The sequence below is a fragment of the Mauremys reevesii genome, linkage group 8 (genome assembly GCF_016161935.1).
Source record: "Mauremys reevesii isolate NIE-2019 linkage group 8, ASM1616193v1, whole genome shotgun sequence".
In the NCBI taxonomy this organism is placed as follows: Eukaryota; Metazoa; Chordata; order Testudines; family Geoemydidae; genus Mauremys; species Mauremys reevesii.
In genome coordinates this window covers 68,542,889-68,806,832 of record NC_052630.1, presented here as the reverse complement: position 1 = coordinate 68,806,832, position 263,944 = coordinate 68,542,889, and the positions used below count along the sequence as shown (strand labels likewise).

General features: G+C 40.7%; 2 long non-coding RNA genes across 2 annotated transcripts; both read right to left on the bottom strand.

The window, feature by feature from the left end:
• Positions 1-27,791: 27,791 nt before the first annotated feature.
• Positions 27,792-144,853, bottom strand: LOC120370856. Its single transcript, XR_005583995.1, has 3 exons — positions 144,784-144,853; positions 29,905-30,044; positions 27,792-27,990 (listed from the first exon to the last, which is right to left on the bottom strand). It is a non-coding gene; the product is annotated as an uncharacterized LOC120370856 (long non-coding RNA).
• A 6,872-nt stretch (positions 144,854-151,725) lies between these two features.
• LOC120370855 lies at positions 151,726-186,208 on the bottom strand. Its single transcript, XR_005583994.1, has 3 exons — positions 185,999-186,208; positions 184,153-184,234; positions 151,726-151,853 (listed from the first exon to the last, which is right to left on the bottom strand). It is a non-coding gene; the product is annotated as an uncharacterized LOC120370855 (long non-coding RNA).
• Positions 186,209-263,944: the final 77,736 nt, after the last annotated feature.

Here is a 263,944-nt window from a genome sequence, read left to right as displayed (position 1 = left end):
CTCCCCCTGAAGTGGGGCAAGGAGGAAGAGTGTTGCAGTCATGGTGGAGGCAGGGCAGTATGCAGCATTACCTGTGCTACACCAATTCATAAGTGGCATATAGAATCATAGAATTCAAGATCAGAAGGGACCATTATGATCATCTAGTCTGACCTCCTGCAAGATGCAGGCCACATAAGCCGATCCACCCACTCCTGAACTAATTCTCTCCCTTGACTCTGCTGTTGAATGCTCCAAATCATTATTTAAAGACTTCAAGTAGCAGATAATCCACCAGCAAGCGACCCCTGCCCCATGCTTCGGAGGAAGGCGAAAAACCTCCAGGGCCACTGCCAATCTACCCTGGAGGAAAATTCCTTCCCGACCCCAAATATGGCGATCAGCTGAACCCCGAGCATGCGGGCAAGACTCTCCAGCCAGACCCTCTGGAAAAGGCTAACAGTATCCCAACATTGACCCTTTATACTAATTACCAGTGTGGCACGTTATTGACCTATTGACTAAACCCGTTATCCTATCATACCATCCCCTCCATAAACTTATCCAGCTTAATCTTAAAGTCATGGAGGTCCTTCGCCCCCACTGTTTCCCTCGGTAGGCTGTTCCAGAATTGCACTCCTCTGATGGTTAGAAACCGTCGTCTAATTTCAAGCCTAAATTTCCTAACTGACAATTTATATCCGTTTGTCCTCGTGTTCACATTAGCACTGAGCTGAAATAATTCCTCTCCTTCCCTGGTATTTATCCCTCTGATATATTTAAAGAGTGCAATCATATCTCCTCTTATCCTTCTTTTGGTTAAGGAAAACAAACCGAGCTCCTCAAGTCTCCTTTCATACGACAGGCCTTCCATTCCTCGGATCATTCTAGTGGCCCTTCTTTGTACTCGTTCCAGTTTGAATTTCCTAACTGACAATTTATATCCGTTTGTCCTCGTGTTCACATTAGCACTGAGCTGAAATAATTCCTCTCCTTCCCTGGTATTTATCCCTCTGATATATTTAAAGAGTGCAATCATATCTCCTCTTATCCTTCTTTTGGTTAAGGAAAACAAACCGAGCTCCTCAAGTCTCCTTTCATACGACAGGCCTTCCATTCCTCGGATCATTCTAGTGGCCCTTCTTTGTACTCGTTCCAGTTTGAATTCATCCTTCTTAAACATGGGAGACCAAAACTGCACACAATACTCCAAATGAGGTCTCACCAATGCCTTATATAACAGGACTAGCACCTCCTTATCTCTACTAGAAATACCTCGCCTAATGCATCCCAAGACCGCATTAGCTTTTTTAACGACCACATCACATTGCCTACTCATAGTCATCCTACGATCAACCAGGACTCCTAGGTCCTTCTCCTCCTCCGTTACTTCCAACTGGTGCGCCCCAGCTTATAACTAAAATTCTTGTTAGTCATCCCTAAATGCATAACCTTACACTTCTCATTATTGAATTTCATCCTGTTACTAATACTCCAGTTTACAAGGTCATCCAAATCTCCCTGGAGGATATCCCGATCCTTTTCCGAATTGGCAATACCTCCCAACTTGGTGTCATCCGCAAACTTTATCAGCCCACTCCTACTTTTGGTTCCGAGGTCAGCGATAAATAGATTAAATAAAATCGGACCCAAAACTGAATCTTGAGGAACTCCACATAATCCCATAGAGACCAAAGCTAAATAGTGTAAATCAGAGAAGCCCCATAGTTATTGTAATTTACACCAGTGGGCCAAGGTAAATGTACCATGAGAATCAAGGAGCTTTTGCTCCCTCACAGCATCCCATCTCTCCTACATGAAGAACATGTTGGGAAAGGAGAGAATATAGCTCAAAATGTTTGGTGGGAGGGCTCTGGTTGGCAACTATACTCAATTAAAGTAAATTTCACAAAAAATCATCTAGTGTTTCAAGGGATAACATTTTTTCCCCTCTGTGACATTTCTTTAACCCCCCTGAAGTAATAATTTCAGCCTATGAAGTATGGGTGTAACAAAGATCAGAATTTGGCTCTATTATTAAAGAGGAAACAATGCATTGTTCTTCCAGAGATCAAAGTAGAAATTACTCAAAAAATGTTAAAAGTTAGGATTCAATAGCTCCTGGAATAAGTGTCATGTATACTGGTTAGCTATGCCACACATTAAAAAATGCCACCCAAATAGGGACAGCCGTGCCTTGGGTAATACGTTATATTGTAAAATCTAAAGGATTCAAGAAAGGAACTTTGATTTCAGACCTATGTATACCTTTGTCTGTCTAGCTAAGATTTCAAATATGTATGTTATGCAGCAGAAATTAGAAATCTTATTAGCATTCAGAATCCATAACATATATACTTGAGTGTATTCCCTGTGAAATATATAAGGAAAGTTTATCTTCATAGCAAAGAAACAATTGAAGTTCAGTTTTATTGAGAGAAATTAAATTTATTTTGTTATCCATTGGGAATGTTATAATTCTATAACTGATAGAGGAATACTTTAAACTATACTTTTCATAAAAAAAAAAAGGCACTGGGACTCAGATTGCTAGCATACTTTTTATTTTTTTTGCAAGAACTCACAATAACTCTGCAGCTTTTCTTTTAGAATTGTTAATTCTATAAAAAAATTAACCTCTAAATCAACTTCAGGTCTCAAATTTTGTTAAGCAGGAAATGTTACAGATTGCATTAGTTCTATTTGGGCAGGTCTCCTAGAGTTTTGTGGTGTATTTGAACCATGTATAGTAAATAAGATTTGTAACTGAATGAATCAGTCAGTGAGTCCCAACACCATTATAGGGGTGCACTCAAAAAGGACTTAATGGGGTCTAAAGCACAGCTAATTCTGTAACCATAACTTACTATTTTACTGTCATTATTATTTGCATTTCTATGGTGTCTGTCATCACTGTCATATTAAGTGCCATTCCATACATAAGTACACCTATGAGCCCTCTGGAGATAGAATCAGTTCTCCTCTTCTCCACATAGTTGGAGCAAGGTGGTTTATTCCAGGAGTATCATACTGGATACATTGCCACAGCATGGCTGTTAAAAATATCTGCCTAAAGATCTGAGCCAAGGCACACTTAAGTTTTCTTTCTTGTGCATATTCATGAGAATACAGTTCTTAATTACACAAGCACGTGGTTTTTTTTTTCAATAGGATCTTCCTTTTCAGTGCACTGTATGGATGATGATCAAAACTGAAGCAGATAGTCAATATTTCTTTTTACCCTCATCATCTAGTATGTGGTCCCATACCTTATTTAGTACACATCATCCAAACCTGGAATTTGGATTCCAGTGCGAGTTCTAGAAATACCATAAAGACTAAATAGCAAAGAGGAAGACATCCAATAGGCCAACACTGTGCTTTTGAAAACCCCACCCCAGAGAACCAGTGTGTATATCCATGAGCAGAAATTTGCCTGATGTGTTTGAGTCAGTTCAGATAAGTACTTTGTACAAAGAGAAGTAAAACTGATTATTCACAGATAAAAATTAGCAGATATATTTCACAGTTCTGTCTGGTGAAATGATGCTCTTATAACTAACAAAGCATTAAAGAGTTGAAGTAGGTATTCCGTAGATAGAGAATATGATTTTTGTTCATGAAAACTCTGCCTAATGAGTTACACTGTAAAAGTTACTCTGTAAAAGTTTCTTTTGTTAAGAAAACCCTGAAACTGAATATTTTGTTGAAGTGACTGGACTAAGCCTGCTGAGAATTTCATAGCCCATATTATTAAGATACAGATTCCCAGCATCACATTTAATTCTGAACTTTAAGGTACATGCAATTAAAACAGAAACCATATAGAAAAGTTTGAGGCATGAAATAACCAAAAAAGTAGACAACTTCATTACAGCAAGGACAAAGTCATCAGCCACAGGAAATAATGTAGGAAGTCAAGTCAAATTGAGCCAATGGTATGTAATGTGTTTAGTAAACACAGCTAAAGAAAAAAGCTTTTGTAATCAGCAGAGTCACTAAAGTGCAGCAATAGTGGTAGAGAACAGAGATACAATGCAGTCTGAAATTCAGGAAAAGAGAGGAAATTGGAAAGCAAACATTGAGAGTTGATGAAACAAGAGATCATGTTGAATAGGAAATGGCATCAGACAGACATTTGAAAAAAAAAATGATGGCTAAAATATAGACCTGCAAAAGGACAACTGATAACTTCTTATCACCGAGCTAATTTGTTTTAAAGAAATGGTCAGCAGAGGTAATAACCAACTCAAGTGCATTCTCTTAAATTGCAATGGCCTCAATTGGTGTCACCGGAGACGAGCTGGCACTTTAAACTGGGGGGCGGGGTTTGAAAGCAGAGGCAGGGAAGAGAGACAATGAGGACCTAGAGGAATGATATTTATTAGTTCTGTAATTAGTGGTGAAAAACAACAGGGAGTAGCAGTTTCATTCTCCTCGAGAATTTTTTTTTCAATTATAGCAAGTCAGTCTTCACAAAAGAAGATGGGCAGTACAAAATCAAAAAAGGATGGTGTATCTTTAGCTTTGATTTAGACAGTGTTATTGACTCACTAGATATAGCCTGAGATGTAGAGTTACACAAGCAAGAGAAAAAGGCAAAGCATCTGTAACATGAAACAACAATGTGTCCTCGGATTTCAAAGACCCACAATGCACTCAGTGTAACTAGAAATAAATGTATAACAAGATTTATTGCACATACTCAGAGCTGAAACACTGTGTGGGCAATACTGATTTTTTTTAAATACTCTAGTATCCATTTGCCAGGTCTCTTTCCTCCTTCCCACACCCCAACAACTTAATAATTTCAAGTTGAACAATGCAGGAATATTTAAGAACGAACCCCACAAAAGTAACTGTGGACTACATCTTCCAAAAGGAATGTGTCCTCTTAACTGATACGAAATAGAGTGTGTTTGTGTGTGTGTTCGTTAATGTACTATGTTAAAGCACACTAGGGGACTTCTAGTGAGCACTAGCAAGGGCTATATGGGCCTGTACATGACACATTGGTGCACATTAGAAATCACATTCCCATAGCGAACATTGCCAATTCATGTAGACAAGTTCTAAGATGGTACACATTCAATGTGAGAAAGGGTGGCAAATCTGTCACATCATAATTTACACTCTGGAGGATCTCAAAGCATTTTGCAAACTGTATTCATAAACCACAGTACCCATCAATGAAATACAGATTCTGAGGTGGAGCATGGCAGCTCTTTAACATTTTACAGAAACATTACATAACAGTCAAATAAAGGGAATGATGAAGAATAATAGGTCCCAGTTCTGTAATACCTTAGTCATGTGGAGCATTATCTTCATAGTATGGACATTTTTTGTTTATTCATTTGTTTGTTCTGGGAGGGAGGGAGGAAGGAAGGAAGGAACTTCCACTACAGACGTGTTCAGTTTTGAAATCTGTAACTTTTATTTCAGTCATGTTAAAAATTAAAGATGACAATGAATGATTTTAATGTTATGCCACTGTGTAGGTTTTACTTTTATAAAACTTTTTAGCCACTGAAACTTTTCCTAGACTTATTTGAACTACTCTTCACAATGGGCAGAACTCTCACTTGAGGCTCTTCCCGTCATAGGTGGTTCTCCTCCTCATTTTTGAATAGATTACAAAAATATCTAAATTTTACTGGTATCTGCTGTATAAATGACTTTATCACAAATTAAATGTGTCCATGATCATGATTTTTTGTGTGCTCATGAAAGACATCAGATTTAAGTCTCCAGTACTGTCAGTCTTCATACTTTATGCCTCTAGAAGTGTTGCATAAGAATTTTTAAAGGAACAAAATGTACCTTGGTAGAATTCAGACCCTGAGTATGACACCAAGAACTTTTGAAATGCATAACCAAAAGAACTGAAATATGATGTTCAACAGGAACATAGTCTTAGAGTGATTCATTGAAAAGATTTCTTCTATCATGGAAGTATTCATGGAACTAATTTCTGCTGATGATTGTGACAACTGCAGAGGAGACCATATTACATATCATTAAAATAAGAGGACATGCAAGTAATAAATACAAGGAATATAAATTCAGGATCTTGCTAGACAATTAGGGCCCCAAATTCTGATCACAATTACATGAGTTCAATCACACAGACTTCAGTAGGGTTGCATGAGTGCAACTGAGGGCAGAAATGTACCCATTGGTAATAACAATGAACAAAAGAGGGAGATGATTTATTTCTCTACCTACAGAAGCCACTACTAATTTCCAAGCAGACTGTGTTCTGGTCTGAGAAATGTGAACAGGCAGTTATAATAGAACTGCTTGTCTCCTGAAAAGACAGAGACAAAGAAGAAAATGAGCTGGAGGCAGAAATGTAAAAGCTTTTGTAACAGAAACACGCTGATGTAGGATGCAAAATATTGTGCCTGCAAGCAGAACTACATTAAGAAATTACCACCATTTTACCAGCCCCATTTTTGACAATCAGTGCACTAAATTGTATGCATGAAAACAATGTAAATTTATGCACACGCACACACATTTGTGGATGTGCAAACCAGAGACTGCACACTTGCAATACATTTTGCATGTGCACCAGTTAAACATGAAAAAAATCTGTGTGCAATTTAGCATGTATGCTTTTGTAAATTTCTTTCTTGGTATCTAGAGTCAGTTAAAAGAATGGTAGTTCCTATGATGACTATAACAGTTAATTAACCTTTTGCTTAGCGGGATAAAGCAGACATAACATAGGAGCATATATTTTCCCCTTCCTGATATCATAGAGGCCTTTATCAAAAATGAAACCTAAAAATCATGTGTGTGAAATGTCTCTCACCTCACTGTCATGTGTGCGCCACGGCATAAAATACTGCTGCCCTGTTGCCTGATACTTCACACTTATATATAGTTTTTTTTTTTTTTTATTATATATATATTTGTTTGTTGGATTTTTTTTTAAAAAAAAAACTAATGGGGCACTAGACTGGTGTTGAGGGGAAAGATGTGTATACCATTTACAGCCCCAGATATGAAATATGTGAAATGTTCTAAACATTTTAAATGCAAGACAATTTTATGTATTTGGTCACAATACTGCAAGACTTAAAGAAACAACCATCATTTTCTCCCTAAATGTAGTATGTTTATCATGCCCAGCCACTCCCTCAAGTCAGCTCACTAAAAAGTGAAAAATATGAAAATGCAAAGAAGTAGGAGGTGTAGTATAATAGAATATTAAGGAAAACACTTGCCTTTTTCTTTAAGTTCAGAAGATATCATTTCATGTGACATTGCAGACTTAAACTCTCTCATTACTGTGTTAAAGCAGACAGAAACTAAAGTTGTGTTTAAAAGTTTTTTTTCTGTCCAAAACCTCTTGGAAGCGTTTGACTCTTGGAAACTTTTAAACGAGAGTCCTATCTCCCATTTTCTGGCCCTTTGTTTTGCTTTTTGCAGAATCTGTTTCCTTCATCCATCTCCTCCCAGCACATCATCATCTTCCTGTTGCTCACTCACTCTTTCCAGAAACAACTTCATCTTACTGTAAGTCAGGATGGTAACTTTTAACCTTTGTCAATTGTGCCCAGCATTTTTATATTAGATACAAGTACCTTATTTATATATTTGCTTGTGAATCTAGTGCTTGTGATAAATCAACCCCCGAGCCCTCTCCCATCGATTCCTGTACTCCAGTGCCGCGAGAGGCACAGGCAGAGTTGAAGGCGGAGTGGCAGCAGTCGACTCACCGCGGTGAAGACACCACGGTAAATGGATTTAAGTACCTCGACGTCAGCTACGTTATTCACTTAGATCAATCCTCACCCACCCACCCACCCCAGGTGTAGACCAGGGCTATCTTTTGTAGTGAATAAATTTGTTTTACTGTTTATTTTTATCAGTCAGTTTGCCTGAAGTGTGTGGTAAACCTGCTCAGGTATCTCCACTTTCCACTGAAGTGGTGAACCAATTAATAAATTTGCATTGCTCTTCTTGAGCAGTGCAAGACAGTATATTCCTGAGGTACAAAGCTGGGAGCTGCGGGGATTTGCCTGGTGCCTTTCTGTGTGTGACTCATGAGTGGCTCTGGGACCATTCATGCAATCTAGCTGGGTGTCGGGCTCCACATGTGGGTGTGCTGAATGATCACAGTGCCTGTAGGGGTTTGCTGCTTGTCACTAGCAAAGCACTGTGAGAGAGAGCTCAGGCTGGAGCAGGGCTGGTGCAAGAATGTTTCGTGCCCTAGGCGAAACTTCTACCTTGTGCCCTCCCTCCTCCCCGAGCCCTGTGGCAGCTCCCCCCCACCCTGAGGGACCTCCCCCATGGCAGCTCCCCTCTCTGGCCCGGGGAGCCATATGGCAGCTCCCCGCCCCAGCTCATCGCTGCTCTGCCTCCACCCCGAGCTGATTGGCGCCGCAAGCCTGGGAGATGGGAGAAGTGAAGCAGCAAAAGCATGCTTGGGGCAGAGGCGGAGCAGGGGTGAGCTGGGGCAGGGAGTTCCTCTGCATGCCCCCACCCCTTACTTGCTGCAGGCGGCCCTCCCTGCGCTCCCCTGCCCCAGGTCCCTCCACCTAAATGCCGGCGGCGACCGGGGCGGCTGAAGATCCGCCTAGGTCGCCTAATAGCTTGCACTGGCCCTGGGCTGGAGATATAAAGGGGGACAGCAGTCCCGCAGTCCCAGGCTGCACCCTGGAGATCTCATCACAGTGGTGTATTTGGCAGGATGAAATACACAGCTTGTTGTACTGAGCAAGATTTGCACTTCATATTGTTTATATCTGGGGCTGTAAATGGTATACACATCTTTCCCCTCAACACCAGTCTAGTGCCCCATTAGTGTTTTCAACATTTAAAATGTTTCCAAACATTGAAATATATATGACACAAATAAAAAATACCTAACTATAATGTAGTGAAGTATCAGGCAACAGGGCAGCAGTATTTTATGCCGTGGCGCACACATGACAGTGAGGTGAGAGACATTTCACACACATGATTTTCAGATGTGGTAAATCACTTGGCTGTGGCACAACCTCTGTATCATACCAGTTAAAATATCTAATCTATCTATCTATATCTACATGACATGATTCTCACTTCAGGGAAAAGCATATCACCAAATGCAGCAACCTTTGGCAACATTTTGGAGAAGCAATTTCCATTCCAGTATATTTGCTCACTCAAATGAAAGCCAGTCTCGAGCAGAGAACCAGCATAAGGCCCACACACAAAGTGGACTTGTGCTGGCCCTCTGCACAGGGGACAAGTTTCAGCCACACACTGTGGTTTTATAAAATATTTAAAAGGAAATTGTTTACCATTTTGTTTACCAGAAGTATGAGATGATGTTTTACAAGATCTTGTTGAATTTTTTCCTGATTGAAATTTCAAAAGATTAGATGCGCCAGCCCCAGTGTGGATCTAAGGAAAATGTGTAGTTTTCCTTTATACATAAGACCAGGTTTTTAAATGAGCTCTGGCCCAGATTTTCAAGTGCAGAGCACCCACAGTTGGAGGTGTGGATACAAATGAGCTCAGCTCCTATTTAGGCACCTGAACAAGGGCAACATTTTTTAAGCAGTTCCAGATCCAACATGCTGAGCTCTTGTGAAAATCTACCCCACAAGGGGCTCAATAGCCAATGGGAATCCTCATAATTCCAAAGGACTGCAGTCGAACCTGGATTTGGCCAAGAGGATGTCAAACAGATTTGTAGAACACCATAGTTAGAACTGGTTGAGAAATGGAATATCACTTTTTCAGGAAATGTCAAATCACTTTCATTCAGAACCAAATGTAGACATTTTCTACAAAAAATGTCATCCAATCATTAAAAGGGAAATGCTCATTGTTTTTATTCGAAACAAATCAAATGTCAATATTTCAAATATATTAAAAATTTCAACCCAGAGGAGGAAATGTAAGAGTAGCTGTTTTGAATTTACTTATCAGTGGGCAGGAGAAGGGAAAGGTAAGTTGTCCATAGGCTCCAAGCACATGTGCACATGCCCCTTCCCAAACACCATCAACATAATCCCCATGGACAGTGAAGGGTTGAAGACTGGTGGGAGGAGGTGGGGAGAAGATGATGAGGATGAGGGAAGAGGAGGAGGTAGGGTGGTAGAGCCTACCAGCACTACAAGGAACCCCACTAGCAAGTGGTCAGATTCACTACATGTGAAGGCTGCCCAGAATCCTAATTTAATGAAAATGCAGCCAACAGAGTGCAAATTGCAATAGTCAGTGAGACAATCACTGACCCAAATCCATTCCCTCTCCCCAAAGATTTGTGTAGAGAAAGTACAGTTCAACAGCCTTTTAGGAAACCCCACAAGCAGATAGTCAGTCAATCAGTGTATCCCAGCCCAGTCCCATGACCTGTCAAAGACAGAGCAGCAGTTCACCCCTTTTGGGTCAATTGAGCCAATTATACTCCAGTATTCAACTATAAGATACCATATGATAAAATGCAGTAACCAATCACTAGTTACAGAATGGCAAATCAATCTTTTTGAAATTTTGGAGTAGAAAAATTGAAATACATTTTGTAAAATTAAATCAGCTTTTTTCAGTTCAGAATTTCTTTGAAAAATTAATTTTAGAACCAAACACTGTTTCTCAACCTTTTTTTTCTTTGAAAATTTTTGACCAGCACGAACCACATTATTTTCTCTATAGTTGTGTTTGAAGTACTCCCTATCCTCATGATGCATTTTACCAGAAATACTGCAGCAATTTCAACTTTACAGTAGTTAATGGTGGCCATTGTAGGCTGAATATCTTAATAAAAGGGTCCCTGCTAGTTGCTATTGTTTGCTTCTGAAGTCTGAGATAAGTTTGTATCTACACAAATTATACACAATCAACATGGCCCATATTAAATGGATTAAAAACTGGCTAACTGATAGGTCTCAAAATGTAATTGTAAATGGGGAATCATTATCGAGCAAATGTATTTTTAGTGAAGTCCTGCAGGGATCAGATGTTGGCCCTACACTATTTAACATTTTTATCTATGATATGGACAAAACCATAAAATCATTATTGATAAAGTTTGCAGATGAAACAAAGATTGGAGGAGTGGTAAACAATGACAAGTACAAGTCTCTGATAAAGAGCAATCTGGATCATTTGGTAAACTGGGCTCTGGCAAACAATATGCATTTAAATATGACCAAATGTAAGGTCATACATATAGGAACAAAGAATGTAGGCCTTACAGCATAGCATGGTGGTGGTCTCCAACCTGGGAAGCAGTGACTCTGAAAAAACTTGGTGGTCATGGCAGATAACCAGCTCAACATGACCTCCCAATGTAACACTGTGGTCAAAAAGACTAGTCTCATCCTTGTATAAAGAGCAGACTGTCAAGTAAGAATAAGGAGGATATATCACCTGTGTATTTAACACTTTGTGTCACCACTATTGAAATACTGTGTCTATCCTGGTGTTCACAATTCAAGAAGGATATTGAAAAATTGGAGAGGTTCTGAGAAGACCCACAAGAATAAATAAAGGATTTGAAAACATGCCTTATAGTGATTGATCTCCTTAAGTCTATCTATTTAGCTTATCAAAGAGAAGCTTACAGAGTGACTGTAAGGGGAACACAGGGAACCGTAATGTGATACTAGAGGCAGTGATTAATTTGTGCCAGGGCTGAGCCCTGGCACCTCTAGGCTTGGCAATTCATAGACCCAGCACCTTTGCACTTGCTTCATCAGTTATGAATGTAAAAAAAATTACTAGAGCCCCGGCACCGCTTTCATTACTAATTAAGCACTGATTAGAAGGCTCTTCAGTCTAAAAGTCAAACGCATAACAAGATCCAATGGCTGGAATTGGAAGCAAGACAAATTCAGACCCAAAATAAGACATACATTTTTAAGCCTGAAGGTAACTAGCCATTTGAACAAGTTACCAAGAATTATGGTGGATTCTCCATTATTGCAAATCGTCAGATCAAGACTGGATGTTTTTGTGTTCCCATTGCCACAGGAACTGAAACATCCAAGCCCCTAAAAGTTTGCCTCAATAAGTAGCATCTAGGAACTGCAGGACTTGCAGCATGGTGTAGGATGGAAAGCTCCTATTCTTACCTAGTGACAACAACATAGTCTAGTTTGAGGAAAAGGAGAAGGAATCACCCACCCCTTCCAAATTTTCAAGGCTCCTACCACTTTTCTGAATGGTCTGTATACCCTATAACAGGGATTCTAAACCTTTTTCTTTGAGTCCCTCCCCCCTCCCCCAAACATGCTATAAAAAATCCACAGCCCATCTGTGCCACAAAAACTGGTTTTCTGAATATAAAAGCCAGGGCCAGCATTAGGGGGTAGCAAGGACAACTGTCTGGGGCTCCATGCCACAGGGTCCCCCATGAAGCTACATTGCTCAGGCTTCGGCTTCAGCTCTAGGAGGTGGGGCATCGGCTTTCTGCCCTGAGCTGCAGCAAGTCTAATGCTTGCCCTGTTTGGTGCCCCCTGCCCTCCAAAACCTACTCGTGGCCCCTGAGGGGACCCCAGACCCCTGGTTGAGAACCACTGCCCTATAACAACCACCCAGGCTTCTCTGACCTATCTAAAATGACAAATTGCTAATTCCTGATTCCCTAACATATGCGCGCGTGCACACACACACAGTTGCCTGTCACTAACACCAGCCTTGCAGCAATATCTTGGGGAGGGGGGGATTCAAAATGAGTAAGGAAAGAATTTGAATAACTACCCATTTCCCCACATTAAACTTTCCAAACCTGACCAAACAGGCAGGGGAGAAGGATAAGTCACCTGTGGTTCTGAGGGCTCTTTTCCACCCATCACCTTTCTGTTACTCCAGCTGCCACTCTAAGGGAGAAGTATGACTAGCACAGGAAGGAATCCTGGAGCTCAGGCAGTGGAAGGCTAAAGGCCTGTAAGGCCTCTGTACATCTGCTCCCATGGCTATTGCTGGCCTAAGAGAGGTCAAGTAAGGAGGCTTGGAATCCAAGGAAATGGGAAACTGAAGTTTTAAAGGGCTCTTTACTCACTGCCTCTTTGTTGTTGCTCCTGCATTTGGCCTAGGGGAGCTGCCTGAGAGAACCTAACAAAAAGAGAACCAGGCCTTTAGATGTGTCTCTGTTCCCTTTATCCAACCTCCTTTGCAATTCTGTGATAGGTGGCATAATAAAGGGATGACACACAGGAGTGCCAGTAAAAGACTGAACTTTATTGCCTAGCCCCAGTCACATGACATAGATCAGGGTAACAGAGGGGTTAATATGCCCATTACATGGCAAACATCAGTAGTAAACACTAACTGCAGTGGCATTATTAGGCGGCATTAGTAAGCTTATGTATGTTAAAGTCACCATCACTAATACATACCCCACATAACACATACACCCTTTATTAGATGTTTGTTTAATACAGAAGGACTAAAAATATTGTGTTAATAGCACAAAACATTTTGTTTCAATTCATTCTGAGGTCAGAAACAACAGTGAACATATAGGCTTGTTAACACTTAACATTCCTTACTGACTGATGAGGCTAGATCCTCAGCTGTTGTGAATCAGCATAGCTCCATTGTGAAGCCACACTGATTCACAGCAGCTGAGAATCTGGCTCCTGGTGTTTACTGTGAGAATCTTCTGAAAAAATTGAATCCCCCTGAGTGATGGGATCCTGAAGAGAAGACATTTTACTGTATCTTTCTTAAAACGTACACTACCATGGTAAGAAAACTTTTGCATCTAGTTAAATAAGCTAAGCAAAGGTGAATTTATTGACAGCATGTCAAAGTTATAAAAAAAATCATTTTTGAATGTCAAATGGTCTTTCATTTCTCCACCTTGAGATTCCTGTCTCTATTCTTTCTCTATATTTCATGTCTACTTGTTCTTTCAACCCCCTTGGAGTGCAGCCAGGCTCTACAGCCTACAGTATGAATATGCCTGCTATAGTCCTGTTTGATCTTCTTCACTTGATGTGTCAGTTTCTTTGTGGCCTGCCTACTTGTCAAACCATTTTTATTCTTCAAAACTTTTTATGAATTTTTAAATAAGCGGTGCAGATCTCAGGACATTTGATGAATTTTTGAAGAGCTAATCATACTAAGATATCACAAACACTGCTGTTTATGTATTTAATATACTAGGGATAAACATTTATTTACAAATTTCTTCAGTTAAACCAGCCAGCCTGCAACAAAATATATTATAGGTAAGAAGGAGATTGTATGCCTCTTTTTTGCATTAATAGGATAAGTTTGCTGTTAAAGACGTAGAAAACAGCAAGAAGCAATTAAAAAAGAGTCAACAAATGTAGCATACACAACTAGAATAGGGGAATACAGAATGTTAGGAATGTATAAGTAATACAAAAAGGAAAACAGATAGCAACACTTATCTTCATAAAAACAAAAAAGGAATGCATCTTTTAAACATAATGGATTAAATTATAAAATGTTTTTACTATTATGTACAACATTGGAGGGTTCTGATTGGCCCTCATTGATATCGTATCCTTCTCTAAGGTAATGGGACCAGTCACTAATGGATGGATCAATGGACAAATGGACGGATAATATCCATTTGCTAATAGCAATAAAATATGCTTGTCAATGCATTTTAGAAGATTATTACACTTCTCAGGTCATTAAAGTCAGTTGTCCTTCAACTTTGTCCTTTATACTACCAGAGGCATGAACTAATCATCAAGAAATGCAATGCTTCTTGTGTCCTATGGCTTAAATAATTCACTTTATGAATTTTAGGACGTTACAACGAAAATATACTAATCTCTAGGAAGGAACACATTCAAAACTGTGTGCTCAGCAGATTATAAATTATGTTGTTGCACTTGAAAAGCTATAGACAAGGCCATCCCAAGACAAAAACATATCAGCTATAAAGTTAGACAAAAATAATTCATCTTTCCCAAGCCCAATGAAGGTCAGATAAAAGAGTACTTGACTGAAGTGTACAAAAGGCATAGCTAAGGTCAACTGAAGTTAATGTTGTCAGTTCTATGACAGTACTAGACAACAGGGCGTAAGTGAACATGTATGAAAAACACATACATAACAAATACCAGAAAGCTGTTGATCATACAGAGAATTACACCATTCCATTCAAGGTCATTAAGGCACAAACTTTGGTTAATCAGAAAGTAATTAGAAGGTATCATGAAGGAAAGAAGTATTGCCATATGCAAGAAATGAGCTTAACCATGCCAAATGACTTTTATTTTTTGCTTTCCCCTTGTCCTCAAATAAACTTAGTTCACTTGTGATTTATACAACTTGGATTCTAAATTACTGTAGCGTGACATTTACTAATTGTGTATAGTTCTCTAAAACTGATATTCAACAAGGAAACTCTCAATTTAAGAATCTATCGGCGGAGTTTTCATGTAAACAGTCTATTTATTTTTGCAGTCTGGTCTCGACAATACTTCCAGACCCGTTTGCAGAAGACACAGTGTGAAAAATTACTTTATTTTTCAAAGAACTTTACTTTTCAATAAGACATTACTCAGTGCATTTTATTCAATCTGCATTTTCTATTTGCAACATAAAAACCTTGTCCCTGGTACATCTGTATGACAACATCTCTGTTTCTGAGTTCTCATAAGACAGCTACTGCAAGTTAGGGTATTATTCTGAAAATAGGTTTTACTTTTGCCTCAACAAATGAGTTCCTGGAATTGAATTAATAGTGTGGTCACTTGAAGACAAGTGCTTACGACAGGAACTTATTTCTACAAACTCAATATGGGCTGAGATAGAAATATACAAATTGGTAGGTACACTATTTCGAACACAATAATGGATCTTTCCTGGCACCTGTATGCCTTTCCTTGATGTAAAGCCTAGATACATAGAAATTCCCATACCAAATCAGATCGATGAGCCATCTAGTCTAGTATCATGTCACAGAAAGTGTTCTCAACCAGCTGTTTCAGAACAAGGTGCAAATGGAGATGAGGTAGTTATTTACATAAATATTAATAACAGTAAGTTCAATTGTCATAAATCACAACTTGAGCAGACAACTCAAAGCACAAGACATGCAATTCATATCATAGAAGAAACATGAGTAAACAACCCAGAGGTTTAGATTATTCATTAAAGTATTATTTATTTATTAAGTGTCGACAGTGCACTTGGCACTGTATTAGACAAAGTTAAAGACAAAGTCAGGTCCCAGACAAGAGTTTATGGAAGAAAAAGAAGAAGAAAAGCTCTCTGAGTTGTTGATGGACTACTATCTTAGGCCTCTGAAGTACCATCCTTTGGTTACTATAGAAGTTTGACTTTCCAGGTTACTTCCCTGAAAGGAGTTAGCTATAACACCCCCTGGAGCAGTCTTCAGTCTTAACTAGTTTTATTTTACCACACAACTTAGCCATGCTTGTTGTTCATGTATTTTTGTCTATATTCCATGACAATAGGGTCAACAGTAAGATTACCTTATCTATCTCTCTGCCTCTCATTCACCCATATCACCGTAGTATCTAGGTGCCATATACACAGTTAAGGGTCACAGTACCTTTAAGGCAGCTCAAATGAATATTCCTGTTCGAAAAGCCAACATATTGCTGTCGCAACCTGATACGCAGTTATGGCTCTGTATGGCCAATTGTCGGTCCACGGCCATCTTGTCCTGTTAAAAGGACAAGGCAGCCTCCATCTTGGACCAGGTTCTTGTTGCATAGGAAAGGGGCAGAGACCTAATCCTGCCCAGCAACACTAAAGTGCTGTGTGTACTTTCCTGCTTTTTTTTTCTGTTGGGCCGTCTAAAGGTCAGGCTAGTGCAGTGTGCAAAGACCTGATTCTGCCCAGCAACTCCGTAGTATGCATTTTCCCGCTCTTTTTGGGCCCGGTCATCTGTAGGTCAGGCTAGTTCTGCCCAGCAACTCCAGAGTACTGTATACAGAGACCTAATTCTGCCCAGATACCCCAGTGTGCCGTGTGCAAATCCTGCCGGCGTGGGGGGCAACAGCTCGAAGCCTGGAGGGAGGGGGAACCAGGGACCAATCAGATGTTGACACGAGTGAGTGAGACCCTTTCTATAAAACTAGATTTCCCCCCAAAATCTGTGTGGAATGTCTGTGTGTCAGCTGAAGGGCCTGATCAACCTTTCGGCCAGGGTCTCCTCCTGGTATAGCTAGCTCGTAGTGTGGAGTATCTGCGTGTCAGCTGAAGGACCTGATCAACCTTTCGGCCAGGGTCTCCTCCCGGTATAGCTAGCTTGTGTTCGTGTCATCTTCATTGTCACCTTGGACCTGTTCCTGGCACCTCATCGTGCTTCTGGTGTCTGCTCTGCTGGTCAGCTGCGCCTGGAGTGCGGTATTTGTTTTCTAATTTCTGGCAGTTTGCTTATCTAGCCTCCTATTTTTCCCCTCCCTAACCCAGTACTAAGTGTGTACACAGTGTTAAGGACTAAAGTATTGAGCTCATAATTGCACAACATCCCAGCCTAGGTGTATAGTTGTTCTAAGGTTTTAATAAATTGTTTATTGTAAACTGTTTTAAGTGTGTGAGTCACTGCTCTGTCTTTGTCCGGAGTGTTTGTGTCTGGGAGCTGTCTCCACCTGGGGATTAGCTGACCAACGGGTTCCTGTCCCCGCGGTCTGAGTGAGTGGAATCTGCCCAACTGCAGCCGCACCACACTCTGGGTTTACCCTTAGTGTGAAAGCAAGGGCGGTTGAGGCAGTGGCCTGTGGGTCTCTTTCCTGTGTTGCACCGGGCACCGCCCTGACGAACCTGATTCCCATCTTGTGTGATTGGTGTGTCTGCCTATCCAGTGTGGTGCAGTGAGCAGTATAGAATTGTACTGTTAATGATTTTGGGTTGTTCATATTGCCTAACAACATCCCAGCTAAAAATTGCCTCTCTCCCTTGGCCCAAGTTGTAACTTTCCCCCAAATAAATGCAGCCACTTGGCTTTGCACCTTATTCTGGTCCTGCCTGATTTTCCTCTCCCAATATAAAGCTGATCGAACCGCAATCTATTTTGGACAATTTCAATGGAGAATTCTTTTCCCTATACAGTGGCTACTGTGACAAAGCAACTCTTTTAAGCAACCTTCTATATTAAGCCACCTTCTCAGCTAAGATATTGGTAGTTGTCTTAGATGAGTATGGTGATAAGTCATTATGCTATTTTATTATGGGGGCAAGACCTAATTAAAGGGATGAGCCTGGCACTGGGTTTTAAAAGTGTCAAGGCTTAGACTCAAGCTCAGGCTCGAGCTCTGGTAGAAGGATCCTTTAAAAAAGAGTATGATTTGCCCCCTGCACCTTTGTGAGATATACACCTTTTTGTACAAATATATTTATGCATCTTCCACAATAGGTTACTTTCATGGTGGAAAGGGATAGGGTTCTGTTGACTGAACTAAACTAAGGCCCCCATGATCCTTTGCAGCCAGGTCAAAGATGAAATGGAAAAACACTAAGTTTTAGTTACATACATTGCTAAATGCTGTAGGGTAGTTATCATATAAATAATGGACTTTATCAAGGTTTGTGAGAGCTGACTCTTGTAAACAGATATATTGGGAAAACAGCTCTCCCAAACAGAATTAGTAATAAGGAATATCAATTGATTTATTACTAAACTACCAGAAAATAGATACATTTATCTCTCACAAGCAAAATATTAATCAAAGCATGGAAGATGTAATAGCTATAAATGTGACTAGAAATGAGATGTTATATAACCAAACTAAGAAAACAGCTAATAGTGAATAAGTATAACACATTATATTTAGAATGATTTTTACTTTTGTCAAGCTGTTTAACCAAGGGGTGATGTGAAGTGTTGTAATTTCAGTGCTAGATAAGAGACATTCTTGAGGGACAGGACAAGACAAACATTTTATTAATAGCGAGCTAATGCGCTCAGTACTAAGCTATAGCTGGTACAGGATGTTTCTAAACTTATACTAACTTTAAGGTGAAACTGAGACACGAATCTGGTTACAATCTCTGTTTTGCTTACTGCGGGGCTGTGATAACCTAGCAAAAGAATCTTTGAAAAATATGTTTAAGAAGATTGCTAAGAATTATGTTAGGTTTGAAGTAATAGAAATAAACAGTGAAAATCTATCTGTTGTAAACAACCCTAGTATATATAGAAGTAGAGAGAATCTCAGATTTAGACATTGTTGACCAGCTGCACTGCTGCCTCCCAGACTAGTTGGTAACATATTGGCCTTCCTTTCTGCATTATGCCATATTAATCTTTGACTAATAATCCTTGGTGAATAAAACTGATTAAGTTTAGCTATTTGATATCTCTTGTTATTAAATTAAATCAGACCCGTAAGTTATTTCCCTGATATGATTCTATTGACATGGATTATTTATTTCTACAGTAGAAAATAACTGTAGTATTGATCAAAGGGGAATTAATCAACAGATTTTCATTATGTATCTGTAACTTATAATCAACAGTAAAGCAGCTGTCAAGCAGCTTTCAAGCAGCTGATGACAGCACAATACAGCTGTGTATCACTATTACTCAAATAGCTGGATTGAAAAATCCGGAACCAGGTGAATTATATTTTCCCGCATCATGTTCTTCTAATAGATTTGTTTTTCTTTCACAAACTGGCATGCCACAATATATTATTTTATTAATATTTATTATTTACATTACCACAGCAGCTAGGAGCCCCAATTATAAACCAGGACCCTGTTGTGCTAGGAGCTGTACAAATATGTATCCCCTAATTCCCAGCAATTATGGAAAATTTTATTCTAAAAGAAAACTTCCCTCCCCTGCTGAACTGCTGGAGAAAGACACAGGAGATTGTCCTTTTTCCTCTCCCCTTGTTAGAGAGTAAACCAAAGGAAGAGCCACATTTGACTGACACCTAATCCAGTCAAAGAGAAACTGTATAAGGGAAGCTGGGAGATAAAAAAACCTGAATTGGGTCCATCTACAAAGAAAAAGAAAGTCTGGATAAGGATGATCATGGAGAGAGAACGGTTGGGTTAGTGATTGGAGGTTCTGAATGTAACTGGACTGTTAATGTCTTTGTGACTTGAGTGATGATGTAAAATGATTAGAGGTGTGGGGAACCATTTAAATTTGGCAGGATAAGAAGAAAAGAGAACAGAGGTTAAAATTGTTGAGTGGATTAGTAAATGAGATTGGGGGGAGATAAAGAAGGATGAAAAATTAAACAGTGAGGCAGGAGATCCATGAGGATGAGGGAAGGAGGAAAAAAAAGTTTTCCAGTGAGTGATATAGAGACCATTACAGCAGTCTACACAGTTTCCAGATGCTCACAGCGGTCTCTCTAGATTAATACATTGGTTACTATATTATATCATGTTCTGTATTCCCCCAAGCTCTTCCAGTCAATAGAAATATAGTAAGTCCTATGGTCTCCAGTCCATCCACTGCTCCATTATGTGATAATTAAGCATTTAGGGCCAGATTGTGATGTACTATTCAAGATAAGTAAGTGTATCATACTAGTTTAACCCTTAATTATTAAAGTAACACATTGTGTACAGCATATCTCTAATGTACGTTATCAGACTAAGCAATAGACCTGTCCTGTAATGGTTAAAGGATGTCCCTGTATACTATCGTTCTGTTGTTAAAGTTAGTTTAAAACTGCCTCTGGGTGTGCGTGCCTTAGATTTTCTTGAGGTGGTCAGTGTAAGACACTACATCTAATGTAAGGAATCATAGGGGCCAACTTTCCCCTGGTGCTGCCCCGCCCCCTGGCCCCGCCACGACTCCACCCTTTCCCTGCCCCACCCTCATTCCGACCCCTTCCCCAAAGTCCTTGCCCCAACTCCGCCCCCTCCCTGCCCCATTGGACCCCTTCCCAAAATCCCCGCCCTGGCCCCGCCTCCTCCCCTGAGCGTGCCACATTCCCCCTCCTCTCCCCTCCCTCCCAGCGCTTGCTGGGCAAAACAGCTGTTTCGTGGCGCAAGCACTGGGAGCTAGGGGGGGAAAGCGAGCATGCGATGCGCTCAGGGGGGGAGGCAGTGGCGAGCTGGGGTGGGGGGGTGGAGGGCAGCCACGGAGTCGGTGCCTATGGAAGGAATGATTATTGGGAATGAGAAGAAAAGAATGAAAGAACTTAAGGGGAAAGTGAAAGAACCCAACCCAAGAAATAAAAAGGAAAGGGAAATAAGGGAAGAGTGAAAAACTGAGAAAAGATAAAAGGATAGGTTGTCAAGGATGCAAAACAGAAGGAAAGAATAAAGTATAGCGAAGGGTGAAAAGTGGGATGAAAAAAGAAGAATACAAGCAAGGGAGACATAGTAAATTAATTTTAAAATATACATTTAAAAGAAAATTGATTGCTTTAGGCATTTGTTATAAAATTTCTGCATTTATATCATTTTTTCATATATGTACACACATGCACATGTGCGCACACACACAAAGTTACCCCTTTCAGCCAGAGCAGGTAGTTAAAATTAAGGGTGTTGAGAGTTGTTCCAGTTAGGAGGAGACACTGGTGACAGAGTCAAGTATTTTCTCTGATACATTCTTGTTTATTTACAAAGAATTAATGAAGTCCTCTTTCCTTAAATGCAGGAGGAACAAAACATGAGATAGTTTCTTTACTTACAGCCTCAACCCTTTTTAGCCAGCACCAGACCTAGAAGACTCCTCTCTATGCTTCTCTCAGGGTCACCTAACATGCTTATCCTGGCTATATGTGCACCTGTCTCTGTCTCCTTTTGGTCTCCAGCTTCTCTTTACACACACACAGACACACACACACACACAAAATTCCCAGGCCACCCACCCACACTCTCTGCCTTCCGCAGGTTAAACAAGTTTCTGGAGACATCATGTACCCGGTGTTTGGAGACTGCTATTATTTCAGTCACTTCTTCACATTCATCCTGAGTTAAGGGAGGCAGTTGTGTCCTAACCCCTGACAAGACGTTTAACCCAACCCACAACAAGATAAATGGGAGGGGAGCAGGGGACAGCCCAATGGGAGTGCAAAGAGGTTGATATTTGAATTTGTTTTCAGATTGTATGTGCAAATGCAGGTGAGAATCAGAATACAAATCCAGCATATGCATATTGTTTCTTCTACACCTCCAATCTTCTTTTTGTTTTCTTTTTTCCAGCCATTCACAGTGGAAAGCAAAACTATATATATATATATAAGCATATATATGTATATGTATGTGGGTGTGTATATGTATGTGTATACACACACCATGCACATAAGTTAAACCTTAGTATTGTGGCATATCAAAACAACTCTCTATCAATAAACTGCACAACATATTTTAAAATTACTACAACATTACGGCCTTTCAGAGCTGACTACTGACCATCTTTCTAAAAATAAAAATGTAACTATTGTATGCTATCTGTGTGTAAGAAACATTTTCATGTGTCTCCACAACTTTTTTTAAAACATTGTTACATTATCCTTAAAGTCAATTTGCAATCTGTTAGCCACAAATACCATATTTGGATCTGGTCAGGGATGTAATGAGTCTTCAATCTGTATAGAGTTGCCCAAGAGTGCTACCATTTCTCTCATCTTTGTGTGTGTGTGTGTGTGTGTGTGTGTGTGTGTGTGTGTGCGTGTGTGTGTGTGAGCGTGTGAGAGAGAGAGAGAGAGAGAGAGAGGAATAAGAAAATCATATTGTGATGTTATTTTTTTCCCCCACAATTCATTTTACGAGTCCAAAATACATACAAAAATCAATTCCTGAATCTTTTCAAATTAACAAAACCTTATTACAAGCATATTCAAAAATCACAATATCTCTACTCCAATTTACCACAAGTAATGTACATAAACATTAATAAAAGAATCTCCCCAGAGTACATACAACTTCTTCAGTCTGTGCATTTCAGTTGAGTTTCAGATTAAATAAATTGCCCTAAATTCTGTATGTTCCAGCTGAGAGTATATTCTGTACTAATCATCAAGATGATCCTTGGGATGTTGATTTTGTTCAAAATGCATTTTTCATCCTCATGCATACAAATACAAAGGCCAAGATCCTGAGGACAGAGTATATAAAACTCCTATGTTATTTAACAGTCATTAAAATATATTGAAATCTTATCTCAGATGTATTAAACACATAAAAGGGGGATCCACGGAGTATGATTCAGAAACTCCTCATGGTCCTTCTTCAGGACTGGGATTTTTGTTTATTGGAAAGTAAAGAGAGGCTGTTGAATCAACAGTTGGCAACAGATATTTTGAAACTGGCCACATTTTATAGTCTCTCATCTCCACGTGAGATCTTTTTTGCCCCTGAACATGTGGATGGGGAATAAACTAAAAATTTAAACAGCAAGTAGTGGCAGTAAAGAAATGGTGACTGAAGTATCCCTCTTTCCTCTGCTGCGTATTTAACAGTCCCTCCTCTGTGCTGCTGCTCCACCAATTCCCTCTAGATCTCTTATTAGAGAACAAAGGAGGAACCGGGGGGCTTGGGAGGATGCTGACTGGCTGGAAGGTGCAGAGAATATTTCTGCCACCAGCCATGTGCATTTTGCCATCTGTCTAAGAAAGCTAGAGGCTCATACACTGGCGGATGCTGGGGAACAGACTAATAGAAAGCTCCCTCGCTCTCTGCTTCGCCACAGTTTCTGCACAGAGCCTTCCCCAATTGCCCTTCCTGCAGTACACATCTCATTGCATTTAACAAACTAGCAATTATATTCCAGTAGTCAGCTCAGAAATACTAAGTGCATTTTTTTAAAAAGTGTACATTTAAAATACATTTCAGCATGTGTTCTTGGTGGAGTGTGGCTCTTACTTTCCTAACTTTTCAACTATTAATATAAGGTGAGGTGCAAATGTCATTATTCAGTGATTTTTTCCTAATGTTTTAGTTTATTTCCATATTTCCCACTTACTTGAAAGATGCTGCACTATTTTGGGTTAATATATAGCAAATGTATTTGTTTATTATAAATACATTCTTGTAACTTATTTCATATTCTTAGACTACACTGCATGCAGACCCAGGTTAGAAGAGACTATAGACAGAATTTCACCATAAGCCTCTGCATGTGAATATATTTCCCCATGGTCACAATGCTAGGACAGGACTTTACAGAGGTACATCATGTCATGGAGACCTTCCAGGCATGTGTTCAATGTAGCTACAAAGTGTTTTGGAGAGAAAGAGAGAGAGAGATCTTGGGGCCAATTGGTGCTCTAAACTACACATGTGTAAATCCAGAGGAATCTCTTTATTTCAAATAATCAGCTTGTACTAAGAAGAGGTGCTCCAAATCTGAGTAATCTAACTAGCTTTCATCTGAAGTTTGATAGAGGCTATCTTCATTTTTTTTTTGACAAGCACGTCTAAGCAAAATAACCCCCCCCAAATCAAGAATTTAAAGCATCTCAGCACAAATAAAATATTAAAACTAGTAACTAAATGAAACAATTCTTTATGCCATCTACCTGCACAACACCCCAATAGAAATCTTTGTGGATAGGAAAGGCGTGCATATGTTACCTGACTCATATTGCCCCATTTGAAGTTTGACTGTTTGTTTTTCCAGAATACTGTCCGTGAACTGGTCATGGGGGGTTTTTTTAGATTTTTTTTTTTTGCTACATGTATTTGCAACTGTCCAACAAAAAGTGCATGCAAACAAACTTTTTCCTATGTCTCTTCTGTTCTGGTCACGTTAGTATTTGTATCACATTACTAAATCACATAGATAATCCAATGTAAGAATAGAAACAGCACTAAGGTTTATAAACAGGTATGCTTTTTTTCTTGTTTGCAAATGTTCTATGAACATTCATATTTATTTGAGAAATCTCTTGTCTGAATGAGGAAGGGTTTTCAAGATGGTAGGGCACATGCATGTCCTTACCAAACCTTGCTTATATTCACCACACACTTTTGCTTTCAGCTAAATTTATGGTTGATAAAAAGTCATTCATGCAAGTTTTCCAGAAAGAAAACAAAAAGCCATAGTGACCAACAACAGCAAAGTTATTCAGCAGGATTTATTTTAAACACTGTCCATAACTATATTTTAACCATGTTCATTCAGGCCTGCTGCACGCAGGAGTGATCATGGTACCAACTTTCCAACGATTTGCCAAAAAATGTGGAGCTCAATCTTCTAATTCACCATCAGCAGTCATATATACTTTAGCTATAGTTTAACATTTAACTTGCAACCAACAAATTCTTATTTACTATAGGATATACTATTTCACATTATTTAAAGAACTAGTATTTGTTTACAAAATATGAATCAACATTCTGTTTAACTTACTGTGATTGGCTTTGGGGTAAAAACCAACCAACCAGCCAACCAACCTTTCCCACAATAAGTAAAGTAAGGAATTAGATCATATTTTTTTTTGATACAATCACAGTATCACTGTTGCATGGGATGGCCTCAAGCTGTAGCATTCTATAACTAATCTCCAAACCTGCTGACAAAAGCTGTTCAATATGCTTTACTACTTACTGTATGGTTTCATAATGAAGAAAACTGTAGAATTCAATGAAGTGAGCAATCTTTCTGGAAGGAAGATACTGTGTATTTAACAAATCTATTTAAGACCTTTAAGAATTCATATTTTGAAATGCTAAGGCTATTACATATTTAACCTTTCATACACATGCATAAATGAGAATGTATGTGTGAATGTACCGTATTTTGAAATGACCATGAAAAATACATCTCTCTTCAGTTAGTCTGCAACACTGCACTAAAGACTTGAAGTGAAGTGTGGCCAGCATATAGCTCTTATGGTTGATGAGATCTAGATGCTTGAGCTCTTTGTCATGAGGTGTAGATCTTGACCGATGCTGCTTGTTCCCTTTGTTATCTATATTATCCATCAGGGATTTAAGGGTGGGATTAGAAAAATGGTATCGAGAGCCCAGGGTTAGAACACAGAATTGTTAAATCAGCCCTCTGACATACAGTTGCAGTGTAAGCAGGAGTCTGCCAAGTGTGACAAACTGGTGATAGGAGGGCATCATTGATGGGCAGTGCTAGTTTGCTCTGATGCGTGTTGTGGACGATGTCCACTAGAGAACGTTGGGCTCCTGTATCACCTCCAGGGGAATCTAAGGTCTTGGATATTCTCTTCAGCCAATCCTGAAAAAACTTTAAATCAATCTGTGTCAGATGGTGGACAAGTTCTGACAGCTTCAACCAGAGACAACAAAGATTTTTTGGAAAAAGAAATGATTTCCCATCAGCTCTTAGAAGTCCCCTTGAGAATGTGTGGGGAAGAGGGGTACTTCCTGGGGAAGTGCTTACCTTGATAGGGCCATTTACAAAAAAAGGCATGATATAAACCACTAATAGGGAAAATATCTTGAAGAAAAACTATGCAAGTTAGGTATGCATAGATTCCCTCCTCTTCAAGTGGTCTTACTCCTCTGTACTAAAAAACACAAGACAGCAGCTTGTCACAAACTTTAATTATAAGAGCCTTTAATTTGTCTAAAATACCAGGCACAATTATTTTTCTATTAAAATCAGTGGCAAGTCTCCCCTTGACAGACATGGGAGAATGATCAGATCCATACTCAAACTATTCAAGTAAGGAAGAAACATGCTTGTATGACTCCTGAAGTATAATTCACAATTAATAATTATTCTTAAATTATTATTTATCATATCCTACTTATTTATTTTTTCTGTGCTGTTATATAAAAACCTTAGGCAATTTATGAAAATTCCTCTCAACTGCATCCCATGGAATTACTTTTGTTTTCTTCTCTTTCTGAATGTGTTTGTATTATCATAATAATGTAATTTTAATTCAAGCTATGTAAAAATCCTGGCAAATACATCAGCATCTGAAAGAAGCAAATAAACTAGGCCAAGCTCATAAAAATGGACCTGAAAATTTTCCCAAAATTCAAACAAACTTAAATTGAACCTTTTTTGAAATTGAAAAAGTTGCAATCATTCAAAAATTCAAATAAGACAAACTTGTCCCATATTTTTGATACTTTAGAAATGTGTCCATTGTGCTAATTGTAATTGCCTATAGGTTTTGGAATGGGTCATTTTGCTTGGCAGAACCAGCCCAGTAATAGATAATCTTGATCTGGATAATGTTTTGGGGTGAGCTGAAATGTTCTAGTTATTTTCTCCCACTAGGCAGACTCTTTCCAAGGCATAAAGGACAAAAGCTTCCACATCTCTATTATGTTGTATAAAATTAGTTAGATGTCAGCCTCTTCAAGCAGACTTGTAGGCCCTGATGCTCAGTCTGGCCAACCTGCTTGCACTGTGGGATTCAAGGAGAGAGGAGCAAGAATGGTTGGGGGTTGCAAGTGGGGTTGGCAAAGTGCTGGCTGCAACGGCTCTGTGTTACTTAGGGATTCCTGGATGCAGGGAAATTAAGACAATAACGGCTTTACCACCTCCTTGCACTGCTGGAGCAACATAAAGGAGCAGTATCAAGCCTTAATTGCACAAAACCAAGCACCCTTGCCCCACCCCTTCCCCAAGGCACCACCCTGCTCACTCCATCCCCCCTTCTGTCTCTTGCTCTCCCCGACCCTCACTCACTCATTTGCACCGAGCTGGGGATGGCCCTTTTCGACCGGGCGTTCCAGTTGAAAACCGGACACCTAGCAACCCTATGAGGAACTGGACCTGTAAGGCAGAAGCTATCCCAGAGTAAGAGAAATAGATAAAAGCTCAAGATTTCCAGGGTCTTGTATCTGGTTACTGAGACCTAAAATTCTGAAATCTCAATTACAATGATTTAGCACATGCCTTGAAAAGTCCATTCACAACAGTAGGGAGCTTTTCCAACTGAGAGTCACCCATTTCTTCAGCATCTACGTTTTCATTTAGAGAAAAAACTTCAAGGTGAAATCTTGCCTTCAGTAAAGTCAGAGGCAAAATTCCATTGACTTCATAGAGGCAATATTTTATTCTATTTTTACCCCTTATGGTTACAAAGATAACCCACTCAATGTAAAGAGAATGCAAACCAATGAAGTGCTTTCTTCCCAGGCCTGCAGACAGACAATTCCAGTTTCTCTAGTGTTGGCCAGAGTTTCTTCAAGCTGCAACAAAGTCAAAGTCAAATGTGATCAGTCTGATTTGGTCAGTTTTAACACTGCTGTTCAGAACTCCTGGGGAAGCAATGAAACTAACAGACAATTCCTCTTCTCCCAGCAGGTGCTCATGCTGCTCCACTTACTGGTGGGAAGGATGGAGACCCTCAAACTCCCAGTCAGACACCAGCCCCTCCTTTTGCTCCTGCTTCAGATTCTCCCCCATAACTAGTCCCTATTTATCAGCAGAGGAAGGAGGAGGAGTTCTGGGGGGAACTCCAAGTCCAGGAGAAGGAGAGGAAAGAAACTATCTTTCTGCTCTGTAAGAGATGACAGGGAGCTATGCTCCCATACACTTCTCCTTTATTTAGACTCTGCTCAGGGCCTCTAGCTTGCTAGGTTGATAATAAGGCTCAGGCCTCTGCAAGCTCACTGGTTCAGCACCGCTAGCTTACTAAGGGTATGTCTACACATCAACTAGACATTCACAGATGGCCTGTGCCAGCTGACTCAGGCTCTTGGGCTGCAGCCCTGTTTCACTGCTGCATAGACTTCTGGTCTTAGGCTAGAATATGGGCTCTTGAACCTTCCCACCTTGCAGGGTCCTAGAGCCCAGGCTCCAGCCAAGTCCAGAAGTCTACACAGCAATAAAAAAAGCCCCACAGCCCAAACCCCGCAAGCCTGAGTTTGCTGTCACCGGCCAGCCACAGATTTTTTTTTGCTGTGAAGACAATAACTTAGGGTATGTAAAAAAAAAAAAAAAAAGATTACAAAGCCATATCTCTAGCTTGCTGGTCTGATACCCACAGAGGCCTGCACCTTGACAACTACCTTATCATCGCTAGTATCCTGGGATGATGACAAAGCAAAGAGTCATTGGCTGAAGTGTTAGTTTGATGGGTCTGTTATCCAGGGTTTTCAGAACCCAAAGTTGTTTCTCTCTGTGTGCTGTCACATATAAATCAATGGGGACACAGCTCTTCTGTCTGATAAATTATTGATATAAACCAGAGTGCTTTTACCCAAAACTACTATATGCTATAGCAGTATGTTCAGAGCACCTAAACATTTATAGTTACCGAAAGTCTGAGATGATTTTGAGTGATCAGCAGCCAGGCTTCTGGGGACCCTCCTTCCGTCCAGCTGCTGGGGAGTTTAGGCGTCAATCCCTTACCCAAGGAAAAGTTCCCTCGCACTGCTCCAAAGTACACTTTCTAACTATCTCTTTATAGATTTTCTCTGGACAAAGCACTTAACTCGTAATAGCTCCTAATAGGCTAACAATTTTCCTAGCAACAGCCAACAATAATTCATTATTCTCCTTATCTGCAAAGCAGCTTCATCAAAGAAACGTATGAACACAAACAACCAGAATCAAGGTCAATTTTCTACAGTCTCTCCTGCTCCTTTCATTCTCATGAAGCGGTCTTTTCACTTTTTCTATCCCAGTTAGTAAAACTGAAGCTTGCAATTGTTTTAGTCTGCCTAAGCATGGCCAGATATGTCTCCTGACTCTGTGGTGTCCTCGCTTCCAGTTTATTGGGGGTGGGGTAGGGGGGTTAAGTGCACAAGATGGCTGCAGATTAGGTCAAATCCAGTTCTCTCACAATAGGTCTATGCCAAGGCTCTGGCCTCTGTGAGAGCTGCTGGTTCAGTTGCTATAGCTTAATAGGATGATATTGGATACCTCTGTGAGGTATTCATTAACTGTAGTATGTGGGACCTATGTCAAGGCAAAGGCTTCTGTGAGAGCTATTGGCTCTACAACATTAGCTAGCTGGGGTGATTTCTGAGTAGAGGGTTCTGTGACATCCCTTGAATTTGCTGAACTGAGTCCGAAGTATAGGTCTCGGTGAACAACTCTAGCTTCTGACCTTTTGTCAAGGTACAGCCTGTATGAGGTCATTAGCTCAGCATCTGTACCTTTCTGGGCTGATGTCCTGGTCAGAGGCCTCTGATGTCATTAGCTCAGTAACTTTAGCATGTTGGGCTCATGTTGTGGTTGCTGGATCAGTAGGTCTCGATTTATGGGCCCCGGAAGAGAGGATGGGAACTGGGAGTTGCTGCAGGGAAAGAAATGTAGAGGGATCAAGTAAAAAGAGAAAGAATAGTGAGAGAGCCAAAGAAAGGAAGTTAAGAAAGGAAGAGAAATAAAGGATTGCAGTTCTAAAAGTGAGTCTGTTTTATCTCTGATTGATACTGAATGTGAGAATAACGTAATGAACAAGTAAACTAATAATGCCAAGATTAGTCACTATGTAAAGGCCACATTCCACTGTTGATATTTGTTCTAACTTCCAATTGATCCCCGTGGGGGTTCTTCTGGGGATGATGATTAGTATGTAGTCCTAAATGTATACCTCATCTCACAGAACCAAAATGGAAAGAATTTTACAAACCACCACCAATATCTCAAAGCAAAAGTGACTAAATAGTTTAAACCGAGTTTGTAGCAGAATCGGAGCATTGTACAAATGTTTACATAAGTAGTACTGCATCTATGACGTGTGTCAGTGTCTGACCTCCAATCAAACAGTAGGATAAAAAACAGTGGGAATGTATATCCAAATAATCCACATTATTTTATTAGCCATGGCTAATAAAATAACAGTGGTAGAAGAACAGATTATCCTATGAAAGATCATGTTTATTCAGTGTGCGGTGTATAAAATTGTGTGGAAGTGACACCATGTTGTACTTGTCAGAAATGATTCACAGAGCACAGATAAAGCATTATGGTTAGACATCATACCTGGAATTGAAAGAAATATTCCTCACTAAAGATCAGGTGGGAAATAAAGTTAAATACCCTGTAAAATGGCCCTTACTTATTTATTCTGGGCTATATTATAACTTTACAACCTGCCTTAAGTAAGGGGGCATGCACAGATGCACCATGCGTGGAACTGACCAGAGAATGAATTGTTAACCAGTCACAATTTCTCCCCTATTCCTGCCTCCGTTGAGGGGGAAGAATAAGCTACTTCAATTCCTTTTCAATGCAGCAGCTTAATCTGTGACTACACCTAGCAAGCTACTCTTTTTGGTGAGTCCCAAAATTCCACCCTTCTCTGCCCACTTGCTTATATTGGGAATATTGAGCGAGTAACCTCTGCTTGACTGACTGTGTCTGGAGTTACAATTTGAGCATGGCTGAGCATGGAAGTAAGCAGGCTGTGGGGGGGGGAGAGTGGGGTTTTGGTGAGTTTGGACACTGTTTAAATTAAACAAAATGATCCCACCCTCCATTAAAATAAGCCATTTCCCAACTACCGCCAATGTTCAAACTCAGCATCCCTCCTCTGACCTGCCACTCAGCAGTGTATCAGACCACTCAGCAGTGCTCTTTGACATTAGTTCTTTTTTCCATAGGGAAGTATTTTAGCCCAAAGGATTAGAGTTAATTCTGATATTACTAGAGGATTTTTGTGAAGTACTTTAGTATACAGACAGATTTTTTTCTGAAAATATTCTATTTGATTTGACTAAAGCCTGTTGTTCTTTGTCTATGTAACATAGAAAAGGAATCCAGCTCACAGGGTCCATTTCTCTCCTTTTGTTTCTTTCTTTTCTCCATGGGCCATATAGGCCTCTTTTTTCTTTCTGTTCCAGAACTCAGGTCCTTCACTCTTCTTCCATTTATCATGGGTAAATTTCAAACCAGCAAAGTTTGAGTTGGCTTAAAATTTATTCAAACATTCTCCTATCCCTAAGGGAAATAGCATTCAGAAAGAATACTACTGTACTAAGAAGAAAAGTTCAGTCATTTTCATGCAGAAGGCAAACTGCATGGTACAGCAAAAACCAGAACAACAAAACACCCTTTTTTTAAATGTTCTCATCTAATCACATCAGTAGTCTAAGCAGATATGGACATCTAAATGCAATAGGAATTAAAACTATGTTCTATCATTGACTTGTTCCCCAACTAAATGGAGACCATAATAAAGGAATGGATGATTCAAGATACAGTCAGCATAATCTTATAACATACAGTAACACACATGATGAGAAGGATGAAAATTATATTTCCCCCCATCACATTTAGTACATGTAATCAAAAAGATTTTAAATTACACTATATCATTAATGTTTATGATTATTATAACTTCTAAACTCATGTAGCTCTTTGGGGATAAAGACGGAGTTCCAGTGAGGGAATGCACTAAACTTTTCAACTCTAGAGAATATGGATACAAAGCCCAGGTAATATGATCATGTGTTTGATTAAGCTCCAGTTCTGCAATAACTTACGTATGTGCTTAACATAAGTAATGTGAGCAGTCCCATTAATTTTAATGTGAGTTGTTGGTTACAGCACTTTTGAAAATCAGCCCTTTTATATAGGTGCTTAAGTATGGACTTAGGTGCCTAAAGTTAGGATCCTATTTTTAATATCTTGGCTTTACTACATAATGATTAGAATCATTCTCAGACATATGTTATTTTTATAGTGTAAATTTTCTTTATCTATGCCATAAAACCGCCACAAAACTGCCATAATTGCAGAATTTTCTGAAGAAGGGCACAGATTGTCTGTATCATGCCTAGCTCAGTCACTTTATAAGCACTAACATTTAATCAGAGATTAGAGGGAGGAAGTATGCAGCACAAAGACAATAAGCTTTCCTCTTTTTCTATAGAGATCATCAGTAACAAAGAGATGGAATATATTAAAGTAACAGCTGAAACATTTCTAAGCTTTGTTATGAAAAACTCCATGTTGTGGGTAAATGTTGTCTACCTTTGCGCTCTGCCTTGCTGCAATATACTTCAAGGGCCATATTCTTATCTCAGTTACACTGATACCACTGGGATAGCTCTAATGATGTTAGCAGAATTAGGTTTCAAATCAGTATAAGTGAGGGCAGAATCTGGAATATAACATATATGATACAGGATATATAAAATGCATGTAAACATGCTAAAAGACCATTATTGTAAAGTGAAGAGACACACTAAAGAGTAAGAAATTCAATTATTAAGATTGCCTGTGCAATGCCATGTGCATATGCATTATGATGCAGTCTTAAATTAAATTAGCTCAGGGCCTCCACTAAGAAGTCTGCTATGCATGCCACTTTTTGATGGGTTTATGATGTGGATTTTGATGAAATTAACCAATTCAATAACCTACTTTGATTTTTTTTAAATGTACTAGAATATTCTAAAATAATGCCTGCAACTGGTGAGAAAATGCTATTGTTATATGGTACCACCAAAGTCTGCCCCATGGCGAAAGCAGATGCAATTTTATTGAATTCAATACAGTTGTTCCAGGTCTGTATTTGGCTTTCAATTTTATGGAAAATTATAGCATAAGGGTTTTGGATACTTATCTGAACAAAAGTATGTACTCCACCACTTTGATACATAGTTTACCATTGTTGAACTTACAACAAGGCACGATTTGCAGTGTTGAGTCTGGTTTACTGTGTGCTTTTTCTTATGCATTTTTCCAATGGTAAAACTGCTTTCTTCTTAGTATTGGGGCTCACATTCCTCTCTGCCCCCCAATGTATTTTGAGGTAGAAAAATTATGTAAGGGCAGTGAATCAGATGATTAGGTCACTTTGCAAGTCACAACTGCTCAGGGAAAATTTGTAAAGAGTAAAATTCTCTGTAGTATAGACAAAGGAATCCAAAACAAAGTAAATGCAAATATTAGACCTGGGCAAAAATTTACTTTTCACTAGAAAACTAATGCATATGCCAAGATTCTGCCAAAATAAACACTCAAATGGTTGCCCCCATTTTTTATATAATGAAATAATTGTACTTGTCTTCTCCTTTAAAGCTAGACGCAATCTTCACGGTAATCTTACAGTGGTCCATTTTTTTCCTTTTAGTTCCCATTACTTTAGTTTTTTTATACTATATATATGGTCTCTCACTGAAATTTGCTTTATTTTCTGAAATATCTGTGGTTCCCTGGTGTGGAGAAAGCCAGTCTACCTACTGAATCTGCTTCATTTGCTGTCTAATATTATTTATTCAACTTTCATTTGTTCATCTTAAATCTAACTAAGCAGCTTGTCAACTTCTTAAAGGGAAGGGGGGTGTCATAGGTCTCACCCCCACTTGGAGCTGTTGGGTTCCAATGTGGGGACCTGCCTTGGTTTCCCTCTAAACTAAAATCCTAGTTTAGATCTAGTAAAAGCTGCCACCACCCAATCAGGAACGTGGATTGGAACACAGTCCTTCCCCAAAATCCTTGGGGATCCCAAGAGCCCCAAATCCATGGAGTTCTTACACCCAGGAGAAATAAACCATTCCCCCCTGTTTCCTCCCCCTCCCTTTTCCTAGGAGAGACACCGGGATCTAACTACAGAGGGATACCTCCCTCCTCCTATTTCCCTGAGAATCCACCCAAGGAAAGACCAACCAAGTCCTTAATAGAAAATAATTTATTAAAGAATAAAAAAGAAAGTCACTGTCTCTGTCCCCAAGATGGAACAATATACAGGGTCTAAACTTATCAATCTCTGGAGAGAATTCCCCCTCCTTTCTTTCTCAGTAAAAGCAATACAGTACAGACTTAAAGAAATTCTATAGCAAAACACAGAATTGCAAATACAGAAATAAAAGTATAAGAATACTAGTTCCTTGCTAATACTCACTAGCTTGAATAGAAGAATTTATTGCAGAAAACTGGGAGGACTTGATTAAGATGTCTGGACTCTCTTAATTCCCAAGAGAGACTCTCCAAAAAACAAAGAACAGGAAAAAAAACTTCCCTCCACACGGATTTGAAAATAATCTTGTCCCTCATTGGTCCTCTGGTCAGGTGTCCACAGGTACTGCTTGTTAACCCTTTACAGGTAGACAAAAACCTTAACCCTTAACTAACTGTTTATGACACGCCCCCCAAATCGCCAACAGTGGAAACCACTGGCGGTGATTTCCTCCTAGAACTGGAAAAGAAACAGATTACTAAAACACATGCAGTATTACATATACTACTAAGCATGTAAACATGTGAAGAACACTTTTTAACCACTTGATTCTGGGAAACTTTCACGAGAGAGTGCATCAGCAACTTTGTTGGAAGCTCCTGAAATGTGTTGAATTTCAAAATCAAAGTCTTGGAGAGCTAAGCTCCAGTGGAGAAGTTTCTTGTTGTTTCCCTTGTTAGTGTGAAGCCACTGTAGCGCAGCATGGTCAGTTTGTAGCTGGAACCACCGTCCCCAAACGTATGGGCGTAGCTTTTCCAGGGCATACACAATGGCGTAACATTCTTTCTCACTGATGGACCAGTGGCTTTCCCTCTCAGACAGTTTCTTGCTGAGAAACACGACAGGATGGAAGTTGTGATCCGGTCCTTCCTGCATTAGAACTGCTCCTACCCCACATTCAGATGCATCGGTGGTTACTAGGAAGGGTTTGTCAAAGTCCGGGGCCCTTAACACAGGGCCAGACATGAGCGTCGCCTTAAGCTGGGTAAAGGCTTTCTGACACTCATCAGTCCACTTAACAGCATTTGGCTCCATTTTTCTGGTTAGATCAGTTAGTGGGGCTGCGATTTGGCTGTAGTGTGGTACAAATCGCCTGTAATATCCGGCCAAGCCTAAGAAGGATTGGACCTGTTTCTTTGACCGTGGGACAGGCCAGTTTTGGATAGCCTCCACCTTGGCCTGTAGGGGGTTAATGGTTCCTTGACCCACCTGGTGCCCTAGGCAGGGGCGGCTCTACCTTTTTGGCCGCCCCAAGCAGTCATGCGTGGGAGGCGCCCCGGAGCCGCGGGCATGACTGCGGAGGGTCCGCTGGTCGCGCGGCTCGGCTGGACCTCCTGCAGCTGTGGACTGTTCACAGGTCCGGCGGCTCCGCTTGAGCTGCCGCAGTCATGCCTGCGGGAGGTCCTGCCGAGCCGCGGGACCAGCGAACCGTCCGCAGTCATGCCTGAGGCCGGTCCGGTCATCCCGGGGCTCCGGTGGACCTCCCGCGGGCATGACTGCAGCAGGTCCGCCGGCCCAGCCTGCCACCCCCCCGGGAAAGGGCCACCCCACGCGCGTGCTTGCCGCGCTGGGGTCTGGAGCCGGCCCTGGCCCTAGGTAAGTCACTCTGTTTTGGCCTATTTGACACTTTTTGGCCTTAACAATTAGTCCTGCCTGCCTGATGCGCTTAAAGACCGTTTCCAGGTGTTCTAGGTGTTCGGGCCTTGAGTCAGAAAAAATGGCCACATCATCGAGGTAGGCAACTGCACATTCTCCCAATCCTGCTAGTAGACCATCTACCAGCCTTTGGAAGGTGGCGGGTGCATTCCGCAGTCCGAACGGAAGCACATTAAATTCATACACGCCTGCATGGGTGATGAACGCAGATTTTTCTTTGGCGGGTTCATCTAGTGGTACTTGGCAGTACCCCTTGGTTAAATCTATTGTGGAGATGAACTGGGCACGTCCCAATTTCTCCAAGAGCTCATTGGTGCGCGGCATTGGGTAGTTGTCTGGGCGAGTAACAGCATTAAGCTTTCGGTAGTCCACGCAAAAGCGTATTTCCCCATCTGGTTTGGGAACTAGAACCACTGGAGATGCCCATGCACTGGTAGAAGGGCGGATGATACCCATCTCCAGCATGTTTTCAATCTCCCGTTTTATAGCAACTTGGGCATGAGGTGACACCCGGTAGGGTGGGGTTCTAATCGGGTGAGCATTACCTGTGTCAATGTTGTGGTACGTTTGCTCAGTCCGTCCTGGGTTGGCTGAGAACAAAGGGCCGAGGTGAGTGCACAGCTCCTTGATCTGTTGCCGCTGTAGACATTCTAGGGTTGTGGAGAGGGTCACCTCTTCCACACCACCATTTCTTTTTCCTTCATAGTAGACACCTTCAGGCCACTCAGCGTCATCTCCTCTCTGGGCTGTAAACTGACAGACCTGGAATTTTCTGGGGTAAAAGGGCTTTAAAGAGTTAACATGGTACACTTTAGGTTTTAAGGAGGAATTAGGAAATGCAATGAGGTAGTTAACAGCTCCCAGGCGCTCCTGGACCGTGAATGGTCCTTCCCATGACGCTTCCATCTTATGGGCCTGTAGCGCCTTCAAGACCATGACCTGGTCTCCTACCTTGAAGGAACGCTCTCTGGTATGTCTATCATACCAGACCTTTTGCTCTGCTTGAGCATCCTTTAGGTTTTCTTTAGCAAGGGCCAAAGAGCGTCGGAGGGTGTTTTGTAGGTTACTTACAAAGTCCAGAATGTTAGTTCCTGGAGAAGGCGTAAACCCCTCCCATTGTTGCTTCACCAACTGTAATGGCCCCTTAACCTCATGGCCATACACAAGCTCGAATGGTGAGAATCCTAAACTGGGATGTGGTACAGCCCTGTAGGCAAACAGCAACTGCTGCAACACTAGATCCCAATTATTGGAATGTTCATTTACGAATTTACGGATCATGGCCCCCAAAGTCCCATTAAACCTCTCCACCAGGCCATTGGTTTGGCAACCAAGTGATGCACCCCATGAGCTTCCCACAGGTCTTTCATGGTCCCTGACAGGAAATTTGTTCCCGAATCTGTAAGAATGTCGGAGGGCCAACCTACCCTGGCAAAAATGTCAGTTAAGGCCTGGCACACAGTTTTAGCCCTGGTGTTGCCTAGAGCTACTGCTTCCGGCCATCTGGTAGCAAAGTCCACAAAAGTCAGTATGTACTGCTTTCCTCTGGGGGTCTTCTTTGGGAAAGGACCCATAATATCCACAGCTACTCGCTGAAATGGGACCTCAATTATGGGAAGTGGCTGGAGAGGGGCCTTGACCTGGTCTTGAGGCTTTCCTACCTTTTGGCATACCTCACAAGACCGGACATACTTGGCAACGTCCTTGCCCATCCCCTCCCAGTCGAAGGACCTTCCCAACCTGTCTTTGCTTCGGTTCACCCCAGAATGGCCACTGGGATGATCATGGGCTAAGCTTAAGAGCTTTTCCCGGTACTTAGTTGGAACCACCAACCGTTTTTGAGGATGCCAGCCTTCCTGGTGTCCACCAGAAAGAAGCTCTTTTATATAAAAGTCCTTGTTCTACAACAAACCGGGATCGGTTAGAAGAGCTGAGAAGCGGAGGGTTGCTCCGTGCCGCCGCCCAAGCTTTCTTAAGGCTGTCATCGGCTTCCTGCTCAGTCTGGAACTGTTCCCTTGAGGCTGGAGACACCAGTTCCTCCATAGACTGTGGACTTGGGTTTGATCCCTCTGGAAGCGATGTAGGTGAAGAGGTTGTTTCTGTTGACTGTGGACCGCTCTCCGCTGGTGCACAAGGTGATATTTCAGGCTCTGGCTGAGCCTCTTGGGTAGGGTTGTCTGCTGCTTCTGCCAGTTTAGGCCCGTTGGTGCCCCCTGGCGGTGGAGTTGCAAGCGCTGGCGTCAGTGCTGGCGCTGGTTTTGCCACTGGTTGCTCCTCCAGTTCCGGTCCTGGGACTGGATGTACTATGGCTGCCGTAGTTGTTGGCATGGGATTCGGTTCTACCACCTTGGTCTGGGTCTCTGGTAACACAGACGGGGTCCTGGTGGATGGCTCAGGAACAGGGATGGGAGTGCCTGCTTGTTTGGCCTGGCTGCGGGTGACCACTCCCCCGCTCTTGGCCAGCTGCACATGGTTGGCCAAGTCTTCCCTCAGTAGCATGGGATGGAATAATTGTCATAGACAGCAAAAGTCCACTTTCCTGACCAGTCCTTGTACTGGTCTTCAGAGATGCTGTACCCATGGCAGGTCCTTTTAAAATTTTTTAAGAAGGCCTCAGTGTCCTCACCTGCCATGTATGTGGGAAATTTCTTGGGATGGGGAACAGTGCCTGGAGAAGGATTGTTAGGGTTGGCTCTTGCTAATTCCAGGGCCTGCTGGTGGGCCTCCCTCTGGAGCTCCAACGCCCTCCTGTGGTCAGCTTGTTGCTTTTTCATCTCTCTTTTGTGGTTAGCCTTTTTGGCTTGTTGCTTCTTTATGTCTTTGCTTTCTGGTGCTGGCCACACCCCTCTGCAGTCAGTGAACTGTTTACCCCAATTCCTACCCCTTTCTATTCCCGGAGAGACTGAATAGAAAAGAAACAAAAACTTTGTATTTGCATTTGGTGTTATGCTGATGTAGCTGGTTCACAGCTACCAACTGTGCTTTAGACTGAGAAAGAGAAAAAAAAAGTTTTCCCCCTCCTCCCAAGAGCAAGAGAAACCGGTTTAACCAGTGTCTCTCGCCCTTGCTAAGTAGCTCTCAGTATGGGGGTCTCCTGAAACAAAGGCTTGTCAGAAAACCTTACCCCTCCTTTTCCTCCAAGGTGCTTTTTGAAGCAACCAGAAAGAAAAACTGCTTCCAACAAAACCTGCTGGAAAACTTAATTCCCTCCAGCCAACCTTGCTGAAGATTCCTTCTAACAATACCAGTTAGAAACTGAATACTTGTAACCCCCCCTCTTCTCTCAGGTTGCTTTCCTGCTCTAGAAGAAGAGAATAGCTCCCTTCAGCTTAGCCCAGCTGAAAAAAAAACTCCTTCTAACAAAGCCAGTTAGAAAACCTTGTCTGTTTGCCTTCGGGGTATCTCTCCCTCCTAACCTGCAGTCCTGCTTTAGGAGATGAGAATAGCAATGGCTGTCTGGTTCAGAAAAATCCCTCACCGCTGCCTACCATATCATAGGTCTCACCTCCACTTGGAGCTGTTGGGTTCCAATGTGGGGACCTGCCTTGGTTTCCCTCTAAACTAAAATCCTAGTTTAGATCTAGTAAAAGCTGCCACCACCCAATCAGGAACGTGGATTGGGACACAGTCCTTCCCCAAAATCCTTGGGGATCCCAAGAGCCCCAAATCCATGGAGTTCTTACACCCAGGAGAAATAAACCATTCCCCCGTTTCCTCCCCCCTCCCTTTTCCTAGGAGAGACACCGGGATCTAACTACAGAGGGATACCTCCCTCCTCCTCTTTCCCTGAGAATCCACCCAAGGAAAGACCAACCAAGTCCTTAATAGAAAATAATTTATTAAAGAATAAAAAAGAAAGTCACTGTCTCTGTCCCCAAGATGGAACAATATACAGGGTCTAAACTTATCAATCTCTGGAGAGAATTCCCCCTCCTTTCTTTCTCAGTAAAAGCAATACAGTACAGACTTAAAGAAATTCTATAGCAAAACACAGAATTGCAAATACAGAAATAAAAGTATAAGAATACTAGTTCCTTGCTAATACTCACTAGCTTGAATAGAAGAATTTATTGCAGAAACCTGGGAGGACTTGATTAAGATGTCTGGACTCTCTTAATTCCCAAGAGAGACTCTCCAAAAAAACAAAGAATAGGAAAAAAAAATCCCTCCACACGGATTTGAAAATAATCTTGTCCCTCATTGGTCCTTTGGTCAGGTGTCCACAGGTACTGCTTGTTAACCCTTTACAGGCAGACAAAAACCTTAACCCTTAACTAACTGTTTATGACAGAGGGGAATCATTGTCTGAAATCAGTAGAAAACTGGCTTTTAGGAGATGTGACATCACACACAAAAAATGACCAAAAAAACCCCCAAAACACATTTTGAGCAAGTTTTTCAGGTGGCATAAATCAATGTAGCTCCACTGACTTCCATTGAAGCTGATGTACCCCAGCTAAGAATCTGGATCCCTGTATGAAATTTCACCAGAAAAAAATGCTTCACTTTCACACCGCTCTAAAACACCCTCATTTCTTTCTTTATTGTGTTAAAAAATTCTAACACAAACTGTAGCCTATAACAAACAGTGAAATGATGTTTCCTCCTATGATGGCTGTAATAGACTAGTTTCTGAGAAGTCAACTGCTAGTTGTCTGTTTATTCACTTTACATGAAGGAAAAAACATATGCAATATTGCCAAGGAAATTCATATGCCCATCAATTTATTTTTTTTAAAGTAAGATCACAACATTAAGGATTAAGGGAGATTGTTTTGGAGGTTCAAGTTGTTGGGTTTAAAAAAAATACCTTTAGATTTTTGTTTTTTGTATTGTGTATTTTTTCCTTTGGATCCTGTGGGGGTAGGGTGCAGTTAGGGTGACCAGACAGCAAATGTGAAAAATCGGAACAGGGAGTGGGGAGTAATAGAAGCCTATATAAGAATAAGACCCACAAATCGGGACTGTCCCTATAAAACCCAGCTTCTGGGCTGTCTTTGTCTCCCACCTCCCGCAGCCATCCAAGGTGGCTCGTGGAGCAAACAAAAGAAAAGTCCTCTCCCCTCTTCCTTCCCTTATGGGAGAGGGGAGTCCATCGGAAAATAAAGAGAAGTAAGAGTGACCTGGAATTCAGGCAGTCTTCCTGTGTCAGACCTTTGGGCTTAGTCTCAATGAGGCATATTGCTTTGAGGCTGGATCTTGCAGCTTTGGGGGTGGTGAGACTTTGCTACAGTCTCCCTATCCAGGGGCAGCAAGTTATATGGGCCTGTGGTACCCATGCACCAGGAATATTCAGGGCCCAAGGTCCTGGCTCCACCAATGTTCAGGACCGGGTCTCTCCCCCAGCCCCGCATGCTGCCCCCTTGCGCCTCCCCTGAAGTGTCTCCTGGCCCTGTCTGCTGCCTATGGGAAATTTAAAAGGGGCCTGGGGGCTCCCGGCTGCCCCCACCAGCAGCACACTAGGGCCAAAGCAGCTTCCTGCCCGGCCTCACTCCATGCCACTCCTGGGAAGCATCCGGAACAGCCCCACGTCCCCAACTTGCCCCCGCCCTGAGCGCCAACTCTGCAGCTCTCAATGGCCGGGAACTGTGGCCAATGGGAGCTGTGGGGGTGGTGCCTGTGGGTAGTGGCACGTGGAGACCCCTTCTCCCCCCGCACCCCACAACTAGGAGCCTCTCCTGGAGGGATGTGCAGGTCGCTTTCAGGAGCCGCTCAAGGTAAGCACCGCACCCCTCACCCCAAACCCCTACCCCAGCCCAAAGCCTGAATCCAAACTCCCTCCTGCACCCCAACCCCCTGCCCCAGCCCAGAGCCCATACCCAGCAGCCAAACTCCCTCCCAGACCCTGCACACATCCCGCACCCAAACTCCATCCCTGAGCCCAAATCCCTTCCTGCATCCAAGCTGCCTCCCAGAGCCTGTACCCCTCACCCCCTAATGCACCCCAAACCCCTACCCCAACCTAGGGCCTGCACCCCAAACTCCCTCCCACACCCAAACTCCCTCCCAGAGCCTTAGTCATGTGCTGTGGGTGGGTGGGTGTGTGACTTGGACCCGTTCCAGGAACCACCAAAAATTATACAAAACTGCCACCCCATGCCTCTCAGCAAGCCTGTCTCAGCTGTCTGAGACACAGAAGTTCTTTGTGTTCACTGCCCCTTCCTGTGGGTGATATGCAGCAAACAAGCTCCACGCTTAGCACACAATTATGTAAGGTACAATTGGTGGTTTCCCTGCTAAGTCCCAAAGCTAGTGCAGGTAGGTGCCTGCACTTAGGTGTGTGGGTACCTCTGGGCAGGCATGTAGCAAGGGTATAGGTGCAGTCATGCATGGATGGGGGTTGCAGACAGGGAATGAATCCTGGGGAAAGGAGTGACTGTTAGAAGATATCATGGGGAAGGAGGGAGAGAAGTAGTGAGGTGGGGATAGTGTGACACTCCAGATTCTTCTTGGGGACCATCCAAAAATAATTATACCTCTGATGTCTGCGGTTATTGTTCCACATTTGTTTATTTTAGCATAGGAACATTATTTTATAATCCTCTCTCTCTAAAATAAACAGTTCACAAATATGTTTATGTTACCTAAAGTCTTACCATCCCTGACTTCTTTAGACACCCCCAGAGGTATCCCTGTGTCTCAGTGTGGTTCCTCCAAACACCTACCACCTCTCTCTTGAGACAGGGCCCTTTTTTAACTCTGTAATTGTTCTTTTGTTCATGTGTATTCTCAGGTTATGCCTTTTTTAGCCTTCACTGGTGCTGCACAAGTTTAATATGGTTGGACAAATATAAAAAATTGACAGCAAAAGCTTTGTTACAGTTTGGATCTACAGTAGAACCTCAAAGTTATGAACACCAGAGTTACAAACTGACCAGTCAACCACATACCTCATTTGGAACCAGAAGTACACAATCAGGCAATAGCAGAGACCAAAAAGCAAATAAAATACTGTATTAAACAAACTACTAAAAACTAAAGGTAAAGCAGCATTTTTCTTTTGAACAGTAAAGTTTCAAAGCTGTATTAAGTCAATGTTCAGTTGTAAACTTTTGAGAGAACAGCCATAATATTTTGTTCAGAGTTACAAACATTTCAGAGTTACCAACAGCCTCCATTCTTGAGGTGTTCGTAACTCTGAGGTTCTACTGTATCACTAATTTTAAACAAGACACTTAAGAGTAGCAACATTAAGAATACATTTGATCTCTTGTGGAAATGCATGTGTCCCAATATAGCAGAAGTAGTGATGACCAAACCGGTAGAGAAATATTCTTGTTTAAAAAAACCAACCAACCCCCCTGCTCCTGTTCCCAAATATCTCTTAATTTGGTTTTCAGTGAATGGATTGGTATGAGCATATAATTAATTGTATTTGAACATTCAGAAACTTGGTGGCAATACCTTTTTAGATCTCTTGTAAAAAATAATGACTTGCATGGCACATCTAAGTACCGGGGTAAATAAAAAAATCCCCAAAAGTTTTTTGGGGATCTGGAAAATGTGTTAGTTTGGACAATCTTGCACAACCAACCTTCCCCAGGCCTCCAGCATTATAACAGAATTCATGCTAACTGAATTTCAAGCAGAATGCAGCAAGAAGGACGTTAAAAATAGAGTCCTAAATAGGAGAGGAAATTGTTGATATTGCACTACACTAGATGAACGGTTATAATGTTTAAATAAATCTTATTCTAGAAAGCAATGAGAGGGCTTTAGAAGGGATCTGACAGCAAAACAGAGGATGCAGAAAAAGAGGGTCTGGTGATCTTAAAAAAAAGCATTTGTGAAAGATATCAATATATTAAGCAGCTAGAGATGTTGGTGAATTGTGCCTTAAGAAGTTTTTTTTTTTTAAAGCACTATTAAGTAGGTTAGAATGGCATGCAAGACAAGGTGTTTTAGAAGGGCAGGGGGAAAATGATGCTTAGAGTAAGGTTATGATCAGAAAAATTATGTAAAATAGCATTTTCTTACTCAACAGATCTATTCCTCTACATATCCAGTCATGCCGGTATATACTTATTTCATTGACTAACACATATACAGTATTTATGATGTCTCACTCCTGGTAGCTCCAGGAGAGTGATCTGGATTTGATTCTGACTCACAGATCATCCAAATAATTAATCAGCTAAGGGTAGGTCTACACTTACCGTGACGAGTAGAGAATAGAAACCCACATTCAAAGAGTGGGTAGTAGCAATGTAAAGGACAGGCAGAGTGTTTACAATTGGACTTGTGAAATGCATCCAAAGTATTTAGTATTTAGATTGCTCACAGTTCCAAAAATTGTAGAAGTGACTAAAGATGAGTAGAGGTGACTGGAACAAAATGTGAGGAGGCTTCATGCTTGGGAATTCTGCTCTTCCAATATAATTCAAAAGCCAACAAGAATGGGACTGTGATATGAAAGAGCAGTAGAAACTCTCTTGAATAATCAACGTAATTATAATGGGTCATTGAAGTGAAGGGAGGGCTCGGAACTCTGAGTTCAGATTATCTCCTGATGACAGTAGAGAACCAAGAGGTACTATTTCTGTGACAATCTACCTAACTGGATAGTCAGAAACCACACTACTAGATAAACTAAGATGTCAGACTAATCCTTGTACATGAAGTGAAATCTATAAATACTAACTTTTGGTTTTAGAAAGACAAGGTAGAGAAGGTAATATCTTTTATTAGACCAACTTCTATTGGTGAGAGAGATAAGCTTTTGAGCCACACACAGAGCAAAGTGGAATAGATTGTTTAGCATAAGCATTTAGCTGTGATGCTTGGAATACCTTTCCCAGACCTGAAGAGCTCTCTCTGGCTGTGTGGCTATTTCATTGCTGTTTAGACTTGTGGTCTCTAGGACCCTTCAAGCCCAGGCTCTAGAACCCTGTGAGCCTGGAAGTCTACCCAGCAATGGAACAGGCCACAGTCCATGAGCCAGAGTTCCTTCTCACCAACAGAAGATATTATCTCCCCCAACCTTATCTGTCTAATATTCTGGAACCGACACAGCTGCAGCTACACTGCATATAACTTTTGATTTTGACATTTCCAAAGGTGTTTATTGTTATTGTTATTTATTGGCATTAAAGTAGCCCCTAGTGACCCCAAACAAGACTGAGGCCTATTGCTGTAGTCACTGTATACACACACACACACACACACACACAGTAAAAAAAATGTTCCCTCCCCTGAAGAATTTACAGCCCAAACGACAAGAAAGCAAAGGGTGGAGGAAAAAGAGGCAGAGGGGTTTTTTAAAATCTCTAATTTTTGTAGGAAGAAATGAGGCACGAAGAGATTTAAGTGATCGATCCAGTGTCATACAGGAAATCTGTAGCAAAATCAGGGATTGAATGCAGATTCCCAATTCCAGTCCAGGGTCTCCATCACAAACTCATCCTTCCTTTCTAAAATCAGATATTTTCTTGTACTTTCACCAACATCATCTCATCCACAGATTATTTTCATAAATGTGGTGGGAATCAAGAACAGAATTCAGATACGATGGTCTGCAATTTTCTTAGTCCTTCATTGATTTAGTATTTTCCTAGTTGTTGATGGTGGATGTTGTCATTTTTTGACTTGGTTTTTTTCTGCTAAACAAAAACAACCCCCCCCCCCACCTTATCTAGAAGAACTTTACTTATGGTTTGTTTACTTTGAATTCTGTAACCTATAGTTTCTGTAGACAGCAGAATTTCTCTGGACAATAAAGATCTAGATACCTAAAGTACTAAACATTTCTGTTCCAATGTTTTTAGCAACTTCTCATAACTGCTATTCTGAAATGTAACTCCCTATTTCAATGTGTACCAGTTTATTACTTCTCCCCACACCCTGTATGAAGAATACATCCTCTCTTCAAAATCTAAAATATTGTAATACCAACAGCCTAATCCTCCAATAGAGCTTTGCACAGATACGCGAGTCTGCCCATGTGAAGTCCATCCCAGGACAGGAGGGCTTTAGTTCGAAAGTTTTCTTTTTAGAATTCAGTCTTGTTTTAAGTTTTTTTTTTGTTTCCAGGCTTTTGCATTAACTTTTGCTGTTTTTTGCTTATAAACTATTCTCATTTTATATTCCGGAACAGTCTCTGTTAAATTCAGCCAAATTAAATACATGCCTACAAGCTATATAGGGCAATGTCAGAGTGTTTATAAATGTGTGTACATAATTATTATTATTAAGAAGGGAGAAAATGTCCCTTTGCTTTCTTCTAATTTTCAACATTTTTAAAAGTTACAAACTTAATTACAAAACATTTTCAGACATGCCAAAAGTTTCTTCCGTTATCTAGACATAGAAGCCAGTGATTGGGTCCACGTCAGTTTCTCTATTACTAATCTGTTTCCTCTTCTCTTTCAGTGAAATATTCTGGTAGTGTAATTTAAAAAAACCTGCATTTGCAACATTGTCTCTTTGTGCTTCAGTAAAGTTTAGAGCTCAGTTTCTCTTAGATGCTCTCCCCCGCCCCCATTCTAAACTCTGTCTCGCTCTCATGGAGCTTGAGATGACTAGCGGTTTTAGCTCTTGCCCCTCTGTAGTCCCTGGGAGCAGGAGAAGGAATCAAAGTTAACACAGAAACAGTCATCAATCACTTTCCTGAAGTACTGTTCTAACCTGATCTTCCTTTCCAATCCCATTACACACCCAGGAATGAGAAAGTCACTGTCACTGCCACCATTAGTTACCATGGATTGCTGTGCAGGCTACAAGGCAACACAGGCTCTCTTTGCTTTGCTTTCTTTGGTTATGCCACCTACATTGCTCAGGTGACCTGCAGATGCTCAGGAGCATGTCTTCTAGTGAACCTAAAGTGATCCACAGGGTCATCTATTTGTCCCAAGAACATTCACTGAACCCTAATATTTACAATGTAAAGTGTAAGGTTGTAGTCACACAGTTGCTACTGGAGGCACTGGGAATTACTGTCAAAGCAACTGAAATTTCATAGACTAAAGAAGTTTGCAAGCAATGATATCAAGCAGATATGATTGTACATGTGAACACAACATTATTCAAGAGTCATACTTCTCCAGATAGTCCACTGGTCATCAAGAGCTCACCTTACTTTTCCTGAGGCAAACACACACTACAACAACAAAGATGAGCCTGATTAATCGTGCATGATTCAGTTCATCCAGTATTTCGGCAACTGAGTGGAAAGCTTGGGCCCTGAGCAGCTACTAGATGACAGAATCAATACAAAAATGGCGTAACAGTTCTGGTAAAGCAAAGGGGTACTTTGTGATTCACTGCCTACCCTTCTTATGGGATTAGGCCAAATCCCTAAAAATCTGACAGAATGTTTGGGTGCATTTTAAATCACCAGAAATGAAATTATGTTTTGTAGCAATACCCAGTTTAGTTTTTACCCATCAGTGGTCCCTGTGCCCTAGCTATACCCAGGCCGGTTCAACCATTTAGGTGACCTAGGCGGTCGCTTAGGGTGCTAGGATTTGGATTTCTTCGGCAGCAACCACGGCGGCCGGATCTTCGGCCGCCCTGATTGCCGCCAGCATTTAGGAGGAGGGAGCTGGGGCAGGGGAGCGCGGGGAGGGCCGCCTGCAGCAAGTAAGGGGCGGGGGTGGCACACAGGGGAACTCCTCACCCCTGCCCCTCCTCCTCCCCAAGCACGCTGTGGCTGCTTCACTTCTCCCGCCTCCCAGGCTTGCGGTGCCAATCAGCTTAGGCACCGCAAGCCTGGGAGGCGGGAGAAGTGAAGCAGCGACGACGTGCTCGGGGTGGAAGAGGAGCAGGGGTGAGCTGGGATGGGGGGGTGCCTCAGTGCGGAAGGTGGGGGGTGGGAAGCTACTGCAGGGGGGGCGCCTCAGGGCGGAGGAGGGGAGCTGCCACGGGGGGGCGGGGGGCGCGCCTCAGAGCAGGGGCTCAGGGACGAGGGAGGGCGCAAGGTGGAAGTTTCGCCTAGGGCACAAAACATCCTTGCACCGGCCCTGGCTATACCAGACCACTGAAACAGCTTTACTGGTGGAAAAAATAATTTTAGAGTGCTGTCAATGAACATATTCGTTAATTAGCTAACTAATTAATTGCACTGTACTTAAAGACTAGTATTGGGAACAAGCTTATGAAAGATTATAAAAATGATCACTGAAATTCCCCAAAGCATGAATTTCCAGAGTTTCTGCAGATTTGACTGGTATTCTTTTTTCTTTAAGTGCCAATAAATTAGAGGAAAATTTTATTTCATATTAATTTGTATGACAAAGCAGCACATACAAAGCCCATCAATTACACTGATAGAAGTAATTAGGCTTTTGGTTTCCATGAATTAACAATGCATCATATTCTCGATAATAAGTGGCATGCATGATTATCACTGATTGTATCCATCTGCTACATTTTTAATGAATGTCACAGTATGTATGCAAATCTTAATTGACAATAAAAACATGTAAATTTATTAGTTGTTTTCAAGTTTATTAGTTAAACTTGTTATGCTATGTTAATACTCCTAAAGCATGCTAATGCAGATTTCTTAACATATTGAATACAGTCACCATAATATTCTCAGGTAGGAGAACCTGGGGATGCCGAATAAGATACTGGTACTTTATAATTCAGGAACTGCGAAATATGGACTTTAATAGCTGCTTGCTATCTGTGTATTTGTGACTGAGAGCATATCTGTATTCACACTCTACATGCTATTGCAATAATCTTTATGCAAAATATGCCATGTGAGGTATCATTTAAAAATTAACACTGCACTGATCAATAGTCTTGTGTAATGTATGAACAAAATGCATATCAAGAGCTATGAACATAACTTCAGTTTATGACTACGTGTTTACCAGAAAACTAACTGGGGAGTGGATAAACCAGTTTCTCAAAGACAAAGGACAAGCCGATGCCTCAAGCCAGGTGTCAAAGTTGATTGGCAATCACTTGCCAAAGAAGAACCACTTGACATCACAGGTGAACAGGAACAGAGCAATCTGCATTTCAGCAAACAATTTGATACCTCTTTCACCGAGAGACCCCATCCTCACAGCTGGAATGAACTTGAACCTAAAGGTAGATAAGGAACTGGTTAAAGAGGAGACTACAATGATTCATACTGAAACTGTCAAGCTGGAGGGAGGTTACTTGTGGAGTTTCTTCGGGATTTGTCTTGAGACCCATCTTAAACATTTTTATTACTGACCTTGGCACAAAAAGTGAGAGTGTGCTAATAAAAACTGCAGATGATGCAAAATTGGGAGGTATTGCCAATATCGGGGAAGACCAGAATATCATATAAGAAGATCTGGATGATCTTGAAAACTGAAGTAATAGAACTGGGATGAAATTTAATAGTGAAAAGTGCAAGGTCATTTAGGAACTAACAACGAGAATTTTTATTAGCTGGGAATATATAATTTGGAGCAACAGAGGAAGAGAAACACCTGGGTATATTGGTTGATCAAAGGACAACTATGAGCTGCAAATGTGATGTGGCCCTGAAAAAGGCTAATGCAGTCCTAGGATGCATCAGGCAAGGTATTGCCAGTAAAGAAAAGGAAGTGGTAGTACTATTAGATAAGGCACTGGTAAGACCTCATCTGTAATACTGTGTGCAATTCTGGTCTCCAATGTTAAGGAAGATGAATTCAAACTTGAGAAGGTGCAGAGAAGGGCTACTAGGATGATCTGAGGAATAGAAAACCTACCTTGTGAAAGGAAATTCGAAGAGCTCGGCTTGTTTAGCCTAACCAAAAGAAGGCTGAGGAGAAATGTGATTGCTCTCCGTAAATACATCAGAGGGATAAATACTTGTGAGGGTGAGGAGTTAAGTGCCAATGTGGACACATGAACAAATGGATATAAACAGGACATCAAGTAGTTTAGGCTTGAAATTAGATGAAGGTTTCCAACCATCAGTGGAATGAAGTTCTGGAATAGCCTCCCAAGGCAAGTAGTGGGGGCAAAAATACTAATTGGTTTCAAAGACTGAGCTTGATAATTTTATGGAGGGAATGGTATGATGATATAGTCACAAATGGTCCACATGCCATTGTAGGCAGCTAATAGCAAATATCTCCAATGGCCAGAGATGGGACACTAGATAGTGAGGGCTCTGAGTTACTACAGTGAGCTCTTTCCTGGGTGTTTGGTTGTTGGGTCTTAAACCTTGAGCATATGGCTAACAGATCACCATATTTGGGGTTGGAAAGCTTTCCCCCAAGTCAGATAGGCAGAGAACCTGGGAGGTTTTTGCTTTCCTCTGCAGCATGGGGCACAGATCACTTGCAGATTTAAACTAGTGTAAATTCTGGCTTCTCTGTAACTTGAAGTCTTTAAATCATTATTTGAGGACTTCAGTAACTCAGCCAGAGGTTGTGGGTCTATTACAGGAGTGGGTGGGTGAGGTTCTGTGGCTGGCAATGTGCAGGAGGTCAGACTACATGATCATGATGGTCCTTTCGGCCTTAAAGTCTATGAGCCTAACTTTATCTAGGGGTAGCCCCCATTAAAAATGCATTTTGAAGGGTGACTGGACTATAAGAGTGAGGGGCAAAAACAGCTTAAGCTCTCTCTTTGTTTATCTTTTAGCCATTTTGACTTTAATGCCTTATACTTGCACTCACTTAAAATCTCCGTAGTTAAATAAACTTGTCTAATTTTTAAGCTAATCCAGTGTTGTGTTTAAACTGAATTCCTTGGTAACTTCATTTAAAGTAGCAGGCTTTGAATATTGACCCCTTACAGGGGCAATGCACCCCTAATATTTCAGCTTCCCAGGAGAAGGCTGGATAGTGCAGAACATGTTTTGGGGAAGATTCAAGATTGAGCGAGAGGTGTTGGGGCCACCCTGCAAGTAGTGACCAAGTCTGGTGACAGCCACAGTGTGACTGGACTGTTGCTGACAGGCTGCTGGGCCAAAGCTGTAGCTATATAGACAGACATTCATGTTGTGACCTTCATGCTTTTAGGATATTTGTGAGTGGCCCAGGTTGGGAGCCAGAACAACAAAGTATTGACAACCTCTCACTGGTCTGGACTGCATCCCAGAATATGACAGTATTATAGTAAATTACCACCCATATTAAAAGACTTTCCTTATTGTAGGTAGGAGGTTTCACATTATATTTGGGGCTATGGAAGCAGTCATGTCTTCTCAGAGAAGTTGCTAGACCACTGTCCTATTAAGTAGTCCAGGCTCAACCAGCTGTAGGTTACTTCATTTTCTCTTCTGCGTACAACCATGGAATAGAGGTTGGGCACTACAGTTTTGTAGCAGCGGATTTTAGCATTGACAACAAGCTATTGGATACGAGTTGAGGGTACACAGAACTTTGCTGAAGAACTGTGTCCATGACTATTAATGCAACCTTTTGTACATTTAATGGTCTATGCCAGTTTAGTGTAGTGTAAAATAATTTTGGGTTCATTTTGTCTATTGCTTCCCTGACCCTTTCCTTCATTAATGTTTGTATTAAAAGTAGGTGATCTTCCTAGATTTTAAGAAATGTATCATTATCAGAGTCTGACCTCCTGCATAACACAGGGTATCAGATTATACCCAGTGATTCCTGCATTTATCCCAGTAATGTGACTGGATCAGAAAATAACTTTTAGAAAGAGATCCACTGTTAAAAGTGGAGGTTCTCTCTAGGAGACCACTGTCACTCTTATTAGGCTGACTATTGATAAGACTTCTGCATTGATCTTCAGAGTGCACAGTATGTACTATGTGAAATCATCCTGGCTTTTGTATGTTGTTTTGAGAATGATGTGTTTTAGGGTATCACAGTAATGAGTCCACCCATAGTAACAGGAAAGTCCAAAAATCAATCATTTTTGGACTTATCTCCAGTGAATCAGGAAGTGTCGGGAACATTTCATATGGAAGAGGGGGAAATAATATCTGAAAGACTTGTTAAGACTTATTCTTGTGTTGTATGAATTTAGTTAGGTCTGTTGTCACAACCAGCATACAAAATTAACTCAATATTCATGTTAGCTTTGCAGTTCACCTATATAGGAATGACAAAAAATATGAGGGTCTCTCCAAGTTAAAAAATATTCTAGTACCAATAAGCATAGCATTTAATTATTTCACATATTTACAAATGCTCAAACCAGGGATGTGTGTAAGACTACTGTAGCACATTATATTTTTAATATAGCACAACACATCTGAAAAAACAAGGATTTTTTTATTGGTTATTTAAAAAGTTTGGTATCCATTATGTCTATGAAAGCTTACATTTACCATTTCAGCAATTTAGGGTATTGAATATACTAGGAAATACTAGACTAAAGATCAAGTGTTCTCCAAATCATTAAAAGTTAATGCACAGAAACAAACTGTTATTACCTAGAAAATGCTGAGGTAATCATTTAATCAATACAATAAATCAATACAGTACTTTTGAGCAAGAACTGTAGAATCAGTACAATGGCATCGAAAATGTGAGAGTGATTCACTTGCTATTGCAGAAATGGCATTAGTGAAGTGTCATTCATAATATCGGTTTAGTTTTTAAGCTTAAAAACATTTATATTTAAAAATAAATGAGAAGGGACATATAAGTAAAAATCTGTTGCTTGGGGAAGTAAAAAACTAACATTAAAAATCTTATTCTTTGCCCTGTGCACATACACATGGGCTGACATCCCTTTAATAATTTTACATTCTCTCTGATGTTTTCATAGCCATCCTTCACTCTCTTGCCTTTTGGCACTTAAAACACCTTGGGCAATAAACAACTTTCCAACATTTGTCATCTAGAAAAACGCATTGCACTCAAACACCAGAGGACCAGAGGCCACAACCACATGAAAGTCACACTCCATTTAACATCTATTACACTACTCTTACCTCTCTTTTTTTCCCTTTACTACCTTTTCCCCCCCTGAAGCAGACATGACAGCCTCCACTGAAGGTTCACCCACCCTTAAGGAAAGTATATGTAGACTCCTTTTCTGTATCACTCTGGAAATAAATATGGGAAACAGCAAGCCTTTAAAATGCGGGAATTTAATTAATACCAAATCCTTTCCCCTATTTCAATGGACTTAGAACATTCATCCTGTATTACAGGTCATAGTTCTTCTTTTCCACTGATAGCAGTGATTAAACAAAGACAGTTTCCTTGGTTTCCCCCGCCCTCCACTTCTTCCATGTCAAAGAAATGAGTTGATAAATAGGCTACAGTGCTTAGAACAGACCTGCCTATTATTGGATATATTTTTCCGCAGTATGTCCTGGAAAAAACAACAACAAAGGAACTAGCGGTGTCTTCAGATTTTCTATATCACCCATCACAGTTGTATTTAAATGTTTTATATTGTGTGGTTCCTGATAGGACTTCATGGAATTATATCCCTCGATTGAAATATTTCCTTGGGATGCACATCTACGGGGGGGAAGTAGTCCCTTTCTTCTCCCCTTGCCCTCCATCTCCCTCAGCATGGTGGGAATAGCTAATAAAAAACAGAGTATTGTTTCCCCTTTTTGACCTGAATGGCTAGTCACAGTTTGGGGTCCTGGGGATGTTCCAGTTGGAAGAAGAAATTGGTGGAGTCTGATATTCTCTTTGATGCAATCTTGTTAGAACAAAAGGAACAGTTCCTTAGCTTATAACTCCAAGGCTCTTCAGTCAACAGGCCCAAGAGCTCTCTCTAGCTTTTCCCAGGGTCGTAGCCTACTCAGCTTTCTTGCTTTTTGCCTCTGCTTCTGTGTGGTTCTGTTCTTAGTTTGTGTGTTCTGCCTTCACCCTCCCCCACCTCCCACCCAATGCTCAGCTAAGGACCTCCACACACTCAGTCCAAACTCCTGGGAATATTCACAACCCATTGTCATAGAAGGGAGGCTTCTGATTAACTCATCCTGACAGCTCTGTTAACTGAAGGATTTGTTCACACGCAGTCTTAAAGACATTGGTGACTGATGCAGTACCTCACCACAATGGTATTTTAAAATCTCTCTCTAGATAAACTGCAGCCCAGTTATCTCATCTGGAAATTTGTTCCACAGCTAAACCCCCTCCCTTGACTACAAATATCTTGGCTCTCACACTTTGTGTCCTGGGCTTTTTAAGCTGCACCATCATAGTTACACAACTGTCTTGGCACATCCTGGATGTAGACACAGTTTCTGATCTAGGTGGGCTCTCAAAGGTCAGGATGAAGCTGCTGAAGCATGCAATTGCTTACCGAGTATGATCCATCTCCAGACCTAGACAGATACAGGCCCCAATTTGGCAAACAAATGCATTCGTGCTAAAGGCATGGATTGCACACTATCTGATATTGATAGGAGAGAGTGTCCTAACCCCAGCAAGTTAAGATGTTTATAATAGAACTGTTTGCTGCTACAGCAGCAAACCATTAAGTGTAGCCTGGGCTTTGCATAAAGTTACATCTGGCCTACTCCCACTGCACATAGCCATGTAGGGCAGTGGTTCTCAAACTTTTGTACTGATGACCCCTTTCATATATAAAGCCTCTGAGTGTGACCCCCCCCCTTATAAATGAAAAACACTTTTTAATATATGTAACACCATTATAAATCCTGGAGGCAAAGTGGGATTTGGGGTGGATGCTGACAGCTTGCGACCCTCCATGTAACAACCCCGACCCCCAGTTTGAGAACCCCTGATGTAGAGCATATCTAACCTTGTATTAAATACACACTTTAAAAAAGTTAACTTTTTATAGCTTAAAATTTTGTAAATAAAGCTTCGTTTTAACTATTTCTGAAAAGCCACACTATCTCACTTTCCTGATTGGGACGTGTTTTGACAGTTAAGAATTGATTGTACAGTCCTGGGCGTATAGTTTTACGACAAAATGAAATGTAATCCAGAACTGGTTACATAGCCACTGATTATTTTGAAACACACCTGAAATATGTACTCTACCCTCTAAAGTAAAGGTAAATGAAAATGTGCACAAGGCTACTAGTGTTTCTTTCAATAAACAAAAATATTACTATTATTAAAAAACTAAGGTTTCAGTCAATTTCCTGTGGCATAACCTATAAAGTAGAGAATAGCAAAATGAATGCAGGACATAAATAAATATTATCTCGACCAATCTCACTGTTTTCAGCTTATTGAAAGTGTATATCTCTAGCATTAGGCACCTTTACAATCATTAAAAAAGATTCCACTAAAAAACACCTACATGATAACTGCCCAGAATTATCAAAAAATCATAGTAACACTTGCCCACATCACCACAAATCATTTTCAGAAAAATCTGTGCTCCAAAGGAAATTTCTCTCCACTTTCTTTACGAGGTTAAAAATTCTGAAAAAAAAATCAAAATATAAAACAGCATAAATAACTAGAAGTAACAGTTAAATTATCAAAGAAAATAACTTTTTCCTGGATAGATGATAGGTTCATTTTTGGGTAAAGAATAATGGAAATACTTTTATGTAAAACACATGTTCTTTAAGTAAACACAAATCATGAGGTAGGAGGCCAATGAAAGATTTATCCATATTTAATCAGAGATTAGAAGAAAACTTTAGAATTTCCCAGAAAAGATTTTAGCAGAGATATAAACAAATCTCAAATTAATCTCTTCTTTGTTCCTAATCTCTTTCCTCGTTATAGATTATGAAAGCTTGATCTCCTATCAGATATTAAATTTCATCTATATGTAACAGCTTGTTGGAGGGGGGCTGTTTAACCAGCAAAGAAAAGAACACAATAGAGGAAAAATTTTAGTGTACTCTGAGTTTGAGATTTGCTCTCTTAGTCCATTACCAAATAGCCACTGGAGTTCTGACAAAAGAGGAATTGACACAAAAATATCACAGTTGGAGAACGGTACCACAATGAATAGTCCTAGCTCTCAGTGTGATCCACTGAAGCCTCATCATTCTCCTAGGTTACTTCAAGAGCTGCACTCAAAATATACCAGGTTCATTAACCTGGTGATTGAAAGAATTGTTTTCCACTCACAGGCCTGATTTAAGACAGGCAGCAGCTGTATGTACAGAGTCTACATAATTAACCCCTCTTAGTTATAATTCATCAGATTGGGGTAGGCCTGGTTTGCAATTCCAAGATGAATGTGCTGCAATTTAGGGATAAACAAAGTGAGAAGAGGGATAATTCCACCAGACCATGTGCCCTGTGGACTCCAGAAATGCCTGCTTTAAATGTGTCTTCCCTAGCATCAGCTTCCACAAACTGTTTTACATTTAGATCTTTGCTTTTTCTCCCACCACCTTTAACTCTGTAATTTTTGCTCCTCTTGTTTAGTGAATTCCTGTTCATTAAGGGGGAAAAAACAATCTTCTCCCTCTCTACGCTACAGTGAATCTGAGTAGCCATCTTGGAGTCCTGGTGCAAAAAGCTTCTGCCAGGTACCAGAAGAAGGAATCCTCCCCTCACTAGCTGCAAAGAACTAAAGAGAGCTGCTCTGTGACTCCTCCTTATTCCTGAGGCTATATCAGGGGTGGGCAAACTACAGCCCGCAGGCCAGATCTGGCTCCTCAGAGCTTTGGATCTGGCCCGTGGGATTGCCCCCCATGGGTAAGCAGCACTGGGCTGGAACCTGAACCCTGCCTGCACCGTGCCCCCCAACTCCCTGCCTGCACCTCGCATGCCTCCTGCACCCCAACTCCCTGCCCTGAGCCCCCTCATACATCCCGCACCCCTCCTGCACCCCAACTCCCTTCCCTGAGCCCTCTCATACACCCCGCACCCCTCCTCTGCCCCAATCCCTTGTCCTGAGCCCCTTCCTGCACACTACACCCCCTCCCCCACCTCGCAGTCCCTCCTGCACCCCAACCCCCTGCCCCAGCCCTGCATACAATTTCCCCACCCAGATGTGGCCCTAGGCGCAAAAAGTTTGCCCATCCCTGGGCTACATAGATAGGAAAAATGGGCAGCGTATCCTTGTTGTGGTGACTGTACCAATTTCCTTAACTCCTCTCTAGGCTTGCCCTGTTCTGTCTATCAGCCACTAGCATATAGGGAGCCCACAAAAATCTCTCCCCCACCACCATACAGTGGAACCATGCTAGTGCTGAAATCAAGGCTTCCTATATCTGCAGAAATTGTGAGCACACATTAACACATATATCCCTAGCATAAAGTAAGCTGCTTCCAGTTAAAAAGATCTTTCAAATTAGTTGTCTGTGTTTAGCTGTACAGATAAATACTGGAAATTAAGAAGACAGCCTGACCAAATAAGTAAAATGGAAAGGGGAAAAGCCATTTTAGCCATTCATCTACATTGCCTCTGGAAAGCCTCCACATACATTTACATTTTCTGATATAATGTTCTCTCTTTATCAACATGCACAATACCCATTCCACATACCAACTCTGCTATGGTGTTACTCTTTTCTTTGTACTTTAAAAAGACCTTGCTATGAATGGTCTGGAGGGCATGAGGGGAATCTCAATACATGGTGAACTCCACTGGCCATCACCTACAGTCCTCAGCTTAAACCTCTCCAACGCATCATCAGTGATCTACAACCCATCCTGGACAATGTTCCCTCGCTTTCATAGACCCTGGGAGGCAGGCCAGTCCTCGCCCACAGACAACCCACCAACCTTAAGCATATTCTCACCAGCAACCACACACAACACCATAACAACTCTAACTCAGGAACCAATCCATGCAACAAACCTCGATGCCAACTCTGCCCACATATCTACACCAGCAACACCATCACAAGAACTAACCAGATCAGCGACCACATCACCGGTTCATTCACCTGCACATTCACCAATGTTATATATGCCATCATGTGCCAGCAATGCCCCTCTGCTATGTACATTGTCCAAACTGGACAGTCACTACATAAAAAGATCAATGGACACAAGTCAGATATCAGGAATGGCAATCTACAAAAACCTGTAGGAGAACACTTCAACCTCCCTGGCCACACAATAGCAGATGTAAAGGTAGCCACCTTACAGCAAAAAAACTTCAGGACCAGACTTCAAAGAGAAACTGCTGAGCTTCAGTTCATTTCCAAATTTGACACCACTAGCTCAGGATTAAACAAAGACTGTGAATGGCTAGCCAACTACAAAAGCAGTTTCTCCTCCCTTGGTGTTCACACTTCAGCTGCTAGCAGAGGACCTCACCCTCCCTAATTGAACTAACCTTGTTATCTCCAGACTGATTCTTGCCTGCATATTTATACCTGCCTCTGGAAATTTCCATTACTTGCATCTGACGAAGTGGGGATTTACCCATGAAAGCTTATGCTCCAATACATCTGTTAGTCTTAAAGGTGCCACAGGACTCTCTGTTGCTTGGTACTATGAAGGTAGTTTCAGGTGTCACTGTCAGAGATCCTTGATATTTTGCATAGTTAAGAATCACCAGGTCCTAGGCATGAAGAGACAATTGGAAAGAAAGTATCAATTGACATTTATAGATGTTCTCTCCATTTTACAGGGACGGGGAAATGGAGGTAAAGTGATTACAACTGCCTAGAGGGAGTCAATTCAGACCCAGGATTAGAACATAGAGCTGCTTTGCTTTTAGTCATTAAGTCATTCTACTACACCATCTCTCTCCTCAGCTGCCTCTTTTAGTTTTGCAGAGGTTGTTGAATGATTGCATTGCTGCATTGTTTCTTCACACTGCAGAAGAACACATCATGCATAGACATGGAGGAGCTGTGCAGTCTTTATCATTGCAATGGTCTCCTAAGCAGCTTAGACAACTCCTCCTCCTCCTCCCACCCCCATTTGTGGACACCTTTGTTATAACACCACAAAAATAAATTCAAAGGATTTGTTTTGTGTTCTGGGATTTGTCTCTTTAACATAAAGATTGTGTGACTGCTGCTTTATGATTCAGCGTTTATTTGAAAACAATGTTATTAAAATTTAACACAATGAAATAGCGTGAGCAATTCATACAAATGAGATGAATTCATACAACATCAAGGATGTAAGGGATGGAGATAAGGTATGGTTACAAAAGCCACAGCTGGTGTTAGAAATCAGAGCAACACCAGTTTATACTAGCTGATAATTTGGCTCATGATTTTGTTTCTCCTCTCTCACAAAAGGGTATTAAGGAACTAAACAGCTGAGATCAGCCTTAGATGAGTGTGTCATAAAACTGCTTGACACCTCCCCCATCGGTGTTGCAGCTTCCAGATTCGAAACTGTACTTGTGGCAAATGGAATTTTAGATGACATTTAGGATTCAGTTTTGGGTCAGACACTGGCTAAGAAACAGAAAACAAAGAATATGATAGACTGAGTTGAAACTGCCAAATGGAAGGTAGTGACCATGGGAAGGAATAATTTGAACTAGTTATATGTGTTGCGGGTTCCAAATTAACTTCAATGACTCAGAGAAGAGGCTTGAATGTTACTATGGACAGTTTATTGAAAACATGCTCAGCTTGCAGTGGTAATAAAAACATACAACCAAAATATGCCACTTTGTTTTCTCTCTTTATCATCATCTGATCATTTGTAGCCTCTTTCATAATAGAGTGACAAGAACTTAAAGGCAAGATATTCAATACAAAGAAAAGGAAATAATTTTACCTACCACATAATTAACCTGCAGAACTCATTGCTTCAAAGTATTACAGAAGCCAAGGGCTTAGTAAGATTCAAAGCAATATCAGATAAGAACATTCTTATTTGCATAAGACAGTATAAGGGATATAAACCCACATGCTTCAGGGTACGAGACAACCATTAACTTCATGGAAACAGTTTCCTGCGTGGGCACACTCCTCCATAATATGCCTTCCAGGCATTTTTGACTCTTTCTGAAGTACCTGGTATTAGCCACTAATGGAATAAGGATGCTAATTTAGAGGGACCACTGGTTGATCCAGTATGACAATTCCTATGATCTTGATTTCTCACTTATTTTGCATGTTCCTTGACATCTCAGAGGTGATTTTGGTACTTCAGGAATCCTGTCTTCAAGTGGGTAAAGTTTCTCAGTGCCAATGAGAGGTGGAAGGAGCAAAAGTTATTTAGGATATTGCTCCTCAGCAAAAGGGATTTTCTTTAGGTCTACTATAGAGTGCTAAGCACAATATCAATGTTAAACATAGAATACAAACATTACAGCTGTGAAATATATTTTCACAATGGGCCTCTGAAGGCAAAAAATGTCACAAAGAAGAAACTGTATAACATTTACAATTGTCTACTGACCATATTTATTATCTGGGTTCATAGTTAATGTCTCCATCCTCTTTGTAGCAATGAATGCTCTGGTTGTCTAAAACTAATGGGTCAGATCCTCAGTTGTTATAAACTGGGATGGCTCCATTGAGCAGGTTTACATAAACAGATAATCTAACCCAGTAGATTTACAACTTCTAATGAGATGTGCTATAGCACCACAAGAACTCCACATGGACTCCTCCTGAGGGTCAAAACGACAGTCTGGACCTATACATAGAATGCTTCTGCCGACATGCACAGGCAGAAATTGTGGAAAAACAACATCACTTGCCTCATAATCTAAGTCGTGCAGAACGCAATGCCATCCACAGCCTCAGAAACCACCCTGACATTATAATCAAAGAGGCTGATAAAGGAGGTGCTGTTGTCATCATGAACAGGTCTGACTACCAAAAGGAGGCCACCAGACAACTCTCCAATACCAAATTCTACAGGCCACTTCCCTCAGATCCCACTGAGGAATACACTAAGAAACTGCACCATCTACTCAGGACACTCCCTAAACTAACACCGGAACAAATCAACATACCCTAAGAGCCCCGACCAGGGTTATTCTATCTACCACCCAAGATCCACAAACCCGGAAATCCTGGATGCCCAATCATCTCGGGCACTGGCACCCTCACTGAAGGACTATCTGGATATGTGGACTCTCTGCTCAGACCCTATGCCACCAGCACTCCCGGCTATCTCCATGACACCACTGATTTCATGAGAAAACTACAATGCATTGGTGACCTTCCAGAAAACATCATCCTAGCCACCATGGATGTAGAGACTCTCTACACAAACATCCCACACACAGATGGAATACAAGCTGTCAGGAACAGTATCCCTGATGATGCCACAGCATAACTGGTTGCTGAGCTCTGTGCCTTTATCCTCACACACAACTATTTCAAATTTGATGACAATATATACCTCCAGATCAGTGGCACCACTATGGGCACCCGCATGGCCCCACAATATGCCAACATTTTTATGGCTGACCTGGAACAACACTTCCTAAGCTCTCGTCCACTCACACCCCTTCTCTATCTACACTACATTGATGACATCTTCATCATCTGGACCCATGGGAAGGAGACTCTGGAAAAATCACCAAGATTTCAACAGCTTCCACCCCACCATCAAGCTCAGCCTGAACCAATCTACACGAGAGGTCCACTTCCTAGACACCATGGTGCAAATAAGTGATGGTCATGTTAACACCACCCTATACCAAAAACCTACCAACCACTATGCCTACCTTCATACCTCCAGCTTCTATCCCGGGCACACCACACGATCCATTGTCTACAGCCAAGCACTGAGGTACAACCGCATCTGCTCCAACCCTTCAGACAGAGACCAACACCTACAAAATCTTCACCAAGCACTCTCAAAACTACAATACCCGCATGAGGAAATAAGGAAACAGATCAACAGAGCCAGACGTGTACCCAGAAACCTCCAACGGCAAGACAAACCCAAGAAAGAAACCAGCAGAACTCCACTGGCCATCACATACAGTCCGCAGCTAAAACGTCTCGAACGCATCATCAGGGATCTACAACCCATCCTGGACAATGATCCCTCACTTTCACAGGCCTTGGGTGGCAGGCCAGTCCTCGCTCACAGACAACCTGCCAACCTGAAACATATTCTCACCAGTAACTGCACATTGCACCATAGTAACTCTAATTCAGGAACCAATCCATGCAACAAACCTCGATGCCAACTCTGCCCACATATCTACACTAGCGACACCATCACAGGACCTAACCAGATCAGCCACAACATCACTGGTTCATTCACCTTCACGTCCACCAGTGTAATATATGCCATCGTATGCCAGCAATGCCCCTCTGCTATGTACATTGGCCAAACTGGACAGTCTCTACGGAAAAGGATAAATTGACACAAATCAGATATTAGGAATGGCAATCTACAAAAACCTGTAGGAGAACACTTCAACCTCCCTAGACAGACAATAACAGATTTAAAGGTAGCCATCCTGCAGCAAAAAAACTTCAGGACCAGACTTCAAAGAGAAACTGCTGAGCATCAGTTCATCTGCAAATTTGACACCATCAGCTCAGGATTAAACAAAGACTGTGAATGGCTAGCCAACTACAAAAGCAGTTTCTCCTCTCTTGGTTTTCACACCTGAACTGCTAGAAGAGGGCCTCATCCTCCCTGATTGAACTAACCTCGTTATCTCTAGCCTGCTTCTTGCCTGCATATATATACCTGCCCCTGGAAATTTCCACTACATGCATCTGACAAAGTGTGTATTCACCCACGAAAGCTCATGCTCCTATACATCTGTTAATCTATAAGGTGCCACAGGACTCTTTGCTGCTTTTATAGCACCAGAGTAGATGTTTTTCATTTATTTACTACAGTCCTAGGTAACCTTGTTATTCTTTATCAGACCTGGTTTAATATAATTTAAGTAACTTATTGAATTCCAAATACAAAAAAAAAAAGATTTGTCAAAAGTAGTTTTATAATTTTCCTACCTCTATAACATGGGTGAATAATTTGACTATTCCCAATTACAGTATCAACACCATGAAATACGTTGAACCATCTGGAGGTTTTTCATTATTTTTGTCCAGCAGAGGCCTTTCCAGTCCCCTCTGACATTGTTGAATGGATTTTGCTATCTCCTGATCCAAAAATACCAGATTTGCAGTATTATTAGAACTGGAATCCCCTATAACTTCTAATTATTGGCTCCACTCTACTTAGCTATTGTGCTCCATGGGGTGAGGGAGAAGGCCTTGCTCTCTTTAGACCATCTTTCAATTATATTTTTCCCAAGGTCAAAGTCAGGTCACTCAAAACCATTGATGTATTTTCTGTTCACAGAATGCAACCTGGGTCTTTCCATCACACAGAATGTTCATGCTGGAAAAAATGAGCACTTCTTAAAGTCCCAGTTTGTTCAGTGGGCATCAATCAATCCCTCAGAAGGATTTCTTCCATGGAATATTTATGTCCCATTGACTTCAATGGAGCAGGACTCTGTCCCAAACACTCTATTTGACTTCAACATAAAGAAGCCAAAGGGAACCAATATTTCATCTTTCTATTAATCTTTTCTTTAGTAAGGTATGCTCTGATATTTCTATTCTCTATTACACCTAAACTTCCTGCTACTGACCTCTCAAGCCCTTCAATCTGCCTCACTATTGAAAGGGAACTAAATTGGGTAGCATTTTACTCTCATGCCTTTAGATATTTTAATTCCATCTAAACTTAGAGACCCCATCTTGATTTTATATAAACATACATACACAGAAATAGTAAGGGACTGATGTGCCCTAAACACTATATGGTGGTTGTGTACCAGTATTCCGAGTATGGGAAATCCTAGTGCAAAAGAGTCCATGAGACTGCTCACCAAGATGGAAGGTCAGGCAAATGCTTCCTCTTACTCTTCCAAGCAACCCTACATGCTTCCTGATCAAATCACTAACTCCTTCTCCCAGCCTGAATATGGTAACTTCATGTATTATAAGTTGAGCTGGAGGAAGGTTGCTGAGAAAACTATGTCCTCCTTCCTTTTAGCACCCTTTGGTCAGTGTGGAGATTGAATTTCTTGGTGCCTATGCAATCTGTTTTCAGATGACACATCGTTTTAGGAACTGTCAGGTGGGCTATCCCCACCAGGGGTGGCTCCAGGCCCCAGCACGCCAAGCACGTGCTTGGGGCGGCATGCCACGGGGGGCGCTCTGCCAGTTGCCAGGAGGGCGGCAGGCAGCTCTGGTGGACCTCCCGCAGGCGTGCCTGCAGAGGGTCCATTAGTCCCACGGCTCTGGTGGACCTCCCACAGCCGTGCCTGCGGAGGGTCCGCTGGTCCCGCTGCCGGTGGGACTCACAGCCGCCTCCGCAGGGTCCACTGGTCCCGCGGCCGTGGAGCCGCGGGACCAGCGGACCCTCCACAGGCACAGCTGCGGGAGGTCCACCGGAGCCACGGGACCGGCGACCGGCAGAACGCCCTCCGTGGCATGCCGCCGTGGTTGGGGCAGCGAAATGGCTAGAGCTGCCCCTGATCCCCACCATGAAGTATTAGGAATAAATCCAACAACAAAGGCTGAGGAGCAGCAATTCTGGAACTGGGGTCATTTCAGCTCAAGACTTCCTCTGTGTTGAGTAAACATCTATTGTATGTGTACTACACCGTGTGGCCAGTACTCCATGTGAATTCATAAAAATGTTTTGAACATGGTAGCTCATTCTTTCAGTCCAGTATTTGAATCAAGCCACCACCGAGACATCAGCACTCATGCTTTGTAGAGATCTTGAAGACTACATAAGATTCATTAAGGAAATTTAAAATATACAGTTCATGTCTGATTGCCTGTTCCATGCTAGTAAAAGGCAACAAATCAAAAAATTCTTTATTCTTTGTAAATATAACTTCAGAGCCTCTCTAACCCTTGTAAGAAAGTAGCAAATAAGTATTCTCACATCTGGAATTTGAGCAAAGGACAAAAAAGTTAATTGGCTGAAATAGAGTTTACCTTAGAAATTAACACCATTTTAACTTGTCAAACTAATCCGCTTTATTGAAAATAAATTTTACTGAGAAAGTTTTCATTCAAATTTAAATTTGAGAAACCAGTTTCCAAAGATTGGAGTTTTTGTTGCAAAGTTCAAAGACATTCTAAATCAATTGCCTTATAATCTCAGATCACCTGGAAGCCAACATTCCAAATTTCCACATTAAAATTCTCAACATACTGCCTTTTATATATAAAAGAACAGGCTTACATACAAGAATGTACTGTACTCAGCCTAAGAAACTATTAAGAACCACACTTGATTCTAACATAGTGTTTAGAAATTCTAAAAATGCAGTTTTTATAAGCGCCCCACTTTGAGTTTGTCTCACCTGTCCTGACAAAATTCTCTCTGAAATTTTGGCCTACATTTTCCCCACTTACTACACAGGGTTCATATTACATGAAGGTATTTTAAAAATGAAAGCAATTTATTTTTAATAAATTCTAGTCTTATTACATCCACCAATTATTTTGCAATTCTTGTGAATCAGCATTCAGACTGCTTTATTACTCGTGTAATTCTCACAAGGACCATTTTTGAAGGCAATAAATCCAGAAGAGTATGTAACAGTACTAAATTGCTGGGACTGCCAAAATAATGATAGAGAGTTCTCCCCGTATATTTAATATCAATCTTAACTGACCACCAAATAAGAATGTACTTTCATGGAACCAGATGATTTTCTTAATAATAAGAATAAACAAACAACAGCAGCAGCAATAAAAACAACAGTAATATTGTCATCTGCAGATAATATAACAGCTCCAAATTATTAAGTGTTCTGGGACAGATTCATATTGTTTGAACTGCTGCATCTGTTGCCATATTCTCAACTTTCTATATATCCTTTTTTTTTTTTTTTAAGAATTTGCCCAGATGATAACAGAAGTCTCCTTTTTCTTCAATGTGTACAATTGAACTGACTACTAATATAAACGGAAAGAAGAAGCTAAATAGACCTCTACTACTTTCCTTTAATGAATATATCCTAATTGTTGTGATCCATTTGCACTGTGGGTGGGTGGAATGATGGAGCAGTCATTGCTCCCCTCATTCTTTGTTCTGCAGAGATTAGAACACACTACGTGGGACCAGAAGCAAGTGTGGCACAGGAACCAGCAATTCCAACTTCGTGCCAGCTCAGAGCTACCCTTACCAGGGAATTTTCAGCCAGCTAGATACATCTATCTAGTAATCACCCATTGATGGATTGCGAGAGAGAATCTGGCCTTGAATGTTTTGAGAAGACTCACCTTAATAAGACAAAAATGTTATGTTTCTAAATTACTAGAGATATTTCTAGAATTTAGGCTTGGACCTAGACACTGTAAAGTTTGTACTGGGGAGTGTGGTGGGTTATTTGACTCACCACTAGGATGGTGCCTCCTCCTGGTCACTCTGGGGAGTAGCTCATGAGATCAATGCCTCTTCCTGTGGTTGCACATCACCTCTCTCTCTGGATCTGCAAGCCCCTTTCTTGCTTCATGGGCTGCTGCCGCCTCTTCATGACTCAGGCCTCTGGCTAGGTCACTATTGTGGTTTCCCCTTTCAGGTAGTTGCCAATATCCTGTCTTTATAAATCCCAGCTCAGGTAGTCTTCCTATGCATTGCATCACCAGTGCCATTTGACCCATGCTGGTTGGGGAACTCCGACCCATCCTCTATTCCAGGTTCCAGCCCAGACACCCTACAACATGCAGCCAAGATCTGATCAGTCTCCAACCTTGCTGCTTACTCCCTGGGCTGCTTCCTACTCCAGTACTCCCGCAACCCCTCTGGGGCTTGCCAGCCTCTCTACTCCCTCCTCCCAGGGAGCAACCAGGGGCTACTTATTTCTATAGGCCCCAAACACACTTCTCTTCTCCCAGAGTGGCTGCAGACTCCCTCCCTGCAGCCCTTCAGTTGCCAATATCCTGTCTTTATAAATCCCAGCCCAACTCATTCCTCCTCAGCTGGGCTCCCTCAGTCAGTCCAGGAATTACTTAGCCACCTGATTCTTCTTAGCTGTGGCCTGTTGGGTTAATTAGCTCCATTCTTAGTTTTCATTAACCTTTTCAGGGCAAGTGCGGGGGTGAACACCCCATCACTTGGACAAAGATTGCTACTCAATCTGGATCCAATCTAACTCCATTATTATTTATTTTACCACAACACATTCTCTACAAATGGGTCAAACAAAACACCATATATAAATCTGCACTGAAACCACTTTTAGCTCTGAGTAACTCAAAAGAGAATTTTATGGCTCACGATCATTTGTAGAAAATGTATTTTCTTCCAAATGTCTCATTTCTTATTTCCTGTAGACAACTGAAGAGCTATATATCTTCCATAATAAGTCGTTATCTCATTCTTCCACAGTCAAGGAGAACACTACACGCATTGCAATACTGAAATTGTGAGGGGTCATATCAAATTTATTTTGGTTTAGTTTCCAAATGATATAAAGTTACTTGTAGGTTACCTGGACTTCAAGTAATCCAGTGAAACTAGATACGTGACCCTAGATACCATAAAGGGCTATTAGTAGTACTAAACCTCTACAAAGTGATATTGAATAATTGGAGACAGTTAACCAAATCAAACATCACATTCCAAAGTATAGAAAAAGGAATTGGAGTAGGTTTATATGTGTATCTGTGAAAGATATAAGACTAGCAGCCCTGGAGAATGAAGTGCTCTAATATTCCACAATATACAACTTGTGTAACAGTAGTGCAAGCTGCCTGTTACTGTCTCATTTCCTTGGCCTGTCTAATGAGATATATCTCAAGGGTGCTAGGTAGGTGCCAACAACGATGGCTGTTTTAGAAGTAAGAACACGTCTGATGTCAAGTTGTTAACTAAGACCTGCAGAGACCACCAACTCACTGTATTTCACATAGATCACCAAAGAATTATCAGCTTTCAATAACAGCACTACTAACACAGCAGCAAGCTACATGTGAAAAACTACTCATCCAACTGCCATTTTCTTCTACAACCCAGTCACTTGTCATGCACTTCTCTTATTCCAAAGGTATTTTTTTTATATGCAACAAGAAACATTCAACAAGTATCCTGTGTCTAGCAAATATTTCCTGTTGTACTGCAGTTCAACAACCAAGCATCAATCATGAGAAATATAGACATAATTTAGTAATACTCAAAGATATAGGCATTGTACCTCCATCTTCATTACAGGAAACTGTACTACAATAAACTAGTCAAAGATGTTTTTCATATTATTTCTAATGTAGATACATGTTTTCTTTCCAAGTTTGTAGAAACAACAAGACAGAATAGATTTCCAAGGCCACAGGGCAAAATCATGGCTTCATTGAAGTCAATGGCAAAAAATCATTAACTTGTAAGGAGCAAGGATTTCCCTTCATAGTTTCAAGAGGTTGCATAATTGTGTGGCAGGGTTGACCTCTGCAGCATCCCCTTGTGGCCCACCATGGCAGTATTCATGATTCTCAGTTCCCCTCAACCCACGGAAACTCTCCTAGGCAATAGTCACCCATGTCACTACCCAGCAACACGCTGATAAACTTAGCTCTTGTCTACACAGTGTGGCAATGCACACTATAGGGGTGTGATTTCTAAAGCAAGCTTACGTGTTGCGCATTAATTGGTCTGTGTAGGACCTGCTGGTATGCACTAAAGGTTCCCTACTGTACTTTATTGTAGTGTTTCATTAAGGTGCACTTGGGAACCTTCTGTATAGACCCTGCTGGTGCACACTGACCAATTAGTGTGCATTACTCCACTGTTTAGACAATTACTTGGACAACACTCCCAAGTGCAACAAACAAAAGAGCCTTCTCCCTCTCCTGGGCTCAGCTCTCGCTTATTTCCTGTGCTTTTACGGGCAATGACTCTCAGGGCTTTCCCCTCTGGGAGTTTTTTCCCCCAAGTTGGTTCTCAACAGGCTGGATCCTTATTTGGAGTCTACCTCCAGGCCATCCACCTGGAGTCTGGCTCTCTCCGGGGCCTGTCACAGGAGCCTCCATCTCTCTTTTCACACTTTCCCTTTTGGGCCAGTTACAGGGGCTGATCAACTGGAATCTGATCTGCAACCTTCCTCTATCCCCTTCCCAGCCATCTGCCTGGGAATTACCCTTCTGCAGGACCTACCAGTGGAGCTAACGATCCTTCCACAGTTCCCTTTCCCAGATGAGCTTTCGCAGTTCTGGGTAGGTATCTCATTACCCTCTCAATGGGGTCTAATAATTAGAATGTCCATCTAATTCCTAGCCAGTCAGGACAAATGGGGTGGAAGGGGAAGTAACTGATCTGTCACAGGCCATGCTGTGTCCAATTCTTCTTAAAGGTCCAGCCAACCTCTGACAACTTTTTAAACACATAAGTGTTGTTATGAGTGGACACAGTCATTAGGTTTTTGCTGGAAGAAGTCCACTGGCCAAAACCATGCATGTCTCCAGAGCAAGAGCCAGGAGCTGTAGTGATAGTGGTGTATTTCTGGAAATGATGGCTTATACATCATAATCAGGTAATCAGATGTTTTGTCAACAGATCTACTGCATACTGCTGGCAACATTAGCAGAATAATCAAAACCCATATGTTCAAGGTACCCATATTTTTGCAGGTAGCAGGACAGTGTTTATCATTAAAATAGGAGGAAAAATCTTTAAAAAAAATAAAGAGCATCTAATAGCTTTTATATAAGAGACTTAGATAAAAAAAATTTATACTGAACAATACTTCAGTTTAGCTACTTTTGAGACTTGAATTGACAGCTTGATTTAACCAAAGCCATAATAAAACTCTAGCTACTGTGTTCCAGGCTGGCACTCAATCTGTACCTGTATCTGAAAATGGGATTTAAACATGAGTTTTATAATCCATAATCAAATGTCCCCATTATTCAATCAGGCTGTCACATAAAACAAAAAACATACAACAAAAAGATCAGTGTAATGATGGCCATTAAAGGCAATACAATTATGGCAGCTTTATTGATAGAAAATACAATTTCAAAGGGATGAACTATCTTTCCATTTGTGTGTGCTTCCATTTGGGGCACTATTTTTAAAGATAAATATTGATTCAAACGCAAAATAAAAGATTAAACTTAATTGTGCTAAAAAGTTTCTATTAGTATCAGTTCCTTGCCTGGTATAAATTAATTCATAAAGTCAATGAAGCTCTAGTGATCCATACCAGTTCAGAATCTAGTCCAAAATCCTTAGAAGTACAACTTTCACATTCTTTTGCTTGAACAGTAAATCTATAGCTTTTTATATTGTCTAACATATTCCCTTACCAGCATCAACTGTTTTATCACCATAAGCTGGAAAAGCCTTATTTAACCTCCACTGAAGAATAAATGGCAACAAATCCTCAAACCCTAATCCCATCAGCATTAGTGTCATCTTGATGTTAGAATTGGGTCTCTAAAACACAGCAAAATAATAATAAACTACTATATCTTATTTAATACATCTGTGTTTAAAGTCAGAGGCAACACACTTCTCTCTCATGCCTAGAATATTAGTGTTTAACAAATATGTATGTTTAACCCATTATTTGATGTGTTAAGCTTGCAGAGTAATACTTTTCTTGATGATGGAAGACAGAAGCAGAAATGCCTCCTTTGGGTTTTGTTTAAGATGTTTGTTTGGAGATTACATGACTGAATCAATCAATACACAGAATAATTTATATCAGTAATCTTTAGTAGAATATTGCAGTTGTTTATGCTTTCTCTGCATGTTAAAATGGAAATTATAACACTTTTCACATAAAACCTACATAGAAACTGAAACTTTCATATCAAGAGTGTGATCTAAGAAAAACATTTATGAAATGCATTGAGAAGACAACTTGTCGCTTCAAAAACAATAGACTAAAGTAAACCACTTCACTGGCCTGATTCTAAACAGGTTTAAATTGAGTTCAGTGGAGTTATACTATTTTACACCAGTCAAGAATCTGGCCCCAAAACTTTTAGGCATTAGTGCTAGTCTATTAAGGCTTTGAACCTATATATCTGCAAATTTGAAATGGGAAGATTCTTCTACACTAGTCCTATATAAGGAAAAAATGTAAAATGTTTTTGATAAGACTAACTGTACTTTATTCAGACATCAGTTTGATATAATTTTAATCTATGTATTTAGGGTTTTACTTTGCCACCCGTCACCTTACTATGTATCTAAGCATTTTCCACATAAAATTAAAGCAATAGCATAGTGGCTAGTGGACTACATGGAGTCTCTGGTACTTCTCATTTTGTGGGATCAAGACTCTGCTCAGGATAGGGGTTGTGTTTGTTTGTTTGCCTGGTTTTTCATGAGCAGTGGTAGGGGATTGGGATTTGAAGGGCAGATATCTGTGTGGTGAGTTACTTTACTGAAACTTTTCTAAAAAGAGAGGTTCACATACTGTTGTGCCAATGTTTTGGGTCTGCACACAGATAGACTCTTTTTGATTACAACTCTGTATCTGTGGAATGCAAACTTGTGCAAGTGTGGAGGAAAAACTAAAAAAATACCAGGCAATTGTGTGTGTAAGGTTGGCAGAAATTACTGTCTCCAATGTATTAGTTCACTTGGAAAGAAAGTTAGCACATTTGAACTGCTTTGTCTACTGGAATTGGAAAACTGGAGGGAGGCAGGCAACTGGAGATAGTAGCGCCCAGAGCTTAAAAAAAATCCCACCAGTGGGAGTTAGTAACTAAATACCTTTGGAGATCTGGATCTAGATCTGAATCTGTACTGCACCTTCTGCAGGCACAACACAGAAGATACAGGTGAGAAGAAGGGGACAAGGGTGATTTTACACCACCTTTATGCTTTCTGGATTCTCTCCTACTCTGGGACTCAAAATGATTCCTGGCTGCTATAAGTTATGCTCATGTCAAGCTGCCTATGGGCTGCAGCCCAGTCCAGAAGCTTGATAGTGCCATGTACTTCTGGTCCACCCCTTCTTACCCCCAGGCCAACCCCCTCAGTCAAGCCTTCCAATTATGTCTGCCTAATGCTGTCTCTGCAGCAAAGTAATACTTCCCTGGACAGCTGTGGTCATTACATGTCTGGAGTGATGTACAGGATCTGCAGCTGGGAACAGAATCTGTCCCACAAGTTGGAAGTCTAAGAATAGAATGATGGAAAAAGATTGGATTAAAAGACAGGAGGAAAAATACAAAGGAAAATCATAGCAAAAGCAGGGGAAGGGAAGAAAACAAATAGAGTGGATTACATTATAAATCATGTGAGACATACAAAGTGGGTGATGTGATATCTTTTACAAAAACAACTTCTGTTGGTGAAAGACAAGCTTTTAAGCTCAACAGAGCTCTTCTCCATTTCTAAAGAAGAGTTCTGTGGAGCTTGAAAGCATGCCTCTTTTTCACAGAAGATGGGCCAGTAACAGATATGACCTCATCACCTAGTCTCTCTCATATCCTGGGACCAACACAGCTACAACAACACTGTAAATAATGTCATTTTTCTATTTGTGAACAGACTGGCTTTCATTAATCTTATTTGCTATCCATAATTTAGTAAACAGTTCACATGAACTTCAAACTACAGGTTGTTCACAAACTTGTCATGTCGATTAGTTGCTGTTCATGGGGTGTGATTTGTATCACGAATCATATGGTATTGGTTTAACTCCCTGACAGGATCACAGAAAAGTTTTAAAGAGGGGAATAAGAAATATAGCTAAGACATCCTTGCTATCAAACAATTATCTTGTTCACATGTGAGAATTCAATTGTCTATATAAAAAAAAGGTCATCCCCCAAGTATTTGTACAAACAAATACCCACTCGTATGAATACTTGAGCACAGGGAGTAACAACAGGCATAACCAAATCAAACAGCTGTTCAGAATTCAAATACATCATTTACAAACACAGGCTTCCAGTTTTCAACCAGCAGAAGGAGAACCTCATTCTAGCCTCTTCCATCTCCCTGGGTTTCCTTCTGTTTAAAAAATCATAAAACCAAAAGGTTGCTGCTGTAGTACCCATAGGAGCAACTGAAGTTGAAAGATGGACAAATATGTACTAAGTGCGTCTGTGGGTATTTTACAGGTTTGAGGCAAGGAATTTCAAGCTGCCATTATAGATTAATTGAGGCTTATCCCACTATGGGAGAAGCTACAGGGATAACAAGGTTGGATGTTATCCAACAGCCCAATTCCTCCTCCTCTCCCCTCCCCACCGGTGTGCTAAAGGATTTCTGTTTCTAAGACATGACAGTGCCGACACAAGTTAAAGCAGACTTGGGACTTCTTTATCTTGTACTTGGGGCAAACATGGCCTCCAGATGCCCCTGGGATCATGGGAGCACTTAGGTGGTGAGCAATCACTTTTGCACTTCTACCCTTGGGTCCTGTGCACAACACAACTTGGACAGACCTGAGGATCAGGGCCTTTTTATTTTCTCCTTTTCTCTCACTGACATGCAAAGCTAGCAGGGATAGTAGCACGTCTGCCTATTTTCTAAATAATATTCACATTCCAGCATTCCACTTTGAGCAATATCTGTGCTGCTTCTTTCACTACTTCTATACAGATGTGGTGCAAAAAGCACATCAATCACCCACTAAGGTCCTTCATAACTTCTGCTTACTTAGGAGACCTATCATCAATCAGAATTCATGAGTCAGAATGAGGGGCTCCGTGCCTGCTGACTTATACTAGTCTTTTTAGTGCCACAGACTAGGTAAGCCTGGATATTGAAAGCCAAGAGACAATGCTAAAATGAGCAGTAGTGCAATGAAGAATGGAAAGACAATGAAGCAAGTATTAAGTAACTTGAGTGATGCCAAGTCACTGATGTCTCCAGGAGGGCTATTGTTTATTTCATAAAAGCCTGTTTTTTATTTTAGACACGAGTTGTACAGAAGCCCTAGGTAGAAGAAAAGGAATGACTTTGGACACTGAACATTTGTGAGGTTTTGAGTTTAAAAAAGATTTGAAGCTATTTGATTTGATTCCAATTGTTCATACAAAGTCACAGAATTATCAACATTAGGGTTGCAAAACTGGTTTGCATTTATTGCAAACGAAAATGAAACCAAATCCAAAATTCAAACCAAACCCAATCTTCTGAGTTTCAAAAAAATAGGGTTTTTTTCCTTTTGGTTATCTTTAGCATTTTGGTGCGTCTCTGCATTTCCAGGTTCTGACTAGGAAAGAAGGAAATACTATAATAAAAGTAATCAAACTATTTGCAACTCATCTCAAACTAGACTTGGAGATTAAATGCTCAGTACTTACTTACATCATGAGATCTTAAACTTCTATTTCCAGACTGTAGTGACTTGACTATGTTAAGATATAAAGCCTCTTGAGACTTTACAGGTTCTCTTATCATGAATCATAAAATGAATATAAAGTTACTCATGTTATTTGTCATTAGTATTTAGGGTCAAATATTAAAAAGTGATTTGCAAATGTTTTAATAAACAGTTTAGTGTGCTATTATTTATTATTCACAAGAATTTGGACAACTGCTGGTTATTTGTAAAAGTGATAATGAATTCCAGAAATTTCATGACACATAGTATAAATTAATATTTGTTAAGACAATAATTCCAGAAGTGTATTGTTTACTATTCATCATTTGCTATTTCTATCCAGGCGGGGAACAAAGGCACTGGTATAGGACTGTGACAGAGTGCTAGGTATGAAACCCTGAGTCAGCACCCTGTTCACAGCATCTCCAATCAGGCATAACAGATTGGAGCTGAGGAGGCAGACCTGTGCCTAATTTGAGGGTGGGGCAGGGCAGAAAGGCTAATTAAGCCATTAGCCAGAGCTCACAAATAGGCACAGGAAGGAAGTGAAAAGTAGGGAGTGTGAGTGCTCTCCCCCTACTTGTAAAGGTGCTAGGTATGCTGTGAAGGTGATGGGACTCAATTATAAATAAACTGCACGGGGTGATGAACCAGCACAAGGATCTCTGCGTGGTTTGCAGACCGATACAGAAGCAGGACCGAGGAGGCCCTGTTACAAGGACAGAAATGGCTAGTCATGCATTAAGATTAGTAGAAGTGAACAGTTTCCAGACAACACATTTCAGCCAAAGTATTCAGAAAATATCTTAGTGGGTTAAAAAAATGGGTAGGGATGCAAGTGTGTGTGGGAATTCACCAAAAAAAAAAAAAAGTAATTGAAATTTGTTTTCATAGAAGTCTTCCAAACAGCTATAACATCAAATACTTTCACAGAAATGAAGATGGGTTCATAAATAGAACTGACCATGAAATGGTTTTTGTTCCTGACAAAATAATTTCAGTGGAAAAAATAATTTGTCAATGTATCCTTAAAAAATTGAGGATTTTTGTTGAAAACCACAAATGTTTATCACCCCAAAGTTTTCAGTTTCAGTGAAAACTTAAGAATATTTTCCTGCAAAGAAGTTCTTTTTTGACGAAATAGCCAGTTTTCATAAAACACCATACTTTTAAAACAAAATTTGACCAGATCTACTCATGAAACCATGTATCAGAGGGGTAGCCATGTTAGTCTGGATCTGTAAAAAGTGGCAAAGAGTCCTGTATTGGAGCATAAGCTTTTGTGGGTGAATACCCACTTCATCAGACGCATGTGGCGGAAATTTCCAGAGGCAGGTATAAATATGCAGGCAAGAATCAGTCTAGACTGCATATTTATACCTGCCTCTGGAAATGTCCACCACATGCATCTGACGAAGCGGGTATTCACTCACCAAAGCTTATGCTCCAATACTTCTGCTAGTCTGTAAGGTGCCACAGGACTCTTTGCCACTTTTCATGAAACCATGTGGCCAAAAAAGGGATATAGACAGATAATCTGAGTAGTTCTGCTAGAATTGGAGATTACATATAATCTATATCACCTGAATTTCAATCAGAAATACAAGTGGGCAGAGAAGGGTAGTATGGGGAAAATGAATAGAGGACAGAAGATTTCCATTTGCAAAAACTGGTACTTCTGGATAACCAGTTCACTAAAAGCCTGATCCAAGCCCACTATAATTAATAAAAAGATTCCCTTTGACTTAAATGGGTTTTGGATCAGAGCCTAAGATACCTGAAGTCAAATTGTTTGTTGCCACTTTTTATCATTTGTACCTTAAAGAACAGAATGGGCCTAGAATTTGTTTTAATTAAAACAAATCTGAGTTTTTCTCTGGACTGCAGAAGGAGCAGGATCAACCCAAGCTGTGGAATTCTGGCAATAATTTAAGCAGGATTTGTTTTTCAGGGATTCATAAAAGTAAGTTTCAATAACCTTTTAATAATTAGAAATGGTACAGTCCCTGCAGATGCAGTATCTTGTACAGGAATAAATAAGCAGGCTCAGGCTGGCCTTCAGAGAAATAGCAGAAGGGCAGTGCATGTGGGCTGTGGGTGCTGCACCCACCAAAGGAACACAATAGGAAGTGATGGCAGAGATGCCTCTTATTTGAAGGAGAAAAGATCTTCCCCATTTGCCAGAGCTCTAGAGATTACAGTGGTGAGACAAAAGCATGAATCACCATTGGGTATGCTGTCTTACATCTTAGAAAGTGAGAATCAAAACTAATTTCTCAGAAAATAAAGCCAACAAAGATCCATTATTATTTTATGATGAATACACACTATGGTGCTGAACTGTTACAGAAACCTTGCTCTTTTGATAAGAGAAAAATCTGTAAGCATCATTTAAAGTAAACTGTAAACAATTGTCCTCTCTGAACTTTGTCCCGGCTCATTCCTACAAATGTTGCACCATTCCTGCATGCAGAACTCCCAGTCACATACCAAGAGATTGCAGGTTATACAATAAAGCCCCAAAGTCCAGATCAGAGCTGAACTAAAAAAAAAAAAAAAGTTTACCAATTGTGTGTGCATTTGAACAATCCAGTACCTTCAAAACTCTGAGAGCTCAAGACCAAACCAATTTTAGAATAGATCCTTCAAATGAACTTCAATTGTTTTGTTTTTGTTTTAAAGTAGGAAAAGTTTTCTTCCATAAGCAGACGTTCATTTAAAGTACACTGCGGTTACAATTCACTTTGAAAAATCAGAGTTGGCAGCTGGTACATTGTTAAATGCCTCTGACCATCGGTGTGCTTCTTAAATTGCTTGACTGCCACAACTGAAACTTGTTCTTCAAGCATCTCGATTTAGTAGCCTCCAGTCAATCACCATGCTGTGTTACCACCACTAAATGTCAGTTTATCTTCCAGTAGAGAAAGCACCAGTGCAGCAGACAGACAAACAGAAGAGGCAGGAGTTCTTAAAAAAGTAATATGGTATGATTTACGTTACTCTACTGGCAAAGAATCACATCACCTAAAATATGCCAAGGACTGGACAATGGCATTCCTACGATAAATGTTATACCACAATTTTGTCTGGAACCAGACTAGCACGTTGTTATTGATGCTAAGGTGGTAGAATAAATTGTTATTTGGAAAATTGTATACTGAGGTGATTGAGACCTGTGGCTCTAGTTTGATAAGTGACAATAAAAAAAATGGTACCTTTCTATATAACAGATCTGCTCCCTGGTGCTGATCCAAAGCCCATTGATGAAGTCAATGAGAATCTTTCTATTGATTTCAGGAGGCTTTGGATGAGACCCCCTTATGAGTTTTGAGTAGCATTTACTTATCTTACTGTCAAAAGCAAGTAGTTGCTGCACGTTACTACTACTAGCCCGGGACAGCCAACTCAGGGTACGTCTACACTACGGGACTATTCCGAATTTGCATAAACCGGTTTTGTAAAACAGATTTTATAAATATCGTGCGCGCGGCCACACTAAACACATTAAAATCGGTGGTGTGTGTGGGGTCGTCCGAGGGCGCTAATTTCTCTGGCGCGTTGCACTAGTGGTAGTCTATAGCTCCCCCATTCCCCCCGCCCTCCCCCCGCCCCCCCCCCCCCCGGCATTTCCGGGTTGAGATCCTGAAATCTGAAATCAAAAAAATGGTCGTGGTTCTGGTTAAGGTAAATGTCCCTCCTTCCTCCCCTCTGGCAAACAGCAACAACAGCTTTTCCCTTTTTTTTTTTTTCTCTGGCCATGGCAGGGCATGCATGGATGGCAATCATCATTTTTGTTTTTTTTTTTTTGTGTGTACACCGTATGTGTACTAGATGATGACAGAGCTACACAGCAGCGCAGCATGCTGCATGCTTTTGCTTTTGCATGATAGCAGAGATGGCCATACTGCACCATCCACCAATCCATAATCCATAAATAAATTATAAATAAGATGGGCATGGCTACCTTTGCTGCCATTCCTTTGCTGCTGTGCTGGCCCTGCTCTTAGCTAGCCATGGCTGGCTTAAAAATGGGGAAACTCCTGATCTGAAATGACTCCTGAGTCCTCAAAAAATAATATCAGTCCTGCCTAGAAGAATATGCCTAGAAGTGAGACAGAGAACCAGGAGAACCACTGTATCAGAGCTGAGAGAGAGAGAGCCTGTAGAATTCATGCTCTGTATGCTATATGCTGGGGTGCCTGCAACCAACCCCACAACCTCACCACCTCATTTCCTTCTTCTCATACCATTCCATTGTCCCCACCCCGTGTGATGCATTGTAGTGTGCAGAATGAAGAATAATACAGTCAGGATAAAGTCACAAGCCAGAGCCCTCAGACTGTGATGAAGGACAGGACAGGTCAGTGTGTGTGAGAGGAGGACAGTAGGAGTGTGCTAGTTCAGGCCAGCATACCTTTCTTTACACACCTAATGGGGGGGGGGAGGATGGGGGGGCCCCCCCTGTTGGCCTGGATGATGGATGGCTATGCCCATGATATCCCAGATGATACCCAACCAGGAGGCCCAGCCATCAGACAGACCTGACCCATTGCCCGATGGCATGCAGCATTTTGACCTTTGCACCCATATTGCCCAATAGGCTGATGATGGCCATGGCATCCATCTGCATCATCCACATGTGACCATGGCATAAGCACACCATGCATGTTGCTGAGGCATGCTGTCTATCTGATTGCATGTGCATCACAGCTGCAGGATACATAGGTAAACAGATTTGAGGATAATGTTGTCAGGTCTCGGTTTGGGTGGAGGGGGTGGGTTTCACTTGCGGGGGTGGGGGGGACCCCTTTTTGACCTAGCTTTGCCCTGAGCCCATTTTTGAGCTTTTTTTGGACAAAAGCTTTTTAGAGACTGCAGGAACTGTGAGCTTTTGAGGGAGACAGTGCAGGAACCAGTCCTTGTTCTTGATTTTCCCGCTGCGTCCATGTCGCTTTTTGGCTCTTTGGCGCTGCTGTTATGCTGCGTCCCTCTGCTGATTGCTTTCTTTGCTTTCTTTCGCTGATTTCAAATTTTTCTTTTGGATTATTTGATCACACTGCTGTCCGCCGATAGATGCGATTTGCCTGCACTTCTGGCTGATTTTCTTTCATTTTCTTTCTTTCTGACTTTCGCAGCTTTGGGCAAACTGCCTGTATTCAACAATTCAAAAATATTCAAAAAATATCTGGCTTCCAGGAAATGACCACTGTTCATGATGCTTTCCTGTGTTGCCGGCCGGTGCAGCTGCACACAGCACACGTGTCCTGAGCGACAGCGCTATAGAGCAATCACCGATATCAACAATACCTAATCCGCTAAATAGCGTACTAACTCTAATCCGATATGTCGTTAGAATCCGATAGAAAGTACTCGTTGAAGTTAAAGAGCCATAAAAATGTATAAGAGGTATTAAATGGATATATGGTGCCTCCTAGTTTGGTTTGCTCCTTTAAAAATTCAGCAAAGCATGATCTGTATTCTATTCCTGCTTTCGTATCATCAATACAGTTGTTTATGCTATGTTTCAGCTAATTACACTCGTGAATCCTTATTTAAAGCAATGGAATGATAGGAAAACCTGAGGACATAATTTGAAGACTGTGGGGCTGCACAGATGAACTGGGGATATAAACTGTCCTGCAAAATTGTTTATTACTAGAGATTGTATGGAAAATAAATAATCCAGACCAAGTCTCTGATCCTAAACTGAGTCCATAGATCAGAAGTTAGAAACAAATATATTTTTAATTGTAAATTGAATATATTAGAAATGCAATGATATTGTTGTACAGTCATTTTTCAGAGTTGAAACACACCTTTTACAGTTGGATATTCAACTTTAACTCTGGCATTTCTGGACTTTTGGGAGTCTAAATGATGTATGAACCCTGGCCAAAAGTTTCAAATTTGGATGCCTAATGCGAGGCACTAAATCAATATTTAAATACTGTAACAAAAGTGGCCTGATTTTCACAGTTGCTGAAACCCGCAACTTCTAGTGTAATTAACAGCAACTGCTCAACAGATGCTCAGCACCTATGAAAAATCTAAACAAAAGCTTTGGATTGGTTCCTAAATAGGTATTTAGATCCCTGAATTTAGGCTCCAAATTTAAACATTTTGACCATAATTTTTTGCAGTTAATAAAAAGTACATTTATCAACTGAGAATTCTATAGACTTCAAGTACAATTGGGATAGTGAGAAATATTGTATAAAGTGTACCTAACCCATTTACAACAGATCATTTGGACCTATAACATTTTAACAAATTGAACCAACTTTTGGACCCAGAGACTGTATTAGATGATATTAAAACAGTTTTAAAAATAAGTTCTACTCAACCTAGAGTTGGGACCTAGGCTAACCTATGGTTTACAAACTTGATTTATATGGTTTAGTCCTGTCAATACTGGCAAGCTAAGCCATATTTAAACCAAGTTACCGTATATACTCGTTCATTAGCCCATTTGTTTATAAACTGACCCCCCCAAGAGAGTTAGGTAAAAATAGCAAAAAATGTATGACCCTTTCATAAGCCGACCCTTTATTTTAGGGGTTGGCAAACTTCGGCTCCTGGCCCGTAAAGGTAAGCCACTAGCGGTCCTGGATGTTTTCTTTACCTGGAGAGTTCACAGGCACAGAGCCCCTCAGCTCCCAGTGTCCGCTGTTTGCTGCTCCCAGCCAATGGGAGCTCCCATTGGCTGGGAACGGCAAACAGCAGACACTGGCTGCTGAGGGGCTCTGTGCCTGCAGACGCTCCAAGTAAACAAAACGTCCTGACCCACCAGTGGCTTACCCCAATGGGCTGGGAGCCCAAGTTTTCTGACCCCTGTTATATTTTAAAATCTGGCATCACAAGAAACACTCAGAAGTTTTGCTAGAATTACTTTAATGTAATCTAATGGAAAAAACTGTTGTTATAATAATTGAACAAATATGTATTCACCTTCAAAATTACAGTCAAAATTATGGTTTTACTGACTTGTATTTGTCGTCTTTCGATATTTGCAGAGGACACAGACGAATTCCAGTTCTAGTGACAATGTACCCATTTTGTCGACATTCAACAACCCAATTATTGACATTTTTCTCTAGCTTAGGAAATGAAGCGCACCTCATTGGACATTTTTTCTTGCTTCTTGGCATGTCTTTTAGTGTTGTTTTATTTTTCTGCCATTCTCTTACTTGCTTCTCATTGATACAGAATTCACGAGCAGAGGCACAATTATTGTTTGTTTCTGGATATTCAACAACTTTAAGTTTGAACGCTGCGTGATAAGCAGACCTTTTTCTTTTGATTTCACCGTTGTTCATTTTAAATACTAGTATGAAAATAGATTATTATTATTGTAGTTATAGATTTTGTAGGACTTTTTATAGGAATGTCACCTGCTTTATCACTGTCAAATTATTATTGTTCTTTGTTTATTTCAAAGCAGCCTTGTAGATGGGCATGTCTGTGGGGATAACATTGAAATAGCCTGTTATTAGAGATTCCCATCGATTCTGCACGTTATATTTTCATATTGGCTTGAGAAAAGGCTGCAGTATTAACGTCAATAAATGGGTCAGCAAATTTTGGCTCCCGGCCTGTCAGGGTAAGCCACTGGCAGGATGTTTTGTTTACTTAGAGCGTCTGCTGGCATGGAGCCCCTTAGCTCCCTGTAGTCGAGGTTCGCTGCTCCCATTGGCTGGGAATGGCAAACAGCAGCCACAGGGAGCTGGAGGGCTCCATGCCTGCAGGTGCTCCAGGTAAACAAAATGACAGTGTATAAGATATTCAATTAAATGATTCCATAGAGTTTAAAATCACCAAATTTTGGTGTAGACTCATTTATAAGCCGACCCCTGCTCTTTGATGCGTCACTTTTTTACCAAAAATATTCGGCTTGTGAACAAGTATATACAGTAATTTGTTTTAGACCACTTCAGAAAACAGGATTCCCAGTTCAGTATAGAAGGAGTCTAGCAGAGCAGCTTCCAAATAGCTGAATAGGCACTTGGCTGAGAATTGGGAACAGGAATAAAGCAAGAGAGCAGCGGAGAAGGGAAAATATAGGGCCAGCTCCTCAGATGGTGTAAGTTGGCATAGCTTTGTTGAAGTCAATGGAGCTATGCTGAGTTATGCCAGCTAAGGATCTTGCCCATATTTTGGCATGCCACCATCCATTACCAAACCACTACAGTGGGCTGTGACAGAAGTTAATGGACAATAGGGGAAAAATAAAAATAACTTAGAATCAATCCTACAGAACCTCAGTTTGGGCTTGTTCTTGTGAGTCTTTTCTTTTTCAAATCAGTTCACCCATTCTTAGCAAGAGCCATCAAGTCACAAGGAAACATTGCTAGTGAAGTGGCTGACAAGGCTTTGGCTATATCTCTGAACACAGTATTTACAAATCCATAATAACATTTCTTCCATCTGTTCTACTATTTCCAGCAATACACTCAATTTAAAAATGAAAAAAAAAGCTTGCACGTTTGGAACAAACAGATCTTCCAGCACATTGTTCATAAATATACACACATTATGAATTAGAACATGGTAGAAAGAGCATTTTCAAATAATGCTACTGCGGAGGAGAGGGGATGAGGAGGCGAAGGAGAGCAAGGAAGAGGGAAAAGAGTATTCCTGTTTAGATGGAAGATGATTAATAGCATACTCAAAGAGAGAATTTTACACAAATCCCTATTCATTAACTACATGAGGGGATGCTTGCAGCCACAAGGTGACCTATTAAAGTAAAGGGTTTCTACATAGATGCTGGAGTCAGTTGCTTGGAGTAGGTTGCTTGCAAGATTGGGCCCTAAAATACGAGAAGTCTCTAAAGAAAATTTATTTAGGACACATTTCAACTCCATCTATCATATCCCCCATGCAACACAGCAAAGTTATTTAGTGTTAACAAAAGTGTTTTGTTCTACTTTATTTATTTATTTACACGGGACACCATCAGTTTGAAATATGCTCGTTTCAAAAGCGGAGTTAAATGTAGTTTCACATTCTGCACTGGAGCTTGGGTCCCTCTGGAAATTGCTGTTCCGTAGTTTTGTACTTTTAAAAAAATGTGTCAGTCTCCCTGTGATGGGGTGCCCTAAACACCGCTGTGTGGTGCCTCCTCCTGGCTGTCCTAGGGATTAGCTTTGCCAGGCCAAAGCTCCTTGCTGCAAATTCACTCTGTCACTTTCCCTCTCTGCTGCCCCTCTCTTGTTCCTAGGGCTTCAGCTTCCTCTTAGTGACCTGGTGGAAATGGATCTTAAGAGCCAAATGCTAAACTCTGCTCCCTTCATGGCCCATGGACAGCCATCCGTGCACATCACAGATCATTTGACATAAAACTTCAGCTAGTGAGAGATGGAGAAATGGGTCAAATTGGCTATTCCATCCCATTCCCCAGGCAGGCGGTGAATTGTGATTACTGTTCCTGATTTGCTAAGAATTGTGCACATCCTATAATTTGTGTCACCCTCTCCCACTCCCCATTAGAGCCCCTGTGTGCGCCTCGTCTACCTGTTACAGTCTAAAGGACAAGCTGTAAGCTCATTGGGCCAGGGACTATGATTTGATATATATATCCATGCAGTGTCTAGCACAAGGAGTCCTGGCCTGAGGTGGGACCAAATGCGGGACCAAAATGTGACAAAACCGAAAATGAAAGAAAGAGGGGGAAAACTGTTCATACAGTAAACTTAAAATGCCATGGGATCCATCCCTTTATTATAAATGACCCTTTCTATAGCCTCAGTTTCCTGGTTCTTTATTTCTGATGTAAACAGTTTTCCATAATGAAAGTGAGAGAACACCAAATTTCCATAGAATACACCAATAACTTTGGGACTAAAATGAGTGACAACCCTCATTTAAATTTTCTGCACCATACCCCAAGCTATGTACACCTTCCCTACTCAAACCCCTTTTTCTCAAGAGTTCCACAGTGGACTAGGATTTGCCCTTATACAAACAGTTACCTATTAAAACTTAAAACAAACAAACAAACCTTAAAATGATAAATCAACTCTTCTTCCATATTTGCCTGTGATTTATACAAGGGAGTCACAGGCAAGAACTTCTTTGACTATCACCCACTGTTTTACTTGCCGCCTCCTGTAATACTGATAGCTTTGTTATACATTACTGCCAAAGGCCACATGAAGGCCTAACACTTTAAAGGGCGAAATACCTTAGCAAATACAGCAGACGTTGGAATTAAATAATGTGGCACTTACACGTTTATAAGCAGTAGTGAGTCAGAGAAGCAGCACCCAAGTATGATTAAAAAAGAATACATCTGACAGCCTGTTCTACAGTCACTAGTTGAGGTTGAGTCACCATCCCCACCCAGGCATAGCATCATTTCTGCTTGATGTTTGCCATTCCATAATTAGAACATGTAAAGCAACATACTCAGGATGCAGGCATTGTAAGCAGTGGGTGGGGTAGTTAGTTAACTTTCTGCTTAAAGCCATTTACTGAGCCTTTACTTTCCTGCCACAAAAGGTAAGGTACACAATCATGATCCATGCTGCCTCCATTTAAAAGACAGCCCTATTATTATAAAAGTAAATGCCACCCACTTGCTAACATTGGAGACTAATTAACTCTGCAATTGCTGCACAGAGAAGAGGGTACAGAATTGCACTCTATTCCAGCAGCTATCCCGGAAGATTAAAAGGATTAGGTAACTCATTGTCTTCCCAGACCAAGAAGTAGTTTCTTTTGTCTTTTTTTTTTTTTTTAATTTTAGCTTGTTTTGCTGATAACTGTTATTTAAGTGGGGCTTTTGTCTGAAAGTGTAAATGGTCTATGTGGTGCCTCTATTGATTAATGCATTTGCTGATTAATCTTTCTTGAGACGATATTTTGTCCATCCTCCATTTGAATTTTTGTAGATTTTTACTTTTTAAAATGGTTTGTACTTAGAAGTTCTTGTAAGTGGGGTCAGCTAGCTCACCCATGACAGCATCTTCAGGTTACATTAGGCTCTGATTTTAATAGGTATACTTCAAACTGAAAACTACATATATTCATTAGTCATATTGTACCCAATAGAATTTTTTCATATCCTTCTTCTTCTTTAGAGGTAAATTAGGACCAGGCTATAAAACAAGTATCATCATTTTTATCTGGACTGCAGTCACTCCATAGGAGATGTCCCTCTAAATAGTTCACACTGTGCGAAACACACTTCCAAATAGATATTAAATTAATAAGGTAGCTATTCAACCCATGTATAAATGAGAAAAGAATTAAATATGGCCAAACCTCACAAGGCTCATCTACACAGCCAACAGATTGTGGATGTAATCCTGGCTCTACTGAAATCAATTATCATTTTGCCATTGATTTTAATAGAGCCAGGATATCACCCTGGATGTTTAAAGCAGCTTGAGTCAAAGCCTATAGGGAAGACTGCGTTTTAACTTGAGCTGTTAACCTGAGTTAAAAAAACAAGCTGCTGTGACTCCTATTTTAACCCAAGCGAGCTAGCTTGAGTTAAGAACATACTTTTTTCCTACAGCGTATACATACCCAGAAGTGAGAACACTCACACTCTCTCTCTCTCTCTCTCTCTCTCACACACACACACACTTTTCGGAATCTCAACTCTGGTTAGTCTATGCTTAATAGGAAAGGCTTTTGAGCAGTAGGGATAGATTATACAAAAGGAAACGTTAGATATACATGTAACTCAGTCATTGAGGGGCTCAGGGCCGGCTCCAGACCCCAGCGCGCCAAGCGCGCGCTTGGGGCAGCATTTTGCCAGTAGGGCGGCAGGCGGCTCCAGCGGACCTTCCGCAGTCATGCCTGTGGGAGGTCCACCAGAGGTGCGGGACCAGCGGAACCGCCGCAGGCACGTCTGCAAGAGGTCCCCGGAGCCGCGGGACCAGCGACCGGCAGTGCCCCCCTGCGGCATGCCGCCGTGCTTGGGGTGGCCAAATTCCTAGAGCCGCCCCTGGAGGGGCTTATCCATTTCAGTGAGAAAGTCACCCCATTCCTTTATTTATTGATGAATTACTATCTTAAAGAGCAGGGTTTGGAATCAATTTAAAAAAAGAACATTTTCTTTGTTATGCCCCAGACTTTTATGCTGCTCCATCAGTTTTCAGGGTCCATAGGGAACTGGAAACAGCCTCCAATGCAGCTGGTGTAACAGGGTTCATCAGGTAGAGCAGTGCTGTTGGAATGACTACACTGCTCCCACTTTGATTGCCCGGGGGAGGGCAGACGTAAGGAGCGTGGCTGGAGCATGTTACACGGGCTATTCTTTTTGATGACATACAACCCCCTGGGGGCCATTGCCAGGCTGAATCTCAGGAGGGCTCAGTTCCCCATTACTTCCAGCTACATTATGCTTGGTGCAGGGAGAACATAGACAGGTGAAAGGTTAATCCATTAGTGGAAGATCTGCTTCCCCATTTTCTGCCAGAAGAGATGGAATCAGAATGTGTTCAGTGGACAAGATGGATGTTTCAAAGATCTGCAAGGGGAAGAAGTGCAAATGCAACATGACAAGTGAAGATAAGAACATAAGAACGGCCGTACCGGGTCAGACCAAAGGTCCATCTAGCCCAGTATCCTGTCTACTGACAGTGGCCAATGCCAGGTGTCCCAGAGGGAGTGAACCTAACAGGAAATGATCAAGTGATCTCTCTCCTGCCATCCATCTCCATCCTCTGACAAACAGAAGCTAGGGACACCATTCCTTACCCATCCTGGCTAATAGCCATTAATGGACTTAACCTCCATGAATTGACCCAGTTCTCTCTTAAACCCTGTTATAGTCCTAGCCTTCACAACCTCCTCAGGTAAGGCGTTCCACAAGTTGACTGTGCGCTGCATGAAGAAGAACTTCCTTTTATTTGTTTTAAACCTGCTGCCTATTAATTTCATTTGGTGACCCCTAGTTCTTGTATTATGGGAATAAGTAAATAACTTTTCCTTATCCACTTTCTCAACATCACTCATGATTTTATATACCTCTATCATATCCCCCCCTTAGTCTCCTCTTTTCCAAGCTGAAGAGTCCTAGCCTCTTTAATCTTTCCTCGTATGGGACCCTCTCCAAACCCTTAATCATTTTAGTTGCCCTTTTCTGAACCTTTTCTAGTGCTAGAATATCTTTTTTGAGGTGAGGAGACCACATCTGTACACAGTATTCGAGATGTGGGCATACCATGGATTTATATAAGGGCAATAATATATTCTCAGTCTTATTTTCTATCCCCTTTTTAATGATTCCTAACATCCTGTTTGCTTTTTTGACCGCCTCTGCACACTGCGTGGACATCTTCAGAGAACTATCCACGATGACTCCAAGATCTTTTTCCTGACTCGTTGTAGCTAATTTATCCCCCATCATGTTGTATGTATAGTTGGGGTTATTTTTCCAATGTGCATTACTTTACATTTATCCACATTAAATTTCATTTGCCATTTTGTTGCCCAATCACTTAGTTTTGTGAGATCTTTTTGAAGTTCTTCACAATCTGCTTTGGTCTTAACTATCTTGAGCAGTTTAGTATCATCTGCAAACTTTGCCACCTCACTGTTTACCCCTTTCTCCAGATCATTTATGAATAAATTGAATAGGATTGGTCCTAGGACTGACCCTTGGGGAACACCACTAGTTACCCCTCTCCATTCTGAGAATTTACCATTAATTCCTACCCTTTGTTCCCTGTCCTTTAACCAGTGCTCAGTCCATGGAAGGACCTTCCCTTTTATCCCATGACAGCTTAATTTATGTAAGAGCCTTTGGTGAGGGACCTTGTCAAAGGCTTTCTGGAAATCTAAGTACACTATGTCCACCGGATCCCCCTTGTCCACATGTTTGTTGACCCCTTCAAAGAACTCTAATAGATTAGTAAGACACGATTTCCCTTTACAGAAACCATGTTGACTATTGCTCAACAGTTTATGTTTTTCTGTGTGTCTGAAAATTTTATTCTTAACTATTGTTTCAACTAATTTGCCCGGTATCGACGTTAAACTTACCGGGCTGTAATTGCCGGGATCACCCCTAGAGCCCTTTTTAAATATTGGCGTTACATTAGCTAACTTCCAGTCATTGGGTACCGAAGCCCATTTAAAGGACAGGATACAAACCTTAGTTAATAGTTCCGCAACTTCACATTTGAGTTCTTTCAGAACTCTTGGGTGAATGCCATCTGGTCCTGGTGACTTGTTAATGTTGAGTTTATCAATTAATTCCAAAACCTCCTCTAGTGACACTTCAGTCTGTGACAGTTCCTCAGATTTGTCACCTACAAAAGCCAGCTCAGGTTTGGGAATCTGATATTGATTGGCCACCAGGTTTCCTCAATCCCATACAAGGAGAGTCTAGTACACAAACCAGGGAGAAATTTAGTTTTTGCTGAGCTACTAAGGACTTGTCTACAGTTACTGGGGGATCGACTTGTGGCGATCGATGCATTGGTCGATTTAGCAGGTCTAGTGAAGACTCACTAAATTCACTGCAGATCCCTTGCTTGTTGACTCCTGTACTCCAGCTGAATGAGAAGCTCAAGGGGAGTCAATGGGAGAGCATCTGCTGTCAACATAGTGTAGTGTGGACCCTGCAGTAAGTAGATCCAAGTATGTCAACTTCAGCTAAGTTATTCACATAGCTGAAGTTGAGTAACTTAGGTCAATCTCCCCCCAAGGCCTAAGTCTGGTTGTTTCTGCTATGTTTACACTTAACTCCGCAATTAGAACAAGAAGAGAAGGCATAACCTCATAAAGTAAAGGAGTTGTGACTTATTTTTAGACAGTAAGCTCTTTGGGTTAGTGATTCTCATTCATTATGTTTGTGAAGCACAATGGATACGCCACCCACTTCAAGCCTCTCTGCACTACCAAATTTATAAATAAATAAAAAATAGAGAGAGCTGAACTTTATTCTAATATGTTTAGTTATTTAGAAATCACTTTTGTTCATTTTATATTTCCTATAAACTACAGCTCTTGTTTCAGCTCATCATGTGCAACTTTTATTAATACATTTTTTATTAGTAATTTGAGATCAGTTTTGTTTAATTAATTCTCTCCCTCCCCCCCCCAAAAAAAAACCCTGTGGTTTCACTTTCTTTTCATTGAATACATGTAAACTCTATTAATGTGAATGAGAGTTTCACATGTACATCAAGGCAAGACAAAACCACTTTATGTTCAACATTTTAATTAAGCATTTGAATTGTTTTGATGTATGCTATAATGTGCTAATTAAATGGATACATAACATCTTAAAAGCTTGGAGGGTGTTAGGGGAATTTATTAGTTCTTACTAGACAATAAAATGAAGACACTAAAAAAACCCAAACCCATATGCCTATAAGATCACAAACAGTCCAGAGGCCCTGGTGAGATTTCATATAGTTATAAAAACAGGACAATGAAGAAAGGGCAGTTTTGACTTATCTGCAGACAGCTTTTCAAATTTCAGCAGTGCAACACTTCTTGTAGATACTCTGAACTATTAGCCATCTCCCTCCCTCCATCTTACAAATAAGACTGTGTGTGTGTGTGTGTTTATATTTTCCAACCTACACAAGGTAACTGAGGTTGTAATATTTTGTGACAGAAAGCCTTACATTTTTCTGGTTAAATATTGTATTCTGGTGGCTCTTATATACCAGAGCCCTCAGCAACAGACTGCGTGTTGGATATTGTCACAACCAAGGATAGAACATAATAGCAATGTGTGAAACTGAATGACAGTCAGATGGCAGTTGAGAAGAGAAGAGGTTGTTGTTTGAGTGGGAGTTTTGTGTTTGATTTTGAGTGAGTGAACTAGGTTTTGTTTTTGTTTGGTTTTTTTAAGCATGAACTGGTTGTGATACGCATATGAGAGGTTTGTATATTTGTCTGTATGCATTGTTGTAAGTCCTAATGTCTGTATTCACTCTGCAGGGCCTGACCATAAAATTAAAGTCAGTGGGAGTTTTTCCAGTGACTAAGATGAGGGCAGGATCAGGCCCTAACTCTGGAATGCTAAGAACTGTATGCATCTCTTTTACTTTGTTCATGTGCTGTTGTAGTTAAAGAGTTCCTCTCTGCATGGTTGCGAATGGGGAACTTTTTTTGTTTGTTTGCCTCTTGAACCAGTCTATATTTTCCAAGGCAGGCTCTAATTTATTTGTTGTTGTTTTTTTTTTAACTAAGCCCTTTGTGGATCTAAATTGAGAGCAGAGATCTTTGCTCACTTCCTTCTGCCTGACAGCAGGCCCAGGCAGCTGAGTGTTGGGCAAACCAACTTTCCCACATGTGCCCCAGTCTGCTAACTCTTCTCTTTACCATGACCATGTGGGAAAAAGAAGGGGATACCATTAATATTTGCTCCCTAATATGTGGGGGAGGAAAAAGAAGAGCTATTATAGACTCAGAGAATAAGGAGCTGCTAAGGAGCACACACTTCGCCGTGTGGATGTGATATATCTTGACTTTAGCAAAGATTTTGATACAGTCTCCCACATATTCTTGCAAGCAAGTTAAAAAAGTATGGATTGGCTGAATGGACAATAAGGTGGATAGAAAACTGGCTAGATTGTCAGGCTCAACGGGTAGTGATCAATGGCTCAATGTCTAGTTGGCAGCCGGTATAAAGCAGAGTGCCCCAGGGGTCAGTCCTGGGGCCGGTTTTGTTCAACATCTTTATTAATGATCTGGATGATGGAATGGATTGTACCCTCAGCAAGTTCGTGGATGACACTAAGCGGGAGGGAGAGGTAGACACGCTGGAGGGTAGGGATAGGGTCCAGAGTGACCTAGACAAATTGGAGGATTGGGCCAAAAGAAATCTGATGAGGTTCAAAAAGGACAAGTGCAAAGTCCTGCACTTAAGATGGAAGAATCCCATGCACCACTACAGGCTGGGGACTGACTGGCTAAGCAGCAGTTCTGCAGAAAAGGACCTAGGGGTTACAGTGGACGAGAAGCTAGATATGAGTCAGCAGTGTGCCCTTGTTGTCAAGAAGGCTAACGGTATTTTGGGCTGCATTAGTAGGAGCTGTCATAACTATAAAGGGAAGGGTAACAACCCTCCTGTATACAATACTATAAAATCACTCCTGGCCAGAGGCACCAAAATCCTTTTACCTGTAAAGGGTTAAGAAGCTCAGGTAACCTGGCTGATACCTGACCCAAAGGACCAATAAGGGGACAAGATACTTTCAAATCTTGGGGGTGTGTGGGGGGAAGGCTTTTGTTTGTGCTCTTTGTTTTGGTGGTGTTGCTCTTGGGACTAAGAGGGACCGGACATCAGTCCATGTTCTCCAAATCTTTCTGAACAAGTCTCTCATATTTCAAACTTGTAAGCAACAGCCAGGCAAGGCGTATTAGTTTATCTTTGTTTTCTCAACTTGTGAATTTTACCTTTGCTAGAGGGAGATATCCCTGGTTTGTTGTAACTTTGAAACTAAGGTTAGAGGGGGCTCTTTAAATCTGATTACCCTGTAAAGTTATTTTCCATCCTGATTTTACAGAGATGATTTTTACATTTTCTTTTTAATAAAATCCTTTTAAGAACCTGACTGATTTTTCCATTGTCCAAAGACCCAGGGGTTTGTGTCTTTGATCACTTTGTAACCAATTGGTTTGGATATTACGCTCAAGCCTCCCCAGGAAAGGGGGTGTAAGGGCTTGGGGGGGATGGGGGAAGAGGAACTCCAAGTGGTCCTTTCCCTGTTTCTTGTTAAATCACTTAGTGGTGGCAGCGTACCAGGTTTTAACCTAAGCTGGTAGAAATAAGCTTAGGGGGCTTTCATGCGAGTCCCCACATCTGTACACTAGAGTTCAGAGTGGGGAAGGAACCCTGACAGGAGCATTGCCAGCAGATTGAAGGAAGTGATTATTCCCCTCTATTTGGCACTGGTGAGGCCACACCTGGAGTATTGTGTCCAGTTTTGGGCCCCCCACTACAGAAAGGATGTGGATAAATTGGAGAGAGTTTAGCGGAGGACAACAGAAATGATCAGGGAGCTGGGTACATGACTTACAAGAAGAGGCTGAGGTAACTGGACTTGTTTAGTCTGCAGAAGAGTGAGTGGGGGATTTGATATCAGCCTTCAACTACCTGAAGAGGGGTTCCAAAGAGGATGGAGCTAGGCTGTTCTCAGTGGTGGCAGATGACAGAACAAGGAGCAATGGTCTTAAGTTGAAGTGGGGGAGGTCTAGGTCGGATATTAGGAAAAAACATTTCACTAGGAGGGGGTGAAGCACTGGAATGGGTTACCTAGGGAGGTGGTGGAATCTCCATCCTTAGGGTTTTTTAAGGCCTGGCTTGACAAAGCCCTGGCTGGGATGATTTAGTTGGTGTTGAAAAACAAGAGGCCACTGAAGGCACCCAGATCAGTGACAGTGTGGGAGAAATGAGCTATGAAAGAACAGCATCTCCAGCAGTGGCAAAGGTGAGAGATTCACTGAGAAATCTCTCCAAATCCAATTGGCCAATCATGCCTTTTAATTTAAGTCAGCAACAACAAGCAGGAAAAATAAAGAAGAAAATATTTAACAGAACGAGAACTACACGCTACATGTTTACAAGCTACATCCAGCCCCACTCCATTCTTAGGGTTAGCTTCCAGACAATCAGATGCACCAGCTTTCCACGGACATGGGTTTTGAGCTCTGCCACTCTAAATTGCTGTTCCATATTATAAAAGGTGAAGTAATCACACAGTCATGACAGTTATTAAAGCTCCATGCGCTAAAACTGCATGGGACACCCCTTTCCCTACAGGGTGAGTGGAAAGCAAAAAGCTCCCTCTCCCCAACACATACATACCCTTTCCAGAAGCAAGGACAGCCAGGAGAAGATACTGGAGGATGAAGGTGGTGTGCCTTCTGAAGTTTAATTGCAGGTGCCATAGTGCCATTATGCTGACTGCATGTCAGTTGCCAAGGAAACTAGTAGCATACATATTCTAGAAGCTTTCCTAGAAGGAAAGAAATATAATTTAAAGTAGTCTCAACATAACCTGTGCTAGGAGAGAAAGCAAAGTTTCAAGTCTTCTGTTGAACAGACTGAAGGGTGTCATGCTTAGATAAAAGGCTCCCAGGGAAAGAATAGCAGGTCAAGCTCAGGGTCTGACTGTTTTATTGTCGCCATTTCTCAAAGACAAATTGGGAATAAAGAAAACCTATTTCCTGCCTTTAGATAAAGCCTTGGTATTCTTTTATATTTCAATCTAATTTTAGCTTGGCATTTCCTGTATATACTTAACTTTTAGTAATTTATATAATTTATTTGGCTGCTGTTATTCTTTCCTGCCTGGTTCAGTTCTCCTTTCCTGTACTTACATATTTAAATGTAGAGCTGCTATTCAAGCTCCATATAAAATTTATATTTCTTAGGAAGCATCTCAGATTTAGAAGATGGTAATAGAGGTACAAGGTATTATATACAGCCATGGCATTACATGTTGTGGCACTTTCAGTTCCCAGAGGCTAAGCGGAGTGGAGTGAGGTCAGAATTTGAAGGGAAGGCTTTTTTTTTTTTCAACCTTGGAAAAGTTGTTTGTGATTACTTTTGAATCTTTAGTAAATCAGGCTTTAGTGTTGTGCTCAAGAGAGGGGTTGTGCTGCTATAGAAGATGTCAAATAAAGGTCTTGATCATTTGTTGTCTTTGAAGATTTGCACAGCACTTTGTGTAAGAGTATACACGTTTACAGCAGTGCCCTAGCCACATTCCAACTGAGTAATTAAATTCTGCCCTTAAATTAAATTCCCTTGCAGTGTCACTATTGAATAAGGATTTCACTTTTTCCCTTAAACTGCAGTATAGTGTTGCTGTGAATTATTAAACATTTTCTGCATTCCATCCCTGAGATGGCTTTATTCATGAGTGGTTAAAGTTATAGCGATTATTTATAGTTTAAATTAGTTAAGCACTTTGGAATAATTTGAATGAGAGGTGTTATATAATGTACAAGATTTTCGTTATTGTTACTATAGTACTGGTTATCAGAAATGTAGTCCCTCTTGGTATTGGAGTTCAATTTCCTTTTTAGTCTGTACACACACACACACACACACACTTTATTATTTGATTAATCATTTCAGCCACTGTCCATGCAGTTAGCAGTTCCAAGATTCAAAATTTCTGATCTAGCATTGTGTCAAAAAACAATGAAGTTTTAAAGCTTGACCAAGTATTGACACACTAAAGCCTTCACTCTGGAGACTACTAAATGGATGAATTAAACAAACATTAAAAAAATAGCTTTAAAGTTGCCAATAAACCAAGTTGCAAGTATAAAACAGATGCATAAATACATCTTCATTAATCAAGCTCTTCTTTATGTTTTTAACATTACAAAAAAGGAGCAAAATAGATTTATCATTTACAATTTTATCTGCACCCACCAGTCATAGAAAAAGTGAATCAACAGAGTACAAAGATATAAAGCTAACTTTTGGGCCTGAGAGTTCCTCACAGTATAATCAAATGCACTGCTGGCAAATCTCTGGTGTGCGCAAGTGAGAGAAAACTGCAATTGTAGTGCCTGTTTCATGGTCTGAATTTTCAGAAGTGACTGGTAGGTCTGGTCAAAAAAATTGTTAAAGCAATTTTTCAACAGAAAACTGGCTTTTCAAACTTTTTTTTAAAAAAAAGCAAAAAGTGCCTGCTTATAACAGATCACTTCAAATTTTTCATTAAAAAAGCAAAAACCTGAAAAATGAAGTTTTTAGTTTTTAGCCAAGAACCATAGTATTTCAGCCCCAAACTGAAAATAGAATATCCCTATTTGGAAATGCTTCCATGGTGTCTCATGGGAGTTGTACTTCATTTGTCTCATGTCTCTATTCTCCACTGTGGGCTGGACTCTCCAGCCAGATTCCATCTCTCATGGGATGTAGACAAGGCCATGGGACTCCCATGATGCACTGCCTAACACTCCAAGAGGGGATACAATGGTGCATCATGGAAGATGTAGTCTGTCCAAGAAACGTGGCCTTTAGAGGAGAATGGGAATATAAGGTACCCAAACTACAACTCCCATGAGGCAGTCCAGTGGTATTTACAAATAAAATATTGTTGTCTTTGATTTTTTGCTGAAATGTCAACATTTTCCATAGGGGAAAAATAATGTTTTCTGACCAACTGCAGTGAGTTGTGGTTTTGGGTGCCTCAATTTATGGGGTTCAACTGGAGACACCCTAAAAAGGGTAAGTTTCAGAAGGCTGATGTTCAGCACTTCTGTAAATCAGCCCATATAGGTTGTCTTAAATTGGACACCACCAAAAATTGCACCCAAAATCACTAGTCACGTTTTGAAAATTCAGGCTTATGAGATTGATCCCATTTTCACTGAAGTCCCCTTGCCTTCAGTGATGCAGAATCAGGCCTTATATCTTTAACATATTTTCTTGAAGATTTACTTATTAAATGAGCACTACAGTATTCATTGTCTTCTTACTCTCAGCTATACAAAATATCAAACACAGGACTAATCTTTAAAAAAAATCAGAATACAAGACAAAAATATATTTCTTACAAAATGTGCTAGGGTTGGTATGATCAGCTATTGTGCAGGGTATAACTGGATAGTAACTCTGTCCTTTCCAACAGTAGCTGCTTAGAAACTCATGCACAATCAATATTTCAAATGAAAATCTAACACCATTTTGAAAATACATTTATTGCATTGGTTTGGTATCACTTTGTGTAAATTACAAATTTTGAATCAATTTGCTGGACAAATGGCAAACTTCCTTTATTAAAATAAGAGATACTGAATAACTGTATTTATGAGCACTTCTTATATAATACAAGATTTTGAAGGCTGGAAGGAGGATCATGGACTCTTGCTCATCTTCTTGAAACATTATTTTGCTGCTGAAAACAACCAGTTTATTTTCACAGAATTAAAACAGACTCTACAGTACTGAATGCCTTTGCCGGAATGGACAGCTTTTCCTAGAGTATGCAATCAGCTATACCTACAGGGGAAGCTTCTGCTCCCAGCCAGTAAATTCCCTAAAAGGTTGAGCTGGCAAGCATAGTGACACTGTCCACTGTGCTATACATACCACTCTTCTCCTGGATCCCTCCATTCCATTTAATTCTATTACAAAGCTATACAACAAATAAGACACAAATCACTATAACATGCAACATAAATCTCCAAGGCACATGCGTCTTTAGGCAAATAGACCCACCACAAGTATACAGAGCACCATCAGAAGATTTCACTCTTAATCCCTGTATTTTAAAACAGTAGCACTGTCGCCTACCATTCTAAACCCAGCCCCTCAGAAAGAATGGAGGACCGCAATAAACAGAGCTCCTGCTCTTCCTCCTCAAGCAAGGCAGTCTCAGGGACCCTTAAATACTCCTAGGATTAAGGAGAATAAATCAATAGGGCCAGATTCTGTTGCTGTTGAAGTAAAGTCCCATTCTTTTCAATAGGAGCAGGAATAGTCCTTCAATGGTAGTCTGGACATGCACATTCCCAAAGAACATTGCCACTTCTTCCTTGACCCACAAAAACTCAAGAATAAAAGGATTTCCTACTTTGGCACAAGCCTCTATTTATTCCAAGCAAAGAATCTTTGGGAAACTAAAGAAACACAAGCACACAAAAAGAAAAGAAACCAACAAGATAGCTGGCTAGACTAGAAACGATATATCTCTCCAGTTCTAGCTGTGTGCTTCCTCCTTTAATTTCAACTTGAACTTCAAGGACAGGGTGGGCAGAGATATGACTGATCTTTGAGTCTCTACCAATTCAGTTTAATTAAAGGAGAATGGGTTTTGTTACTGTGCTTGTAGTGTTCAGAAAAGTTTCAAGTCAGTATTCTATACTAACAACTACCTGATTTTCCACACAGCTCTGAAAATGCACTTCAATCCAGACATATCTCTCTTCCAGTCTCTGTCATCTTCACTTGAATAGACTATCAGATATGGCATATTTGGTTTGCTTAGGTGGACAAAGGAAAGCAAGGGTGAGATCACTTGGTTCTTTTTCCACTTTATGAATAGGATTTGAATTTAACGCTTGGAAGTGAAAAAACAGTGGACTAACCATCCAGATAGCCACTGTATTCATGAATGCTCAGCAACCATTAGAATTGTGCAATACCGCATTTTGCATACCTCAATAGCCAGCAATGTGCTTCTTACGTATTTAATTCTAATGAGATTTTTTTAAGTTAACAGTTTAAATCATTTCAATCATCAGTTTAAATCTGTTGTTTCCTGACAGAATATAAAGGATGATAAAATACACCCAATTCCCATTTAAAAATGTTAAACTAGTCAAATTGTAGTGACAACATTTCTTTGATGTAACATTAATGTGCAGTGCTAAGATCTTTCAGATTAACTAACATGAAAGTTTGGATTTCCTCATAAGCTTTTTAAAAAATTAAAAAGGAGAAACCTAAGTGTGCATAATGCTATAGGATTCAAAGAGATTGCTTTTTCTAGATCAGTACTTATGAGTAATCCAAACTAGACATGCTGCATCTTGAAACTGCATCTGTAATTTGATTTTTGTATATAAAATTTCCACTTCATATGTTTCAGAGTAGCAGCCATGTTAGTCTGTATCCGCAAAAAAAACAGGAGTACTTGTGGCACCTTAAAGACTAACAAATTTATTTAAGCATGAGCTTTCGTGAGCTACAGCTCACTTCTTATGTATTATTTATTCTATACCTTCACTCTCACCAAAGAGCCTTTAACTTCTCCATTGTTAACCTGCAAGAAACAGTAAAAGAATAAAAGCCATGTCACCTCAAAATGTTCAGTTAGGTCTTGATTTTAAAAACATGCACATGCTTAATTTTACGCATAATGAGTAGTCCAGTAGACTTCAGTGGAGCTACTCACATGAATAAAGTTAAGAATGTTCACAAGTATTTGCAGGTTTGGGGCCTAAGGTTTCATTTTTCAGATATTCATAGCTTTGCAGCTATGGCCATAGAAACTTTACAGAGGTTTAGCTACCATATAACTAATACTGATTATGGACAAAATAATATTTTTGTTCCAGGACCTTAGTTGGATCTCTGATCATGTCCTCTAGATCTGTCATGAAACATGTAGACAATTCTCCTTTTTTCACGTATATGGGGTGACCCATTGAACTGCAAGGCTCCATTGAAGCCTGAACATTCAGAGATTTCAGTTGGATGTAGGTCCCTAGATGCTTATGAAAATCGCACTAGCACCCAGATTTTGAAGTTATTTAGGAGTTGCTGTGCTCAGTGATGCAAGGATCCAAGTGACTTAGGAGCTGAAGCCACATTTTCAAATTGATTTAGGCCCTTAGGAACCTAAATCTAATTAAAGAAATAGGGACTCATGGTCCTATGTAGACCTGGACAAAAATTATCAGATACATTGTTTATTCGCAGAAAAATGCAGTTTCAGTTGATTTGAAAATATTCATGAATTTGACATAAATTTGCTAAATAATTTCATCCAGAAATTTTGTTTTTCAGCCTAGATTAACAAAATAGCAGCAACAAGCAGTGTTCATCAGGCCAGTGGTTAGGGACCTCAACTAGAAGGCAAGAGACCAAGTTAAAATTCCTGTTTTACCCCACTCCCAGGTGAGTGCCCTAACCACCCTGCTATAGGCTATTCTGGAGTGGGTCTGTCTCCAGGTCTCTTGCTGATGCTGTTCCACTGTAAATAAAATATTTAAATAGTAATTGGGCCAGAGAGAGGGAGAATTACTCTATAGCCAGAATTTGACATGTTCAACTCCTGCCCTTCCCCCACCCCCTGCCGCCGTCTATCTGTGGTAAAGTTACCAACACAAGGGCTGCTACATCCCAAGCTTATCATTCCTCTAGACTATGTCACCTCACAAGTGCTACTCTCATAGTACAAAAAATATATTTGACAGTGATACCATATGACTATTTTCTCCCATAGCACCAAATGTAACCTACCCTTTGTGCATCATGCATTAAAAATACTTGTCATTTTATTTAAATTAGCATATCATCATTCATATCAGATCAATTTAAGCACTCCATCTGTCACTAAAAATGTAGGGGTATATTCTCATCATGATATGTGGGGAGTTATGCATGCAAATTCCTGAACATCAAAATGACTTTATACCCATAAGAATATTAAAATATTAAGAATTACAACTGAAGCAGCAAATCTCATGTCTCTAACTTTCCACACAGACCTCTCAGCCTTTTAGCTCAAAACTTCATTGTAGGAGGAAGGAAGTTACATTTAATGGGGCAACTCTAAGAAAGACATTGGGGGGGAAAAAAGGATGCTTTTACAATAGAAAACAATGTCTGTCATTCCCACTTGTAAAACTCACCATAAATTACTTACTGACAATGCAGAGAAATAAGTGTACCAGCATGTACCAAAATCCAGCCTGAGAGCTCAGGCACCAACGTAAGTATGTAACAGCTAAAAACTAGATCCATTCTTGCAATGGGCTTTCAAATAAATCTAAGCATAGTGAAATCAGTTGCAGTGAGGGTACCTTTAGAAATGTTCCTAAGCCTTTGGAAAAATGAATAAAAATGACAAAATATTCCACTCGTGAAATAAATAAAATAAATATCTTTGAAGCTGGTTTTCCATTTATCAACATGGGTGAACATATTGTACTCATCCTGTGCACAGAGGCCACATCATTTATTAGTGAGCAGTAAGATTCCTGTAATTGATTGGAAAATAATCACACAACACTTATGTTTTCCACTCAAAGACATCTAATCTCTAACTGCATATATATAAAAAATTCATTAGCACCACACCAATATACTGCACAAGAAATTTATTTATTTTGTTTAAATACTTTAGAGACCAGTTATGAATATTTGGGCTCGAACCTGCTTTCATTGAAATCAGTTGGAATTGGATCAAAACTATCTGAGGTAAGCCAAGGTAGGTAGTGATTGTCAAAAAAGGTAGCTTATTGTGCTGCTTTTGAAGTTGGCTATGTTTGGTTGAGATATGGGATGTTTAATGAAAAATTGGTACATTGCTCGATATCCTGTTTTTACTTTTAGTAGAAGCTCCGTGTAATGGAGATACACCAAGAAGCTGCAGCTTTTATATCTGAGAAAGCAGGGGGAATGCTGACTCAAGACCTGAGGGGTTCTGGGAAATGACATTTAGAAGTCAAGTTGACATTTTGTTCATACTGAGCCTGTTTTTTAATTGATTACATTAATAACAAGTTTTAGGGTTTTGTTTTTAATGATGAAGGAAATTTTAACTCTTCTACATCTGGGATTATGGGCAATTTCCTCCCATAAAATGGGCTAAACTGAACAGCCAGAGAGCTCAGGGTATATGCAGAAGTCTGAATTTTGCTGTGAGCTCTGGGCAGTAGATATTTAATGCTCATTTGGGTTGAAGTCAATATATTTGAAAGGGTTAAGAGATATCTTATTGTTTTTAATTTTTCTAATTTCAATTTAAAATAAAGAGAAACTTACCTGCACACCATCCCTTGTTCTTCAGTCATGTATCTTAACCTCTCACAGCAGCATTTTTGAATTTTCAACTCTGCCGGTTAAGATTCATCATGTTATGGAAAGAGCATGGCATTGCTTCAGGTTCCTAACGGCCTAAGTATATTCCATATGTGTTCCAAAAATCCAGTGAAAGCACTTGGAGCTCACTTGCTCCATGCAGGAGTTTTCTGTCTTTAAGCCAGCCAGAAAAAAAAAAAGATAGTGTTTCTCTTATTTTTCCCTGTATTTGACAGGAGCCAACATAGCAGTTTTGGTTGCAGAAATCAGACTGCTGCTGCCCAGAACAATAAGTCTGATTTTCCAAATTTTAGCATCAGAGTCCGATGCCCTTCTTTAGGTTGAATAGTATCTTAATCCTGTAATATACTGGACAATCTTTATGAAATTAAATTTTATTGAATTATGTTAAACATTATGGAATTAGGTTAATATCTTTGGGGTACATTGTCCTGAAAATGCAATTGTTTGTGTGTTATTGTATGTAACTTTTCTAGGGACCCGACTAATGTAAATTTTAGGAATGTCAAAGGACTTTGGGGGACAATGAATGTAAAGTGAATTTCCTAGGAAATACCTGAGGACAAGAGGAAACCAAATGACCCATTTTGAATCCACCCTCTTGAAGCTATGCTCTAGGGAAGAAAGCTTGTTATCTGCTAATTACCTGCTTCTGGAAACTCCAGCTCAAAGACCCCTGAATCGTATAAAGGGTAGACTAAACATGCTGAGTGTATTTGTTCTGAGCTGAAGCTCTGATGAACTTGTGACCACAAAGGAAACCCCACAGATAGGGTGTTGAAGGATTCTCCTGCCAGAGTCCATGTTAGGGTTGGGAGATTCTCTGGTAAGCTTATTAGCATGGGTCTAGGTCCTTTTATTGTTTTTAATATGTCCTCTCTGGACTGCTTTTTACCTTAAGAATAAAATAGTTTTGCATAGAAAGAACTGTGTGATCACTTATATCTATTGACACTCACTTTGTTATTGGGATCTGAAGAGAAAGCAAGAACGTATGTTTGGGCAGCCCGCTTCTGCTGGGAATAACAGTGTAGGCAGGGAACTATGCAGCCTGGAAATACTCCAGACAGAAGAAAGTGAGACATAGGTCTCCACCCAAGATAGGCAACGGCTGGGGAGCTGAAGCCTGAGAGTAGGTGCCCTTGCTATGCCACTGAGGGGAAATACAGATGCAGTTGCCCTGACCTGTGACAGTCCCAATGAGATCAGAACACTGGCATTATATGTACCAGAGCCATCGGTGTCAACTCTGATGTGTGGAAGTTGGACAAGGGAGAAAGAATTAGTACTACAGCAACAGCATGCACAGTGCACAGGTATAAACATTTCCAAAAATCAGTCATGTGATACAAGAGTGGTTGCTTAGCTTTTGTCCCGTGGGTTTATGTCCCTTTATGATTGAGAAGTCGGTAGAGTACATTTGTCTGTGTACCTCATTTTGCATGTCATAACAATAATCCTTCATGCACAGTTATTTGTAAGTAAAGGAATAAAAACAAAGGGACAAATTCTGCTCTCCTTTATAGAATGAAACTCCCATATGTCCATATGTTTTAATTGCTTTGTGTGAAAAATTGTGAGATGTATTATTTACCCCTTTGGTAGTGTGGGGTGAGTAATTATATATAGTAGTATAGACTTGGAAAACAGCAGAAACAAAAGTTCCAGTCTGTGAGATAAATATAAATATATATATTTTGAAAGGTGTGAATTATTAAGCCTCAATTGAGCAACCAGAATTGGGTCATTGTTTTTACTTTCTACAGGTAGACCTGAAATTAGAGAATCTGATTTCAAAATTGTAAAGACTATGTTTCTTAGTACACAAAAGGAAAGTGTCTAAAGTGTAGATTTTATTTTTTCCAGTTACAGTAGCACTGAGAATTACGTTTTTGGCATTTAAGGAAGACAGAGAAAAGGATTTTGGAAGAGGGATGAAAGCTAACCAAGCACATCAAAGACTGTATGACCTATGATTAAAAGAATCTTTAAAACTAGCAGACAAATGTGACTGGTTAGGGTAATCAGAGATCAAACTTTTCTTACACCTGAACTTTCATACAGACTTTTCCACAGTGCGGCAGTGTCATCTTAAAGTCTCATGTTTCAAGCCCTGAGCTCTGTATTGTAAAAGCCTAGAAAAAGGTATAATGATGAACAGTCTTGCACAAGAATGAAAGTAGTATATTTTACAGCCTTTACAAAATCCTTGTGCTAGCACTCTATCACTAAAATCTAGAGAATGTTTAAATGCTAGTTGACATATACCAGCAGCAGGATGAAAGGTGTCAACTCAGTCAGGAATCCAGATAGCACATCTGCAATGGGCATTAATAAAATACAATACAATGAAAATATAATACCATTGTTACATAGTTCTTAAGCTGTGGGCATTCTGGGACTGCTGACTGCTTAGTGTACCAAATACGAACACTTAACTCTTACCTTGTCCTCTCCACATCTACTTATTTTTCTTCATCTTTCATCATACATTTAGACTGAAAGCTCTGAGGGACAAGGAAGTTTTTTTTTGTTAAATACGTGTGTGCAGGGTCTAACACAGTGGGATTCTAGTTTATAATGGGGTCCTTTGGTTCTACTTCAATACAAATATTATTGTTTACGATTTTAGGCCCCAATCCTGCAATACGTATGCTTAACTTAATGTACGAGTGGTCCCATTAACTTCAGGAGGACTAGTCATGGTGCTTTAAAACAAGCAACAGCTTAAATCTTTTCAGGACTGAAGCCTTAGTTCTGTTTCTTTAATTTGAAGATGTTGGCTAATAGTGACTTAACTTTCAGTGGCGTGGAAGGGTTCAGATAGAATGCTTTTATATTTAATAGACCTTTTCAGATACTAATTAGGGACAACTTAGACCTCTTATATGCTTAGGGATTGTCCACCACCTGATTAATGAATAAAAGAATTGGGAAAATTTTAAACAAATATTTCCAAGAAACATATTTAAACCGTTTCCCAAACTGTGTATACAGATATTCCTTGGTGTATTAGATATTCAGATTCAGTACAGAATGTGTGTGACTGGTCATCTGAGTCACATATAATGGCTTCTCTTTCCTGACTGAATGTCCTAACCTTTATAAACAGAAGCAGTGTCCATGACAAAGTCATTGGGAAGCTGGATGTCCTAGGAAGAAAGTTTGGAGCAGTTTAGGGGGAAAACATAGGAAATAAATAAGGCCTAGCACAGTTTAGAACATCTGAAATCTTTTCATGTTCTCATCAGCACAGGAAAGAGCACTATATTTGGCTGCAGGCATGGACCTGAGATTGTAAAATAATCAGGTTCCTTCCTGAGGAAAGCAAACCTATAGGATCAAATTCCCCATTGGTGTAAATTGACAGCACTCCATTGAATTAAAAAAACATTTGGCTCACCAGCTATATTTATTGGTTGCCTAGCAGAATTTACATTCAATTTTCTCTGGGCACATTCACGCCAACTAATTTTGTACCATATCAATCCTTGTCTAGTTCATTTACTTGCCTGCATATCAGACCTCTGGCCAGGAGGTTTTGTGAACCTGCTGTGTATTCTCTTATCCCATAAACAGCAGCAAATATAGATGCCATACATGAACAGAATTCACTCATTTCCATTTCATGTTACATTGCCATTTATCACCAGTGCTCCATGATCGTTAATGATGTATATGTATAAAGGAAGCATTTCCATTACCTCTGTTAATCTTGTTGTGTTTAACTATGGCCTGGGGTCTAAAGAGTGATAGAAGTGATCATAAGGGTATTTCATATGGCTGACTTAGATGATTGTTCCAATGGCAGTTGAGGAAGTGGAATATTTAAATACAACTCTAAAGATATTAGCCAATTTAGAAAGGATAAATTCTTCCTGAAGCAATTGTTTCATCAAGGAAGATAAAATGTTACAAGGCTCATCACCCGTCACTCTTTGATGTAAACTCAGCACTCAGAAATTACACTTTTAGAGATTATTTTCAATAATTTCTACTTCAATGTACTATAGTATTATTTTTGACAATTAGTCCCATCAGAGCTTTGGCGCTTTCTCCCTAGGCTTGTAACCCTACTATGTTTTCCACAAGACTTTTTAACAGTTCCTTCCTTCAGTCAATTCTGTTTTCTTTTGTCCCCAGTGAGGATTATAAGAATCAAGCTTAGTTTTGAGAGCCTTGATGGCAGAAACAAATCAACCAAGAGAAATGTAGCAATGCAGAATAGGATAGTACAAACTTGGTAGTACTGCTGATAAGGATCTGAGGTTTATAGTGGATTACACATTGAATATGAGTCAATAATGCTAAAACTGCTAATATTTTTGGGAACATTAACAGGAGTGTCAAATGGAAGACACAAGAAGTAACTGTCCAGCTCTACTTGGCACTGGTGAGGCCTCAGTGGGAGTACTGTGTGCAATTCTGGGTACCACACTTTAGGAAAGATGTGGAGAAATTGGAGAGAATCCATAAGAGAGCAATACAAATGAAATAAGGTTTAGAAAACCTGACCTATGAGGAAAGAGTTTAAAAACTGGACATGTTTAGTTTTTAGAAAAGAAGACGGAGGGGGAACGTAATAACAGTTTTCAAATATGTCAAAGGCTGTTATAAAAGAGGACTGTGATAAATTGTTTTCCAGGTCCACTGAAGGTAGGACAAGGCTTGATTTGCAGCAAAGGAGACTTAGGATAGATATTAGGAAAAAGCTTTCTAAGTGTAAGGGTAGTTATGCTCTAGACAGGGGCAGCTCTAGGCATTTTGCCGCCCCAAGCATGGCAGGCAGGCTGCCTTCAGCGGCTTGCCTACAGAGGGTCTGCCAAAGCCGCGGGACCAGCGGACCCTCCGCAGGCAAACCGCCAAAGGCAGCCTGCCTGCTGCCCTCCCGGCGACCGGCAGAGCGCCCCCAGTGGCTTGCCGCCCCAAGCACGCGCTTGGCATGCTGATGCCTGGAGCCACCCCTGGCTCTAGAATAGGTTTCCAAGGGATGCTGGGGGATCTCCATCACTGGGGGTTTTTCAGAACATGTTAGACAAATACCAGCCAGGAATGGTTTAGATTTACTTGGTCCTGCTTCAGCACAGGGGGCTGGACTTGGTGACCTCTCGAGGTCCCTTCCAGCCCCATATTTCTATGATTCTAAACACATAGGCAGAGCCATTTTCAGCCATGGTTTAACTCCATTATATTGTGGGTTTCCCCTTCCCCACCGCCCCCCACTGGAATTTCTCTCTCCCCATCTCTACTCTTTTTTCATAGTGTCAGTGGGTTTTGCGCCTCTCTCTAATCCTGGTTCCCCCCCCCCCAGTTATTCCTAGATGGAAGGTAAACCTAGAAAGGTTTGAGTCAAATGATTTAACCCACTTTGGTAAATTCGCTTGAAAACTGGGCCAGACAAATCTGACCCACTTTAGTCACTACTGTTTATCCATTATCTGCAGAGTGGGCTGGTGTAAGAGCAAACAATATTTGCTCATCAAACTGCCATCTCAAAGTAGTTTTCTCCCTCAGATAATCAGTGTTGTGTTTATGTTTTAGAAGATAATCTACTGAGCATTTTAATGAAAACATATATATATAAATAACTGCCATTAATTATGAGAGGGGGACCAAATAAGAGCTTTCTGATCAAAATATTTCCTACCCCCTATCCCCCACTCAGGATTCTTTAAGCCTCTCTCTGGCCGCTGAGTAGCAAACTTCATCCTTGTATTTCCTCATCCTCAACCAAGCTAATCTTCCTTACAGCCAGAAGTGATGGATCCAGCTCCCTTTATAACTGTTGTTCCTGACTACGCTCAAAAGATCACAAAGCATGACTAAAGAACACTTCCCCAGCCCCCTCCCTGCTGCTGTCTACATACCAGCTCTGCAGAGATACCAGCTTCCTGGGAATGAGGGAGCTAAACTCAAATCTTTGAACTAAAACTTCAGAATCAAAATTCTAAACTCAGATCACTGTGTGGTGGAGCACTGAGATATTTCAGGCTTACTAGACCACCTTATGAACTGGTTATTTCTCTGTACATGAAAGGTGGTGATGGCAGAACTTAATACATTATCTTGGATTTCAGATTCTTTTCTTTAACAGTAATCTTTCCAGATACTAATCAACAGAGCTGGAATTCATCAGGGAAATAGAAGTACTATCTTTTCTCTGGTCTGCATATCCCCAATGACAATAGCCCTCAAGGATTTTATTCGGTTTCCATAGGCCCATGGTTTGCCATTAAACAAACAAAAAAAGATACAAGTTAAAGCTGTGTTCCAGTTAGACATCAAAGAATTCAGAGTCATTAAATTATTTTAGACCACACAGAGATCATATGAAGTTACTTCTGAAGAGAATGTCATACTAAATCCCCTAAAATATATTGACTTTGCCAGCCTTAGCCCACATGGTAGCTCTTCCATTTGGTAACCAAACTGTTTCATGTAGAGATTAACCCAGGGATCCTACACTTGAAAGAGAATGCTGTAGGATTTAATTCATATTCTAGCCTCGGCATTCTATTGGGACAGGCTAAGTAGTCCATACTAATAACAAGGTGATGAAATCTGCATTGTGAATGTAAATGATGAAAGATGGCTCTGTTTAGGTACTTCAGATGCAATAAGAAAAAATAAAGTAGTGATATGAACAAGTGCTATATTATCCTATATGCTCATAAAAATCTTGGGAAATGGATAAAAGGATAAATTATTAGCTGGATGGTTACATACATAAAGTTGGCTGTTAAATATACAACCTCTGGGACACTATTTGAAATACAAGTATTGTTCTCTGTGCAAGAAGTGCCAGCTTCTGATGATCAGCAAAGATAATTTTTTAAACAATTATGTATTTAGCAATAAAATTTATAGATTAGAAATACATATTTATGATCCTCCAGAAAAGGCTGTGAAAGGGTCCATTTTTCCTTTTAAACATATTTTAAACTGTGCAAAGATAACTTAGATAAGGTTTTTGCTAGGTTATTGTAATACAGGCTTTTAAAATACCTCCTACTTTTAATCTAAATGCAGTTAATGAAATTTAAAAAAAATATTTATTAAAATCTATCATTGAAACTGCAAAATTCAGTTAAAACATGTATCTAATTTCTGAATGTCAGAAGCAGTTTCAGGACATTACTACCCCCAATCAAAGCCCTGTTGGATTTACAAAGAAGTGTGAGTGTTTTTATTCAAGCTATCTTTAGATTAGATCTCTAAGTATGAACTCATGTACTGGAAGGGAAATATTTGGGGCAGATAATTATACTGTATTTTTCAGAAACTTAAAATGAAATGTTTAAAATAGCAACACATGTATGTCTACAGTAGCTTATGTGACATGTTTAGACCCCAATCAGAGATTTACAAAGGGGTTTAGCTTTACACTGGGTGAGCCATCCCACTGAAATGAAAGGGTCTACTCCTACTGCATAAAGTTAAGCATACAAGTCTTTGTAATATTGGGACCTCATGAACAAAAACAAAACATGGAACTTAATTCCTCATAAAACTGGTTCCAACTGCTATTAATTAGTTACCATTTTTGTCCTCGTTAGGATCTTTTCCACTCTGAGACTAGTCAGGAACGGTTTGGAATTGGTATCAATTGTTAAGTGCAATTAAGGTATGAAACTAAGTGTACGTCTACACTACGGGATTATTCCGAATTTACATAAACCGGTTTAACAAAACAGATTGTATAAAATCGAGTGTGCGCGGCCACACTAAACACATTAAATCGGTGGTGTGCGTCCACGGTCCGAGGCTAGCGTCGATTTCTGGAGCATTGCACTGTGGGTAGCTATTCCGTAGCTATCCCATAGTTCCCGCAGCCTCCCCCCCCCTTTGAATTTCCGGGTTGAGATCCCAGTGCCTGATGCGGCAAAAATCATTGTCGCGGGTGGTTCTGGGTAAATGTCGTCAGTCACTCCTTCCGCTGGGAAAGCAACGGCAGACAAGCATTTCATGCCTTTTTTTCCCTGGATTGCCCTGGAAGATGCCATAGCATGGCAATCATGGAGCCTGTTTCGCCTTTTGTGACTGTCACCGTATGTGTACTAGATGCCGCTCACAGAGGCGATTCAGCAGTGCTACACAGCTGCATGCTTTTGCTTTTGCATGATAGCAGAGATGGTTATCAGCCATATTGTACCATCTACCATACCATAAATTGGTAATAAGATGATCGTGACTACCAGTCCTTTTGCACTGTTCCATTTGCTGCTGTCATAAGTGCCCCTGGCTGCTCTTAGCCAGGGGCGCAAAAGCCAAAATTGGGAATGACTCCCTGAGTCAATTCCTCCTTTTTGGTATCTAAAAATAGAATCAGTCCTGCCTAGAATATGGGCAAGTGTACTAGAGAACCACTGTATCAGAGAACCAGAGAGCACAGCTGCTCTGTGTCAGATCCTGCATAGATTATGAGCGGTATGCTATTCACAGGGGGTGCTCCTGCAACAACCCCACCTGTTCATTCCATTCTTCCCCAGCCTTCCTGGGCTACCATAGCATTGTCCCCCCACTTGTGTGATGAAGTAATAAAGAATGCAGGAATACTTGTTAGTGAGAAATGAGTGGAAGGCAGCCTCCAGTTGCTATGATAGTCCAGACAGAACAGTAAGGATTGTGGAGGAGAGGAGCCCAGCATCCTGCTGCTAGTCCAGGGCAATTGAATCTTTTCTTTACACATGAAGGGTGGGGGCTGATGAAGCTCAGCCCCCTGTTGCTATGATGATGATGGTTATCAGCCATATTGTACCATCTACCAGGAAAAATTAGGGCCAGGCGCCCTTGATCGACCTGACGGATGCTAGTACGCATGGTTACCAGTCCTTTTGCACTGCCCCATGTGCCAATAGGCTGATGATGACGATGGGTATCAGTCTTATTGTACCATCAGCCACCCATGGCAGGGGGGGGGAGCAAGGATGTTGGTGTTGAGTGCTGCACCATCGCGTCTATCTGCAGCATTCAGTAAAGATAGGGTGACATGTAAAAGAGTCAAGACAGGATTGTTTTCCCTTTCACTGCTGGGGGTGGGTGGGGGGGTGCGTAAATTGCCTAGCTATGACCTGACCCACCGCGGACACTGTTTTTGACCCTAGAAGCATTTGGAGCTCAGCCAAGAATGCAAATGCTTTTCAGAGACTGCAGGAACTGTGGGATAGCTTCAGTCCTCCAGTCCATGAGCGTCCATTTGATTCTTTGGCTTTCCGTTACGCTTGCCACGCTATGGCATCTGTCTGGAGATATTTAAAAAATGATTTTGAATTTCGTCTTCTGTAACGGAGCGCTGATAGAACAGATTTGCCTGCCCTTACAGCGATCACGTCCGCATCGTCCATGCTGGAGCTCTTTCTTTATTTTGATTTTTAACTGCATCACCACCCGTGCTGATCGGAGCTCCACGCTGGGCAAACAGGAAATATTCAAAAGTTCGCGGGGCTTTTCCTGTCTACCTGGCCACTGCATCCGAGTTCAGATTGCTGTCCAGAGCGGTCAGTGGTGCACTGTGGGATACCGCCCGGAGGCCAATGCCATCGATCTGCAGCCACACTAACCCCAATCCGATATGTTAATACCGATATTAGCGCTACTCCTCTCGTTAGGGAGGAGTACAGAAACCGGTTTAAAGAGCCCTTTATACCGATATAAAGGGCCTCTTAGTGTGGACGGGTGTGGCGTTAAATCGGTTTTATGCTCCTAAAACCGGTTTAAACGCGTAGTGTAGACCAGGCCTAACATTGGCAGGGCAGTGTGGGAAATCCCTCTGAATCTCATTTCAAAAGGGATTAAGGCACCTAGGAGCCAAAATCCATTGATAGTACCTTTACAAATCTGAGCCCAAGAGACTTTTGACTTTTGAAAATAGGACTTAAGAGTCTAAGTAACTAAGGCACTTTTAAAGGGGTACCTGTAACCACTATTTCCACCCTCAGTTCATGGGCAGGTCAGAAAAATGCATGCATATGTTTTGCTGGTTGCAAGGACGCCACTTGAAAGCTTAACCCTAAATGACTAATCAAAGTATTTGAACAGAATTCAACAAAAAAAGGGGAAATTACCAGACTTTTCTAATACAAAACAGGATCTTACTTGCATCCAGGACCTCTTGTCAATGGACACTGAAAAGAATCCATCCATGTCAGAATATACTGCATGTATCCATCTGAGGTTCTATGAAATATGGGTTTTAATTAGAGATGGACCTGAACCAGCATCTCAACAATCCTGAAGTTTGAGGGAGTTCATATCCAACCCAAACATTATGCCCAGATGCTGTACATACACAATGGGATGACCAAAATTCTGGGATTCTGTGATGAGGTGCCTATAAAGGGTTAATAGGACATTTGGGAGGCTGCACAGGAGGCAGCCAATCAGAGGGGCTTGGGCTGGTCCATATAAGAAGAGCTGCAAAGCAGAGCAGGGGCAGTCATTCCCTGGAGCTCGGAGAGGGAGGAGGACTGGCTACCTTGCAGGCGGAGGGTAGCAAGCACCTGGGACTTAACAGTGCTGCAGGCACATACCCAGGGAGCTAAATGCAGCTCCTGGTGGGCTGCAGGAATCTGCAGGCTGAGGCCCTGAGGTAAGGGCAAGGAGAAGGTGCTGGGGCAATGGGGAAATGGCCCACGGAAGTAGACTGCAGGGCTGGAGGGAACGTAGCACATAGCTGCCATCTACAGGGTCCCTAGGCCAGGACCTGGTGTAGTGGGCGTGCCTGGGTCCCCCCGTCGTCCCCAATTGCTATAGAAGAAGTGGCTGGACAGTGAACTGCTGTTCCCCCAGAAGTGGGGGAGAACAAAGTGTGACACATCTGGAGGGCTGTGTCGTGAAGAGGATGCTGTGTTTGTTATGACAACACGCTTCCTTGAACAGATGTGATGGTGGCAAGACATCACCAGATGAGGGCACACTGGCGAACTAAGCTAATTCCCAGGACAGCCAGCAGGAGGCACCACAGCAGTGAGTTGAGCCCCATCACAGATGCAAAAATATCCCAAACTTTGAGGGAGCTCAGATCCATTTCTGTACAATGTGGCTGGTATCCATCTTCAGTTTTAATAAAATATTTGTAAATCATCCTAAGTCTTCAAAAGGTGTAACTGTCTTTTAGTATAGTGAATTGGTCACAGGGGTCATGTATTCCATTATTTATGTTTCCCATAAATGTCCTGACTTCCTGCCTACAGTCTCCCCAGGGGGATACAATCAACCTGTTATGGAAATGTTAATCAACCTATTATAGAATTTAATAAAAATGATATTTTTTCTATAGGTTTTTAGAATATAATGAACAATTTTATCGCTGCTATAGAATTTCCATGGATGATTTAAAAAACACTATAGAAATAATCTCATTCTCTCAAGTTCTATATGCTGGCAGAGTTGTTAATATGGACCTCTGTTACATTCCTATGGAAACCAATTGATTTCAATCCTATTAAATTCTTTCCCATAAAGGACAGAAATAATCTTCAAGAAAATGAGCTGCTTGAAATCCACCTCAGCTTTCACCCCTGCCCTCTCATGTAGCCTTCCTACAGTTTTGGTTGAATTTTATTTCAAATTCTTCAGATTGAACCTGGACATTAAATTCAAAGTAAAACTCAGAGGATGAGAACTCATGTGAACTGAAACCAGAAAAAAATTGTTTGCCAAACCACTGATTTTCACACAACTCTGAACAAGGGCATGCAGGTTGTCCAATGGTCCATATAGTTGTCTTTACGTGAGCGGATATCCTTTGACTGTCTGGAATAACAGTACAAAGTGAATGAAACAGCTTTCTATAAATAACTTCAGTTTAGACATTTCCTTTTCACCAGGTCAGACTAGCAAAGACTGTACCAATCCAGCTCTGAAACTGAAAGCTACTACAAAAAATGTTCAGAGAGAGCATTTAAAGCAAACAACAGAGAATATGAAGAAGAATTGGGGCAAGGAATAGCCACACAAAACAGGAATCATAATTCCATGAATCAAATAAAATAGCATCTCTGAAATGATGCTAGGTGCTACATGTATGGCAAGATTGTACTTTACACTGGGGAAAAAAAATCAGATGTTACATTAATCTAGTTCAATAAAATGAACCCAGAACAATGAAGTCACTATAGAAACTGTGGAGACTGAACTAACCAAAATCACATCTCTTGAGAACTGTTTCAGGATCAGCCTGCCTTAACACCAAAAATCTCTGTGATTGTGACAGAATATACCCCTAATTCACACCCTAAGTACTATAATAATAACACTGGTCTACAATTTTTGAGAAGTCGTCTGCTTCAGAGATAAAATGTGATATTTATTATGTATTTTGATGTGCTGAATTCAAATATGACAATTAAAACAACTGATTGGCTACTGTTTCTAAGGTATTTAAGTTTTTACATTTTATGTCTATGTATATTGTGTAGATAGTAGAGTTTTAATCATAAATTGTAAACCTAGGTCTTTTCATGTGTTTATGGTTGCTTTACATGATAATATTTCACCTGTCCTGTTTATGTAACACTTTAAAAATCAGCAAAAGGGTTATATAAATAAAATTTATTATGAAACAAAAGGCAAAAAACTATTATGTACATAGTTTAGTCCTATTCAGTGTCTACTCGGCGCTTCTTGGCTTGTCTCTTGTATTCATTAAATGGAGCATCTCTTGTCACTGTCCAGCAATAGTCTGCAAGCATTGATGGGCTCCATTTGCCCTGATAGCGTTTCTCCATTGTTGCAATGTCCTGGTGAAATCGCTCGCCGTGCTCGTCGCTCACTGCTCCGCAGTTCGGTGGAAAAAAATCTAGATGAGAGTGCAAAAAATGTATCTTCAGTGACATGTTGCAACCAAGGCTTTTGTATGCCTTGAGGAGGTTTTCCACCAACAACCTGTAGTTGTCTGCCTTGTTGTTTCCGAGAAAATTTATTGCCACTAACTGGAAGGCTTTCCATGCCATCTTTTCCTTGCCACGCAGTGCATGGTCAAATGCATCATCTCGAAGAAGTTCACGAATCTGAGGACCAACAAAGACACCTTCCTTTATCTTAGCTTCACTTAACCTTGGAAATTTTCCATGGAGGTATTTGAAAGCTGCTTGTGTTTTGTCAATGGCCTTGACAAAGTTCTTCATCAGACCCAGCTTGTTGTTTGCCCAGTGGTAACAAAATCTTCCTTGATTCAACAAGTGGTGGATGCTGAACACTTTTCCTCCCAGGCTCCAATGACTGTCGGAGTGGCCAATCTTTCTTGATGTAGTGGGAATCTCTTGCACGACTATCCCATTCACAGAGAAAACAGCAGTACTTTGTGTATCCAGTCTGCAGACCAAGCAAGAGAGCAACAACCTTCAAATTGCCACAAAGCTGCCACTGATGTTGGTCATAGTTTATGCACCTCAAAAGTTGTTTCATGTTGTCATAGTTTTCCTTCATATGGACTGCATGACCAACTGGAATTGATGGCAAAACATTGCCATTATGCAGTAAAACAGCTTTAAGACTCGTCTTCGATGAACACTGCTCTACAGCCAAAATGCTTCTGAACTAAATGTAGTCTAACTTTACTAATTCTGGGTCACTGAGAACGAAAATTATGCTTAAAATTGTTGATTGGCTCTAGTTTTCAAGTTATGCTATTGGGTAGTATATACGACCCTTGACTTGGGAATAGCGGAGGATAAGTGAGTTATAAAGAGAAGGGATCTCAATTTAAACCAGAAATGACTAAAATACATCTTTGACTGGATCTATGAATAAATCTATGACTGGGTTTGGACAGTACTTGCTTTTTAGGCAAAACAATGGATGATGCAATCTGAAGCTGGTATTGCGTCATACGTGATATGAATTGCATCATGTTATTGCATCATAACGAAGCTTACATCACTCTGCTGAACAAATTGCCCTATATCAGCTCTAGAAATCATACAGTGTCGTGCTCTCTTATTTGTCAGTGTTTGATTTTGCAAAGGGACACATTTCTGTTTAGCCAAAGTGAGCAGAGATGCCTCATACTTGTGTGAACAGTGCAGATAACTTCTGCTATGTTTGTGGTGAAGTGACTTTTGCATCACAAAAGCGCAGTATAACCACTATGGTTAAGAAAGCCTATCACCTTTATTTTGGCTGCAAAATTGGAGATCAGGACAAGAGGTGGGCCCCACACATATGCTGCAACACTTGTGCAACAAATCTTCGCAGTGGTTGAACAGGAAAAGGAAATCTATGCCTTTTGCAGTGCCAATGATTTGGAGAGAGCCAACAGATCATACCAGCAATTGTTGCTTCTGCATGGTGCCTCCAGTTGGGAAAGGTGTGTCAAAGAAGAAAAAGTGGACTGTGCATTATCCAAACATTCCATCAGCTATACGCCCAGTACCCCACGGAGAAGGACTGCTGGTTCCTGATGCACCAGAATCATTCTCACTTGAGTCAGACGAGGAAGAGGAAAAGGATGAAACTTCTGGTCCTGAACCATCAATGTCACAGGACCCACCTTTTCTCCCATCCTCCTCCTCTGAACCACACCTCATAACACAAGGTGAACTGAATGACCTTGTCAGGTATTTGGAACTACCCAAGAGTAAGGCAGAGCTGTTGGGCTCCAGACTACAGCAGTGGAATCTCCTGGCAGGTGGTTAGGGTTTCCATGTTCCGTGACCGTCAAAAGGATCTTGTCTCATTCTTCTTCATGGAAGGTGATCTTGTAGCCTGCAACAACTTCGATGGTGTGATGGCAGCCCTCAACATCGTTCACGATCCAGATGAGTGGAGACTGTTCATTGATTCATCGAAGACGAGTCTTAAAGCTGTTTTACTGCATATTGGCAATGTTTTGCCATCAATTCCAGTTGGTCATGCAGTCCATATGAAGGAAAACTATGACAACATGAAACAACTTTTGAGGTGCATAAACTATGACCAACATCAGTGGCAGCTTTGTGGCAATTTGAAGGTTGTTGCTCTCTTGCTTGGTCTGCAGACTGGATACACAAAGTACTGCTGTTTTCTCTGTGAATGGGATAGTCGTGCAAGAGATTCCCACTACATCAAGAAAGATTGGCCACTCCGACAGTCATTGGAGCCTGGGAGGAAAAGTGTTCAGCATCCACCACTTGTTGAATCAAGGAAGATTTTGTTACCACTGGGCAAACAACAAGCTGGGTCTGATGAAGAACTTTGTCAAGGCCATTGACAAAACACAAGCAGCTTTCAAATACCTCCGTGGAAAATTTCCAAGGTTAAGTGAAGCTAAGATAATCTTTGTTGGTCCTCAGATTCGTGAACTTCTTCGAGATGATGCATTTGACCATGCACTGCGTGGCAAGGAAAAGATGGCATGGAAAGCCTTCCAGTTAGTGGCAATAAATTTTCTCGGAAACAACAAGGCAGACAACTACAGGTTGTTGGTGGAAAACCTCCTCAAGGCATACAAAAGCCTTGGTTGCAACATGTCACTGAAGATACATTTTTTGCACTCTCATCTAGATTTTTTTCCACCGAACTGCGGAGCAGTGAGCGACGAGCACGGCGAGCGATTTCACCAGGACATTGCAACAATGGAGAAACGCTATCAGGGCAAATGGAGCCCATCAATGCTTGCAGACTATTGCTGGACAGTGACAAGAGATGCTCCATTTAATGAATACAAGAGACAAGCCAAGAACCGCCGAGTAGACACTGAATAGGACTAAACTATGTACATAATAGTTTTTTGCCTTTTGTTTCATAATAAATTTTATTTATATAACCCTTTTGCTGATTTTTAAAGTGTTACATAAACAGGACAGGTGAAATATTATCATGTAAAGCAACCATAAACACATGAAAAGACCTAGGTTTACAATTTATGATTAAAACTCTACTATCTACACAATATACATAGACATAAAATGTAAAAACTTAAATACCTTAGAAACAGTAGCCAATCAGTTGTTTTAATTGTCATATTTGAATTCAGCACATCAAAATACATAATAAATATCACATTTTATCTCTGAAGCAGACGACTTCTCAAAAATTGTAGACCAGTGTAATCATAGAAATGTAGGACTGTGGGAGATCTCCAGTCCCCTGCACTAAGGCAGGACTAAGTGTTATCTAAACCATCCCTGACAGGTGTTTGTCTAACCTGTCCTTAAAAGCCACCAATGGAGATTCCACAACCTACCTAGGTAATTTATGCCAGTGTTTAACTACCCTGACAGGAAGTTTTTTCCTAATGTCCAACCTAAACTGCTCTTGTTGCAATTTAAGCCCATTGCTTCTTGTTCTGTTCTCACTGGATAAGAAGAACAATTTATCACCCTCCTCTTTATAACAACCCTTTACATACTTGAAGACGGTTATCATGTCCCCTCTCAGGCTTCTCTTCTCCAGACTAAACAAACCACTTTTTTTTCAATTTTTCTTCATAGGTCATGTTTTCTCAACCTTTAATCAGTTCTGTTTATCTCCTCTGGACTTTCTCCAATTTGTCCACATCTTTTCTGAAGTGTGGTGCCCAGAACTGGACACAATATTCTAGTCAAGGCCTTATCAGCACAGAGTAGAGAGGAAAAATTACTTCTCATGCCTTGCTTGTAAAACTCCTGTTAATATACCCCAGAATGCTGTGGGGCGGGATGTTTTGGGTTTTTTTGCAATGATGTTGACTCATATTCAATTTGTGATCCACTATAACCCCCAGATCCAATTCTGCAATACTCCTTCCTAGGTATTTCCCATTTTATATTTGTGAAATTGATTATTCTTTCCTAAGTGGAGTACTTTACATTTGTCCTTGTTGAATTTCATCCTATTGATTTCAGACCATTTCTCCCAATCACGTTGACTTCTAATCCTGTCCTGTGCCTGCAACTCCCCCCTCCCCTAGCATAGCATCATCCGCAGACTTTATAAGTGTATTCTCTATGCCATTAACCAAATTATTTATGAAGATATTGGCTAGAACCAGACCCAGGACAGATCTCTGAGGAACCGCACTTTATCTGTCCTTCCAGCTTGACTGTGAAACATTGATAACTAGTCTCGGAGTATGGTTTTCCAACAGTTGTGCATGCACCTTATAGTAAGTCCATCTAGGCTATATTTCCCTAGTTTACTTATGAGATGATTATATGAGACTGTATCAAAAGCTTTAATAAAGTCAAGATATGTTGTCAAAGAAAGATATTAGGTTGGTTTGACATGATTTGTTCTTGACAAATCCTCATTGACTATTACTCATCACTTCACCGTCTACATGCTTACATTATCCGTTATCTTTCTGGGTACCAAAGTTAAACTGACTGGTCTATCATTCCCTCAGTTGTCCTTATTACCCTTTTTATAGCTAGGTACTGTATTTCCCCCTTTCCAGTCCACTTGTGTGGTACTATATATTGTTTTTAAAATCACTGTACAAACATTGACTGATTAAACCTAACAACACCCCTCTGAAGTGTATAAATATCAACTCGCTTTTTAATATCTGTTACAGACAGAGCATGCTTATCAGGATGTTTGGGGCTTAATTGATATTTGCAAAGCTCTGAGTTCCTCTGATGAAAGATGCTACAGCAAGGCAAAGCATTATTATTAATTATTATTAATTAGTTTGCAGTGGCATCCATTTTACTATACGTATGACTTGTTGAACCCATTTCAATTGTTTTATTGTGCTTTTTTCACAAGTGTTCTTTACAAGCTGCATTGTAATGATTGAAAATGAAAGTGAGACAATAAAACAGAGGGTGAATAAGTCTGCTAACAAGTTACAGTCACAAGTCTGAAACCTGCATTTTATCTGCCTCTCAGTAAAATGTGGTTTCCATAGCAACCACTACATCCTATTGTACCAAATACTTATTCTGGAATCAAGATGGCTGTATCTTCCAACACTGAGTGTTTGCTTTCTCTGTCTTGTAACACTATAAGAAAAACATGTCTCCTTTTGGGATTCACTCACTTATCACCCTTTTTACCCTCTTTCCACAACCTCAAATGCTCCTGTTGCAGTGATCCTTCCCTGGCCAAACAGGACTAGATGCAGCAACTTCTACAGCCTAGCAGCACAACTCCAAGCCTCAATCAGAGAATTTCCAAAAGTGACAGGAAGAGCTCCATCCCCCCAGGACTGGGGATCAGGAGACCTGGGCTGTGCTCCCATTTTGACTCATATGACCTAGAGTAAGCCGCTTATCCTCATTGCCCACTTTTGAGACAAGGGATATGAGGCATATTTGATAGAGCACTGCCCTTCAGCCAGAATGCCTCACTGACCTAGTTGACTGAGTTTTATTTATCTAACTTGTTTGGGTTCACACATTTTTTCCCCTTCCTCTCTCCCCATCCTGCTATCTTTTAATAATATAAATGGGAATTAAAATACAGAAGTATTCATACAATTCCCCCACACTTCCATACTTTTCCTTCCAGAACATAAGCACTTCAAGGGAAGGATTCTTCCTCCCTGTTCATCTGTACAGCACTGAGCCCATTCTCAGTGCTACTGAAATATAAAGAATCAGTTGTTGTTATTAAAAGTTTGAGCAATTACTACTTTAATAACAATTTTCAGAATAATTTGCTTCTCTGATATCCCAGGGGAACATACGAGGGCTTTGTGACATATTTGTTACTATCTGTCTGCTTTTGCACAAGTCAAAGGGCCAGATTCTCAGCTAGTGTAAATCAGTATAGCTCCACTGAAGTCCCAGTTTACACCCACTGAGATCTGGCCTGCAGAGTTTTAAACTATATGTACATTAGTGTCAAGGGAAAGTTTTCAATTGCAATGCACTGGGGATGATCAAAAGCTAAATTCCCCTGCAAAAAAAAGAATTTGTAATACATTTCAGGAAACTTTCAATGATTTCTTCCCTGTGCAGAGAAATCTTAAGAAAAATAGACTCCTAGAGGAAATATGCACTTTTCAGGGGTCAACACTATAGCTTCTCCTCTGTCATTCATTTCCTTCTATCAATCACTATTCTTAACGACAACACAATCCTTAACGACAATCCTTTCTACAACACAGTTATCTGTTAAAGATTAAACTTGTCTTCCTCAGACTGATATGTTTAGGGTTTGCTTGTCTTATTTATGCAGGAAACAAACTAGATCTTTTCTCATTGAAAAGGCCACATCACGCAGTTCTTACTCAGTCCTTCTCCAGATTATACTTTCCTTGAGGTCTAGGTGAGTGTTGCCTGAATTGGCATGGTAGGATTTGGTCCTCAGAGAGCACGTTAAACCCCAGGGATTATGATCATGAAAATTGGGAACAATATTTTGAGAGGAAAAGTTAAGGGGTAATTTAAGCAATGAATATGTATTTTTGAGTAATATTTTTCACTAGCCAGTCCAGTGCTTTGATTACTAATCAAACATTTTCTCTTTTTATAAATCTCAGCTGATAAAGAAAGCAACTAACTGGGTTAACTTTAAGAAGAGGTAGGGAGAAACAGGACTACTGAGAAGTGAAATAAGGCTTGGATTTTCAAAGGGGCTTAAGATTGTTAGGTGTCCATTTCCTAGTGACTCTTAATGGGAATTTGTTGCCTAACTCACTTGAGCTCCCTTGAGAATTCTTTCCTGGGTGCTGGCTGGTGAGTCTTGCCCACATGCTCAGGGTTTATCTGATCGCCATATTTGGGGTCGGGAAGGAATTTTCCTTCAGGGCAGATTGGCAGAGGCCCTGGAGGTTTTTCACCTTCTTCTGCAGCATGGGGCCTGGGTCACTTGCTGGAGGATTCTCTGCACCTTGAGGTCTTTAAACCACGATTTAAGGACTTCAATAACTCAGACATAGGTTAGGGGTTTGTTACAGGAGTGGGTGGGTGAGTTTCTGTGGCCTGCATTGTGCAGGAGGTCAGACTAGATGACCATAATGGTCCCTTCTGACCTTAAGTCTATGAATCTATGAAAATTTCAGCCTAGTGGTCTGATACAACAGCTATTGATGCCAGTGGGAAATGTTCCATTGACTTCAGGTACTGAAACAGGCTCTGCGATATTTCTCAGTTATACCACTTACAGATGTTGTATGACTTGTAATAATTGCAATCATTTAGTAGTTTCATAAATCTTTAACACAAAGTCCCCAAAGAAGTCACTATGTTAAATATATTACTGGATTAAACTTTTCTATTTTCAAGAAACTGCTTTGAAGAGCGGTATTCAAAATACAGTTATGCTATCAAATCTGCTGTATAGAATAATGCATAATGATATGCTATAGCTTTATCTTTTCAAGATGGCTGTTTCATTAGAATCTTTATTCTTTCCAAATTAGGAAAAGGAGAAAGGGGGTGTTTTATTTGACAATTTGCCCTTGTCTACGTTAACCTTTTTTCCCTAAAATTCCCTACCACTATTCCTAAAAGTTTAAGAAACTTTACTAAACAAGTTGCTGGAGCCCACTGCTGTATTTAAGTATCTTCAGAGCGAAGCAGAGTTATACCACATGGTGGTAAAAACACTAATAGTTGCTGGTGTCTTGTTTACAGTTTTAGGTGAAAAAGGCTACTGTGGTTACTGACTTGGATGAGTATATTTCACTTAGGAACTGGAAACAAACATATCCTCAAGTATCATCTCTTTTGATCATTCTCCAGATACTTTTTCTTGTCATCTAATTATCTACTTCTCATCTGATGTAGCTCCACCTAATGGATATTAAAGGCATCATCTGTCCTTCCCCTGTAGCTTCACTCTCTGCAGGTACATTCATTTTTGGAAATTAATATGATGTAAGATTGGATCCAATGTTTATTTCAAACATAAAAGATGCTCAGAGAATCAAATTTGAGCCAACTGGCTAAGAGTGAATGATCATGTCACCCTTCAGTGGCCTACATCAAGTATAAACACTTGCTGCGCATTTACAACTGGTGGGGTTATGGCTTTGGCTCAAGTGATACAGGCTTGTGCTCTTTGGCCCTGATCCATCAAAGGACTTGAGCACATGCCTGAAGTTAAGCATGTGAATTGTCCCATTTACTTCAGTGAGCTTTAATCTTAAGAATGTGCTTAAGTGCTTTGTTAGATCTTCAAACTAATCCAGAGTTCTGTACCCACTGACAATAGTGGGATTTGAACATGTGTGCGGCCCTGATTCACAACAACAAAACACACTTTGTCCCATTGTGACCTGTTTCAGTTTACCACAACAGTGATTTTTTTCTACTGTAGTCAAATACTGACATTATTTAAAGTATTCAGAGAATATACACATGGCTCTAGTATAAACATTTCACTCTATCCCACTGACTTGTCTTGTTAAATGTGTTGAAACAATTTGAATCTCAGTTTAGTAATAGAACCAAATGAGAAGGAAAACAAAATAACATCTGTTAATTATGCCAAAAGCTAAGCCCTTCCTCAATTATTTTACTTTGCAAATGGACATCTACATCAGTTTCATATTAAAGCATTCAGCAATCCTAAATCACTTTCACTGCTGTATGAATTTCGTTACTTATCTATATTATATAAAATGTTGTCTGACTTAGCCAAATGAAATTCACTCTCTCTGCCTTTGTTTAGCAAGATTCAAGTAATTAAAATGCATATTTTGGTTTTTTTCTTCTTTTAATATCTCTAATGAGCTTTTCATGTAACTGAATAACATCTTTCCAAATATTCTGTAGAAAAAAAACTTCATGGAAATTATCACATTCTCTGAACTAGGACTTGTGTTGACAGATTTACTTTTATTTCATTGGGTCTCTAAACACATTATTTCTTTAAAGATGCTAAGCATAATGTTTCATAGGCCATTTACCTTTATAGTTATGGACATTTTAGGAGTATTGCAGTATTAAAGCCATCAGATCCTAAGCTTTATGCCTTGTAAGTCCAAACAGAGAAAGAAAGAGATAGAGACTGTGTGTGTGTACATCTATCTGTATGTATGTTATATATGGCATACAATAAGGTGTGATGTGGTAGAACTAGTTCAATGGCATGAGTTTGGGATGGCCTTGTTATTCATGAGAGACGAAGCCCACAGCTGAGTTATTCACATCATGCAGTACAAGTTTTATATCAAGCCAATATGTACTTTGTGTTTGGCATGCATTTTAGAGAAAAATTATTTTAGAAAAGTTTTGGACAGATTTTAAAAATGTGATTGGTACTATTTATTTTAACATCCCTTTGCCTATGAAATCAGGCTCCTCTAGTTACCATGAGTCTGATTCTAGAGGTCTCAGAGAATGAGAAGAAATTTAAATAAATAATAAGATTAGGTATGTCTAAAACATATCCAAAATAGCTATAGAATATATAGCTATGTCAGCTGGTATAAATTGTCCCAGCAACATTGACTTTAACAGAGCTGTTCTGATTTATACCACCTGAGGATCTAACACACAATGTTTCAATGTTAAGACTAGATATGTACAACCTACTAGAACTAGCAGGGGGATTCCATTGGACAGCTAGAAACCTCCAATTGCAAGATGTTGAACATTAAATCAGTTTCTGACACAGCACTGAATATTACCCATTCTTACACCTTGGCACTGTAAATTTGAGGAGGAAAGTCTACAACTGGGGAGCAAACAAGGAAATATTTCTCTGGGCCGTGGTTGTTGATGTTTTAAACTGTGGCTGTTTGAAGCTATTCAGAAGCTCAGAATGCTGGAAGTAGACCAGGGCAGATGGAATAGTGGCCAGAGCATAAGTGGAGCAGTCAAAGGTGCATGATAAACAAACCTTGTACCATGTGTCTATCATTTCGTACATGAAATGTGCCACAACATATGTGCAGCGTGTAGATTTCACATACTATATCTACCTCTTTATATATTATAGCACCTTTTCTCCAAAGTCTCTCCTAAGCAGAATGCAAAAAGAAGGCAGAAAGAAAAAAATGAAATGCAACAATAAGATGAAAAGAGAACAAAGGGTAGAAAAACAAACAACTCATTCATAAAGGCTCTGTCACAGAAAGGAGCAGAGCAAGCAAGCAAGATAGAAGAACATATGAGGGGAAAAGAAGTACAATGTATAAGCCAGAGCTAGTGCGCTCACTTTTGCCAGCACAGCTTTTTGGTGGGTCTGAGATCCTTCATGAGGAACATAGACTTCCCTTTGATTAGAAAACATGGGCAGATTCTCAGCTAGTGTAAACTGTTATAACTCAGTGGAAGTCAATTGAGATATGACAATCTACACCTGCTCAGTATCTGCCCCTGGAGTTTAAATGACAGGAAAATAAAGGTCTGTGACAAGCAATTTTTGAAAACATCAGTAATAGTAATGGTAGAGGTCAGTGCTGGGGATTTAAATGTTCTAACCTAGCTATGAACCATGTGGAAATCAATACAGTTCCACATGATGAATTTTTTTTTCAGTTTCCATTTTTTAAATCTTCAGAAATTACACACAAGACTCTACACTAAAAGACAACATTAGGTTACGAAGTCAAACACTTTAAAATGAAGAAATGCAGAATTAAGGCTCCACCAGCCAGGCTCCTGCAAACTTATAGAATGCACACTTGTGCATATTCATTAAGGAATAGTCCCTGGCTGGGATGATTTAGTTGGGGATTGGTCCTGCTTTGAGCAGGGGGTGGACTAGATGACGTCCCTTTCAATCCTGATATTCTATGATTCTATGATATATGATCACTAACTACGTTTCTCCCCACACAGCACCTGCCTGGACTTTAAAACAAGCAAAACCAAAGCTTACTTGATTAAACAGACTAGTGCTGCAAATTCTTTTATTCAGAATAAACCGACCTACAATCTGATAAGCAGTCACTGTATAATGCAGGAGAAGTAAACCATTTAAATCTCTCATACTCAGACATACAGAGAAACCAAGCATGGATGAAAAAGGGCTCACTTCACTTATATTGGTACAACACATAGCGAGTTTGTAAAATGCAGAAATTGAGAGATCAGAGTTTTCCCCTGATTCAGAAGAGACCAGATAATGAAAATAGACACTGACACCTTTTACCTACAGAGCAACACAATTTACTTCTCCAAACCCTGCAAGCTATTGTTATTATCAAACCAGTTCAATACATTACAGAAAGAGCAGTGCAGTAGGTATGTGATTTATTTTTAAAAGTTTGGATTTGGATGCATAAGTGGCTTTAAACTATTGCTCATTGTAGAGTTCAGATCTGCATCTGAACTTCCCCATACTCAGCTGTTTCAATTGGGGCTTTGGTTCAAGCTGAGCTCTAGCACAATCTAAATATAACTCTCATCTAGTGGTATCCTGAAATAACTTCTTATAATTACATCATGTGTCTTCTTTATTTCGTACCTACGCGGTAAACCCTACTCTCCTCACAATGTCACTAAAAGCAGTTCCACAGCACTGGGAAGGCAGGGTTTATGATCTAGTACAGAGGCTACAAAAGCCTCTGTGGGTTCAGGATCTGTGCTCCACTGGGCCTTCCTACATCTTAGCCTGTATAGAGGTTTTGGTTGTAGGGCAGGGCAAACATATGGGTTGACCATTGGACATTCTCCCTTAATTGGGGGGCATATCAGATGTATGATTAGGCATGACAGGATATGATTTTTTATATAATTTCAATAGATAATATAAATGTTTATTGTTAAGCTTTTTATTCTTATTTAAATTTTCACAGTTGTGCAAAATTATGGGGGCTGTCATAATTTTTAATGACAATAGATGATGAGATGCAAAGAGTTAAAGCACTAAAACATAAATTGTCAACATCGCAAAGTAAATATCCTTAAATCAAACTCTAAGTTCCCAAGCAGCATTTTTCTTACTTTGCCTATCTGTAAATTTCAATCATCATTGATGGAAATATTTTTCCATCGGTTTGTCTGAGTATGATGAAATTGACATTTACAGATAACAACTGAATCTTTCCAAGCCTACCTATGATATATTGCAGTTCTGAGATTGCAGAAATACAGTAGAAGGTTCTGGCCTCCACCATCCTCCTCATGTACTGCACTAGGGCGAGGAAATGCTCCTTAGGGCGTACAGTTTGGTATAAAAAGTATATTAGCTGAATATAAAGAAAAAGGGCAGCAAGGAATACTTTGTAATGATATGGTGTAGTGTAAGCTATACATGGAGGATTCAATTCAATAGTGAGTTGAGACACTTCACCAGTTTGCAGCATGGTCGTTTAACACAATGTATACTTGCAATGATCTCCTGTTCTTCTGTCTGTGATTCAGCTCAGGATCAGAAAATGCAGACATTCAGTTAGACGTTATTACAACAGCATTAGCCTTTTTGGTTCCCTAAAAATGTAGGAGAGGAAGATTAAAAACATAAAACCATTTTCTGATCTTGCTGGATACAGACTGCTGGATTTGCAAACCACCCCAGTGGGTTGTAGCTCAGTGAGATATCCCACATCTAATCTACTCTGGTCTTGTCAGCACTAGTTGTTTTGTCATTGCTGCTACAAAAAGAGTCACAGAAGCATTTGCTAGCCCTGCATACTTAAGGCCGTGTCCATTTTCATTAAACACAATGGGCTTGATGTCCATGCTAGAATGGGGGTCCAAACTGCATCCCTCAATGATAGAGGGATATTTACTCTGGGGAAATACAGATGATGCTCCCCTCCTCAACTCAGAGGTGTCACCAAGGTAGGGCAGCTTTAACATGCAGCCAGTCAGGATAACATAGGATACTCCTTGTTGAATCTGCTGCTGCTATGTTGGAATCAATGCTTCTTCTGGCTGTCTCTAATCTCCTGTATCCTTGCTCTAAAAGGGTGTGGCTATTGGAGCCAATATTGGTTTATCTACCATTTCCACTTCTGTTCCTTTCTCCTCCCATTGCCCAGACTCTGTGTCAGCAAAATGGAAAATCAAAACTAAATCCTACAAAAAGTAGAAACAGGACCAAAAAGTGCTGTTATAAAGAGGATTGGGATCACTTTGTCTCCATGTCCGCTGAAGGTAGGAGAAAGTAGTACTGCACTTAATCTGCAGCAAAGGAGATTAGGTTTGATATTAGGAAAAAAATTCTAACTATAAGGATAGTTAGGCACTGGAATAACTTTCCAAGGAGGTTGTGGAATCCCCACCATTACAGACTTTTAAAAACAGGTTAGACAAACACCTGTCAGGGATGGCCTAGATTTACTTGGTCCTGTCTCGGCACAGGAGACTGAACCTGCTGACCTCTCGAGGTCCCTTCCAGCCCTGCATTTCTACGATTCATGAAGATGCACCAACCTTGCAGGTGAGGGGCGTGGGGTCCTATGGGAGAGCTCCCCAAATCTAGTCTCCCTACACCACCACCAGCATCCAGTGGAACCACACCAGATGCATCTGCCTTGGAGGAGTGGGCAGGATTGGTTCCTAAATATTTACCTGATTGACCCTAACAGCTAGAAATAATCTGCATTTGCAGCACTCCTTAAATATAGACTTATATACAGTTCATTTTAAAATCACCACATTGTGTCAGCTGCCATACACTTTAGAATATCTTTATTATTTTCTTTCTCAAAAGGTTTTATAAAAACCTGTATTTTAGAATGGTAACACAAATGTAACACAAATCAGATTTAAATTTGTGACTCTTTAGGAGTCAGTGTAGCTAGAATTTCATACTAATCAGACCACTGTCTGATCGAAAGGGTGTAACATCAATTCCTTGGCCCATCAGTGATACTGGTAGTGAATCTAAAAGAGTCAGTCAGAGGACTCAGAAGTTTAAATACTTATCCAAACTCTACCTGAACCTCTGAAGATTACAAAACTGCTTTGTAGATCACAGGTGAGATTTTCAGTAATGGCTCAACTTTGCTTCCACAGAGGTCTATGGGAGATGTAGCACTGACTTCTGTTGCCCCTCTGCTGAGTGGCACCAGATGTTTGAGCCTTGCAGGTCAGTTGCCCACTGGAGGAGAAAATTAATGATTTGTTCATTAGTCATTTGTTTATTTACACTATATTGAATACAGATAGTCACAAACTACATTCAAGAAGTCCCTTTTCAGGAATCTCATGCAGAATTCTTATATGTCTGGTTCTGAGGGTGTAACTCTGCCCCAGGAATTGACTCCATTTAGAGAAATTAAGGCAGAGCGCAAACTCTCCTGCTACTTGCAATCACTCCTGCAAGAAGAAACACCATAGAATTAATAATATAGCATTTCTACAAAGAACGAATGGTGCTTGCACACTAAGAAAAAGAACGTTTAAGGGCATGTGGCACAACTCCATCTGGTGACTTCTGCCATCAGAAATTAATGGTTGCAGAGCACTTTTGAAAAATCCTACTTCACTTGTCAATAGAACTACTAAGACAGTCTATCTCATGTTTCTTTGTCTGCTATTGGTCTGGTTCTGGAGAACGAGGAAGTGCAGTGGTTCATGAGAATAAAAACAATAATGGGAGAAAAAATAGCTATCCAAAGATTTCTGAACCTCAAAAAATTCAGTTAAAATGTTGAATGCTAGTGGAGGTTCTTGTACCAAATTCTTTGCTCATCTTAACCTTTACAAAATACCACGGCCAGGATCTGTGCAACTAAATGGCAAAGCACCTACAATCTCTTCTTTAGTAGGCAGAGGCCAGTGCTATTCAAGTAGTTGGCAGCAAAGGCCAAGATGGTGACATGGTTTAAGGTGGTCTTAGGATACAACAGTTCAAAATATATCTGATTTACCTTTCACTGCTGGGATCCTATGGAGCACCTCTCAGTGAAGGAATGTGCCCTTTCCTGGAAGAATCCTCAAGAGACCTTTGCCTGCCCTCCCTCCAATTAATCCCCTCACCCCTGCTATCCTCCCAGAGTCCTGCAGGTAGACCTGGTGCAGGGAGGTGAAATGTATCATTCCAACAAAATGATAACAGGGAAAACAAAAGCCTGGGATCTGCGAGAGGGAAGGATCCTGCCATGTCATTTGAAAGGTAAGATGTTCCAGTAGGTAGGGCACCAGATGAGGACTCAAGAGAACTGTGTTCTATTCCTTGGTTAGCCACTGACTGTTTGTTTGACCCTAAGTAAGTCACTTCACTTCTGTTTCCTCTTCAACCCTTCATATGTCTTGTCTGTTTAGACTTCAAGGGGCCAGGAATGTCTATTACTACATCTGTACAGAACCTATTTTCTCCTAGTTTCAGGCTTCGAGTCTCACCTGAAACTCCTCAACATTTTGGAAAGATTACCTGAAACTTAGTGAATCTTCTGTATAAATCTTGAGTTTTAAATTTATAATTAAACTTGCTTCATTTTGAACAACAACGTTACAAACATTTTCCATAGCTCTATAAGTAGGGATCAACAACTATTTAATGCAATAAATGGAATGCTTGTTAACATGTCCTGCTATGTATGGAGGTTTTCTGGAGAGGTGCTGAGTAAATAAATAGCCAGAAAATCAATAATTTAACGTCATAATTATTTCCAAACTTTTAAGCCACAAAACATTAATATTTTACTACCTACTCTAGCATAATTTTTCTGTTATTTTCCAGCTCTTCTACTCAGAGGTAATAAGCAAATACCTACTTCTCTTGGTTAATCAGATCTCTTACTATTTGTGAACATTGAGAATGATTGTTCTTTCCCTGAATGCATCCACTAACCTACAGAGAAGGGTAAATATTTAGTGCAGTGTATGGGGATTTAGCTGTGTGATTCCCATTAACATGAATAAATGTAAATATTTACAGTATATTTTCCCCAGAATGTTTATACATTCAGTGCAATGAAAGAGGGTGGAAAAAAAGGCAGAAAAGTCCTCCTCCTACATGAATATCTTTTAATATCTAATACAAATAAATGCCCAATATGCAAGGTGCTTAGCCTGCCAGTATCCTAAAGTGCTTTATAATAAAATCAGCTAGCAAGCACTTCTCAGACAAACTGAAGGGAGGAATATGAACAACATTGCAAATATTTGAGAGATGTTACAAACAGGAAGGGTAGGAGATTTTTTTCTTCCATGTAAATCACGCCAGTGCACATGACCAGCACAGGGCTATATTGCACTAAAATCCCATTTATGCCCTTTTTTGTGGGCTTAATATGATACTAGGTGCTCTAGAAAAATAAAAGACAGATACAAGTTAGATGTATAGCTAAAATGTAGGACAATAGTTCTTGGTTTTTTCCTGTGAGTTTGTTTTAATGATAGACACTAAACACACTACATTAAGTCGAAAATGGTACATGTAGGTACAAATGGGGAGGAATCCTAATATATAGATATTAGTATATACTAGTATATGCTTTATTGGAACTCCATATATATGTAACTTCGTACATAGGATTACATTCAATTTGCATTTTTAGGTATTTTCAATATAATTCAATTAGAGATAGGCAGGTGATATTAAGTTTGAATTCAGCTCTGGGCACACAAATATATGCACAATGTTTTCAATATATAATGTGCTATATAAATGCTATGTATTAGTCTTTCCTCTAGAAATCCCCCATCTCACCACAGGATTATTATAGGAAGGTTTCTCTGACCTCTCAGGAATTGTTCTTGGCAATGCAAATCCTAATGTTTACAAAATATATGAGGGAATGAGATTCTGTGTGTTTGATTACGCACATGCACACTCTGGAGATGATGTCCTGATTATTATAGGTTACATAGACCGAATAATGTTAACAGAGGGCCAGAGCCTCATTTTCAGCCAACCTGCACAGAGAACAAAGAGGAGAGGGTAGGGATTGCCAACGTGACTTAAAACTTACCCTGATAATGGTGGAGTGCTGTGCAGCTCTCCCCAGTTGCATAAAGGTGCATACTGAGGGCTGTTCTAACTTACCCTGGCTTTAAATGACAAAAGGGTAAGAAAAGATCAAAAGAATTAGCACAGCACAGGTATGTCCTGGTGTCAGGGTTCCCTCCTCACTCTAAACTCTAGAGTACAAATGTGGGGACCCGCATGAAAGACCCCCTAAGCTTATTTCTACCAGCTTAGGTTAAAAACTTCCCCAAGGCACAAATTCCTTCCTTGCCCCTAGTATCACTGCCACCACCAAGTAATTTAAACAAACATTCAGGGAGGGCCACTTGGAACCCTACTCCCCCAAAATATTCCCCCAAGCCCCTACATCCCGTTTCCTAGGGAGGCTTGAGAATAATATCCTAACCAATTGATTACAAAGTTAGCACAGATCAACCCCTCTGGGTCTTTAGGACACTGAAAAACAATCAGGTTCTTAAAAGAAGTTCATTTAAAAAAAGATAAAAGAATCACCTCTGTAGAATCAGGATGGAAGATAACTTTACAGGGTAACAAAAAGATTCCAAACACAGAGGATTTCCCCTCTAGGCAAAACTTTAAAGTTACAAAAACAGGGATAAACCTCCCTCTTAGCACAGGGAAAATTCACAAGCTAAAACAAAAGATAATCTAACACATTTCCTTGCTATTACTTACTATTTCTGTAAAATTAGATACTTAGTTCAGATATGGCTTAGGGAGATGTATTTTCCCTGCCCTGGCTCCTTGCTGACCGGGAAAGAACAAAGGAACACCAAAACAAAAACCTCCCCCCCACAGACTTGAAAGTATCTTCTCCCCTTTTTGGTCCTTTTGGTCAGGTGCCAACCAGGTTATCTGAGCTTCTTAACCCTTTACAGGAAGGAGGGATTTTATGCTATCCTTAGTTGTATGTTTAGGACACATGGCCACAACCCCCTTCTCTTGCTTTTCTAGTAGCAGTGAAGGGTGACAGCATAAGAGCCATACTTCAGCTCTATATCACTGAAATGTCATTCTAATATTACAGTAATCCTACCTGGACCTGTTAAAAGGCTTTAGTGCCAGATTATGTCACCACTGTGGCACAAAGCATTTTAATATATTCCGTCTTAAAAGGGTTATTTAATACATGCATTGGGCCAGATCCTCAGCTGGTGTAAATGGGTGCAATGCCATTCATTTAATTGGCATTCCGCCCATACACATCGGCTGAGGACCGAATCCATTATTAAAACAGATTTGCAATATTTTGCTCAAGTTATTATGTTTGGAGATTAGCTTTGAGAAATCATGGAGGACAGATGAGGTCCCAGAGGGCCGGAAAAGGCCAAACATAGTACTTATTTTTAAAAGGGGGACCAAAAATGTCCCTGGGAATTAGAGACCAGTCAGCCAAACTTTGATACGTGGAAATATACTGGAACAAATTATCAAACAATCATTTTGTAAGCACCTAGAGGATAATATGGTTATAACAAACAGCCTGCATGGATTTGTCAAGAACATATAATGCCAAACCAACCTAATTTCCTTCTTTGACACAGTTATTGGTCTGTAGCTAGGATGGAAGTAATAGATGTGCTATAGCTTGATTTTAGTAAGGCTTTTGACACAGTCCCCATGACAACTCTCATAATCAAACTTAAGAAAATGTGGTCTAGATGAAATTACTGTAAATTGGGTGCACAACTGGTTGAAAGGCCACACTCAAAGAGAATTTATCAATGGTTCACAGTCAAACTTGGAGGATATATCTAGTCGGGTCCTATAGGATTCAGTCTTGGGTCCTGTACTACTCAATATTTTCATTAATGACTTGGACAATGGAGTGGAGAGTACGTTTATAAAATCTGCAGATGATACCAAGTTGGGAGGGGCTTCAAGCACTTTGGATGAGAGGATTAGAATTCAAAACAACCTGACAAATTGAAGAATTGGTCTGAAATCAACAAGATGAAATTCATTGAAGACAAGTGCAAAGTACTACACTTAGGAAGGGAAAAACCACATGCACAACTACAAAATGGGGAAAACTGGCTAGTTGGCAGTACAGCTGAAAAGGATCTATGGTTTATATAGTATTACACACTGAAAATAAGTCAACAGTGTGATGCATTTGCTAAACAGGTTAATATTCTCGGGGTACATTAACAGGAGTATCGTATGTAAGACATGGGAGGTAATTGTCCCACTTTTCTCAGCACTGGTGAAGCCTCAGCTGAAGTTCTGTCTCCAGTTCTAGGCACCACAATTTAGGAAAGATGGGGACAAATTGGAGACAGTGCAGTGGAGAGCAACAAAAATGCTGAAAGATTTAGAAAACCTGACCTATGAGGAAAGATTTAAAAATCTGGGCACGTTTAGTCTTGAGAAAAGAAGACTGAGTGGGGACCTGATAATAGTTTAAGTATGTTAAGGGTGTTATAAAATGCAAAATGATCAATTATTCTCCAGATCCACTGAAGGTAAGACAAGAAGTAATGGGCTTAATCTGCAGCAAAGGAGATTTAGGTTCGATATTAGGAAATATTTTATAAGGGTAGTTAAGAACTGGAATAGGCTTCCAAGGGAGCTTGTGGAATCCCCATCATCAGAGATTTTTCAGACCAGATTAGACAAACACCTGTCAGAGATGGTCTAGATTTACTTGGTCCTACTTTAGTGCAGGGGGCTAGACTGGATGACTTCTCAAGGTCCCTTTCAGCCCTACATTTCTGATTCTATGAGATAGTTCCATAAGATACACTTTGTGGAATGGTCAGCAAGGACATTCTTAAATATAGGTTAATATTACACCACTATTATTATCCAGCTTTTTAGGTCTTATATCCCCAATTCATAAGCATATAGAAATGTTTTGAATTTATATGTATAAAATGTCTCAAGAGTTGCTTTTTGCTTTGGCAAAGAGACCAGGAAAACAGTAATAAACATGGCACAACCTTCAGATAATTGCTCAGTGTTTATGATCCCAAATACCTCAGAGGTCAGGAATAGGGAATAGGGGCAAACCTAAAAAGTTATCATTTTAATGTAGCCAGCAAATAGCAGACGGGATTTTTATGATCCAATTTCTATAAAACTAGTGACTAAATTAAATTAAATATCTGATTTCAGGAAATCACTCCACATACACAAATACCTCAAAAAGTACTTTTCTACTTCTTCAGGTTGCACTCTTATGAAAGGACCTTGTACCAGTTGTCACGGAGTCCCCGGGCGATGCTCTGGAACTGCTCCCCACAAAGCCAGTCAGGACTTTGGGGAGCCATCTCTCCCTAGAAGCAGACTGTCTTCAGGGCAAGATGCTCAGACGCTTCACCTTCCTGGCTCTGACCTTAGAGCACTCAGCATATGCCCCTCCGTGAACTTCCCCACAGCGAGTCTGCCCAGGTGGAGTCCTGGGGAAGCCAGAGGGTCCTGCACGCGCCCCGACTTCGCAGTCAGACGTGACTCTCAGTAAAACAGAGGTTTATTAGATGATAGGAACATGGTCTAAAACAGAGCTTCTAGGTCCATTCTGGGGCCCAGCAAGCCAGACAATCCTGTCTTCCCTCACTTCCTGTCCCCAGCCAGCTCCCAACTGAAAACCCCCCTCCAGCCCCTCCTTTCTGGCCTTTATCTCTTTCCCAGGCCAGGAGGTCACTTGATCTCTTTGTTCACCTTTAGCTATTTCCTTGCAGGGGTAAGGGCCCCGGCCATTTGTTGCCAGGATACAGAGTGTCGGCCATTTATGCACACTAGAGACTTAAGAAATGCATAGGGGAAACTGAGGCACCCACACAGTATTCAGTCGAAACATTAAGAACAGTCCCACTTCATCACACCAGTTTCCCATCGTTATTCCACAGTGTCGTGTGGGCAGATAAACCAATATCAATTATCTGACAAGAACTTTCTTTAATGACTTCTGGGGATGGTGACACTCTCTCTCTCTCTCTCTCTCTCTCTCAGTGATGTACAAAAGATTTTCCTACTGTGCCACCCAATGGAATTCAACCATTCAATTTACCTCTGATTTTAGCAGATTTTTTTCCATTTCTGAACCCATGAGAATGATGGGGTTATCCCCAACCTCAAAGCATCTGTGTACTTCCTGCTAGCTGCATTAAGAATTCCCTGGACAACTTCTCAATCTTGCCAAAAAACACAACCACCACCAACAGTAAATTATGCAGTCTTAAAAATCCTCCACTCCACTCCTCAGTGTCCCAGCCAGTATCTGTTGCCTGTTGTCTTTCTCTGACATCAAAAAAACTCAACAGCCATCATATCTGTGTTTAAAATAAAATGCTCACTCTGGCAGCTTTGCACAACACTCTCTGTCCAGCATCTCTGCTAATCCGCCTTCTTCAACTCTCAATTCTCCACTAGGATCAAAGATAGTTTAAGACCCATCATATAGATAGCACGGCTGTAGCCAGCGTGAGTTCCCACAAGTTGTAAAGCTAAATTTCCGTTTAACAATTTAACAGCTAAAAAGCTAGGATTACACAGGTAGAGCTAATAAACTACTCTAAAGCACTGACTGAAGAAGAACCAGTGAAAGGCTGAAACTGAGGCTAGCAATAAAATATAAATAGTGTATGTAATAAAATAGATGGAAAGCTGAGTTCTTGAACTAACAACAGAGAAGCAATTAGAGTTTAACTCTTCACTGAAGAGCAGAATGTGTCACTCATCCTCTTCTCATTGGTCTTCTTCTATGCTTTAAAACCAGGGCCACCCAGAGGGGAGGGCAAGTGGGGCAATTTGCCCCAGGCCCCGGGCCCTGCAGAGGCCCCCACGAGAGTTTTTTGGGGCCCCTGGAGCGGGGTCCTTCACTCACTCCGGGAGCCCCGGAAAACTCTTGCAGGGCCGGCGCCCCTGGAGCTTCTTCCGCTCCGGGTCTTCAGCGGCAATTCAGCGGTGGGAGGTCCTTCCGCTCCGGGGCAGAAGGACCCCCCACCACCGAATTACCGCTGAAGCGGGGGCCTCCCGCCACCGAAAATCCCAGGCCCCCTGAATCCTCTGGGCAGCCCTGTTTAAAACACAGAAAACCTAGACATAAGGGAATGGAAACTGACTTTTAACTCAAAGAGTTTCTTTAGTGTTCTCCTTTGGGAAGGGCAAAGTTGCCCTCTGTGGAAGAGCTGGGATATTCACCCCTAAGGCCAAGGATGCAATGTAGTTCAGCAGAGGCAGGCAGGTTCCTTGCTACTGCACTGCTGCCTAGGTGCATCCCTGATTCTATGGGGTCCCTGGAGATCTTGGTTCCTGCAGGAAATGTGTTTTCAGGGACTGTCCCTGGAGGAACCCACCTCCACTTCCAGGTCCTAGGTCTGCAGTCACAAACTGAATGAGGAGGAGGGGGGGATGTGTGGTGACTAAGATTCCAGATTAAAGCCACTTGTCATTTTCCAACATCTTATTTTCTTTCTTCTTAGTGCCTGGAGGTCCCAACTGAGATCTGGGCCGTGTTCTACTAGGCACCACACAAACACATAAGAGACAGTGAAGCCAACTTTTTGGGTTCGCAATACTGGAGACAGGAAAAGATGTATTATTCTGACCATTGTACAGATGGGTAACTGAGACACAAAGAGATTAAGTGATACAGATGTCTATGGAAGAACCAGGAGCTGTACCCAAATCTTCTGATTCCTGCTGTAGTGCTTTCCCCAAAACACAATCATCCTTTCTACTTTACATCCTCCGAAGAAAGCATAAGAACAGACTTTAAGGGATGAAATCCTGGTCCCATTGACTTCAATGGGTTCAGAAATTCACCCAAGGTCTAATTATCAGAAGGATGAAAAGCATTAAACCCCTCTAATAATATGAAAAATTTTCTCACATACCCTTCATTTCCTTATTGCAACTGGAACACATTTGTTTTTCTCACATTTATTCAACATTTCCAATTAAAGAAGTTCCCAACAAACAAACAAAACTTCAGTATTTCTGCAGCCAGCAATCTTACAAGGTTTTCTATCACCAAGCAACACTAAGGAAAGTGTGATGCTTGCTGCTACTTTTGTGTTAAGAGTTCTATTTTTTTCACCTCTGAAGTATAGCAAAGTTGTTTGTGATTCTTCACATAACATGAAAGGTGTTTAATTCATCACTCAACAGTTAGCACACAGCACTGGACATAATCCCTTAAGAGATCATGGGACTGAGGTGTGGGTTAATTTTCCTAAAGTGGTAGTCACCTCATGATGTTTACTCATCCAATTTAATAAGTAAGGGTCTGCGTAACGGAATCAGATAAAAAGAAACCCAGAATGTCTTTGTAGTTATCAGCAAAATATCTCTCTATTAATAGTAATAATAAATAATAACAATACATAAATGTTTAGTGAAACAATAAACAGAAAGAAAGAAAAGACAAATGGTGAATAAGTAATTATGCACCTACTAGAAGAATACATGAAACTTTTGGGTTTTGCAAACATTTTTGTGAATATCTGGTAGTTATCGAAATATTTGTAAACAATAAATATCATGCAGTCCTGTTTCAACGTTCCAACTTATCAAAAGGCTGTTCATTTGACTTGGTCTTCACCAACCACTCATCTCTCTCTGACTTCTCTGTTGCTGAGTTCCCCCTTTCTGACCATCACCTGGTCTCTTTTAACATCACCCATCAGTCCCTTCACACTCACACCCATACCTCCTGTCACTTGGCCTTTCAGTGTCTTCCAGTCCATCAGCACTGATAGGTTCTCATCTGCTTTCAGCCCTCTTTTCCCTTTCTTCCATTGACATGGTTGTTAATTCTATTCATTCCTCATTGTCCTACACCTTGACTCTTTTGACCCTTTCTCTCATCCATCACAAGGTTCACCCTCCAATTGCCCAGCCCTGGCTCAACCTCAATCACTTCCTCTGCTCCTCCTTTCATGCTGCAGAGGCTGATTTCCTCCATTACAAATTCATTTTCTCCGCTTTCACTTCTGCCCTCTTCCTAGCTAAGTAACTTTACTCTAACTCAATTGAATCTCATGACTGCAATCTCAACTGCCTTTTCACCATCTTTGGGCTGTGGTAAATCCATCTAAGTTACACAATTTCAGTTTACTCAACTTCACTTTACTTACTGAAGTTGACGTAGTTAGATTCACTTACTGCGGTGGCTACACTGTGCTGTGTCGATGAGAGAGCGTCTCCTATCGACTTCCTTTCAGCTTCTTGGGGAGGTGGAGTACACAAATCGATGGGAGAGTGCTGTCTCATCAATTTAGCATGTCTTCACCAGACCTGCTAAATTGACACTCGCTGCATCGATTGCAGCAGTGCCGATAAGTGTAAAGTAAGTACTGGTAAGTGTAAACATGCCCATAGACTCACTCTTCAAACCTTCCCCTCCTCTTTCCCCCATTCCTCTCTCTTCACAGGATTTTGCAAATTTCTTTAAAGAAAAAAAATAACAAAATATAATCTGATATTCCCTTTGGCTCATTGTCCCTTCACTCCCACAACTCTCTTCTTCGCAGTCACAGACACAGATGTTACTTATCTGCTCTCCTCCTTTAATCCCTGAATGTACCCTAGTGACCTCATCCCATCCCATCTCATGATTTCTTTCTTGTCCACTTTCATCCCCTCCTGTACTCATCTCCTTAACCTCTCAGGGCTTGTCTATACAAATCATTAGTGCATGACAAGCTGGGGTGTAAATATACATCACGCTAGTCTGCTACACACTAACGGTCTGTTGCCACACACTAAAAGTCCCATGTGTGCTTTGATCTACCTGCCTCACTTTGAAATGGGAGCACATATAAGCACATAAGTGCAAGTCACATGAACAATAAGTGCATGGTAGGCTAGTGTGAAGTAATTTACAGCTAGCCTGTTGAGCGCTAACTATTCATATAGACAAGCCCTAACTCTCCTCTGTCTCTCTCCCTTCACAAAATAAACATGTTTTAGTCTCTCCCATCTTTAAAAAACACCCTTGATGCAACTAGTCTCTCCAGCTACTACGCCACTTCCTTTCTCCCTTTCATCTCTAAGATCACTGAACACACTGTTTATAATCGTTGTCTGGAGTTCCTCTCTTCAATTCCATCCTAGCCCTCTCCAATCTGATTTCTGACCCTTGCACTCAGCTGAAACCACTCACCAAAATCTCTAATAACTTCTTCTTAGCCAAATTTCAGAGCCTTTATCCTCCTTAACCTCTCAGCCACCTTTGACACAGTCAGCCATGCCCTTGTTCTTGAAATCTTCTTTCTTGACTTCCATGACTCTGTCCTCCCCCAGTTCTTATCCTACCTTTCTAATTGCTTCTTCAGTGGATCCTTCGGAGGACTGTTCTCATACCCTCTCCAGCTTTCTGTGGGATTACTTGGGGAAGTCCCCCTTCCCCCCCATGCATAAATTCAAGTTCTACTACCATCTCTATGCTGATGACACACCATCGACCTCTACTCCTTCTGTCCAAACTAAAATCTCAGCCTCTCTCTGACATCTCCTTGTGGATGTCTAGCCAACAGCGCAAGCTAAACATGGCTAAACCAGAGCTCTTAATCATCACTGCTACCTCCTTTATCCATCACTGTGGGCAACATCACCATCCTGCCTGTCCCACAGGCCCATAACCTGGGAGTACTCTTTGGTTCAGACTTCTCTCTTTAGGGCCTCACATACAGTCTGTGTCTAACATTTCTCTCCTATCCATCCACTCCTATCCATCCTATCTCATCCCATTCTCATCATCTCACATCTTAATTATTGTAACATCCCTCTTTCTGGACTTGACAAATACAATCTTGTTCATTCATATTCATTCAGCAAGCTGCTGCCAATTTGATTTTCCTAGCCCATTGCTTTGTCCATGGCACTCTTCTCTTTGCATCTCTTCACTAGCTCCCTCTTCTATACTGCATCAAACATAAGCTACTTGTCTACAGTTTCAAGGCCCTTCACAGCCTCTCTCTCATTCTGTATTGAAAGGTTGACTCCCACCTCTGATTGGCCAGCCTCCATCACCCACTTGTTAAATTTTTAAACAAGCCCATTCATGTTTTTTTTCCATGCTGCCTCTCATACTTGGGAGGTGCTTCCTGTAAACATCTGCAAAATGATCTCATTATCCTCCTTAAAACTCTCCTTTTCTGTGATGCCAACAAAAAGCCTCACATTGGTTAGGCTGTTGATATGCTGAAACCACAGCCTATCATGTCTCATTGTTTCCTTGTATACTCTCCTCCTCTCCCCCAACCTGTGTCCATCTGTTGTCTCGTCAAACTTTTAATGTAAACTCTTTGGGGCAGTGATGAGCTTTCTGTTCTATATTTGTACAGCACCTAGCACAATAGGGTCAGGTCCATGACTGGGTTCCTACCTGACACAATAATACAAATAAATAATAATAAAGCACAACTGAATTGCAGTAAATCAAATCTAAGCTATTTGCAAACATTTATGAGCAAAGAAGTATTGTTTCATCATTGTTGGTCCATTTGTAATCACAATTCTGTGTTTGAGTTTCCAGCTGTAAAAAGGAATGAGTACATTAAAATAGAAACTGATTATTAATTATGTAACGGCTATTCCATGTTGCAGGAATCTGTGCTCAGTGTTCTAACTTGTTAGTAAACAGAATGAGTTTCATAGGAAAATTCCACATAAATCTCATTACAATTTCATGATAATGAATGAAGGCCCAAATTCTATGCATACCACCTGTGCAACCCCACTGATGTCAGTAGAGTTGCATGAGGTGCATATCAGCACAAAATTTAATCCTAAGTTTTTGTGATAATTATTGTATGTGTTCTGGTGACAGCCTATTATTCTAAAACTAAGAGCAGATTCCTGTTAGGTGACATCCCTAAGTATCAGCAGGCATTTTGCACTTGGCAGTCAAGGCCAGAGACTCAGACTGATGGATAGCATAGCACTCTATAATAAAAGAGTTTGATTCATATGGGGAAGAGTATACCTGATGGAAGACATTGTGTTTATGTCACCCTAACAAGCAGACAGATTCATTGACTAGATGGTGTTAGTGTCTTCATCATTGAGTTATATCTATTATAATAAAAAATGCTGCTTGGCAGTCTACAGCGCTTTCTATCTGAGGATCTCAAACCACTTTACAAACATTAATGCAGTTAGCCGCACAACATTCCTGTGAGGTAGGGAAGTGGTGTTATCCCCATTTCATATTTGAAGGGAAAATGCATGACTTCCCCAAGTTCACATGGCAAGTCTGTGGCAGAGCTTGGAGAGGACCAAAACTCCCACTTGTGTGCTTGAATCACCAAACTGTTTTCCTTCATCAGTATTGCTCTATAAACAAATATGAAAAAATTATTATTATTGGAGTTCCCTGAGCGAGTTTATGAACTACAGAATGGGCAGTTATCGGACGTGAACTTTCTTTAATTTGACCATTTAAATGCTAATTCTTTCCTATATTATGAGAGAGCATATTCATGGGCTGAAGTTTTCCCCCTGTACCTGGGCTATTTGTAAATTTGGAATTAGATAACATATAGCTATGCTATTAGGACTGTCTAAGAAAGGTGCCCATTGATATTCAAGAGGATTGGGTACCTAACTCCCTTAGGATTCTTTGAAAATCCCAGCCATGTGATTAGACCAGTTGAATATTAGTTTTGTACCAAGTCTAAAATACTGGGTCAAATTCTACTGTGACTACAGTGGAGTTCCACAGGTTTTACATCAAGCAGGTCTGAATTGTTTCACTTTATTCTTACTTCCAAAATTGAATATAAAACTGATGGCATTTAAAAATGCTGGAAATTACTGTCAAAAATTACTCATGCCAAAGAAGTGTGCAAATCCCTCCTGTTTGTGTTTACAGGGACTTGGGCAAACCAAAATGGCAGGTTTGTTTTACAAAGTTTCAAGGCCTTTGCTTTCCATTTTCACTTTGAGTGTAATGTTTTTGAAAATCTGAAGACTCAATCTGAAACTGCATGGACTCTGATAAATTCTGCTAAAATAAAACTTGCTAGGTAACCATCAAGCCGAGGGCTAAGATTCTCCTGACTACTCCCTAGAAAACAGCAAATGGTAGTTGGTGAGAGTGGGCAATTTAAATAATTGGGAGGCAGGGATTGAGGATGGGAAGTGGTTAGGGGAAGATGGTTTGGTTCCTGGTTGAAGGAGGGAAAGGCGGGGAGTTGGAAAGGTAGAAGTTTGAGTTCATGGGAAAGAGGGAGCCCCAAATGAATCCTTGTCACAGTTGGCCAAACAGACCTTGGAGAGAGGGTCATGAAAATAAATCACAGTTTTGTGTGATCCTAAGAGAATCCCTTGGAGTCCAATACTTGGCCTAATTTTTATCTAGTTTCAGGTTGATTGTTTTGTGCATCTCTAATTAGGACATTTCCTACTGTATTCATAAAAAGGCAGGTCCACAACTCACTGCAACTATGAATGGTTGTTGTAATGATAATTTCAACTAAATAGCAAGACAGCATGTAAAATCCTATAAACAAAGAATGACTTTCAACTGAGACATTGCCTATTGACTTGGAAAGCACAAAGTTCCTTTCTGGATCTCTTGGTAAAACTGCTGCCTACACATCATAGAAGTCCTAATCTGAGTGTCAGGTACAGACATTTTCAGGATCACATTGAATCCAGCAAACAGTCTGGGGGCTCTGCTAATTGTTTTTCTGCTCTGGAGTCTATCAGTTGGCAGATACAAAGGATGCACTTTGCACAGCTCATGAAGAGATATTGTCCTATAAAATAAAACTATGGACATTTATAGCTCCAAGCAAGCCATTTTGTTGCACTCAGAATAGAGAAGAAAATCATTAAAATACTCCCAAGAGCTGTGATTTAATTCAGTCTTTTCTGCAAAAGAGAAAATAAATATACTTTTGTCTAAAATATGAAGCTTCTAGCCTGCACATTACCACTGGCATACAAAAATACATACAAACTACAAAAAAGGTAATTGTCCTCGAAAAAGAGACCTTCAAAGGGTTAATTTTGAAAATAAGTAAAATGTGCCCTGATTCCCCTAAATTGCAGTTGGTGAGAGAAAGATGTTCAGCATAAATTACTCTAGAATATACCTTACCCAAAAGTGTACAAAGTCATGCCAGTTGACTCCTGCTCCACCATGATACTCGTGAAGGTGTATTATTCTGTGGCATAATGATCCAGAGCAAATTCTCCCATGGAGTTACCAATAGGAGAGAGTCTTTGCAGGCCAGGACAAGGGAGAAAGTGGAGGAATTCAGTGAGGATTTCCTTCAGAGAGATTTTAGTTACATTGGATTTGATTGCCATCCCCCATTCACCTGTGGACTAAACAGAACAATTTCCCCCCAGAACTTTTGGATATCTGAAGAAGGGATTCACCTAAGGTGCAAGGCTATCCATGTGGAGGCCCTGGGCTTCTCCACGAATTCTTAGGCTCCCTTTGACCTACATCCTGGCTCCTCAGCCATAGCTATCCCAGGTCCCCTTTAAAAGACAAGTTCCTCAGCACAGAGTGGGGGTCACAGACGTAATCTACATATTCTCTTCTGCAGGAAATCTCTGTGGGGCTAGTGTGGGAGGGGTAGGATGATGGGCAGTATGCTGGGCCCCATTCCAGTGCCATGTCTCCTCACTGTCATATCCTCTACCTCTGTAGGGTTCAGGAAGTGTGGTACTAGTGCCCTTCTGTGTGGGACAGAGCAGATCTGCATATAGATCTTGGGGACACAATTTGAGCCAGGGAGACCGGGAAGCACACTGGACTATTGGACTGAGGAGTCAGGTATGTGGCTAATCTATATATAACGCACAAGGGTTTGGTTTTGTTTGTGGGGACAGAAGACTATAAGCTGGCTCCACAGTCAATCTGTTGGTTTCCTCGTATCTGCAATCATGTACAAAATAGATGGCTCTTGTGGGTGTAGGCGTGGTTGACCTGGGAAACTAGATATGGGTGAGGCCACATTTCCCAGCAAGCATGATCAGGAAGGTAAATGGGTCAGTAGGCTAGAGAGAGGATGTTTGTACTAGCTAAGATAAGTTGGAACAGCCTGGTATCATTCATAATGGACAAGATAAGCTTGGAATGTAAGAGGAGGTAAAGAGTAGATCATGCATGGACAGTGTGTGGACAGAGCATGCTGTACAGGGATTGGTTCCTACAAAGAAACCAGGTCAATTCCAAAGCATGTGATGCAATGTATAGCAATGCAATGTATGTGTAAATGTACACAAAGGAAGAGTTTTCTGTGTAACTTGGTGTGACGGGTTGGATCACAGAAACTCTCTTGGGGCTGCCAACTCATGTGCCAAGACTACTTCTGCCCCTGCTTTCTTGCCCTCGCAGCTTGGGACTTCAGTGTCCTGCCTGGTTTGAGCCAGACCCGCTAGCCTGCTGCAAACCCAGACCCAGGTCTGAACCACGTCCGCTAACAGCTGCAGGCTTAAACTGAAAGCAGCTTAAAAAGTGTTTCTGTATTTAACACTCAGATGCCCAACTCCCAATGGGGTCCAAACACCAAATAAATCCATTTTACCCTGTATAAAATGTATACAGGGTAAACTCATAAATTATTTGCCCTCTATAACACTGATAGAGAGGTATGCACAGCTGTTTGCTCCCCCCCCCCAGGTATTAATACATACTCTGGGTTAATTAATAAGTATAAAGTGATTTTATTAAATACAGAAAGTAGGATTTAAGTGGTTCCAGGTAATAGCAGACAGAACAAAGTGATTACCAAGCAAAATAAAATAGAACACACAAGTCTATGTCTAATACAGTAAGAAAACTGAATGCAGATAACCTCACACTCAGAGGAATTCCAGTAAGCTTCCTTTTACAGACTAGTCTCCTTCTAGTCTGGGTCCAGCAATCACTCACACCCACTGTAGTTACTGTCCTTTGTTCCAGTTTCTTTCAGATATTCTTGGGGGTGGAGAGGCTTTAGCCAGCTGAAGACAAAATGGATGGGTCTCCCAGGGGTTTAAATAGACTATCTCTTGTGGGTGGAGACCCCCTCCTCTATCCTACGCAAAGTTCAGCTCCAAGATGGAGTTTTGGAGTCACATGGGCAAGTCATATGTCCATGCATGACTCAGTTTTTACAGGCAGCAGCCATTGTTTACATGCTACCCTGCAGGTCCTCAGGTAGACTTCTTATGTGGATTGGAGCTTTCCAAGATTCATTGTCCTTTAATTGTTTCTTGATTGGGCACTTAATTTGCACATTCCTTTCTCAAGAAGCTGACCAAATGCTTTACTAAGGCTACTTAGAAATCAAGCAAGTACGCAGCCAATATTCATAACTTCAAATACAACAATGATACATGCATACAAATAGGATGAATAGATTCAGTAGATCATAACCTTTACAGAGATATGTTACATGGCATACGTAGCATAAAACATATCCCAGTTATGTCACATATATACATTCATGCACATATTTCCATAAAGCCTTATGGGGTGCACCGTCACACTTGGGATCTGTGATCCACCTGCAACCACTCCTTGTGTTTAAGATTGATAAACTCAGTATAGTTTTGCTGTATGCTGAATAAAAATACCTGAATGATTAAATCTGGAATCAAACTGAGTTTGTGGGAAGCCGAGTAGAAGGGGTCTCCGAGGGAATCCCTGTGGATAAATAGGTGATGTTAAAATGTTGAGTGTGCAGTTTAGAAGGCCACTTTTGAAAATTTGGGCATACAATTCATTGCCATAATGTTCAGGAAAATATATGTTAAAAGCTTGAATTCTAATTACTTTATTTATGCATAACTAAATATTTATTTCAGTCTAGTGAACCTAAACTACTTGTGAATTTATTTGCATTAAATAGAACAGGTATTTTCATTTTATTTACTCACTTTATGCTGGCTCAGAATAAGCCATAGGGTCAGATTTAAGATTTAACTTTTGTCAGATGATGACCTTGCTCCAGGCTCTCTAATCAGCATCTTATTCCATATGTACCAGCTCTTTCTTTGATTCAGCTGTTTGTCTTCCTAAAATTCCCACTATTGAGCTTAAATCTTTGCAAGGTAAGCCCTTTATCAGTTACACCCCACAGGTCCTAATGCAGTCCCAGAGAGATCTGAAGGCTGATGCTTTCTCAGCATTCAGATCTGTACATATTGCAAGAAAAAGCATTTCAGGACCAGCCAAAATACCATTTCAATAATATTGTTTGGGTTACATATTTTTCATTTATTCTTTTATTGTTTCTATCTATCATGCACACCCGTGTGTGATAAGCAATTACAAAAGATCCTTTATGAAATCGCATTATGTTGTGCTATGTTTTGTGTTATACGTAACCCAAGGCGTTTATCTCCAAAACATCAAATCAATTAAAAAAATGTGTGATGGTTGGAGGATAATAAGACCCAGTAATACAACAATTTGACATTTAACTGTTAGGCTCAATTCTCAAGGTTATATGAAGTGCAATAGATGCTCTGTTCCGTTCAGGTTTTTTGTTTTGTTTTTTAGATAAAATCCCTAGAAAACCAGAAGTGGAAAATATAACACAAGTGTTAATTACATTCATCTTAGTCTAGCCAAAATTTATGATTTCCAAATTAGTCACAAAGGATCTGATTAAAAATGGCTCTCACACTCCTTATATAGTAATTCTATGAAGCTTCCCTGGAATGCATCTCAATTACCTACATTCTTGTTTATTATATTGCATCTTGCAGACAGCATAAACAAACCATGCTGAATTGTGCAACTGGATGGTGTGAAATCAAAGGAAGAGGGAGTGAAAGTTAAAGAAAATTCAGTTAGAAAACACCCCCTAACATTTCATGTCCTGCTTCTAGGATTAAAAAGACATTAAAATCCCTAGAATTACTGGAACAAAACAATATATAAGAGTGTGTAGTAAACCAGTGCCATTCTTTGAAAACTACATCTAAATAAATTGCAGGGTTACCTCAAAATTCTAGCATTTAGTTAAGATAAGCGTATAAAGATCTAGATGATTATGTGACTATAGAGACACAACTTGGGTCAGATAATATCTTTCAGTGGACACTTCTGTTGATGAGAGAGACAAGCTTTCGAGCTGCACAGAGATCTTCACATACGGGAAAGGTACTAAGAGCATCACAGCTAAATACAAGAACCGACAGTTCAGCATACGTAATTAGCATATATTCTAAGGGACCATTCAAGGTGAAGTGGCCCTTAACACCCATGTATTAGATAAAAAAGGAGGGTTAGTGGATTACAGATTGTTGTAATAAAACATAAGTCCCAAGGTGTTTATTAAAACTGAGATTTTTAGTGTCTAGCAAAATGATGAATTTAAGTGCCCAGGCTCATCTTGTGAAAGTGTTGATGTGCCCTGGTCTATGGGGAGTTTGCTTCTGATGATGAGCTTGGGGGACACACCAACACAAAGAGGCACCAGATCCTGCTAAAACAACATATGCAAAACCTGGTTCTCTTGTTCTGGATGGATGTTTCCACTGGAGTTTTTCCAGGAATATTCTCACCCTTCAACAAACAACAACAACAAAATACCTGGAATCCACTGTCCTAACAAGCAAGAAACCCACAGTAATTAACCCTTAGAATTTAATCTGCTACTCCCACAAGGTCCACGAACATTCACACAATGTTTACCTCAGGAGACCTTCTCTGACCCATACTCCACTTCTCAAATAGCCCCATCCAGAGAGCTATACCTCAGGATCCTCAATAGCTCTCCCCAAGACAGACTCTTTAAGCAATTTTCCCACTTCAGACACTATACTTGTAAGACACTTTCCCAGTCACCCCCAGTGAACTGAAACCAGCCTCCTCAGTCACTAAACATAAACGTCAAAGAGCCACTGTTCCAGACAACTGCAAGATAGCAAAAATTTTATCCATATTTTAAAATAGGGATGGACCGATCCTGGGAATTATAGACCTGTACACCTCTCATCTGTACCTGGCAAATTGGTTGAACTGATCAAAAACATAACAAAACACCTGGAACATCAAGGTCCAACCAGAATAGATTCTACAAAGGAAAACCATTTCTTGTTAATATTAGAATTCTTAGAATGGATTGACAAAGTAGTGGATGACCCAAAAGACATAATTTATTTAGACGTCCAAAAGGCCTTTGACAAAGTGCAGCACAAGATGCTACTGAAGAAAGTAAGTAGGCACAGGATGAGAGGCAACCTGCTGTCTGGAATCAAACACTGGCTGAGAGACAGAAAGAAAAGAATAGGAATACACAGTCAATTGTCCTCATGGCAAAATGTAAACAGTGGGGACTCAAGGTTCCTTACTAGGTCCCGTGTTAATATATTTACTAATGACCTTGAAAGTCAGACAAAATTTCCAGATAGCACAAATTTATTTAAGTTAGTCAGGACTAGAGAAGACTGAAGAACTTCAGATAAACTTTGGAGTTTATTGTCACTAATCTCAAATAGTTCATTGGGAGTACGAGATGTTGACAGGGACACTGCATCAGGCAGTGTTCCAGTGTTTACCTAGTTCCTCTGCATTCACATTTAGGGTCATTCCTCAACTTCCACTTGCTCCTATTGTCACCAGTCTTTGCCACCCCATCTCTGACTTGATTTAGAGTACCCCAATATTTTTGTTCAAGGTCAGTGCCAGGAGGGAGTCATTTTGAAGGAACCAGGTTCTCCAAGGTCATCGGCATTTCCTGCCATTTTGTTACTCTGTAGCCTTCCACAGTGATATTTTGGGATAAGGGATTTTCAGAGGCAAAGCTCTTTCTGGACTTCAGCCTCATGGTGATGGACTAGGTCCATACAGCAGATGTCTTGGATTATGCACTTTTTTCTCTCTCCTTTTTACTAAAGGCATCCCACCTCACTGATGGTGGTGCAATACCCACAGGACAATATAGCAATAGTGTAAAAGCCTGTTTCAAAATTTCTGTGATGATCCTACAGGACTGATTAAGTTCAGTATCAATGTTATGTGCATGGCTCAAGCTTGCCCATACTGGGGCACAGCTGGGGCACACAATGTGAGACCTGGTTGCTTGGAGTGTGCTCTCTGAATATCAGTATTTTGTCTAATGTGACCTACATGTATGCCAGATGTTCAAAGCGCTCCAGGATTGTGCCATCCCATGATATCTCGAGTTTCTGCTTGGTCTGATGGTGTTTCAGGTGGAAGGTACACACTTGTATCTTGCTAGGGTTAGCATTCAGGTATTATGTGTGATTTTTCCAAGCATGCTCAGGGAACCAGTTAAAAATGCACTCAGTGTCCTCAAGTGTTTCTGACTGGGTGTGAGGCAAACATCATCTGCATAAATGAATCTTCACATGCCAGAAATTCTGGTTTATCATGTGTATAGATGTTAAATAGTGATGGTGATAGCACTGAACCTTGTGGCAGACCATTCCATTCAGTATGCCATAGGCTTTTTGACCATCCATCTCAACAAAGAAATGTTGATTCTCAAGGAGTGAGGAGATGACCTGGACCATCTTGCTATTTCTCAAAATTTTTGTCAGTTTCAGTAGAAGTCCATTATAGTTCACAGTGTCATAAGCAGCCAACAGATCCACAAGGACAGCTCCTGTAATTTTACAGGTTTCTATGCCATCCTCAATGTATTAAATTAGGTCTACAATTTGGCCATAACATGAACGTCCTGGATGGAAAATGGTGTGATCATCAGTCAGCTCCCCTTCCATTATTGGTGCAATTCTAATCATTATGATCCACTCATATAGCTTGTAGATTGAGCAACATAAGGGTATTAGTTGGTAATTCTTTGCAAAGATAGGGTTTTTATGTTGTTTGAGTAGTGCAACCACTTTGCCTGTTTCCACTACCTGGGTACCATCATTGTCTCCAATGAAGGAATTAAAGAAGTCAAGCAACACTTCTGTGATCTCATCCCAAAGTGCAGTAATATTCAATTGAGTCCAGTGGCTTTTTCCCATATTTCAGAGATTCCATGGCTATTGTCACCTCCTTAATGTTGAGTTACTCATGGTGGACTTTGCTGTCTCTGAGAAGCAGGAGAAGTTCCTGCTTGATTTGTTTTGTTCTGCCCTTTGTTTTGTGGGCTGGTTTACCATTTACGATTAGTTGGTGCATGATTTGTTTGGGAGAGACTGCAGACATGAGCTATGGCTGTTGTCATGAGGCTTCAGATTCTGAATGGTGACCCCTGCTTTTTTGCACTGGTTTGTTGTTTCAATCAGTTCCTTCCAGTGTTCACACTGTTCTTTTCCAATATCTCCTGTAAGCATTCCCCCCAAACCTAAGGTTTCTTCACTGAAGGGATCCAGGTCAAACAGTTCTGAATATCTCATATTGTTCACTTCTTTTTTCTGAAAGCCCAGGTAAATATAGGGCCTGTCTATATGGGGAAAAAAGCCCTCAGTAGCTGTTGCTCACTAGCCAGTCCACACTAATATCTCATGTAGGCACACGTATTGCACACTAAGAGTGCCTCTGTGCACATTAGCTTAATGCACTTTGGAAGTGTACTAAATGAAACCATGTGAGGGAATTCAGTGTGCAGTAAGAGTATCCACACGGAGAGTTAAGTGCATCATAGCCACTGTATTTTAAACTCATATCCTAGCATATTGTGCACTACCTTCCCTGTGTAGACAAGCCCATAGTGTCTGACATCCTTTGGAGATATGCTTTTGGGCAGTTTACCACACCAGGGAAGCAAGTTCTCCCCAGTGCTCTTATGTTGCGGTAATATTACAGATGGATTTATCTAATTCAAAAGGTAAAACCTTCCCAGTCAGATTTTCTGAAGCTGAATCTCAGCACAGGTACTTTATTTTCCTAGGCTATAGTGCTGCCTCTATTGCCACTTGCACTGGTCTAAACTTTTAATCTTGGGCTCACTGCCGTAACCTCCCTTCTGAAGTTGCCTGGATTTTCAGAGATGACAAAGGCTTGAGCAAGTGGAGCCCTTCTTCCATTGTGCACGTTGGATGGTACATTTGTCTTTGAAGTCGTAGATCAAGGTGAAGCTTGTTGCTACCCACTTCTCAATTTCCTCTCCACTGTTGTCATTATTAGGATATCCCCAGATGATGCTGTCACTGGAGAAGTCACCTATGACAAGATATGGTATTTCTGGCTGGGGAAAGTCAGGTGGCCATGCAAACTATTCACCTACTAGTTTGTAAACAGAAACTACTGTTATCATGATTGAACTCGATCAGATAAGTTCCATTGTACCACAGAGTTTCACAGAAATATTTTTCACCAATGTTTTATCACATGTACATATTTCTCACTGAGCACTCCCTCAGCTACCCAATGTGCTGCACTGACTGGCCCATTTGGTGGTCTTATTCACAATATACACAGTCCATTTCTTTTCCTCATGTGTCTCTTTAATCTTTAGATTTCCAGAACATAATACTGGCATGTGTCAGGAGGAGCCTTCCACACAGGTCTCTCTACCACACCTAGCTCACTCTCTAAACTTACCCCTTTACTTCCTGTTCCTGCCAATTATATATCATCCCTTATTGAACTAATTACCTCATTAGCCCAATAATTTCTCCAAGTGTCAACAATCTCCACCATAATAGGTGAATTGCCTCCAATAAATACTATAATCTTCTCTGTTATTCAGTTACCTAAGTGACCAGGGTGCTTCAGCTAGCACTCTGTCTCAGCAGTCTACTGCTACAGATGTTGCTTTTGATGTTTACAGCGACAGGCATGCCAAGAATGTTTGGATCTGTTTCCTATGTATGTCCCTTGCAACCACATGATGTCTGCTTTCATGCCAGACTCAATGTCAGCCTTCTCAGCAAAAGAATCCCTCCATATTGAAACTGACAGTTTTCAATGCCGGTTTTGACTGAAGCCCTGAAAGCAGCATTTTGTGTTGACAACTGTGTCTAGTCATGTATTGTGGTCTCAGTGCACATTGTCAGAGTTGGACTCTCCCTTAGTTAGCTGCACTAGGAGATTAACTGGGGTCAGGACTTCAATGTATCTGACCTAAACAAGCTAGTCAAATGGTCAACATGATGACAAATGAAATGTAATGATAAATGTAAAGTTATACACACTGGAGAAAAATAAACTACTCTTATACCTTACAGGGTTCTAAATTAACTGTATCGGCCCAAGGAAGGGACCATGGTATCATTGTAGACAGCTCAAAGAAAACCTCTGTTCAATACGCAGCTGTCATCAGAAAAGCAAATAAGACAGGGGATGAAGAGTAATACCCAAAACTTTATAATTCCTTTATATAAATTAGTGATGTACCCTCACCTTGAATACTGTGTGCAGCCCTGGTCACTCCATCTCAGAAAGTATATTTTAGAACTGAAGGGGGTTCAGAGATATATGAAGAGTTTGAAAAGATTTAGATTGTTTATCTTCTAAAGGAGATGAAAGAGAATTAATGACAATTTTTGAAAGGATATTAAATTTCATGCTCTCAGTGCTTATACCAATCTCTGATGAGACCTAAATGGGAGGCAAATTATCCCACATATACCTATTGCAGGGTTCTTGGTTCTTGTGCTGTCTCAGAAACATCTGGTTCTGGCCGCTGTTGGAGAGAGGATACTGGAATAGATGGACTGCTGCTCTGATCCACTATAGCAATTCCTTCCTCTCTACATCCACCAACTCTACAGACCTGGGGGAAATGGAGAGCAGGCTGGGCAGAAATTCATCCACAAACTCTTCCAAGAAGCTGCCTGGGGGTTTTCCTAAGCTCTGGGCCCGAGCCATGCAGTACACTTGGCTTTTCTGGGCATTTGCTTGCCCTCAGACATGAAGGATTTGTGGCAGCAGGGAACAGCTCCAGCGGTGGTGGTTATGAGATGAGGGGGTTCAGAGAGTGGAAGTACCAACAGGAACTTTTTTTTTGGTACTTCCTTCCCCCATTTAAGGTCGAAATTTTTGTCTGCTCTGTGGGCAGCCATTTGAATTATAAGCCTAAAATCTAAAGTTAAATCTAAACCTAAAACTACTTTCACAGGGTGGTTTTGGGTCTGAGGATTTAATTTTTTTCCCCATCTCTAATGTTACTTTTAATTTGACATGTACCATCTGTTATCTTTTACTTGAGCTGTGGCTTTCAAGAGCCTAATTCACTGAAAAATCCCAAGAGTCAGCTAACAAAAATTGCATGATATCTTGAATGTTAGGTAAATGGAAATATTCGTATGTAATCGTAAATACACATCCACATCCAATAAGTTACAAAAATATAAGAAAAGACAAGAAACTAAACAGGCATAGGCCTAAGGCAGATGAGATTTAATATAGCCTACATTTATTTTGCACTAGAAAGCAAAGAACAGTACAAGAATAATTCAGGTCCTACATTTCTTGTGATGCAATGCTCTGGGTTATGCAGGCTGCTTCAAGGACTGTTTAGAGTCAGATTTTCAACAGAGTTAAACTCCTACATAGGCACCAAAATAAAAGGCCAGATTTCTAAAATAGCTCAGCCTGTTGGGTTCTGAGCACTTTTGAAAATCTGGCCACTTATTTCAGTGCCTAAATGGGGATTGAGCTCTTCTGAAAATATGGCCCTATTTGTGGTACAGAGCACTTAGAAATCTGTCTCAGGTATTTTGAAAATCCTGGCCCATTTCCACTCTTTATTCAAAATGGCAGCAGTGACAGAAGCTTCTCATATAGCTACAGTCTTTTCATCAATTGCCCTATTTTGTTCAAAAGGTTTCAAAATATTTTGTGACCTCTCTGGGTCATGGACTTTGATTTGTGTAGGTATGCAGTGTCTAGAACAACAAGGCTTTGATCCCTAGCACCATAGAAATAACAGTGAATATAAGTAATAATCAATCAAATTAGCACTTACTGCATATAATGCTTTTCATTTCAAAGCTCTTTATACACCTAACTTAAAAAGGAAGAGAAAAGCAAACCAAAACAGAACTAGGGTCATCTCCTAATCTTATGGAAAGGTTCCAGAGAAATTTTACTTTGCATTTTGATTGGCGCCAGATACTTCAGCTTTACATTAAAGATTGGTTGAAAGTTTTCCTTCAAAACTGTGGTTCAAGATATATAGATATAGATATAAAGGCTGTTCAACTCAGTGAAATTTTTCACAAGAAGTGTCTGTTTTCTACTGAAAATTTTGACTTTTCATTGAAAAACTGAACACATGAAAACCAAAACTTTTGGCACCAAACCAGAACATTCTTATTCAGAAATTCGGCCATGGTACCTTCCGGGACTTGTAGTTCAAGTGCTTCATTCCCCAGTCTCTTCTATTGGTTGGGTTCCCTAGCAGTAATACATCTCCCATGATGCACCACCAGGGCCAGCTCCAGTTCTTTTGTCGCCTCAAGCAGCAAAAAAAAAAAAAAAGATAAAGCCGCGAACGGCAGCACTTCGGCGGCAGCTCTACTGCGCCACTTCATTCTTCGGCGGCAATTCGTCGGCTGGTCCTTCCCTCCGAGAGGGACTGAGGGACCCACCGCTGAATTGCTGCTGAAGACCCAGACATGCTGCCCCTTTCCATTGGCCACTCCAAGCATCTGCTTCCTGCGCTGGTGCCTGGAGCTGGCCCTCTGCACCACAGTGACTCAGCATAAAGGGAGACCATGGTGAATCATGAGATGTCTGGTTAGGGAATCTGACTCATAAAGGGTTATGCAGGAGCATGAGACAAATGAACTACAACTCCAATGAGGCACTGCATTGGCATTTCCAAATAAAAATCTTTGATTTTCAATTTTTCACTGATTTCCGGGGGGGGGGGGGGGAAGGTATTCAGCCAGCCCTAGTCACATCCCATTAGCACGGTGAGACCTGTAACAATGCATTACCACGTACCATGCTGTTAGCAGTTCTATGCTCATGCATAAATCTTGGGGATTTGAAGAAACATACCTCTGGTCTAGTGGAAACAGTAGGGTCAGCTGAGGCACCTACATTAAGTGGAATTTTTTTTCCCCACAGACATTGTATCATAAGTATAGAGCGTGATTTGTGTGGTAAGAGTGAAACAAATGTCTGAGGGGAAGCTAGATGAGCAACAAAGTTCTCTAAATACGTAACCAATTGACTGCTCCTGCCACTCTGACACAGACCATTACAAAAGAATCAGGAATCTTGAAATCCTGTCATGGGGTTAAGAGATGCTCAGTTAGCATAAAGGCTCATTACCTCATAACTGTCACACATTAAACTGTTTCTTCTTGTTTGCTATTGAACTGCTGTAGAATTACTTCCTTTAAAATGAGAGGTTTCTGATTTGATTTTTAAAGGAAAGATTTCTAGTAATGAAGTACTGACTACTACCATCATCTCGTCATTCTTTTTATGTGACCAGGATTGCCTTCCTTGACATCAACCAATTAACCCATCATCAAAGTTTACAATCAGAGCAGACACAGCAATATGCATCATAAATGACTCTCATGTACACTCACTCAACTGTGGTTGAAGTAATAGGCAGACCTCATGTACTAAGGGCACATATAAGGACTTTATTTTGGGTTCTTTTGTGTTTGTTTAAAACCCTATCTGTAATAATATTCATTATGCCCGCTCAGCTCCAGCAGTCCCTTTTCAATCAAAACAAGTGACTGTACAAAAAAGCATATTAGAGCTTTACACATCAGACGGCAGATGCATTGTTTCTATTGCTTCCAGGGAAAACTTGTTAACTGAAGGATCATTTTGCAAGGTATACAAATTATTGATGTGCCCTTTTCTTACCACAAAAATGAATGTTCTCTAACCATTTTTCTTCTCAAAGTAACATCCATTTCCTCAGATTTCTAAATATTAATGAAATCAGGTTTACCTACTGTGTGTGTATAATTTGCAGAGACAAAACATTTGAACCTGCTAATGACGTGGGCCTTTGATTTCTTTCTAAATTGTAATTCTAAAAGGAAAACTTTACTTATGGTTAGCTGTTGGCAGGGGCGGCTCTACAAAGTAGGCTGCCCCAAGCAGCGCGGAGCGCTGCGCCGCCCTTCCCCAGTCCCGCGGCGGGTCCCCTCTTCCCGCGGCTCCGGCGTCCTGGGGAGGGCGGCATTTGGCTCCGGTGGAGCTCCCGCCGGCATGCCGGCGGCAGGTCCACCGGAGCCCGGAACGAGCGGACCTGCCGCAGTCATGCCTGCGGGAGCTCAACCGGAGCCGCGGGAAGACGGGACCCGCCGCAGGCATGACTGCGGCAGGTCCGCTCTTCCCGCGGCTCCGGTGGAGCTCCCGCAGGCATGCCGGCGGGAGCTCCACCGGAGCCAAATGACGCCCTCCCCAGGATGCCGCCCCAAGCGGGCGCTTGGCCCGCTGGTGCCTAGAGCCGCCCCTGGCTGTTGGGCCTGTCACACACCACAATACTGAGCCATGTCACAGTCAGATTTTGTGCCAGCAAGACACTGATTGAATTTGAGGGGTGGGGAAATGGATGGCCTACCTGGCCTGCAAATCATTCATGATTCCATCCCTTGCCTCCCTAAGACTGATATCAAGAGTGTTACTGCTCATACTGCTCCTGTCTCCAGGAAAGGGGCAATCCTACTTCAAAATGTAAAGGGCCCATACAATCCAAAGAATAGTGGCAGCTGACAGCTTGGAAATTAAGTTGGCTTTTAGCCAGAGAGCAGCAGCATCCATCTAGGCAAAAGACTCACACCTATGGAAACTGAAGAACACTCCATCCCCCAGGACTCCACCCACTGCTCTATGACCATAAAAGTATTTCTTTTTTTCCCCTCAGGGAAACACTTAGGGACCTGACCATCCTCAGCATCACCAGCCATCAGCAAGGAATGTAAAATCTGCTGTGCCTTCCAACTACGCAAGCATTCTACTCCGTCTGTTTTGCTCAAACTTCTGAAAACACCTGCCTCACCATACTCATGCTCTAAATCCTAATATTTTACAGTCACACCGATTCCAATAATGACTGTATGTAATCTCATTTGCATAGCCACGCCCATTTATTAATCTGATTCTCCTTCCTTGGGTTCCCTCTTTTGAGCCACTATTCCTTGCCAGCCAGAGTAGCTGACTGGGTGCATGCATGGGAGTAAGTCACTCCTCATAAGTGGTGAAGTAGCATAACCTCTCCTCCAAAACAAAGGCAAAGCAGGGGAGGAATTGTGAATGAGCCACAGTTCATTCGCTGGTCCTCTGCTGGAGAAGTGCAGCTATGTGCTGCCCTTTACTCAGGGCAGCTTGCACAGTTACAGTTTAGCTTGCATTAAACCAGCTTTTGTTCTATAAAGCAATCCCTTAGACCACTCATTCTTCTGATGCCTGTATCAGGTAACCTGCATGAATTATCTCTGGAACTTGCATAGCACTCAGCAAATAACCAACCAAACAATACATGCAATCATCAGTGAGATCAGTTACATTTATGGAAGGCATAATGAATGCCAATCCCTCTTAGTGATCCACCCAGCTGAACAGAATGCCTCCTTGTGTTTCCATTCCACCATCTTTGGGTATCAAGCACTCCTTCTAGAAGGCAATTTGCAAAAACAGAGAGAGAGAGAGAAATGATTTACCAAATTGTCGCATTACTGTATGATAGTGATTTCTTGGAGCAGTATGCTCAAATACTACAGCAGTTTTCTGCTTTATTATGATAAACCTTGTCCCTGACATCTCGAGCTATAGATGTGCTCCTGCATTGTTATATACCAGTACTTACTTCTCAAGAGGTCATATTCCCCATTTCCAAATTTCAACCATACAACAATTCTTAATACTTAGTATACTGCTGTATATCTTCAAAACACAGTGCACACTAAACTAATTTACCTTACTGTACTTGTGAATCAGACAAGTGTTCTTCACTGTATTTTAGAGATGGGAAAACTGTGTAATAGAAGAAACACACCCAAATTCATACAGCAAGCCTGTGGCCATGCTATGATTAGAACAAAGCCTAGCTACTAATCCCCACTCGTTTCTCCAGAGCATGTTACCTAGAGTGACCAGATGTCCTGATTTTATAGAGATAGGAGCCTATATAAGAAAAAGACACAAAAATTGGGACTATTACCCCTCACCCAATTTTTCACACTTGCTGTCTGGTCACCCTAATGCTACCTCAGAACAAAATTACCATAGCAAATAGTTACTATATCTCAGGACAAAGTACCTACAGCAAACAAACTGAAAGCGACACAGCTTCTCCTAATACACACTTCATTTTACTTCCCAAAACAAAATGCAAAATATGTTCCCAACATGCATCAGAAATGCTCCAAATGTAAAAAATATCAGTAGTGGTGGGTGGACTGATTCAGCCAAAAAAGGTTACAGGAACAGTCACAAAGGTCTTTGTGGCATAGTGCTTAACAAGAAGGCAAAATAAGCAACCACAAGCAGAAAACTCTCCAGCCCAGGGTTCAACACTGAGCTACCATAATTTATGTCTGTTTGCCAATGATTCCCAAGGTGTCCTGGCAACAGATGGGAAAAGTGCTCCCATACTCCCAAGATAACCTCTTTCCCCAGTTTCACCCATGATGGAACTTTTGTAATCCAATTAAATTACAAACTCCTACAATTAGAGATTTCCGGTTGATGTTCAGATAACCTGAAGTACAAAGGCATAAACATGCCCCGTTATCTGAACCACAACAGACAATATTTAACTGTTTCTGCCTTCAGTCCTCAAGGAAAAAAAGATTCAGAGCTAAGGACAAGACACTGTTCTTAACTCATTCATTGTGACTGGGTATTGCAGAGTCTGTGAACATAAGGAAAACTCAGTTACACATCATAACAGAAATCTGCACAGCAGGGTGAATTCAGGACAAAGCTTCTTCCTTTTTTGGTTGTCAGTAAAATGCTTGTTGCCAAGTTCCTTTTTTATTTCTGATTTTTTGTTTTTGTTTATCTTTTTAAAAAATATATCAGTGCCAAAGACAAAACAACTTAAAAGACAATTTTCAGGAGTGAACAGTGATTTTGGATACCTCAATTTTTGGGTGCTCAACTTGAGACATTAAAAAGTCATTAGAGGGACCTGATTCTCAAAAAATGCTGTTTACTCACCCTCTAAAATCAGGTTTCCTTAAAGCATCTCACATTGGACACTCAAAAATGCAGGCACCCACATCACTAATAATTTTTGAACATCTTTACCAAAATGCAATACAATCTCGATCTCTGCCATACTGTAAAAACAACTTTTAAATTATTCTACTTTACAGCAGAGGATTTTTAAAAGCTACTTTTATTTAATTATATTTAAGAGTTAATTTTAAAGCACAGTATCTATCTCACAAAACCTAACAATTCACATTATTATTAGTTATGTTTAGTTCAGTGGTGCCTAAGCACTAACCAAGAGTGGGGACCAATTGTGCTAGGCAATTTACCAACAGTAGCAGACAGTCTCTGCCCCAAAGAGCTTACAGTCTAAGTAGACAGGACAGACACAGTGGGGAAGAGATCAAATATACAAGCTGAGTGAACATGTGATGGTAGCAAACATCTTGTCATTTATACAATTTTTTTTAGTTAGGTGGGGAAAGCTAAATGAAAAGTGAAGGGAGAGGGGACATTGAAGGGGAAGGGGAAAGGGTGCATGAGGCAGGGCAGGGGAGAAATTGGTAAGAGGGGCACATGTAGAGGTTAAGCTGAAGTGACGAGACTGGGATGGAGAGGGAGAGAGAGAGCTGGAGCAAACAGCCAATCAGCACCGGGCATAGAAATTGCAGCAAAACAGTAGAAATGTCTCTGAATGTCCAAAGGGCCTTGCTTTGGCTTCTTCTGCAACAGCTCCCATCATTGGAGTCTCTGGCTCCTTCCTCTTTGCAGTTTTTCCACAAGGCCCCATGTGGAGAGGGGTGGCATTACCTGGGTCCTAGTTTCCCCATAGCAGGGGGTGTCTTGCCTTCACAGTTTTGGATCACAGTTTTGCTGGGAGAGGAATAGCCTCAATTGAGCCCCATTTATCCCTTCATTTTCCAGTGCATCTGTTTCTGCTTCTGCAGCTGCTTCTACTGGCCACAGTCAGAGTCATTATTGCCTTCTAATGTACATGTTGTTTCATTTGTAATAAGTGATGCAGCAGGCAAGCAGAGTTATAGGAAACAAAACCTTATTAAAGATGATGATGGCCATTGTTACATGTTGAGGTTCTACTATAGTCCAAAGCCACCTGTCCCTAGCTAGTTCTCTCCTGGAATCTGACCTTCTTTCACTACTGTCACTCATTATAATATATACATATTTATCAAGCTGAAAGATTAGCATTATGTATGCATTGTTTACATAATAGAACCTAATCTTTCATGAAAATACTTAACCCAATTTTTAAAATGCATATTACTTAATTGTTAGAATTTGAGAACTCTAAAAGAATCCATAAGCTCCAGCTTTTCAAACTATATAGCTGTGTGCAGTCCAATCTCATATGAATTAGCAATACATGTATACTGGTGAGTGTGTGTGTTACAAATCCCCACCTCTGCTGCTCGTGAAAGGTTAGGAGTTGTTTTAGCCCCTTTAGCTCTGGAGGTCCACAGTTCAATTCCCAGTGTGTCATAAAATCATAGAAGATTAGGGTTGGAAGAGACCTCAAGAGGCCATCTATTCCAATTCTCTGCTCAAAGCAGGACCAACCCCAATTAAATCACCCCAACCAAGGCCTTGTCAAGCCAGGCCTTAAAAACCTCTGAGGATGGAGATTCCACTACCTCCTTAGGTAAGCCATTCCAGTGCTTCACCACGCTCCTAGTGAAATGTTTTTTCCTAATATCCAATCTAGACCTCCCCCACTGCAACTTGAGACCATTGTTCCTTGTTATGTCATCTGCCACCACTGAGAACAGCCTTGCTCCATCCTCTTTGGAACCCCCTTTCAGGAAATTGAAGGCTGCTATCAAATCCCCCCCCCCCACTCTTCTCTTCTGTGGACTAAATAAGCCCAGTTCTCTCAGCCTCTCTTCAAAAGTCATGTGCCCCAACCCCCTAATCATTTTGTTGCCCTCCACTGGACTCTCTCCAATTTGTCCACATCCTTTCTGGACACAATACTCCAGATGTGGCCTCACCAGTGCCACTTAGAGGGCAATAATCACTTCCCTCGATCTGGAGCACACTGTTGACTCATATCCAGCTTCTTATCCACTGTAATCCCCAGGTACTTTACAGCAGAATTACCACCTAGCCTGTCGGTCCCCAGCCTGTAGCAATGTATGGGATTCTTCCATCTTAAGTGAAGGACTCTACACTTGTCTTTGTTAAACCTCATCAGATTTCTTTTGGCCCAATTCTCCAATTTGTCTAGGTCACTCTGGACCCTATCCCTACCCTTCAGCATATCTACCTCTCCCCCCATTTTAGTGTAATCTGTGAATTTGCTGAGAGTGTAATCCATCCCATCATCCTGATCATTAATGAAGATGTTGAACTAAACCGGCCCCAGAACCGCTTTATACCAGCTGCCAACTAAACATTGAGTTGTTGATCACTACCAGTTGAGCCCGATGATCTAGCCAGCTTTATATTCACCTTATAGCCCATTCATCCAATCCATACTTATTTAACTTGCTGGCCAGAATACTGTGGGGGACCGTATCAAAAGCTTTGTTAAAGTCAAGGTATATCACGTTCACTGCTTTCCCCATATCCGCAGGGCCAGTTATCTCATCATAGAAGGCAATCAAGTCTGTCACTAAGTTGCCTCCCCCATTCAGTAGGGGTCCCACATTTTCCCTGACCACCTTCTTATTGCTAACATAGCTGTAGAAACATACCTAACATACCTATCAGCCAAGAGGGCAGCTATCACATATGCATATAAATATTAAAGCTTAGGAAAACATGTTCATAGATATATGAGCAGAAGATATCTGAAATATTAGTATGTTGTAAGGGCCCAAGTCAAAGACACAGTCCATATTTATGAGCCATCTCTCTAGGTTTTTTGTAAGCAGACTGGTGGTAATTAGCATGCAGATGCATCACTAGGTTGCAGATTGCATTGAATTGGCTATCCCTGCTGTATGGCAGCATAAAGAAGTCATCAGCCTCTGAGAGAAGCTAGCTGGCAGTTTAGAAGCTTGAAGCAAAGACAGAAACATCAAGAACGAAAGGCAAGCTACAAGCAACCTTGCAGTCAGGTTCCTTAAGACTAGCAGTTAAAAAATGCAAATGCACCTGAGGGAGAAAAAAGGGCATCAGCGGTGGACCAAAAGATCCAGACAATCACACTCTACACCAGAGGCCCCTCTGCTTACTGAGGAAGAATAGTGACTGTCAGCTCATTTTGGGGGTATCTATAACTACAGTTCAATGGTAACAGCCTGCTATAGATACAGAAAAAACAACCTGTACACAGTTTGTTTTTATAATCCAGTCTTTCCTGAGAATTTATGGTAGGGGAAACATTGTAAATGCTAATCCTAGATCAGATATAGTTGTTTTGATATGGAGATAGATATAAAGGACATTTTATATGAACACACCCATAGTTTAAACCCTTGGATTTCAGTGAAGCTATGCTTTCATAGTCTAAAGGAAATATTTTTAAACTTTGCTTGGGAGAAAATGCTTTGTTTTAGTGTAATAGAGGTGGTCAGCCTCAGATAAAGCAAGTTAATTTGTCAGAGAAAAATACGAACTTCATGTATGTAGCATATATGCAGATGTATGTTATGCACATGAATAACGGAAAGTAAATTTTCCCATATTACTGATGCTTTGAAATTTTGGGAACATGAGTTGATGGAAGAATATAATATTATCTAAAGATTTCAGGATCTGAGGCTGAAATTTTCAGACACAGATGCCTAAAGTTAGGCATTTAAATACATATTTAGGTATCTAAATCACAGTGTTTGCTATAAGGGAATGTGTAGGTTATGTAGGCAAGGATGTGAAACAATGGGGTTCCTACATGGAATATCATGGGCCTGATTCAATACTAGAGCTGGCTGAAACTCTGAATGCCCATCTGCCAGAAATTCTAAAATTTTGAAAACAATTCTGATTTGGAACCAAAAGTAACAACACTTTTCATTCCACTGTAAATTTCAGAACTCTGCAAAAAAGTTTTGAAAAATTCTATTTTGTTTGGAAAATTTCCAAATGAAATATTTTTATTAACATTTTTAATGTAATTTAACTTTTATATTTTGCTTATATTTCTTTATTTTAATTTATAATCATTTTATATTTTATTTTTATTGTATGTAATTAGAACAATTCTAATTAGTAGAGTGAAACATCTTGTTTTCTTGTTCAAAGTGTCTCCTGGATGATGTTTTAATGAAATAGTTAGACAATTTGAAAGTCAAAGCTCCCTACTTGACTCCCGGAGTAGTTGGCTGCCCTGGGAGTTGGGAAAGGTGGCTACTCCAGGAGTCTGGGAGCTCAAGGGACCCAAGAACCAGGTTGTCCAGGGAGGTGGGCAAGTTGCCAGCTGCCTGGCTTCCATTAGATTTGTCATAGAATTATCACATTCCTGCAAAATGTTAAGATTCTGTTGAATCAGTATCTTCTGATGAGATAACTGTTCTCAGAAAATTTCTGTCCAGCTATACTCACCACTGATTTTCTCCATGTTTTATGATAGCATAACACTGTTATAAAATGAAGTTAACTCTGTGATGAATGAAGCCTCATGAATATAACATTGCAACAAATGCCCCACTGCATGACTGTACGGTACCCACTCTCCTAAGTATAACACAGGTCAGAAACATTGTCACCCTATTACACCAGTAGACACAACTACACTGGGAACTAAAATATGCAGAGCTTGTGCAAATATTTCAGTTATATTCAAATACTAAGATATTCCAATTTTGTGGCCTCACAGTTGGTGGCAGATTTATATAAGCTCTCTGAACATTGTGAATATAATACCACATAAAATTATACCCTTCATGACAAACTCGTCTGTGGTTTACCTACTGAGGCACTAGAGAAGCACCTATTGTATGAGCTGGTCTTGTACACCATAAGGTTATAGAAATGTCTGAATGCATCTGCAAAATGCACCAAGATGACAACTGAATTTTCAAACAAAATGTCAGGTAGTTAAGAATATCAGTGATGTGGTAAGATAAATTCAGAAGTAATGTGTTGGTGTAAAAACCTGGTATGCTGTCATTGTGATGAAGAGGGGCCTACTGAATGAGCCTGCAGGCACAAGAACATGAGGGTAAGAAAGACTTGTAACATTAAACAATGGAAAGAAAAAACATCAATATGGCATAGCAAGAATTCCCTGTAGCAGAACTAGAAAAACACAGACACTAACTCCAAATGGCTTGCACCATTGAAATCAGTCATTTGGCCATAGATGTCAAAGGGAGCAGGATCAGAGCTGTGTCAGAGCCTTTGCTGGTGATTTCATTATTAAAAGGACAACCACTTTGGCTGCAGTGAATAGAGGTGTTGCAGTATCCCTTGGTTCAGATATATTGTAAATCTCACTTTTCTTACCCTAAAGTCTGTGCAAACCATATTGTACTTTTTTTCCATGGCAACTTGTGACCAAGATACGGAATGGAGACAAACAGCTAATGTTGATTGATAGTGGTTGTGATAAAAAAAGTGACTAACTGAATTGGCCAGAAATTCACATGACTTCAAAAAATGAAACAAGACTAAATGTAGTGCTTCTGCTACCAAAAAAGAACTGAGTACCACAAAAAACGTCACTGTAAAGTTAACCATTAGGCAAAAGTATCCTGCTCAAATGTTGCAGGTAAGGATAATGCCGTACTTCCTGAGACCAAGTGTTGGAGTTGATCTGGAATATCTAGTTGATGCAGGTGTCCAGTCTCTTATGTATAGCAAATGGGAAATGCCCGTAACTCAAAATGGGGAAATCCCATAACAACAGTCTTAGAAAAGAACAGCCTTGGAAAAGAACAGCATCATCAGAATTCAGGGAGATTTCAGTGTGACCAAATACTGATAATAAATAAATACAGAGTTGTGTATCCAATTTCTTGTAGCAAAAGTATCTGCTAATTAACCAGAAAACTGACCTTTGCTAAGCTTACTACAAAATGTAGTTTAAAAAAATTTGGGAATTTTCTTCAACAATAATTATACCATTTACTTTTTTAGAAATAGAACCTACTATATGAGTCCTGATTGCCATGCCTTTGCCCTAGACCACATTTCCTCCCAAAAAAATTCTGCCCATTAACAGTCTCCCTTGGAATTTACTTGCCTTTGTTAGACTTACATTTCTAAATGTTGTTTGGGCTCAAAATCTCAAAACTATGGCTAACTATGGTTAGCTTTCAATCCAACTTCTTTTGATTGCAATAGAAAGACTCCCACTGAATGCAATATAAACTGGATTTAGATTTACACCATAATGTGTGATTGCAGTGGGCTATGAGTCAAGGCAGAATTTGGTCCTTTGTCTTTTCTTTTTAAATAGATTTACATTTAAATCCCTATAAAAAGAAACTGATCTTTTTTTTCATAGCTTCATTGTACAAATGCACTTATAGCTCTTTACAGCGTTAAAGATAAAAATCTATATACTCATAACCAGGGAGCTCCAAATAAAAGAAGAGTTCCTGCTACTCCCCTAAATGATTAATAAATTATCCCACAGGTCCATTGGTATGTTAGAACATGTGGCATCAGAAGCTCAAAGATGTACTGAATCAATCTGTTCCCAAGCTTAGGTCTTAGATCGGGTGGCACTAGAATTTGTAAGGAAGTCCAGAGGAAAGAAACATTTCTGCTTAATAAAAATGTAGTGCTTTTATGTGGACCGTTGTGTTCATTTAATTTTAGAATACCAGAACTGGTCTGTCATATGGAGGTTAAGTACAAAGCCTAGGTCTCAGATTATACACAATAATTTCTAAATCACCAAAGGATTGAGCAGACAGGATTCAGGGTGGCATACGGTGTAGTGGCAGCAACAATGTGGACTGATACCACATAGCAATAACTATCCCCAACTTCATCAAACTCACATGCAAAACCTGTGTCAAAGTTTCATGTGCTAATCTGTGGAGATAACTAATATAAAACCATGTGATATCACTTAAGGTTTCACATTAGAGCACCAGTTTTATGAAAATAGGGTATGTATTGCTTTTTTGGTATCTGTTAGAAATATATGTAAAAGTCTTACACAGTATGGGAGTGTATTATTGACAGTCTTGTAGGCAACATGAAGGTGGAAACAAATGCACAAGTCTTTTCTCCTTATTTTCACTCTGTTAAGATTTGGGATGGAAGGTTATGTTCTGCCACAAGCTTAGCTGTCACTCAACAATTTTTGTTTGCTAATGACAGTGTGGGAGAGTGATATTGAAGGATCCCATACTGTCCAAGTCACATGGCTGAATCAGTTCTGAAATTTTAAGATTAGGGTGATCCCAGTAACTTTTCCTAGAAAGTTTGTGATTAGAGAGATTCTGACAAACAGTCAGAAGGTCCAAAAATACTTAGCGAGGTGTTTATGTCTGATTTAAAACCAAATCCATCTGGAAATTGCCGTGTTCTAAAGCTCTGAATTGAACCAGAACATTAAACAGTTCACAGAAAATGCACTACATTTTTATTAAAGTTGACATTTTTTCTTTCCTCAGAAAAAATCCAATAAAAGCCCTCTAAAGCATTTTAAATTAGTTTTTCTGTAAAATATGTCATCCAGAGAATCCATAATGATGCAGTGTTTGTAACATATGTGAATACTGTCAGTCTCACAGACTTCTGCCAGGGGTTACAGTACAAGAAAGCACCGGATACAGAAAATCCCCTCTCTCTGTAAAAAGCTTTTAGTTCCCCTAGAACACCTCATCCTCTTGCCTCTTCCCTGGATAGTGAAATAAGAACTTCTCAGGCAGCAGAATCTGAGGTGGGAGCAACTTGAGGAGCTAGCACATAAGGTCTTCCTGCCAGTGGGTGGAGCAGCACTAGCAGCTGATGAGGAGGAATGTTTTTTTCTGGGGTGGGGGGGGAGCCTGATTTCCTCTGTTCTTCTATCGGAATATAACCCCGCTGCTTCTGGCTCCCTCTGCCCTCCCTCCCGCCCAGAGTTCAGTGAAGGCTTGGAGGCAGCTCTGTCCCTTTAACTCTCATTCCCTTTGAGATGAAAATGCAGGCCTTGCCATCAGCCAACATCCAGGAGCAATTCCCTCTCTCTTCCTGGCTTTCCACAGTAGGGAAAACGTGAAGCGAGAAAGAAAGGATATTAGGGAGAAAAAGGTTTGATTATAGTTGGTTCTCTATATTTACTTTCTGATTGTACATGGGTCATGTTTTCAAGCTCTTCTCTGCAACCATGAAGGCCAGAAACGTGCTTCTTTTTTTAATGAAAGTTGAGAGTCTCCTGCAGTCACAGGACTCCAGGAGCCGACACTTAAGAAAAATACAAAATATCATGAGGCTTACAATAAAATCACTACAGCTGGTGATACTGGAATTCACTTGTGGAGTTCCTCCCCTGAGAGTCCTTATACAGGTTTACAATCTATGTTCATATACACGCATGTACAAACACAGCATTTTTGCTTGGGGATCTGAATCCCTTTCTGTCCCTGTTGTCTTCTCCATGCTATGTCTCATCATACAGGATGATACAATGTCACTTCGCCATATGATGCTAGAATTCATGATGACATAAAAGCACCAGTTAAAATAGATCAAAATAGATCATATAAGTACTCAGGATAATAAAGAACTCCATGCCCCCTGTACTCCATAACATATCCCGATTCATCCCCTGATGGTCTATGCACAGAGGGAAACCTCTGTGCACAAATCTCTTCCTCATGCAGTACCCTCACCCTCATAGAGAGGGCTGTGCGGCATTGGGCTCATGGGAGGAATTGAAGATTGGGTAGGGTAGGGGGAGGATTGGATAGGCTTGGGACATTCATCCTCCTTCTTTCCCAGTCCATGGACAGTACTTGGAAAAGAGCATGTAGCCTGACCCTGTGTTATCTTTTCTATGTCATCATAATCCAGTCTCAGGGCAACAGTGGCCAGAGAAGTGGGCTTTGCTGGTGATGGAAAGGTTGCTCTGGGTAAGAGCTGGTGCAGTAGCACAGAGCCCACTGTGGGTGATCTTCTTTGGATCTCCCAAGAACCACTCAGATTCATGAGGATACCTTAGGCAAAGGGATGGGTCTAGCTGCCTATTCTGTGAGGGAGCAAACCCCACCTCTGAGAGAACAACACTCAGGGGAGGAACTCCACAAGTGAATTCCAGTATCACCAGCTGTAGTGATTTTATTGTAAGCCTCATGATATTTTGTATTTTTCTTAAGTGTCGGCTCCTGGAGTCCTGTGACTGCAGGAGACTCTCAACTTTCATTAAAAAAAGAAGCACGTTTCTGGCCTTCATGGTTGCAGAGAAGAGCTTGAAAACATGACCCATGTACAATCAGAAAGTAAATATAGAGAACCAACTATAATCTAATTTTTAAATCAACCAAAGGGGCCTGACTCATGACTTTGAACAGTTGTGGGTGGCAATTCTGGAATTCTCATGGAGCTTTTCTCCTCCAGAGCCCCTTGATTCCATTTGTCTTACTGAGGTAAGGTACACACTGTAATCCGCTCTCCCATCTATACCGATGCAAATTTAGATTATATATAAAACATCTCTCTCTCTACATATATCTTCTCACTACTTGCACCTGTGCTTTGAATGGAAGAAATACAAGTGTTTCCATGCTACCCACTTTAACTTTTGATTCAACAAAGTCAGTTTTTTTGTATTTTTTAAATACATAATATATATGACTTTTGCATTTGAAAAGTATACTGTATATGCAAATATGCATTGCAGTATACTATTATTTAGCACATTTCTTAGAAGAGCAATATATTGTGCTTAAATAATGAAAACAGGAAACAAAATTAGGAAAACAAAAAATAACCTAAAGCACAAATCATTCTTTGAGATACAGGGAGCTAAGGAGTGATACCAAAAAAAAAAAAATCCAGCCAGCAATTCATTGTTTCAGTTTTCTTGCTTTTTACTATTACACACACAACTTTTCCTTGATTAGTGATTAGCACCAGTCTGGACAGCACAAGTCTGCAGTTAAATACTCCTTTCTTTCTGTGGAGCTAGTATAATTGTTTTGTTTCAATTTCTCCTAACCTACCATTTTTATCTTTCTTTGCTAATGCATTTGCAGTCACGCTCCAGGAGATCATTTATAATTTGTGACCATTTTTCAACCCTTATCACCTGAACATATCTCTGTGTCTCTTCTTTGTAATACAGTTACACAGTCATTAGTGAGTTTAAAGCTGTCCCCAAGTCTCACAGGCTAATACCATGGCATATCAGTATGACCTGATAAAGCATCTGAGAGTAAAACATTCTAGTGATGATATATTGACCATTGTGATCAGTATAAAATTAACTCTTCACAAGGACACAAAATCTGCTCTGTAGACATTTGGAGCAAAAATTTCAAGCTGCATTATGGTGCCTTTGCATTACTCAGGTTGCAATAATAATTTGCCTAATTGATCTGCAAATGCCCAGTAGAGACTTCTCCTGGCATAAAGGAACTCCTTCCTGGTGCAATTGTGCACCCTATGCCCCCACCCCTGCAATGTGTGGAGGAGAAGTTCACGGGAAGGCATGGAAAAGCTTCAAATCACCACAGCAATCCTCCATTGACATAAGATCTATTAAAGACCCTAACCAGTGGCACAAGTTGGAGCTGCCCAGAAGCAGCTCATCATTGCATAGAGGCATTGATGATGGCCCTGAGAATTAGGGAACCAGAACCAACTTCCCTTCTGCACCAGATGGCAGAATCAAAGGTTTGTTATTTTACCATATATCCTACTAAAGATAAATCTTAAACAAGCAAATTATTTGCATATGAAATTTTCAGTCCCTCCAGACTCAACTGGCAGAGTGAGAAAATAATACAATACTGAGGGAGAGGCAGGCAAGACTTCCCATAGACTCTCACAGAACAAACCAGCCTGCTGCAGATGACCTGAATTATTCATTCGTGAAGAATAAAAGATTTATCAATAAAATCAGTCAGGTTGCCCATAGCAGAGGCTTGGAAAGGAGGATGCAATGGAACACAACTGTAGAATGCCATATGTTTTGAATGTGACCTTAAATCCTTATCATATTTGTATATTTGCCAATAATAATAAACGGATGCCAGAAAAAAGCATCTGACCTTTGGCTTTCAAAATTTGAGAAAGCTCTTGCAAAAATCCTCTATATTACTGAAGTTCTTTGCCACTGCCTGAGTATTTGAGGTTCTCTCAAGTATACTTAAAGTTTCAAGGATCACTCTTGATCTCCCTGTAGAGCTATTTGTACAACATCAACTAGTAAGAGAGATGCTTCAAAAGAGTGTATCATACCCGTAAGCCCAGTCACCAATGGCAAGTCACTGTTGTTCTTATATATCGATGCTACGTGATATGGTACCAGACCACAATCTATATTGATATTATATCCTTTCATAATTGACGGGGCTATAGGCAAGTGTATAAGTTATGCTGTGTTGCTGTGATTACAGTGTAGATTGATCATTTTCCAAATCTGCAGGAAAAGCTGGTAGTTAAAGTCACTGTGTACAGCAATCATAACAGCACTGACAGGTTGCTGTCAAGTAGGCAGGGGCATTCTGGAGATAGATAGCACAAATGCTGAAACCAAGACAAATGCTGTTGGAATAGGTAATAAATCATATTAGCTGTCTCTTGTGCTTCTCCTTAGTGTATTGATTGTGATTAAACTAAACTAATTAGAATCGTAATCATGATGTGGGACTTTAACGTGGGACTCACAGTTGTGACTTCTGTAATATGATCACAATGAGTTGTTTAGTAATAACGCCAGACTATAGGCAGCCTTCTTCACCTATTGACCTTTTACAGCAAGTGTTATACTGTATGTCATATTATAGAAGTGCCTAACAGTAGTGCCGATATAGAATACTCAGACTGCAGAATAGCTTGCAAAGTATCCCATTGAAAATCTGCATTTGAGCTGCAGTGAGGGGTGGGGGGAAGGTAGTTATTGACAGCCATTTTAAATCAGAGTCAGCTTAAACTAAGTAGACTGCACATGAGCAGTGCATTGGATCGTTACTTTTGTCAGTTCCACTGCTCTTTTTATTCAGATACCAGAAAAACAACTCTCGGTTTTTCATTTACACTCAACCTCTACACCCCCAACACCTCATTTTCCAGAACTACTCTCTCTTTTGTTTTACAAATTTATGATTGAATTTGGTGTTCTTGGGCGGGGGGAAGGCTAGCAGTATTAATTTACCTATTGTAGATACTGTGCATCTTCTTCACATAGCCATCCCAATGCACTTCAGTACACGTACTTACATGGTATAGCCCTGTTATTCCTGCACTGGGGCTTTAGTAGAATATGGCTGGAGAGACAGAGTTTACAAAACTGCAGATTACCAAGAAATATGGCAAGATTGCCAAAAGGAATGTGTTCCATTCTCCATTTCTTGGCATTTTAGAATCAAGATTGGAAGTCATTCTAAAAGGAATGCTCCATGCTCAGTCACAAATTGTAGGATGCTGGCATCACTGGATGAGATCCTCTAGCCTGTATTATGCAGGAAGTCAGAATAGATGACCATCATGGTCCCTTAAAATATATTTGTGATCTTAAAATGTTGAGGAAATCAGTCCAACTTAAAAATCCCCTCATTAAAACATTCTTGTGTATGATAGAGCAGAGAAGGATGTAGCTCTACCACCATAATATCTTCAAACCCAACAGACAAGAAATGCTCCTGAACATTGGGAATGTCATAATAGGTTTAGACAGATTTGAGAGCTAGGAACTCCTGAATCCAGAGCACTTTTGAAAGTATGGCCCTAGAATATACTCTCTATGATATGAAATATTCAGCTTATGCACATACTAGAGATAGAATAGGATGTGCCTGTGATAGAATAGAAAAGAAGGAATACTTTAAATCTGGAAGCGGGTACCAATCCCCTGACCTTTGTAATTAAGCAGCAACACTGGGAGTTTTGCCATCAACTTGAAAGGAGCCAGGATTTCACCCCATATCAGTGGTTCAAGACTAAGCCTGATTCTTTTTTCTCAGTGGTTACAGTGGTGTCACTATTGATTTCATTGGCGTTACCCATTGACTTCAGAGATTTATTCCAGATTTAAATCAGGGTATGTAAGATCAGAATCGGGGTCACTGAATACAGGGATCAGGACAGAATGAATTCTAGATCCTGATACCATGGACTTGGAACAAATTTTGCTATATTATACTTGATTTTACAAAGAATTCTCTCTCATTTGAGTAGAATGTGAAAAACTAGTTAACATTTTGATTTGCCAAAATATATTTAGAGGATCAGTAATGCATATTTCATTAATCTGCTGGAAATTTACATGTAGTGAAGATGACATCCCCGTAAAGCTATTCATTTTAGTTATATATTTCCATAAATAATTTTGTGTATGTTAATTTTGCCAATAATTCTAAATAGCTATGTTTTTATAGGGTCACAATATTTCACCTCCATCTCTCAAACTTAACTTCACTGCACACACTAGAACTAGAAAAGATTAATTAACTTGCCCTCATTTCATAGGTAAATATTGGCAGCTATTGTATTAAATATTCTCGGGCCAAAAATTTCAAATTTGACTACCTGATATCAGTAGGCAAATTAGGTTTTGACACACAAAACCAAGTCTTTCACAAGCAAAAATCTTAGTCAAGAGAAATTGCACACACAACTTTAGATAAGATTTCCCTATACATAATATTGTAATGGTAAATAATTCATGTTTAAATAATCCTAATAGTGTGAGATTTATTTTCTTGCTCCTTAAAGTTATATTATTTAAGAGACCTGGAAAGTTAAGAAACATATTGTATTCCTCTCCTGGCTTGTTATGGGCATAACCTTTTCCAGGAGTAACATTTACTTCTCTAATAAAAGAAAGTATTTTTCATATATAGCACCAGCTGCTAGACAAGTACATCTCTTCCCCAATATAACGTGGTCCTCGGGAGCCAAACAATCTCGCCGCCTTATAGGTGAGAGCCAGTACGCCATGCTGGACTAGACCAGCTTCCCCGGCAGTGATTTAAAGGGCCCGGGGCTCTGGCCCCTGTGAGGAGCCCCGGGCCCTTTAAATCACTGCCAGAACTCTGGCAGCGGGGCTCAGGCAGGGACTTAAAGGGCCCGCAGCGGCCAGAGTCCCAGGCCCTTTAAATCACCGCCCGAGCCCGGCTGCTAGAGTCCCGGCGGGGATTTAAATTGCCCAGTGCTCCAGCCGTGGTGGGGAGCCCCAGTCCCTTTAAATCACCACCGAAGCTCTGGCAACTGGGCTCGGGCAGGGATTTAAAGGGCCCGGAGCTCCCTGCAGTGGCTGGAGCCTCTGGACCTTTAAATCACCACCCGAGTCTGGCTGCCGGAGCCCGGTGGGGATTTAAAGTGCCCGGTGCTCCAACTGCTGCCGGAGCCCCAGGGCTCCAGCAGCCGGGCACGGGTGGTGATTTAAAGGGCCCGGGGCTCCACACGAATTCGGATACAACACAGTAAAGCAGTGGGGGCTCGGGTGGTTCTTTAAAGGGCCCAGGGCTTCCCGCTGCTTTACCGCGTTATATCCGAATTCGTGTTATATCGGGTTGCGTTCTATTGGGGTAGAGGTGTATGTAAGGAACGAATCACTGAGATTTAAGGAAAGAATAGCACATGGTTTCTTTTGCCTACATGTTCTTTAAACATTACCAAACTCCAGTTCTAAAAGTTGTAAGAAAATTTCCTGTAAAATCTGTTAGGTCCTCTCCATTCACACCTTCAGAGAGGACTAAAACTCTAATAGTTCAGGTTTCATTAACTTTTTTATGATTTTCATTCCAGTGATTTTTCCCATTCCTTCCTTGTTATTCTGTCAAAGTTAAAGTGACAGACACCATTAGTCTTCATTCATCAGGCCACCGTTTAGGGTGAAAGCATTCCCCTTAGTGTAGTATTACTGGAAACCTGGTGCACACAGAGATTTGGCAGCCTATTTTGAAGAATATGGTACTGAACACTGTTGGAGACAGGATAACAGACTAGTGTTACCATGCCTAAAATCTATATTCCTAAGAATGGCTTACAAGCATGAAGTAATAAACAGGTTTGTTTATAGTTCATAGAATCATGGAACTGGAAGGGACCTCAAGAGGTCTTCTAGTCCAGTCTCCTGCACTCAAGGCAGGACTAAGTATTATCTAGACCATCCCTGACAGGTGTTTGTCTAACCTGCTCTTAAAATTAACTAACCTCAAAATAGGAAAATCTTGTTAAATTGTTTAGCTACTGTGGATGAGAACAAACATGTCAGGGATAGGGAGGCATCACATGTCAACCATGTCACTAGCTTCAAATATTATGTGCTCATCTAGAGTATTAATTTCACTTCTTTGTTCCCTTTATTTTCACTTGGTATTATTCAATTAATTGTCTCCATCTTATTTAATTTTCCTTTTCGGTTCTGCAGTACGTTATGTATTGATATCGTAGTAAAGTTGGAAGAGGCAGGGTGAATGTTCTTCTAATTATTATAATTCTTTAATTCTTTAATTATTTTCTCTTCTGTTTTTTTCCTCTATTAATCTTTTCCATCTTCTTTTTCTTCCCTCTCTCTTTAACATGCCACCTAATGAGAAATCTAAAAGAAGATGGTGAGGTTACCTTTCCTGATATTTTACTCCTCCTCCACTCCACCTCCAAGAAGTGACAACACTAAAAAAAAAGTAAAAAATGCATTGCCCAATAACAGACACCAGCTGGCACCAGACAGTTTCCAAGCTGGCTCCTCAGACTCAAGAGTTGCAACTGCCAGTTATATACTCCAAAGAGAGGCAGATAAACAAAAATCACCATGGACCATGTGAGCCAACTGCAGGGACTCAATACCTGCAAAAGGCAATGGGAGAAAATGGTTTCAAGAACAAACATTCAATGAAAGCACCAACACAGGAAAGAGGAGCTCCAAAATTCTTGGGTCAAGAATCTAATCAATACATTTCAAGGCACTCAACAAACTAAGAATCTATTATACATGTATGAGGTTGTACATTGCCTATGTTGGAAGAGCACCAAGAGCATTCGATGCATGCTTAACAAGTGATTAACACCTTTAGCAACTGAGACAAATAACCATTGTGAAATACTCTGTCTCAAGAAAATAACCTTACCTTTCACTATAGTAAAAATGTAAAAAAATTCTAAGTTGCATGTGCTTTACCCTCCCCCTCCTTCCTTCATCTCAGTTGAAAACATATATTTCTCCAATTTTAACACTGAGAGGTTTTGGTAGAGAATCTGAACTGAAATCTCAACCCGACGATCTGATTCCCCACAGAAATGTGCACAGTCCTTTCCAATTAAAATTCATATATCATAAACCTAAGCTTGTGTAGGCATTCCATGATTTTGCTATATATCCTAATGTACAAGGTGAAGTGATTATTGCATATTTCTTTTAAAATGGAAATCTGAAGAATTATAAGAATATATATAAGCATGTACCAGGGTCCAGGTGAATACCTGGGAAAATCAAATGTGTATGAGAAAACACCCATTTTTGTACATTAATGGACTGATTGCATGATTCAGGAGGTAAATTATGCAGGACTGCTTTCCATAAAATATTAATGTAACCATTATAAAAGTCCATTCACAGCTAAAACAAAATGCGGCACAGAAGAGAAGTGACAAACGCTCTTTATATCTACAATATTTCTCTTTCCTGAGTTTACCTAATTCTTCTTTTAAAACATTTTAATAACCTTTCAAATAGAAAAATGAAGAAAGTACAGTTTGCAGATAGGGTCGGATAGGAAGAAAAAATGCGTCTTAAAAATGTGCGGAAAAGTAATTAGAATGCACATGATACTGAGGGCCCATTTTTCAGCCATGCTTTAACAGGGACTCTTATGAGACTATAATTTTCAGGCACAGATAATTGCAGGTGTAAATTTGCATCTGCAATTATATATCTTCACAATTTATGGCATTTAGATGTCATGTACCTTATATGTAAATGACAAATTGCACCCACAAATAATTGCAGATGCAAAACTGAAAATTATAAGTCAAAAATAGTATCTAACTGCATCTAAACTCATGATCATCAGGAAGTGGCAGAAATATTAGTTAGTAACACCTGATAGGAGAAAACTTGTCTTTTATAATTAAATAATTTAGAAAAAAACATTTCGTTCAAGTGAATGCTACTGTACAGAAAATGTTTTAATTGCCAACATATTTATATTCAAATGTTCAGTATGGTATTAGTAGCAGACCAACTTAAAGGAAAAACATTTCTGAATCAGCTATATATACACACCGGTATATATAATATATGCATGTATTTGATATATTTTCCTCTACTATGTTTTCAGCTCAACAGATTGCTCTCTACTGTTGTCAGTCATTTTAAATCTACTTTAATGTTGGGTGGGCATTTTTCAGCATAACTTGGGGATATCTGATTGATGATGCTTAAGGTCTAAAGGTAGTCTCTTTAAAGTGAGGTCCCCAAGTCTCATCAACATTCAGTGGGAGCTGGGTGCCTAACTGCCCTTTGTGCCTTCGGAAATACCAGTTTAAATGTATTAATACCAGGAGTACTCAATTTAGTATTTATAGGTCTAAAAATTTCAATTGCTCAATAAAGTGTACTTGTGTATAAATACATGTTAACATATATGTCTGTCTATATATATGATACATTATACAGTGAGCACCATTAAAAAGAAACATTTACTATGGTACTAAAATAAACTGTGGTATACTTCCCATTAAATATAGGCAATACTGTGGTACAGTTAATAATTTGGTATTGTATGTGTTTCCTTTTTAATGGTGCCAGCTGGTTTTTAGGAGATCTAGCGAATACTAAAATATAGCTGTTCTGGCTGTAGTGTGACGCTGTTTCCAAGAACATTAAAAATAAAAAAAAAATAAACAAATGGCATCACTTCACTGGCTTTCCTCTGGTCACATGAATTTAACAGCTCAAAGTAGAGCAGGGTGACAAGAGAGGATTTCATCTGGTGATCTCAGATAGTAAAGCATTCTGAAATTCTTGTGAGAGAGGGTTTTTTTTTTAAGTGGTAAGACATAGTGTGTCTGGTATTTTCATGCACAGCTCTGGAGATGATGTATGTATAAGTTGTAACATACACATTCCTGGAACAAACAAGGCATTAAGAATATGTTTTTTGTTGCAATGTGTCCAAAAGTAATATATAGAATATGAATTGCTATGGTAACTATTAGTGGGTTTTCGCTCATTGAACAACAAAATAAACATTCACGTAAAATGCATATTAACATGTCAGCTAAGACTAACCTAATCATAACCCTTTTAATAATTCTTCAGGATTTTGTTTTTCATAAGTAACATATTGGACTAGGACACTTTCTTCTGAGTCAGCAAGCTTTCCTCAGGTCACCTACACCTTAGTGTATAATAAACAGGTGTCATTTGGCTCAAAGAGAAAATGAGTTTTAGAAATCACTAAAGCAGATCCTTTACCTGCAGAAAAGTCCAGGTTGAGATTTGGTTTTGCTGAGCAAAGTATAATCCAATCATCTATAAATGACATCAACCTTTCTTGAAGAAACAGGGTCCTGCTTCTCATCAACAGCATATTCAAAGTGACACTGCAAAACAGGGTCGGCTCTGTGTATTTTGCCACCCCAAGCATGGTAGTCAGGCAGTCTTCGGCGGCATGCCTGTGTGTGGTCCGCTGGTCATGCGAATTCAGCAGCATTTCTGCAGGTGATGTGACAGTCCTGCACCTTCGGCACCTTCCGCCGAATTGCCGCCAAAGCCGCGGGACTGGTGGACCTCCCACAGAAACGCCGACAAAGGCCACCTGACTCCCGCCCTCATGGCGACCGGCATGCTGCCCCCGCGTGGCTTGCCACCCCAGGCACACACTTGCGGCACTGGTGCCTGGAGCCGCCCCTGCTGCAAAAGTAATTAAACATTTCTAGTGTCAGAGGCAAGAGAATTCTTTGTGTGTTAGTGAAAGAGGCAGTGGCAATGCAAGATAGGAAATGTTTTAATAACCACTTCTTACCAACTACCCAAAATATAGATTAAATCTGTTATCACAACCAAAGAAAAGGTGATGAGGTATTGCTGATTTCTCACAAATAATTGCAAGAAGGGGAAAAAAAGCCACATGAATATAAAAATAAAAATATAATTGTTTTATTGAGAAACTAGAACAATGTTCTTTCACATATGCATTTAATTGATATTAATTTTGAAGGTCAAACATGGGGATGAAGGAAGTCACAAGATTAACCCGCATAAAACTATTTACTATTGAAAAGGTGTGCTTTATAGTTACTTATGTTTGAAAGATTCCGTTAAAAAAAAAAATCTAACTCCGTGACATTGTTTTCAACTGCTTACTCACTGCCACAAATATTGAAACTATCTAAAGCTACTTGCAAAATGTATCAGTAAGTATTATGAAGAAATTAACATTACAAAGACTCCAAAGAACAATTTCATCTTGTTACCAAGGCATTCCATCAAAAAGTCCAGGAACTAGATTCACAGATTTCAATGCCAAATGTGATCATTGTGATCCTCTAGTCTTACCTTCTGTATAACACAGGCCATAGAACTTCCCCAAGATAATTACCAGAATAGATATTTTAGAAAAACATCCAATCTTGACTTTAAATTGGTCAGTGATGGAGAATCCATCACGACTGTTGGGAAATTATTCCAATAGTTAATTTCTCTCCTTATTTCCAGTCTGAATTTGTCTAGCTTAAATTCCAGGTATTTGGGTCATGTTATACCTTTCTCTGCTAATCTAAAGAGCCAATTATTAAATATTTGTTCCCTAGGTAGATATTTATAGACTGTAATCCAGTTACCCCTGAACCTTATCCTTGTTAGGCTAAATAGATTGAGCTCTTTTTGAGTCTATCACTACAAGGCATGTTTTCTAGTCCTTTAATCATTTCTGTGACTCTTCTCTGAACCCTCTCCGATTTATCAACATCCTTCTTGAATTGTGGGCACAAGAACTGGACATAGTATTCCAGCAGGGGACAAACCACTTCCAAAAGCAGAGGTACAATAAACCTCTATACCAGTGATCCTCAAACTTTTGTACTGGTGACCCCGTTCACATAGCAAGCTCCTGAGTGTAACCCCCCTTATAAATTAAAAACACATTCACACACAGAAGGAAAAAGAAACAGAAAAACTATATTCACAGCTTCTAAGGACTACTGGGAACTTGTATTTCCATGGTCCATCACTAAATGGATAAATATTCTCCAACCTAGTAGTTGGAAGAACTTAAAAAACATATTTTGGCCCAACTTAAGAATGATAAACATTAAAAAAATAACAACAACTGTACTATGTGATAGATATGTGAGTTCCTTTCCCATCCCTTTGGTTCAATGAAGCTAAGACTAGCTGGTGAAGAAGTAATGGAAGATGTGTCTAAAATCCCTTAACTGATTTGATAATCTTAAACCATTTGGTGTTGTAGAGAAAGGTGGCAGCAAGAGCTTTAAATTGTCTGCAAGTTTCTACATTCAAAACCAAAAAGTCTAGCACTGCTTATTTTGTTAATTAGCATGCTGAATCTGATTTTGTTCCTCATCTTGTGACCATAACATGATTTTTTTAAGAAACAGAAATACTTTCCATGTACACTAACAGCCCATTTACTTCAGTCCTACTCTATTATCACGTCAAGTTCTTTCAGTAAATCCTTGTGTATTGTATGGATATTTATTATATCTTATAATCTAACTTTTTAAACGCAGCAAAAAGCTAACAAGGACTGGGCACACAAACTCTACTTACATTTTTTCAACTGCAGGTCTTGCTCTTTAACTGAGGTTTTGTGTTCTGATGATCATATAGGTCCAAAAGTTACTATTACTTGGTTGTATTATAGCAATGCTCATCCAGTCCAACTGAGAGCCCATTTTGCAAAATGATGTACATGCCCATAAGAGAGAGTGTCTCTGCCCCAACAATTTACATTTTAAATTGCTTAAATGGGACAAGTGGTGCATTGGCCTTAGACTGTCCTTCTGTACAGGGCTAAATTTCACCAGTTGAGATTTTAATATAATTCTATATTGGTTATTGGTTTTGGACACAGATTTGCATTCTGTCTTGTGTTCTTTTGATATGTTAATTGATCAACTAGCTGCATAAATAGAGGACAGTTATTCTGAAGTCTTTTAAAAGTATAAGAGTGGATAGTGATGCCCCATTAGCTGAATAATAAATGTTCCATCATAGTAATAAGTTCAGGTCAGGGTATTATTAATTACTATTACTATTATTTTAAGACACTTCTATACCTGGAGAAATGATTAGAGAGATTACCATTACATCCAACTGGCAGAACAGTTGAGTGAAAATATGGAAGGAAGTTTTTGTATAATTACAGTGGAGCTCTTATTTGTCAAAGTCCACTGATATCAGTCACACTACATCTTTTTTCCTGATGCAATCACATGAAAAAAAGTGTTGAAGTTTATCTTCTTAGTATGTATGTATTGGAGTCAAGCAAACAAGGATACAGTATGGCAAAAAGTGGATGTTGCTTTGAATTGTTTCCCAAAAATTCAACCATTTTTAGATGGGAAGGAGTGGTCCAGCATCCTACACAGATGGCACTGTAATTTGAATTTCAGTGTATAAACAACTAGTAGCTGGTTGAACCTAAGATGGTGGTAAAGAGACTGGGGCTTTTTCATAAGATTTCTAAAGTACAACATTTTTCTCTTTCTTTAGCTAGAGATATTGTACCTCATCTGTTCTGTAGTGTACTGTAGCTATCACTTTTTTCATTTTTTTCCAAGTCACTGTTTCTACAGGATTAAGCAACTCTGGACATAAAGGATATAATATGATCCTAGAAGCTGAAGATCATAAACAGAAGGGCTGAGCAACATGATAAGCTTTAGGGAAAATTATGATTAGAATTGATGAATTGAGGAATGTAACCAAAATCTTAAATATCAGAGGGGTAGCCGTCTGGGTCTGTGAAAGCAGCAAAGAGTCCTGTGGCACCTTATAGACTAACAGACGTTTTGGAGCATGAGCTTTCATGGGTGAATACCCACTTCATCGGATGCAAAATCTTAAATGAATCTTTTAAAAGGTGACAATGCACAGACCTCAACAGCACCATCATTAGCAAATTTGCCAATCCATCAGAAGGATCCAATGAAAGAGTTTTGCTTAAGTGTTATGGAAGCAGAAACAGACGGAAAAAGAAACATGGAAGCCAGATTGAATGTTCTGTTGCTAAATTGCTTTTTCATCAATGTTTTAGGTAGCATTGAAGATTACTAAATTGTGGCATCATCAAAACAGTGTTGTATAACTTATTGCAAAATGTCTTCTGTTTGAGAAGAAAGGAGGGGCTGTATACCCATTCAGCTGTAAGACTTGTCAAAAATACCTAGAAACAGGGGAACAACAAAACAGAACAGGGGTGGTTTTGAATAACAGTACTCAGTACAGAAGGTAACTTTAGGCCTGCTATTGGACCTAGCAGTGAATAGTAGGGCTAGTCAATGTTTCTTCAATGATCTGTTTAAAAAAATAAAATTCAAAATGAAAAAAATCTTTTAAAGTTTCAAAGTAAGGGGAATTTTTACATGGTTCTCTGATGCTTGCTTCCCCGTTTCCCTCACTTTAAAAGAGTTGGAAAAAAGAAAAAGTGATAAACGTAGGGGGGTGCGCTAACTCCCTTTTAACTCTCTCTTCCCCTCAACCCACAACCCTTTCCCCAGTGGCAGTGTGGAGTGGGAGTGGGAAGAGTGGTTTAAAAAATGAGAAAGTGGGGTTTTGCTGCTTATTATATTCCCTTATTCACTGGAAAAAATATTATAGTAAAAAGTGAAAGAAAGGAACACATTCTCTCCCTCTGACTGAGACACACACACACACACACACACCTCCCTCCCTATACTTTTCAAGTGGATAAGACACCAGGGAAAAATTTTAAAAGTGTGGGTAATAGGAAAAATACAAATTCAATAGAAATTTAAGAAAATTAAATGTTTTTCACTTAAAAAAATCATTTTGAAATTTTAACTAAAAAAAAAGAAAACATGAAAATTTTCAATTTTTAAAAAAATAGCTACTTAAAAATAATAGGCTTAGCCCAATAATAAATGATTGCAGGATCAGTTCCATAGTTTGTCAAAATGCAATTTGAAGGACACCCAGAAGGTTAAAGTGAGGAATAGAATAAGGAAGAAATGAAGTGTTTGGGCATTTGATTTTCTTTAATGCTAAGGAAATATATAATGTTTGTGGATGATGTACCATACAAGTATTTCTTCGAAGTAGGTCTAGAAATTCAAAGGAGGAAAAAATGAAAATTGAAGAAAAACAATACAATTTGTATGATACCACAGTCCTAATTATGATTGGAGGTCAAAGATATGACTATGGGATACAATTGTTAGCCAAAGTTTTCAAAAACAACATGTACAATGGCTTTTTTGAGCCATCTGGGCTTGCACATACACTTTGGTTGTGGCTCGTGCATCCTCATTTCTGCATACTTTTGAAAACAGGGACTCGAGGAACAACGATTCTGGTTTCCTCTAAGACTTTTGCATAATAAATTAAAAAAGGAGTAAAAATAGAGAAAACATAATAGCACAGTAACACAATTGTTTCTAAATTGAATGTTTTTCAACATTTTCCAGGAGGTGTCATTGGGTCTTCAATTCCTAATTACAGAGCTGCAGTGTGTTTGTGTTCTGTTTTGTTTATTTGCATAAATTTTAAGGTGTTGCCCAGCATTTAATGTATGTAGATTGTATCTTAGTGATACTGTCTTCAAAAGTGAAGCAATTTCCTATTCCTGTGCAGCTGTGCTTGTTTTGTGTCTATAATTAAGCAGTTATTTTTGTTTTGAGATATGTAGGTGTCTCTACACACTGTTTGTGCTGCATTCTCTCCCTCCTCCTCCCACCCCCCACCCCTCCCGCCCCAGTATGTTGCCAATGTTCTCCTGCCATTTTACTAGGTCACTTAAAATACAAACCTAGAAGAATACAACACATTGGGGACATTTCTTACCAGTATATCCAAAACTAAAATAGTAGGCACACCACAAAGAACACCACATTCAGAAGAGGAAAGGGAATTTAACATTGTATTAAATAACTGTTATATTCAAGGTGTCCAAATTCTGTTAATGGAAATTTAAGATTTAAATGAATGGAGATTTGAGCCATCTGTATTTAGGAAATTCATTCAGAGACAAGGTTGGCTCATTGGCTGTACCAAACTTGAGCTCTGTGGGTGAATCTTCTTTTCCACTTCATTATTATTTCTGTCAACTTAAGCAAGTGGGATGGGAGTGAGGGAAAGGGATTTAATGAATCAAGTGCAAGCTCAACCTTGGGATCACCAGGGTATTGCTCAGAGATGTTTTACCAAAGTAAAGTTTCAGTGTTTTGTGGTATCTTTAGAACCACAAGATGTGGCCATAGACTTATTCAGTTTCCCAATTCTATTTTATATAGATGGATGGATGGCTTCAAAAACACCACATCATTTTATCAGAATGGTATGCCAATGTCTCTCACCTCTCCGCCATGTGATTTTTTTGTATCGTATGCCATCGTGCATTCTTCCTCCCTGCTTTTATATAGCACAGTGAATCTCCTCTGAAACAAACTTGGGGTGCTGCACATGCAGGGTTGAACCGAGCTTGGAATCTTTTGCTTAGTTCTACAGGGCAGCTTAAGAAGAGAATGATAGCTCTGGAGCTACTAGAGGATTTTGTGGATAGTAGATACAGCTACTTGTTGCTTGGTTTTCTGACTTTTTTTTTTAAATGAAGCCAGCTCTCAGGGATTAAACAACAGAGGCTGAGGGGGAAAAAAAGCTATAAAGACATTACTATAAAAGACATTTGCTGTAGTGTAGTAGTTCCATTATGTAATTTCATAATTTGCCAGCATTCCATACTTACAATTCTCTCTTCATTTCTTCTCATAGCACTAGCATTACACATAAATGCTTAGCAAAACAGGCAGTTTCATTCTTAATAAACTCAGTACATTTTTCATTTGTAATAATGCCTGGTTTAGAAAATATTTTTGTATACAATAACCAGCTGTCTGTTCTAATCATGTATGATTTATAGGAGGGGGGCTGCATTGTGCTGGGCATTTGTTGAAAGCGGTTTTACAGAAGCAGAATTTTATTTCCCATATTACTCTTTCTTGTATTTTCCATGCTTTCATTCTCTATTTTATTTTATTCAAGCAAGACTCACATTGACTTCAATGTGAGTTTAGCTGGATTAAGGACTTCAGGGTCCAGCACTGAACTCAGTATTTTTCAGATCCCAAGGTTCCCAATAGTGGAAAGTATTTCTCTATAGCCACCATAACACAAGTCTAGATGGGTGATGAACAGATGAGGTGGCACTAGCCTGGAAGGGTCTGGGGCGGCGGGGGGCAGTGCACCAGGACTCAATATATCCCCTAGTAGCCTCAGTCAGTGAGATTCTATGGCACAACAGCTGCAGGATAAAGTACTTTCCCCTCCCCCACACCAGAATCCCACAAAGAGGATGGTGGTGCAAACACCGGTACCTTCTCTCAGGGGTACATTCCACACACACCCCCCTTATGAAACCAGCTTCACCACAGTGGTGCCTGGTTGCTGAACAAGCAGAGGTGAATTGAGCCCAGGATCTGTTACAGGATGATAGCTTTAAATTTCTACTGAAAGATTTCTCATGGGTAAACATTACTACTGCTGCTTACCATTAGTCTATTGCTGGTCCATTGAGGAATGCAAAGGGCTTTTGAATTCTTTACTAAGAGATCCAAAATGTTATTATACATAATATTGCCAACAGATTGTGTGCTTTGGGATTTATTCTTTAGTCAAGATTCATAAATTCATATTAGTTATAGCATATGAGAGTTTTTACCTGGCAGGAATACTTAGTGAAACATAGAAATGGTCCCACTATCTCCAATACACACTGGATTTCTGCACAAACTTTTCATAATCTGCAATAGTAAGTAATTATATCTGAATATGTATCTGGGCCATTTGCTGTAAGCCAAAAGAAAAGACTAAAGAATGTAACAGTAGAAGGCCATGTTTGAACCAACATGGAAGAGGCTCAGAGGGTTTCTGGGGATTTTCTGCAGCACCCCCTTTGCTTTGTGCTAGGATTCCTGCACAGAAATCTGATACAGATAACTTGCTAGCTCTCTCTAGGACTCACTCCTGTTGCTAATAGTAGCAAACAGGAGAGGAGGCCTAGTCTTGGCGCACTTACCCAAGAACCATAGGCTTGGACATACCTTTGTTTCTCCAACCTGCCCTCTCCAAGAGTATAGTGAAAGTAAAACTTACAGTTCCCCTTCTCTCTTAATCCCTTTCCATATCTTTTTCTAAAATTCTCTAGTCCAGAGTTTTTGCTCCCCCTCCCTGAAAAATTAAAAACCCTCAGTGGGTTCTCCAAGTCGTCCTTTTGATTATGTGTTACATTAAGCAAATTAGAGGACAGACAAAAACCTTGGCCAGTGGCTTTAACCAAAGAAGTAGGGATTTGAATAGGCCTTCAGTTATTGCACCCGACTCTTTGGAGCTAGGTAATATCAGACAAATTCGTTATGGCTAGTTATAACTCAGGAGGACTGCAATGGCTGAAATAGTCATCACCTTTCTCAGAAAAAGAGAAGAAACAAACCCACCAAAAGGTATTTGTAGGACATCACTCCCTAACACAAGATATGAACGTGATTAAAGGACTTAGCATTTTAAATAAGTTAATAAGTGTCCAAATAGTTGAATCTGCCTAGGCAGCCCTGCAAGGAAAAGGGGGCTGAAAGGCATGGAAAGCCTGCAAACCTAAGAAAAGCTGAAACACAGAATGCTGCTGCCTGTCAGTTTTTGAGAAACAGAGAACTGAATGGATGTTTTAAAATGTTAATAATCTCTTGTTTTCCTGTGCAATAAAAATGCTCACTGGACTGTTTTAGTAATGTAGCTACTGCATGTGCCAATTTAATTTCTCACTTCCTTTACTTGTAAAACAGTGTCAATAAATGCTTTACTACCATGACACTCTGTCTGCTATCATGCTTAAGGTTGCATCTTGTCAGGGACATGGCACCCTAAAAAGAACCTATGTAAAACAATTTGATCCCATTACCTAGTGAGATGAGTGAGCCTTTGAAACCAGACCATAGTGCATAGTCTCATTCTAAGAGAAAACAGAGAGAGAAGACTGCTTCATTATTGTGTGACTTTGTGTGTTCCCTAGAGCTTCTTCAGACTATGAACAAAAGCTAAATGAGCATTGTACTGAGACAGCTGGGAAAGAAGCCTATGAAACAGCTACAAGAACATCTGAAATAGGTAACTGACCTCTCTCTTGAAAATAAAAAATACCCCAATCTCTCTACACAAAAGAATGATAGCAAATACATTAATTCTTATTGGTTAGAGGAAGATTTCCTTTCATCTCAGAAATCAAACATTCAAGCAGCATTCCACTATTTCAGTAGCTTTCCTAATCTAACATGTTTTTAATTTGTACATCAAAAGCCAAATTCTACCTATAGTTACACCCAGCTGCCCGATTGCACATGTGTCCCTGAGAGCATAATTTAACCCAAAGATACAGTACTAAAAACAGCTTTAAAACACAGGACTGGACTTAAAAAAAACACACACACAAAAACAAGGTTTGAAAATATTGTCAAAGAAGAAGACAAATTCTAATGCATCAGACAAATAAATGAAATCTTTGAAACAATTACATGGTGAGTTATCAAAGATGCCCTTGTGCCAGCTAATCACATTGTGACCCCAAAGCCCTTTGATCCTGCTGGTGGCCGTTCAGAGTCTATCAGCATGTTTTCCATCTGGCTGATGATGGCAGAATTAAATCATGCCCAACATGTTTAAAACAAAGGCTGTCTTCTGACTTCACTGGCTGGCAGCCTGAGTTGCTGTTTGTCTTCTCCTGGGAAATCTTCAGAATGCAGCTGCCCTCAATGTTCTTTTCCTATTGTTCGTGCCTACTGCCACAGTTTAATAACAAGAATTCTGAGAGATAGTAATGTGACAGGACTTTTACAGAATTAAAGTCTAGGCTCATGCATTGAACCAATCCATTTGCTTAGCTATCTTACTGCTCATAGTGCAAGAAGTTTGTAAAGCACTAACATTATGAAAACAATGCAGATGCATTGGGCCAGTTTTGTAAGGTTCTAAGGCCTCCCTACTTCTGCTGGAGTCAAAGGGGAGAATGGACACTCTCTACCTCCCATGCATAACATGGTCCTCCATACCTTTCAGGATCAAGCCCAGCTTTATATATATTTATATATATTAAAAAAAAACACTTTCTCTCTCTCTCTCTCTCTCTCTCTCTCTCTCTAAACCATAGTATCCAAGCACCTTCCAAGTAAAACTGCATAGCAACAACAGAGCCCCTAGTGGATGTCAATACAGCCCTTAGTGGTGCTCCCCTTCTACAACAGATTTGTGCTATTTTTTGTCGAAGTGAAACTATAAAACCAGAAGCTGAACACAGATGTCTTAAATTCAAGGAGTCAAATCCAGTTCCCAACACCACGCCTGAACAAAAACGCTCTTTCTGTATAAATCAGCATAGCTCCACTGCCTGGACTATAGGTATTGCACACCAAATGGCATTCTCTCCTCCCATCATCACCCACTGCAATAGAAATACAGTTGTTCTACTGCATTCAGGACCTCTCATGTCCACTGAAGGTGGAAGCAGTGGGCTGAGGGAACCGGACTTGCCTCTGGAAGTGGGATCCACCTTAAAACGTCAACCTCTGGGCCATCCATAAGCACCAGCAAATGTTAATACCCTGTGCTCACTACCAGGTGTTGGGGTAGGTTTTTTGGAAGAAAGGAGGGTGTTTTGGTCAGGGAAGTGTGACTGTACCACATACATTTTGGGTACCAACTGGAGAACCTCAGCAATTCATGAGGTTCTGAGATGTTCTGTTTAACCACAAAATGGTTTTGGTCCATGCTTGAAACTCATCAGAATAATTTTGCCCAGCTGTGCCTTTTGATCAGTCTGGGAGTGTTTCTTCTCTTATTCACACATCATACACCATTTAGGACATGCATTGTTGCCTGCTCTTGCCAATTATCAAAAGCAATGTGACTTTGGCCACCTCTGGGGCCAGTCTCGCAATAACACAAGAAGCTCCTACCTTTTTGGACTATCAACAGGCAACTCCCCCCAGGAACTGACATTTATTAAACAAGCTTAAAATTGATTTGGCCCCAAATATCAGCCCAGCTAATATTTTCAGTAGCATCTTTGGAAGTACCACAGCTAACCTTTACTCTGTAATAAAAACGAGACATTTAATGCTCTTGGGACTGAGGGTGGCAGGAAAAAATATATGTAGAAAGTGGCGCAGCCATAGGAAATGCATCAGTGAAGGCTGCAGGCACCTTGAGGTTAATGTAAGGATTAAAGACAAATAAACCATACACTTAAAAATTATTATCTAAGCAGCTTAGACTGATGGGAAAAAAACTGAACAGCTTTTGCCTAAATGGACAGTTTCATGAAGAAATCCGTTCTATTGGAAAAATAGAAATAAAAAAGTGTTGGGTTTCTCCCACACTCACTCCTATGAAAACCTCTGTGTGTGTGTGTGTGTGTATGCACATGTTCACACACACACACACACACACACACACACACACACACACACACACACACAATTGGACAAATATAATTTCGGTGGTTTGGGAAGCTTAGACAAGGAGACCACATTAGCCTACTTACTAAGCAGGCGGAAGCTGCTCCCTACATTAAGGCAATTAGAGAAGAGAAAACTTTTCCAAACCAATGCAAGCCTTAGAAATACTTCATAATATGTTCAATGACCCATAGCTAAGAAGAACGGGAAAGACCCATGGACAGAGATGGGAAAGTGGTCCTGCTAAGTTCTGAATACGTTTTGGTTTTTTTTGTTGTTTTTTTTTTTTTTTAAGGGTGGCCCTTTTTTTGAAGGGTGGCTGCTCTAGAATATTGTTATAGGAAATTGACTCTTGCTTACAAACCAATGCTAAGGAAATGCTGACACCACTGGGATTATGGGTTTTTTGTTTCCAAAGTTAAAAGCTTTTTAAAGTTATATTTTAATGTATTGGCACATACAAAAAAATTGACAAAAGTCACTAGTATGATATAATGTTCTAAAAGCCAGCAAGAAATAAAGCCCAAGAAGAGAAAATATTCATCTGAGAACTAAACAATATAGGGAAGGATTCAGATTTCAGTTACATCTGTGTAATCGGACTCAAAGGCCTGATCCAGAGTATACTGAAGTCAATGGAAAAACTTCCATTAGCTTCAATAGTATCACATCTCCACCTCACTGGGGATATAGTCTGCTCAATTCAAAGCTGTATATACAAGAATTTGCACACAAAAATCATTTTAAATGCAAGTTATACCTGATTTACACCAATGTAACAGATATGAATCTGGGCTACAATTCCATTGACTTTAAACATAAATAAGAAGAAAATGTATGCACTTCAACCTGTAATTTTTTCAGAAAAATTATACAAAGATCTTCTGATGAAATTTAACAAAAACTAACTACAAAACCAGCTGTTAATGTGTGTTAAATTTCTAAAGCAATCTGGGAAATTATGAATCCTTCCTCCTTGATAGAAACATAGGCTTTTTTTTGTTAAGTTACTTTTATAACATTCACTTTCCCTGACACTGATTTAGGAGACAATGAATGTCCTTGTGGATATTCTAGGCTTAACCACTAATGCATTTGAAGAGAGCTGAGGAGTCTTTTTCTTTGTTCGAATCTGAAAAACTTTATTGAAATTTCTTCTGGACTTATGTTTATGATCTAACACAGTTCCCTAAGAGGTCAAAAAGGACACACAGATTAAAAAAAAAAAATCTTCATGTTGCATTCAGTTAGGCTTAGTAACTCGGGACTTTTAGATAGGTTTTCAAGGACTTCAAGCTTCTTTTAAAAAAAAGACAATAAGCCACAATCTGCCCCCCACTTAGGCTGGTGTAAATCCAGAGGAACACCATCCAACTCAGGAATCCCTTAGGATTTATACAGGTGTCACTGACCACAATGTTAGTGCACACAACTTCAGAAAAATGAAGAGGGATCAGCTTATGTTTCTTTTCTTTTCCAAATGTATCCATATGCTTTTTAAAATCCATTTGAAGTTCTAACACATTCATTTTAGGGCCTCGTTCTGAAGGGTGCTGAGCATCCACAGTTTTCGGGGTATCGCCAGTGCCCAACAGCAACAAGCAGCAGAGTGCACAGGACCCTGAGAATGCAGGTTTCCTCACCATGTATAAGGGATCTCCACAAGGAAGACAGCACCAGCCTACAGCAGAGATGTAGGGGAAGTAGTGCTGGATGGCAGCAGCCCTATGATCTTATCCTATTACAAGGTCTTGATTTTAATGGTACCAAATGAATTATATGGACTAAGCCATCCAATTTGTTTGAAGGCTGCCAGTACAGTAGAGCAACAGGTACTTACATGGGGGCCCTTGCATAAGAAATTTCACTGAATTCAATATAACTTCTCATGTGCTAAAGGGATGTATTAAGGGGCTCTATCATCAGTGCACTCAAATTAGTTTAGGGAAGAACCCTATTGTGTTTCAGCCATACAACAGAGTAAGCCCTTAGAGTACACTTTTTAAATGTGCAGTATATTTTAACATTTTTGAAAACTGACATTTTTTGTAGTAAAAAGTGGGCTGCTACTATGCAATTCTACAACATAATACAGATTCCTTTTGGTGTTCTATAATAGAAATAATCCGGTTGTATGGTAATGTTTTGACACTCTGGGTATAACCTGTAGGAGGCAGCTAAACATAAGAAAACAACTGAGCCAAATACAAACTTAAGCCCTAAACTTGAAACCTCTTATACATGTATAACTTCAGGCACAGGAAGTTCAAATTACTTAAATGGGACTGGCATGAGCTTAAAGTTCAGATCATGCATGAGTATTTGCAGTATTAGGAACATGCTCAGCATCTAAGAACTGCATCACATCTGATAATAAGCATTTATCCAAATACTAACTGCAGTGTATACTCAAACAGACAGAATTTGTTTTGCAATAACATTACATATATCACACCATAGTGGAGGGCACTGTATTGCACCTTCAATGGTCTTTTTTTTTGTTATTCACTGAATTTACAAAAGTTTCACATACACAAAACAAGTTACACTCAGTTTTATAAACTGACAGACCACAAAAACTGGTCTTCTCAATTAGAGAGAGATATTTAATGCTCCCAACTCCCACTAAAGTCAATTAAAGTTTAGGACACTAACATCCCAGAGTCCAAAAACCAGATGTTTTTAAAAGTACACTGACACATGAAAAAATAAAGATACTGATTATGAAAATAAATGCAAAGAACCAAGTGTTTCCATGAAAAAAGCCAAATTATATTCAATGCATATGAAAGACACAACATATCCTTTAATGGAATAGCACAATGGAAACTATGGTATGTAAGGCACTGATAGCAAAATGTGTCAGTCTTTATTGTAGCCAGAATACTGATACCACTAATTGTACCAGAATTCCATCAAGGACAGGTAAAAAAATGGGTAAAGATTCTATATAATAATCAGTGCTACGTAAGTGTTAAGGAATAAAATGAAAGGCTGAGAACAGCTATTTTGTCTAGCTAAAAGCTTTATAATGAGAATAATAGAAAGAGCACAAATTAATAGCTTTCTACTGCAAACTAGTAAAGGAGAATCCATCACAATTCTAAATCAGCTTCTGGCACAGCCTCTCCTTCCCGTATATTTGATGTTTGCACTCTTTCCACGGTGATGGAATTTACATTTAGCTCATGTTTATTCAGACATTTGAGATAAGATGACACAGACAGGTCACTTCACTAAAATCAAGTAAGTTGATATGCCCCTCCCACCACACAGACACACACAGTATACCATACAAAGATGAACTAAAAAAAACAAATTGTGTACATAAATTCTCTGTTTTAAAAAACAAAATGAAAGACTATTCCAATTTTGTTTTGGAATATTTACACTTTAAGGGACAGATTTTCTAAAGAATTCAGGGACAGATTTTCAAATGCTCAGTATTCAGAATTTGGGCTAGATTTTCATAACAGATCAGCATACAATTGCTCCCATTTTCACACTTATGAACAGATTTTCAAAAGATTATTTTGGGCCATAAACAGGAACTGAACTCTTTAAAAAATCTGGCCCTAAAAGGATCATATTCTGAATTGAAAATTCATTATAGAAATAATTAAGTTTTCATTACTGGAGAAAATAAGATTTGCAAGCTATCACAAGTTCTCTCTCCCTCAATTTTTGTTGAAATCTCATTTCAGTAGAAGTTGTCCAATGAGTTTTACTCAATCTTCACTAGGGAAAATGTGACTGAATATTGTCCTGCTCATCAATTTTTCCCCTTTCATATGAGTTATAATAGGATTTCCACATGTAAAACAAGGGAGAATTGCCCCATCATTTGGATTCAACAGGCGTTATGCTAAAGGTTTGAGCACTGCGCTAAACTCCAGCTGACTAGTGGGCACAAGATCAGATCCTAAATACATAAGGATGTCCATTCTGGGTCAGAACAATGGTCCAGCTAGCCCAGTATACTGTCTTCCAACATTGGCCAATACCAGATGCTTCAGAACGAATGAACAATACAGTGAAGATTATCAAGTGATCCATTCCCTATCATTCAGTCCAAACTTTGGGCAGTCAGAGGTTTAGGAATACCCGAAGCATGGCATTGAAACCCTGATCATCTTGGCTAATAGCCACTGATGGACCTATCATCCATGAACTTATTTAATTCTTTTTTAACCCAGTTATGTGTTTGGCCTTCACAATGTCTCCTGGGAATGAGTTCCACATGTTGACTCTGTGCTGTGTGAACTAGTACTTCTTATGTTAGTTTTAAGCCTGATGCCTATTAATTTCACTGGTTGACTCCTGGTTCTTGTGTTATGTGAAGGGGTAACACTTCCTTATTCACTTGCTCCACACCATTCATGCTTTTATAGATCTCTATCATATCCCCTCTCACTTGTTTCTTTTCTAAAATGAACAATCCCAGTCTTTTTAATCTCTCCTCATCTGAAAACTGTTTCATACCCCTAATCATTTTGTGTTGCTCTTCTCTGTACGTCTTCCAATACTAATATAGCTTTTTGAGATGAGGTGACCAGAACTGCATGCAGTAGTCAAGGTGTGAGTGTACCATGGATTTACATAGTGGCATTATAACATGTACTGTATTATCTCTCCCTTTCCTAATGGTTCCTAACATTCTGTTAGCTTTTTTGACTGCTGCTGCATATTGAGTGGATGTTTTCAGAGAAGTATGACTCCAATATCTCTTTCTTGAGTTGCAAAAGCTAATTTAGACCCATCATTTTGTATGTGTAGTTGGGATTATGTTTTCCAGTGTGCACTACTTTGCATTTATCAACATGAATTTCATCTGCCATTTTCTTGCCCGCTCACTCAGTTTTGAGAAAGCCCTTTGTAAATCTTCACAATCAGTTTTGGTCTTAATTATCTTATGTAATTTTGAATCACCTGCAAGTTTGGCACCTCACTGTTCAGCCCCTTTTCCATATCATTTATGAATATGTTGAACAGGACTGGACCCAGTACAGATCCTTAGAGGATTCTGCTATTTGCCTTTCTTCAGTGTGAGAACTGACCATTTATTCCTACCCTTTGTTTCCTATCTTTTAATCAGGTACTGATCCATGAGAGGACTTTCCCTCTAATCCCATGATTGCTTACTTTGCTTAAGAGCATTTGGTGAGAGATCTTGTCAAAGGTTTTCTGAAAGTCCAAGTACATTGCATTCAGTGAATCACCCTTGTCCACGTGCTTTTTTGACTCTAAGAATTCTAATAGATGGGTGAGGCATGATTTCCCTTTCCCACAACAAATCATGTTCATCTGTGTGTCTGATAATTCTGTTAACTATAGTTTCAACCAATTTGCCTGGCACTGAAGTTAGGCTTACAGTCTATAGTTGCCAGGATCACTTCTGGAGCCTTTTTTGAAAATCGGCATTATAATAGCTATCCTCCAGTCATCTGGTACAGAGGCTGATTTAAGTGATTATATAATTTCCATGTTGTGCAAATGATACCATTAAAAAAACCACAATAATATAATTAATAGCAGTTCTAAAGCCATTTCAAATCCATGGTACACTCACACCTTGACTACTGCATGCAGTTCTGGTCACCTCATCTCAAAAAGCTATATTAGTATTGGAAGACGTACAGAGAAGAGCAACACATTTCAGCGTCAGACCTGCCATTTTCAGTTACAAAGTTCTTTATTTTTGGGTCAGTACCCTGGCAGGTGTGCTTTGAATTCTTACAGTAAACCACCCAAGCACACAAGGACTGAATTAGTTTCTGATATAACTCCATTTCATAATGTGCACAATATGCCTTAATGCAATTCAGTACGGAACAACCCACCAAAAATGAATGATAAGAATCAATGAGTTTTGGGTTTCTATCAGGGTCTTAGTGTAAGCAAAGGAAAGCCCTGGATCCTACAAATAATTATGTCTGGTAGTTAAATTTGAACATATGAATAATCCAACGCCCATACTTAAAGTTAAGATTTAGTCCTGCTCCCAGTGAGGTCAATGCCCACATTCTCCATTTGTTTCAATATAAGAATGATCTGGAGTGTGTAACTGTGATGAAAAATTTAGAAGCTGGGGTCAGCTTCTGAGTTCCAGGAGACAGAAGCAGCTCTAATTTTGGGATAAAAACTCTTGGACAGTATAGAGACAAATGGCTCATCTGCTTACTCGGATGCCAATTCAGAAGGGAACAATATTTAATTCTTTTTCAGAATTTTCCCTTTTTGGTGCTCATCTCCAGATTGCTAGTCTCTCTGTCACTGTATGGAGTCTGCTTCCAACATCACATTTCACTGTATGATTAATTAAAAGATCATTCAATATAAAATAATTTAGAGAAAAAAGTGCTGGACACTTTGCTTACTGTTTTGATTAGTGCTTTAAATAGTGTATTCATTTTGGCATTTTACTTGCACAGCTCAAACAATGATTAGATCTAAAAAAAAAAAGATTTGGAAAAATCTTTGTCTAGAATCCAGTCTTGCAACTCTGTCTCCTCTGGATATCCAGCCACCATCTTTCCTCAAAGCTGAACTTATCTTCTCTATCAATCACTTTGTTTTCTCTACAATCAACAACTCCATGATCTTCCCCATCTCCCAGACTCACAATTTCAGTGTCATTTTGACTTCTCCCACCTCCAACCCATGGTAGCTTTACAAGATCTCTGAAATCTATCCTGACTGCCCTTTAGGTGAAATTCAGCCTTGTGCTGTGGCACACAAGGCCTATGCACCACTTACACCTTTAAAATAAGGTGTGTGACTTAAGAAGTGCATCAGATTTGCCAGCCCTTTGCATGCAGGCAAATTTCACCCCTTTATTTGTCTTTGATTTTAACAACAAATAGCTTCCTTGCGTCTCATCTTGTACCCATCCAGTCTATTCCAAATGGTGCTGTTAAAATTCTTCCTCTTTCTTACTGAGGGAACCTTGTCAGATATTCCCTGTTCAAATCCTTTCACCCCTACTTCAAGTTCAACTGCTTCTTTTCAATTTCAGGAGCCAGGACAACTCTGTGTCTAGATCTTTGCTTTCATTCCCTCTATACATCCCAAACCTCCATTCTAACGCCCGCATTTTATCCTTCTCCCAGTCTTGTGTTTTGTCTTCCATGCTGCTCCTTATGCTTAGTTCTGTCTTCTCTTGTTGGGCACCACATGAGGGCCATCTCTATTTTCAAACCTCTCATAGAACACATTTCTTCCTTGAAGTCTTTTTACAGTTAACTCTTCGAGCTCACCTTAATAAACTAGCCTATTTTATGGGTCTCAGATGCATTGTCTTTCAGAGATTCTGCTGTTTCTGACCTGAACAATTTGATTTATAGAAAGGGAATTTTGTCACTAATCAGGAGAGGCAGATAATTGAACTCAAAGGGATCCTATTTAAAAAAAACCCACTGCAAAGGATCTTAGTTTAAATATTAATTTTCTAACATACTACTGATATTTTACAAAGTCAGTTTTGCTTACAGTTACGAAGTTACTAAGGGACAGTGGCTCTTGGTATTGTATATGCTGTCCTTTGATTAAAAGAGCTATTTGCAATTGCAATCCAGAGTGAAACTCCAATCCATATCCCGTACATAATTTTATACGGTTTTGCTTTGCTCTCCTATATCTCTGAATTCAATTAGCCACCATCTATTTTCATTTAATCTCTCAACATTGTGTGCAAGACCTTGCTGCTGCTGCTTCCTCACAACTGCCATTTGTTCAGGTGAAACCCACCCACACCATCCCCCATGGAAAGAAGATAAAAGGGAAAAAGAAAAAAGAAAAAGCAATTAAAAACACAGTTTTGCCACAGGTGTGTATGTCAAACTCCCCACCTGCTAATACAACTGTTTTTCTCTCCAGCGCAAACCTGTGGCATCACAGAGGTTTTCACTGGCTGTTCCCTGGAGTGAGCATGGCAGGACAAAGAGAATCCACGGGCGGCACCCACCATGATTCTCTCACACAAAGTGGGGATGACAGCTGTACCATGACTATGCTTTCATTTAATTATCAGGTCTCAATTAACACCCTGCCACTATATCTGTTTGTTCTGCTTTGCTCCATTTCCCATGGCCTGATGAAGAGAGCGAGAGTCTCCAAAACTTTGCCCATTTTAGCTGTAGTTCATCCAATAAGATGATTGTGTATGTGAAAAGCTGTTTTGTCTCCTTGTTCTTTGTCTACTGAGCTAAATCACTTCTATGTCTCTTATAAACAGAGTATCTAAAATTCCCCCAATACATCTGTCAATTAAATTAAAAAAGATCTTTTTATATCATGGGAAGAATGGAAGGGGTCCGTTGTTACATCCAATCTCCAAAACAAAACTCTGTTCACTTATACTGGCCTCCTATTCCCCCCCATTTTGCCCCCCTTATTTCCTTCATCCTCAGCTGCCTACTTTCTGATTCCTCAGTGGTATGTTGTTATGCTAGAGTGCCTGGGGGTGAATAGTCAGCTCCAGATATTGAAGGGAATTTCATACTTAAGTAAAATTATCACATATCAGTGGATTTCTACCTTAGAAAAAGAAAGAATCTTTATAGATCTTAAGTTGAATCTTTAAAGTATTAACAAATGTTTTATCTAAGGATCAAACATCTTTTGAAGAATTGCAGATAAAGCACAGCAGCCTCTCTGCTGGCTTCAGCCTGCAGAATTCTCTCTCTAGTTAATGTGTAGTTTTTTCTACATAAGGTGAAAGTTTGAACCCCTGCCCTCCCCTGGCTCCCCTTCCAGGTGCTCAAGGCCCAAAATGCAGCAATAACAAGAGGTTTCTACTCTGCAGAGGCAGGTGGACCACAGGAAGGCTGCAAGCCCTGGTGAATTATAGAGCCAAGCTCCACACCACTTTACAGAAGCATAGGGGAAATGTCATGGGCAAACTAAAGGGAACAGGGGCTTGGCAGGAAAATCCACACAATTCCACTAGCCAAATACTGTATGCAAGCAAATTTCATCCACTAGTCCCCGTATAACATCTAGCATCAAGTGTATACTAGGTGAACACTGGCTACTCCAGGTTAAGGATGATGATTGCATTCTACTTGTGGTAATGAGCACAACCCATTGATTTCAATGGGATTTAGGTGCCTAATCTGTTTAGGCTATTTGAAAACCCCACTACATACCTATCTGCATCCTACATGCCTCTGAAAATTTGCCATGTGACACTTCAAAATGACTTGCCCAAGTTCACTCAGGTTACTCTGTGCATTGGGTACTTCCTAAACCAAACAGAAATAGTGTGATCAAGATAAGAAACAGACAGATTCATTATACTGAGAGGGATTTCCACGAGAAGAGTTGGTATATAGGATTTTTTTTTTTAGCCTCCTTGGGTAGCATCCAAACAGAAATCTTTTTTTTCCCCCCACTTTCCCCTTTTTCTTAGTTTAATAATTCTGCCTCCAACACATGCCTTGGCTAAGTTACACTTAAAAGTTTATTGGATGTAGATGATAAAGTATTATTAAGTGTCAGTGGAATTTTCCACCCATCACAAATATATTACTTGTCTGAATGTGTTTTCAGATTTTAAATTGCCTGTATAAAGTTGAGAGTAGCTGTGCTTATATTTAAACAACTCAGCTACATGGCTACATTCAATACTGAAATTGATTATGAAGTGCAACAAGCTTACCGAGAACTGTTCTTTCATAGTGACTGAAAGTGCATTGCATGTGCCATTTTTCTGCATCTTTCATAACTCTCATTCACTCAGGGCTACTTGTAGTACTTCACCAACAGCCAAGAGGGTAGATGGGTTGCTCCATTGAGGTAACTGCTCCCTCAAATACCAAGATGTATTTTACACTGCTTGGGAGAGAATGCAAAAACAGGGTTGACAATACCAGTCTTTTTTAAACCTGTGTGGCAGAGTGTCCAGAAACATCCAGCTGCCTGCTACAGGGGTTGGGGGCCTTAGATTCAAAATTGCTTGCAGAATGAACGTCTCAGACAAAATGCCACTACTTCAAGACCAACTTTCTGGCATGTTTTTATGCAGGATTTAGTTTGCAAAGCTCGTTAGGAGAGGTTCTTGTAAGGTGACCAGATGTTCCAATTGTATAGGGACATTCCCTATTTTTGGGTCTTTTTCTTATATAGGCTCCTATTACCCCCCCACCCCGTCCCGATTTTTCACACTTGCTGTTTGGTCACCCTAGGTTCCTGACATTTAAAGAAAGGTAATATTAACGTTTCTTCCTCCAACTCAGCTTTTCATGGTAATGAGCAAAGTGAATAATACAGTACCTTATGGAGACATCTAAGGGTAAGGGTATGTCTACACTGCAGTTAGGCACAGGGCCTGCTCTACTGTTTTCGCTGCCCCAAGCAGCGTGCCAGATTGCCATGAATGGCGGGGGCAGTCCGTGTGCCATTAGGGCAGCACGCGCGTTTCCGCGGCCGCAGCAATTCGGCGGCAGCTTCTGTCCTCAGCCAGAAGACAGAAGTTGCACCACCGCGGACAGCTGAACATAGCAGCTGCCACCGAATTGCCGCCGCCGCGTAAACGTGCGTGCCGCCCTAATGGCACATGGACTTCCCCTGCCATCCGCGGCGGCAATTTGGTGAACTGCTTGGGGGCAAAATCACACGGACTGCCGCCCCTTGTAGACTGCCACCCCAAGCACCTGCTCGGAAGGCTGGTGCCTGGAGCCGGCCCTCGTTAGGCACCTGTGGCTGACCCTTGCCAGCTGACTTGGACTAGGGGCTCAGGCTGCAGGGCTGTTGTATTGCAGTGTTGATTTCCAGGCTAGGGCTGCAACCTGAGCTCTGGGACCCTACCACCTCGCAAGGTCCTAGAGCCCGGGCTGCAGCCTGAGCCCGGAAACCTGCACTGCAATAAAACAGCCGCACACTCTGAGCCCTATGAGCCCAAGTCAGTTGGCACGGGCCAGCCACAGGTGTCAAATGGCAGTGTAAACATACCCCACTGGTGAGTTAGGAGGTCACAGGGGAAAAGTGGCACTTGTTTTAAGGATGTGTAATTCATTCAAAGAAGCAGATAATAGGAGGGCACCATTTGCAGCTATTATTGTCATAGAAATTAAAATGAAAGGACCATTAGCATAACGCTTTTCATGTTCTGTGATTACAAGAAATGGCATCAGGGAGACTGTCATAAAGAATTACAGTGGCACAATACAGGGCAGGGAATAATCACAAAGGCCAAGAGAGAGCAGGATGTTTTCCTCCACTGGGAGACACTACACTCATGTGTGACATGAAATTAAATTTGTTTTCTCCAAGTTACATTTTCTCATTCAAAAACAATTTAAAACAATAGGTTTTAGTTATATTTCACATTTAAATGCTGCATTGTAAAAATCTATGGAATTATTTAGCTGGTGAGAAGAGCCTAGTAAAGAACTAGAAGATTCTGTGAACAGAGAATGTATATTATTCTGTGATGGCATCTGACTTGCCATTCTCACTTCAGGTTTCACAGTATGAAAGTGATAAGTCCATGGATAAAGCACAGCACATTTTCCACATAAATTACTTAAGGATAGCAGACCCACAGTTCCATAGAGCAGTGTACATGTGTGATCATTTCAGATTTTACTCAGCTGTATTGGTTTATATGTTCCAGCAGAGATGACTGAAATACACAGCTTTGGTGTACTGTATAATGAATATTTTCCTTTAATGCATTTATTGTTTTTAATCATGTATAGTGTTGTGTAGCATTTTTCTCCTTGATAAGCTGCACTGAAGAATTAGTGAAGGTCAGATTTACTCATTTAACTGTCCCCTAACCAGTATGGGCCAAAAATTTAAAGCCTGAGTAAAAAGGTTTGGAGCAGGCGATCTCTCTGGAGGTTGGTAAGGATTACATCAAATTTTAATGGTTTGGGTTGAAATTTTCCATGCTGTTTTTCCAGAAACAGTCAGCCTGAGACAGTCAGCCAGCCTTTACTGAGAATGAAATAGAGGGTGGGGGATGTTTTGTACATGTTAAAAAAAAGTCCGGTAACCTTTACCCTGAAAAGCCTTAGCACCTACCAGGGCCGGCTCCAGACCCCAGCGCGCCAAGCGCGTGCTTGGGGCGGCATGCCGCGGGGGGCGCTCTGCCTGTCGCCGGGAGGGCGGCAGGCGGCTCCGATGGACCACCCGCAGGCGTGCCTGCGGATGCTCCACCAGAGCCGCGGGACCAGCGGACCCTCCACAGGCACATCTGCAGGAGGTCCACTGAAGCCGCGGGATCGGCGACTGCCAGAGCGCCCCCCGCGGCGTGCCGCCGTGCTTGGGGCGGCAAAATTGCTAGAGCTGCCCCTGGCACCTACATGCTTTGGAGAAGGGAGTTGGAAGTGTGTATGAATGTGTGTGCACATGCGAATGCGCACATGCACATGTCACTGTGTTGTCAGGATAGAGCCTTTTGCCATTCCTATGAAGACTTGCCGAAATTTGGCTAAGTTATAAGCCTAAATAAAAAAAATCAGTTCTCACATGCTCAGAAGAGGTTTGTTAAGAAGTTGGCAGCTAAATTCTCCAAAGAGTCTGTCTGCACTGAGCATCCTCCAGCCCAGAGTTGCAGGGGCTGAGAAGGACTTTCACTGAAATTGCTTCTCCTTGCAGCCGGAGCAGTTGTGGCACCAAACACGGGAAAAAGAGAGCAGAGAGACTGTCTATCCTGTGCCCTCAATCCCACACATCACCAACACCCAGGCAGGAAAGGAGGAGGCAGATTAACTAGGATGCAGACGGATGATTGGGCTGCAGGACCCAGAGGATGGGGGGCAGCAGAAGAGAAAAAAACAGGAGCAAGATTACTACCATAGTAATGATTTTTTCCCCCCTGTTTAGCTATTTCACCTAGTGGTTGCTGTCTTGATACTCACCTTATGTCACTTTGGATCACTTCCAGTTAAACTCAAGTTAAACTCAGGGTCAGCAAGCTACCTAGAAGATAGGACTTTGTCTGAGAATGCACAAGTTTCAGAGTTTGTTTGTTTCTTCCTTCCCTTAACTCTAGGAAGCACCATTCTCGCTCTCAAAAGAAAAGAATAACCTCTGTCTGTTACAGCTCCATTTTGTTTCTTAAAGCTGTCCCCTTACTCCATTTTGTACTTGTTCTCCTCTGTGGCCGCCCCTCCCTGGCTGTTAAGTTGTTTACCAGGGCCTCTTCCCTTCTCAAAGGGAGGGCCCCGTAAGTTTTAAAGAGTCATTGCCTGATTGTATTCTGTACCTGTTTTGTTACTTTGTAGAAGCTGCTTGTCATTTTATATAAGTTTGATTAAGTTAGAGGATAGATAAGGTTCTTGCTGTTCCAATCTCCCCCTCTGAACTTCCCAAACCCCTTGCTGCTTTTTTCCCCGTGTCTGCATCAACCTCTGAACTTCCCAAATCCCTTGCTGCTTTTTTCCCCTGTGTCTGCATCAACCTCTGAACTTCCCAAATCCCTTGCTGCTTTTTTCCCCTGTGTCTGCATCAACCTCTGAACTTCCCAAATCCCTTGCTGCTTTTTTCCCCCTGTGTCTGCATCACCCTCTGAACTTCCCAAACTCCATGCTGCTTTCTCCCCCACGTCTGCATCACCATCTGAACTTCCCAACCCCCCCCCCCCACACACACACACACACACTGCTCTGTTGCCCTTACCTCGCAGGGCTTCAGAGTCTCTCCCTGCTTGCAGCTGCATCTCTCATCAGTTGCCACTATCATTCCCCCCCCCTCCTGTTTCTTGACCCAGCCTTTGGATACACTCTTGCTATCACAGCCTCACAAATTAAGTCTACACTGCATAATTTCACTTATCATCCGTATTGTATTATTGCACTGTGATTCACATATTACTTCCACCTTTCTGATATACTTTGTATTTGCATTAATACTATTGTGTTACATTGTGTATAAGGCCACCTACCACTTAATACATTCTATCTAAGATTGTTGACCATTCTATATAGAAGCTACTATTTTATTTTGCATCTCCTTTTGGTATGTTTTACATTCCACATTGTATCTACAGCTGTTCCTATATAAAGTTGAGTTGCTTATTAACTGTACTGTATCCCATTGTGCTAAACCCCACTTACTGTACCCCACTGTTAGAACTCCCTACACTGTTCAATAAGAACCCCCCCACCATCATTGTCTATTGTAAACACCCTATACACCCCATCCCATCGTATTTCATTGTTAAATTCTCACCACTCCCTTTTTCCTTTAATAAAGAAATTAATTTGCACCCCACCCGTGTGGTAATTGCTCCCCAAGATCCCATATACCTGCAGGCAGGGACAACCTCTAATATCACTGTGATAGAAATCTGGGAGCTCAATACAATCTCAATTTGAATCCCCAGCTGGGACTAGAACTGAGTTTGAATCTCAAAGTGAGGGCAAATCTGAATTTGTATCTTCAGCTTATGCTGAAGCTCGCTGCAGACAGTCAAAAATCAATGCACTAAAGCTAAAAGCTTCAGTATGCTGAGTCCCCAAACCAGCTTGTTCCTGATTATTTTACTTATTTATTTATTTGGTGCACTGTGAGCGGTGCTTTTCAATCACTAACACACTGGTGTCACGGAAGGCTATATATCCTGACAAACAACCCTGAGGACCCTCATTAACCCATGGAATTCATCTTAGATCTTGTCCATTATGCAAGTTAAAAATATGATTTGTTCTTTTTTATGTAGCACTATTGATTTACACAAGATCAAGGTAGTAGTCTCAACAACATAATTAGACTGCTTAAATAGCACAAAGTTGTGTTTGTAGAGTTTTCTTATTTAACAAGCCACACACATTTCTTGGTAAAAATCAGATATGGTTGCTCCTGGTGGTCTGATATGCTAATAGTACTGACCCCAGTGCACAAATCTCCTGAAGTAAATTATAAGGAAGAACACAGTAAGTATTGCTCTGGGGTTGTGAATGGACCACAGCAGTTGGTTCTATAAGCAAAATACTTATTTTTGGTATTCTGAAAATGGATTTGTTCACTGAGGACTAAACTTTTAATGATTATTATCTGTTAAGTGCCAAACTGTGACCTTAATAATAATTCTGAGTTAAAGTACTTTGCCCATGGAAACTATGGAAAGGCTGACTCCCTGATACACCACAGACACCTACAACAACCTACAAAGGTGAAGTAGGAGACAGCCCATTGCTGTACTCGTCAAGATGATTTTGTGGCTCAGTAAATCTCTTCTGTGCAAAAGTATATGGCCCTGACTTATCCCTAGACTTCCCATATTTTCTTCATGTAGCAGGAGACCAAGCTGATGGACATATCAAATCAGTGATTCAGAAATACAGGACACAAACCCCAAGTTTATTCTTGTAACACGATACAAGAACTGTGCAGCAAGCCAAAAAAAGAGTATGAAAAGAGGAGAACCCACTCGTAGAAAAATCCCTTTTTGCTTCCCATCACCCACTTTTACCGCACCCACACTCACCCAAGTTTTTTAAAAAAAGAAAGCACTAGTTATGTGTAGTTTGTATCTGGTGGGACCTTATCCCTTTCAATAGCTCACTGTTGTATTCTCACTGTGAGCTACTGTATTCTGCGTACAGGAAGTTCCTCCAATGCAGTTACCAGGAAGCATCCCCATCAACCATGCAGACAAAAATAATAGGAAGAAAAGCAAGTCCACCAATAGAGAAGAGAGAGAGAGAGAGAGAGAGAGAGAGCGAGCGCAAGAAATATCTGTTTGCAGTGAATGATCTGGCACTTCTGTTGCCACTTACAGAAATAACATTCTATGGAAAAAAGACCTTTGGAGTAAACAGAAAATACCTTTTGTAATAGGTTTTTTGAACTGTCCTATGTAAGAAAAAAATTATATTCTTGCTGTAAATTTCTATAGGATAATGCCAAAAACCTATAGAAAGGAAGGACCTTGTTGTCTAGGTTATTACAGTTGTTTCTATAAAACTGATTGCATGTCTATAGAATTCTACTTGCTGAATTCCTTTTAAATTCTATAAAACTTTTCCATCAGGACACACACAGTCCACATAACATAGGTTTCCCACACACCCTTTCCCTTTCAGAAAGCCCCAGTTGCCCCCATGGAAGGGCCTAGAAAGAGGGAGATACCACCCACCCCATACATTAGGAACACCTTTTCAGGAAGCCTAAAACATACATAGGGTGGCCTCCCTCCTACCTTATGTGCGGTTGTATTGTACTCAGCCCCTTGGGTAATGTCTAACTCTAAAAACGTTACTCTTTCTCCCTCACCTAATTAATTAGGAAAGGGGAAGGTATCTTTTCAAACTGCAATGAGGTTCAGAAACTTGCCACAAAGATCTTTTCCACCTCATGCAACACGTTCAGCAGTTTCCTCCCCCTTCTTGTGCTGTTGGTGGGAGGGTATCTGTGTATCAGTGTGCTGTTCAGTGTTATCTTGAAAGTATTCTTTGAGTCGGAGACGGCGAAAGTAGGCTTCCAGATCGCCGCAGAACTGTATCATGTTTGTGGGGGTGGCAGGGCAGAAAGAGTCCCCGAGATAGGACAGACTCTTCCGCCGGGCTGAGTGTGTAGTTGGATTGACTCAGGGCCACCCGGGAGGGTGGGGGAGGGCAAGTGGGGCAATTTGCTCCAGGCCCTGGGCTCCGCAGGGCCCCCCAAGAGAACGGCTGAGGCGCCTGCCCCGGCCCAACCCCGCCTCCGCCCCTCTCCAGGAGCCTCAGCACATCCAGGAGCGTCCCTGAACAGCTGCAGCGTGGCTCCAACAGGGCCCGAGCTCCTCCCTACTCAGAGCCGCGTGGTCAGGGGGCAGGGCTGCGAGCTCTAGGCTGAGTGGAGGGAGCTCAGGACCCACTGGAGCTCACAGTCCCGCCCCCTTACCACGCAGCTCTGAGCGGGGAGCAGCTCAGGCCCTGCCGGAGCCACGCTGCACCGCTGTTCAGGGACGCTCCTGGATGCGACGCGCTGAGGCTCTGGGAGAGGGGGGAGCTGAGGGTAAGAGGCCGGGGCTGGGGGATTGGATTGGGGGCAGGGAGTCCTGGGGACAGTCAGGGGACAGGGAGGGGGCAGAGGTTGGGGGGGCAGTCAGGGGACAGGGAACGGGGGGGTTGGATCATGGGCATTCTGGGGGTCTGTCAGGACTCAGCGGGGGGGGGATGGATAGGGGCAGTCAGGGGACAGGGAACAGGGGTGGGGTCCCAGTGTTGTGGTGGGGGGTTCTCTGGGGGATGGTGAGGGGGCAAGGAGCAGGATGGGTCGGAGATTCTGAGGGGGACGGGCAGTTGGGGGGCAGGAAGTGGGTGGGGGTCAGATAGGGGGCAGGGCCAGGCTGTTTGGGAGGCACAGCCTTCCCTACCCTAAAGCTCATTCAGCAGTTTGAGGCTTGCAGAAGAGCCAAGCTGTTACCTTTTCCATTAGGACTACCATCCCTTTCACTTCTCAAATGCCAAATTATAGTCTATATTTAATTTTAGTGCCATAGGGAGATTCATGTCATGGGAGGGTAGCTTCATTTAAAATTAGCCACTCTGGGAGGGATCACATGAGAAGAGCAATATCGTATACCACCTATAAATGCTGGAGGCAAAGTGGGGTTTGAGGTGGAGGCTGACAGCTCACGACCGCCAGTAATAACCTCGTGACCCCCTGAGGGATCCCGAGCCCTAGTTTGAGAACCCCTGGGTTAATTAAATTTTAGCACTCTATGTCCATTCACATGCATGTGCTATTTTGAGCATTTCAGTTTTCACAACATAGGCTTATCCCAGATTCTGGAACAAGCTCAAATGCTCAGTTCGTGGAGTATGTACATAAGCTATACTAAAGACAAACCCACAGTAACCATCTCTAGTTTGTGAGGGACCCCATGGAGCCAGTCTCTAGGAAACAGATAAATGCATGGAGGTTAAGTCCATTAATGGCTATTAGCCAGGATGGGTAACGAATGGTGTCCCTAGCCTCTGTTTGTCAGAGGGTGGAGATGGATGGCAGGAGAGAGATCACTTGATCATTACCTGTTAGGTTCACTCCCTCTGGGGCACTTGGCATTGGCCGTTGTTGGTAGACAGGATACTGGGCTGGATGGACCTTTGGTTTGACCCAGTATAGCTGTTCTTATGTTCTAACCTTAATGAACCCAAAGTTATGGAGACAGATATGAGTCAAGGAAGCCAGCAGAGTATCAGAAACCTGGAAAAAATCTCTGACTGGATGGGCTCAGGCATTTGGTCACAACCTGAGGTGGTTCAAAAGTTTTGGATTTTTTTTAAGCAGAATTTTTTTTATTGTTTCTTTAAACAATCAAACACAGCAAGCAGCAAATATTTGGCCACACACTTCTGAAACCCCAAACCATATTCAGGTTTTGGCAGACTAATTTCAGCTTTTCAATTAAAAAAAAAACAAATTAAATTTTGAAGGAAAGCAGACATTGTCCATGATTTTTTTCTGCTTTTTAAAAACCCCTAGTTTTCGATCCAAAAAAAGTTTTGATGGAAAATATTTGTCCAATCCTTTTAATGAGCTTTAGTGCCTTTTAGCACTAGCGGATGCTGAGAACCAGTGATACCTTGTAAAGAAGTTTTCTCAAAACTGGTTTGTGCCGAGATGCGGAAGGTTTATTTTTCCCAGGGCTTCCTGTGGGGGTGGGGGAGCAAGTGGGGCAATTTGCCCCGGGCCCTGCAGAGGCCCCCATGAGAATATAGTATTGCAATTTTTTTATGGAAAGGGCCCCCGAAATTGCTTTGCCCCAGGCCCCCTGAATCCTCTGGACAGCCCTGGATTGACGATATTGCTGGGTGGGTTAGGGGTACCACGGTTGTGGCCCCATGTGGCAGGTAGGAGTTTAGACAGCTTACAGTCCTTTTTCCTTTGTAGAGAGGTGAAGTGAGTAATGTAGATCTCCTGTCTTATTTTAGTGAAGTCCGTTTGTATGGAAGTTTGGTTATTTATGAGAGTCTCCAGGTTGGAGAGCTCTTTTTTTGACGTGTTCCTGTTTGCTGTATAGGATGCTGATCAGGTGGTTCCTCAGTTTCTTCTCCAATTTATCAACATCCTTTTTGAATTTTGGGCACCAGAACTGGAGACAGTATTTCAGCAGCGGTCACAACAGTGCCCAATACACAGGTAAAATAACACCTCTACTCTTACCTGAGATTTCCGCTTATGCATCGAAGGATTGCATGTGGTCTGTTTGACACAGTGTTATACTGGAAGCTCAAGTTCAGATGATATCCACCACAACCCCTAAGTCTTTTTCACAGTCCCTGATTCCCAGGATAGAGTCACCCATTCTGTAACTTGAGACTAAATAATTTCCTTTAAAGAGTTTCAATTTGGAATCTAGTAATTTTTTAAAAATAAGTTTAAATACTTATTACTATACCTACCTGTCCCTGAAACCCCCTGACATTTTTCTCCTGCTGCTGCATGAAAGAACCATGCAAACAAAATTGGAAGTGACTAGAAATTGCACTGGAAAAAACTATGAATAAGACTATATACAAAGTCCTGTCAACTGCACAAAGTAAAACTGGAAAAAAACTGAATTGTTTTCAGCTTACACCTAAAATAACTGTAACTGAATGAGATTGGAGGGGGAAAGAGGTGGAGAGAATTGTGATTTTTAAGGTGTTTTTCCCATTTTTTTCTTCCTCAGTCACATGTATATGTTGTTATTTTCAGGCTGTTCCTAAGCAAATGTAAGCTAAAAATACCAGCAAGACCTTTGTTTAATTAATTTTGCCATTTACTATTAGCAAGTTGCCCCAGAAAAGCCTATGATTAACTCAAATTTATGCATCATTTGGAATTATCTTCAATTTTTTTGTATGAGAGCCATTTGTTGTGGGCGTACTATATCTGAAATTTGAACTGCGTTGGTTAGTTCTGAGTGAACATATAGGTCACATGGCATTGTGCACAACTCAGACTACACAACACATCACTTTCACGTGGTGTGCAGTGCACCTGCCACAGTGAAAAGCAGGCTGCATCCACACTGTTGTGCATAACTACATGTATCAAAGGCTCTGGCAGGGGGGAGACAGCGAGGAAAGTCTGGAATTTTTCCCTGTCAGGGGGAAGGGTCCAGTAGCCAGGGGATGGCAGCACCTTTACCCTCTGCTCCCTTTCATCCCTGCTACCAGAGCCTTTCCCTGCAGTGGGGAAGGGTTCCAGCCAGTGGTGAGCTGGAGCTGGTTCGCACCGGTTCGCAGGAACTGGTTGTTAAAATTAAAAGCTCTTTTAGGACCGGTTGTCCTGCATGGGCTTCTAAATTTACCAACCGGTAAGTTGAAGTGACCCAGAAGCATAGCTTGAGGGGAGCAGGGGGAGCGGCTGCTCCTCCTGAGCACATTATCCAAAAGTGGCACCTTAGGTGCTGACCCAATGGGTTCTCCAGCTCCCCACCTCCCGGCCGCAGCTCACCTCCGCTCTGCCTCCACCTCCTTCCCTGAATGCTCCTCCCCGCTTCTCCCCCTCCCCCCTGCTTCCCACGAATCAGCTGTTCACGCGGGAAGCCTGGGAGGGCTGAGAAGCAAGTGGTGGCTTCGTGCTCAGGCCCAGGGAGGTGTAGATGGAGCGGAGGTGAGCTGGGGTGGGGGGGCCACCCACGCCGCAGCAGGTAACCGGGGGGGGTCACTCAGGGGAACCACTCCCCGCTCCAGCTCACCCCCGCTCCGCTCCGCCTCCACCTCCCTGGGCCTGAGTGCGATGCCGCCGCACCGCTTCTCTGCCCTCCCAGGCTTCCCACACTAACAGCTGATTCGCAGGAAGTAGGAGGGCTGTGAGCTCGGCCTGACCAGGTGCTTCAGGCACTGTGCGGCGGCAGCATGGTTCGGCTCCAGCCGAGCGGCATGGCTGTAGCGCCGCCAGTCACCTCCAGGCAGCGCGGTAAGGAGCCAGGGAGCAGAGGCGGGGGGTTGGATAGAGGGCAGGAGAATTCGAGGGGGGTGGTTGGGGGTGGGGGGGTGGATAGGGGTCGGGGTGATCAGAGGGCAAGGAACAGGGGGGTTGAATGGGGGCAAAGGTCCCGGGGAAGCAGTCAGGAAGGAGGGTGTTTGGATGGGGCGGTGGGAGGCAGTCAGGGCAGGGGTTCCAGGGGCGGTCAGGGGACAGGGAAGGGGGTGGATGGGGCAGAGGTTCTGGGGGTGTCAAGGAACATGGGGGGTTGGATGGGGCAGGAGTCCCAGGAAGCAGGAGTGGGCCATGACCCCCTTGTGGGGTGAGGAGGGAACCAGTTGTTAAGATTTTGTCAGCTCATCACTGGTTCTAGCTGCAGGGATCTGGCAGATCCTTTCCCCACTGCATTCCCACCATCAGGGCTGCTCCAGCTATGCAAGGGGGCTGTAAAGCCATCTTAAACATGGGGAGTCCCCCAGTGCATGGCATGTGACCAGACTTTTAAAGAAGCCTTTTAGGCCATCTCTGGCAGCATCATAAGGCAGCAAAGAATGGTACAATCCTAGCTAACTCCTTTCCAGATCATGAAGATTATAAACACACACACACACACAGAGCTCAATTCTGTCCTCACATAAAACACAAAATTCCAGTTGAAGTCAAGTCAATGGTAAAAATTTTACATCGATGTACAACACATGCAATCCAATTTAAAAAATGGATCAAGTTTGGATCTGCACCAAATATAACAAGGCCCCTGTTTAGACAAGACGCACATGAAGGCAGGAAATTTTCACTGAAATTTCAACCAGTGGCCAAATCTGTTGATTTTAAGGTCATATTTGCAAGCCCTATCTGCTTTCGTGTGTTTTTTTTCCCCAGGTGTAAAGAGAAGGGGAATGAATTACTATATGAAGGACAGCGAGAGTCTTACTTTGGGAGAAAACAGGTTGGTGGTTAATTTTGGATATTGGATCAATTTGTCTGTTAAATAATAAAAGATTTTATTTGCCCAGAGCTTTGGATGTACACATTGTAATGCAATTTAAAATTTATAAACTGCACTGAACAAAACTTGAGTGCGTTGAAGTTTTGTGACGTGTACTCCTTCCACCTCTGGTAATGAGAGGTGAGATTTTTGAAAACAGACTAATGGAGATAGGCACCCAGTTCCTATTGGCTTTCAATGGGAGTTCAGTGCCTAACTGTCCTTTGCGCCTTTGCAAAATCTCCCCTTAAAGCTCTTCCTGAATTCTCCAATTCACTTCTCCCCTTATCTTTTGAACCCTTGGATAATCAATCACCTATCTCTTCCTAAGCACCTTTAGAGCCCGATTGTGGCTGGTTCTGAATGTTGGTACTCAAGTTGGGTAAAGAACTCTCCCATCACACCATCTTGTTCAGAGGCCTGCCACAATCCAGACAGACAATGCAAACTCTGCACTATGCTATGAACACCACAAGACACACCAAATGCTACAGGTGAAGGCCATGGCCCAAACCTTCCTATAATATCTAGCAGAGCTAGACTGGCACAAGGTGGAGCACACGCTGTCCACATTCAAAGGATGACAGAACTGCTAATGTCATATGTATTCAGTCAAGTCCTCCAGAAGTTGACTTGAAGCTCTTGTTATCCACTCTTACCCTCTTGCACACAGCCTTGCCTTTGATCTCCTCTAGAACTACTAGATGATGCTATGATTCATGAACAGAAAACATTATGCTCATATTTTCTGCCAGTGTAGCTTTCAAAGTGTCATGTTGGTTCCTTTTTATCTGCTCCAGAATTCTGGTGCAGTGTCATAGATTCATAGACTTAAGGTCAGAAGGGACCATTATGGTCATCTAGTCTGACTTCCTGAACAACACAGGCCACAGAATCTCACCCACCCACTCCTGTAACAAACCCCTAACCTATGTCTGAGTTATTGAAGTCCTTAAATCATGGTTTAAAGACCTCAAGGTGCAGAGAATCCTCCAGCAAGTGACCCGTGCCCCAAGCTGCAGAGGAAGGCGAAAAACCTCCAGGGTCTCTGCCAATCTGCCCTGGAGGAAAATTCCTTCCCGACCCCAAATATGGCGATCAGTTAAACCCTGAGCATGTTGGCAAGACTCACCAGCCAGCACCCAGGAAAGAATTCTCTGTAGCAACTCAGATCCCAACCCATCTAACATCCCATCACAGACCATTGATTATTAGCAGGTAAATATGCCCAAAGATCAATTAATTGCCAAAATTAGGCTATCCCATCATACCATCCCCTCCATAAACTTATCAAGCTTAGTCTTGAAGCCAAATATGTCTTTTGCCCCCACTACTCCACTTGGAAGGCTGTTCCAGAACTTCACTCCTCTAATGGTTAGAAACCTTCATCTAATTTCAAGTCTAAACTTCCTAGTGTCCAGTTTATATCCATTTGTTCTTATGTCCACATTGGTACTAAGTTTAAATAATTCCTCTCCCTCCCTGATATTTATCCCTCTGATGTATTTATAAAGAGCAGCCTTCTTTTGGTTAGGCTAAACAAGCCAAGCTCTTTCAGTCTCCTTTTATAAGACAGGTTTTCCATTCCTCGGATCATCCTAGTAGCCAATCTCTGAACCTGCTCCAGTTTGAATTCATCCTTCTTAAACATGGGATACCAGAACTGCACACAGTATTCCAGATGAGGTCTCACTAGTGCCTTGTATAACGGTACTAACACCTCCTTATCTTTACTGGAAATACCTCGCTTAATGCATCCTAAAACTGCATTAGCTTTTTTAACGGCCATATCACATTGGCAACTCATAGTCATCCTGTGATCAACCAATACTCCCAGGTCCTTCTCCTCCTCTGTTACTTCCAACTGATGTGTCCCCAATTTATAACCAAAATTCTTGTTATTAATCCCTAAATGCATGACCTTGCACTTTGCACTATTAAATTTCATCCTATTGCTATTACTCCAGTTTACAAGGTAATCCAGATCTTCCTGTATGATATCCCGGTCCTTCTCTGTGTTAGCAATACCTCCCAGCTTTGGGTCATCCACAAACTTTATTAGCACATTCCCACTTTTTGTGCCAAGGTCAGTAATAAAAAGATTAAAAAAGATTTGTCCCAAAACTGATCCCTGAGGAACTCCACTAGTAACCTCCTTCCAGCCTGACAGTTCACCTTTCAGTATGACCCGTTGTAGTCTCCCCTTTAACCAGTTCCTTATTCACCTTTCAATTTTCATATTGATCCCCATCTTTTCCAATTTAACTAATAATTCCCCATGTGGAACCGTATCCATAGCACCCTTTGAAGAATGGCAGCTGGAGTTCACTCTAGCCACAGTTTAATAGCTCTGTTTAACAGTGATTACTGGTGTAACAGTTAGCTAATGGGGATATCATTCCAGAAGGATGACATGCAAGATGCTGCTATCCACACATCCAGAAATAATTCAGGCAAGCAACGGTCTCTCTCCTACATGTGTGCCTTCAAACCACAACAGGCAAAGAGATGCATGTATCAGCTGGGACTGTTTCCAGTAGTGAGCTCAGAAATCACTACTCAGGAAGTAGGAAGAGGGCCAAATGCATGAAGCAGTTCCTTTTGGCAGCTTCCCCAGAAATATTGTCCTAACATTTTATGCACTAAAATGCTGGCAAGTTCACAAATGACAGATACTGGATTGAAAAACACAACATTGTGATACAGTGTGACAACAACATTGTGATACAGTGTGACAACAAAAAGCTGGACTAAATAGACCCAATCGCCATCTGATTGCTTTTGCTATCAACATTATCTCTCTGGATCACAAGCTACAACAATGCCCGTCTCAGCTTCCTAGAATTTTTGAGTCTTATACATTATTTTGAGCAAAAAGCCAACCATAAGCAGATTCTTTTTTCTACTACTATTAGATGAAACAGGCCTTTGGTGAGGAACACATTGCTCACCTCTGGTACTGGATACCTCAGTTGTCCATCGAATCAGGAACATTGCTTACTTATGCTGGAACTTTGTGTTCTACAAGATGGAATTTAAGTGCTTGTAATTATTAATATGGCATAGGACTCTTGAAAGGGAAAGCCATTTAGTCAAAGTAAATGTATTAAAGATAAAGTAAGATGGCTAAAAGTTTGAAGGCAGCAACTGAGATGCACCAGATGTGGCTACCTTTCAATGCATCTGTCATTTTTTAAATGGACATTGTAATATAGTGCAATGTTTATTTGGGTGGTCTCATTTTGCAGCTTTGGGACCGCTTAGATTTAAAAGAGTACTCTTAGATCATTAATTTCATCCCCATGCAAAGAGTAGGATATTGGTTGATGGTAATACCTTGATTAGGAGACATCAAGTCTAGAATCATTTTGAGATTCGGTCTATCTAAAAGGTCAAGACGCAGCAAGAGCTCATCATGCTTAACTGGACTTGATCCAAACAGCACCAGAGTTAAAGGAAAGACTCTCACTGACTACAGTGGGCTTTGGAATAGGTTCTAACCCACCTTTCCAACCACCTGGGCTTGGATAATTATTCAGCGCCCAGTAGTTCCCAATGAGAACAATGCATATGATGTCATTAGTGGAAACAGTGAGAGAGTTTGGGCTGCAGTGTCAAAAGCATGCTGATGATACTGAGCTATGTAGTCCACAGTTTCAAAAGTGTTTGGTAAACAACAGCTTCTATTTCAGCAACTAATTAAGTAGCCACACTGAAAATGGTGGGAGTGGTTGGATGCTAAGCACACATGCAAGTCTGACCCATAGTGTCATCAGCATACTACGGTACTGAAACCCAAGCCATCAGACTTTGTCTCATAATGATCTCACTTATATGAGCATAACAGAACACACTTCCGTAGAACCCTGCAAAGAAAGGATTTGCTTTAGTTACCTCACTAAATAAGTCAATCAAATTAACACACAGCTCAGACTACTGAATAAGAGTTGGCATGTTTCCACCATTCCTTCCAATTCTGTAAATTCTATAACTAAGAATATTTGGGGAGAAAAATATTCAACTCCATGAAAAACATTGAATGCAGAAGACCAAATTCACCAATAGCATATCTTCGTGCAACTGCCAGTGATTTCAATAAAAGGAACCCTTATGTTAAGAATTAGGTGGCAGGAATTTGAACAGAGTACAAATATGGCTAAATACTGGAGAATGATTCTCTTAATTGGGGAAAGGCACTCAGGTACTGCAGTGATAACAGCCATAGAAGAACATAAACAGAGACAGTTGGCATGTATGTTACATATGCCAGTGTCTTCATATAAAAAGAATGTAATTAAATTCTGAAGGAACATGCAATGAAAGATGGATATTCATATTCTTTGAAGATCACAATATTAAAAGAAGCATGTAATAGAAAAGTCTCTAAAAATATGTTTGCCAGTCCCCACAAATGTGTCTTTCCAGCTGCCTGCTAATTGGTGGCAATTGATGGCAAAAAATAGAATCTCTTTTTCCCCCCACTCAGGACTAAGTCTCACCCTCTGAAAAGGAGCTGGCAGAAAAGGAAAAAAAAATCTGCTTCCAAGCTGTGAAATGTGTGGCACTTGAACAATAGCAAAATATAATCCAGTAACTTTACGCTATAGATAACACCAGCATTGATAGAACCAAAGGCAATTCTTTGTAACTAAGGGGAATGTATTCAAATCTCTGGGGAGAATTAAGTACATGCTGAAAAAAAATGTGGGGATGGATCCAGACTAGTGGATGTAACTCCTCTGATTTAAAATGAAATTACTCCTGATTTACATCTGCATGTTCTACTCCTGGGGGAAGTCTGCATCACTGTGCGTGTGCAGAATTCATGGCTCCTGCAGATTTCTTTGCTTACCCACCAAAAAATGACTTCTTACGGGAAAGCAAAGGGAAGCCGCAAGAGCGGTCATGTGCTCATTCCCTGGCATGCAGACAGGTCGGTTTGGGCACCCAGAACATACAGGGGAAACGTAAATCACCACCTTGGGGAGCAGGGTGGGTAGTCGTGTGTGAGAGAGATATACTCTGTCCCTCTCACTGGCTATTGCAGCATGCTTGGCATGGAGGGGCAGAGGTTTGGGGTATTTCTTAAGAGGTAGGCGTGGGGCAGGCTCTGTTTCCTTAGGCAGAGGAGAATGTAGCAGCTTGCCTGCTTAGTGGATTGTTCCCATTGTTCTTAGTGAATTACCCCAGAAGTATAAAACAGGTGAAAAAATTGTAAAGCTCCTTTACATTGCCAGAGTGGTGTAAAGGAGCTTTATTATAAATGGCAATACGGCCTTATAAATGCTTATGATGCTTTAGTGGTTAGAACTGATCTAAATTTTTGGACTGAAAAAAATTCTTATCAAAATGTGCTCCATGAACTGTTTTCTACTGACCTGTTTGGAGATGGTCAGTAGCCAGTATAAACTGAGAGTTTGAGTTCCCAGCCCTCAATTGTTCTTCAGTTGCCTATGACGTACCATTCAACATATGACTGCATATATTTGTTTACTAATAATTAGACGCAAAGGGTCAATACTAGCTACCTTACTATTAGACTGAAGGGGGTTGGTGATTTCCTCCAATGCTCCCTGCTTCCATTCTCCATTCATTGTATTGTAGTTTACATACATTAACAAAATAATTGAAACTAGCTGGATTATATTTCATTATTTTGACCAAAAAATCTGCAGAATTTTGAAATATTCTTTGCAGAATTTTTAATATTTTGATGCTGAATTTTAATTTTGTTGGCACAGAATTCCCCCAGGAGTAATGTTCAAGAGGAGACTCAAGGCCACGGCCTCCAGGATTTGGCCTAATGGCAATTGTGGCTGAGAAGTTTGGCCTCTTGGCTCTTATATTGTCCCTCTGGGGAATCACATCATGCTTCCACTATTTTCTCCATACTTGACCCCTTTAATTCTGATTCTCTACATGTGTTTTCATTTTTTCTTAGCCTTAACCTTATTCTTATTCTTAAAGAAGGGGCTAGACTCTTCGAATAGGAACAGCATGCACCCATGGTTAGATAAGAGTCTACATGTCAGTCACCAAGAGGACTGAAGATGCTCCCAAAACTGCAGGCAAAACTCCACTGGTGGCCAGTGTTGTAACCAGCCATCTCCCTCAACCCTTTTGAAAGCTATGGAATATCCTTTTCTTGCTGCTTGTGAGTGAGAGACGAGATTACCACCACACACTTCTCACCTGCCTTTGCATACCAGCACAACACAGAGAAGGATTTAGTCCTAGATATGGATATACAACACCATTCTGAGCCAAGCTATCCATTTTGCAACACAAAATTAACCTTTCCATATTTTAAGCTGCTTCCAGTTCTCAATTGTTTGTTATACTCACTATTTCACATCTTGAACTGCAGACAGCCACTTCTTAGGGACCTGAATAATGTGACTTGACTTGCTTAGAATACCAAGTGGCTTGGATTAGCCCATTGTTCCATTTCTACAGTTAGCATCACAGATAAGACATTCTCTACAAATTTATAGACACCAAAATGTTTGACTTGATTAAGGCTAAAATATTCATAGCCTTTATATCTTTAATGGATCAAATTTGATCCATCCGGGGTGGAGGAAGGGGTGGATTGAGAGGGTAAATATAGGATAATCTTGGAAGTATTTTAGGAAGGAGAGACTAGAAAACACAAGTTGATTGGACATATTTAAACAGAGCATGCTGTTTAATTAAAGCAGTGTTTTATTAGTATAGCCCAGCCAGGGAATTTATTTATCAGATTATATTGATTGTGAATGTTATAAACTGCTGTTTACTTAGTGCAGAAAATATAAATGTTGCCTAATGGGGATGCAGCAGGCCAAGAGATAAAAGCATAATTTAATCAGGTGTTAAAGAGGTGAATTTCTCAGGCCCAGTCTTTTCATTGAGGAGCTGCCCCCCCCCAAATGAAACAGTTATGCGGTGTCAAATACCATTTTTATCTTCAGTACAATATCTTGTTTCCCTGATTTTTTTTAAATAAATAGTCTCAATCAAGATGTCTGCCCAAATGGTGTCTCAGTGAGGAGGATTCCACTGTCTTACTTTTAAAAAACCTTTGTTTTTTTAAAGCATAGGATATACTGTACTGTACTTTAAAGAGACAGATATAATAGGACCAGCTGCTCTTACATAAATGTTTTATAGAACTGTGAGCAATTCAATATGTAGGGAGGAAGAAAGCTGAAGCCCTGTCCAGACAAGCAGCTATAAGCAAACAAAGCCTAGGAGATATCATAGTGGGAGTGTGAAGTAAGGCATAAAACCAACTCTGGAACTCTCCATCATGATTCAAGGTCTGCTGTTAATGAGTGATACTTGAAATAGGAAAGTCGAGCACATGTATAACAAATTGTTTTTCCTTTCAGCTATTATATTTTACCCATAAGATTCACAAAGCATGGTGCTGCAAGTTAAACCAAACATTTTGACCTATACTTCACCATCTTTGAGGGGAAAGTATTCCCCGCTTAATATCTCAAAAGCTAGAGTTCAGATTTTTTTACATTAAATACAGTAAAACTTGCAATAGGAACTATATTCAGTAGGCAACCCTTCACGAATTGTGTTCAAGTATCCAAAATGATTTCACTGCAATTTTGTTTGACCTGTAGTTGAAACAACTCCTGTAACCAAATCTGGTTCCTTCAATGACAGTGAGATGGATCAAGACCCATCACTGCACCTTTGGTTTTTGGAATGCATGTTTTTGGTTGCCTGGTGTGTTGGCATTGACCACAGCCATAGTATGGGTATATCACATTAACTTCAAGGTTTTGGTCCTTAATATTAAGGCTCTCGATGGCCTGGGCCCATGACACCTAAAAGATCTCCTTGAACTCTGGGACGATGACTGTAGTTGACAGTGCTGTGCAGAAGACAGAGCTTTCTTGGGAGCTGATCTAGGACTGTGGGGAACAACTCCCACAGAAGCTGAGGACCATTGCAAACCTTACTACCTTGCACTCTAAGTGCAAGGTGCCACCTTTAACCTATATCAGAGGGTACATTTTAAAAAAGCCAAATGCCAAAACCTTAGAGATAAGACAAGAAGCAATGTGCTTAAATTGCAGCAAAGGAGGTTTAGGTTGGACATTAGGAAAAACTTCCTAACTGTCAGGGTGATTAAATACTGGAATAAATTGCCATGGGGGGGGGGTTGTGGAATCTCCATCATTGGAGATTTTTAAGAGCAGATTAGACAAATACCTGTCAGGGATGGTCTAGATAATTCTTAGTCCTGCCATGAGTGCGGGGACTGGACAAGATGACCTCTTGTGGTCCCTGCCAGTCCTATGATTCTATGAAAACAAAAGTCCACCAAAACAAAACAAAAGCATACACAATTCTCTCCTGGAATAAGAGAGAACGATCCATACATGACATATATAAATCACCAGGCTAAGTGCACTGCTGGAAGATGCCCAGATACCACAGTGATGAGGGGTGACAGAATATTCCAGGTCCAAAGCTTGTCCCATAAAATAGATTTGAAAACATCACAACAGTGTAATTTTTTATGAATTTATGAAGAAGCTTCTAGATAAATAAAGAAAAGGGGACAGAACATAAGCAAATATAATAAGATTATAGCCACGTGAACTAAATCTTAAACAGCTAGGAAGTACAGAATGAAGTGAACCTTGAGTGGCAATGAATACAAATTTCCCTACCTTATCCCAATTACAAAAATAAAAATTTCTGGCCCAGAAAACTGCAGTGTCCCATATTTTTAATTATTATACACAGGTGTGACTGTTTGGGGAATGTGTCTGTGTCAAATTACAAATTCCATTTTTGTTTTGGATGTGTCACTTGTATTTCAACTTCTATTTTGAATATATCCTTTGGTATGGCTTTGACTGTTCATTCGGTACAGTATGATGACACCTGGAATACTGAAGATGTCTGGAAATATGTGACTTTCAGGCTTGGGTTTGGCCTCTAGGACTCTGCAAGGTAGGCAGGTTCCAGAGCTCAGACTCCAGCCCCAAAGTCCACACAGCAATGAAACAGCCCCACAGCCTGAGCCCCATGAGCCCAAGTTGGCTGGCATGGGCCAACTGTGTATTTTTCTTTGCTGTGTAGACCTACTCAAAGCATCTGCATTCCCAAAAAATAAAAATACATACTTTTTCCACATCTAGCTAAATTGCATCATTTTTTTGTCCCATAGGATCAAAGCTTAACCGCAACACTATAAAAAAAGCTGAGGTTTCAGGGACTTTTAATCTCTGATAAGATCTAAGCTTTTCTAAATGTTGTAAAGCTACAGAAGAGGTGATTTAGGGTGACCCTAGGAATTCTAAACTGTTTAGAGGCTGAACTTTTTTTTGTAAACAGTGGAAGCACCCCCACTCTTTTCTATTTGCATTTGCTGAAAAACAGGTCTTAGAGGGGAGAACTGTTTGTGAAACACCATAAAAATAAGTACAAAAACTACCCTACTTTGCTTCAGATTTCTCATTTACGGAGCATCTCAGGGCTGATCTATGGTGTACTGGCAAAGTGCACTGGCAGGGTATGATTTGTGGAGCGCTCTAAAATCCTGTGCTGTGTTTACCCTGCTGTGCACTCTAAAAGATATCTAGTTTACATTTATGTAGTCCCTTTTCAAACAGGACTATGATAATATGAACTAGGTATCTTTTAGAGCACACCAGCAGGGTTTACACCGGGCAGTTAGTACAGAACATTAGTACACTTTACAAATCATACCCATCTGGCACACTTTGCTGTGCCAGGTAGCTAGGTCCTCAGTTGACAGACCAGTACTCACAGGCCAGGTCTACCCTAGGAAATTCTAGCACTGGTGTGCACCCTGTGGCTTATCCTCAGCTGCACCAATAAGCACCAAGCTCAACTCAAGTTGGGCAATAACAGAAGAGTAATTTGCAGCTCTTTGATCCTGGGGCAGGATCAAGCTGGCTGGCTGTGGCCCCCAAAATCTGGAGAACAGAGGGAAACTCTCCATGCTCCTTTTTCCCTGCCATGTTCCCAATACCCGCTATGACAGGGCCAAGCAGTATGCAATAGGAGCAGAGTGGGCTGGCTTTATTCCTCATAAGGATTCCCCCAAACAAGGAAAAATCCCAGGTGGCCTGATAGGCCAGCTCTTTGGCACCTGAACATCACCCATGCAGTGCAAGGAGGCTGGAAACCTCCTGGAATATATCCAACCAAAATTGTTAACCCTAGGCTAGAGCCAGGGTTTGAGATTAATCCCTAGCACAGACAAGGCTGCAGCAGATTCTGGCATTTCACCATGACAATTAAATCTGAGCCTTCAGTGGAGGAGCACTGGTGAGAATATTTTTTTTCTGAAATTCCCTAGAGTTTTTGTAAGACCAACAGACCCCGGTCATCGGTGGGTGGGATCCAATCTGGGGTTTCTGAAGCTGAGTCCATGAGCTTCTACTGCATGAGCTAAAAGCCACATGGCCCTTAGCTAAGGCTGTAGAGCAGACTCATTAATCTGTAAGTGGACTCGGTGCCATTAGAGGGAGCAGAACACCCAGGAGGTGTGGGGTTACATACTTCTCCTAGCTGAGGAAGCGTGTCACAAGCTTCAAGACCTCCCAGTTGATATCCCGGACAAGCCCCCACTTGTAATGCTGACAGAACCCCAGTGTCAGTGGGTGGGATCGAACCTGTGACATCTGGAGCTAAATGCATGAGCCTCTATTGCATGAGCTAAGGCTATAGAGCAGATTTACTAATCTCTCTCTAAGTGGTCTTGGTGCCACTAGATGGGACAGAGCACCACACCCAGGAGGTGTGTGGGTTACATTTTCACAGCTCAACAGTCTCAGCTGATAGAAACCAGACTACTGAGTGTCTCTCACACCAGTCATGTGTTCACATACAGACAAGGGTTTTGTATTTTGGGTGTTGTCCAATGTATTCCAATCCATCAGCATCTAGGTAAAAAACTATCTGTTATACCTGCCGGCCTCTAAGTAACATTCCCAACTTTCAGAGGTACGTACAATTTGCTGAACAAGTACAGCCCTCTTCTGAATTAAGTTATAACACTTGGTTATTTCTGGGTCCTGTATAATTGTCACTGAACAAAGATTCCACAGGCCAAATTGTGCCTTCAATCACACCTGTGGCAAACCTATATTTTTTTGCACAGGCATTTGGGTTGCAGAAGAGTAATCATGAGTAGAATATATTGAAATCCCAGCAGTTGGAACCCGGGATCAGGTTCTTGTGCATGTCCTCTTAAGTCAATATGATTTTACTGGTGTAAATCAGAGGAGAATTTGACTCCCATTTAACAATTCTGCTGGTTTGCATGAGCCAGACTAGAATCTGGTTCACTCTCAGATTTGAAGAGTGACAGGCTTTGAAAGGCTGACAGGAGTGAAAAATAGTTAATCTAGTTTTTGTCACTAAAGCCAACAGCTATGTTTGAATAAACACAGGGAGCAGTTCTGTTAATTAAGAGAGTGTCATTTTTACCTAGTCACCTTTCAGAATAGAATTCCAATTGAAATATGATAATGTGCAGCATGGCAGATATTTTAGAAGTGGGTGACTTTTTCCTATTGAACTGCTCTTTTCCCTCTGACACCCAAGACCTTCTGCAAGGGTATTTCCCATAGTTCTTTCACACTAAGTGGTTGATTTTCCCAGTGCACTGGACACACCAGAACTACCGGTGTCAAAGAGTTAAAGGTGCAAGAGCAATTAACAGTTCAAATTGAAAGTGTTAGGACATGATGATGGAAGAAGTGTGAACTTTTTGCCTCCCGAATTTCTATGACTGCAGAGTTTCTGCTTTCCCACTTGCAGTATTTTCTAACCTCCAGATTTTCATTATTGTGAATTACAGAAAGATAAAAGATGAAAAAATTAGCATATGATGACACTACACTGTTACTAATCAAAACACTTCTATACACCATGTGTTCCTATGTTGCCCAACAGTAATGTAAAATTTAGCAAGGCATGTGCTTGGTTTACTGCCTACTGAGACTAATTTTATATATCACAGACTGAAAACCAGGATTAAGTTTTTATTATTAAAAAGGTATTTTCTCAGAAAGTCAGTGTGACTTGTTTTAGAAGATTGAGAATGTGCCTGGGAGGCAGGATCTCCTGATTTCTAATCTTAGCTTCTGCCATTGGCTCACTGGGTATACTTGCACAAATCAGTTAGAACTAAATATTCAGAGGTCTGTGCACACAAATCCCCACATGTACACTTACTCCAGTGGCAAGTGGGAAATATGTGAACAGGAGATTGTGCCCATGCCAAAGAACACAGCACACCAAAGGACATGCTTGTAAGTATGGCCTCAGGGAGGTGCCCACTGCTTATTTTCAGACTGTCATGGGGAGCTCCATGGCCTACCTAGGTGTGCAAGACACTATGGCGGATAGTAGGGGACAATCTCTCAATTGTATTTCATAGAATCATAGAAGATTAGGGTTGGAAGAGACCTCAAGAGGTCATCTAGTCCAACCTCCTGCTCAAAGCAGGACCAACCCCAACTAAATCATCTCAGCCCGGGCTTTGTCAAGCCAGGACTTAAAAACCTCTAAGGATGGAGATTCCACTAACTCCTTAAGTAAGCCATTCCAGTGCTTCACCACCCTCCTAGTGAAATAGTTTTTCCTAATATCCAGCCTAGACCTCCACTGCTGCAACTTGAGACCATTGTTCCTTGTTATGTCATCTGCCACCACTGAGAACAGCCTAGCTCTATCAATTTTAGGACCCCTCTTTACGTAGTTGAAGGCTGCTATCAAATCCCCCCTCACTCTTCTCTTCTGCAGACTAAATAACCCCAGTTCCCTAAGCCGCTCCTCATAAGTCATGTGACCCATCCCCCTAATCATTTCCGTTGCCCTTCGCTGGACTCTCTCCTTTCTGTAGTGGGGGTCCAAAACTGGACACAATACTCCAGATGTAGCCTCACCAGTGCCAAATAGAGGGGTATAATCACTTCCCTCAATCTGCTGCAATGCTCCTACTAAAGCAGCCCAATGTGCTGTTAGCTTTCTTAGCAACAAGGGCACACTGCTGACTCATCCACTGTAATCCCTAGGTCCTTTTCGGCAGAACTGCAATTTAGGCAGTCAGTCCCCAGTCTGTAGCAGTGCATGGGATTCTTCCGTCCTAAGTGCAGGACTCTGCACTTGTCCTTGTTGAACCTTATCAGATCTCTTTTGGCCCAATCTTCCAATTTGTCTAGGTCACAGACTTCCATTGCCTGAAGTGCCAGCTATCCCTGTACAAGACAGAAAGCCCCAGAAGCAGGAAACATTCATTATTTGAGCAAAGGGCAAAGAAAAGAGATACATAAAAGGCAGTTTATGTGAGATCTTAGCATTAGAATTATGAGAAGGTGGGAGACAGATTAGTCTGGGGGAAGGGTGTAGAGCTTTGGTGGATAGCTGAAGATGGTTACATAAGCACTAAGGGGAAGAAAGCAGTTGCAAAAGGGAGTTCAGGAGGGTAGAGGGGTGTCAAGGAACAGCCAGCCCACTTTATTCAAGTGCATGGATGACTTCTGTGTGTCAGTGCCAGCAGGTATGTAAGTTAGCTTAGCAGCAAGTCATGCAGGATTTCTATGCTATGGCCCAGCTCTTGCCAGCTTTGTAACTGCTTGTCCTTGGCAGGCCATTGCACAGAAATCTTGCAGTATCAGTTCCTGCATTTTAGTGTCCATTTAGAATATGCTGATATGGCAGGAGTGGACTATGGCTGCTCAGCACTCTGAGGCCAGCTCCACTGGCACCCCTGTTTTGAAAATCTGACTGTTGTGAGGGCAATCTGTTGCATTCACGCATACAAATTACTCACCTTCCATTGGTAAGCAGAGCCAGGAGGTAAGAAAAAGACCTGGCTGTTTAGCAACTGAATAGCATATAACACACTTAAATAGAAACATACTGCAAATACCAGATAAACCAAACTAATTGGACAGAGCACTCACCCAGTGACCTTTAAAGTCACTTCTCTCTCTCTCTCTCACGCATGTGCGCCCATGAGAGCCAATGAGCTGAAGCATATGCACTTCCCATGACACAAACTACTCTTGAAATTTGTTAGAATCAGAAAATTAAAAACAATGTGATCCATGTTCCACAACTAGAAGAGTTAATCCTGGCCAACTGTACTGGCTATTTATCAGTTGTGAATATCACTTCTTTCCATTTGTTGTCCCTCCTCCCCCTTTCAGAGTTTCAAATATAATTAAACTTCCTTCCATAATTAAACCTTTGTTTATTCTCACATAACCGCAAGCATTATTTTTTAAATTAACATTTAGTTTCTACAGTTCTGGCAAATTTATATATATATATATATATATATATATATATATATATATATATATATATGCAAAAGCACTGGGATCCATTAAATACATCCACTTTCCTGCCACTGCATATCTTAAAAAAATGTTGATGTTCTTAATGTTTTGGTAGAAATAATTGCCTCTCTACTGACAACTTGTCAAGTTTCAGCATGATGCAATTTAAAAAGGCTGAGATATTGCCTCCCAAAAAGCAGGTTTCTAATGGAAATGCTCATAGACCCTTAACTACAGCACTATTACCAGGTGCTCAGCAACACACACATTGACAGCATAAGGTAATCCTTTTTCAAATGGCCACAATTATTTTGTTGTAAGTGATCTTACAAACTGATCCACCATAGAATAAATCTCAGTTCTAAACTGCACACACAGAAGATGCTTTGTAATGTGGCCTTTTGTATTTAATCACACAAGTGCTTGCGGTTTGTCTCTCTCTCTCTGACCTTCACCATGAGTTCTGTGCCAGCCCATTATACTCATGGTAGTAAAAAAATTGAGACATTGAAGTGTCCTAGAAACTGGAGGTTGTTTTTTTTTTTAAAGGGTATTATATGGAATGATTTACAGATGGGTGAATCACTGTAGGTCAGTGACTAACTTTTCCCAACCTTTACCCATTCCACTAACATCATGATGGTAACAATAATAAGCTGAGGATCCCAAAGTGCTTTCTTAATTAAGCCTTATAGGTCTCTGTATGGCAGGTTCTCTTACTCTTGCCTTCAGAGGCAGCCACTTGCCTTCTGTCTTACTGGTTTAGGTAATTGAGGCTCCTCCAAATCAAAGCTCCTCCATTTCTGGCATAACAGAAGTTGAAACCCAATCAAACAGCAGTTCCAAAGAGCTGGATTTTGCCATGTTTCTTTTCCTCTCTGGGTCTCTGACTGTCTGTAAAGGTGTGCAGTAATCTTTACCCAGGTCATTCAGTCACTCAACCTGGAGCACATGCAGGGGCGGCTCTAAGATTTGCGCTGCCCCAAGCACGGTGGCATGCCGCGGGGGGCGCTCTGCCGGTCGCCGGTCCCGTGGCTCCGGTGGACCTCCTGCAGACGTGCCTGCGGAGGGTCCGCTGGTCCCGCGGCTCCGGTGGACCTCCCGCAGGCATGCCTGCGGATGCTCCACCGGAGCCGCAGGACCAGCAGACCCTCCACAGGCACGTCTGCGGGAGGTCCACCGGAGCCGCCTGCCACCCTCCCGCGGGACACCGCCCCAAGCGCGCACTTGGCACGCTGGGGTCTGGAGCCGGCCCTGAGCACAGGTTTTCTGTGTCTGAAAACCTCTTTCCTTACTGGTGCAGAATAATGAAGGGCTTCCTTCTCACCTTCACCCAGTTTCTCACTTCGTGCTGCTGCCCTTTCTCAAGAACCTATTGATCTTCACACACCTTGCAGGATATGACCTCATAGCCACTAGTAGTTCCTGAAAGCTAACTCTTCCCAGTCCCCTTCAGACACCCTTTTTATGGAAGAACCCAAAGCCCATGTCCTTTCCAGACTCCACCCATCCACATAAAGAGGTCCACACACTATTCCTACTTTTTTTCTCTCTGCCAAAGCCTAGTTCTTCCCTCCCTTTCTTCAGCACAGGTCTTACTCCCTCCCTAATGTCCTTGACACCAAGAACATAAGAACAGCCATATTGGATCAGACCAAAGGTCCATCTATCCAGTATCCTGTCTTCCAACAGTGGCCAATGCCAGATGCCTCAGAGGGAATGAACAGAACAGGTAATCATCAAGTGATCCATCCCCTGTCGCCCATTCCCAGCTTCTGGCAAACAGAGGCTAGGGACACCATCACTGCCCCTCCTGGCTAACAGCCATTGATGGATCTATCCTCCATGAATTTATCTAGTTCTTTTTTTAATCCTGTTATAGCCTTGGCCTTCACAACATCCTCTGACGAGGAGTTCCACCAGTTGACTGTGCCAGTTGACACTGATGTAAAAGACATCACTTTTATCCTTGCTCTCTCTCCTAATGAGTTCTGCTGTCAGGCCAACAGTTTAATGATCTCTAGGAACTACAAACCTTACAATGTTTTTGCGGGGTTGGTATCAGGACTGTACTGGGCCTGTAACCTTCCTCAAATGGGCAGCACATCCTGTTACACACTGTGAGGTTGCAAAGTAACATTATTGCCATTTTACAGATGAGGAAACAGAGTAAGTGACAATGGAAGTCCATGACCTGTGATGGCTTCTCATTTAGTTTTGGGTGCAATATAAAGGGTCATTGTTAACCTAGAAACCCCTGCAAGATTAGACCCCGAGTACCCCAGAAACTGCCTACTTTCCTCTGCGAAATCATGTCAGTGAAAAGGCCTGAGCACTGAAAACTCCTTGTTTTTGGAACTCGTCTTCCTGGTTGGTCCACCAGCAATAAACTTTCTCTAGGAAAGTGGACTGACTGGTACTGAATGGGAAGTCTCAGTTTGAGTAGAAATTCATATTTTGGACATCAATACTAAATTATATGTTTTTATTATTTAAATGTTGTACATGCACTTACAGCTTGGGATAGGCACATTTTTAATAAACCACAATTAACTGATTGCTTCAAGTAGGGCACAGTGCCTCTTCCCCTTTTCACTTGGCTTATACAAGTTCAAAGCAGAATTTCAATCCCTGTACTCAAAGATGCACAGGGACAGCGCCATTCTACTCTCCAAGGGATACACATCACTGCCTATCCTTCCTGCCTTCTTAAAATGATGTGGTACCATGCCCAAGTTCTCTCTAAGCCTTCCTGCAAAAGAAGACCAGCAGAGAGTGGGTTATGCCCCATAAAAGGCTTAGTTAGCAGATGTGCCCCACTATTAAGAGGCATTCTGCAGCTCTGCTCTACTTCTTCCCTTGGGCTGTGCGAAACAGGCATGATCTAGCCTCTTAATTACTACATAATTGTCCTGGTAAGTGCCCCCCTGTACCAGAAGGCAAAAGGCTCCCTGGTATCTAGCAGTGAGTCTCAGATGGCCTGACCAGCTCAGTACACCCCAACTCCCTGCTGTCATAATCTGTTTCTAAGAGGTGTCATGGAAGGTATCATATGTGTAATGTATATACAGGTGATATATGAAAAATTATAAATATGTGCTGGAAATATGTTCTTAACAAGTAGTTGGCAAATAGGGCTTAAAACTACTCTGCCCTAGACAAAGGAATGTAGTCCTGCCTTCTTGAATGTGTCGCCAATGTAAATTGAGCAAAGAGAACAAAAATACATCTACATAAAAGGTAAGCAAAGCTATCAAACTAGCAAGTGAGGGAGATGACCTCTTGACTATCACAATGGAGGATGTGGGGAGAGAGACTGCAAAAGTTAATATAGTGGGCAAGGCAAGTTGAGCCTCAAGGAGGGCTTCCTGACTTAGAAAACAAAGAAAAAACTTTGAGGATATAAGAAGAGAGAGCGCGTCATTTTTTCCATCTTTCTCCTGAAGAGTCAAAGGAACCAAGCACTTTGAGCTCTGTGTTGAATCCTGGCTAAGAACACTTCAGCCATGCTGGAAGACCCGCTATGGTGAGAAACTTACTTTGATCAAAAAGCTCTAGTTTGTTAAGTTAGGATTTAGTTTTAGAAACATATTTTTTATTTTGTTTGTAACCATGTCTATCTCAATTCCTTCTGCTTGGTATCACTTAAATATCTGTTCTTTCTTCATAAACTTAATCTTGTTTTATTACACAATCATCTCAGTGCAGTGTTTCAAACTGAAGGGTAAAAGCCTCAACCAAACTAACAGCCCGGTGCTGTGTACAGTCTTCCTAATGGAGCAGTGAACTCTGTAAGGTTTTGCGAGTGCTACAGTGAGAGGGGCTGAGCACTGCAGAGATGGCGGCTTTGGGGAGACTCTGAGCTGGTAGGGCTATTGGTGTCATCCTGCACGGAGTAACCAGGATGGTGGGAGCCAGGGTCAGGTCATTATGCAGCTAGGAGGGGCTGGGGTCAGGGCTCTGAGAGAAAGCTGCACAGCACAGAAACACCCAGGGTTCTGGGGCAGGCAGTAACACAATGCCTACTGGCCTGGGTGAATCCTCCAAAACATCACAGTAAGAAAGAGCTGCAGTTCATAAATGCCATGCCTTTGGCCCAATCCTTCGAAGACTTACTTACTTAATATTAAGCACATGTGTGAGTAGTCCCATGAATAGGTACTACTGACATGCTCACAGTTATGCACATGTGTAAGTCTTTCCAGAACCAAGGCCTTGCATTTTACTCATTTGCATACTTCCAAAATTCTTGTTACCAATTCAAAACACAGTTTCTCCTGCCTACTCTAGTTCCTGCTAAATTGAATGGAATTTTTCTCCTATTAATTATAGTCTGTATTTTAATTGATTCTCTTTTAAAAAACTGATTTTGATGGTGCCTATCCTAGTGATAGTTAGTCAGACAGACAGCTCCAAAACCATTTTTTTTAAAGTTAATGAACAGACCAGCAAATGGGTTCTTCTCAGCTGAGAACCAGCAAAGAGTTACCCTATAGTATATCTACAGCATCTAAGAGAGAACCATCTGTCACTTAATTTGCCTGAGTGAGGATTTCTACTGAATCCAGGTTGGTCCTCCTAACAAGTCTCCTTGAGAATTTAGCTACCCTGATTGGTAGTTTTCCTCACTGATTGCTCTCTGTCACATTTTATATACAGGGTTATGTTTATAAATAGTTTTAAAGGCTTAATGAATATGTTAATAAATGGTTAAGTATGATTGTTACTGAATCCAACAGGTCACTTATAATTACCTGTAACAACTTCCACTGATGTGTTTATAAAAATCTATAGCACATGCTTCTCATAGAATCATAAGACTGGAAGGGACCTCGAGAGGTCATCTAGTCCAGTCCCCTGCACTCAAAGCAGGACTAAGTATTATCTAGACCATCCCTGACAGGTGTTTGTCTAACCTTCTCTTCAAAATCTCCAATGATGGAGATTCCACAACCTCCTTAGGCAATTTATTCCAGTGCTTAACCACCCTGACAGGAAGTTTTTCCTAATATCCAAACTGAACCTCCCTTGCTGCATGTCTATACCAGCCTTATAACATAAATCAATCATTTATATACATTTATTAAATTATTTATAAGTGTACTCTTAACATAGGGTGTGACCCAGCTCTCTTGAGCTGGAGGAACTGGGAACGAGTGAAGGCAATTTGGATTTCTCACTAGAACTGTCTTTTTGACCAGTTTTTGTATAGGTTGTAGCCAGTTTTCCCAGCCTTCCACTGTTTCCTTGGTTCCCCTATCCTTCTTTTGATCTCCACCAAGATTCTCCTTTTGTTTTTATATCATGTTGATGGTATTTGGTCAGATACAACATCTGTGAACACTGCCTTGCAACTGACTAGTGAGTAACTCCACAGCATAAAATTGAAAGAAGAGAAAAGGAAATAGATGACATTTCCCCTAGGCCAAGTTCCACCAATGGAAGTCATGGATCTTGTGTTGTATCAACCAGGCAAGGTACTAACAAACTCCAACAGGACTTTATTTTTAAAGTGGAAACCTCTTTACCAAGCTGCTGCTGCACCCTCTGTAACTCTCACTCTGCCTCCTCAACTTCTTCCCCTCTTTCCTGTTTCCTGTCCTTTCAGACTCCCAACAGCCAGTGCTCCCAATTCTAGTAATTTCAAGCAACATCTAAACACCACATTCCCTCCTCTCTTAAGAAACTCTCCCAATTAAAATAAACGTTGTTGTTCTAACCACAGGAACAAATAGGAAACAAGACACTATACTATTGGCAGAAATATTACACTGAAAACACTGCAGATACTACATAACATAGTCTCTAGTCCAGACAGGTGGTTGTCTGGGTCTGACAGGCTGTCTCTCAAGCCCTGATTCCAATACAATGTCTTGTTGTGTTGATACTATGGTGAAGTCATCCAGTGCAGATTGGGTGTTGGCATAATGGCCTCTTGGTGCATAGGCAGGGGCAAGATAAGAAGCATTCCATACCCGCCCATCAGAAAGTCGATAGGTGTAAGGTCCCTTCTTCTCTATGATTTTAAGAGGAGCTGTGAATTTGGTCCCCTTTGCATAAAATTCCAGGTTTTCGTATTCTAACGAAGGAACCACACTCAAACTTTGGTTCCTTAGCACCCCACTGCTTGTCTGTGAAAGCCTTATACTTTGCTTGGTTCTGTTCAACTGTTTTTCTCACATCATCCTAGTTTGGGGCCTCAGGTCATGCCTTTAACAATCCAGCAATGTTCAGTTTAGTATTCATCTGTTTCCCATGCAGTAACTCTGCGGGTGATCTTTGCATTGTGGCATGTCATGTAGCCCAATATGCTTGCAGGAAATCAGTAGTGAAGGGTATCCACAATCGCCCTTCTAGCTGATCCGTTTGCAAACTCTCTTTCAAACTTCTGTTACTGTTCTATTTCCCCATTGACTTGAGGGTAATATAGGGATGACCTTCTGTGTAAAATGTTCCTCTCTGCTAGAAAAGTTTCAAACTCCAGGGAAGTAAATTGACTACCATTATCGGAAGCCAGTTCTTTGGAGTTACCTTCCCTGCTAAAAACTGAAGAGAGGAACTTAATTACTGTAGCAGAAGAGATTTGTGATGTAAACGCTACCTCAGGCCATTTACTGAAATAGTCTATTAAAGTGATGGCATAACGACAGTCAGTTGGAGCAGTATCAAAGGGGTCCTACAACGTCAATCACCACTTTTTCTCTTGCAGATTCAGGAAGCGGAACAGGCTGTAATGAAGGGGTACATGTCACTGCTGTCTTATCATGCATTTGGCAAGTGACACAGGATTTTATGAGTGCTTCAGTTTGAGAGTCCATCCTTGGCCACCAATTCAGATCCCGTAATCTTTGTTTGGCTCTGACAATTCCTTGATGAGTATCATGTGCCGGGTGTATCAGTTTTGATTGTAATTCTCTGGCACAAGTAGGCGGTGTGTACCTCGTAGCACACAGCTCTTGAGCAAAGAAAGTTCATCCCAAACTCTAAAATAAGGCAGCAAAACTGGGTCAAGGTTTTTAGAGTTACTGGGCCATCTCTTTGTCAGAAATTCTGGTAGTTTTTGTTGAATTGGATGCACTGAACAAGCACCTTGAAATTGTTCTCTTGTAACTGCAGTAAGAGTGCTTGTAATAAGTGCAACTACTACATCCTCATCCTCCAGTGGAGCATCTGGTGAAGACAAAGGCAGACGAGAAAGGCAATCAGCTACCACATTTTTGTTTCCAGGCTTATATTCCAGTTCATAATTGAAAGAGAGTAGTTTTGCAGACCATCTAGCAATACGATATCCTGCTCTTCCCAGTCCTTTCATGGTGAGCAACGTCGTCAAAGGGCTGTGGTCTGTGTGCAACTTGAACATGCGGCCCCACAGGTAAGTTCTCCATTTTTCAGTAGCCCAGACACAAGCAAGTGCTTCTTTTTCGACTGTAGAATATTTTCCTCTCAGCATTACTTAGTGTCCTTGAAGCAAATGCAACAGTCTTCTCTGTGTTGTCCTCATGAAGTTGTGTGAGGACAGCCCCAAGTCCATAATCAGAAGCATCAGTAGTTACAATTGTGGGCAATGCGGGACTGAATAGTGCAAGTACTGGACTATGTACAATCAAGTCCTTCACCGTTTTGAAACTAGCTTGTGCCTCCATTGTCCACACTAAGGTGGAACTTCTCTGTAGCAATTCTCGTAACGGTTCAATAACAGAAGCTTAATTGGGAATGAATTTTGCATACAAGGAGGTAAGACCCAAGAAGGAATGTAAGGTTTGCAAATCTGTTGGAGTAGGAGCATTTGAAATTGCCAGGATATGATCTGGATCAGGTTTTAGTCCAGCCTGTGAAATTGTATGCCCCAGAAAGGAGAGTTCAGTTTGTCTAAATGTGCATTTGGACCTATTGAGCTTGAGGCCTGCTTTACCGATGCAGTTTAGTACAGACTGCAGGTTATTGTCATGCTCCTCAGTAGTATTTCCAAACACGATAATATCATCCAAATAGCACTGAACTCCATGTTGATTCTTCAGAATCAATGACATTTTTTGGAAGGCACTTGGGGCTGATGCGAGACTGTATGGAACACATTTAAAACGAAATAGTCCCTCAGGTGTAATAAATGCTGTGACGTCTCTGCTATCTTCATGCAACATAACCTGGCGGTACGTGCTCTGCAAATCAAGAGTAGAAAACATCTTTGCTCCACGGAGTTCTGCAAATACTTCTTCTATGTAAGGAAGAGGATGGCTGTCAATCATAATAGCTTTATTTGGCTTCCTTAAGTCCACACAAAGGCGAATGCCTTCACCCTTTTTCTGCATCACTACTTGAGGTGAAACCCATTCCGAGGAGTTAATCTCTTCAATAATGTCCTTTTGAACAAGTTTTCTAAGTTCCTCTGAAACAGCTTCCCTGACTGAAAATGGTAAGCGCCGTAATTTCTGTCGTACAGGCATCACATAATTCCACATTTTAACTTTATGCAGAAACCCATAAGCATAGCCAAGTTTCTCCTCAACCTGGTGTTCAGTCCCAGCTGAAACTGGTGTGTGTACCACAAGAGTGCTTTGCTGAAGAAGATCAATTCGTCCATTAACTACCCTGAGATTTAAAGCAGCCAATAAATCTCTTCCAAGGATAGGAATGACTTTGTGGACAATGTAGAACTCTGCAGTTACACAGCAATCACCAAAAGTAACTATTGCTGGCAGACAGCCATGTACTGGGATATGGTTTTTCAAATAGCACACCAGCTGAAGTTTGGGTTCAGTAAGAGGCACATCTTTAAAGTAATGCAAATAAATGAAATCAGGTAGTATAGATACTGCTGAGCCAGTGTCCAACATTAGGTAAATAGAGTGTGATTTGCCTGAGGGTATGACGGAAACGTTTACAGTGCACTTTATCTGTTCTGGACTATGTGCAGTACTGGTTTTGGCCACGCTCAGCACAGTAACATCTGGTATTGTAACTTCATGCACCTGTTGATTGAACTGGCTACTGTGACATACTTTAGCAAAATGCCCAATCTTTTTGCAATGATTGCACTGAGCTACTTTTGCTGGACATCCTGTGTAGCTTGCAAGGTGTTGTGGGGATCCACAGTGAAAGCATGCTTTTACTGTATTTTGCATATACTGATTCATTAGTTTTCCTCCTGCAATTGTTTGTGTGCAGCGATAGTGAACTTTTCTGCAAAGGAGTCACAGCCTGGACTGTGCTTCCTGTATCCCTGCTCATTATTTTGGCTTCAGCTGTAGCTGACTCAATCTGGGTAGCAATGGTTATTGCTCTTTCTAGTGTAAGTTGTGGTTCTAGAAGTAAGCGTTCTCTTACACGGAGCATGGTTGTTTTCTCAATGAGCTGGTCTCTAATCATCTCATCTGCCATATTCCCAAAGTCACAAGTTACAAGCAGACTCCTCAGGTAAGCAATATACTGCATTATAGTCTCCCCTGCTTTCTGCTCATGCTGGCGAAATCTGGAGCAATTAGCTACTACATTCACTTTTGGCACAAAAAAGTTCTTTAATGCAGTGAGTGCAGTCTCATATTTATCATCTGCAAGGGGAAAAGTGTAAAATATACGCTGCCCTTCTACTCCAAGGCGGTGGATTAGCAGAGCACGCTTTCTTACTTCAGAAATCTCTGTAGCACTGATTGCAAGCAGATAAGTCTCAAACATATGGATCCAGGCAGTAAAAGCAATTGGAGGCTCACTTGGGCTTTGCAGAAAGGGTGCAGGTGGGTTCAGAGGCAGAGGATCCATCCTCGTCACCAAAATGTTGTATCAACCAGGCAAGGTACTAACAAACTTCAACAGAACTTTATTTTTAAAGTGGAAACCTCTGTACCAAACTGCTGCTGCACCCTCTGTAACTCTCACTCAGCCTCCTAAACTCCTCCCTCCTCCTTCGTGTTTCCTATTCTTTCAGACTCCCAACAGCCAGTGCTTTCAGTTCTAATAATTACAAGCAACATCTAAACATCACACCTTGAGAGGACTTCCTTCTCACTTTCTGAGGTTCTTGAGCATTGCTACTGACTCTGATGCCTTTTAGGGTTTGCACCAAGGTATTTAAGCCTACAGTCTCTGCAAGTTCGTCACATGAATTGTTCTCTATCACACAGCATTCATATCAGTTTACTAAGCTCACAAAGGTAGATTTTTCGAAAGCAGTAACTCCAATTGATTTTCAATGTCAATGGATATTGGGCACTTAACTTTGAATATCTCCCTCATGGAAACTAAATTTAGCCTTACAGAGAAGAATATTCTGGTGAAAGTTCTCCCACAGAATGGTACCATTCATAGATTTCCAGTTCTCTAACAGAACTGGAACTTTACTATATATCACTCTGAGGTAAACATTCATTAGATTCCACAAAAAGACTTATGGACAGGATGTACTGTATTTTAAAATTCATGGGATAAAAATAATGCTTACCAGCAAAAAAACAAACAACCTGTCATCCCCCTAAAAAGTTTTTAAACAGAAGTGACCTAATGCTTCTATAACAATTATCTTAGTTATATGGAAAATTTCTGATCTGCCAGCTCTATTTGATTCAGTAGTAAAACTTTATGGTTCAATACCCTAGACAAGTCTACCCTGGGCTTTTATGGTACATAAATATAGAACAGCATATTGGAAATCACATAACATTTGTTTGTTCTGTTTGGTGCATGGTCACAATTCTTTGTATTAATAAACTAAAATATTTATTATAGATTTGTTCCTAGGGGACCACAGGCCTCTATTGTGGAGCCACAGAGTCTGATTAAATGCAAGAAGAAAATACATATTATCATCCCTGGATTCTCAGATGGCTACAAATCCAGCCAGTTAAAGAAAACTGCACAGCTCTTAACTCCTATAATAAGTCTCTTGTTTGATCACAACATTGAAACTAGAGAAGTTTATGGGAAAATTCAACTACAGATCAATTAATCTTACTGTATATCCTTACCAGCTAAACTACAAGCTAAAGCCAGTACACCTCTACCCCGATATAACACGGTCCTGGGGAGCCAAAAATCCCTACTGCATTATAGGTGAAACGCCATTATATCAGGGTAGCAGTGGCAGCGCTGCACCAGTGATTTAAAGAGCCCAGGGCTCCGGCCATGGTGAGCCCCGGGACCTTTAAATCACCCATGGAGCCCTGCTGCTGCAGCCCTGGGGTAGCCCTGCTGCTGCAGCCCTGGGGTAGCAGCGACAGGCCTCCAGTGGTGATTTTAAAGGGCCCGGGGCTCCCCGCAGCAGCCAGAGCCCTGGGCCCTTTAAATCGTCGGCGAGCCTCGCTGCTGCAGCCCCAGGGTAGCAGCAGCAGGGCTCCGGCAGTGATTTAAAGAGCTCCGGGCTCCAGCTGCTGCGGTGAGCACTGGGACCTTTCAATCGCTGGCCGAGCCCCGCTGCCGCAACCCCGGGGTAGCAGTGGCAGGGCTCCAGCAGTGATTTAAAGGGCCTGGGGCTCCCCACAGCAGTCGGAGCCCCGGACCCTTTAAAGCACTGCCCAAGGCCCGCTGCTGCAGCCCCAGGGTAGCGGCGGCAGGGCTCCAGCGGTGATTTAAAGGGCCCGGGGCTCCAGCTGCTGCGGTGAGCACTGGGACCTTTCAATCGCTGGCTGAGCCTCGCTGCCGCAACCCCGGGGTAGCAGCAGCAGGGCTTCAGCGGTGATTTAAAGGGCCCGGAGCTTCCCACAGCAGCTGGAGCCCCAGCAGCAGGGCTTCAGCGGTGATTTAAAGGGCCCGGAGCTTCCCACAGCAGCTGGAGCCCCGGACCCTTTAAAGCACTGCCCAAGGCCCGCTGCTGCAGCCCCGGGGTAGCAGTGGCAGGGCTCCAGCGGTGATTTAAAGGGCCCGGGGCTCCCCGCAGCAGCCGGAGCCCCGGACCCTTTAAAGCACCACCCACGCCCCACTGCTGCCACGCTATATGCGAACCTGTGTTATATCGGGTCTCGTTATAGCGGGGTAGAGGTGTATCTAGATAAGAATAATTCAGACAAGTTGTCATTATACATTTTCTATATCATCAAATCTAAATATTAGATTTTAGTGGGGAAAATCTGGGACTGTCATTGGTAGTAAACCTTTCAAATTCAAAATGATTCTAATAGTAAACTATTTGTATTCATTTCTTTAACAGTGACAAATAATATATCACTCTTGGTACAAGACCTGATGCATCAGACAAAATGTACAGTCAGTTTAGTCTAGTGTATTGTTGCCAACAGTAGCTAATGCCCAATGCTTCAGAAAAAGGCTTAAAAATTCCCCTAATGTTCCTATTCCCTGATACTACTCACTATAGAATGGAATCATTTCCTGATCTCAGCCTATGATAAGTTTATGTCCTGAAGTATGAGTGTACTATACACTATATCGGGGTAGGCAACCTATGGCACCTGTGCCAAAGGCGGCACGCGAGCTGATTTTCAGTAGCACTCACACTGCCCGGGTCCTGGCCACCAGTCCGGGGAGGCTCTGCATTTTAATTTAATTTTAAATGAAGCTTCTTAAACATTTTAAAAACCTTATTTACTTTACATACAATAGTTTAGTTATATATTATAGACTTAGAGAAAGAGACCTTCTAAAAACGTTAAAATGTATTACTGGCACGTGAAACCTTAAATCAGAGTGAATAAATGAAGACTCGGCACACCGCTTCTGAAAGGTTGCTGACCCCTGTACTATATCTTCCTTACCCACTACTGGAAGTAGTGATTCATCCTGATTTTAATACCATAATATAGCTCCTCTTCTAAAAGACTAAGGTGATGGTGACAATTATTTGCATAAGGCAAATACTAAGAAAACAATTCAGTTAATATTTTCTTCTTTTTTTTTAAATGATTGTTTTGCCTCCATTCACCTCCTTTTGGGTTTTCTTTTCATAAACATACTGATGAAATTTTATTGGCAACAGATGTTCTTAAAAACAATTTTCAAAATCATATGAGTAAAGATCCACTAACACCAAATTTTAGCCTCACAAAAGCAAGCATTTTTGGCAGATTTATCCAATCAGATAAAAGAAATAAAACCCATGTTATTTCCCTAACCAATCACAAATGGCCAGCACCACTCAAATATGGAACACTGAATATTCATGAACTGTTCAGTCAATCCACAGAACTGAAGGATGGATTTTCAAAAGCACCTAAAAGACTTAGACACAGAACTTCTACTGGAAGTCAAAGGGAATTAGGCACCTAAAATTTCAGATAATTTTGAACATCTGAGAAATCTAGGGAAGTCACAATCTGTGTGAAGATATCCTGTAAACTGAGAAGAGAGGTGAAGTTTGGAAGAAAAATCATCCTTTGTGAATAATTTCATAGAATCATAGAAGATTAGGGTTGGAAGAGGCCTCAGGAGTCACCTAGTCCAATCCTCTGCTCAAAGTAGGACCAACCCCAACTAAATCATCCCAGCCAGGGCTTTGTCAAGCCAGGACTTAAAAACCTCTAAGGATGGAGATTCCACCACCTCCTGAGGTAACCCATTACAGTGCTTCACCACCCTCCTAGTGAAATAGTTTTTCCTAATAGCCAACCTAGACCTCCCCCACTGCAACTTGAGATCATTGCTCCTTGTTCTGTCATCTGCCACCACTGAGAACAGCCTTTGGAACCCCACTTCAGGCAGTTGAAGGCTATCAAATCCCCCCCCATTCTTCTCTTCTGCAGACTAAATAACCTCAGTTCCCTCAGCCTCTCCTCATAAGTCATGTGCCCTAGCCCCCTTATCATTTCCATTGCCCTCCGCTGGACTCTCTCCAATTTGTCCACATCTCTTCTGTAGTGGGGGGCCCAAAACTGGAAACAATACTCCAGATGTGGCCTCACCAGTGCCGAATAGAGGGGAATAATCATTTCCCTCAATCTGCTGGCAATACTCCTACTAATTCAGCCCAATTCATGCCGTTAGCCTTCTTGGCAACAAGGGCACACTGTTGACTCATATCCAGCCTCTCAGCCACTCTAATCCCCAGGTCCTTGTCTGCAGAACTGCCTCTTAGCCAGTAAGTTCCCAGCCTGTAACGGTGCAAGGGATTCTTCTGTCCTAAGTGCAGGACTCTGCACTTGTCCTTGTTGAACCTCATCAGATTTCTTTTGGCCCAATCCTCCAATTTGTCTAGGTCACTCCGGACCCTGTCCCTACTCTCCAGCGTATCTACCTCTCCCCCCGGCTTAGTGTCATCCATAAACTTGCTGAGGGATCCATCCCATCATCCAGATCATTAATGAAGACGTTGAACAAAGCTAGCCTCAAGACTGACTCCTGGGGCACTCCACTTGATACTGGCTGCCAACTAGACATCAAGCCATTGTCCACTATCTGTTGAGCTCATCCCTAGTAATCATGGTAGAAATTTAAGTATAATATATGCTATTAAAAAGTTCAACTCTTTACATTGGTTAAAGGCAATACTAGAATAAGCATTATATTACCCATGCTTGGAACAGGGAACACTGACACTATTAATACCTTTAAAAGGTTCCTACTTTACTTAAAATACCAAAAGTTTTCTTCACACCCCTAAATACTCAAATATGTAGATTTTTTTTCTATAATACTTTAAGCACATTTCATTCTCCATTGCACTCAGATGTATGATGCAGTTACAAAAGTCACTGTTTACTACTTGTTTATATACTTGAAAGTCAAGATGGAGATCTTATCCCAATTATGTTGGCACTTACATAGTGCTTTTTATCTTCAAGGCCTTTTACAAATAAGGTATTCACTAACTACTCATTACAACACTCCTATTATGCAGCTGCTTTGTGTTATTAGTTATCCCCAGATTACAGAGAGACAAGCTGAGCCTCTGATTATAAAGTGTCTCCGAAGCACATATATAGGAAACAGCACTAGACTAACAAAAAGGAATAAATTGCAAGCTTCCTGCTCCTGCTCCAAAATGATGTTTTGCTTTGTAACAAAGTTGGGATCAAAATGACAAAATTGAGATCTGGAATTGAACTTTTCCTAAGCATAGCGATGTTTAGATTTATGGTTTAGGCTCAGGCCCATCTCTAATTTATAATGATTAGCACTGTACATTTAGTGCCTTCAGATTTACTCAGTCCCCTTCCTGTAAAGAAGAAATGATTTTACCCCTGAAAACCAGGGAACTATCATTTTTTCCTTGTGTTAATATATTGAGTTTTCTTGACACCAATGAGTGAATTTTTTTGTTAGCTCTGGTGAAAGAAAAAAAATTACTATGTTTCAAATTCCCACTGAAATCACTAAGTGTCAAAATCTGTCTCTCTTACTCACCTTGACTAATGCCTTGCAGTTTGGGGAGACCATTATGTTCAATCAGACTACTCACGGAGTAAGGCACTATTCAAAATGAGCAATGATGGCAGAATACATCCCTATAAAAATGTAACTGCAAAGCCTGTGAGAAACTTAAAACAGAAAATGTTTAAGAGTCAGCAAATTCTGGAGTCTTCCAAATAAACTCATAATTCAGAAGCATTTGGAAGACATTACAACAGCAGTGCATCAATAATGGATATTTAGTATGTATGTGTGGGTTATAGCCTTGAAAAGAGGTAGACAATGTAGTGGGCAAAATAAAGTTGTTGGTGGCCTAATGTGTTGCAAGTGGTTTGTCACCTACAGCACTGCATTCTTTAAAGATGTCTAACACAAAAAAAAAATCTCTCAAGTGAATTTATTGACTAAAACCAGTTCCACAGAACCAATTAGTATCTTACACAGGCTGCCCTGCAAGGCTTATGAGGCTATCCATCACCTGTCCATTTAACTATTTAGCATTTGTTCCAGCAATTTGTCACACTGTCAGAATGCTAGCATTTCAAAATAGGAGTTTTTGGTTGAAAGAAATCTAACTCAGATACTGCAGATATTTCTTCTTTAATAAGACTTACACAAGATTTATGTTTCTATTATATTTAACCTTAAGCATCTTGTCTAGAGGGTGAGGTTAATTCTTTGTACTTCAAAGGTTTCAAGTTTAAATCAATTGTTTTATATGAGAATTTAAAAATATGTAAAATGGAATTATTTCAAACTTCATCAACAATTCAGAGTTCTGACATCATAAAGCACCTTATCTTACAGCTGCAGTGATTATGTTTTTATCACTTTTCCCATCTAGTTGTTTGCTTTTCGCATTCATTTCTGGCAACTTTCTTAATTTCATATCACCAAATGAATTACAAAAATATAAATAAATGAAATAAAACATTTCCATTAAATGAAAGCAAAAGATCTACATCATATTAACATGTCTGTTTTTGAGGTATTGAACATTTTGAAGACTCAAGACATCTAAAGGAAGGAGGATTATTGCAGAGCTTCAATTAACCACGACATATATTTATAAATTAATACAAATTTAGGAAAAATGAGATGCAAAACAAGAAAAGATTTCCAGCTTGGCTGTCCTTTATAGAACACACTGTATCTGTAATGCATGTGCTGGAACCGTGTCAAGAAGACAGTATTCAGTTTATAAAACTCAGAACATCTTGATTGAATAATACGCAAGAATTAAACTAGCACTATTCCTACATTAAATGAAAAAAAAAACTACAATAAGCATGTTATGGAGCCTGTTAACACACGCACAAATCATCAGAGGAATTGTTGTAGTCTTAATATACATACTTGTATCTATGCATCTGCTATTTTACTACTTTGCACATTTCACTAAAATGTATGAAAATTGTTCACGTTTCTAACCTTTAGATTTGTTTATTGTTTCAAAACTTGGACTCAGCTTTTAATGGTAAAAGCAGGCAGATCAGAGGTCTCCTTCCCTGATACCTTGTAGGTTTTCCGGATTTAGATTTTTTAAAAAGCAGATGCAGCAGAGATGCCTGGGAATCAAATGCCATCTCTGCATCTGAATGCTGTTAAGCAGCTCCCATGGCATTTCTCACAGACTTTCAATGTGTGTCTGTCACTAAGCTCACTCCCAGAGATAAAACAGAAAATGTGAACTCCTGAGGGAAGGAGTGTTGAGTAAAACCCTTTCTTGAAGCCCTCAGAATGTTACAGCTCAGTCAATCATTGGGCCTTCAATCAGTGGGCTCATCTCACCTTACACACAGAAGGGTTTTGCAATGTATGGGTATTAGGTGTGGATGACTGAATGTTTAATATATGCAGGGCAAAGTATAAAGGGACTATCCATGTTTTAAAGGCTTTGCAAATTTCACCTGATAATACTGAGATGCCTGATTATTGCTTGTAAAGAAAGACTGCTTTGCTGAGTAATCTTTAAGTGTTATGTATCCAGTACAAAAAGGCTATTTAAGAGAGAGAGAGAGAGACAGAGAGAGAGAGAGAGGGGAGTTAAGAAAGTTTATTCACTATATTAATTTTTCATTAAATTCATACATCTCAGTCTTTCTTCCTGACGCATTGATGCGGTATTAGTCTTATTTGCAGAGAACATATATATTGTATTGCACCTCTAAGATGTCCTATGTATTTTTATATATAATTTTCTAGATGTATTGAAAGAATAATACAATGGGGATTTCTTTAAGACTGAAGAAACAACAGACACATGGGCAGGATAAATAATATGAAGGACAGAGCACAGTTAACAAAGATAGCCTTGGAATGCATGCCAAGCAGAGGTAGGCAAGATACCCAGTAGAAAGACAGAATAGCAAAACTTATTGGACAAGCCCATGGATGCAGAGAGCAACAAATAAAAAGCAGGAACTTATCTACTGCCTAATGTTTTGGGCTCCATATAATTTTTTTTTGGGGGGGGAGGGGAAGCGTACAGAGGGTTGGCCAGGGGACATGGCTCTACTCGTAGGCAGTAGTTCTAAACATAAAAAATTATTCCAGTTACAGATACTCAAGTGGTGACAAACTTTACTGGTGATATGCAACCACAGCAAAAGAGAATTGTACCACAGCCAACAATCTAGCATTTCTTCCAAGTTCTAGGTGTGCGTGTGTATATATCTATTTAAAAAGAACTCATAAGACTATCTTTAATAGTGCCATTTGGGGACTCCCAGTAACAAAAATCATAGCCTGACCTGGCCCTGGGAATGATGATTGTTCTTTTTCTAGAATACTGAGGAAGTTAATGCTGATCAAGAGACAGGACAGTAAAACATCCTTCATCTTTATATCACTGAAGTCACATCTAGTATAAGTCTGCACTCACAAAAAAAGTGTGTTTTAACAAAGTATAACTTAAAACCTATGTGGATAGATCAATATGAGCTTTGCTTTTTTGTCACTGTTTTATGTTAATTTATATATTAATTTTAAATGGAATAAATATGTGTAATTATATTTAATCAGAGAAGTAATAATCTTGTAGCTAGTATTGTTGTTTACTATTTGTAAAAATTTGTTAAAATCCTGAATTACGTTTGCTAGTGTTAACGTTTTCAAAACTCTTATATGAACTATCCTTTTCCTGTACTCATACAGGAAGCAATGGACACTAAAATAAAGGATGCTATAAAAAACCCTAATATCAATAAATAAGCAACATTTGATTTCCATTATACATTGTAAATTAATCGTCAGAACAGTTTGCAAGGATTGCAGTTTTTGTAGATGAGCACCTCAGGTCTCATAGTGTGGAGTTAATTGCCATTGGCCAGAAGTCTTGGTATGGAAGCCAAGTCTGAATGAATGCACTTCTTAACTGGGACTGAAATGCACAGTATAGCAGAAAAGCCATTGGTGCTACTGAAATGATTCACAATGAAATTATGACCTCATTATCTTGTCCAGAATATAAAAAGGTGTTGACACCATAATGCATATGCCAAAAAGACTGAGGTTGAAAGAGAAGAGACCAATAGGAAATGAACTGGATTAATCACTAAAGAGCAAATCCTGCCTTTTCTTGCATGTGTGCAGCTGCTATTGATGACAAAAGAACTGAGCTGTCAATATCACTCACTTCAGTGCCAATTTGGTATTCTGGGAAACTCAACCCACAGCTGATTGAAATCACATAATTAGTTATGTCAAAGAGGTATCATAACTGCCCTAAACATGATAGATATCAGACAGGAGGCTCAGAAGTGTAAAGTTATCTAAATAATGATCAATTACTGTGTAAGTGATGTTCAGGAATATATGCTAATGTTTCCAGCAAGGAAGTGAAAAAGAAAGTGGGGCCATGGTGCAGTTTATTCATAAAGTGCTATGTTTCTAGAGGAGGAGATCTGTTGATTTAGGGGTATATATCCCTTTTGTAGTAAAAGAAAAAAAAAAGGGCGGGGAGAAGAGACTAAGATTTTACAAAAGCATTACAAAGGTGATCTGCATAAATTACAACAACAAGGAGGAAGCTATTCAGTCACGAGAGAAAAAAATAGTAGCCATGGGTGGACCTGTATAAAAACACCATTGAAGTAGTAAGTACCTTGTCCAAAGTGTATAGATTTCAGCAGGGCCGCCCAGAGGGGGAGGCAAGTGGGGCAATTTGCCCCAGGCCCCGGGCCCAGCAGGGGCCCCCACGAAAGTTTTTCGGGGGCCCTGGAGCGGGGTCCTTCACTCGCTCTGGGGGCCCCAGAAAATTCTCATGGGGCCCAGGCCCCTGGAGCTTCTTCGCTCCCGGTCTTCGCTGGTGGGGGGGTCCTTCCTCTCCGGGGCAGAAGGACCCCCCGCCGCCGGAGTGCAGCCGGGTCTTCGGCGGTAATTTGGCTGCGGGTGGAGGTCCTTCCGTTCCGGGACCCGCCGCCGAAGTGCCCCGAAGACCCGTGGTGGGGGCTGCACTTCAGCGGCGGGTCCCGCTTCGGCGGTAATTCGGCGGCAGGGGGTCCCCGCCATGGGTCTTTGGAGCACTTTGGCGGCGGGTCCCGGAACAGAAGGACCCCCCCGCCGCCGACTTACCGCCGAAGCGGGGGCCCCCCACCGCCGAAGACTCTGGGCCCTCGGAATCCTCTGGGCGGCCCTGGATTTCAGTGTGACTTTGGAGGCTGGGGGGTTATTGAGGGGCCAAGGAGAGATGCTGATCACAGCGCTGTTACACATGTGGCAGCTTCTTCAGTAGGATATACGGAAAAATGCAACTAACGAACATCTGCAAGCCTCTTGTTATCAGGGTCAAAGGCCAAAACCCGCCTGTATGTGTACATGGCCCTTCTGCGCTTAAACGTCAACTATAATGCGTATATTTTGACACAATGTACAAATTTCTGACATTAGCAGATTAACTTTTTATCAATTTTCTGTAGTAACTTACATTGTTTTCTCTGGGTAGCGTATGTGCTACTTTGCCTATGATCAGACTCCTCCTATTTTTCCCCTCGGACTTTCTTGGCTGATGTTCGTGTGGGACCAGTTTTGCTTTGCAAGTTGATAGTAGCATAGCAAAAAATGAGCTTTCATTTTGTATGTTGAATCATAAGGCAAATTTAGTGGTAACTAGTTATGTTTTTTCAGAGTGTAAGACACAGGAGCACAAGGACCTTGGGGATGCTGCTGAATGACTAACTACAACTCAGAGTTAAAAAGATAAGAATACCATTGAACTCCTACAGGATCATTAGGACAACATGTCTAACAAGCATGTGCTCCAATATCCTAGAAAATGGGAATGGACTCTCAAAAAGTGAGAGATTTCAGGGCTGTTAGAAGCAGCACTGCATTTTATAAGTGCAATATTTGGTCATGTACTTGCTGGAATAAATGCACAGTTGCTTCCTTGGAATGTTCCCTGGTGATTACACTCTGCCTGCTTGTGGTTTTTCACCTCTTGCACTTAACTCAGAGAGCTACACTACATGTAAAATCTACCACAACCTGTAGACTTGCAACCTCCTTATAAGTATGTGATTCCAGAAAACAAACCATGCTCGCCTACATTTGCCAGAAATAATTATAATACTATAGTTCATTTCAGAATTCAGCCAAGTATAATTCAGGCAAAGTTCCCATCCATGGAGGAATGGTGGAAGAGGGAACAAAACAAAACAAAAAAAAACCCAAAACCTAGCATGAATGCAAACTTAAGTTTCAAGAAATCATTCATTAGGAAATATTTCTAACGTTAAGCATGTTCATGCTTTTCCCCATACTGCCTCTCATGCTTGGGAGGTGCTCCCTGTAAACATTAGCAATGCTGCCCCATTGTCCTTTTTCAAATCTCTCCTCTAACTTCTCCTTTACCATGCTGCCTACAAAAAACTTAACAAAAGTTAGGCTGATGGTGTGCTGAAACCACAGCCTAACCTGCTAACCAATATTGCCCCATTGTTTCCTTATGTCTGGATCCACCTGTTGTCTCTTGTCTTATAGTTGTGTGAGCTCTTTGGAGCAAGGATGATTCTTTAGTTCTGTTTGTACCATGCCTAGCACAATAGGGTCTTGGTCTATGACTTAAGCTCCTAAACTCTACAGTAACACAAAAAAATAACATTGCAGAGCTATCAAGCAGTCAAAAGTGCTTTTGTTTTCAAATAAAGTCTCAATATCATTATAAATCCTTCATCAGTTAAAATATTATATATTACAAAACCAATTTGTTATGAAGCATTGAACACAATATGATGCATTATTGAACAAGTAGTCTTCTTATTTGGCTTCATTTTTATATATCTGTTAAAGCAAAGCCAAGTTGAAGAACACTGGTTTAGAAAATCTTACCGGTTAGGCAAAAAGAAGTGTCCAGTGCTCATAACTTCAAGACCATTGAACCAATTCCTGCAAAGTAGCCTTGTTCTTTAGTGCTACAGTCAGCAGCCCATAGGCAGATGCAAGGGGCTGTCATAAATTAGAGTAGCCCCAAGGATACTGGTATTTATACTGGGGGTCATGCCGGCCCCCAGGATACACAGAATGTAGATGGCACAAAATTTTGCCTCCCTTCCTCCTGGATTGTGCAGAGATGAAGCACAGAAACAATCCCAATGAGTACTTGGTGTAAAATGGCTTTCATGTCAACTAGTATACTATAATAGAACTTTTTGCATACATTTGTTATACCTGTTGATAGGAAAGTGAGAAGTGATAATGAGCATTATAACTTCTATACTTCCTACTCATTGGTATTTGCATGTTTGAATGGAAGAAAAGTAAAGTAGGACAGTAACTCTAAAGCCAAGAATAATGTTACATTCAGACAGACAGAGAAACCTTGCATTTAAGCTGCTCCTAGATACTAGGATCAGTGGAATGTCTGAAAGGGACTAATGTGCAAGAGCAACGTTGTTTGATTCAGGTCTCAAGGACAAAATTGCTATTATTCTGCCATTCCATGCAGACATGGATGGATGCTCTCATAAACAAAATGCTAGAGGCCATGTCACTATTCTGCTTACTTCCTCAACTTTTCGTCTCTGTACTTCTAGACCAGGCATATCTCAATGACTTTTTGGACAACTTGGAGTGCAAAAAACTTAGTGAAATAGAAACAGTCAAGAAATAGCGCCCACACTGTTTCTAAGGGATTGGCTACTCGTGGAATTTGTACTGCTTTAACTATATCAGTACAGCTAAAGTGGCCAACCCCCTAAAGTGGATGCAGTTATACCAGTAGTCATACCAGCATGCATATTCCCATATAGGCAGAGGAATAAACTATACAAATATAAGGCACCTTTTTACTGGTATAACTACATCCGCACAACATGGTAAAACTATTTCTGTTTTTTTAAAAATCATACCCCTAATTGAAATAGTTGTAGCAGTACAAAAGCTGTTTCTAGATCAGATCTTGGTACTTATCTCAGAATGAATCAAGACTTCATGCATGCAAAATCCATCTACTTCCTTATTGGTGGAAGGATTGTTCTATGCTGAAAGGTCACTGGATGTCAGGGAAGATCTGGAAGCTATGAAGCCAGGTGCAGCCATTTCTCTTTTGAATGTTCTGCTCATGTTGACATTGTTACGGACAGATTGATCTTGTTGACTTAGGCTAGTATTGAACTTTTCACATGTCAATGCTTAACTTTATGGGGATTTTTTTGTTCAAAATATTGCAGAAATACATCTAGTTTTGGTAGACTAAGAAAACTGTCTTATAAATATGTAATAATTATAAATCCTATACCTAATAAGAAGTCATGCATGCACACACTAGTCAGGCCAGATTCTGATCTCAGACACAGCTATGTAATTCCATTGAAGTATGTGGTGTTACTCTACAGCCGGAGTGGTGGTGATTCCAATGTGGGATGGATATTTTACTCCATGCCTACTATTGCTCTCCCAGAGCACCCAGGAGGAAGAGAGAATAGAGTAATGGCCTCTAAAATGTAATTCTTTCTCCTTCAAAATTATTCCAGTGGATAAGAAAGACGGGGAGAGAGCATGAGCTGGGGGTGTGGGGCCAGGATATGTTCTTATATTAGAAGTTCAGTTCTTCTCTACAAGCAGTTGGAAGAAAATCTCCTTTGTTAAAGATTCAACATCCCTGTCCCTTAATTTAATGACCGAGAGGGAATCCAGTCTAAACCTCTGTGATCTCCAAAGGAGACTTGCAGCAAATCATAGAAGGCAAGACCTGAAATTCCTGACGGCTCTAAGGTTAAAATATAGCCTGGATATTTTCAAAATATTTACCTATCAGTGACAGTGTTCAGGTTGTCTTTATACATCAGAATGAAGCAAACAAGGGAACAAACCCAGTTTTTTCACTGCTCTTTCAGTCACCTTAAGCAATAGCAGTAACAATCACATCAGTTCTGGTTACAATTTAGACTTGCCCTCAGTGCTTAATTTGTAATCAAAGAGGTGTTGGGGCTCAAGCAATTTTTTTTTACTTTCCATAACTGACATCAAGTCCAGAGGTGCTGGGGCTATGAATTGCCAAGCCTAGAGGTGCCAGGGCACAACCCTGGCAAGCCCTGGCACGAATTAAGCATTGCTTGCCCTGTCATCTGTTTATCCACAGAGAATGTCACATAGCAATTCGCTACATTGAGGGGAGATGCAGGTGAAAAGAATCTGTCCTGAAAATATGTTTACAGAATCAGTAGAGTAGTTTTCTTATTCCCCTGTGTTCCACCTTTACTTTATAAAGCTCTTGCAGTTCTTGTTCCAAAGTTTTGAATTTAATAATTTTCCTTTAACAGCCTCTGTAGCTAGAAGCATTTTCACCAAAATGATAGATTTAGTACTAGCCTCAGAATATTTCCCTGCATGCATCACTCAAAGCTCATGATTAGTTGATGCTGATATCAGGCATAAATGCTCTCAATGGACTCTAAAAATAAAACATTTTATTCCTTTTGTATAAGGAAGATTTCTGTTTTATTGGTAACCAGTCACTGCTATTATGTAGAATTTACAAGAGGCTTTGACTGATTAAGGACTGCAGGATTTGGCCCAGGGAATATAAGGATCATTATAGATTAGAACTGGAAAACTATGCAGAGCACTTTCTTTTTTAAATATTTCACTTCTTTCTTCTAATTATGAATAGACATTTTTATTAGTGTGTTTGCTCTTTGAAATTCTTTGACTAATTCATGGATTCCAACGCCTGAAGGCATCATCTAGTCTGACCTCCTGACAAAGAACTTCCCCAAAGTAACTCTTAGAGCAGATCTTTTAGAAAAACATCCAGTCTTGATTTTAAAATTGTCAGTGATAGAGAATCCACCACGACCCTTGGTAAATTGTTCCAGTGGTTAATTACGCTCACCATTAAAACTGTACACCTTATTTCCAGTCTGAATTTGTCTAGCTTCAATGTCCAGTCATTTCTGCATTGTTGATAATTCTGCAATTTACACCTAATAATGGTGCCAATAATGGACCAATACAATTGTTAGGATTCTTTCTGATCCTAATATACTTTAAAAACTCTTTAGTGTCCTTAACTTTGATGGTCATAGATTTCTCCTTTTGTCCCCATGTCCTCTTATCAATCTTCTATAATTCCGATCTTCTAATTTATATTTATAACTATCAACTTCCCCTTTCATTCTTTTATAGCTGCCTTTGCTTCCGCTCTGAATTGGGTCAGTTTTTTGTTGTTTTTTTAAACAAATATTGCCTTCTTCCTCAATTGTAGTAAGGTGTTCTTGAACAATTCCCAATTATCATTCACATTTTTTATTAAATCCTTCCTCCCATGTGATTTGGCTCATAATTGTTTTCAGTTTTGTGAAACTGGCCTATTAAAGCAACGAGTATATCCATATCACTGTCCTGGACTTTATTCTGTTTGCACATTACAAACGTGATCAAATCACGATCACTTGTACTTAAGTTACCATTAATTTTTAATTCTATGATCAATTCCTCTTTATCCAGCAAGAATTCCCCTTGTTGGATGCAAAACAAATTGAAGACTGTGGATTTCTCATGAGTTGTGCTCACTGTGTAGATTAGCTATTTGTTATGACAGCCATGAGAGCAATCAGCTTAGTCACACGTTATTGCTGCCGTTCTTTGATTGGATGAAAAACTGTAATAAAGACAGGAAAGGCACATTTCTCCCTGGAGAAGGGTGGGCACAGCTAGTAAAATTAGGAGTAGCTAGACCGTGAGGATTAAAGTATTTAAAACTTTTTTGGCAGGCGCGTGGTGGCTACTTGAATGAAGTGTTGCCTGAGTCCTCACTACACTTTTTTTTTTTTTTTTAGTGATGGAACATTATTGGCAAGGCTCCTATTTTAAATTTAATTTTCTCTTAACATATTAACTCAAAGTAATTGTGTGTGGCACATGTATGTGCAGTTCCCACTGCAAAGTATGTAGCCAGGTTTTTGTTTACTTTATTTAATTGCCTCTGTACCAGGACTCTAGACAAGAGTTTTGCAGGATGCTAGCTGTGAAGGGTGTGGTCAAATACTTTTGTTTCAAACTGTTAGATCTCAGGCTTTGGGAAACAGTCTCTATAATACTTTGATGTTAAGCACTGTGTCCCCATTCCAGATTTTAATGTTGTAAATGCATTTATAGAATTGACTGGTCATCACCTATTGCCTTTCCCCACAATTAGTGTCACGAGTTAGTAATTGCTGTGTGCAAGTTCATGTGCTCAGAGGTGGGAAAGGCCCCCACAATGGGTTTAGCATAGTGGCCAATGGTCCAATATTTCAGCTTAATGTTAATTAAGCTTTGTTTTATGTGCAATTGTCTTTACTAATCAATATTTACAATAAATAGGCAGTAGAAGTGATGAAAGAAAGGGACCCTACCCTAAAACCCCCACACACATTTAAGTCTTCAATAGACACCGAGGCATGTTCCTCACATGGGCATTACCCAGCAAGAGTTATCACAACCTAGCTCTTCTGCTACTGGCCAACCACAATGATATGTTGCATGATTAGCCTACTTTGCACATGGTAACTGGGAAGAGCAGGCCATCAAGGACAGAGTTAATATGAGGCTGCTGGTGTGACATGCACCCTATATGTGTGAGGAGTGCAGAGAGGAGGCTGCTGCTACTGCAGATACTGTCAGTAAGTTATGTAGTTCGTGTTTAAATGATTGTTTGTCACTGACTGCGTGCAGACCACTGCTGTCAATGAACTGCGCTTGGGCTTCATAAAGAATAAGTACACACCAGTGACAAAGTGGGAAAGGATTCCAATGAGAAACTGGCATCCTCCAACTTAATGGTGGATACATGAAAGGATTTTAGGGAGTAGAATCTCCTTCCATCCATATCTAGAAGCTCCACTTTACAGATCCCTGAAATGTGGGGTATGCCAGCAGATCAACTGGAGCAACATAAATAAAAGATCCAGTATTCAATTTTTAATCATCTTTGTAAACAGTTCTATTAACAGTTGGACTCATAAGCATTTCAAGGAAAAAAGTCCACCTGCATTAATAACAAAAAATTCAACAAAAACCTTGCTCACCCTCCTCATCATCCATGACATCTCGCTGTTTTTAAATTAAAAAAAAAAGTTTCCCTCACTTTAAAAGTCATTTGTGTTCAAGAGTTCAAATTAAACTACAGCTATCTAAATACCTCTCTTCTCTCCTTAATGCTCTCTCTCCCTAGAGATTCCCCCCCTCCTGCACCTTCTTTCAGGCTGCAGTACCTTCCCCTGAAGATGCTGCTCTCTCCTTCTGCAAAATTCCTCCTCCTCCTCTGCAGTCAGTATGCTGCTGGAAAAACTGTCCCAGAAGCCTTTAAGGAAGAAGTGCAGCCACTGTGCATACAGAGGTACTCCAGGCAACCACTTTCCCTTTTGCTGCTGCTCCTTCTGAAGTAAACACTACTCCCTCAGGGTGAAAGCCATGTCCCCTGGCCCTATTGACAAGGAGGAACATCTGTCCACATCATAATCAAGATCATCAGGGCCTCCAAATTATCCCTGTTGTGAACCTGCAGATGAACCCGCAGAGCTGAGGCGCTTGCTCTGTCCTCGCTGTGGTCTTAGCTTTTTACATGAGAGATCTACAAGAGAGTCAGGTCTGTATATATATATATAAATAGTCAATAGCTAAGATGCCAGTAGTTGGCACACAAGAATATGTAGCATTGTTCTTGGGTTTGCAGGACCAGTAAAACTTGTTATGCACTGCAGATGGCTTCCTGTGTACAACTCTTCACATGCAACTTTTAACAGGCTCACCTGCATTTCACTGAGTTTGCAGGTTAGAGAGATTGATTCTATGCACCTTCTGACAAGCTAGCCGCACCCCCTCCCCCTGGCAAGTGAGGAGTGGGCCTTCCTGCTCATCTCACCACCTACTACTCCACTTAGTTTCTTCCTTCTTCCACTCCTTTTCTTTACTTCTGTCTCCACTCTTTCCCTTTCTGCATTGTCACTTACCCTTCTGCTTTACAACACCCACAAAGGATATTTTAAGATGGTTGCTATATTTCTTTCATTCAGTCAATGCATTTTAGCTATGGGCCAGAAATGCTGTTCCCATGAATAGTCATGTGAATAAAACTTTGTTCATTAAATATATTTCAGAAGTAAACACTGAAGGGGTGCAGACAGGGATTCAAACTGCATTTTCTAATTTGCTGAAATATTCTCTGCCTTGCTCTAGCATGAGTGCATTTCACAAGCTAAAAGGAAACCTGAGCAAAATAGGTTAGATCAGAAAGGATATTAAAATACTATCAGGAACTCAAGCAGAGCTTTGCCAAGGAAAAAAGTAATAGTACTGTATTTTAAGAAGCACAAATATAATTTCTGAGAAATGCACATTTCATATTTACCTAAGCAGAGTTTAAAACTTGTGCATATTTTTTAAATTGAAGAATGGTTATAAAAACCAAGTACTTGAATATAGAATCAAAATGAAACCAGCTACCTAAACTGATTAATGCCGTTTCCATTTTGCTCTGTCGTAACCAGATATGGGACTTCTCATGTGTCTTACAAAGTAACGTTGTATGACAACAAATATGAAAATCAGAACAGAGCAAGAAGTTCTGATTCTGATCTTGTAACATCAGTTTTATACTGGTGTTCCTCCATTGGTTTCAATGGAATTGCTCCTGATTTTCACTGGTATGAGATTAACATCAGGCCCTAGAATCCTACTCATGACACCAGTTCTGCAACCACCTATGCAATCATCGATGAGTAGATAGAATTGGACCCCCAAGTCATTATTGTCTAATTTATCTTTTTAGCCAACTTGTTTCTGTATCTTTTTCAAGTAGCCTGAAGGCAAAAGATAAGCATTAGGAACGATGTATCTTGCTCTGATCCCTTCTTCCAGTTTGGCAGGGTACAGATTGTTTGCAGAAATGCTGCTTTTTTTTCCAGAATGGTTGTTTCCGCCAGGATAGCTTCATTTGCCTGTTTTAAGTGAAGCTCCACTGTGCCCTTGCACAGAATGTCTCTCCCAGCCCCCTCTTCCCTTCCACACCCCTGCCCCTGAAAGGATGCTATCCATCTTTGTCTGCCAAATCTAAAAAGCAGATCTGTTTTGATATGTAGACCCAAGACTTTAGGAAGAAGCTGGCTGAGAAAATGTGTATGGTGGCTGCCAGCTTTCTAGACAAGATCCTAAAAGTCTAAACAGATTTGGCACCAGCCTGATTTTTCAGGAGTTCCATCGTCTTTTTATTACACACTCCTTAATCAAATCAAATTTAAAAACCCTACTCACTTGATAAGATTTCACAGAAAGATCTTCAATCATCTAACCCACAACTCCTTGAAGGCACTCCTTCCTGCTATTTATTTTCATTAGCACAATTTCAAACTTACTCAAAATAAAGGAATAAGGTAAGTGAAGTAATATCTTTTATTGGACTAACTTCTGTTAGTGAGAGAGAGAAGCTTTCACAGAGCTCTTCTTCAGATCTGAAAAACTTCATGTCACAGCTTCATGTAACCAGTTCAAAATTTTTAAAGTGTATTTTCCATTGATTTTTAGCTGTCATCCCTTCTATGGAAATCACAGCACGCAGCCACAAGTCAATGGAAAAAATATCAGTGAGGATTATAATGAGAACTATCAGAGATAAAAAGGTATCTCATCAGGTTAACTTAGCATTATCTATAATTATTGTGCAGGGCACCAACTGTGTCTTGAGTTTTTCCAAAGGAGACCACAAGATACAAGGATTCTTGACAGACATCATGGAAGGCATTCAGGTCTACATACCAAAGTTGAAACGTAAACAAACAAAAACGCCCAGGGGAGCAAGGGAGTAGAGATCCATTTACCTTATTTGTCTTAATAAGTAGAAAGGAAGAGTTAGGGGAAACAAAATTTCTGAAACTGAAAACCTGGATATCCACCCAACTTTGACTCCCTAACAGTTCTCTTGACCACTGGTTGTAATGGAATTTTAGAGAGGTTCAGTAAGGAATGAAAAAAATTTCAAAAAGCCTTTCTGAGGGTGACCTTTTCCTTTATTTCTACAGATGGGTTCAAAACAAAACCATGGCTCTAAATAAGCCACCTCCCTCCCCAAACATTGGAGAAGTAATGGATCTGGATCTCAGCTTCGTGACAGCATTTCTCAAATGTTAGCAACCCGAGGACCTCCTTTTTTATTTAAAAATGTTTGCAGACCCCCCAAGCCATCTTCTAATTTGTCCTGGGGGTGCTAAATGCCCGTTCAGCCCCAAACCCCATCCCCACCCTCTTTCTGCCCCCATTCCACCCCTCCTCTTCGCCATTTCTTTCCGCTCCCTCCCCTGAGCACGCCCCATTCCCGCTCCTCTCCCTCCTTCCGAGTTCCTCCTGCACACCGTGGAACAGCTGTTCAGTGGCGTGCAGGAGATGCTGGGAGGGAGGGCGAGGAGTTGATTAGCAGGACTGGCAGACCCAGACATGACTTGCAGATCCCCTGGGGGGTCCACAGACCTCAGTTTGAGAACCGCTACTCTAACATAATGAGGCAAAATACAATCTTAAAATGATGGGTAATTCCAGAGTCAGATCCAAACTCTGCAACTAGGGTCTATTTCTTTTTATTTTTTTCACTTTTGGGTCTGATGAGCTTTTCTCTCAATTTTAATCTGTGAGCTCTGCCTTGGGTGTCCTATCTGTGACACAACTGCTTGTAACCATGCAGAAGTGCCTTCTGCAGGACTGGGACCTTCATTATCTGGGCAAGAATTCTATCTGACTGTTACAAATCTACAGACATTCCTTTGTCATTGGAGTGTCATGCTATTTTTAGCCAGAAGCAGAAGTATCATGAAAAATCATTTTCTCTTTTGAGATTTCCTGTCCCTGCCTTACCAACTCAATCATGAATTATTTTGAAGGATACCCATCACTAGTACTATCTCACTCAACGGTATCAGGCGACTGCTCTTTTCAAGACCTATGAATGTGTGTATATTGTGAAAACATCCCCCCTTTGGGGAGGGAGGGAGGGGTGTGTGTGTGTGTGTGTGTGTGTGTGTGTGTGTGTGTGTGTGTGTGTGTGTGTAAGAAAGCATCTGTCTGTTCCTATCCAACTAGAAAACACAAACCACCTAGCACCTGTGCAGCAGATCTAACCAGCTGATGTACTGCATATAAATCCATAGCAGCAGGCAATAATGTATGCCAGGTAGGATGGGTGAGCATACATTCCGTAAGAAAGAACCTACTGCACAATTAAAATAATTTCCTTCCTTTCATATCTCCTCTGCCCATGATCCTGTTGTTTTTCTTCTTCCTCCAATAGCACTGATGTTGAATACTGATCAGACATCACAACTAAGCCCAGCTCCAGCTTGTCATGTTCATTTAAATGATCTGGGTTCCAACTTCCAAGTACCTAGCTCAAGATTTTTAGAAGTAATTGGCAAGTTATGTAACCCATAGACCATCAGGTAATATTTTGGTAATGGTGTGCAGCTGTGGGCACATTCGTGCCAACCATGCACTATAATAAACATGATAAAGATGGGAATGGTTACCTTTTTTTTTTTTTGGGCAGGAAGAAAATAAAGGTTTGGCGGGATTAAAAAAAATATATCCAACACAACCACACAAAGGGCTAAGAGGAATCGGAGCATCTAAAAATAGCATCCATATTCAAAATTAATATGAGAAGTTTATTGAAAGCAATACACAAATATCCCCTGACAACACTATTACACTATGTAATCCAAATGGCATTTGCTTTTTGATTATGCAGAAGATCAGCAGCACAGCCTATGGAGAAAAACATTGTCTCTCCCTCCTCAATAAGACAACCTTAAAACGTAAGAGATATTCAAGCATGTTTTCAGTGCATGTGAAAGTGAATCTGTATCAAAATCTGGAAGGCTTTGTTGCTACCACATTTCAACTTTCTTTCCTCTAATGTGGAGATTTAAAGCAACAGTGAAAGTTCTTTTACATTTGTCCAAAATCATCGAGGTACTTCATTGTTTAAAACCATTTTAAATCTAGACTTATTAGTGTTAATTCTATAAAACAATATTGCTTTCTGCAATTTTACAATACCTCCCCCACCTCTTATAATATACCAAGAAAGCAATAACAGCAGCCACTAGAGAACTGTGCTATATAGATTGAACTAAGCATTGAGTTGGCACTATCGTCTCTTTGGGTCATCACCTTTTTTATAGTGATTGGCATATCTGATCTGACATTGTTCAACTTGTCTCTTGATTGGCCATTTCCCTACTTTAGACCTCCCAAAGGCACAGCCTTGGACGCTGTGCTTTGTCCAACAGTTGTGCTCCTCAGAAGCAGCTAAGCATTTTCATGAGCAGAGGACAGAGAGGTGAGAGAAACCGTCAATCATCACTAGCAGTACTGCCATCCCTGCTGCGCTGACGACGAAGAAAGAATACCATTTAAGTGACTTCTGCATAAATGCTGTTATTTTCTTCTGTCATTTTTTTAATGGGAAATAAAGGCCTGCAGAGGGGAGTTGGATATCTAACACCATTCTGATGGTTGAATTGCTTTGTTGTACCAGTGACCCAATTTTCAGGCACTTCGGATTTATTTTAATATTAAATACATTTTCAAAACAGCATACGAGAAGAGAAATCTGTTTTGACCTCATACATATTCAATATGAATAGTATTTTCTGGGTTTTTTAAATAAAAAATTTTCTTCCTAAACAAAGCCACATGTGGCTCAGTACTACTTTACATCTTGTATGTGAGATTTTACGGATCAACAGAAATTGATCCCTGGCTCTTGAGGAACTCTGGAGGGGAAAAGGAAAGAAGATACTTTCTCATGATGGCACAGAGCAATAGCAGAGCCTCTCCACGGGCACAGCTTCAGTGTAATAGTAAGCAGAGAAGAAATTAAAAGAAAATTATTCATAAATTATAAAGCCACAAGGGACTTTTGTCACCATCTAGACTGACCTCCTGTATAATACAGCCATAGAACTTCGCTGAATTAATTCCTGTTTGAAACAGAGCATATATTTTTGGAAAGACATTTAATCTTGATTTTAAAATATACTAGTGATAGAAAACCCACCACAACACTTGGTAAGTTGTTCCAATGATTAATTACCCACATTATTAAAAAGTTGCACCTTGTTTCCAGTCTGAATTTGTTTAGATTCAGTTTCCAGCCACTGTTATAAAACTTTGTCAGCAGGATTAAAAAGCCCATTTTGAAATTTCTGGTCTTCATGTAGGTACTTACAGACTTTGATCAAGTCATCCTGTAACACAGGCACCTGTCTCTGTTTTTCCCCTCTTCAGTCCCTTTAAGAACTCACTCAGTTCAAAGGTAGTTCAAACAACCCACAAAGCTAGTTCTTGGGTACACACTGGCACTCCAGGCCCCAACCCTAGTTCAGTCTCTCTCAGTAGTCCAGAATAAGTCTTTGAAAATAGAACATACATTCTTTATAAATTCATAGCGTCTTTATCCCAGTTTCAGCTGGGCATAGCCACTCCTCCCTAAGAGTAGGTCTGCTTCCCAGTATCCTCTGCCTGAAGCTGGTCCTTCTCCACAGGCCTTTCTAGTCTCTCCCAGGCCTCCCTGCCTGGAGAATTTTCTTCACTGTCTCCTACTTCTTGAGCTTGCCCCCTGCTGCAGGAGCCATCTTGCTCCCTGTAGAGTCTATAGACATAGCTGTGGTGTTCTGGGTTTCTCCCTGTGACCCAAGGACCCCTTGATGCCAACTTGTGGAGGGCACAGGGATCCCCTGGTCAGATATGTGCATAATAATTCACCAAAGGTAGCATTTCAGATCTCTATGGAGAGCCATTAGCCCACTACTAATCATAATCATGAAATGTACATACAGATAATATGTATGAAAATTATGCCTATAAGGTCTTGGAGTTCAGACAGGTCACCAAGAGGTAACAGACTTCGGAGATGTTTCTTTTAGACAGGAGGTAACTGACACTTTTGTCTGACCATTTGTGTATTGTATGCCTCAAACTGTATGCCTATTTGCATACTGAGCCAGGTACAAATTGTTTCTGCCTGTAGATTTTGCAATCTCTCAACAGGAAGGAGGTATCCTTGTTATGAATAAAGACAAAGGATTAGTCTGTTATATGTTGAAATGTAAAGCGACGCTGAATCTTTTACCTAAGAGGCAAAGTGATAGCATGCATTGTCTTATGAAAGAAGGGTCACAGCCTGCGTGGTTGTAAAGCACTGCAGGGATTTTATTAGGGATGAGAGTACCTTGTTAGTTAAGTCTAGGCTCTAGCTTGCATGTTATGATTTTATTTTATATGTAACCATTTGTTTCTTATACTTCTACTTGCTACCACTCAAATCTCTGTGCTTTGTTAAATAAATGTACACTTGATTTCACAATAAACAAATCTAGGTGCTGTGAGTTAAGCAAAGAGGTGATCTGAGGTAAAACTGGCAAGCTGGGGTGTACTGTTTTTTGAAAGCTGCGGATCAGTGAATACAGCAACTGGCCCACTGAACACAAGCTGCACACTCCAGGGAGACACTTGGATACTGAAGTATGCCTATTGCTAACCTGCAGAGTGACAGAAGGGCTGATGAAGCCTAGCAGTGGTTCTCAACTTTAGCAACCTGAGGACCCCCATTTTGGTTTAAAAATTTTTGCAACCCCCCCAAACTGGCTTCTAATTTTTCCTGAGGGTGCTCACCCCCCCCCACTCAGCCCAAGTCCCTGCCCCCCATTCCACCCCTACCCCCAACACTCCACCTCTTCCTGCCCCTCCCCTGAGCATGCCCCATCCCCATCCTTCCCCCTCCCTCCCAGTGCCTCCTGCAGGCTGCTGAACAGCTGTTCTGCAACATACAGGAAGCACTGGGAGGTAGGGGGAGGAGTTGATCAGTCCCTATTCCACTACAAACTCCTTGTGTGACCTAGAAATCAATGGAAGTTAAAAGCTTAAATACCTTCAAGGATCTGGGCCTTAGCTGCTCCGTACCTCAGCTCTCTGTCTATAAAATGAGAAATGCTTCTCTATCTCACACAGATGTTGTGAGGATAAATACATTAAAGATTATGAGGCGCTCAGATATATGTATATGGCCTCCCTCACCATAGTAAGTAAGATACACAGACATGTAGTGGTAAGTCCTCTTTCTCCACACCATTCTTCTTGACCAACAGTGTGCAAGGAACCTCAAGGCTGGCCTTACCATGAGGAGAACTGAGGCGGCTGCCTCAGGTGCCAGACGGGGCAAGGACACCACTAGGACCCAGAGTGTAGAAAATTGTGTCTGCTGCTGGTGCATATGTATTCTCTCTGCTCTAGATGCACACCACTACTTTGGAAAAACAATTCAAAATGAGATCATACAGTTACTGGCAACAAAAAGTCAAAACAGAAGATTGTGGCAGATCTGAAGTCAGCAAGATACTACTCCGTTATTCTGGACTCCACACCTGACATCAGCCATACGGAACAAATGATTTTAATGGTGCATTTTGTAACAACAGAACCTAGTGAAAATGTCCCTGCAATGGTGACTGTCAGAGAGCATTTTCTAGAATTTATTGACATTAATGATACTACAGGAGCTGGTATGGCAAATGTGCTTCTTAAAAAGCTGAAAGATATGTCAATTGTGATAGCTGACATGAGAGGTCAAGGCTACGATAATGGTGCCAACATGAGAGGAAAGAACAGAGGAGTGCAGACATAGATTCGAGAGTTAAACCCTCAAGCTTTTTTTGTCCCATGTAGTTCTCATTCATTAAACTTGGTGGTCAGTGATGCAGCATCTACACTCCACAATGACACAGGAGAGACTGGTCAGCCTTACAACCATCTCAATAGAGCATGAGCTGGTCCAGACTGTAGACCTTCAGCAGGAAGCAGTTCAAATCTTTGCAACCAAGGCGGCACGGAAAGCATCACTTTGATTATTCAAACAGATAAAAATGCCAGTGTTTACTATGCGGACAAGAAAAGTTACATTTGCTGTTCAGGTGTTTGAAAGTTAAGTGTTACTTTAAATGTTTGAACAAGGCATTTTAAGTTGTTAGTTCTCCTTTATTGGGGTAGGTAGCAGAGCAGTACCATGAGAGGAGTAGAACAGGGAAAAGGCAGAATGGAGACCTTTCAAAGTTTTGGCCCAAACAAGGGAGCATGGGTGCGTCATTTGAGCTCCCCATCTCAGGTGCCAAAATGTTGTGGGCCGGCCTTGAGGAACCCCCAAATAGTTGGGTTCTACTATCCACATGACCTTCCAGAAATCTCTCCCCCCATGCAGTGGGGCTACAACTGATCTGCTGTTCAACCTTTTGTAGAGGAGATACAGTAGGGTTTATCACTTAATCCCAATACGGCCTTTTAATTGTTAATATATAGTTCCAGAACATCTCTATGCCCATATCAGGCAATTGAATTCTTTCCTAGTAGGGCAATTGGCTCTGAACTTGAAAGTGTAATGACAATGTAAAATCCTTTAGAAGAACAAATGTCAGTCATTTTCTAGTGGCCAGTTGTTGATTATGGGATGTTCTGAAGTCAAATATTTTAACCATAATTTTTAGACCTAAGGATATTATTCCTAGCATTACCTATCCTTGTACTATCTAAATGAAGAGAACAGGGAGCATGAATGACTGATAGGAGAGCCCGATGCTAAATTGCCATAGAGCTGTGGAAAGGATAAAAATCCATTTTTCTGCCATCAATCTTTCCATAGGAAAAAATATCTATGCTTTTTAAAATCTTACACCCTCTATCATTGTTATGCATATAGATTTCAAAATGAAATTAAAGGTTAGGGACAATGTTTAAAAATAAGCCTACATGCTTTCACAGCCTTTAAAAAAAAAGAAAAGAAAAGAAAAAGAAAAGTAATACTGAAGGGGAAAAAATCTGCTTGCTCCCAGTTAGGTTTAATTAAGTCAGTCATAAAGGCAGCTGATCTAAAATGCATCAGCTGTCACCAGTTCAGTCCCAGTCTGACAGTTCAATACCTCCTCATCTTCTGAGAATGGCAGTGCTGAACCCTGAGTAAACTGTGTCTGTATGCAAACTGTCAAAGAGCACTTGGCATATCATTAGGCCTGACCTCCATGGCTGCAGTGACAACAGGGAACATTACAGCCAATTGTCATCAGAGTTAAAATTAATCTACAGATCTCTGAAGTCAGCAATAGGTGAAGCAAGCCTCACAGTTAATGGTCAGTTGATGAACTACATAATTTACTAAAATAATCTTCACCCTTTTGAGACCACAGACATATACTGCATGTTCCGTATGTATTCTCTATAGCTATATTCCTTCCTAAGCATTTATTTGACATGCAACATGATTGTCAGTACATCCTAAGGGCTTAGTGGTGGATTGTATAGCCAGAGCAGCATTTGGGTCTAGGGGGAGATAGAACAAGGTCCATTGCCTATGCAGTGTTAGCTAGAGCTGGCAATCCTTGCTGTGTGCTTAAAAAACAAGGAGTCCTTGTGGCACCTTAGAGACTAACAAATTTATTTGGGCATAAGCTTTCGTGGGCTAGAACCCACTTCATAAGACCATGAAAGCTTATGCCCAAATAAATTTGCTAGTCTCTAAGGTGCCATAAGGATTCCTTATTTTTTTTTCTGGCTGATACAGACTAACATGGCTACCACTGAAACATTAAAAAAAAAAAAAGTAGCTGGTCTTATCACTAACCCACACCAACAGGCTAAGTCTCAGAGCAGAGACACTGATTCACAATAGGTTAACTGCTCATAACTTCTTGCTAACCTATTTACATCCACTTTAATCCAAATGCACACATGCCCTTTACTTGAACCAGTATTTTCATTTAAAGGATCTTAGTCAAAACTGACTGTGGAAGGCAAGGCTTTGGGGGTTACAGTCTTGAACATTTCGATAAGCTACTGGGCACATTTTCAAACCAGGGATCCTAAAGCTAAGCTGCTAAATCTATATTTATGTCCCCAAAAAGTGGCCTAGTTTTCAGTGGTGACTTCAATAGGTTGTGTGGAAGCATAGCACTTCAGATAACAAGGCCATATATATGAAGTGTCTTTAGGTTCCTTATTTGAAAATTGTGGCAATACTTTCTGTCCTCCCTTATAAAATTGTGTCCGCAGATACCCACTCGAAGTCTGGGCCTCTGAAAGTATATAGCTGTAAAAAGGGCCATGTGCTGCTTCCCCCACCACATCCCCCAAGAAGGAGTTTATAAAGAAAGTCACAGTTTCTCTCACTCTTTTCCTGTCTTCTTCAGCTGTCTATGATAATACTACCTGATTTTTAGAAACTTTTGACCTCATCTTAAGAAAACTCATTTGTGATCGTATAACTGGTCTCCCCTAGGGCCTTCATGAAAGCATTATATCTCATGAGGCTATCCTAGTGAGCAAATAAACCATGTTCCATGTTTCTGTGGTGAAATTCAGAGGTGTTTGTGTATTCATCATAAAGGAAGCTTCCATTCATAGTGTAGTTTTCCTTCTCTATAGGTGGTTTCTACCCTACAGTGCTTCACTGGATACCTGCCTGGTAGAAATAAAGTGCTGCGATGGCTTCTTCTACTATATTGGGGCAGACAGGAACAGAGAATGTATTGATTATGATAAAGCCTATTAAAAGTTACAGAGTGAACAGGACCTGTACTTTCTCTTACTTCCCCACTCCCACACCATTCCCTCATTAAAGGGATTTTAAAATATCTAAAGGAACCCTGCCCCATAGCCCCTAAAGCAGGAGTTGTTTATTTTTTGTCACAGGCCAAATTTCTTGGTCAAGGTATAGTCCAGACTCAAGAAAAAATAATTTAAAAAACAATAATGATAATAAGTAAATAAAAAGATTTTGGGATCCACTCAAAAGTAGTCCAGATTTGGCTCATGATCTGCCTCTTGATTCCACCTGCCCTAAGGCGTAGCGAGCGCCCTCCGTACCCTCCGACCGGAGGGGGCCCCTAAAAGTGGCAAAAAAAATGTTTCTGCATTGTAAGGGGCCCCGGACATATGTTCGGAGGGGGCCACGTTCTTTGTTGCTATGGCCCTGATTAGGTTTTGGGGAAAAGTTACATTCTAGTGATAATGAAAATATGATTAAAATGAGCTGGTTTGTTATGAAAAATGGTTTTACTAAAAGGTTTCATGAACATGTGTTTGAGAGGTTAATTCTGTGTACTATGTGGAACACAGAAATTACTTCTGTGGTTGTTGAAGAGTACACAATACCTCTCAGACTAGAATGAAAATTTCATATTAAATAATAAGAGCTATGGACTCAATCTCCCTTGTACCCAAACTCTTCTCAGCACAGCCCGTTTGCACCAATTGCTCCCCAATTCTGTACCATCCTGGTCCTGACCTTAGAGAGAGTAGAGCATGTGATCCCTAACGGACCTTATTCCAGTGAGATACTGGCCTAATGGTGTAGAGCTCTGCCCCACCTACAGTAAGCTCCCTTTGTCAAAGTGGAGAAGGAGAAGAGCTAGCTTCATGCTAGCTGCAAGTTCCCCTCCCCCAGTGGAATTCCCTACTAGTGAGTTCAAGCCTGAATCAGGCCCTCTCTGACTTTGCTTTTATGAAGAAGATATTTTGAATATTATGCAAGCCAAATGACTATACTTAGTGTTAATACAGATAGTGGTAATAAATATCTACTCACATCACCATGAGGAAAAAAACTGTTATCAAGGTTAAGTTTACTGAATGGCTTACTGTACATGGATAGTTTCAAGGTACTTACTATGCAATTCAACGTAAGAGCAATGTTGCAGTAAGCTTCTGGAAGATCATACAATGATCTTATATACAAAGCAGCCCTGAGAAGGGAAAATACTACTGAACAGCTAAAAGTTCTGGTTTATTAAACGTTACTATTGTAATATCAACACAATAATTATATTGTTAGTGACCCATTTAAAAGACAGAGTTAACATGTGACCGTATTTCAAAAGCTATAAGCAATTATTTAAGTAAAATCTTGCAGTCCTTGTTCGGATGTTATTCAAGCAAGAGTCCCATTGGCTTCATCAGGACAATGTAAATATAATTTAATAAGTTAAGTGGAGCAACAATAGTAACTATGGATGTACTCAGAACCAAATTCTGACC